The 288,358-nt window shown below is 41.4% G+C and overlaps 7 protein-coding genes and 1 pseudogene across 7 annotated transcripts; all 8 read right to left on the bottom strand.

Annotated features, from left to right (window-relative positions):
• Window positions 1–1,170: 1,170 nt before the first annotated feature.
• nxph1 (neurexophilin 1) lies at window positions 1,171–50,461 on the bottom strand. The gene is made up of 2 exons (XM_041955814.1): window positions 50,354–50,461; window positions 1,171–2,699 (listed from the first exon to the last, which is right to left on the bottom strand). The coding sequence occupies exons 1-2, from the start codon at window positions 50,405–50,407 to the stop codon at window positions 1,944–1,946; spliced, it is 810 nt and encodes a 269-aa protein (XP_041811748.1). The 5' UTR covers window positions 50,408–50,461; the 3' UTR covers window positions 1,171–1,943.
• A 13,234-nt stretch (window positions 50,462–63,695) lies between these two features.
• thsd7aa (thrombospondin, type I, domain containing 7Aa) lies at window positions 63,696–197,694 on the bottom strand. The gene is made up of 29 exons (XM_041954868.1): window positions 197,541–197,694; window positions 145,353–145,987; window positions 144,781–144,986; window positions 137,413–137,661; window positions 133,724–133,905; window positions 126,494–126,649; window positions 123,940–124,143; window positions 111,816–112,010; window positions 107,800–108,040; window positions 105,227–105,342; window positions 102,619–102,751; window positions 101,273–101,376; window positions 98,481–98,675; window positions 97,897–98,163; window positions 94,351–94,529; window positions 94,184–94,189; window positions 93,791–93,924; window positions 92,643–92,796; window positions 90,978–91,119; window positions 90,709–90,824; window positions 90,504–90,621; window positions 84,511–84,656; window positions 81,562–81,736; window positions 78,768–78,941; window positions 78,595–78,690; window positions 74,232–74,314; window positions 69,001–69,214; window positions 67,357–67,444; window positions 63,696–63,783 (listed from the first exon to the last, which is right to left on the bottom strand). The coding sequence occupies exons 1-29, from the start codon at window positions 197,692–197,694 to the stop codon at window positions 63,696–63,698; spliced, it is 4,950 nt and encodes a 1,649-aa protein (XP_041810802.1).
• A 41,508-nt stretch (window positions 197,695–239,202) lies between these two features.
• On the bottom strand, window positions 239,203–240,994 carry LOC121620069 (annotated as a pseudogene).
• Window positions 240,995–243,369: 2,375 nt separating this feature from the next.
• On the bottom strand, window positions 243,370–252,545 carry LOC121620070. Its single transcript, XM_041956007.1, has 8 exons — window positions 252,369–252,545; window positions 249,502–249,559; window positions 248,327–248,443; window positions 247,930–248,078; window positions 247,710–247,760; window positions 245,343–245,471; window positions 244,896–245,015; window positions 243,370–243,567 (listed from the first exon to the last, which is right to left on the bottom strand). Exons 1-8 carry the CDS (start codon window positions 252,543–252,545, stop codon window positions 243,370–243,372), a joined length of 999 nt encoding a protein of 332 aa, XP_041811941.1.
• Window positions 252,546–253,936: 1,391 nt separating this feature from the next.
• On the bottom strand, window positions 253,937–258,537 carry LOC121620072 (tumor necrosis factor receptor superfamily member 6B-like; the record flags this gene model as incomplete). Its single annotated transcript, XM_041956009.1, has 5 exons — window positions 253,937–254,004; window positions 256,665–256,740; window positions 256,910–257,058; window positions 257,307–257,423; window positions 258,480–258,537. Coding segments are annotated over 5 exons (468 nt in total), but the record flags the coding sequence as incomplete, so codon positions are not given.
• A 2,778-nt stretch (window positions 258,538–261,315) lies between these two features.
• On the bottom strand, window positions 261,316–267,344 carry LOC121620073 (the record flags this gene model as incomplete). Its single annotated transcript, XM_041956010.1, has 5 exons — window positions 261,316–261,533; window positions 265,468–265,543; window positions 265,719–265,867; window positions 266,116–266,232; window positions 267,287–267,344. Coding segments are annotated over 5 exons (618 nt in total), but the record flags the coding sequence as incomplete, so codon positions are not given.
• A 2,776-nt stretch (window positions 267,345–270,120) lies between these two features.
• Window positions 270,121–276,191, bottom strand: LOC121620074 (the record flags this gene model as incomplete). The annotated part of the gene is made up of 5 exons (XM_041956011.1): window positions 270,121–270,338; window positions 274,317–274,392; window positions 274,562–274,710; window positions 274,959–275,075; window positions 276,134–276,191. Coding segments are annotated over 5 exons (618 nt in total), but the record flags the coding sequence as incomplete, so codon positions are not given.
• Window positions 276,192–278,970: 2,779 nt separating this feature from the next.
• LOC121620075 lies at window positions 278,971–285,184 on the bottom strand (the record flags this gene model as incomplete). Its single annotated transcript, XM_041956012.1, has 5 exons — window positions 278,971–279,188; window positions 283,310–283,385; window positions 283,558–283,706; window positions 283,955–284,071; window positions 285,127–285,184. Coding segments are annotated over 5 exons (618 nt in total), but the record flags the coding sequence as incomplete, so codon positions are not given.
• Window positions 285,185–288,358: the final 3,174 nt, after the last annotated feature.

The following is a 288,358-nucleotide window of genomic DNA, read 5'->3' on the forward strand; positions in this document are numbered from 1 at the left end:
GGTCAGGTTTCAAGTCTTACGTGAATGTGTTAAGCCAGGTCAGGCCCTCGATTGATTCAGTTGTGTTGAACTCCATGACAAAATGTGAAAAATGTTTTCCCTTTTTAAAAAATGTGTTAATTTGTTGTTTTGAATAACACATCTTTTTTCCTGCTGCTTAGAGATGGCCCTGACCTGCTATATATCGAGGTTTCTGCCTGTTAAAAGGAGGTTTTTCCTCACCACTGTCGCCAAGTGCTTGCTCATGAGGGAATTGTTGGGTCTCTGTAGATCTTCTGTTGTGATTTGACACTAGAGGCATGCAGGATGATGAACTGTGTGTGATAAAGTGTGGATGATGTTGATTTATGTATTTATCTAGTTATTTAAATTACTGCCCACAGTATGGGACCCCCTGACTGTCATATGAGAGTCTTTTGCACACTGGGCAGTAGGGTTGTGAAATCAGTGCTTGGATTCCTGTGGTCAGACATTTCCAGCCAATCAGCAACTTTGCCAGTTTAGACTTAAGTGAGTTTTAGCTCTCCTGGGCCAAAAAGAAAACATAAAAACAAAGAGCAAAGCAAAAGAAAAAGCAATACTTTAAGACAGATTTCAACAAAGCATCACTTACTGATTATTACAGCAAGACTCTCAGAAAGAACTCACACATACCAACATTCAATTGATAAAATTTACTGTATTCTGTAATTCATATGTACATGTCCATCCCCCCACCCCACCCCACCCAATAAAGAAACTTTCAGTGAATACTTTTAATATATTTAGTCAGTTTTACAGCATCTGTACAGGATTGCTGTTTTCATGAAATTCACATCTAGGGCAGCAACATCATTTTCTTTGTTAGAAGAACCAAGAACAAGCATAAATGGAGTGAACAAGGGGCTTTTGCGGGGCCAGGGTAAACACACAGCTCATGGGGGGCATGTACAGAAGCAGCGCAATTGGAATAAACTATGTACAATACAAACCATTCATACAAATTAGGCTCTAAGTTATAGAATTCAATACATTACATTTGATATATTAAGTGACAAAGAGCAAGCCCCATCCCCCACGAATGACCCACTGATCAGTCAGCCAGGCAATCAGATGTTCAGTCAGCTGAGAATGAACCGATCACCCGACAAACTCAACATCGAGCTGCACTAGTAGGAACACACTGACGACAGCTGAAGATCGACAGCGTTACAGTATCTGAGCGCGTTAACACATTTTCTCTCCTGGCTGAGGGGGGAGGGAGAGGCCTGCTCAGCCCTACGATTGTAGGGACCACCTTACATTTCTAAAAGCATCACTCACGTTTGAATTTTCACTGTCCTCTTCAGCTGCCTTGTAGGTTTTGTAGAAACATCTGAGCATTTTTTTTTCATTATTATTCTTTTTCAATGAGGAGTTAATTTTGTTTTCCAGTTATGCAGGATAAACTGCAGAGCATAAATAGCACAGCAGGGGCAAACAGTCCATATGTTGTAGTCCAGAGAGTTACAGCATTGAAAATTAAATATGCTAAAAGAAGAAAACAAAGTTGTTAACATCTAGTTTGAAAAGAAGTGTGAACTAAACATGAAGCAAACAAGAAAGGGCAGAGTTTAAGAGTGATAACAATTCTAAAAGGACCAATAAGCCCTGCTATCTACATATTGTTCAACAGGGACAAAACAGAATTCAGGAAGGAAATTCTTTAACTGATAATAATCATAATAATCACATTTTTTCACATAACTTTAAAGCATTTTACAGTCAGATATACCAACAGTCAAAAATAACTGCTCTCTCTGCAAAATTCGGAACATTAAATTGGGAAATAAGTTGGGATGGCTGACAATCTGGTATGGACATGTTTAGGGACAGTACGGCTAACATACACATTTCTCTGGTATGGGTAGAAGCCCCAGTCTGTGCTCCACTCGGCCACTTTTCTGTATGTGTGTGTGGGAACGTCAGCCAGAGGGGAAGTAGGGAGTGTCACTGTGGTAGTTGTAGTCCGGGCACACTTTCTGCACCAGTTTGTAGTCGGTGCTATAGAAAGAAATGAAGATGCAGATGACTTTGAAAGGTTTGGAGCAGAGCCAGGAGACGTGGCTCTGGGTCTGCTCCTGGTAGCACGTCTTGGATGGGTCGAAGTTGCAGAGCGTGTTCTTGGCACCTTTCTCCACCTTCTCATACTCTATGCGGCAGTTGAAGGACTTTGAGTCCTTGGCGTCGATGACGGACTGCTGCGCCGCCACATCAAACTCCACTATCTTGGTCGGGGGCACCAAGCTGACGGACACGTTGCCCTGGCCTGTGGAGTTGTGGCGGAAGTAGACACTGAAGGTGCCGTTGCCGTGATCCACGATCTTACCGGTGATAAGCAGGTTGAGTTTGACCGTCTTGATGTTAGAGTGGAAGTCCCCCCAGCCAAACATCTTCTTGAACTTTCCCGTCTTGACCATTGGCCGTCGTTTAGCCCGTGGCCTGGAGTCCTGCAAGTCTGTGGAGTTCCTCAGCCAGTCCCACAGGTCCTGCTCAGAGTAGGGCTCTGGAGTGTCATAGCGAAGGTCCAAGGCTGTGCTGTTCTCTTTGCCGTGTAGAGTCTGTGACAGCAGCCTACTAATGGACATATCCTTACTGCTTTCTGTCCATATATGCTTTAGTGTGGATTTGGGGCTTCCCGACTTCACAATGTCTGACTTTGAGGTGTGGGCACTTGTTACCTGGGGAACAGAGAAAAAAACATCTGTCAGTTGGATTGAAATGTGTTTAATGAGATGGTGCCCTCGTTACATAATGTCATCACTGAAATATTTATATATTGCTCGCCTTATTAAACCTGTTTGGCTGCAGCAAGTTTAGTTTATGGACAGCTACTTTGTGGAGTTTTCTTGTGAACCCATCAAAGCTCATTGTGTGCATCCATGAGGCCTAACAGTGTTAGTGTTGAATCAGTTTCATTGTACATTTGCAAAACCTTCATTGCATACATCTGTTTGCTAGCTAGCAGTCTTCTTTGGTAACACTATGTTATGCAATTTATTTTTAATTTCAAAGACATTTTCTAAAAAAAAATGTAATTTGGTGCATATTTACTCTTACGAAAATGAAGATGTTCAGTTCCAGTTACATAATTCTGATAACTTACTAGTACAACCTCAAGTCTTTTAGTCAGTGCACATCAAGGCAGCAGAACATGTGAAAAATGTGAAATTTGTCAATAGACAACAATCCAATTCAACATGGACATATGGAAAATAAAGTTCTCCAAAATAAACAAATAATGAACAAACATTTTCATAGGCTTAAATATAGCAGTTCTATTTTACCTACAATTAGTACCAAATGACATAATTCTTTCAGGGAAACTCCTAAGTTTCAAATAATACTGTAATTGCATCCATATAAAATAAAAAAGATTACTGTAGTCTTCAGTCCATTTCATTGGCACTTCACTTTAATTCTTAGCAAGCTACTGTCACCAGCTGTGACCAGACCAACCACAGAAGTGTTCTAAGTCATGTGTGCTCATGTGCGTTTCTGGAGTTGAGTGTTAGTTGAGTGTAACATACAAACAAGGAGACCAGCCCATCAAAACATTTCTCCATAGTGCCACTGGTGGTCATTGGCTCTACAGAGTGCCTTTAATTCCGCTTTTAACTTTCCCAACACCTCAATGTTGATATCAACGAAGTCAACAGTGTTCATAGGTGAGGGTACTGCAGCAAAATATGTATCTTTAAAAGACTTACAGCACATGCTCGTTCCCTATGTTCTTATTCAGTGTATATAATATTAAAGAATCTTGTAGAATATGAAGAATGGGTGGGTGGGAGGCAGGTCTTGGTTTAAGGCCTTAGAAAGGCTTGAGCCAGCCTTGCCAATACAAGTGCATACTTCTGTATTGGGCGAAATGATGAGATATATCTTATCTATATCATTCAGGAAATATTGACTTTCACTATCAAGTGTACAGTTTTCCACAAAATTGACCAATCAAATGTATTCCATTGGGGTTAGAGATAATTAATCTTTGCTGCAAGCTTCAATTTCAAATCATGATAGTAGACAGCCCCAAATTGGGAATTATAGAGCATCAAGCTGAGCAAGAAAGAGAATAGAGAAACATATTGTTCCCATCTCCTCCCTCTGTCAAACAGAGTATCCACTGGCTCACACAGATAAATGCAGTTGCCTTTCAGTGTGTAAAGACCAGACTATTAACTAAAGAGTGCTCCTTGAATTGATGATTGATGAACCCAAGGGTTTTCACTATTTAGCGCAGATGAGTGGAATTAGGCTCATACAGGCCCCAGTGGAGGTATGTGACATTGATTGCCTGATTTCTACTGTAATACGTGACAGCAGATCCGTCTTGCTGAGCTTTTTGCATTTTGCGGGTTGCTCCTCGGATCGATACTTGGAAAATAAGGTTTCGCTACCAATCAGTTGGCCCTTTGAATGGAATTGCCTCACAGGACGTCTCTCAGTAACATAGGAGCATTCAGAAAGCTTTACACATACTGTTGCAAAGAGAAAATACCTGTAATGTAAAGTATGTCACAGACTGGACATGACACAAGGGGATTGAAGCTGAAAAACAAAAGAAGTGATAACAGTGATTGTATTGAGCTGCTTCTATTCTTGGCCAAAATCCTAATTGTAATCTACAGGACATAACAAAAGGATGAAGACTTTTTTTGAAGAAGAAGAAGAAGAATTGTGTATGTTTGTGTCTCTCCTCTCTTTTTTCAAGCCTTTCTTTCATTAAATGTATTGTAGCCTCAGAGTTTTCTGTCGTTTGCTGCTCTGATCACACTAACCACAACACTAAATAAATAACACTGGGAAATCCATCTGTCGGCCCTGTTAAAGCTGTCCTTCGAACATTTGATCTGCAGTAACCTGTTTGCCTCTCAGCCTCTCTCCCTGGCTGTATTCAGAAATGGCTACAACATACAACCCTTAAACGCAGCATGCAGTATGTACGACATACTGCATACTGTTTGTCATAGTGCTACGTAGTATGAAACTGTCAATTATCTTGTTTTTCAGTATGCTAGGCCGGGATTAGCCAGCTAATGGCAAACCACCACTACAGTGCAGCATCCCTTTATGCTCTACAAAGGGAAATTATAAATGCAGATTTTCACAATTTTCCAAGAGATGAACAACAAGAGATGGGTAATGACTATCTGATGATTGGAAGGAACCAGATTCACCAGCGTTTTGTCTCATTACTTCGATGCAAATGTAACGTTTTAATGTAAGTTGGAGCTTGTTCTTCTGGTATTTAGCTATTTAGCGTAACGTTTTCCTTGTTATCCTTGTTTCAATCAGACTGGGTGCCTTTTCATTGATGGTTTTTCGGTTTGTGTTAATGCCCCTGCTGGCCCCATAGTCCACCTGGCTGGTTGTTGTCGTGATCGCTGAAGTACTTTGCATTGTGGGACACAGTAGGCTAGGCTGATCAGATGCGTACTGGAGATTTTTGCAGAATCAGTATGACATCTGGGTATTTTTGGCATACTGCATTTTGCTTTTGTTTACATACTGCAGTACTTCATACTCCATGCTACATTTTGGCCTAATGAGTACATACTGCTAGTAGGCAGTTTCAAATACAGTGTGTGTGTCTGTGCTGTGTATGATTTCCTGAGTGCAAACAGCTGTGTCAGAGCCTGAGTTCAGCCTCTCCAGCTCTGCTTAAGACTATCCTGTAATCAAGACTCCTACAAAGACTCTGCCACATCCACCCTGCAAGATCATAGTACCTGCTCAGTCAGTCTGCGGTTCCAGCCTCTCTTGCACTTATTTGTCCGTTGCCAGTTTGACCCTGTCTAATCCCGTTCTCCTCTCCCTGCAGTAAGGTCTGCTCTGCTCCGGCCCTCGTCTCCAGCCTTTTGTCTCCTCAGCCCTGCTCCTCAGCCCTGCTCCCCTGTCTTGGACCTTCATTCTCTTCTCTAGATTTTCTCTGGTCTCTCTCAGCCCCACCTCAAATCCCATTCCTGTTTGCCCCTGCAATAAATTATTCTCTCTCTTCAAACTCCATTCTCCTCACCCGCCTATTTGATGACTTTTTTACTAGTGCCACTATGAGGTTGACATCTGTAGTTCAAAAATATCTCAACAACTAATACATGGATGCCTATGAAATTTGGTACAGACATTTATGTTCATTCATGTTCCTCTTTGAGCATTTAGCTCAAAGCATCATTGTGCTTTACACAGAGCCACTAGCATGGCTATAGAAGTCATACAATCTAAGTTTTATACTATTTGTCTTGTGTCTCAAGGAACCCTTATTCCATACACAAGTCTGTTAATGAACAATAACGTGACATCATAAGCAACAGTGGTTGCTTTGTCAATGACGACCGTATTTTCGTCAGCGAACAAATTACAAATGTAGACGTATAAAAACGTTTCTGTACTTGATTTAGTTAATAGCAGCACCTTGCCTTGCAGTCATGTCAGGCCTGTCATTTTAAACATAATCTCAGTAAACAGATATCAGCATACGAATGCAGAATCTGTGGTCAAGAGACAAGGTTTTGGTCTTCGCAAATGTTTGGCAAATGATGTAGTGAAGTTTTTTCAGAAGTACTGTTGAAAAATTGATGCAATGCAATGGTGCATCAGCATGACAAAAATCACAAGGCGCATGACTCTTCCCAATGTTTTATAGTACTCACTTTATAGTAAAAAGTGTCAGTATTTCAGTAGTAGATGCCCACATCTAGAGAGTGAAGCCGGCCTCTGAATGATCATGCTGCTCTGCAGTGGTGAGCACATGTTGCCGCTCTCCTCTGTCTAAATAGAGTTTGGGAACAACAACTGGATCTACAGAATGAGTCACTCTGTTGTCTTACAATCTGTTATGTACTGGTAAACAGTGCCTTTGCTGCTAACCTCTTGATGGACAAGAACAACACATATAACCATGGTAACTAGACACATGTGACCAAAACTAAGATTCATAATCAAGTGCCAGCACAAATCAATCAATCAATCAATCAATCAATCAATCAATAACATTTAAAGGACATGCATTACACTCAGACCTAATTGTACTTGGTTTACAGGCTGTTAAATAATAAAATCAGTGAATAAACAAGTTTTCCTCCAGAGAATGTGTTCTACAGTCACCACATAAAATCAAGAGGGAAGAAGCAAGCAGAAGCAGACTGAAGTTAACAGCTTTCACTCAGCGGAGCTGAAGAGGGTCTCAGGGGATCTATCTTTAGCCTGAAGGGTTAAACTCAGACAGCACTTGGCTGTGTGAGGCAGACACACTCAGCAATCATTTCCTATTCAAACAGGTGAGGTGGCCTTCTCATACTGAAGAATATCCCATGTTGGTGCAGGGTGAGGATTACATTGGAATGGATTTATGATAATGTGCCTGCTTATGAAAAGGATCTGGAAAAGTCCCTTTTCTCGCAGTGCATTCAATAGAATTTATTGAAAAATGAACTAAAAACAGAAGACAAAGCACTTCAGATACAGTTGCTTTGAGGGGAATCGTCTTTTTTTCTAATCCTCATAGAAATTCAGTCCTTGCTCATGTAGTCAGTTGTAGAAATGGAAACTATGATACAAGCCAGCAGCACAGCAGCATCAGACCTCATTTCATTTCATGGTAAGCAGCTGTAAAAGACAATTTCAGATCATTTACTTAAGTAAAAGTAGAAATACTACATTTTAAAAGTAAACCACTGCAACTAAATATCTTCAATCAGAATTTTACCAATGTGACATTATCACATTATATGATATTTTTGGGTGTTTATATAATTACTGATGCATTTTTGTTGTAGGTGGTGGAGATCAGGTTAATTTTAACTAGTTTGCACATTATGCATTTTCCCAATCTTAATCTGCAAAGTAACTAGTAAGTGTCATATAGTTGCAGTAATACAAATTTTACCTCTGAAATGAAGTGGAGTAAAAGTTTATCAGAAAATTAAACTACTCCTAAGTGTAAAACAAATGAACTCTGGGCTGCTATTGTGAATAAGAATACCACCCCAAGCGGGAACCACCCTTACCCTTTCAGTTTTTACTAGTGGATATTGCCAAACACATTTGCTATTTATCAGACTATCACAAAGTAATTGCCACACAGATGAGAGAGGGCCACAGGACACCCCAAGGGTCCTGGTTGCTTGCTTCCTCAAATAGCAGGACACTGTAGTTTTAGCAAATGTGAGGTGAGGTGCTGGCGAGGCTTTACAGTGGCAGGGCAGTATTCGTTAGCCTGATAATTAAACCGAAGCCCTTTTTTTCACTACATTTATTCAGCCTCACATTATGTTCACATGAACCCGTCCTCACCAGAAAAACGACCCTGTGGGTCGAATATGCAAACACGTTATTGCGACCCATATTTATGTTACTGTCAAGTGACAACCTCTATTGGCCATAGTAATCATGACACGAGCAAAGGAGAAAGTCAGGTGACGGAGTATAAAGAGCAAGAAAGTCCACAGATGTACATACTTAAGTTACTTAATGTATTTAACATTAACATACTGATTTTAACTCTTGATCTTCTCCTGAATCTAACCAAGTAGTTTTGGTGCCTAAACCAAAGCAAACTGTGAATGTTTCACAATGTTACAAAGTTATGACGAAGATTTGCCTGTGGCACTCTATGAATGAAGGAACATGTCACCCAGGGCAACCCTGTAGCTCCTTGATGTGGTTTTACTGTAAGCTCCATGCCACAGTGGAAGAAGTCATATCAGGCTTATATATACACAAAAAAAAATAGATATACACAAAATTGATTTCATTTAGTTTTTTCACAGTTTATTCAGGCTGAGGACACATTCTTTAAATTACTGTTTTTAGAGTATCTATTCTCATTTTGTGTCTCCTTGAATTGGGTCAGATATGTTCCCCTGAGAATTCCCACCACTCTGTCTCTGAGGATACTGATATTGATTTCATTATTATTATTATAACACTGAAGAACTAGACTGTCTTTTTGCTAAATAATTGCAGTAGTGCCATATGACTGCCACTGAGCACAAAGTGTGCGGTCTGTGGGTATTTATCTGTACTCTTTGTTTGTCTTGTTCAGTGGGTGGGCTTTATGCAGTGCATACAGACATGTTTATCTGTACAGTTCTCAGGTTCAGGCATCCTCCAGCATGTTTCAGGCGGAGGGCCTGTGGGTTTGCTGGATCCCGCTGCTGCCAGCTGTAGTTCGCTCACCTGAGGGAGTGGTGCATCTGGTAAACATGGCCAGCACCGCGGCCAGCACAGGCCTCGCAGATACCTGACTACTGGCCAGGCAGCCAGTTGGTTGCCCCCAGGAAAGGAAGACTGCTGGGCAATGCAAACAGCACAGTCTGTGTCTGTACTATTCAGTCCAAACATGAATTCTTTGCTAAAGTCTCTGAATATGCTGCGGCACACTTTGGAAGTCTACGTTTCTTGACTGCTCTCGAAAGTTTTAAATGTTGTTTTTGTAGTGGTTTGTGTCTCTCATGCAATCTTCATTTTTAAATTCCAGACTGAAGTCACAGAAATAAGTCAAAGTTATCATCAAAAGAAATTCTAAGTACATGACATGTCATTTAACAAACCTCATTCATACATTTGAAAGGAAGGAAACCGAAATAACTGATTACTGATCGGCTTCTGTATTTGGGTCAAGGAATGGAGACACACTTTGTGAAACACAGAAGAGAACCACTGTACGACTTTTACAGTTACTGTACTGCTCAGCTGCTGAATAGTGCTGTAATGTCTTCTGTGGCTCTAGAGGACCTTTGTCAAGTCTGAGGTAATAATCCTAAGACTACAATTTGTTAATGGAGGACCTGTGTTACAAAGAGGGTGTGAAGTCTCAAAGTCATAGCATTTAGCAGGCAGGAGGGTTTTTTAAGCTTGAACCATACTACAGACTAACAGTCACAAAAGTAAGATAATGTATTGTGGCAGGATACAGGACTCTTTAAGGGTTTAGAACATGTCTTCAAAAACCTGGTTTGTTAATTAGCTTCTTGCTGAAATGAGACCAGAGAGCAGGAGAGATGTGCTGTCTGGCAATACTGTGAGCACCAATACCAACACCAACACCAACAGTATGAACTGAAATGATGGGGGCCTTGACATGACACCCAGAATTTTGGAGCCTCTTCTCGTAGAGCGCAGCAAGTCAGGACAAAGAGACACAATTACAATGTAAGGAATTTAGTTACCTAAATTTCAATATCCATGACAGATGCATCACCTTATCTTGAGTCCATTTAAGAGGATGAAATGATATGGCTCCTCCTCTGATGAACTGAAAGGGGGCCCAAGGAAACACAATATACATTAAGCTAAAGTCAAAGGATAACATTAACATTAGCTGTAAATAGCTTCTCAGTTGAATCCACAATATACAATATACTTAGTTCTGTATTTTTTAAGAACAGAATTTCTTTCCTATAACACAGAAACGTATTACTTAAAGCTGCTGTTGGTAAAATCGGAGAAACCAGCGAGAGTAAACACAATTTTAAAAGCATGCAACTGAAAAATGCCTGCCTCCGAAGCCACACAAAAAAGGCTCACTGCCCGACTGCTGCTGGAGGACGAGTCCACAGCAGAGGTTTGGGAGGAGGAGGAGTTCTTTTAATGAACACAGAAACGTAACAACTCTGCCACAATCCTGTGAAACAGCCGTCACAAGTGTCACCTATCAGTCTGAATACCAGCCTGGCAGCTGCTGCTCACTGCTGTAGGTGTTCGCCTTGTGCTGCTGGGTTAGCAGCACTTTCTGTGTCATTCTTCTGAGACTAGCTTGCTATAGTTTCAGCAATATATGTGCCTCGCCTTGTGGAGACTCTGATCTGCACAGAGCACTGTCAGAGTACTCAGGTAGGTGGTTAGACGGGCCAACCTGTTCTCATTCCCAAAGCGTCTAATACCGATGCTTTGTGATGCCCCCAGAGCGTCTATAGACACACCAGATACCCGTTAGTGACTGTATGAGATTCACCAGGCTTTTGACTCCAATTTAAACTGATCTGTGGCAATATTAGACGGCCAGAGTGACCGCCCCACCTGCCAAGACATGTTCTCTTCCAGCAACGCTCAAACTCTTCCTGCCAGAAAGCCTTTCTAACATGTGGTTAGTGCTGGCAAACAGTTTGGTTAGGTTTAGGCAACAAATCTATTTAGTTAGGTTTAGGAAAAGATGATTAACTTTTCCTTTCACTTCCCATACATCTCACACAGACGCTTTAAGGGGGCTTGTGTGTCAGTAGGAGACATTGAGGGGCATCAATATTTTGGAATGAGACCGGGCTCGACAGGCAGGTAGTGTTTATTACAGGCCTGCAACAGCCACAGATAGTGGATTTTTTATCCTTTTTTGCAGACCATTTGATTTATTGATTGCTGCCCAGATGTAAAGACAATTTTACAAAAACTGGTTTTGATCAGTTACCACACGTGTGGTATATATCGCAGTGGTTTTCATACTTTTTGCCTCAGGGCACGCCAAACGGCAAGCCAAAATCTCACATCTGCAAAATAGCCTCTAACACATGTGTTATTACTCTTACTATCTTCAAAATTGTATTTTTATTTACAAATGCTTAATAAAATATGACAAACCATTGATTAATCATGAAATATTTATTAACCAAATAATTCAAAAATTCATCTGAAACCTTGAGAAATTACATCAAAGCCTCATTAAAACAGTGACATCAATATTTTTTAAGACTCACTGTTGATAAGGTTTGTCCACTAGAGCTCTAGTTCCAGACCAGAAAGCGGCGCAGCAGATTTATTCAGGTGGTCCTGAAATCCATGTGGGTGGTGCTGGACGACTGGGGACAAACTGACATGTGTGCTCAGTGGCAAACGGGACAGTTGCAGTTCCACAGTTATGATAGCTGCTATGACCAAGCTCTAAGGCTATGAACTGAACAAATCAGAAACATGTTTTTGTTTTCATTGTTTTATATACAATGTATAAAGAGATATTTGTGTAGACACGAGGGACTTTAAATCCTCAGCCTTAACCAGCCCATAAAAGCTGCATGCTGGGCAGCGGCTGGTTTATAGTGCCAACATCCAGCTCTGTGGCACTGAAATGTGTTTTACATTATCTTCATTTTATTTCTGAATGTGTTTTTGCTCTCAGGTTTGCTCTGCTTTTTTTCTATCTCAATAAAACTTAGTTTATATCCCTCTCAATGGCACTACTCTCTTTGTTCTCTGCTTTAGTTTGTTTTCTTTTTGAGTCGAACAACAGTTGTTTTTAATTTGCTCTCCATTGTACCTTCGCTCCACACTCCTCGTTCTCTCTGTCTCACCTGCTTCTCATATTACTTGCTCTTCGTGCTATGAAACACTTTCAGGTTGTCCTATAGATGTCTCAACTGTTTCCAGTCACAGGCCATTTGCCACAGTGTGTGTCACTGTGTGTGTGCATCAGTGTGTGATGAAAGGTGCGTGATGACTGTCTGGGATTTATACTGAGCGCACTGGTACAGTCAGACTGGATATTACCAGGTGAAACTCACTTGCATGCTTTGGCAGAGAGCAGGTAGGGCAGGATCTAGTCTGGGCCAACAGCAGCATTCCATAAGTCGTGAATTATGCAGCTTCTTCATATCATTCATTATGGTTTTACTGTCGTTAACGTCTATCAGTGCCCTTGCACTCACTGCAGCCCAGTGGCATCCCTCCTTTCTGCTCATTGTATTATTTTGTAGTAGTATATAAGAAATAAATATTTCCTGAATGAGAAATCAATCCCACATCACTTAAAATAATACTATTTAGCATTGCACTCCCATACCATTATCAGACTTACAACAGACTGTTATATCATTTGCTTTATTCCATGCTTTCTTCTGCCTCGTCAAAACCTGGTTCCCGTGCAATGCTTCTCCACAGCCAACAGCTTGGTTGGAGATTTGCATGTGTTCTGCTATTAGCAGCTGATGCAGCCTGGAGCCACTAGCCACAAGCAGAGCTGAGGAGCAGGCCACAGAGGTCAGGGAAGCTCACTTCTTTCTAACTCCACACCAACAGGTTTGCTTCATTTTCATATCTCTCAGATATCAGACAGCCCCCTCTGGAACCACAAAAGGCTTTATGCAACTTTTTGCCACATATGCACACCTGTAAGCACATCAGCCGAGTTCACCTTTAATTTGGCCAGACATAAAGATTTGAAATTTCATTGGTCAAACTGAATGGAATCAATTTGCAACCATGAGCAAATGTGTTAATACATTATTAAACTCAGGACAGAACTAAATGCCTCACAGTGCCTTACATTCACCTGTGCACGCACACACACACACACACACACACGCATACACACACACACACACACACACACTGCAGAGCTGCCATGTGCAGTGCTGGCCTGCTCATCTGGAGCAGTTTGGGGTTCAGCACCTTGAGCATTAAATTACTAGAAACTGCCAGTGGGGCAAAGTAAATAATTACACTTATTTTAGTACTGGACTTTACACAGTTCACAGTTCAAGGTAATAGTTCAGGTAATTATTCATAATTAAATAAATATTCATCAAGTAATAACAACAACAACAACAACAACAACAACAATAATAATAATAATAATAATAATAATTTCTGCCCCTTGAAAGGGGTTCTGGGTAATCATGCCTTACAGAGGTTCACAGAGGAACTAACATGCACACCTCTAAAATCTAATACAGGTTACATTTGTTTTGCCCTTTTACTTATCATAATTGGAAAATGTACAAAGTAAAAAAATAAATAGTTCTGTGAGGCGCATACAGAAGTCCTTAGAGTCATAAAGCATCACATGCCTATCACATACACAAGTCCTTTTTATATTTGAACAGGACTGACTGAATGATTGATGATGTAATTTTGCTTGAACGTGGGCAGGAGCTGGTGTAGAGAAGATAGCAGAACACAACAAAAAGACATGGATGTTAAACAGTAAAAGAAAAAGCAAACAAACAAACAAACAAACAAAAACCCTAAACCAATCACAGGCTGGAGTCACCCTACAGGCTTCAAGCTTGAGTTCCAGCAACAGAGCAGAAAACCCAAATACAGTGACACACTTCTTCTCAGTCTTGTTGCATTTTGCCCGAGTGGTCATCTGCGCTGCAAATACAAAAATCCCATGTGGAAATTTCCCTGTTGTCCACCCAGATAAACAACAAGAGCAGAAGCAGGAGGCTGCACAAAGCAAGGCACCCTCTCGCCTTCCCATCGGCCAAAATCAGGCTGTCAAGTAAAACACTGCTTCCCCTGATACTGCACCACATTGGAGCCAATGACAACTTCAACATGCTGTTAAATCCAGCTCAAGGCTCATCTTCAAGAACTTGTTACGCCTCATTTGGATGCAGGAAAGGCCTCGATAATAAAAAATCGTCTGCACACATTTACCCTGTGGTGCTCTGAACTGTGCTCCTTTTAGAAGAATTCCTGGAAATTCTTTCATTTGTTCTTGTAATTAACTTGTCGCTTTTTGCTGAACACACAGGTATTATTGATATGGTTGTGTTATTGCCAACAGCTGAAGAGTGGCACAATAAATCAAATCTCAACACTTGCATTGCAATCCATGCTGCACTGAGAGCTCTATGGTAATTTGCACGTCAGTGACAGGAGCAGCAAATGGCCTGAGAGGGCAGATTGTTTTAATTCACACTGTGCACATTTTAGTTGTTACCAACAATACAAACCCCAGGAACATACCATAAGTATGTTGTTACTTCTGGTTTTGTGACAAGCAGAAAACAGAGTGAAACAGAATCCGATCCCAGGCTTTGGTTTCTACAGATTTTGTGGGGCCGACACCATCCCATTTGATTTTTTTACTGTCAAATAAGGCAGAAGACAAAAGATCTGAGATGAGATGAGCTCCAGAGTCTCTGGCTCTTTTGAAAAATTCCAATCATCACACTCATGCAGGGGGAGCTGCAAAGCGGCCTGGAATAAAATGCCAGCTGAAGAATGAAGCCCTGAGCACAATGTGGTGAATGAAAGACGCCTTATGAAAGCTCCAGAGAATGAAAACAGAATGGGAGGAAGAAAAAGAGAGGAAAATTTGAGGGTGTTAACTTAACAATATAGGAAGAGGAGGACCGAGGAGGAGCGACCCTGAACATACGGACAATTAACCTTGAGTTCAGCACAGTGTAAGAGAAAACTGAACCTCGCAGGCTTTACTGATAAGTGAACATAATATGAAGGCCCATAAGGATGTTCATTTTACAGGGTGAGCTATACACATCTACTAACTAACTCCTGACATGTTTTCTAAGGTATTACAACATACTACATTCAGAGTTATATCAGAGTCTAGGAATACAAGGAATTTGACTTGAAGTGATGCTGACAGAGAAATGCCCCCAAAACGAAATAAATGGACAGTTTGATGCTGTTTTCCCACTTTCACAGTGTGGTGTGTTCCTTTGGGTCAGTTCAATTAGGCTTCTGTGAGAGATTTGAATCAGACTCTGTTGTGGATTTCAGGATTTCACAGCGATACATAACAAAGTGAAAAGGTATTTACTCTGTGCATACTAGTGGTTTCCTCAATAAAAAGTGAGTGAATAGTAGCGAGCCTGTTTCCCACTTTCATTTCCACTTACAGTTGCTATATACTGTATATACTGTATATGTGTCGCTGTTGGCCCGATATTGGCCCCGTTATGCTCCAGCAGTGAGCCTTTTTTGCATGTTGTTTAATGAGACACAGGACAATGGCTAATTTCAATGTAATTTTAGTGGAACCTTAGCTGCAGTTATTACAAGCACAGAGGAGACAGACCATAAATGTATATGAATATGAACAAATATCAAGAAAATCAACAGTGAATGACAATTTCCTCAGAGTAGTAAAGATTCCATATGTGTCTTAGAGAAACAGATGCTGGCTAGAAGGCTTCTCAAATCTCCTCCGCAGCTGTTTCGAGAAACCAGATTTTAGCCCATTTTCTGTCACTCTTGGATGCATTCAATGAGTCTTGGGTGCATTTTAACTTTTTTGCGGTCGGAGAGCTATCTGCTCCATCCAAGACGCGTGGAGAGACTGTGCAAATCCTTCAGAGAGGATTCAATACTGAGGGTATCTTGATAGATGATCCGTTACCTGTACAAAAAATCTAATGAAAACTGACTAACAATCATTCAATATGTCACTGAATTTGAATAAGGACTTAGTCCACTTATATTTTTGTATTTTCAACAACTTTATATTCGTGCATGTTCTTGTCTACACTGGCCACGTAACAGCTCACATTTCCCTCAAATAACCCGCCATCTTTTTTACCAGCTGACACTGACAGCAGTGACTGTAAACCCTGCCCGTAAGCTCAGCAAGACTTCTACAGATGCCAATAAAACAATGCCCTTTTAGACACAATGCAAAAACAGCACCACTGCACTCTGTAACCCATTATTTCGAGCGGCTGCACCACCTTATGATGGCTTTTCGCTGCGGCGAGCGCCAAACTTGTACAAACTTTGGGCGCAAGTTTGCCAAACAGTTGTGAGTACAGCTCAAAAGTACTTTTTGGGGTATTTTTTGTCTAAAGTGAAGCATTATAATCAAGTGGCTAGAGGAGTGTATTCTCTCAAAAACCTTACTCATTAATTTCTAGCAAGGCTTGTGGCGCCACCATCATTATATAATACTGTGGCATGTTTTGCTCACTGTAAATGCAATGTCAAGATTTCAGGCAACTTTTTGACACTTTTGTCTAGATGAAATTTTTTATAGTAGACTGTTTAAAGTACTATGTTTAGAGAACTTAGCTAGCAGGAGAGGGGTGACACAAACTGACACACACACACACACACACACACACAGATAGAGGCAATAGGCACAGGCACACAGCAAAAAAGGCAGAGTTACTTGGAATTTTTACAGTTGTACTGAGTGCCACTCTGCTTCCAGGTGTCCAGAGTGTGACTGTACAGTGCTGTGTGCCTGCAAAGAGCACTGCGAAATAGAACTAAAACAGCACAGAATACAAAAATATTTTGGGGCAGGCTGCCCAAATTAATTCTACATGCGTGAAAACCTTTTGTGCTTCACACAGATTACAAACTGATGCGTTTTGTCCTCTGCTACATTGAGCAGCACATTCAGACTAAAGCATTCAGAGGCTGCTCTCAGTCCCTGTGTCCACATCTCATAAAGTGTTCCTCAGAGGGAATCACCCATGAAACACAGCCACTAACAGCTATCAACACCCACACACAATGTGAGTTAAACTATTGGTGCTCGGCACCACATTGCAGCAAAGTGCTGCTGGAATATCACGCTTAGCCCATGTACTTCAGCTGCCTAATGGTCATGTAAGCAGACTGTTAGGCACATCATTAGAGCACACTTTCTGTGTGTGTGTGCAAATGTGCAGACTGTGCATACAGTGTGTATGTGTGTGTGTGTGTTATCGAGTATGCTCTTGGTCTTATTTTTCAACCTTCATCTATTCTAGCAATACATCCAAACACTGTCACAGATTTATGCAGGTGCAGTAATGCAACTCATACTAACACTGAAGTAGAAATCAAATCATGTCAGTGATTTGTACTAAAATGTGGTTGATATGTTTAGAACTGTATTAATGAGACCAGCAGCTCAAGATAAAAGTGCTGGACTGAATAAAAAAAAACATACCATTTACTGATTATTCCTAAAGCACTGCAAATAATGAGACTAAAAATGTAGTTTTGCCTTTGGGTGTAGCTACAGGAAAGACCATTGGGTCATTGAAATCAAAAGAAAGTCATCCTCTGGAGAGCATGAATGTGTTCGGATAATGTCACACTAATCTGCTCATATGATTATGAGATATGTTGTGACATGTAGGAAAAGACGAGTTAGAGAAAAAAAAAATCCTCTCAGTCTGTGAAATAGATTGAAATGCTTCATAATGATGTCAGAGAAAATGTCAGGAGGTCATCCAAATGGTTAGGACTCACCCTCAGAGGAAAAAACAACAAATCTCTTAGAAATTTAATTCAGACAAATACCCGTTCTCTGTCCATCAGTGATTGACTGATTAGCATCAGGTGTAGAGCACCAACTAACATACAGGTGACTGAATCTCACGGTACATACATGTTTACTGAGAGCAGGCCTGATGTGCTTGCACTGTAATTTGTATACTTTTGACTTTTTGTGCATGGTTCATGCATATATTGCAGATGTTTAACCAAATGAAACCTTTGGAGTCTATGTAGTAACTTGTAGTATATGGTTTTACAAGAACAATTGTGAAAAGTACACTGTACACCTTCTTTTTGTGTTCCACACCTAATCAAGCCATCGAATAGTCTAATGGCAGTTTGTGAAATAATCACAAAATGTAATCTACAGGATTTGTGTAATTGGACACAAATTATTATTTTTTTTGTGTGTGTGACCCTCAGCACCACTGTCAAACGTATGTATTTCAGTTTGTGCCTGCACCATGTCCACCGTTGTTCTCAGTCCGCGCTAAAGTTACCAATCATAAATATGTAGAGCCCAGCTGGACTTTAACGATGAAAGATTTCTGGTGACGGTCGCACATTGGTTAGGTTTAGACACCAAACCTCAACCAAGATTATGGCTTGGCTTAAAATAACTACTTCCTTAAAACAAACAAAGATGAATATTGGTTTCACACAGCAGTGAGAAAGTTGTCTGTTTGACCCAACAACCAACCCCAGCCACCTCACTTCATGGATTTTCTAAAAACCACTTAGGTACGTATAGGATATTTTTTGGTTTCACTTTCGGTTTCACACTAGACACAAACGTAGTTCTCATGGCTGAAAGTTGTGTGTTTGTTTGATCCATTCATTCACTTTCTTCCATTTGCAGACTTTCTTGCTCTTTATACTATGTCACCTTGCTCTAATGGTCTAACATTGCCATGGATGGGTTCACTTTAGTGGAGTGAGTTGAAAGCCTGGCACATCTCCTGCAGATGCAAAAGTGTGCTTTGTGCATCTGTAGGAGATGCTGAAGGGCACGACAAAGTGTCGATATCTGACACTCTGAGAACGAGACCGAGCTTCTTCCTGTGGATCGAAGTGTCGGAATGTCTGCTGTGAGACGACAGCTATCATGACAGTATCTGTTTGATTTTAATTTGATAATAAAACACATGCACAGACACAGAGAGAGAGAACCATGTGTAATGTGAATAATCTCCATTTATCAACCAAACACTGTTCTTCACTCTTGGTTCCCATCTGATCTATAAAGTCGGGTAAAACATAAGAATCATTCTCACTCTCATTATTTTTGAGTTTACACGTGGAGTTGAGATTCTTGCTCGTGAAATTCAGAAGCTAATGTGTCTCGAGGTACCATAAATCAAAGCCGGCTTTATTTTGTCAGCACGCAGATGGCCCAAATACACAACTCACCTCAATTAAGACCTGAGGAGAGGAGCTAAAAGGGAAAAGTGTTTGGAGAGGAAAAAGGGCACCTGTTCGCCTGTCATATCCGCAGCTCTTCTGATCAGCGGCTCGGAGCTTCCCCCTGAGCTGTTTCAATGCTGAATTAATGACGGCAAACAAAGCCAAAGCCTCCTCACAGCCCCTTTGTGAGTTCATTCTCTTTCCACTTTGGTCCCTCTCAACTAATCTTCAGTGTCACACTTAATGAGATTTTCAGTTTGTAAAGTAAGTGGAGCAATAACTCCCCCAGCACACGCCGCCATTGCCATTCCCACCATCACCTCAGCTGCTTTTAAGCAACCACTTGCACCCTCTGTCTATTCCTCCTCTCAGTAAAGGATGCATTATGAAGGATTATTACTTACACAAATCGCATTGAATTATTCACACTGCAAACACGCAGCTGAAAGTACAATGTGCGTTAAATGTGTGCTGTTACTTGCTTCATTATTCATAATGAGCAGCTTCTGCAGCTTCTCAAGGTCCTGGAGAATAATAAACATCATGGAAATAAGATAAATAACGTTATGCATATGAAGATTAGTTGAATTAAATAGAAAAAAAACTGCAAATTGTGTTGCCATCTGCAAAGGCTGCTTTATTTCATGTAATTACTGTTTTGATTCATGTGATGTTGAATGTAATCGCTTAGGTTACTGAGGGGATCTAATAGAGAGCAGCTGATTAACATTTTGACTTCTGTGAATAGAGATGTTAACTTTTACCAGATCCTGTTGTTCCCATCTTGCAGCCATGAAATTGTATTTTGCGTCTGATTGTTAACCTCAGACATGTGAGTGCAAGACTGTAGTACTCAGTCTCAGCTCACGTCTGGTCCCAAGATATTTTTTCCACTGTCTTGGAGATGAGTCTTGTAGAACTTTTGGCTTTTGACCTTTCTGACTTGATGTTTTACAGTTAGAGCTACCATCAGAAAGCAAGTCAGCCAAACAAAGATGATCACCAGAGAAGACACAAAACTTGCAAGTGCACATCACGTGCATCTTTCTGCCGTGAGTGTTTGCTAGGAAAACACATTATTTTCAAGAAACGATTTCTGTGGCATTCACCAGAGAAAAGCAGTGACAAAGACACTCCAACCTGACAATCACTGTAGATTTAACAGCAAACAAAGTGTCCTCCACACACACAAATCAAGCTACTTCACATTTATCTTGTAAATAATACTTAAATAATGTTAAATGATTGTTATTAAGAGACATAATTCAATGTGCATGCAGCTTTATGGAAACAGCTCATAACATCAGTGTTTTTGCTCGATTTGTGCTCACCTACAACTTTAATACCTCCCCCTTGTGAATATTTGTTGCCTGTGTTTGTATTTGTTGTGCGAGTCTCCTGAAACAACGCATGTGTTCCTGAATCAGAACAGTTTAAAAGTGTAATAACAGAACAGAACAAAGGACAGTTTGAACTTATATTTGTTCCTTCTTTACTTCTCAGTAAGCTGTTAACGTGTTTTTAGGGAACTCCCCGTAACGTCTGAACTTCAGAGTTTGTTCCTCTTCTCTCTGATGGCTGCTGTCCACACACACACACACACACACACACACACACACACACACACACACACACAAAAACAAAAAAACAAAGGCAGCGTGTTGTTCAAACACTTTGCTGTGGGATTAGGGTAATTATTTTGATTCCCAATTTAGCATTAGTCTAATTCACAAGTCGGTTCAGTACAGCAGGGATATTGTGTTTCTCTGCTCTATCAACACATGCTTTTCTCTAAGTAAGACGTTTGAGCGGTGACATTGTTTCGGTGACTGACAATAGTCGGTCACTCGCCTGCTTTTTAAGATTATTCAAATACAGATAAAAATCTCTGCACACCCCAACTGCACAGACACGTTCAACATTTAAAACATCTGTGACTCATAGGTTCATATGCTGAGGGGTTGTACAGATTCACAAAAATACATGTCATCACCCCATAGTATATATATACAGCCGTCTCTAACATTTAGATTTTCAGCTTTATATATGCATTGTGTATACGATTTGCCTGATGTATGGAGAGGGATTTGTAAAGCACAAAATCAGTAAGCTCAACTATGCAGCTTCCTGTCGTACGGGTGAGCAGTTCTGCAACACTGGCGCACTGAGGTGCTCGATCCGGTTTATTTTAGCCGATACCAATCCATTACAACATGCCCACATCCACCCTGATACCAGTCCTTAGGATCGGCTTGGGACCTCTTTATAGTGTACATTTCCACAGCCCTGGTTCTGTCAGTACAACAGGAAGATGATCTACTCATCACCACATTGCTCTGAAGTTTTACTTCTATCACAGAAGCTCCTTCTTCAATCAATAATTTCAATTTATATTTTTTGTTGCTGATAAGCGACCACCATTGACACGCAACACTTCCTGCACAGATCCTTCCCATTCTTTGTTTTAATGTGAAAGATCTGCAGGGAGGGTCCAGTTTTATTGATGATAGTACGATAGCAATAAAAAAAAAAGTACATTATTTGACTTGGCCTGTGCTGTACTTGAATACTGACCGTTTTGTACATTTAGCAATGATGATGATGAACCCATGAGAGCAGCACATTGTTCAGGAATGGGAAGTGAGTGGGAAGTACAGTGAATGACAAAACACACTGAGAACAGTGAGAAAAGAGCAGAAAAAGATGTGTACAAATGACTTCCTATTCTGCCATCTCTGATATTCACAAAGCCACACTGATGACTATTTACTCAAATGAAAACTGATGCTGCCCAACACTCTGACAGCACCTTGATTTACTGTAGCTGGTTTATATTATTCTTCTAAAAATAAATAGGACAAAGTTTTTAAATGATATCTGCAAGATATTTACAGGTGGGTGTTCGAGATGTCACAATATCTAATCATCATTATCAGAGTGTTTGTAGGGAAACATTAAGCCTGGCACTGAAGGGTTGATCATGTTAGTTTACTTGAAATGGCCCTTCTCCATATCCCCTGAGTCAACCCGCAGACTTCTCAGACCCCGGGGCACGCAAAATATATATATTCAGCAATATGATCGAGACCAGTCTGCTGCTTTATTTGATTTGCTCTTATACACATAATGAAGTTTGTTCTTCTTTCAAGAGTGGAGATGTTGAGAGCAGAATTGTGTGTGTGCTGGAGCTGACCTGGGGTCTGTGTAAGGATGGGAAGTAACAGCAGTCAGGTAAAGAAAGGGAGCCACAGGAGTGCAGCCACATCACATTACTATGCAGAGTTGCCTGAAATCAAATTAAACCCATAATCCAATGAGCCACCATCTTTGCTTCCACTGACACTGGAGGACCTTATCTCAAACCCGTGACAAGATGTAATCAATAGAAGAGCTGAAGGCATAAATAACTCAGTTGAGACAAAAAGATGTAGTTACAGGGTTGCTCCGGCTCGTTCTATTGGCTGCTTGTAATTGCATTTCAGAAATGCTTTTTAGGTTGCTGTTGTCTATCATTGATTTTCAGATGATGGGAGTGACAGTGGAAGGGGGGGGGGGGCGTCAGTGCCCATGCACGAATGCACATTCACTGAATCAGCAATTCTAAATGAAGGTCTATGTGAACGGTCAGTGAATGCAGCACTGCTCAGAAGATAAAAAACAGAAATGAGTAAACGACGACTATTGATCGTTTCTTTAATTATTCATATGATCACTATGATTACTTGAGCATGGATGGATTAACCAGGTTTTGCTCTGGGGAAAAAGAGATGTTGGCCCCCGAATGAGACGTATTGCAGACATATCAGTAAGCTATAATATTAAGATATCATATCACAGCTCTCGTCATCCTCTCCTCCAGCAGCAGCAGGCAGCTGTTGCCACTGAAAAAGCTCCAATAAACCCACAGTAGTGGGTGTAGGCTACAGTAGCTGATGAACATAAGCGGTGCTCCCGGCAAGCTAAGGAGCCAAATATTCTCTTTAAGAATAAAGAACAAAACAGACCTAAAAGGAGAGTGAATATTGGAATTTAATTCATCAGGTGGACACAAACATGACTGGAACTGAGTACTGGATGTGGAAATAGGCAACTGTTTGCTAACAGGTTTGAAACAGGAACTTCACGACGTGACAATATGTTTACAGCTTGTTCTGCTGCCCCCAAGTGGCCAAAAAATGAATGAATGCAGCTCAAACAACTCTTTGCTTTGCTCCATTTACATTTTTCTCAGTTGATGAAATGAAACATGCAGATAATAGGCAATATAGGCAGACTTGCTATCATTAATAATGGCTCTGTTTTATTTAGGGGTTCCAGTTCCAGGGCCCAATACTGTGTATGCCTGCTCAAAGGCATAGCTTAGTCCACTTCCAGGAAGTGGCACAGATCTACCATCAATGTTATCAGTTACGCCTGAGCTTTTTCCTGCTGAGAAGTCAAAACGTCTGATGTGAAAATACATATTTGAATCAAGGATTTTATTTCTAGGGTTATTTGAGTTCTTTTCAGTCCCTAAAGGACAGCTATAAAACAGAGCTGCAGTCAAGATCGCAGTCTAAGAACTAAAGCTAAATCCAAGGATGAATTCAGCTGTTTTTGATAAAAGACCAGATCCAAAGATGCTTCAGAAGTTCTGTAATTAGTCATTATCAAATGTGATGTCTTCCATAGAAAGGGACTCAAGCTACCACAAGTCATCATGCAAATTCTTTACCTCCTCCATGTGCTTCAGAATGACCCTCTGTTTACAGTGAACCTCTACACACATGAAAGATACATGGTGGTGGTAAAATGACTCTGCTGGAATTGGGATGTCACTGTTAAACTCATCAACAAAAGCCAGCAAAAGACACATAGCACTGGGACACCATTACATTTCACCTGAACATGCAAGCCAAAGGCAGAGAATCAAAGGTCTAGAATAGATGATGGATGAAGAGAACTTCAAAACAGAATACTGTAATAATTCAGATCTGATTCAGAGCATTTAAATTTGCCACCAAAAATCAAAATAAATGGCTTGAGTTGTAGTGCCGATATAGTTCATACTTGTCTCATGAATGATGTTATTTACAACCTTTATTGTCTCAAATATTCCAAAAAAGATGAAACACACAGTAGTGGGTGTAGGCTACAGTAGCTGATGAACATAAGCGGTGCTCCCGGCAAGCTAAGGAGCCAAATATTCTCTTTAAGAATAAAGAACAAAACAGACCTAAAAGGAGAGTGAATATTGGAATTTAATTCATCAGGTGGACACAAACATGACTGGAACTGAGTACTGGATGTGGAAATAGGCAACTGTTTGCTAACAGGTTTGAAACAGGAACTTCACGACGTGACAATATGTTTACAGCTTGTTCTGCTGCCCCCAAGTGGCCAAAAAATGAATGAATGCAGCTCAAACAACTCTTTGCTTTGCTCCATTTACATTTTTCTCAGTTGATGAAATGAAACATGCAGATAATAGGCAATATAGGCAGACTTGCTATCATTAATAATGGCTCTGTTTTATTTAGGGGTTCCAGTTCCAGGGCCCAATACTGTGTATGCCTGCTCAAAGGCATAGCTTAGTCCACTTCCAGGAAGTGGCACAGATCTACCATCAATGTTATCAGTTACGCCTGAGCTTTTTCCTGCTGAGAAGTCAAAACGTCTGATGTGAAAATACATATTTGAATCAAGGATTTTATTTCTAGGGTTATTTGAGTTCTTTTCAGTCCCTAAAGGACAGCTATAAAACAGAGCTGCAGTCAAGATCGCAGTCTAAGAACTAAAGCTAAATCCAAGGATGAATTCAGCTGTTTTTGATAAAAGACCAGATCCAAAGATGCTTCAGAAGTTCTGTAATTAGTCATTATCAAATGTGATGTCTTCCATAGAAAGGGACTCAAGCTACCACAAGTCATCATGCAAATTCTTTACCTCCTCCATGTGCTTCAGAATGACCCTCTGTTTACAGTGAACCTCTACACACATGAAAGATACATGGTGGTGGTAAAATGACTCTGCTGGAATTGGGATGTCACTGTTAAACTCATCAACAAAAGCCAGCAAAAGACACATAGCACTGGGACACCATTACATTTCACCTGAACATGCAAGCCAAAGGCAGAGAATCAAAGGTCTAGAATAGATGATGGATGAAGAGAACTTCAAAACAGAATACTGTAATAATTCAGATCTGATTCAGAGCATTTAAATTTGCCACCAAAAATCAAAATAAATGGCTTGAGTTGTAGTGCCGATATAGTTCATACTTGTCTCATGAATGATGTTATTTACAACCTTTATTGTCTCAAATATTCCAAAAAAGATGAAACAGCACCATGTTGTTCACTGCGGTTATCATGTGCAAAGTAGAGGTTATTACGAGATGCCTGCTATACATATAAGAAATGAAGTTTGAAGAATGATTTAATAATAATGAAATCATCTCTAGATAAATACTCTCAAATCACTTCTAAGAAGTCAGAAATTGAAAGTATTCCCACGGATTTTTTTTTTAATAGAATCAAAGTAACGGCCAATCAGTGGCTTTTAGGCAGCGTTATCATTCTATTCCAATTAAATTCACACCAGCTGCTTCCTATTCAAAGCATGTTGCCCAGCTGCACCTCTTAAACACACCACTGTGGAGGGAGTTCATTTTCATTCCAATGAAGCCAACCAAGTGCTCACCTGTATCTCAGTGCTGCAGCCTCCGAGAGGCCAGGATGAGTGGATATGAGGCCTGCCACACAACATTAATGTGGATTCTGGGTAAGCTCAGCTGTAAATGAACAGCAGCTAGCCTGAGATTAGCCCTTATCAGGCCGAGTGAAGCCCCTGTGTGAGGGGAGGGAAGGAGGGGCTCACGCTATCTACACTGCTCATTTTTGAACATCATAAGCCAGGTAGGTTTAGGCAGCGGTTCCTCAATACCGGCTGCTAATGGGAAAATCAAAGGCCTGTGTCGCGTCTGAAGCCAGAGGGTGGAGGCCGCTAACTGAACGCCACGCTCTGGATTTCATGCCATGTCTGTCATTCTCTCTGCGCCTCATCAAAGCAGAGCAGCAGAGGGAACGCGAGCTGTTATCCGTTACCTGAGGACTAATTGGCCCTTTAATTCCGTATCAGATCTATGCTCACTTCAGTGGCTCTGAACTGACTGAGTGGCCGAGCGACATCATTGTATCAAAGCACTCTGTCGAGGTATGCCATATTGTAGTCCTGTTAAAAAGTTACCCACCCCTCTGAGATGGGCTTAGGACACCCTTCAGGTATGTCTGGGGGCAGTGGGGTATGTACTGGTCACATCATTGTCTACAGGCTGTCACTGTGACAAGGCATTACAGAAAAATGGCAGAGGGAGGGAGGAGTGAAATTCATAACCAAACGCATGCTCAGCTGTCCAATGAGGTGTTAAAGGAATAAGAGGGCAAATGTCTTGTGATTATTGCTAGATTTCTAAGTCACCAATATAATCAAAGTAAAAATCATTATTTTTTTCTTTATTCCCTGTAAAAAATGTCACAATAGACTCATACTTCTTATATTCAAAACTTCTGATATGAATGTACATTACTGATACTAACTTGTCTTTCGCACCTCAGCATGCACATTTCAAGTGTTCAGATCATCCAATACAATCTCTAAGCCCCCACTGTGACCGTGAAATCCAAAGGGAGCTACATCCAACAATTTTTGTAACTCTCTGTAACATGCAATCCGTCAATCACGCCTACTTTATGCATGATTGGTAAGGTATGTATAGGTGTGACAGCAGGTAGCATCTGAACTTTTCTCTCGAGCTCACTACCAAGTGCAACACCTTACTTTTGAGGAGAATCTGAATGTGTAAAAAAGGGAGACAAAAACATGATTCTCGCAGAGAGACAATATGATGGAGGGATGACCCTGCATTCAACTGAGGCCACTTGGGGGCCGGTATAAACAAGTCCATCTACCCAAGATTTTGATATCTATTTTGTCCAGAGTAAGGCCAAAGAGTTCAACAAACCCAAACCTGGGATTCATCCTCCGTGGACCATGAATATTCATTCAAATTGCAACATAATGCATGGGTTGGTTTTTAGATACCTTGCCATGGACCAATGTGTGGGTTAAAGGGTAATTTTGACCTGCTATTGGTGCCAGCAAGTCAAAATTCCCAAAAACGAAATCCAAAAAATATCCATCCTCTGGGAACCATGAATATCCACGCTAAACAGACAATCTTGTCAGAAGTTTATTGAGACACTGTATCTTGTATCGAACCAAAGTTCAAACTCCGGGACTGACTTGTGTGCATTATACTTATGTAATCTTATAGTTCCAGCAGAGCAACAGAGTGAAGAAAGTAGACGGCTTTAATATATGCAACTGTACATTCCTGCTGCTATCTCTACATGATTGCAGGACTGTGTTACCACCTCATGTATTTGAAAATATACTAGAGGCCCCGTCACTCCGTTCAACCTCGCATACATAAGTATGATCAGAATAAAACCCCTTTGCAACATCATCTATGTCTCTGAACTCCCCACTTGTAGAGCCCTCACTCTAAAAACAAGCCCTGATATTTTAACAAAAGGCACACAGGTTGACTTTGACTGCGTGAAGACCTTGCCTATTGTCCAGCAGCATGATGGGGCTTTTGTATGAATAATGTCCATTTAAAATGCTGATTGTCCTCACAGTGCGCCTTTCAGCCTGATGCTGTGTACCATTAATCACAGAGGACAGCAGCGGCTGACATCCTGATGGGAAAGGCAGGGTCTAATTGTACAGACCAGAGAGGTAGAGGTTTGGACTGTGTTTGCATGGTGGTGTGTGTGTGAGAGGGCCGACAGGATGTCAGTCACTGAATCTTTATGTAACATTAAGGCCTGATATATCTCATTCTTTATGCCACAGAGCTCCATTGTTGTCCGGAAACTATTAAAAACACATCAGTGACATGTTCCTTCATTTCCATGAACACACACGCTGTAGTTTATTTTAACTCAAACAGAAAAGTCTTCTTTTAAATGTTTATACTTGAACAAAAAAGGAATCAGTAAACTTAATAGGCTGTCAAATATATTTTCTTCTGACGGCGGTTGGAATTTTTGTGACGCCACAGTGCATATTATACACAACATGATATAATATGTATTTTGTATCAAACTTTCCATTCCCTGTTTAAGGGAATCACCTTGATCCTGCAGCCACATATCATCCCAGACCATAATTTGGGTGTAAATAGCTGATTTACACAATGTAGCACATAAACAGTGGATCTCACTTTGCGCTCTGGCTCAGATGTTTAGAGCAGCTTACATTTACAGTGTCTGATACACAACTGGTGAGAGAGAGGGATGCAGATTAGCTGGAAATGACTCACACTCATGGCAGGGCAGGAAAAGTAGCAGGCTTACAAACGAAAGTGGATTTAAAATGCTAGATTTAACCTTAAATGGCATTCGCCACACTCTGTTATCACTTGACACAACTGCTCACTGGGTGGTCAGAGCTGAGATTTTCTGGTAAGAAAAGCATTTTTCTCTGCAAACATTTGATCTGAATTAACACTGGATGCTGCTGAGATTCTCTACAGTGGCGCCCGCTGCTGATTCGTTTACATGTCAGTGCTGTAAAGTCATGCTGCATTTCCACTGCCTCCTTTGTCCCTCTCCCAGCTACCTTTTGTGATCTCAATGGTCACTTTTCATCTCATCGTATCTGTTTTTAGACCATAAATGCTTGAAAACTGGCGTAGGTTCTGAGACAGCTTATGATGAAGTCAAGATGTGTCTATGAACCCTTGAACTGGATGACACAGTGTGACGGCTGCAAGCTTTTCTCTTTGGCCTAAAATACATGTCAGGTACAGGAGAATTATGCAAACATCATGTCAGTCTCTGCACTAGGCTTCGCTGTCAAACAGTTTGGTCCTACTCTCTATGAAAACAGTTGACAATGTGTACTGTGAGTCATCCAGAGTAACAAGGACAGGGATTCTGGAAATAAATATCACTGCTTAAATTTCTAAATGTAAATTGTACTGCTGTGGTTGTTGGTGCTTTGTTGTGCCATACACAACAGTGATGTCACACCCTGCAGTCAGACCTGCACTGGCCATCAGGAGCACCGTGAGAATTCCTGATGACCTGCCAACGTGATTGGCCTCCAGTGTCAGGCCAGTGTTAAAGATGCTAAATGAAATGGTTAAATCAAAGAGAAAACAACACCGGACAGCTACAGTCCCATCAGATCTGTAGACCGTCAGCCCCACCGCCTGCTTTTAACCTGACTGTATGATCTCCGTCCGTCAGCACATGAGATTTATCGCATGCACACATCTGCACGACGATCGGTCAGTGCATGGAGCGCACAGAGCCGGGCAGTGTGCTAAAAAATGGACATGAAAAGAGAAAAGGCAGAGCTGAGAGAGAGTGCATTAAAAGGGGAAAAGCCTGGGAGGAAAGAGCTGCTACATGCTGTAGAATCACACATCTTATCTTCATGAGGAAGGTATGTGGTTAGTGTTTAAAACAAGAAATAACATACTAGCGGCGCCGCCCTCAGCGCATCATATCAACTACATTTCCTGAGTTGGTCCTATATTTTAAAAAACTTCATCATGCTATGTGAAAGCAGGAGATGGGTATGCATAGAAATAATCTGAAAAATAAGTAACTGTATCTCTAGTAGAGTCCAGTCAGAGCTCTGAGGAAGTACCAGGTGCAAAACAAACACTCCAGTGGTACACAAAAATGATATATATTAATATTTATTTGTGTTGACTTAATTATGGCAGTGCAACTGGGTAACTCTTGAAACTGAAGACTTTGTGTTTAACTAGTTTGGATTTGGCATAAAGAGTAAACAAAAAAACATTCAACAAAACGCTCTCAGTATACTTGATCTGTTGAGTGGAGTGAATATGGAGATGATGTTAGATTCACAGCCTGAATTATTATCCCAGTCCACCCCTGCCTGCAGTACATCACTGCAGCAAGGTGAGGAATTCAGCCTCTGGATGGCTGCGAAAAACAGATTTTTAGTGCATGTTAAGTTACTCTACAAGCTCGACTATGAGCAGGAACCATTGCACAAGTCTTGCTTTTAAAAAGCCATCCAAAACATTGTTTCAGTTCATGAAATGTACTTGACGGCACAGCTAACACCAAGGCTGCTTGTCATAGGTAAAGGCAGGTTCTAGACCAGCGCTGCTCGGTGGCGCATGCATTTGTCTGGAATTATCCCTTATTTTCTCTGACCGAAGAAAAGGCATGTATACAATATATATTGTAGATTCCATATCTCTAATTCACTCTGTTTTCACACACAAAAAAGAACAACAATCCACTGGTTTCTACTTTGCTTCTTTTGACACTTTCACATTAACAGCTTTCTAGGAGGCGTTATATTTGCATTACCAGGAAACAGCATCAACAGCAAACAAACAGCAGGAGTAGATCAGTATGATAAGATGTCTAAAACTTTGCAAAATAATATAAGCCCAAATAAGTTCATGAAAATAAGGCCACAACCACTACTACTATTTAAGAATTTTTCACCTTGTGAGTTGCAGTGGTCGTGTTACTGTCTTGACAGTATTTCGGCTATGAAATGAATTACCTCTCCACTAGAAAGATAACCTCACATATTCCAAACATTACAGGCTTGTTTCTGCAATATAAAGCTGTACTATTGATGAATGTGACAGTGAGCTCAAGTGAGACACATCACTAGTCCATACAGAAACAGCTGTCTTTATTTGGCAACATCTGTGATTTCCCCGCGTTGAACTAAGCTGCGTCACATCACATCACCTGCTTGATCCACGACTCATCCTGCTCGAAGACACACACACACACACACACACACACACACACACACACACACAGCCTGCATACAGTCACAATGTCTCTCCTCTATTTGAATCTGTCTGATGTGATGCTGCAGAGTTAAACTGCTAGATTTTCCACAGTATTTCACAGTCATTTGAACAGCTGCAGTATTAGCTGTACGGGGTATTTCTCCTGGTGACTGAGAGCTGCTCATGGCCATTGAGGATTTAGTCCAACTTTTTAAAAAGGGGGGGATTAGAGAGCCAATTCCATCCTTGCATTCCATATGGGCCAGCATTGGAGCTCAGTGTGTGTGTGTGTGTGTGTGTGTGTGTGTGTGTGTGTGTGTGTGTGTTCAACCTGCTCACGGTTGGCCACGACAAGCTAAATAAACAGTGAGAGCGGGGATAACGTGCGTGTCTTACAGTGCAATAATGGAGCAGCGGCTGGATTTCAATGCATGATTTATTAGACACAATCCTCGGGCCAATGATTAAAATTATTTCTTTGTGTAACACATTCAGCCAAATACATAAATGCTCCTCCAGGGTGAGGAACACGTTAGTAAACGAACTCTTGCTAATATCCTCCTAATGATAGGACACCATTTATGATTGACAAGTGGTTTTCATGTGGGTGAGTAACAGCAGACAGGCGAGCACAAGGGGCTTGTAAGAAATGACGGTCAGGCAGCAAACACGGGGAAGATGATCCCGCTTCCCTCCAACATGCCAGCAAGTTGTTAAAGACGCTTTGGTGTGTCAATCATGGCGGGATGACACGGTGAGCTCGGTATCTGGGTTCTCAGGAGCAGACGCACACTATCAGCATGGTGTTTCCTGTCCCGTCCTCTCTTCCTGCTCTGCTGCAGCCTAAACTCTGCATTTATGCTGACTGTAAGAAATCTGCAAGAGCAAACACATTCAATTATCTCTCTTTTTTTTTTTTTTTTTGGAATGGTTTTACTGTCTGAGCCATTAACTTGAGACTTAGAGCCAAATAGTTTTAAAATTTTAGCTGAGTCGAAGATATAAACTGGGGTTTTATTGGGGAATGTGCAACTACAGGAGACATTCTGCAACAGCAATACTGCATCCAGCTCTGCTCAATGTTGGGCTCATTACTCAAAAAGTAATTTTACGACTTATTACCATTTAGGAACAGTAAGTCATGGCGTTTCATTGCACTCCTGCTCTACTGTTACACCTCTGAAAATGGGGAGTGTGTCTGTTCACATCATCAGAGATCAGGTTAAGTCGGTATCTTTTTTATGTGAAGAAGAATCTCACTCTCATTAACTCTTATTGACTCGGCCTCCACCTGGTTGCAGCTTCTCTATCTCTCATGTCTCAGTAATGTGGCAATTCATTTAGATATATAGGAGCAGTCTAACGTAGTGTCTGCCATTTATCAGCATACTGTATAACACTTGTTGGAACAGTGCTGACCATTGAATACATTTGTTTTGCGGCTGACAGAAAAGTTGTCCACCATCCTTTCTTTTCATTTTTTTTTTCTTTACAGCACTTCACCTGTATTCTTGAAAAACAACGTTAGTTAAAGAAGCGGCCTTTATTTACGTTTGTACACCTCCTGTGGTTGCAAAAAAAAAATCGTTTTATGGAGCATTAAATAATTCAAAATGCAAGCAGAGATGAGGAACTTTGAGGGAAAGAGGAAAAAGAAATAAAAGTAATAAAATTAGACAATGAATAATAATGACAGAAGCACTCAAGGCAAAATCTAAGTGCTATTTAAAATACAGTGTGTGACGTCTTTTCAGCTCCGCTCAGATCCTCTGGGAGGTGGTTCTAACAGCTGTGAGATTAGAAACTTAATGCAGTCTCGCCAAAAGTTTCTCTTCTGTGCATGAGGACGGCTAAAATGTCCAAAGGGGATGTGAGGGCCCCTCCTGTTTCATACATATTCTCACTGTCTCACATCTATTCGGAGAAACATCTGCTGCATGGGCTGATCTGAGTATTTCTATCTGCGACTGTCTACCCTCAAACACACGGCGGTCACACCGAAATCTCTAGTACGTCCTCACGGTAGTGCTGCTCTCTGCGTCCCCAGCAGCTAATGTTTTAAGTAATGGCTTGTGAGGCCTGACAGATCGGCCACGCTCTCCCCGAGCTGCAGGCCCGACGCTCGGAGAGCGAATCCATCAAAGCGACAGGATGAATTAGTGCCGAGACACCTCACTACCTGTTAGGAAGAACTCCCATCAGCAGTAATTGATTTGATAAATGCTCGAGCATTCACGGAATGAGAGGCGAAGGGAGAGACGGAGAGCCACACGGAGTGACAGAGACAAAGTTCCACACTCGGGAAGGTGTGATAAAACAGAGGCCTGTTTCCACTGGCTAACAGCTACTTTTGATTCACCTCTGTCAACTTCGCAACTCTGAACTCAAACTGAAATCAGACTTTGGAACATTCACCTATCAGAGTTTGCTGCCTCAAAACACATCCAGCACACAGCTCACCTCAGTCACTTTCCTGAGATTGTCATTATGCTGTGAAAAACTTACACTAGGTGGGTACATTTGAGAGCTGATTCCAACGTTTTTATCTAAATTTGCTATTTTGGGTTCAGTAACAAATTTATACCTTCATGTTGGGAAGTAAAACACGGATGTATTTTTTTTCTAGTGGGCTGTAATTTCCTCTTAATTTCCCAGGATGTCTCCTGTAAATAACTATTCAATCAAACAGAAAATACCTCTGAGAGAGTTATTTTAATTAGTTTAGTTAGTTCAAAAGCAAATGTTGATTTCCAGGAGAATTTCCTTGAAAGAACTGCTCAATTGAAATAAAACTTGAGGGAAATACAGTTAATGTGTTCACTCAAAGAATCCAAACCACAGTAAACAGGGTTTGCTGCTCCTGATTCGTCCTCCTTCTAAGCATTGACCACAACATTTCATACTGCAGGAGAGAACGTTTAGTTTTCACAGACCTGAGGAGCAGTTCATGTTTTGCAATTACACAAGAAGTGCATTTTATTATTAGGTAATATAGACTCAATACCTTTGAATCTGTGTTTTTTGGTGAGGTTGTAGAAATATGGACTCCTCTCTGTATTTCTAAAATCCTGAGAACAGCCCTGTTCCAACGCAATGTCAAACTATACACCAACACTATTCAGTACACGTGATCCACCAATTTCAGCAGTACACTATTTCGGCCACACAGATTATTATTTGTCCCAGTTTGCTGTAGGATTCATTGTAAGCTTCTTCTGAAGCATCGTAAAGCCTGCAACAGTCTTTGCTACGTGCTGTAGCATCTTACTCTAAAACAGGACCATTCAGGTCTGTCGACCAAATGCTGTCCAGAGCGCCACGGTCCAGACTCAAGACTGTGGCGCTACTTTCACTGTGTGAGCCCAAAACTGCGGAATAAACTCTTTATCTGGTCAGCTCAGCCAATGCCACACTTCACTGTACAAAGCTTATAAAAGCCCAACTGGCATTTTTCTTTTCCTTTTTCTTTTACTCCAACAGCTTTACATTTTTTGTATTCTTTTTGTGTCACTGTCATACCAGTCAGTGTAACTATGTGGTATTTTAAGAGCATTGCATTGCATGTGTTTTAAGTTTGCAAGTGGCTTCTGAATTGTGCTGTTCAGCTACCTACCTACTTATTGTCTGTATCCTGTTTAATTTAAAGCATACATTAATTTGTCATTGTTTCCCTGTGTTAATGTTCTACAGATGCAAACTAGAGTAAGAATTGGTAATGTATGCTCAGACACAGTGGCATGATGCAGCATACACACGCCTTGTACCTGAGTTTGTATTGGCCCCTGGTATGATGAGCTGGTAGAGTCAGATGTACCTGGTGTATTCGAGAGTGTCTGTTTTGTGCTGCATTTCTGCATGCAGCCTGGGTTAATTTCAGAGGAGAAATGTCTTGTGTGTGTTTTTAATTTAAAAAAGAGGAGCAACAGACACACTTAGAATGTTTGAATAACGTACTGTAACATCTTGCTCTCTGCTGTTGTCCTGTCAAAAATAACATTAAAAAAACACCTGTGTCTGCATTTCAGACTTTACCTCTTATACCAGTGGATCTGCTGTTGTTTTAATTAATGAATTAATTAATTAAATCTCTGGTGCTTGTGGATGACTCCTTTATAGAAATGGTGCTATCACAGAGTGCAAGTACAGATTTTTCTGGTAAATAATTCATTGGATATTACGATATATCTACACTGTAACATAAAATCACATTTGTGTGCTACTGGACAGTAGAGCCTGTTTTAATAGGTTTTCACATGTCTTTGATTCATGTCTTTGAAATAGTAGTTTCATCACATAATCTTGACTCAAGGTCCACTGACCATATTTTTGCAGGATTTTCAACCACATCGTATGGTCTTCATCAGCAGAGCTAGCTCAAGTTATTTTTCTCTCGATTCGTTTTAAGTGTTAAACTTTCTTGACTGTCCCTGAAAGCAGTTGAAAGCTCTGGAAAAGTAAGTAGGCCTTGAGTTAAGATTAGTTTGTTAACCATAAATATTCCAATTTTGTTAAAATTAGTCAGAGCTAACGAGCAAAATTCAGCCACTGTGAACGAAATTAATACAAAATGACTCTTCGACAATCCTTTGACTGTCTGTGATGGAGTTGTGATGCTCACACAAGCATCAGCAGACTTGATGGAATTTCACCTGCTCACGAGCTGCATTTCTGTCTTATATTGCAGCATAAGCTGCCACACTGACAAAACACTGATAAACACATCAAACAGGCTTTATTTTAGCAGGCAAACAGACACATGACAGCAGTGTGTGCTGCTTTAAAGGTGATGGTGACTGAACAGCAGCTGACTAAGGAAAAATAACATCTCCCTGTCTTCTGTGGGGGGCTCCATCACCTGCAATAATAATAATCCCACAGCAATAATCACTCCTCTATAGCACAGATCTGAATTCGGCTGACAGTGAACAGGGAAATGCATGTGAGCGTGTTTACTCTGTATATTTGAACAACATCCTGCATGAAATTCATTTTCCCTGACTGAAGTAGGAAAACATGAATTGATGGCGTCGGAATGATAAGAAGGAAATAAATCTAGAAATGGCAAACAAAAGGAGGAGGACATGTGATTCCCAGGAAGGAAGGGGGGAATTCGAAGTCAAGGGTTAGCTTGATAACAAGAGTCATTCACGTGAGTCTGAGGAGAGAGTGCGGAGAATAGAAAGTCACGGAGAGCGCGATAACCAGACAAGGAGACATAGAGGAGCAGTAAATGAGAAAGAGAGATAAGGGAGGAATGGAAGGCCTCCTCCTCCTTCTCTTCCTCCTTACCTTTGCCACTGCGACACCTCTCTAAAGGATGACTCTCATCCACTGACACGTGATTGACAGCTGTCAACCTCATACACACAATCCCCGTGGCGGTTTCCCCTGCCCTCCGCTGTGGCTGGAAACCATCCACGGGCAAAAAAATTGAATTGTATTTCTGAAAATCAATATGACCACAATCTCCAGGGCTGCTGTAAGTAATGAGGCCCTGTCATTTGCAGCATTGGGGAGCTGATAAGGACTGTGATTGGTCTATTCCATCATGGAGCGGACCTCGCTCCAGATAGAAAAAAAGGACACAAAGGTCTGTTCTTTAATGTATTGATTAGTGAACCAGGATGAGCGACATTTAAGTGTGTTTGCAATGAAATTAATTTTGTTATCATTAAAGTTACACGCCACAATTTTGTTATAGTGCCCAACAGTGCCCCCTGGAGCGTGTATGCAGAAAAAAATAAAGCCATAACAGCAATGTAAAACAGCTGCAGCCCATTTAACCCAGGGGGGTGAAGCTGATTGACACATGGCAACTTATATCTAATCAATGATAGCAATTATTCACTCACTTTCAGACCAGAATGTAATTTCATGAGAGGTGGGAAATGACTAGTTATGACAATCCAGCCGCTCTAGTCTCTGCAGTGCCTTTCTACTTAAAAAAAAGAAAGAAGAAGAACTATCATTTCAGCTCAGTCATTTTAAGCATGAACTCACCCATTAGGTCCAAACAAGAATAAAAATGATCGACTTGTACTGGATTACTTTGTTTTGATGATATTTGTGTTTGAATTTTTCATGTTTGAATTATTTCTTTTTAGATAGAGGATATTACAACAAAAGGCTGGGCTTGTTTCTTTAAAGGAAAATCTGACAAATTGAAAGTGATACCTGCACACATTAGACATTTAAAGGTACGGTGTGCAGGATTTAAGGTGATCTGGCTCTAGAGGGGGCCTTTCACATTTTTACCTTGACAGGAAGTCCACCTTAGGTTATCCTACACGTTAATAAAGGGAGGGGTGAGGGCACGATTGCAGACAATTGGTTTCAGTCTGCAATCGTCTACATCCTTTTGGGTAAATCACATTTAAAGCTGCATTAATCAATATTTTCACATTAACAATGGTTTAAATGACTCTGCATAATGTTTAAGATATTGCCCATAGTGATGAACCTAAACAGAAACGCAAATCTAAGATGCCTTCAGCTCTAAAGAGCTTTTCAGCCTGTCTTGGTTTTCTGTCACACAAACTCAGCTCTCTTCAACCTTCTGGGCAGCTGTTTTAGCAAACAGGCTCTGATAAAACATCCATACACTACCTGTCCAGCACCAAACATCAGACAGACAACATTAGAGAATAGCTGGTGAACATAGTAGAGCGTTAATTAGCTAGAAAACTACATATATGAGCCTTTTCTCATTCCCAGAGCATCAAATGCAACTGCTTTGTCATGCTGCTCGGTACCCGGTAGGTATTCTTGCACCGGGCTTTCAGGTAACTCCACTGTGAAGCCATCTGTGGCAATATTAGACACTCAGGTGATAGTAGTGTAAGTAGCAAGACAGTGTGCAAATGGAGGAAGGAGCACGGTGTCGCATGTCCCCACAACATTTCATGGCCTGAACAGCTGTGTGAGCGAATAGCAAAAATCTCACAAACTATTTAACTAACCTAGGAGGGACCAACCTGTGGGTGGGTCCGAAAGCAGAGTCTTTGATTGGGTCTGAGAGGCTACTTACAAATGAGCTGCCATCTGATGGGACTAAACCTCAGCAGGATAGTCTGACCAGTGCATGAAATGAAAGCAATACGACTGCTTTTTTGCAGGGTTAGCAGAAGTCTTTCCTTCCCTAAATACTTCAAACTCTGATTATTTAACATGGAAAAATATATGTCTGCTCTGGTAAAGTATTATTCTGTGAAACCCCTAGTATGTGTGTGTGTGTGTGTGTGTGTGTGTGCCTGTGTGTGTTTGTTTTAGGAAGCCTAATAAAATTTAAGGGGGTCTAAAATGTGTATAGAATGTGTATGAAACGTGTATAGAATTTGTATGAAACATGTATAGAACGTGTATAGAATGCATATAGAGCGTGTATAGAGCGTGTATAGAGCATGTACAGAGCATGTATAGAGCATGTATAGAACGTGTATAGAGCATGTACAGAGCATGTATAGAGCGTGTATAGAACGTGCATAGAGCGTGTGTAGAACGTGGCTAGAATGTGTATAGAGGGTGTGTAGACTGTGCATAGAGCGTGCATAGAACGTGTGTAGAATGTGTATAGAATGTGCATAGAACGTGTGTAGAATGTGTATAGCATGAATAAAACAAACCGTTCCGTGGTTTGTGTAGGCAGCAAATGAGAAGAACAACAGAAAAAGGACCACACCTACGAGGAGGGAGGGAGGAGTAACGCTGAGGCTGTCTGTTTGGTGTAAACCTAACTGACTTTATAATTTGTTCTTAAAAAAAAACACATGTGCGTTGACAACTTTCAGTCTGCTTCTCCTTGGCAACAGCACAAAGAACCCGGCCTGACAGACATGAGGAGTACTGTACTCGTAAAGCAGGCCCAGCATAAGTCACTCATGCTCAGCTCCTCCTCTTTCCTCTTCCCTGTTCTGTTCCACGGCTCACATTTCCCTCACTTCATCTGGCTTTGCACTACAAAGTGAGAACCTCACCTGTGAACCACAGGTGATGGCGAGAGTTGCTGCTTTGAAGATTTAACGCCAGGATTTTGCTGTCCTCTGATATGATAAGATCGGAGAAGGAGAGCAGAAATAGCACGTGGATAATTGCAGTATTTAGCAAGCAGTCCACTTTAGAGACAGACATCCAAAGTGACTGAATATCCACGACCTAAACTGAATCACTGTGATGAAATGTGTGACTTTTTGTGTGGTATGTTGCACGTTTTGGTTGGTTAGTGTGAGTGGCGGTTGGTGCTCCCAGCCGGTACTGCAGACGCTGCAGATATCCAGACAGAATGTTAAATGTTACAGGGCCTGTTGCAGTTACCTGTGGTCTCTCAGGTAGTGCGTTCTCCCGGTGCCAGGAACCAGGAACCCGTCACACAGATGGATAGTAAGAGTTGTTAAGGAAGATGACTTTTGAGGTCTCTATAGGACTAACTTCAATGCAAGAAAAGTGGTTTGCTGGAGATTTGTCACAACTAAACAAACACAGGATCAGTGATTTGAGTAATGTAGTGCCTGACCCCGACTAGAGCTTAACCACGGAAGTGGAAGCTCGGGGAATGGTCCAATTATATTTTTGTAAAGGTCATTTGTAACGACTGTAGAAGGCAAAGTATATCCTTATGGCCATCTTCATCAAAAAATAAGAGTGTCCTCTGAACAAGAATGACAGCATCAGCCGTTACATCAAATGACAGCGCCCCCTGGGGACCATAGTAATTATGACAGGAGCAAAGGAGGAGGTCAGGTCACACTGACAAACTCCACAAATGGAGAAGGTCAGGGTGGATGGGTGGATGGGTGGATGGGCAGACCTCAGACTTCACAAAGGAGACCACTGTTTGTTTCTTGTTTCAGACTGACAGTCTGTGTTTTTTTAAAGCATCACTGCAATCATTCCATAACCTTAGCCACATGTCTGCTATTGTAACCAAGGCAACAAAGCTCGTCTAACCTGAAGTAATCGTTTTCCCCACACCACGACGTCGTACTTATTTAAACCCAAACCGTGATCTTTCTTTAAACATGAGCAAGCTGTTTTTGTGCCTCAAGCCAACCGAACTGCATCCCTAACAGGGTCTCGTGATAAAACTGATTCATCTCCCAGCAGTGATTTGTAACAGTTTTAGAAGACGCAGACAAATCATGTCATCGTGATGAATGAAGCATCAGAAAACGCTTCTGTGGTAACAAACAGCATATTTTGTTGTCTAATTTGGACGACTGGTTGTAGTAAACACTCATGTGTCATTTGGAAAGCAATCAAGAGTTCATCTTGCCTTCGGAGGACTTGTTGTTTGTCGAGGCCAAAGTGAGATTTTATTTGATGGTGACTTACAAAGTGACCTGGTCAGGTTCCCTCTGAGTTACTGTATGAAGCTTCAGTGAAGCGAATCAGCAATCTTTAATTACTTGGAAAACATTTTCAGTGTATAGATATTATTCTTTTACAAAAACTGATCCTGACCCATCATCAGTGCAGAAAAGGACAATTTATTTGCACCATACTATATTAACATACTGTATACTGATACTGCACAGACTGAGTCTGTAAAAGCAGTTTGTATCAGTGAGGTTCCCCATGTTCTGCCTGTAACTGGATCTGTTATAAGGCATTACCTAGATCAAAAACACCACCGTTCTGGTTTGGTCTCCCGCTTAGTTACCATGGAAACAGAGCTCAGTTTCAACTCAGGATGTCCTCATGAGGCCAATGGAGGCCAAAGCTAGCTGGATAAAAGCCATATTCTGCTTTGTGCGACAGGCCACAGTTCCGCTCAGTTTGATGTATAAAGGGGTAATGATTGGCTACATTTGATAGATTTGACTATTTTCTGAAGACCTATTGGTGATATTGAATAAAATTGTAAGGTCTCACAAATACAGCAATGGTGGTGGAATTTGTACAAGAATCTTGTGATCACTGGAAAGCAAATTCAGGACAGACTGAGAAACAGTTTTTAGATAAATTCATTATTCAGTGGGTTGCTCAGGTATTCGATGAATTTTAGGGTGGAAAACTGCTGCAATTACAGCATTTGATATAAAACCCTCCTGTAAAAGCCAGACTAATAGAATTCCTGAACAGCTCTTAAGACAGGGCAAAGCTGGGTTTATTGCAGGTTTTACACAGCTGAGTAAAATCCTTCCACATTCCACTGCAACCATTTCCCTGCTGCAGTAACAGTCCAATATTGTCAACCAATATATGGGTCTAAACCTTGGTTTGAAGTCCTCACCTGAGTGTTCATCACTCATTGATTTTTTCACAAGTCGTCCATACATGTCTCTGGAGCAGGACAACAGCGCTTGCATGGCCAGTCACTGAAACCTAACAGGATGGAAAGATCTGGAGTAGAAGATAACGGACATGGCTGGTAATTCCCATCAGCGGCTGCTGCGACTGTCGGACTGTGCAGTCGACGTGAGCTTCGATGGCAAATCCATCACTGCCGGAGCAGAGGAGGGAGGCACCGCTGTGCCAGTCCCCCGCTCCCCCCCCATGCACCACACACACACACACACACACACACCTCCTCCTCCTCTACATTTCCACCATTTCCACCACCTCCATCCATGAGTAGCACAGCATCTCAGCCTGCTCTGTTTCACTGGTCAGTCAAGCCGATCATCAGGTTAGAAAGCGAGGCAATCCATCACTATACAGCCCCAAATTTACTGTATGCATTGCATCCAGTCAGCACAGAGCACAGGCACCATCTCTTTACACCATAATTTAGCCTGAGCAACTGGAACTGAAACATTCATTTCCTCAAACTACAGTCATTAGTCTCAATTTCAACCTTCAAGAAATATTTCTCTTAAAATAGTTCCAGAAAACAAGTTTCCCTAATTTTGTGTTTTTCAGTAGAATCACACAAAAAGATATTTTTCACTGTTTATAATGATAACCAAGGATTTCATTCAATTCAATAAATCCTTTCAATCGGTGTGTTAAAGGTTTCCGTGAAATATGTTGATGTTCAATGAGCGTCATTTATTATTTGAAAAGAAAAATGCTCACTGTGATTTTTAATGGTGATTTTCTCATATCCATCTTTTTATGGAGGGGGGGTGATTCAGACGAGTCTTGGATGAGTCTTGTTTGCTTGGAACGCTGCCACAGAGCGCTGTAGATAATGTCGGATATACAGCCACACTACATCTTCCTGCAATCATGAAAATAGTATATGTTGTAATATGTCTATTAGATCCTACTTTCTATCTACAGTATTTGTATTGAATGTGTACTCGCTGTATTTTCTATATAAAATGATGGTAATCATTAATCTGCAGAGCTAGAAAACAAACTGTGATTACGTTCAAATAAATTGATCAGTAATTAGCTGTATTAAAGCATCAGTTTGACTTGGGCATTTTAGAAAATGTTTACTTTTGGACTGCTTTTGATGAACTCTCTGTGTTGATAAAAAGGAAGGAAAGGCTCATTTCCCATTGTTTCTAGTTTAAGTGCTGTTGTTGTTTGTTTGTTTGACGTGGGGAGTTTTTCCTGGTCCAAATCTAGCTTCTGAACATAAAGTGTGTCATATTTTCTGTGAAATTATCTATTTTTGAATACAATTTTTATTGAGATTATCAAGTATTAGAATGGTGGCAGTATGAAAAAAATACAATTATACATGAGGGTTTTTTAATGTAGATTTTACTTATGTGAATCAAGGATCTAAAGATAGAGGATGTGGTACACTGAAAAGATTATAAAGCCCTCTGAGAAACAAAATGTGACTTGTGCTTATATAAATGACACTGACGTGACTTGAAAACTGGAGTTCAGCTCCAGGTAATGCTGCCTCAGGTTTGGTTGTGCTTTCCAAAATTTGTGGAGAGAAGCCAGTGAGGGATCACTGAAAATCTAAATTAACACAACAGTGAGAGTGTGACAAAGTTCAGAAATGATTTGATCTTATTTTAGAGGGTAGACGCCGAGTGTGATGAACAGATGAAGCAAAAGTGAAAAAAAAATGTAAAGAGAAGCTGCCAAAATGTCACAATTGGAAGAGTGTGAGAAAACCTGTGGAGCAGATTTTATGGAGCATCATTGGAGAGGAATCAGTGTCGGGAAGCCAGACTCTGATCATACCAAATGTGTCAAATGGACCCAGCCGCCAGTGAAGTCACTGCCATTACACACACCCATGTGCACATGTTGGCTGATAGCACTGATATCCTGGACAGTTCTGAAAATCCTAAAATAAGAAAGCTACTTTACACTATTTCTGCTTTTGCATTTGAAATTGTGTCGAATGTGACCTGTGTTTTTAATCCTAAAGGAATTTAACACAGTTCAAGTGTAAAACCACAGTAAGGAAAGGTTTGGGATCGGACAGCAGCAGTGGATTCTAGAATGAAAACGGTTTTGTTTGTTACTTACTCACTGACCTCATACATATGCAAATATGAAAAAGTCATTAAATCAGTACATTTTCTGACCAGGTCGTGGCAGCAGAACAAGAAAACACAACGCTAACGAATCACTGATTAAACCTTTTATGGCTAACATGTTGGCAATCAAATTTACACATCCAGCCCACAGCAACGTTAGGATACACCAGATTAATATAAATCCGGCAGTCACTGTCCTTTTTGCTCAGTTTGGTCACCACCAACTTCTGAGACAAATACCTGGCATTCCTGCTTTCCAGTAACTTTGGCGTGTTCACCAGCTGATTGCTAAATCGGTCATCTGTTTGGTGCGTGGCGGCAGTGTACACTGAGTTTATCAGAGCCTTTTTGCTGATGGTTTCCCCTGTTGTGTCTGCAAACGGGTTGGAGAAAGTGATGAGACTGAACAAAAATGGCTGTAAGACCAAAACTGAACTGAGCTGAACAATGCTTAACAGGGTGATGACCCCCTTCACATTACCTGTCATTAATTATCACTATAAAAACATTGATGAGAGCAGCTTTGAAAAGCCATGTGAAGACAGTGCAAACAGCCACATTTTTGGATATGTCTACTGTTTTTGTTGATTTTAAATGTTAAATGTTCATAAAACAGCGACAGCGACCTGAAAATCTGACTGAGTGGCATCAAAAAGAGAGTTGAATCATGTCGTGTGGATGCAGATGTCAGCGTTGGACAGCTCTGCTCTATCACTTCAGCCGCGTCGAGCCGAGCACACGGCAGACTCTGGAGTCCTGGAGTACCTGGAGATGTAAAGCAGGTTGGACGAGGTTATCTAATCGCTTCCTGCCTTCAGGGACACTTCTCTCCCCGGGCTGCTTCAAAGTGCTGCTATCAAGGTACCACACGCTTCGCCATAAACGGATTGCTCTATGCGGCGAGGGGAGCGAGGAGGGGGTGAAGCTTCCCTCAGGATCAAACCCGGGTCGGGGGCTGGGCTAGATTTTCTGAGAACAACGCCCTTCAACGATCGGCTCCAGCTTTGACCTCTGAACTGTGAATGCGATTGAAAATCTGGAGCAGCTCGTGGAGGAGAGTATAAAGGCTGTGGTCATTAATCACACCAGCCGCCTCAAACGCGCCATCCATACACACCTAAACATACACACACACACACACGCATGCACATGCACAGTGAGGACATTCAGGCCGAAAAGTCAGACTGGGTGATTGTTCTGGAAATATACGAGGGAGTTTCCTCCCCACTTTAACGCCATCAAACATCCAAGGCAGATTTCCCTCATTCACCCCCCTCTGGATCTGAATAGTCATCCCTGCAATGATGCATGCAGAGAAGAAAAATAACCAGAGCATCGATTCCAGACACCGCAGTAGGTGCTATTATCATTGACTTTATGTCCATACACCAAGGTCAAGTGTTGTTTTGGCTGTTTGTGGGAGCATGCGGCCGCCTGGGGAGGCTGAGCTCAGACCAGACAGCCCAGGACTCGCCGGCAGATCACAGAGGTTACAGTTCACACAATATAAAGCACTACAACAAGCACAAGTCACCTTGATGCGTCAACTCCAAAGCAGCGCACCATCAATCTTTCTGCCTAGATACACAGCAGCGCTCTGATTGAAGGTCAAAGGTCAGATCCAAGCATTAAATCTCAGTTTCAATTATACCTGATTCCATATTTTATCAAATGCTTATTTTTGGTGACTTTGTTGTATTAAATTCTAATTTCATTAATTCTCCGTCATGATTCAATATAAATTGAACCCAAAAATGCTTTTTCTCTTTTTGTCTGCTTTCTTGTGAAACACAACATTCCTGAAATACAACATTCCCAAACTGAGAGTAGATTACTAAGCAGTTAGTAGATTCATGACTTGGTCAAACAACAGAAAATGTTGATAACTGATTAATCTTTTCTGTTATTTGCTGCTTTTCATTTTGTCATATCAAACTGAGCAGACTTGAGGTTTGAAAAAAACATTTCATCACATTCAATTCTGAGTAATTGTGATGACTAATTTCATAATTTTCTGATTTAGAAACAAAATAATTTATCAGTTAATTAAAACTGTAATCAATGAAAAGGAAATTGTTATTGTAGCCCTAACAAAGACATTAACCCCGATTAATACTGGTTGTTTAAACCTGATCACAATATCAATATCTGATAATGGTATTCAGTCAATAGACTTCTTGTTCTTTAACAGAACACATGAAATATAGTTTATACGTGTGTGTGTGTGTGTGTGTGTGTGTGTGTAATGTGTAAAAATGTCAATTTTAATCTTAAATATATAGTTTCATCTTCAGTATGTAACTACAACACTGGATATAATTCTGCTATATGAATCAGAGTTTTAGACCAATTTAAGTCACTCATCATTTCACATCAAGCTCATAATTTAAAAACAAAACTCAGATCCCAGCACCAGCACCTCCGGCTTGATTGACAATATTCATGGGTGGGAAGCCAGTGAGGGACCGTGTCATTTTCACTGCACTGTAGTGACTTCATCTGGTCAGTGAAATTCCTCATGGTCACGTGTCAAACACTTTAAATTTATCTACGTTAGTCTGTGGGCCTTCAACGTGGCAAGAAAGGGCTTTTTTTTATCGATTCAATAATGAATTCAATATCTGCGTCATTGTAGATGTGAATTACTTTGTGTGAAAGTGAAAACTAGAATTAAACTAGTCATTCATACCTTCTCTAACAGGACTATTTGTTGAGAATGAAACTGATGGAGTCTTAATTTTCCCAGAGCTGGCCTGCGTCATCCTTCAGGACCAACAAGTAAAGACCCAGTGGAATACTCTCAAGGACTCCCTCGAGGACTTACACAACCACCTGCCTGACCCCTCACACACTCTCACTCTCATGCAACCTGCTAAAGACTTCTGGATCTTCCTTAATGACACCTGGAACCTCCTGAAGAACAAGACAAACCCCCTCGAGCACCACTGGAACCTCCTCATGGTTGTCTAAAACCCTGTTGTGCCCCCCTGAGGTCCCCCAAGAATTGCTGGATCTGCATCTTGAGAATCCCCAGCATATGCGAGAGCATTTGCCACAGCTGGCAGCCACTTGTCACTGAGCGAAAGCCGCTGAATGTAGCAGAGCTGGGTAACTGGGCTGAGTGGAGGCCACTGAGACAGCGGCGGCGGTGGCGGGGGAATTGCAGTGTTGTTCTCCGAGACTGAACTCCCAGCCCTTTTGTACTCGGCTCTCTCCAGCAGCCGGGCTTGAATAGCTCCAAAGTGACGCCTCCATGCTGCTTTAAAAGCTAAGTAGCACAAAGGTTGAACAAGGAACTGAGAGAAATGTTCACTTAGTCGACATCTGGGCTGCAAATACATAACACTCGACACTCTCCGCGGCTCTCACTTGACGGCCACACAATGCACTTGTCCGAGTGTGTGTAGCCTATATGCGCGTGTGTGTGTGCGTGTTCGGTCGCACAGCATGTGGGCATTTACGTGAATGCCTTTGCCATGTAATTGAATTAATTCTGGCTCGCTCTTGATTTCAACTTCAAACAGCTCGATGAAAACATATTGCTTTTTTATTATTATGAGCTAATTTAGAGGTCTGTGGACTGAAGAGGGGGTATTGTTAGACAGGGGTTGGGGGTCGGGGGTGGAGGTATGTGTGTGGGGGGGTTCACACTGTGTGAGCTGTGCTGTAGTGATCTCAGTGGGAGTTTCTTTCCTCCCCACCGTGCAGACTGCTTGACACTGTAGGCCCCATTTGCACTGTCTGATAATAACGGCTTAATGTGACTGCTATGACTGTTGCCAGTGGGACCTCTGCATCTGTTAATCCTGAGCGAGGGGGGGATGATGTGAGCCAGCAACCACAGAGACCTCACTGCCCGACTTCAAGTAACAATGCACCAAGACCCAGACGAGAGCCACATCTGCCTTTCTTTTTCTCTTTTTTTGATGCTGTCAGCAGTGTCAACGTGGCTCAAATCCTTCAATGTGTGGTCGCCGTTCATATCTGCCACAACAGGAAGACGCCGAACTGATGAGACATCTAATGATCCTGCTCCAGAAAAACACTCAATATACAGCAGCAAATGATAAGACAAATCTGAATCGCGTTAAATAAACGGCAGCAACACAATGAGCAAAAGTGGCAAATTCACAAATTGTGATGTTGTTTAGACGACAAGAGCATGTGTCAAAAATGAAAGAGACTGAGAGATTAAGAATATAAACAATGAATAAACATTGAAGTAACATCAGTATTTAAATGAACAAAAACAAGTGGATTTTCATCCAAAAAGGCCAAATCAAACAGCTGCCTGAAATCCAGGAACTGAAACCTTTATTTCAAAATCCAGTCCAACGTCTGCAAGTATGCAACCAATATCAGATACTATCTATCTATCTATCTATCTATCTATCTATCTATCTATCTGGCTATCTGTCTGTCTGTCTGTCTAGATATACATATAACAACTCGTTGAAAGAAGAATAATTATGAAAAATAACAACATGCTATGGTTTTAAAATGCTGTTGAATTTAAAACGCTCGTCTACAGTTTGATAATGAAACTCTGTAAAGTATAAAGCAGCCAGCCGCCACAACGCCTTTAACCTTTTATCCATGTAACGCTCGAAATGAAATATATAGACGTTTCATTAGAATGAGCAAAAATCCTGATAATCCCAGATGGGATCCCGCAGTTCAGGAATAACAGTGGGCGTGTTAATTAAATAGAGGACCCACAGGTGATGGTCCCGCTCTGCGCTCTGCATTGTACTGCTGCGGTCTACCTGGGCTGTGCTGTTATCGGGGTCAAGGCGCGGCTCTCAGACAAGAGGCTTAAGCAGAGACAAGAGCCTTTAACACGAAATAAAACCATCAAAGTTCAGCTCTAATCCCCGCCGCCGTGGATAAGGCTGACTGTTAACGGGCTGCACAATAAGAGCGGTTTACTCTAGGCGGGCTGGCTTTGTGTGCGCTTTTCTCCAGCTCCACAACTCACACAACACGGCGGACAGCTTTACTTGAGACGCGCGGAGGATTTTCATCAACCGCGCGCTCAGTTTAAAAATCACCACAAATGAATGCCTGCGCTCGATTCCCTCTGAATTTAACTGACAGAGAGCATCAGGAGAATTATTTAATGAGGAAGGACTGTGGCCAAAATTTCAGCTCTGTGGGCAAAAATGTAGCGAATGGTGTCAAAAAGAGGACAAACAATACAACGTGTCAAAGGTCCATTAAAACGCACAGCTGAGGTTAGGCCTGTTGTGTGCCTCGTGGCTCCATGCCGCGTGCTGCTTCTGTATATTTAACGGAGAAAACTGTGTGTGAATACCTTCAGCACCTTGGAGAGCTCCACGTCCACCAGCTGTGTGTTTTCCGCAGATAAATGAAGAAGTCACACACTTTCACACACACTGTGGATGCGAGCTGCAGAACTGCCACAGAAAGCTTTTCACACGGTTATGATGTGCGGGATTACAAGTTACTGAATTGTCAAAACGTGTAATAACTACATCTGATCCACTTCTCACCGGCATTCACATTATTTTTAAAACGGAAAATAATTCCGGTGTTTCAGGGCGTACACCTGTTGGCAGTGGGCTGAGAGCCATTAGCAGAGATCAATTAGATGAGTTATCAGTTAGAAATAGAATAGAATAATATGCAATCTATGTATATTTAAAATACATCAAATGAAGCACAGCACCTTTGAATCTTGAATAAGTGTTTCTAATTAGAGAAGATACAAATAGCGATCTAAAAAGTAGAATGTCAATTTGAAAGCTTGAAAAAAATCTGTTTCCTCTCATTTTTCCTTTCTTCCTCTTTGTGACGGAAAGAACGATCTTAAAGTAATATTGTCTTTTTGTTTGGTCAAAATCAAAGAACTGGTAGCAAAATAACAATAAAAATAATAAGTAAAGCGTCACTCTGTTGGTTTGCCACTTTAAAAACTAAAGTTATCCTCAACTACGTGAACTTGAGTGTGTGCAGGGATGTATTTTCCTATAAATAAGGACAGATGAAGTTCATTCTGGAATTAAAGTTGAATCTGCTCGCGGGGCGCTGCTGTTATTTTTCGGGTGACTCGTTTTAAAACTGAGGGGAGCAGAACAACACGAAAAAAAGTATATTTGTCAAAGGCTCTTTTTTATTTTACACTTGCTTGGTAAAATAACCAGTCGAACAAGGCTGGACAGGAGTCCCAGTCTACCCGGCTGGACACTGTGTACCCAGACTGTCAAGGAGTTTTCGTTTATTATGGCGCCCCCGTGAGACGATTCCACTGTCTGTGCCGGTTACTGAGCGTTGTTTCAAGCACCAGATTAAACAATTACACCATTAAAACTTCTTTTTCATCACATCAGGTATGTTTGACACGTTCCCCTGTGCCAAAAGTCTGATTTCCTAAAGTAGAAAGTAAGTGTATTTTACGCAAAGCGTAATTGTGTACAGGAAAGCCCCCCTTGGTTCAAGTTTCACTGTCAAACAATTATATAAAAGTGTGTTGATAAAGTTTGAATCAGTTTTTTACACACTTGACATTCTGCGGACTGTGGCACACACCGAAATAACCGAACAGGCGCGTCTCTCCAGCCGCGGTGGATACGCGTTTCGAAATGCGCACGGTTGAACCGAGTAAAGTCCTCTCATAATGAGGGAATAAAAACAGTCATGGGTTTTAGACTTTCTGTCAGAGCAGCGTGAAGTGGAGAAAGTTGAGCAGGAAGTACAGGCTGAGCAGTGTCGGACTCACCAGACAAAGTGCAGGCGTCAGGAGGAACACGGCGCACCAGCACGTCACCTGCATCCTCCCGGAGCTCAAAGTTCCACTAATTTCCCTCGGCTGGTAGTTGCGGCTTTGCGGACCATAAATCCACCTGGTATCCGCCTCACAGCACGGCCAAGCCCCTCAGCAGCCCAGGCAAAAAGGACACAGCGCACCCCATGACCGCAGAACAAAGCTGAGAGTTAGAGGCTGGGGCGCAAGACGGAGGAGCCGGTGAAAAGGCTGCTGCTGCGGGGGGTGGTGATCTTAGAGGGGGTGGGGGCGACAAACAGCGGTTACTTTAGAGTTAATCCAGGTAGAGAGAGCAGCAGGGTCATAGCGGTGAGCAGGCTCGGGTCCTGATTGTCTGATAGCCGGTGCGCGCAGCGGTCGGAGCGCTCCGATCTGAGGGGAACGGCGGTGCTTTCCGCTTTATAACACGCGCCTACAACACAACCGGGGAGGCTCTCGCTCTAGGGGGGAGGGACGAGCTGAGGGGGGAGAAAAAGGCAGGAAAAGACGAATAAAACGAGAGGAGATTGGTCCAAGACGCAGCGAGCAAGTTTTTTCTCTGTCTTTTTTTTTTTTTTTTTCTTAAACAGACGCTGGTGAGGAAAACGCGTTTCACCTTGGCTGCTGGTTTGTGCGCTTGATGGAGATGAATGAGCTGACATTCAGAACTCCGCTGCCAATAACTCCAGGCAGCCCCCTCCTCCACCCGGCCCCAAACAAGAGAGCCTCAAACCTGAACAAATACAGCACAGCAGCTGTTGTTCATGATGTAATTCCAGTATATTAATACTCATCACCACAGTCAGAACCTGCAGTATTATTGCTGATAACACTGCTATGCATACCGTTCCCAACATCTGCTCAACATCCAGAAATGTGCTCTGCATTTTCATACAAACACACATATGCAGAGGCATATATGTTTCACATGAAAAAGTCTCCATCTTATCAGGTCATTCCATATATTGTACCGCCAAAAACACATTTTCTTACAATATGTGGAAAAAAGAGAAAAATGCAGTAAGAATATTTTAAGATCTTTCCAAGAAACATCTGCTTGATTCACTGAGTTATCTACAAATAAGTGTCAGTATCTCAAAACAGTGAAGAATAAGGCTGCTGCACTAGAACATATAAAAAAAACAGGGGAAAGAACCTTAAAGCTGATTTGCACAGGAAACATTTCAAAAGTCTTAAAGCGACAATCTTGAAGATTTTCATCATAGCAGAATTTCATCATAGTCGTTCTGCTACAGCCACGTAGAGTATATACACTCATTAGTTTCTTTTCTATATAGTGCATTGCATTGTCAAAAGGTGAGCATTTGTACAGCTGACTTGCAAGAATACCAAGTACACTGCATTTTTATTTGTGCAAATGAGCATATGTCATGTAATGAGGTAATCTGGATGAGTGGAACAGCTGGTCCCCAGAATTTTGAAGAGGGTATCATGTTTTCAGTAGTACAAATTTAAGCACAGCAACAATAATTTAGAATGAAGCGTTTTCACGTTGCGATGGAAACAGATAGTTGAGTCGTCTCCTGTTGCATCACTGACGAATAAGATGCTCAAAGTTTCCTGGCCAGACGGTCTTTTTTGAACAGAAGTCTGGGGCTTCTTCCAGATGTTTTGAAGATGTTCTTAGCTTAACCACCAGTTACCACAGATCTCACCCGACCAACGTTGGAGTCATAAGGATTCTACATCAAAACCAGTAGATTTTAAAAAATTAAATAATAAATAAAAAAAATTGACTTTGTGGAAATTTATAGAGAAGAGACTCAATGAAACCAGGGCTGGGTTAACTTTCTAGGGGGGGAAAAAATAGGCCCTAATGAGACCTCCCCATACACACAGTCCCAGAAACCAGCCAGCATGTCTGCTCTGGATTACTGCCCTGCCTAAGGTTTGCTGTATGTGAATTACTTTGTTATATTCTAATTATATAAATGTTGGTTTAAGAATATATAAGCATAATGCTCAGAACATATTAGAGTAAAGGTATCGAAGATAGATTTCGACACAGGACCACTTCATGAGATACGGTCTCGTGATTGGCTCCTTGTGATCTTTATCATTTCAGTTTTTAATTGTGCTGCACACATTTACATTTCACCAACCAAATGCAGACAGCTGAGGGCTTTCAGGGCGGCTGAATTACATAATCCAGCCTTGGATGACATTTCTGCAGTTTAGGGCATATCATGTGTATTATGTGATGACACCTGAGTGTGGTGAGATGTTAGATGTTTGATGTGGTTGAATATCATGAAAATGCCACCGCGTGGACCTTTGAGTTGAGACGCTTTTGTCACTCATGTAAAGGAGCCGTAAGGTCTAAGAGTAATATTGGACGTCCAGATTTGCACAATAGATAAAGGCAAAAGAGGATTGTGTGTGTGTGTTTGTGCATTTATATATGTGAGTGGAAGCCAGTGTGTGGGTGCAGGCGGTTGTGTGTGTGTGTGTGTTTGTGTGTGTGTGCGCGCGCACACACTCTAGATGCCAGCAGAGGCAGGACAAGGTGACTGAATCCTGAATGTGTGTTTCTGTCTTGGAGATAGATAGATAGGATCCTTTTTGTCGAGGAACAGAAGGGGCGGGGAGGTGAGCAGAAAAGAAAAGACAGGAGGGGCTGTGCTTTAATAAATCCCCAGCAGTCTCATTGCTACAACATTGCAGTGGTCAAGCATTGTCGCCATAACTCAGCCAGCAGGGCTGATGGGATCCTGCTCTGAATGGCCCAGATAGCCTTCACAGGCCCAGCATGGCATGCAGTGGTATAGCAGGCGGAGATAAATAACCAGAGTCTGGCTGACTTCCATTGTGGCTGTAATGAAGCACAGTCTGGTCTCTGGTAAGATAAAGGGCCCATAATTCAGGATTAACTCAAAATTCAGTCCTCGTTGATCAAAGATGAATCTTGATTTTTTCTTTTTTCTTTTTCTTTTTCTTCTTCTACTTCTTTTTTTTTCTTTCTTTTTTTCTTTTTTTTTTTTTGAGATTCCAGTATGGCAGCTTGGAGAATCCTTAGTGCTTCCCTCAAATGCCAGAGTCAGCCAGACAGAGGCCAAGAGAGTCAGGATTTAGGACCAAGCCCAGTATTCCTAGGTGTTACGTTTATGCTGAACATTACTGAACCTCATGATTTATGTTCAGCGCTAATACAGGAGGAAGTGTGTCCTTTATTTAGAGGGGTGGAAATGACTTGGGCAGAGGTTTGGGTGGTGGATGAGCTTGTAGCACATTCAGCTTTCAGAGACCAGAGTTGGTGTTTTGTCACAGACCTGCAATCAACTGTCACTCTCTTTTTAACCTTAGCTACAATCGTCCCCTAAGATTAACCATACCACATCTGACATAGTATAGATATGGTAGAAAATAAGAATTTTTAAACAAGTATTGGATGTAAAAACACATTGTCACTAAACATAATTCAGGTTTTTGCAGGATTGTCCGCACTTAAATTCATGTCTGGTGACAGGGTTGCCATATGAGGCCTTTAACCATAGCTTAACCCTAAGTATGTAGCCTTAGCCATAGTCTATTTGCTGTAACAACAATATTCCCCTAGCCCTAACCATGCTATACCTGCTCTGAGCAGGTTCTGTTTGAAAGAATTAAAAAAACATTACCCTGAATGTAATCCAAGGGTTTAACTGAAACGTACAGTAATAATGTTCTTTCTGGTGATTGGATGAGGGACCGTACCATGGATTTTGTGTATTTTTTCCCATTTATTGTAAATCACACACTGCATCATTCACTCAGTGACTTCCATCCATTTTACTTTCACATGGAATATCAGTTTAAACACACTTGAGTCAGACAGCACATCATGTAAATATCATCTGGAAGATGCTTCAGTTCAAAGTTCAGTGCTACAGTGCAAGGCTTCTAGGTAATGAGACCTTAGTACATGCATGAACAGAATCCCAAGGGTACCTCTGTGTTTGCATTCATGCAGCACCCCTGAGGTTAACGGGAGGCCTGCAAGAAGTTAGCGAGATGGTGTAAAACTCAAATTCATAACAGACAATCTCTCAATGATTGCGAAAATATATAACAACACTGGCTTGTGCATTGAGACACCTCTCATCTGAGGGTGGTTTGGCCTTGCTAGTGTCAAAATGCATGAAATAAAAGCGTGAATAAAAATAGAGCAGCGATTTAGTGCTTTGACTAATGCTTTGGAATGTGCTCCCAGTCACTAACATCGACAGTTCTCGGGGAAGTATGAGTCTCATTGCGTTTCAAGGGCACTATAGAGTGTCAGTGAAGCACACAGCGTTAGAACTGAGCCGCTGAGTTGTGTCAGCGTCACAGAATGAGAACCATTCACAAGAGGGATGTGAACACAGCCGGAGCCTGCCGACCATTACCGAAAGGGGAGAAAGAGAGCGTTTCTTACTTCTCAATCAAACACCTGCTCTCCTTCCTCTTTTCAGCACAAGATCGTCTCTCATTGATAGAGTATAATCAAGAGGTCAAGTTGCTAATTTTCCAAACACACCTTTTGGTGCCCATTCAGTGCTGGGGGAGAAAATTACAGGGTAGCCTCTTCCTAATAGCTTACCATTGGACTGCAAAGAGGAGGGGTAAGAGATAAAAACAAGAGAGAGGAAGAGGATGATTGCCCAGCTGAGCGACGCTGGCGTCCGGTGGCATGAATATGTTCGGCTGGCTCGGCTCCATCGGCGATTGTGGGGGCAGATGTTGCTGCGGGCCCTCAGGCGTGGCCACGAGGCAGTGGCAGCAGGTTTGCCGTGGCTGCTGCCCAACCAGCTGCCATTTGAAGTGTCACTCCACATCCGCAGCGAGGGATAGGAGTCAAACTGGGCTTGACCAGAAGGGGCCAAGGGTGCGCTTCACGCCATGTGTGGCGACAAAAGGCCCGGCGGTCTGCAGTCATGGTCGACGATGCCAGTGCCTTTCAGGAGGATGTGGAGGGTGGGCGGGCTGAGGGGATCTGACAGAGACAAATGGCTGAGCAGAGTGTCGGTCACAGGATGCAGCTGCTGCACATCAATCGCTTCCTCATCACAATTAGAATGACTACCGGCATCAGCGTGGAGGAGCAGGGACGGAAACTCCATTTTCACTGAAAAGATTCCATTTGGCTTATTGAAGGGTGTGAATCCAAGTCTTCAAGTGAAAGACAGCGATTTGAGAGTTATTTTAAAAGAAAACTTTCAGAACTCGGGTAGAGTAGAAGGCCTTCTTTCCTTATGCTGCAAGAAAAAAATAAATAAGTCTTGATTAATAAGGTATAATAAGAAAAATTGGGTTTACATAATACATACTAATACATTGTTTCTATTGGTTATGATAACATTGTACTTAGCAAGTTATTTGCTAAGATTTGGGAATGCTGTGACATGTCTAGCATCCCATGGAATGAAATTCATTCATATTGGATGATTCTGTACCTTCATGTTCAATGCCAATGATCAGTAACAGAAGCACTTTATCTAGATGAACTAAACCACTTTATTTGGAGGTTAAATTGAATGTGTGCGCAGCCATAATGTTACTAATAAATGTGTGCGCACAACAAAAGTTCCAGCTGAACCAGGAAATGGGTCAGTAAACTGGGATGGCTGTTTGGAATAGACGGTTTGGGAAACGTTTTCACCGTTCACCTTTGTTTCCTCTTCCAGATAATTTGACAGATTGCGGGGTTTGTTTAAAGCCTGTCTGTTCTTCCGGCTGCTGCTGCTTCTCGCCCCCTCTGACTCATTTTCATGGACGTCACAGTGTCTGAAGATCTCAGCAATTTATTTCTTTTACTGCAATGACAAAACTACACAAGAAACAAACCAGAATGATGCTTTAAAGGTTATTGAACAAAGGTAAATCAAATTAAAGGTGTGCATGTAACTGTATTATTTGTGCATTGTTGAAAAGGCGGACAGTGCAGCAGTGACAGGGTATGCTGAGGTCCCCAGGTGTTGCGCTCACTGTATGTGGTTCACATCTTAACCGCTAGGCCAGCACGACGCCTCAGACAACAGGCATATTTGTAAAAATCTAATATCAAAACCCGTCTGATCAGGCGCAAACAAGATGCAAGAACAAAGGCCTTCCACCTGCTCTGACCCTGTATACTCACTCTCTACCCCACATGAAATTCTGCTTTCAGGGACGAATCATTTTCCAGCCACAGGAAGAAAGAATCTGGGAACATAGAAGAAAAATCTGGACTGAACAAGATCACATCTTTTACTTCTGTTGTTCCTTTGGTATATTCTGCTATAAATCATCAGCAGTGTGCAGTTTACTGATGTTAAATCACTGGAATTCTGATTTCTCACCACTATCTGCAGTGAAAAAGGCTATTTTTGTCATTGGTGATGATGTAAAGGCAGAAAACATGACTGATAGATATTTAATCAGCGATGAGGACATTTTCCCGCGGGTTTCCTCTCTCACACACGACCACACTGCAGCCTTTTCTGAAAGCCTTTTTAAAGACAGACCACCACTTCTGTTGATTGAGGGAGTGGTTATTTTATCAGGAGGAGATTATCAGTTAAGGGAGACATCTTTTATCTTTGGGCTTTTGGGAGCAGAATTTAGAAACAAAGAGTGCTGCGTAGATGATCTTTAGTGTTTGACCTAGTATCCTTAATCAAATTCTTTTGCCAGATCTTGATGTCTCTGAGGTCACAGCGAAGTCACCCGTTTGAAGTGGGTTTCGCAACATGGCGTAATTGATTAGGGCAGTCTGTAGGACTTCCTTTTCTAGGCAGAGGGAATTTAATTGGAAGACACAGACACGATTATGTGAAGTGCTGATTAAATGAGAGGACCAAAACCATGTAGCCTGTCTCTGTTTTACTTCCCAACATCCGATCATAATCAGGGGCTCTGATGATAAAGGCAATTATATTACTTCAACAAGCAGAGGACAACAATTTAACCAATGGAGAAATAGAATAATTAGACCTCATTGTCTATCAACATGACTGCATTAGGACAGAATCAGTGCCTTCAGGGTCCATAGCCAGAAACACAGTGCGGTAAAAATCTAAATATCAGTCTGAAACCTTCTGAGCCACCAAAGAATGTTTGAGCTCAGTCTTTTTTTTTTTTTTTTGAGTATTTTTTTAGCCAAATTTCTGTATTCATTCCTCATGACAGAGGTTAATTTGCAGTGACCCATTCCTGTTCAGCCAAGAATTCCTCTTTGTCTCTTAGAGAACTGGAAGTTCTTGCACAACATGAGCTCAGATCTTGAACAAAGCACAGTACTGAGAATCATTGAAAATAACATGAAATTACCTGAATGTTGTTTTACAATGTTGCACACGCTAAAGGCATCACAGCATCATCAAACTGCAGCCCTGCCCACCTCAAGCTGAGCAGTCTGCTCACCTTTAGCTGTCTTTTACTGACATCTGGTGGTGACTTTGTGCTACTGTTTACTGCTATAAGCAAACGTCATTAAGGATGTTATGGTCCTATTTCAGTATCAATATCAATATTATACTGACATTGTTCTATTGGTCATCACACCTTTTTTAGGATGCTATGTGGCAACAGAATAAAAATGACATGCTGGGCCCCCATTAACATTCTGTTCCTCCCCTTGCAATGCCTACACTTTTCCCTGCTGAAATTCTACCTGGTGCCAACCTTGCTGTGTGGTTATTTGATTGAACATTACATAGATTACATTAACCTTGAGGCCCTAATGCTGCCAGCCGATGGTGTGCGGTAGTCGTGCAAATTGCCAAATAAAATTAGCACAAACATGATAGTTGGTGAGAAGCTTGTGGATCCCTTGCTTTTGGGAATTGGCACAGGGCAATGACCTGGGGTGCCTGGTTGGCAATTCTGCTTTGAGTTCAGTTGAGCTGAATCCAGCAATCACCTGTCAGACTGACAGTCTGTCATAGCGTTTACTTTCTAGGATTACAAAGTTGGGAAGCTGTATAAAACATAAACAGAAAAAGACAGAATGCAATCATAGACAAACAAACTGTGTTTACCTACATCAGTTTTCCAAAGTGTTCCTGAGCCCATGTAGTAATATTCCTTCTAAATCATGTGTTCACAAAGTGTTGAACCTCCCTCCATCTTTGCTTGTGAATGTCTGAGCCTGTTGAGGATGCTCCTTTCATACCCAATCATGATATTATCGCCTGTTACCAATCAACCTGTTTACCTGTGGAATGCTCCAAACAGGTGTTTTTGGAGCGTTCCACAACTTTCCCAGTCTTTTGCTGCTCCTGTCCCAACTTGTTTGAAACGTGTTGCTGCATCAAAATAAGATATATATTGTCTTTGTACTGTTTTCAATTGAATACATGTCAAAAAGGATTAGCAGGTTATTGCATTAACTTGTTTATGTTTCACACAGCTTCCCGAATTTGCTAGGATGTGGGTTGTAGATCACACATGCAAGACTATCAAAGAGGCAAAGGCAACTCCCCCAGAGTCCTACACTCCTGGTGGCCCCAACAGACCCAAGATCACTGTGTGGTAGTTGGTTTGCGATAACTTTTTTCATTGTGTCTTTGTTTTGGAATATGCATTACTACAGCAAAATATCAACTGACAAAAGGACCATCATGCTGGCTTGATCACTTCATGACAATGCCCCACTTTGAAGGATGGTCTCACGTGAAATTGTGCTCACATGATGGATATTCCTAAATGAATTTATATCAAAGTGAAAGCACAGCAATGCTGTAGCTGCAGAGAGGGAGAGAAACAGGGGTTAACAGGGGCCCAAATGCATCTAAGCACATTTCTTGAGATGGCTAAGTCGTGGCTGTGGACTGGTTAAGTTCTCACCCAGACATCCATATGGTCGCATCAGGGGTTCAGGTTCCTCTCTGTCCTTCTGTGGTATGTGGTCTAAGTGTAGGGGGACATCTGGGCCCAGTCAGGTCAAAGTTGGCTATCCTTATAAAACCATGCTAATCTACTCAGTATGCCCTATTCCAATTGTTTTGTTATTATTATCTCCCATCATTCTGCAGTTTCATACTCTAAGATACTGTTCTTCATAGCTGTACATCAATCCAGACAGCTGGCGGACTCAAGCTCACAGCCTTCTTGGTGTGACGTGAAAGTGCTCATCACTGCATGCACACTTAGTTAGACAAGTGCCCCAACATATTCATTTGCTTGTTTATTGTATGGGCTTCATAATTTTAAATAAATACGTTGTAGTAATGAAATAAGGGTGACAACTTTAGTTTTTGATTGAAATACTGCAGTTTCCAGAAACAGTCTTTTCCCTCTTTATGTCTGTGTGATTGATAACAGGAAAATGTTTTTTTTTTGAATATTTGGCCCTTTGGCCTGCATAGCTGTAATTCATAATGTGCATAACAATACTGTGTGATGCTAAAGTGCTAGCATGAAGCACTGAGCCAAATACTAAATCTGTATTCCTGTAACTTCCTATCAACTTCCCAGATTTTAATCAGTTTGATATTTCACATCAGGCTGACGAAGCTTTCAAAAAGACAACAACACTTTGAAATATTTCCCTTGTTTATTATCAGCAATTAGTCAAATACATATAAACAAACAGTAGGAAAAGGACAGAATTCATCAGTGACTTTGTTTTTCACAAGGTTTTCAGTATCGCCTTTAGCTCACTCCATTCACGCCTCCACTTTTTTCTTTTTTTTTTTGTTTGTTTTCTTTTTGCGCAACATCTTGTGCAGTAAAAAAGGAAACACATTATGGTACATGAACAATAAATAAAAAAAGAAATATTTAGCACTTTATTTACAACTCATATTCCAAGAAATATAAAATAAACATTCCATTAACTTACTAGCAACAAACTCCACAGAATATTAAACTGCCACTCTCTGGCAATGATATCACACCTCATACTGATAAACAATAAACTGTTGGCTGTTGGGTGTGACCGGACTTTTCGCTTACATCAGGCAAAACTGTGTGGTCTCAAAATACTCCCATACAACGATTCCTCCTGAACTGATTTTGTATCGATAAAAAAGCTTCTGGAAAGGACTTTACAGCATCCTGGGACACTTAAAGTCACTTAGAGTTATACAGTTGTTTAAGGGCTGAAAGCCTTTTAAGACAGGGAGACTAACAATAGCAGCTCTTCACTGGTAAGGTCTCCCTGGGATACATGGCTGAAGAGTTCACTCAGATGAATGTCATTAAACACTTGAGTGGGTGAATAAAACCTCTATGACAGAATGTAATCCTTCAAGCTTTTCTGTGGCTGTGGACCGGGAGGAAACTCAATCCGGAACGTCTACAGAGAATGGTTTGTTCCCCCGGTCGACTGCAGCACACCACACTAGACTGGATCTGAGGTCAGGACGGGATCTCATGAAGACCAGTTGGGTGAATAATAGCAGGTTAATAACTTATATCTATAACTGAAGACTTGATGGATTGTAATAAATAAATAAATAAATAAATAAATAAAAGTATTGATGACTTACTGACATTTGTAACCAAAGACCTGATGGCTTATAAAGGAGCATTAGTAAAATACCAATATTAATTAGTTGTAATAACCCTTTATACAAGGTACCATGTAAGAAAGTGAAACGGAAATCAGAATTCTGATTTTAGCCCAGTTCTGGGGCCTAATCCTTTGAAGGCGGGAGAACACGAGGGCCAGGCTGAACCTCTTCAAATGAGATGGTCTAGTATTCCCCCATTGGGAGGGGGGAGGGTGGAGGGATGTCTCACAGACCAGAACTGATGGTTCATTGGTGCACTCCTTGTCAAAAATGTCTAAGTTAACCACCCTGAGGGTGCCTTCACAGAGTCAACACAGTATAAATAGCAGGATTACAGTCACGTGGGATCCATAACTGCCACTGATGTACAACTGTACATCAGTGGCATGAACCAAAAGACCAGTTCAAATTCATCAGATTTTTCCTCCAAGCGTTACATTTACTGCATCGACCAAATTCTCGTCCATCATGCTCACTAAACACCATGTACCAGGTTATACTAGACCATAAGACATGTGGCACCACGTCAGACATCAAGAGTGTGTAGAACTGTTCCGAAACGGCCACACGAGAGTGAAAACCTGACAGTCACACAGAGGAGAAAGATGGGAAATATGGGTATAAGGGCACACGTTGTCAGACAGTCTCTCTGGAGAACCACTGATAGTGTTGTACTCTTGTTCACATGAAAAGTGACTGAAGCAGTTGAGAGAGAGAAAAGAGAGAAAGTCAGAAGACAGAAGTACAAACTGTGGCTCTTTTCACCTCCACACAGCTGAACCATCACCACCTGAAGTGGGTGTTAGATTGTTGGTTTCAGAAAGTTACTAAAATGGTCAGACAACCCCTCCCATCTATGGTGGGAAATGTGTGTGTGTGTGTGTGTGTGTGTGTGCTGGGGGGGTACCATCCACCAAGCAGTTCTGATAGGCACGTTTAAGGCCTTAGTATGCTTCAAGCTTCGTGCTTGTCAGACTGTCTAAACACTTCTGAGACTCTTTCTTTCGATAGGGTGGCTGAGTCCCACCATTCCTGTCACTTTCCAAAACTTACAATCCATCGAGCACCCCCACTTTATGAGGACATTTTCTCTCTTTGCTCTCTGTCATTCTTCACACAACTACCTCTGTCATTTGTGGTCATGCCATTGTTCTGATATGTGTCTGTGCTCACATGCTGTGTGCTTTTTTTGTGTGCATGTTTTGTTTTATATGCCATCAACCTGCCAGGGAGTGCTGATGAACATTAGCCAGTACGGCTAAATCCAGCACACAGACCTGATGGACCCGTGTTCAACTTGCGTGCATTGTCCCTTCTTAAATAAAACTTCCCTGTCTACAACCAACTGCAACACCATAGCTAGCTGAAGATGTGTCCTGTCATCCCCATTCATCGTGTCTAGACTAGAGAGACATGCAAAAGAGTTCCATGAGTTCTTAAAGACAGGTCGAGGAGGCAGTGGGATGCAGCGTTTCACCCTCTCTTTAAGTGAGGTCCTTCAGAACATGCAGGTTGAAACACTTTTGCCTTTAGACGTGATCTAAGTAGTTCATCATATGAGCTAGTTAGACTGGAGCATACTGAGACCTTTATGAAATCAAGGAATGCAGAAGGCATTGACTAAGAATGAAACATATTGGAGATGTAAGTCAGATTCAAAGAAGTCTGAATTCTTTCTGGCTTGTGATGCTTTTCATAGTCTGATATATTTCTCAGACTTTGAACTCATTATTTTAACAGATTTCCAAGATTTCACAGGCGTTTATACATCTGAATACTTGAAGTCAATATTAAATTAGACTCCATCGTCTGGTCTTGTTTGCACTTTTCTTCTTCTCATATCACAGGGTCTAAAAGGGTTTCATAATGGGAGGGTTTCTATGGATCTCCTGCAGTCTGAGTCGACAACGTTAACGTGTGTCAATAATTTACAAAAGTAAGAGATCATGATCTCAAGCCACAGTCAAAAAAAATAGTAAAGGAACTCAGGCAGAGTTTGGGACGTTTAGCTGTACATACTAGAAAGGGTAAAGTCAAAAACACAGAAAAAAAATCCTATTTACATTGCGTCCCATCAAATCACAATTAAGAGGTAATAGAAGAAAAATATCAACAAACATTGGTGAGTTCTGTTTGCAAAAAAAGTCTACTTTTTTACATTTCTAGCACAAGACTGTACACCATCTTGTATTCAGAGAGGCAGTTTCCTATGGCATAAGCTAGACATACAGTAAGTACATATCATGCTGCACTAATATAGTGCAAAATTATGCCTGAAAAATCAAAGGGAGAGGCAGGCAGAAGTGATGGTGACTCTGGGAATTACATATTTGCTGTCTGGTTTTATCTTTGCTTGCGAGATGAACCTAGGCCACACAGAGGAAGTTGAATGTTCTTAATTTCCTAAAGAGATGATCCCAGTCAGCGGTGACAAAATTAGCAAAAAGGCCAATGAAGATTTGTGCTTTTATCTTATCTTTTATCTCAGTTTTGGGTGACCCTCTCCAAAGACTGTGGTCTGGATGTTACCGGCAGTACGAAATGGCAGAGAAGCAAAGGCAGACTTCCAGAGGAAGATAAAGAATTCATGAAGGCTCTCGTGAAACAAAGTATCAAAATCGACATTAAGAAAGACGATGGGAACATAAAGGCTGCTAATGACATGGATTCAGTGTCTTGATCTTTGAGGTTTCTCTTTCGGTCAGAATCATCTTCCCAGGGTGTCCACCTGTAGGTCGAACAATGCCCAGCGGCAGCCCTGACATCGAAGGTTTCCATAGAAACCCTGTGCGTCCCGCAGTAGGACAAATGTCTGTAGGTCAGCGTGTTCAGCAGGAAGACTTCTACATGTCGGCGTCTCCGTCATAGGCCAGAGTCAGCGGCTTCAGTCTGTTATTCATCTGCCGTCGTTGCGGCCTCTTTGGCTTTTTGCTACAGAACAAACAAACAGGTAAACAGTGTTTAGAGAATGTGGCCACAACTCTTCAACCACACTTAATATAGCTTGTTTAAGGCAAAACCAGGAAGCAATGATCTGTATATCACAGCCGAGCCGACGCTGGCGCTGTCACCAGTTCTACCAGCTGCTGATTCTATAACACTGAAACACAGCACACTCAGATCAGCTGGATGACTCTGTGAGTTCATTCTTTCAGGGACTGAACACCTCTATTACCAGCACACACTGGGCGAGTAGCCACTGGGCTAAAGCTGCACGTCTGTGGACTGTGGGGGAAGCCCACAGAAACTGGGAGAGCTTGGATTCAAACCAAGGAGTCTTTGCTGGGAGGAGCCAGTGCTAACCACTGCACCAGCGTGCAGATTCATTTTGTCTGCACCACCAGCAACATTAACGACAGCGGACATAAAGTTCACCCTAACTGATTAATTAACTTGAGTTGGCTTCAACTGTCGAAGTGTTCATTTTCATACTGGAGAAAAACAAATCCGAATTCAATCTAGATCAGTTTGGAAATGTCAGCGCTAACGTTTATGAGATTAAGCGTAAATGGCTTGAAATGTACAAATGCTGGGGTTTTGTTCTTTGGAAGCGCTACACAAGTTAACTCTCATCTATTGTTCTAATACACTGCAACATCTGAACTGTTTTTATATTGTACACAGCAGCTCGAGGAGATGAACATACACTGTACACATTTAAATGAAACATTTTTGGCATTATTTTGTACAATATGTTGGATAAATGGTTTTATCTACTTGAACCGATGAGCATAGCAATGGAAGAGAATGACATGAATTGTGTATGGATGACCACAAGATGGCAGCAGAGGAAACACATCACCATGATGCTGGCTGGCATTAAACTGACTCATTAGATTAGTTTTAGACTCAGTATTTTGAAATTTGACTACAATGAAACAAAGTACATAATAAAGACCCTTATTTTCCCACCACATTTATGTTCCTGGCAGTGCGTTAGAACAGACAGTGTCACTGCCATTTTCGCTGTCATGGAAACCCACCACTGAAGCTGTGTGGTGAGTCTGAGAGAAGCCGGACTGCTCACCTCCAGGAAGTCATCCACTGAAATGGGTGAACAGGCACTGGAGGTGTTAGGGCACAAATGAATGTCAGGCGCAGTGAGTAACAGGAGGGTGAGGTGAGGCCCTGACTAAGTGATGAGAGTTTCAAAGGGAGGTGGTGGGGGTGGCAGTGGCTGCTGCTGCTGCTGCTGCTGCTGTGGTTGTTGTTGGGATCCTGGAGGCTGTTGGAGCAGCGCCTCACATTGCTGCTGCTGCTGCTGCTGCTGTTCTGTGAGCTGGCTGTGCCGCTGCAACTCGTCTTGCTCTAGTTTCTGGCAGGCAGGGCAGGTGTATGGCACAGTGTAGCTGTTTGGGTCCATCCAGTAAACCCCATCTGAGGGGGACTTGGATCTCGACTTGCAGCAAAGGCAACAACCACAATAACTGAGTGGGGAGTATGAGGGTGTAGGTGGAGACAGAAAAACAAGAAATGAAGGTGACAAACAATGAGGGAACTCAAAGTGAAATAAAAAATGAAGAGAACTGAAAAGATAAATCAACATAGACAGTGATGTGATGGAGGTTATATCCAGGTGAAATTAGTGAGCCCACGTTGATGAGCGGGAACAGTTTGCTACATTTTCGGGCCAGAACAAAGTTTCATCTCAGTGCCTACATGATATCTAGATCACAGCATCAGATTGATGCTCTGCTCCAGACAGGGGTTTAGCCTGTAGGACTGAAGTCAGGTCTAATGTTTGTAACCATAAGAAAAGCTAGAACTCACAAATAATAAATGATCAAAGCAAAGCTGATGAAAGCAAAACTGAAAAGATTAATGTGGTGCTCTAAAATTCTTGAATGGATCAAATAAGCTTGCTTTTATTAATTTCTTCATTGTACAAGTTTACACTGGTGTGAACAGCTTGAGCACCGTGTTGATTGCAGGATACACCTCCAGTGATATGCTTCACTCTCCTCTAGCAGCAACACTTCATGTCAACATTTTGCCTCCTCTTCTTGACTCCTGAATGTTTTTGAACACTGTGAGCTTACCACAGTATTTTCCACGGATGCATGAAAACAGCCTGCGTGATAATGAAACTACACTTAGCTCAGTCTCTAAAGCACTGAACAAACTGAATACCAGCACATACGACAGGTATAACAAACTCACTGTAACCCTGGACTCTGAGGTCAAAAATCCAGAGATGGGAACCTCAAACATACATGTTGAGCTCCGATACTATGATTCACCATGGCGACGGGTCAATAAAGGGCAGAACTGCTATTTTATGCCAATGCAGACCATGAGATTGATCTTTAAAAGACACAGCAGCAGCAGAGACACAGCCTGAGCTGGAGTGGAGTGGAGTCATTCATCATTTTCATCATTTATCAGGCTTCAATTTCTTTAATGGAAGATAAAGTGCTGGAACCCAACTGTGTTATACTTGATTTAAATGTGTCTATTAAGCTGTAACCTGGCAGGGACAGATTGCAGGTCTGAGCCACTAATAATGACTCTGGTCAGAGCAGTTGAAAAGGTGTCTCGGTTCAAGCTGAATGTAGTTTTTAGATGTTTATTTTACATTTTAAAATCCTGCTCAACTGCATTTAATGACTATATTTTATATACTATATTTTTCTTTAGTTCAAATTTAAACATAGTCATTGAAATGCTGCTAAAACCTGTTCAGACTGCAGTGTATGCAGCCTACATTCAAAAACTCCAGATGTACAATCTTAAAATCCTTTCAGCTGCACTTCAATATCCTCACTCAGAACTATTCACATGATGTCCAACATGATATGGTAACTCTGACAGGAGCGTTCCATCAGCGCGATCAATCACATGTTCACTGATCAGTCTTATGTGTCTAAAGCTTCATACAGGTTTGTTTCATTTAAACAGTAACAACTACAGTAATGTGCTGTTCTGGGAACCTGACAGCTGCCCTACTGTCCACAGAGAGATGGGCTCTAAATAAGGACCATGGATAGACCTCATTCTGAGCTGAGGATGACCTCATGAAGTGCAGAGAAGGCTGTCTCTGTCCTGACACTGATCACAGACTGATCATTATAAAGACATTTCTGAGAATATTACAATGTTTCTAAAGACGTACACTTCTTTAAATGAACGCTTTGAACAAAATAATTAAACAGAATTAAAATCAAATCTGTTATTGCATTTTGTCAAAATTTTGATTAAAATCTTAACAAGTTCAGCAATTCAGTTATACTTCCATCAGCTGTGTTTTTGTCACTTTTTCGAGAGTTAATCAATATCTAGGAAATTAATGTGGAGATGTCCACTGAAAACCTGCTGAGACCATCAGAGAAACATAAACGACTGCTTTTGTTAACCCTCTGCCATCGTTCGTCTTTTCTTCAGTATGATCTCCATTACTTCACTGAATGTCGGTGAGTGACGGCGTGAATGCCAACTAATGTGATGACAGAGACAAAACACACGGTAGGGACACGCAGCGATAACATGGAAGTGCTGGTACGTTACCATGCTAAGTAAGTCATGGAGATTATGAAGACGAGCAGAACAAACGCTCCTGCTGCTACTCCGTACACCCAAGTCTTCAGCTTCCCATCTGTACAGAGGATCAAACACACACACACTGTCATTACACTGTCAAACCTGAAGGGGGCAGTAGAGTTACATATACATTATATATACACACAGGGAGGTCTTCAGCCACATCTTTCTGTCAGAGGTCAGTGTGGAAACAGTTACTGGTCAGTGAATCACCAGTGTAACACAGAGACACACACATCTATAATACAGAGCCTTTAACAGCACAGCACAGGACAAAATGGAAGCCGAGCTGTTTCTGTTAAATGTGTTATTGCACTGCAACACCTCCATCTGGAAATAAACTGTGATAAGTCGGTGTTAATGAGAACAGCTAAAAATACAAACATTCATTACACACCGTCACATGCAGGCTCTGTTATCTTCATCTTTCTCCTCATTTCATGTGTTCTTTACCTGTCTCTTTCTTTACTGCTTTCCAGGTCTCTTCCTCCTGCTATCTCTCTTCTGCTTTTCCAAAACTTTCTGCTGTTCGTTCTGTTCTCTCCTTCATTCCTTGTCGTTTTTTTCTTATTTTTTTCTATTCTTCTTCCTTTTCTCCCCTTAGTGATTTTTATTGCTTTATCCCTTTTCTGTTCTTCCTGTTTCTGCCTCCATCCCTTGCTCCTTCTTCTTTTTTTTCCTTCTTCCTTTGTTTTCTTCCCTTTCCCCTTTCAACCACTGTTTCCTCCTTTTTTCCTTTATTACTGTTCTTCTTCCTTTGCCCCCTTCAGTCCTTCTTTCTATATTTATTCTTCTCTTTTTCCTTTTCTTAATGTCACCCTTTTATTCACTATCCCTTATACCCTTTTCATGTTTTCCTCTTTCCCTCTTCATTTCTTCTTCCTACCTTCTTTCTTTCTGTTTGTATTTATTGCTGTTTAATTCATTCACAGTCTTTTGCTGATTTTTCATGTTTCTTGTTTTTCTTCATTGCTTCTCCATTCCCAGATTACTTTTTTCTTGTTTACTTAATTTCCCTGTTCATTCCCCCTTGTCCTTTCCATTCCTTTTTGCCTTTATCCAATTACATTACATGACATTACATCGACCGGACTAGCATCTGCAGTCAGTGCATTCAACCATGTGACCCAAAAATTGCAAGAATCATGCAAGCGCATCAACTTGTTCAAATCTGCAGAACAGTTTCAAATTCAACATTTATAAGAAGCACTGAAAATTAAAATCCCTCAGGCCTTCCATCGTTCATCCTTCTTCCTTCCCTCCTGTTCTGTCATAGGACATCCCTTTGTTTCTCCACCTGTTAATACCTCTCCCTCCACTCTTCCTGTTATAGCTTAGTAAGCAATAATTTTGTGCTCTCAGCAGTCACACACATTTTCTCCAAAAAGTTTAATTTGGTACAGATTTAAAAGGACTTTCTTCGACTCAGCACTGTTTCGCTTTTTAGATTCTGATGATGTGCAAAAGAAATTTCATTTACTCTTCGTCCTCATATTTTGCTTCACTGTATTATGCTATTTTTATCTTAAAATCCAGTCACCATGTCATTCAACATGTGAAAAACATGAGCTCCAGCAGCCAGATGTCACAGACTGCGTCAAGGTGTGTTACCTGGGCCGAAGGGCTGCAGGAACCAGGTGCGTCCCGCTCTGCCTGGTGTGCTGGCTTCAGGCTGGGTGGGGTTGAAGGCCCGAATGGTCTTGACATCGGCCTTGTTGTCACCTGCGGTGGGGATCTCCAACACAGGGATGACTGTACACTGGTCCAGCAGGCCATCAGACGTCATCACTTCGGTGTAGCCCTCCTCACAGCCACACACTCCCGCCTGACACGGAGGGGAGGGACACAAGAGTTTAACACAATGACACGGAGAAAGCTTGTGCTTCCTCCCTGTCACAGGCTGCACATGTCTGTGTTGTGAGCTCTCCAACCAAAGAGTGAAAATAGCCTTCTTGAATTTCATCTGATTTGTTTGTCGAGGCCTTAAGAGGTTGAACTACTTCATATTTCCCAATAAGTCTCACTGCAACAGCTACACCGAGGCTGCTTGGATACAAAGCTAAAAGCTAGCTGGTAACGCCAGCATGTTAATGTGTTCATAGTGACGATGCTAACATGGTGATGTTTAGCAGGTATAATGTTCTCTATCCTGCGTTATCATGTCAGCATGCTAACATATACGAACAGTAACGCTGAGGCAGTGGGAAGGTCACTGAGTTTGCTGGTATTTCATCATAAAGCAAAGTATCGGACACATTATTTGAGCTCCTGATACAGTATCTTCTTGAAGGAAATGTTAGAAGAGGCTGTTAAATCTGGTCTGTGGATTAGGCCTCCACCTTCAGCACCCTCTTTACTTTCTACCCCCTACCCGAACCAGGGTTTGTATTCCCACACCGCTTTTATTAGTGCAGTTGGTGAGAGGCAGGGGTAGATGATGGTAGTGTGGCAATCGGCAGTTACATGTGGCATCTAGGCCTGTGGTAGCATTGCAGCAGCTAACAATAGCTAAAGCGGTGATAGTATGATAGGATCTTAGCAGTTTGTATTGGCATCTAGCAGTTAACATTAACAGTATAGATGAATCTAGCTTTATTGTCTTCTTCTGTTCTTCTTAGCAGGTAGCGGTTAGCATTTAGCATTAGCATTAGCTAAATGGTAGCATCGGAACTGTATTGTCTTCTTCTGTTTTTCTTAGCGGTTAGCATTAGCATTAGCTAAATGGTAGCATCGGTACTGGCCACTACCTGGAGCATCTCTGGGTCAGTTGAACGTGGCGGTGCTTTTGGATTGTGTAGGAGCAGTGTGAACTGGCACTAGGGGGGGTGACTCTGGGACGCCGGAGTTCACTGCCTAACCTCCTGGAGGTGTAGTGGGACTAAGTAGGCGAAACACTGTTGAAGGGATGTTTCCACCTGATGACCCCCAGAGACGTGTTAGGAATCACTGCTCTTTGGCATGTATAGAGGCAGATTAGAGCTGGGTGACAAATAAAACATGCAAATAGTTCTGAAAAAAAATGACCATGACAAGTGCAGTTGCACAAAGGTTTTTTTTTTCTGTGTTTTCATATCTTGCTGATGGTTTGGATATTATCTCAGCTTGTAGGTCTTTTGTCATGACTACTAAACAATACAAAGAAAACATAAGTGGCAAAGAAACAAAGAGAATAGGCCTAAACAGGATGGATGAAGAGAAACCACAGGGGGCAAGAAAAGATTATGAAGAAAATCTCAAGCAACTTGTTGACACTCTGCCAAATCAGCTCTAGAGTCTCTAACCCTCAGCCGATTAACATCTGTCAGTCCATCTTCCTACTCCTTGAAAGCCATTCTCTTTGATTTTCACTGGTGTGTCTCATGTTAACAAGATGTGTTTCTGTGACCCTAATCTCAAGATTATCTCCTCTTATGTTTTTCTTAATTTTTCCACCAGTTCCCATAATTTTCCCTTCTTTGTTCTAGTGTGTAGATTCTTGATGGAGCTCATGGAGAGGTTCTTGACCGTCACTGCAGGTTTGAGACTGGCTGTTTATTTTGTGTCGTATGACAACAACTCAAGTCCTATTGATAAAAGCATCCTGAGATTAATTTGGAAACTGTATTCAACATACAACATTGCTTACAGACAGTTACATTTGCTATGTTGCTTTAAAATATGTTATTACCATGAACAACAGGGACACTGATTATAAGGTTAGTTGAGATCTGAAACTGTCTGCACTCACTGAATTAAAGGTTCAAGGTGTTCCAACTAAAACTACATCTTGTTTTTTGTGAACACAAACACCAAACTGAAACTGACATGGCATCGGGGGCAGCTCACACAAGAGACACGTCTCAGAACTAGACTGTAGGTCTTGATTGTTCTTCACGGGTTCTCTCCACACCAGTAATGGCCTGGGCAGTCCAAATCTGATCACATGCTACATCATCATTTCTGAGGCAGATGAAGAGGCAGATGAAGAGTGTAAACTGAGAAGTGCAGGAGAAATGACATAAGTTGTGACTTCTTTCAACTGTGGCCGTTTGTTAATGAGTGGAGCGCCATGCTGCTGTCAGTCTTCATCTTCTCTTTCTGTTTGGGTCTGATGTAGAGTTATGCAGAGAAAATGGCCCCTGATCTGCTGGTAAACAATGCACAAAGCAGCATAGAGGCTGTTTGTGTTAATAATCTATAAATACTGATTCTTTAACATAGCATAGAGCACCTTTGACAAAGCTGTGATTCAGCTGTCCCATCTCACCGTAAATTCAACTCAGTAACAGTACTGCAGTCTGATGCTGCTGTCTGCTTTGTCAGACAGGGTGTGTATTTGATTGTGTCGGGCAGTGTGTGTGTGTATGTGTGGGCAGGGAAGCCACCCCTCCTCCACATCGCTCTCTCTCTCTCTCATCCCTGACTTTATTCATCACCCTGCAGGGGTCCCCAGCTCGCCGACAATCTCTGGAGGATAATCGCCCTCTGAAATCCCTGCCATTCTAACAGCAGCTGCATATGTCCAACAGCAGCCAGAGCTGGAAATGAGGAAGTGATCATTCATGTCTCCTTAGTGACAAACAAAAGAAAAGAAGTGTGGTTCAGTACCGTGTTATCATTTTATATATATCTGGGTTCAGTCTCTTGAGGGTACTGCTGGAATGTGCCCACATACACAACATAAACTTACCCACACTCCACTCATCCTCCAGACATCTCAAGCTTCTGTCTAGCAACCACATCTCTGAATCATGCAAGTACAGCACATGCTAAAACAAACACAGCCTTGTGTCCTGTGGTACAATGTGCCGTGGGGCTTATATCTGCACTGTAAAAACATGTTTAAGATTTTACAGGATGTGCCACTACGAGACCTCAGACGTCAACCACAACAATCCTGTTTTTCAGTGCTTGAATTTTGAATCTTGACTTTTTGCTGGAAAGTCTGAGGCCATGGTCCTCTGCTGGAAACTGCCCCAAACAAAAGAGTCCAAGTATCTTGAGGCCTTGTTTTGCAAGTGAGGGTAAAATGGAGCGAGAGAAAGACAGCCAGATTTGTGCGGCATCAGCAGTGTGAAGGTGCTGTACCAGAACATCGTGGTGAAGAGAGAGCTGAGCCGGAGGGTTAAGATTTCAATTCACAGGATAGTGACCGAAAGAATGAGATCACGGATGCAAGATGCTTTTCTCCTCTGTAGGGTGGCTGGGTTTATCCTTGGAGATAGGGTGAGGACATCCGGAAGGAGTTGGGAGTAAAGCCACTACTTTTAGGAGCAAGTTGAGGTTGCTTGGGCATCTGAACAGGATGGGTGCCTTTCCTTGGAGGTTTTCTGGGTATGTCAAACTGGTAGAAGACCCCAGGAGAGGGGCTATATAGGGATTATACAGGATTATACAGGCTCAGGAATGCTATAAAATGAGTGGTATAAGTATAAACATTTTTCATGTGCCAAAATACAAACCAATAAATACTTTTCATTGTGTCAGTATTCTTTAATGTCAGCCGTATGGTGTTGTTCATGTCACTCAAATCAGCAGAATATTTAGCTAATGGATGGATTCTGCATTGCAGTTTATTCTGACCTTCCCTGTTTGCAAGCTTGAAAGCTGGTTTTCTTAGTTTCTCTGTTTTGCTGCTGTGCATTTCTGAGAAAAAAAAACAGCAGTTGTTCTTCATCCTGCAGTGCTTTAGTCCAGGTGTGTTAAGAGAGGATAATAAGAAATATCTTAACAACAGGTGGCAACACCAAGCGAGACAGATTATTTTGTTTTCTTTACCTTTTTTTTCTCTTTTCTACACCCTTTTTTTCCATTTCCTAAACTATCTAAATGCACTGCTTTCATCCCAACAGGCAGTCTGGGGCTCAATCTGGTCTTCAGCATACCTTCTCTCAGCCGTATTGGAGGTCTGCAGACACAGCTGCTGGCCTTTGAACTGCTGATTCATTTCAAACACGTTTGAAGGAAGTTGGAGAGACATATCTGTGTTGTGTTTTCACTGGAAAAATGAATCCTGCACTGTAGTAGCTGCAGTATTACATGGCTCTTGTGGCAGGTAGTTATGTGAAAATTAACACTGGTTGTTTTGTTAAATTCGCCTGCATGCCACTGACAAGCAACTAAAACCAAAACATTTTTGTTCAGATCATCTGAGTTGACTCTTGGGCCAAAGGTAAAACACCTTATGGAATCACAAAAGTTAATATTCAAAAAGAAATCTACTTGATCAAGATTATGATTTGCCATAAACTACCACAAGATGCCATAAGATGCCCAGAAGCACCACAAGCTGCTAAGAATCAAAGGTATGAAAAGATGTGAAGAGACATCAAAAGAGTCCAAAGGTGCCAAAAGACAACAAGAGACACCAAGACACAAGAGATGCTGAGAGTCACCAAGAGATGACTAGAGAATCCAAGAGACTGCAAGAGATCCCAAGGGTGCCAAAGGACACCAAAAGATATCAGAAGACACTAAAAGATGGCAAAAGACGTCAAGACAAAAAAGACACTGAACGAAACACAGAGATGCAAAAAGCCAGAAAGCCTTGCAGCTGGAAAGACCGCTATCATCATCTGTGAGTTTAAATGGTCCTGCTACTATGGGTGTGTCAAACCTGTTTCCCAACCCCAGGCTGGGCAACACATTCACAAGCACACATAAAGACATGATTACACCAAACTCTCTCCGTTCTAAGGCTGCTTATCTGCCAGGAGCGGTATACCAACCTGTATACCAGTGGTCCTGAATCTGGTGCTGATTGTTTAAAGTCTGGGATCTTCCACGCAGACCCCAACCAAACAGCTTCACTGAAAACACCATCCAGAACTGCAATATTTGTCATCCCTCCACCCAAAACTCACCTCTGTGCACAGGGAGCGTGGCTTGGTGCAGGGCGGGTCACAGGATCGGTCAGCCATCGGCTTGGCTGTCGCTGGGCATCCACCTGCGGAGCAAAGGCCAAAGTCAAGTGTCAGAGGTTGGCAGCTGATGTTTCTAACAGAGCAAGATGCAGGAAACACTGTCAAATCTTTGCATGTAGTTAGAGTCTAAAAAAAATAAATCAATTGAAAAAAATCCATGAACAGGAACAGTTGTGGCCCAGTTCCCTGACTTCCAGGAAGTCTGCTGAGCTGGAGGCGGAGTGTTACTAGCAGCTCTGTTTTTGTCTCTCTGAAAACAACACTCACTTCAACTCATTACAAAGATACTCACTATGGGCAGTGATGCTGGAGCAATTTGATAATTAGCACAGTTTGAAAAGCACAGAAAATTTCACTAATACCCCCAAACTCAGGCTACAGTTTGGGCTTGGCCTCCTCCTCACCGGAGCGCAGCTGCACTCAGTCATACAATCAAGACTCACCTACTGCCTCAATATATAAACACCGGCTCACCTCAGTATTCGTCAGAACACTTTTTTGATCTCTTTGTCCTTGCCTGCTGGCCTGCCTTCCTGACTCTTTTTTTGTGCTCAGGTGCCTGCCCTCACCTGTTTCCATCCATGCCCTGCCTGTCTGCGTCTTTGAAAACATCTACTCATCCCCAAGCTTCATCATAATTTTAGTAATCATTAAAGACTTTTGAACGTTTACCGTTCCGCCTGCCCTCTCTGCCTAAGTGTGGTATTTTGGGTCCAGTAATGCGCTAAATTTAACACATAGATATGCCAAACTGACTCCTCATCAACTGAAAACTCTTCTGATAAATGTTGACTTTGTTGAGTTCAAGGCGTGTTGGAATGAGGAGAAGAAAAAGGCACACTCAAAATCATACTTGGATGAGCAATGCAAAGGCAGAATGTGTGAGCTATTGATACTTTCAAACAGGACTTTTCAGCTTCACAAAATCAAGTAGAAGGATTAGGACTAACAAGTTAGCTTGGTAATGCATGTCTGCTTCACTCGCCCATCTCCCATGAAGAGCAGCAAACAGCCACTTCCCTGCACGTTTCAATGGGACACATCTTTAAATGGACTAGCCCCTTCATGCATCCCCATAGCTTTCAGCTAGCTGCTTATTTTTGATCATCTTGTTCCTGCTACTATAATATGTCCAGCAGGTCCGTCTCAGTCTCAATTAACCCATTAAATATAGTACTACTGTGCTTGTTGTGTCGATTAGAATTCTACATTTCCTGAAAACCACTGCATCTCTCCAGCCCTCTGTTTGCTTGTGTCCCACTCTTTGAATCTCTCTCTCTCTCTTCTCTGTCCCTGTTTTTTTACTTCCTCATCCCCTCTTTCCACTCAGGCTTCTCTGTGCTGGACCGTCGGCCATCCTGGAACCTCACTCGCTGGGCTGTGAGTGTCTCATTCCAGATGTTTTGGATCTGGATATTTGTTTTTCATGAGATTCAGCTTCTCCTCTCTCTCTCTTTCTCCCTCTCTCTGTCTGTTGTGTGCATTTTGCTTTTATCTCTGTCTATATTATATTTAAAGTTTTTAGTCCAGACTATTTTCCTTTGTTGGTCTATTCTGTACATAGAGTATCGATGGCATGTCTGCGTGAGCTGGTAGAAGGATCCCTTCTCTGTTGCTCTTCCTGAGGTTTCTTAAATTTTCAGGTTTTTTGTCCTTATTCCTTACAATTGAGGGTATAAGTACACAGTGTGTTGTACGCTGTACAGATCCCTTGAGGCAAATTTGTGATTTGTGAAATCGGGCTATATAAATAAAATTTGACTGAGTTGATCCTGGACCGTTTCATTGGGTGAGACAGTCTTAAAAGAGCCTAAATGTCTACCAAATCTCATGTTAATCAGCTTTCTTAAAGCCTAACATTTAAGAGTGCATTCTAATGCCAGAACAGAGCTTGTATCTCTTTTAAAAAGTGGAAAACCCTCCAACAATCTGCTATACTATCCACACTGGATTACGAAGGTGTCCTGTATGCTCATGCTGCTGCCACTACCATTATACCATAGCAAACTGTTACCACAGAGCCATTCATTTCAATACTCAAGACAGCTATTGCACTCACCACCGTGCGCTACATCAAAGCATTGAATGCTCATCACTGAGGCATGAGCATACTGTACCTGTGTTTCTTTGTTTGTCTCTTTTTGTTTTAAGTTGCTAAGATATTTCGCATCCTTGAGCTGAGTTCACACTGGTTCACCTGATCATGCGATCGTTCAGCTTTATAAGTCCATCATACCCACTTTGAACTGGGTAATACTGGTTTCCTTGTATGCAAATTACTTCTGGAACTTCAAGGCTTACATATATATTATATTGTGCAGGGAATAAAGTGCCCTGAGGCAAAGGCAAGAGCTTTCATTTCCACCACTCTGAAGTAAATCAATACATTGACAAATAGAGGCAAGATACTTTTTATGGTAAAGGAGGATCTGCATCTTTTTAATGTGATTCCACTCCTGTCTATGAAATCACTATTTTGTCTGTAACAGTAACTCAGTAATAAGGTTCATCTGGGGTTTTGCTGAGGTGTGGAGTACACGGGGTAAGGAGTATGTATTCCCACTGTGGTTACAATAAGCTGGATAACGTAGACAGAGAGTACAATTGACACTGATCCAACCAGCAGACATTTCAGTGAAAACACGTCTGCAAAAACATGGTAATATATCAGAGCTTCGTGAATATTTATTAGGTGGCGTGCTCGGGGAGCGAGCTATATGTATGAATATTCATGAGAGGAACGCCACTGCTTGCAAGGAAATGTTTACAAGAAGGGAAAAGATGCAGTGTACAAATCAGAGCAGCCACGCCGAGGCACACCATCTGGAGTAGCGGGTGCACTGACACTCCTCATTCACTTAAACTCAGAGCTGACTGCTGTAAGATCACCTAGCCCAGAAATATGAGACGGCTCCACGCCTGTAAGAAGCAGGAGCTGTAAATAAAAGCAGGTGCTGTGGCGAGAGGAAGTCATTCTCCAGCCTTTTTTCAAATGGTATACCAGAGGAGAAGCGATACTTTGAGGAACTGGGAAACAACGCTATCAGAGCTGAGTTTAACCCTGACATCTGATGGACAACGGGATTAAATTTTGACTGTGGCACAGCTACAGATTAAAGCCTCATCTTCTTACAGTTTCCTCGAACTCGCTCTCAAGAAATGCTTGGAAAGCTATGTGGGATTCTGACAGTCTGCAGGAGACAGATTTAAATGACCTTATCACCTCGCCACGCACAGGACAGGACCTCAAGTGTCAGAGCTGTGCAGTGGCAGCTTAACTCATTGAGGTCACAGCCATGATATTAGACTCAAGTCAAGACCACCAACTGGTCTACACAGGTTGTTTGAGTATTCACAATGCTGCACTGAAGACATCTCATTTCAGTGGTTGCAAAACCCGTCTAGTGCTTGATTCTTCAAAGACAACTGGATGAATTGAAAAGCTTTTAAAGAAAAATGAAATGACTGAAGAACATGACCAACATTTAAGATGGCACTTCATCTATAACACAATTTTGTTTAATTTAATTTAATTTTTTAATTTAAAATCATTAAAGCCAGCAGCAACTTCAGATCTGGTAGCCGTGTCCAGCTCATTCATGGTGTCAATATCAATCAATCAATCAATTCAATCAGTCAATATAGTCAATTAATTCTATCAATATATAAGTATAAAAATGTCATAAAAAATAAATGATTATTTAGTAGCTGAATAGAGTGGGCTGTTCAGTAAGGGTGATGCATTATTGTGTCATTATAATCTATTTGGTCAGTATGTAAAAATGTCCATTCCATTCACAGTTTTCTTTTAAAGGGAGAACAAATTATACCAGATATATATTGTAATGGGCGATATCTGGGGAAAGGATATTACAGTTTTTCTGTTAGTCAAGTCAAGGAGAGGGTGGGAGACTTTTGCTTTTTAAAAAAGGTGAAACAGAAGGCTCATCCCCTCACTGAACCCCAACAATTCTTATACTGCTCCTTATGAGTCTTGAAAAAGCAGAAAATTTCTGAACTTTGAACAGTAGGCAAAAAAATGACCACAGCAGGGCTGAAGATGTTTGAATAAGTATGATGAAAACAACATAAGCTTAAAGAAACCACATACAGTGAAGATATCCAGTTGTACACTGGAATTGTTCAAATAAAACACTGCTCTTAGTCCCGAGAACTAGTCAAAGTGCAAAACTAGGACCTGCTAGCAGTACAGGGCAGTCTATGCTTTGTATAACCAGGTCCAGGTCCTGAGTTCACACTCATTACCCATCAACAATTTCACCCAGAGACACATTATGCTCACCTGTGATATTGAGTCCATCTGAGCGCTGACACCAGACTTGGCGAGATGAACCCCTCCATGGTCCAGTCCTCCACTTGTATTCGAAACACTGGCCCTCTGTAGGAAGAGCAAAGCTTTAATAACTGTGTAGTTTGTACTCTATAATACAACAATTGTGAATCTGCCAGACTGACCTGTACAAGGCCGAGCCTCCAGCTCCTGTTCTGGACACTGCAACAGGTTTTCTGGATCCTGGGCCACCACGGCTCGAGATCGGACCTGGACTGAGCCAAAACCCAGATCATCTCCGCTCACGCAGCTTAGCTGGCACGGACTCCAAACAGTCCAGTCTGTCAGGTAGCATTCTCCTACAGAACGTACAGTGGTTCAGCAACCAAAGCCAAATATTTAAAGGACATTTAAAGGAAGTGGTCATCTTTTTGCTAAACCGAAAGCAAGTACATTTAATGGGGCCATGATTTATGTTGTTAAATACAAAACACCAGTTCCACCATTCTGACAATTTAGCCGACATATATCAAAAAACTCTCAACTCCAAAGAAGCATTCAAATGATGTTTGTTTTGTCCAGTATAAAGAGACAAACGCCAGCCTGTTCTCAGTCCATCTCATACACACACACATAAGGTACCCTTGAACATTAACATGTGGTTAACGCTGTTCACAGTTAGGTTAGGTTTAGGCGCCAAAGCAACTTAGTTAGGTTTAGGAAAAGATTGTTCACTTTTGGTTTCACTTTTGGTTTCTCATGGAACACCAACCTTGTTTTCCTGGGTCATGCATCTGTTTGAGCGATCTATCCCTTCCAGCGTCCTCTGTTTGCAGACGTTTTTGCTCTTTATACTGTATCACCTTGATCTGAGTGTCTAATATCGGGCATGGGTGAATTTACAGTGGAAGTGGTTGAAAACCTGGCCCGTCTCATGGAGACACTAAAGGATAATTGGTGCACCTGTACAAAGTGTCGGTATTTGACGCCCTGAGAATGAGACCGGGCTATCAATGCTGGTAGCTAACAAAGGCCAGGCAGGAAAAAAACATTGAAATGGGGTGGAATTAACTGTTCTCCACTCTCACAGATGTACTCAACTTGTTTCTACCTGGCTCGCTGTTAAGCTATCATCAATGAAACACTACACAGTAGATCGTAAACTTGAAACTATGTAAATAGTATTTTAATGAAAACGATCAACAAAATTTTTCTTTCAAATGCATCTCGCAGTCTTTGTCGGCATGATAACAGCTGAGCTATTTCCATGACAAATGACATGCATTTTGACCCTGAGGCATGGAATATTTGAAAACTAAGGCAAAACAGGAAAACTGCATAATATTAGATCTTTAAAACTTGTCTCATCTTTCTAAGCTGTTTAAGAAGAATATGAGATGTTGCATTCAGGTGCAGGTAGGTAAATCCACTCAAACTTCATACATGGACTGTGAGAGGCTGTGCTGGACATAAAGCAATAACACAAACGGAAATTAAATCAAAACACCTACTCTCAAATAATTTCCCACCAAAATCCTGATTTTATTTCAGTATGATCATCTGCCCTGAAGCATGATCTTCTCAGCAGAGAGAGGAATCTCTGCTAAATAGGTCACACTGCTCCTGCACATTTCAACCCATTCAATTAATCAACAAGCCACCCATCCCCCACTCAAAAAATAAATCAGGTAATTAAGAATAGAAGTGTATAATCACATTTTCTGTCTCACTATTAAAGTAGGTTATCCAAGTGAATACTTTAGTAGAAGTCGGAATGGACAGTCACATCCAACTGGTCAGAGACTGGTAGGTATGCACAAAACACACTGGAGGGATTATATATTTCAGGTGGCCTGGTAATACCTCGGGATCTCGGGAAAACTTTGAAAGGGAGAGCGACATCTCAACTACCCTGCTTACCCTGCTTAGCCTGCTGCCACTGCAACCCGGCCCACATAAGCGGAAGAAAATGACTGGATGAATGGAGAATGGACACGAGCAGGAACCAGATCTCCACTAAGCCATTTAGCTTGACTGTGGGCTAATCTGACCCACACAATCCAAACAGGAGTAGTCAGTGTAAGTATGTACAGGTACTCGTATGTGTCCCAGTCCCATGACAGTCTTGCCTCTAAAAAGCCCAGAGAAAGCCAGAAAAACTAGCCACAGCAGAGCAGAGACCAGCTTCAGACGAGCTTAGTTTTTTAGGGGCCAGGTTTACATGAAGATTTAAACTGTAGTTTAATTCCTCTCATCAGGGTAGTTCAGGTTGTCTGAAGGAATTCATAATAGACTTTAATGGACCTTTGGTAATCTGGAAGTGAAAGATAATTTCTTTACAACTCTTTTCTGATTTAATACAGGTTAGGTGTTGTTTTCGTAGTTTTCCCCATAATTCATATCTGTTAAGGTAACACTGCACTCACTTAACTAAGTTCTGAGAGTGAAGTGAACAAGAAACATGAGCGGTAAAAAAGCATCAGCTTGCCTGAGCTTATTTACTACTACTTCGAGAAACTGAAACTGAGATGACCCAAAATGTCAGTGATAATAACCTACTGCGAGGGAGAACTGTGCACATCAACAAGTACTGCAGGTCAGAGGCTGAATGAGGAAGTCATGTGATGAATGTTTACATTAGAAAGTTTAGGTGACTTTGCCATATGCCTTCATTTTCACTTCCTGGGGCTTTGTTTAGGATCTGTCTGATTGCCTGTCAGACTTTTTTTCAGTGATGTTGCAGCATTCCTGGATCTCTGTACTCGATGAGTAGAATTTTATTGTTACAGATAGGAATGATGGCCAAAACTACATTAAGACCGAATTTGTTTTAGTTTGAAATTATCATTCATTGTCCTTCATCGTGTCCAGGGCTGGTTTTGTTGTTCTGTTAAGGGACTGTTTCAGAGATCATACCAATAAACGTCCATTTCACAAGCAATTTCACTACTCACCCTCACTGTTGGGACACATTCTTACCTGGACAGGGTACAGTACAGGGCTCCTGCAGGATGATGTGTGTATCTCCATCCACTGAGGGCTCCAGATCTCCACACAGCTCATCATCCACCAGGCTGCTGTCCTTCTGACCCGAACCATCCGACACAAAGCACGACACGTTCCTGAAGCGCAGGCCTTCTCCACACCTCGCCCCCTGGTACAACCAAAAACAAATGCTCGTATGGGTCAAATATACTCAGGGAATATCTCACTCATGTAGCAAATGCTATTATGAAGAGCTCCTGGGCTGCATAAACAATCCTTCAAAGGATTTTAAGCTTTTTTTCTTAGCTCTTTGTAATTGATTTTTGGTCAGCAACAAAAAAGCAAAACAAAAACAAAGCAAACAAAAAATTATTTTCTCAGAAGTCCATCAGCATTTCAAAGTGCTAAGACGCTTCAGGCATGGAAACACGAGCAATGCTGAAGGTGGGGTGGGAAACAGGAAGAACAAGAGGAAAAACAAGTGAGAGAAAAGGGAAAAAGAACGTGAAAAGAAGAAAGTCAGAAAATATAATATGGTTGAGTGCATCATTTTGAAAGGATGAGACAAGAGAAAAAAGAAAAGGGATGGGGAATGCTGTCATCTTTTCTGCATTTATGACATATTTTTTACATTTTGGATTTTAACGATCCCATGACGTTCCCCTTACCATCTCCCTCAGGACAAACCTTTCATCCGTAAATTGGTGAGGCTCAAAGTGAGCGGTCACACCACAAAGAGAAACAGCAGATCTCATTTGCACCTCCACGTGCTGGTGCTTGGTGGTACAGTGACTACTTGTCTGTCATGTGAGACAGCAAACATTTTGGACAGTCTTTCTCTCCACCCCTTTGAATGTCAGCGCCGTCAAGATGGGTTTGCAATTGATCCACCACACAAAGAGTTAAAGCACCGTAGGAATATTCTTTTCCCGTGTGAGCTGGGTTTGTTATATGTGAGCTTATCAGACCTCTATAGACCACCTTATCTGTGCTTGAGGCTCCAGGCTACATTCGACACACAGTCGCTGAATAGCGTCAAGTTGCATTGTGGGTTATGTAGGCATTTAGCTGTGTCAAGGAAGGACAATGTGATGTTCTGCTGCTTCGATTGTGATCCTGTTTTTTTATGATCCATTGTGAGTCCGTCAATGCCAGATGTATACATTATTCATTGCTGCATAGTTCTATGGTATGGTATGGTGTGGTGTGGTGTGGTGTGGAATGGCTGCTTTGCCTGCCTGCCACACCTCCGATGGTGCCATTGTGCCAGCTGCAGGGTTGTGATCCAGGAGCCACCTTTCACTGATGTTTCCCTTCTTTAATCCCACATCTCAAGGTGGTGGAATAGTGGCAGGGACATCTCCCGGTCGCCCACTTCAGATGGCCCTAGGATCCTTGCTTTCCCTTCACCTTATCCTTTCTTTGGAGCCAGAGTCAGAAGCTCTCTTGCTCTGCCTCCACTGCCAGGTCTTTGAGAGCCTTCCTCAGTTTGGAGCTTGTGATCCCTAGAGACTATCCCCTGGATGGATGTTCCAGTGTGGTCTCTGCAGCCAATTTCCACAGGATAGGTGGATGCTTACCCCCTTGCCTGACAAACTGGATCAGCTACTGTGATGTTTCCAGGCTGTCCAAGCCTGCTTCCAGCTTCCTGCTTCCAGTCTGCCCCCAGCCTGCGTTCCTCAAGGATTTCGGCTATCTTACACAGGAGCTGGTCATGGCACCATCTGGCCCTGCCTCAGTGGTGCCTTGCAGCCATAGGGAATGTACTGCAAACTTGGATTTTGGGAGTTGTAGAGTTGGCATGTCTCCTCTGAGCTATATCAGGGGAGCAGGTTCTGGGGACTTGGAAGCATATCATACATGGCCCTGAACAGGATTCTAAGCTTTACTCCCAGGCTGTCAGTCTCCCTTTGTGCTGTTGGCTCTGATTTTATAGCACCCATCTTTACAACTTCCGAAATCATCAGTCCTTCCCCTACTTTGAGGCTTTGGACCACATCTCCTGGTCCTGTTCCAAATCCAAAACCAGCCTTCTGGCTGCAGTGATCCTGGTGTTTGATGTTTGATTGCGTGATCTACTGTCTTCACTATATTCCATTGCATGCTATACGAACTTGGGCCTTGGCTGTTTTGCAGAGATAGGTGAGGTGAATCTCTCAGCTCAAACACGAACACTAATTTTCTCACCATCGACTGAGAAGGAGATGTTGTTGTTGTTGACTCCTTTCGGACTGAGAGAATGAAGGACTTGACTGGTTACAAATTAATTAAATTAAATAACAAATTAATATATGCAGATATATTTATATATTTTGAACCTGTTGGTAATGTGTGAAGATTGTCAACCAACTTTCAATAGTTCTAATGTGTACAATTTGAACATTAGTCAAACAGCAACTCCACACGTAGTGGTTTTAAAGGATTTTTCCTAAACAACACATACAAAAGTAATCCCTCTCAGTCATCGATTATGACCCATTAGAAGTGCCTGGCAGGGTAGTTATTTGGCTCTGCCCATATTTTCTTGTCTTCTTATTTTGGGCAACGTTTGGGCAATGGGTGTGCAGCCACCAGGAAATAATAGCATGCAGGTGAGGTCAGGCTTTTATAAAAAGCTAGCAACCAGGTGCCAGGCCGTAAGCAGCACACATCCAAGAACAAACTCTGTAAATGGTTCTACAGTGGTGCCAAACGCTAAGAAGACAAAACTTGTTCCAAAATACAGTGAATATGGGGTTGGATTTTTTTCATTCGCAGCACTGAAGGAGAGGATGAAGAACAGGTAGGTTGGATAGGTAGGTGTCGGTGGTTGCCTTAGATATCTTGCTAAAGTATAGGCTTTTCCATTATAACAAATACAATGTTCCTTCAAAAGTAGCTTGCAGTGTACGGACAAGTGTACTGTCAGTCTTCTGACAGACAGTAGGATGAAGGCTGACTGACCTCAGATTTGCAATCAGACCAGGCACTGTATCTCCAGCTGTAGCAAGGCTTCACCAGGCAGGGCTTCCACTGCTCCATCTGGGACGGACATGGCCTCCCGTCACCCTGGGGAGCCTGGATCACTGTCCGCCTCCTCCACAGCTTGCCTACAGAAAATCAGACAACAAGAAGGAAAAAAATGATTTATTCATGAGGACGTTGACTGGAATGCTGAAATTTGACCTGTCCATAGTTCGATCCATGTTAAGATCAGGAGGACAGTCAGGCCAGAGCAGCTGGAAGAGTCTGGATGTGTAAAAGGATTTGAATATGATATTGTCTGTCAAGGTGACCTCTGGGCCTTTCACCACTGGAGCTACAGTGTATTCTCAAATGAACGCTGGAGTTCAAAGGACGACCAGCATGAATAAATGAAGACCACTCGCTAAAAGAGGCTAGGTACAAAAACACTGAGGAGAGTAAATCACTCTAGCTCATATGGTAAATTCAGCACAATGAAAACTTCCATTGCACTGACTTGATCTAACAACTGTCATGTCATACATAAAAATTAGAAAGTTGACAAAATTTAAAATTTAAAGGCACCAAATTTTGACAAACAAAGAAAAAATTTGAAATCAGTTTCATTCAAAGGGGATTTGCCATCAATTATAGGGCTGCTTTGACTGCACATTTGAAGTGTTTCTGAGGCTGCGGTTACAGACCAGGAGGAAGTCGACATCATTGTGACACTGCAAATGAACTTTTGTGAGGATGTGTGTGGCGACTAACACTTCTGTACACACATCAACAATAAACCCTGGTTTACAAAACTCAGGCAGCTTTGTCAGGTCAAGACTTTGATTTTGACCATTTTTTTTAAACGTGTCTTTTGTGAATCTACCAACACGGAAATATAATACTATTTCACCGAAGTAACTCTTTGTCCAGTTTGGATTTTTTTTTTTATCAACTTTCTCGATCACTTGTGTCGATTTACTCAAAGTTACATTAACTCATACCTAAAAACTGCAACCACTTTCAGTTTCAGGTCAGACTTGATTTTTCAGTTATTTACAGTATGTGGCTGCATTTAAAATTGTCATCAGCTCCCTCATCAGCTGCAGAATCTAATTGTTGCAGATTTTGCTGTATTGCTAGCAGACCAGGATCAGTGCTGATGGTCACAACACCTGTGGCCTAAGCAGCTTGTGTAAAAATAATCAATGAATTAAACCTGGATTTTACCAATATGCTAAACGTACTGTAGAACTGTTGAAACAAATGCCAACCTCTATCTCTCTGCACATCAGGTAAATAAAGCCCATGATTTCAAAACTCGACCAAGCTGCACAGCTGCCACCAGAGGAACACTGTGTTTGTCCTGGTCAACTGCATTAACTACCTGAGAGTGAGTCAGAATGCTGCTGGAAAAGTAAATTGTTCATAGCCAGGGTGCCTTGAATTGGGTAAAGATTTTCACAAATGCATCAAAGTTCAAAAGCACTCCACTACTTTGAAAGCCTTGTATTGATCCCTGGAATGAAAGCCTTCTGGTCTCTGTTAATCCAACAGTGTGCAAAGTTGTGCACACGCTGTTCAACACCTGCAAGTTCCTGCAAACATGCTAAATGTTGTGTACAGGTTATGCCCCATTAGACTGCGTCATGATATTGATTTCTACTGTAATGGCTCCTGATTTGGTACCTTTTGTACTGCACAGCTGGTTGAATTTCTCAACTCGATTAATTTTCCAAGGAATAATCTGAATTTCTGCATCCTTTTCTTCTGTCTCAGTTTCAGCTGACGTCATCTGTAGTTCAATTTTGGGCGTCATCATACTCCCTGTAGCCTTTTTGAATATTCATCTATCTTTGTTGTGTTAACGTTGAACAAGTGACTGTCTAGGTTGGAGGATATGGGGGAGGATAGGGGAGCCCATACCAAATTCACTCTGCATTTTAACAAAGAGCCCCAGGGGAGGGATGTGAGAAAACTCTCAATTATCTGCTGTCTCAAAGGAAATGCATGTGGTTTTAGCCCACCGTACCACCTACAACTTCACGTGACACAAAATAGAAAAGTAGGTCTCAAAAATCACAGAATTTTGTACATTTAAAAGTACATTTTGTGAAGCATACAATATCTTAGTGTGTGCTTTGGAATGGAGACAATAATTGTAAAATATTTGATGTACTTTAAAAAGGTCATTCACTGAGCCTCAAGCCTTTAGAGAGCTTAGTAACCCCTATTCTTCAAATGCACGTAGGCTGAATTGGTATAATCTCCAGTGTTGTTATTGCCAAGCTCTGTAAACTCCGCTTAATGTTGAGAAAAAGTCCCTCAGTGAGGGTTCCCCAGCAGCAGGTCTCATCAGCTGCCGGCAAAATAACTAATGTGCATGAACCACAGAGGGAGCTTCCATGTTGTCTGTGAATGGGCACCATGACAGAACCACTCAGAAGAACAGATTTGATCTGAAGCAGCACATATGAGTGAACTTCAACTTGTAGCACTCACTAATTTTATTCTATTCATAACAAGCAAAATTCAGTAGTGGCAAGGCCTGTTGAACTGCTCCTGCACAGTGTCTGCCTTTCTTCAATGTGGGAAAAAAAACATATAAAGGAACTAAACTATGTGGGGAGGCCTGACCAGAACAGCTAGGACAGTTATAGGAGGCAGACATGGAAACTATGTCCTGGTTTAACACAGGTGGTTTATCTATGAAGAAAAGTGGCACCATGGGACACGTGTAACTCAAAAAATGTACAAAACAAAAAGAAACAAATGAACAGTGAACTTGGCTTAACTGAACAAAACTCATCTCACAGTAACGCAACTTAACTTAACATCACATGCACCATGCTACTCTCTGGTGTCTAACCCCATAACAGCTTTACAGCAACTGATTAAATAGCCCCTTCCATCAGCTGGAGCCAGTCTAGTCTGTACCATACATGATGCACGTGACTACGTGCCGTTCAGGACAAGAGGGAAGCGATACAGTTTTTAATTTTCACCCAAGTAGAACCACTCCACATAGTTTACAATATATCATACAATTGCGATAACACATACAGAGATCACAATCAACATAAATAACACATTCTTAACCTAATTTACACCCCCCAAAACTTGGTCTATCCCACTGACATCACTGATGGTGTCACCCACTGTGTAAATGCAGGAAGTGTTCAGGCACCCAATCCTTTTGTCCCTGGAACACATGGTGAGTATGGAAAGTAGCAAAGAAAGCATACCATACCAAACACCATAAGTAAATTTAATAATACTTGTATGTAAGCAAACAAAATGCAAAACACAAACACAGCCGGGATAGTATTTGTCTGCAAATTACAGATCAATGGTGGAACTAAGGCTAAACAGACAATCAACTAGCATGGTTAAATTTGTAAGCAACAATGAAGCTGATAATGTGGACAAATACTGTGTTCTGACTCATTTTGTCACACACTAATTCACCGTCTTGCTGAAAGTTAGAAGAAAAAATTCATATCAACCTTTGAATTAAGTATGGAGCCAGAGCGAGGAGGCGTAGCTTAGCTTAGCATAAAGACTGGAAGCAGGGGGGCACAGTGAAACGAGGCTCGAGCGAACAGTGAGACTGACCCATACTAGAAATACGCTGTAAAGGTTAAACAATAAGCTAGAAGAGGCATTTATCAAGACAAACGACCCCTTTCACATTACACATTGCCATTTGATGCAGTGTTTACCTCAAAATATGTTTAAATGAAGCTTAAAATAAAAGAGCTCGGTGAAGTGAACACATTAATAACGGAGGGTCCAGAAAAGCGGGACTAAATGCCTCCACCCCTGATGAAAAACCTGTAAGGCCTGCACACACACTCCTGCACACACCATCTCTAAACAAAGTTCACCTTCCCCAGCTAATATCTGGGTGCAGTTTGGTTCTCTGGTTGTTTTGCTGGAGATAATAGTGTCTACCACCCACAAACCAGTCATCACCCTCCATTATGACTCTTATGCTTCAGTGGTCTCCCTGCAGGGGGCCATGGCAGTGTTTGGGGTTGGGCGGTGGGTGGCAGTGAGGGCTGCTGGGCAAAAGAAAGCCTGTGCCAGCTGTCATTACAGTGTTTGGCTACAGAACACACAAAGCCATGATTATCTATGCACACAGGTTGGACACATCCAGGAAAATTGCTGTTTTTTTACACCACCTGATTGATAACAGCACCTTGCTGCTTCCAGGTATGTTCATTTGCTTGAAATAACAAATCCAGCTCATTGCTATTCCTGGCTCAGGAACAGAAAGGAGCTCCTCCAGGGAAGTTTGTCCTCGCAGCCAGCCAGGAGATAAAAAGAAACACAGGAAGGAAAGCGAGGAGGCCCTCTCTTCGTGTGACCTACCTGCTGTTTCTCCACACAAGGAAAGAAATCCTTGTTGCCTGGGGACAGATTAAGGTTACCATAATGACTAAAGCTTGTATTAGTTTCATATCTACTGTTTGCTCTTGCTGCTTCTGCCTGCTGCTCTTCTCAAGGACTCGTAGAAAGGTGAGTGGTCCCTGAGCACCAGAGCACACGCTCCTAATGGACTGCCAATCAATGACCTGATCCTATGGAATTACATGCAAGAACATTACTTTCCTCTCTCAGTTGGATTACAGCTATAACACCATCATTTCTCACATCATGAAGCATTTCTGGTTACCATCGGAGAGGCTGACTTCCTTTAGGACACAATCTGGAGCTGAGCTTTGCAGACCTACAGCAGTGATGGATCACCACACAGCTATGATAGTGTTATGGTGTTAAAGTTGTGTGAAGAGGCTACATGGTGGAATTTCACTGAAGTGTAATCAAATATTATCAATGGCTATATGCTAAGCTATGTTAAAGAATAAGTCATGGCTGAATATTCTGAAGCCAAACTATTTCTGTTAGTGTATTATTTCCAGGGCAACCACTGACCTTTGAATCCCTGCTTTTGAGCAAACAGGACAAGAAGTCTTTGATGTACACAGAAAAAAATGCAATTTTGAACACCTATTCTACTGCAACTGGGCAAGCTCCATCTGCTGGTGGATGTCATGTGATAGGATTGAATGCACAAGAACAGTGTTGTTATTGATTTCTCAACTAAAGTATTTGATTTCTGAAGCTCAGACAGCAGCAGCAGCTTGGGCCTTCTCACGTCATGGTTACTGTTAAGGAGTTAGCGAGTATAGGAACATCTTAAAGGGAGACTCCACTGATTTGACATGTAGGTTGCTAATCATAAGGAATACTCCTCAGCCTGTGAAAACTGTGTGGTGTCCAGTGTGGTTCTGTCAAGTCTGAGAAAATGATCCCCAAGATGTCATCAGGGTTTGGAACTTTTTCTGGCAACAAGCACTGTGTATTGTTGCTATTGGGATGACAGTGTTAGAGATGAAGTACAAGGGTGCGATGGGGGCTATTCTGTCTTATTTTTAGGAGTTTCTAGTTGTGGTCACATCTATATTTTTGTTAGGTCGGTTTAGACCACACCAGATAATGATCAGTTGTTCCCCAGCTTATCTTATCTTATCTTATGTCCAACTGGCAAAGTCATTCATCCAGGAGTCTGCAGTCATGCATCCTACATCACGGACAGCTCCAGAGAAAACCAATTTAGTTTAGGCCAATGATTGACAGTTTACAGTAGCGCAGAGTACAGAGTACTTCCCAAGGCTGTCCTACAACTCCTACAAGACTGTGCTATACCAGAAGTTTATCTTTAATAAATAAGATGATGTGTTCTGTACTATAACATAATGGGAGAAATGACAGTTAAAGAGAATGAAACAGCTAACTTTGTCTACTGTCACACAGAATCATTTAACCCTGTGGTTGCTCATTTTCTGTTCTTGCCTACATGAGATCGCACCAGAGTTGGACACAAATTGAAAACCACATTTTCAGGGGACGCAGATGCCTCAACATGCCCAAGCACTAGGCTGCTTTGGCGTGGACACACTGCAATGAATAGAAGTACACACACATACCTGACAGCCCACAGGTGTGGGTGCACTCAGACCACGGTGACCAGTCAGATAGCTGGCAGTTGACAGGACATTCCACAACACAGGAAGCATTCATCTGCCACTTCCTCTCCAGGCCCAGCTGCAAGAGAAAATAGGCTTTCATTAACTCAGCCTTTCACAAGGACGAAACAACAGTGGCTTTAACAGGAAATGCTGCACAACCCACCTCTTTGCAGAACCTGAGGTCAACAGATTTGCTGTCGCTACGCACACAGTCCAGCATACGGGTCTTGATGCCATTTCCACACACTGCTCTGTCACTGAGCTGACAGGTACTCCAATCTGCAGGGACAGGTTTCATCAGCAAAAACAGCATACAGCTTCATGTACCAGCAGCGTTAATGGAATCCTGCTCAGGAGCAAGACTTCATGTTTAACTGTAAATTCTGCTCCGTCTGATAACTGCATGTAGTTGATGCTCTGTTTGAGCCTCACCAGTGATGTTGTAGGAGTAGTGGAAGCAGTTGCTGTTGAGTTTGCAGGGCTCGGTCTCTTTAGTCGGAGGACACCCCTTCTCCTCTCCAGGCTTGCGGAGCGGGTAAGCACTTCTCTCCCGGGTACTGTTGTCACTGCATGGCTTAGGAACAGAAGGAAGGATCCTGACTTATTCATGCATACTGTTAGAGCATGTGCACATATGACAAGTAAACAGCCTTTGTTATTGTCCGTATCTCCTGTGAAGTTAAACACTGTTCATGAAGTTTCTCTCACCACATTTAAACGTTATGTGCTTTCTGCAGCTGGCCTACATGCCACTGTGGACCTTTCAGCATTTCATGAAAGAGTAATGTCTGCACACGGACTACAAACAACAGAACAGGTCAAAACACATATGACGATCTGATTAAATCTGACTAAAACATACAGTGTCGCTGTGTGTCGAGATGACGCTGTGGGAGTTGACTGAAAAGTGAACAGACTTTATTTGGTTTGTCCCTGCTTGCTGCTGATATGAAGAGATTTTACCACAAACAGATTAATTGATAAGGTGACTTTATCCCTGCCTTCTTCTGCTCAAACAGATTATTAAAGTGAATGCACGATTCTTAGTTCAAATAAGTAAGTTGTTTCTTATACTCAAAAGAAAACGACAAAGACAACTTGTGGCAGCTTGGGGAGAGCAGAAGGAGGCTGCACATATGCCAAACTTTTTAGCAAAGAGTTGTTAATTTACAGAAGTGAGCTTGTTTAACTCTAATGCTCCACTATGTTCGTCATCTTGTCTCTGGCTGGGTTTGTCTTCTGTTAACTGCTGAGCAGTTCGTGTACGCTCTGTTTTTAGAGTTTTTTACAGCAACAGTAAAGTTGCAGCCAGACAATTAAACAATGAGCTCAAAGTCACCTGTAACCCCTGCTAATCACTGATGAGCTCTGTCTTCATCTACCACTCTCTGTCACTCTCTCTGAGCGGCGTCACCCAAATAAATGAGAGTCCCATAGTACTATCGGAACTGAGGAGAGCAGCACACGAGTGAGAATCTGCTTTGAAGCAGGGTCCCAAGGGAAAAGGGCTGATTTGTGTGTTTTGTTCCTTCAGTGCTTTTTCATTCAAAAACTCTGATGTTGGGAACCTTTTTAATGAAATGTTGCTATCCAGACCACAAAACTGGTACAATTTCCCAAAAATTCAATCTTTGCCTTTAGTGTAATGGATCTCACACTGTTTGATCATCAAACAAGCAACTGGAAGGGATTTACTTTGTCGTTAACAAAAGTCAGTGCTTCTCTACTGAACTGGTTTGTTAGGAGACAAAGAGAAGGAAATAAGCAAAATATGACGGATGCCTTGCAGCAGTTTGATAACATCAGAAATAAAAAGGTATAGAAATGTAATTAAGCTGACTCTATGATATAGACAAATGGCAGTGACAGAGGTGAAGTAGGGGTGAAGACGCTCTCCATAGACTGTGATCATATCTTCCCTGGTTGGATCCTGGATGGGTACTTTTACCTCTCACTCTCCCTCTTTCCTGTTCTTCAGCTGTCCACTAAATTGCCCCAAAAATGCAAAGAGTATGAAGGCTATCTTCCTCTTCTGTGAACATACAGCACTGTATACAAGAGTAGTACAGTGACAGAGAGGTAATGTGACGCTCTTACCAGTGGACATGGGCTCCAGGCTCCCCAGTCTGATAACACACAGTCCTCAGGGCAGGGCAGCCGGCTGTTGCGGGCCCCCAGAGGCATCTCCTCTGGGTCACACAGGTAGTCCTCCACCTGCTCAGAGGGCCCGTCTATAGTGTTCAGCATACATCTGGACACAAAGTGCTTCAAGTAAGTCAATAAGTCTATTTCCACAAACAAACCATACCAAGACTCTTGCTATATTTGTTAACATTAATGTCAACAGCGTGGATAAATAAAACCTAATATGGTAAAATGCTTTACATGCAGCAAGTGAGCAAGCAAGGATTAAGCAATCTTATAGTTTTATCACTGACTGCGTATATAATGTCTCATATTATAGGGAGCAGAATTCACTCTCTAATAAAGTTCAATGATGAAACTGATATTGACATGTCCTTTGCGTTCACAACGGCCATGATTTAAGGCTTCAATGGCAAAATACATCAGTGATGCGGCCTCAGAGAGGAAGGATAACACTCTTCTTTCTTGCAATGCAGACATTTTAGCCCAGCTCTCACTTTCTCTCACTCTGAATAAAAGCATAATTCGAACAGATAGATGAAGCCAACAGTGTTACGTATTCAATTTCATTTGCTTATTATACGTTAAAAATGCTGCTGAGGCACCAATAGGTAGATTTTCTTACAACCTTCAACCCCAATTTGGTAGTAGCAAAAATTAAGAGCAAAGGTTATCTTTCAAAAAGAATGATATCTCTCGGTTAAAATGCCATGGAGACATAAGAGACATGGGTAAAATAGCAAATCTCTGCTGAGATCATGCGGCTGGCCAGCTCCTGAGCTGAGATGACATGAGCAGCCAGTCTTGCCTCACCCTTCTCCCAAAACATTTGCAAGTAAGCACTATTTTGATAAATCCACCGCATAAAATGGATCATTTCTCACCTGAACAATCTCAAAACTAACTTTGGTGACACATGTGACAGTTGTAGGACATACACAAAAACAAAAAAAGTCTTTTTTTGCTGAATGATGCAGTGCATGCTGGGAAACGCTATCCAAAGTTCACACAAGCTACCTTATCCTCAATAAAACAGGTGAGCCAAGAACTCTTATAGGCATTTGGGGCTTTCTTGGCTAAAGGTGGATTTTGATTCTTACCTGACTTTCCTGGTCTGAACTCCTTCACCACAGTTGTCCTTCAGGTCCACGTTGCTGACCTTCCACACACTCCAGGGCTCTGCCACCCAGACGTACTGCCCACAGTCACTGAGGCACGGCACCACCTCATACACCTGACACACACAAAGACCACAGTCACCTGTCTAATCTTAAAATGAAACGCGAGAAAAAGTGTAAACTGGATTTTGTATGTGTCCTGAAACTGATCTGCAGTTATCAGTAAACCAATTAGACCATTATTAGACTATTTATTGGACTTTTCCTTTAACAATTTGACTAAAGCAAGACAACCAATATTTCAGAAAAAGTAAAGACCAACATCCACTATGGAAAGGCGTACAAAAATTAAATAATAATAAACAGTGTACTTACCTGAGCCTGTGGATGGAATCCATTCATCAAAGAAGAGAAGGGAGTAACAGAAAAAAGGGTCATTCAGATTATTGTGCTCAGGAATTAAACAGATATATACATTTAAAGTAAGAGCAAAAGTAACCTTTCTCTCAGCTTGCATTAGTTTAAAGTTAGACCTTGCTCACCTGGTTGACATGGTCCAGTTTAGGACATGGTCTCCCACCGTTGTAGGGCTTTTCTCTGAGCCACTTGGACCGAACTTTGACCCCACTGCCGCAGGACTTGCTGCAGCGTGACCAGTTGGACCACTCGCTCAGTTTGCAGTCAGACGGACAGGGAATTATGCAGGCCTCCTCGATGTACCCTGCAACCAATCACACAACAACAGACAAGCGGTGGTAAAGATCCATGATCCTCTGCAGACAAAAAGAGAACTGTCAATGACATGTTACTGGAGCAGTAAACGAAAATGCAGTTAGTATACGTTACAACTGCACATGGCCTCCATCTGGTTTCTTTACTCTGTGCAGAAATGGACTTATCAGTCATTTCACTTCAAGTTCAGCATTTTGGAAAAGACACTTTTCACTTGCAGTTCTATCCAATGACGCTGTCATCAAGACTAAATGACAGGGGACATAACACTGATCCCTGAGGTACAACTACTGTGCACTTCTGCTGTACAATGCGTCACTAACTTTAACACAAATATAATAATATCTAATACTCCTGATGAAAACTGTTGATTGAATTGAGATATCAAATTGCATTCTTGGGTAAAATTGCATAATGCAAATCAAGCCTAGACTGGAGCGGATCTCTGTTCAATGGGTCCGGTGGTCTGCTGGCATATTGTGGCCAGTCCATGGTACAATTGGAGGAATAGACTGCTTGATAGCCCAGGGGGTTGTGGTGGGAACTTTCAGCACGGACATTTTCCAGCTGACCCAGTCAGACTATGTGGTGATGTCGACACCACATATTTCCACGGCACAGCTGATCAGCTGATCGACCTGTGACCAACAAGGTCAACTTGTTGACAAATACAAAGATAGCTCTAAAACCCTGATTCCAAAAAAGTTAGGATGCTGTGTTTAACATCAATAACAGAATGTGAAAATGTGCTCTTATTTTGCAAATGATCGCATTCTGCTGATATTTATGTTTTACAAAGTGTCCCAGCTTTTTGGGAATCGGGGTTGTGTATGTGTTTCCATAAACACAGATTTGACTGAAAGCAAAAATGTACAGCAGTTCTCCGAAGGTCGTCAAAAGGAGATCAGGAAACGAATCACCCAAAAAGTAAACATACCAGAAAAGTGATTTAATGAGTTACTGCAGATCTAAAATAGCAATATAAGATTATCTGAGGAATGTTTTTTGACAATAACTTGACTACATGTTGATCTAACCTGTTGTGAGGGAGATAGGATCCTCAATCTGACGGTTGGACTTTCTAATCAAACACAGAACTCCGGCAGAAAACCACTAGCCTTGCTGCTAATCACAAACTTTCTTCAGGCATGAAAACAAGTTGCTCACTGGTGCTGACTCCAGATTCACCCATGCAGTCCTTTCCTGTCATAAACAAATCTACCATCATTGATATCCAGTGTTAGTCAGAGGGTAAATATCAACAGGAAGGAGTGAGCAATTACCGTCTTCCTCCCACAATACCCTCTGGTATAAGTGAGCCAATCAAGGACCCCTAAATCAGAAAGCAAGCAAGCAGCAGTACCGACTTTGAGTCCATTATCTTTTTTCAGTGCGAGCAAGTTACCATCAAGCAGCCCAATCTTAGGGGGAGAGCTTTGACTCACTTTCTCAATGTGCAAACACAGACATGCTCATTCCCCCGAGTGCTTTGATGTGCTCTGTATTTTCCCAGGGCTAAGATGCCGAATACGACAGCACTTTGATTCTTAATTCCCTTTTCTCCCTTTGCTGGAATATACTGTGGAATGTTAATACAGCTCATCGCAAAGTGGCCTGACAGATTTGGGCTGCTGGCAGCAAATATATGCCCAAGTTCCCCTGATTGATTGTGGAATTTACACTGGAGGTTTGGACAAAGGATGCACTGGTAACTGACCGTGAGCTGGGTCAAATGTGATCTGACAGGTTGACTGATCCCACATATTTGGGCAGGATTGCGAGCTGAAGAACAATTGTTGTCTACTTTACACATCTCAGTAAGATAACACATCAAAAGTCCTTCTCTTTTGCATGGAGCCTCCAGCATGACTAAAAATAAGATCACTGTGAAAAGAACCGGTAGATTCCAGCTGTGACCCATTTCAGAGTCTGTCTCATTTGAAGTCCATGTTATAAGATGGGTTACATCCAACAAATCTTCATCATCTTCTATACCAAAACAGGCTGTCTGTCAGTGCCATCCAAAACAAACCGCATGAGTCAGTACAGATACAAATCTGTGCTTAAGGTGGGCTAAGACTAACATGCTGTAACTATGTGGTCATGAGTAGGTCGAGATGGTAGCCATGGTTAAAGAAATCGCATTTGACTGTTGGAAGGAACCAATGTGTGTGAGTACACTGTGATATTACTGTTGTGATGTGGTTTCACTCCTAAGCACACCCTGTGACTGAGCCGCTACCGAGCCGAGTGACGGCCCATTACGCCTCTGTTCAGTCTCCTCCTGCTCTCTGTGGTCACCATCATTGTGTTCCAACACAAAGAAATTCACCATACAGTTGTTCTCATTACAGTTTTTCCTGTTTCAGTTGGATGAGCATGTGATAGTGATTTTATTGCAGCCCATAAACACTACATGTTAACCAGCAGTCATTCCCAAGCTGCTGCACTGTGGTCATACAAATCATTATTTTGTAATTGTCTGGCAAAATTAGCATCAATTCAGGTTGATGGCAACAGCTCTGCCTTGTATTCAGCTATACAGGCTTTTAAAATTAACGATCACAGGCAAATTTAGAGGTGAATGAGTGTCTTAACTTTACTACCGCATAGCCCCTGACCCTCAGTGGCAGAAGCTGCATTTACCCTGGAAACAATGAAGCACCCAATGTTCTAAGATGTACACACTCTGGAGATTAGTGTGGGGGGAGAACAATGCTGTTTTAGTCTGGATAAAGATGTGTTTAGCAATTTAACCAACTTAGCGAAGACGATGTGACTTTTGCTGAGCAGCAGCCACTGTGACCACGTTACTATTACAGGATAATGGTATATGCTCAATGATAGTGGAACAAAAGCATAGAAGAAGAATGTCTTAGTCAGCAAACTTTCCATTTCAAAAGAGAAAAACCTGTAGTTTCTTCTTCCAAAAGACACATAGTGTTTCTTGAACTGAGGAAAGTGGGTTAGACTAAGTCAAATTCATCAGATGTTGGCATTCAGTGGTAAGTGATCAGCTAAATACACTCGACAATAAACACAATAATGGATGTTAACCATTATTGTTACAAATCATAAATGACAGAGAAATAATATTGTAAGAAATAGGATTCCCTGTTTACCTGGTGCATCCTTTAACAGACGCATTTAATTTGTTTCAGTAAAATGCAATAATCTAGAAACTGGGCTTGGGTTTACTAGGGGGTGTTAATGATTTGTCAACAGTTTGAACTAAACTTCCCCATTTTTATTTTCATCTGTGTTTTTCAATTGAGTTGTGATTACTGCTGCTGTCTCTAAAAATCGAGAAAAGTCAGGGTTCGGGTTAGCGGGTTATTTGAACATGGAGAACTCACCGTGGCTGTTACAGCGAGAAGTTTCCACTATGCGGTTGTCCTGGTCATAGCACACCATGGCCTGGTAGCGGTATCCTTGGCCACACTCCTTGATGTCTCCTTGGACCTTCATGCCCAGCTGACCCTCCATGCGGCCGCCCTCAGGTAGGACACAGTCCGACCAGTTGCCCACCGGCTGGGCGTTGTATTTGTTACATGGACAGTACTGGGTCTCGCTCACAGGATACATCTGGTGGTTTTTACACTGGTCCCGCTTTTTGCTCTTCCCTGCAAAAAACATTAAAAAACAATAACTATAACTACTTAATAATTGCGTTAAAAATGAATTTGCCTCTTTTTGATTATTAATTCTTGAGCAAGGCACGGAGCCCCAGCTGTTACGCTGCTCCGGGGTCTCAGCCTGCTTGGACTGAGCCGTTTTCTGTGGAACTGTAGGAATTTAGTAATTTAAAACAACAGGGAGGTTTTGAGCCCTCTCAGTCAACTTTACACATCTAAAAAGTTAAAATTTAAAACAAGTTTTTCACATCCACTGATCTTACTTTAAAGGTTAATGCAATCTGGATGGAAAGTGTGTCACTCACCAACTAGCATCCTCTTGCGGGTCCTGACGCCCACGCAATCAGCTGTGCAGGGGGAGAACTTGGACCAGCTGCTGAGTTGACAGTCTTCCTGGCAGGGCAGCTGGCAGGGCTGTGTGAGAGGCGGCATGGAGCTGGCGAACTTAAGACAAGCTTCGAGGTCTGCCTGTCCACCATCCTGCTTCCGACATGAAACAGCTACAGGAGAAACGAGCAAATGGGGTTTTATTTGGAGGATGGAGACTTTTCATTTGGTGTTTTGTGGTCAACACGCTCCTCTTACACTCCACCGCATACCTTGAGACAATAAGCCCCTAGCACTATCCAAAAAGAGTTGTATGTGGTAAAAATGACCTTTAGATCCAGCAGTTTTTGAAAAAAAAAAACTGATGAACTGCTGAAAAAATGTTATTTTCTCACTTTTAAGGTGATGTTGTTTGCCTGCTATCACTCAACATAGTGTTGTCTAAGTCAATAAACAAGCGTTAGAATGGAGTGACGGCGCCAATCACCTGCTGGACACTGTTTTCATCTCTGAAAGAGTCACTACACACAGGTCAGTAGTCCTGCTTGTACTGCCATCTGGCAATCGCTGCATGCTCAGTTCACACCCTGTACAGCACTTCTCATTGCATTATAGCAGCGGTGGAAGAAGTTTCAGATCCTTTACCAAGAAAAAACAGATGAATATTCTTGATTGGTTGTAAAGGTCCTGCCTTTAAAAAGCTAATAAAAATACATAAATATTGCTAAGGGAATGCATTATGTATGCAAGTAAGAGCAATTATTATAATTGTTGTTATCATTATTATATTTAAAATATTGTATTTAACAATGTAGGGTTAAGTGTTTACATGATTATATTATATTAGCTCATCACTCAGTAGGCACATAAAATCTGAATCTTTATTAACTAAAGTCTTGAAACAACCCTAGTAGAGGGAAAAATATAGTTCCCTTATAAACCCCTTAAAAAGTCCCTTAAAAGTAGAAGCATAAAGTAGAACATCAGGGAAATACTCAAAGTCCAATCACCACAAATTCATAGTGAAGTATAGTACTTGAGTAAATGTACAGTAGTAACATCTGACCACAGCAGGTTAATTGTAGTCCACACACGCCACCAAATCCAGCTGCGAGTATGTGTGTGTGGTCAACCAACCCGACAGACTTTCAAACTATCAGCCCGCAGAGGTCAGCAGAGCAGAGGGAAGCTGCTAATGGTCTAAAGGCTGAGGGTGTTGTTCCGTGGCATCTGTCAGCCCACACTGGCTCGGCTTGAGTCTTATCAGGCCGAGCCAATGCTAAACACACCACTGGCTGGTTCGATGGCTAAAAGTTGGCCTTCGTTAAACTGCCCCATAGAAAACACAGGCAACCCCCCCCACCCCCCTCCACACACACACACACGCACACACACACACACATTCATGGGAAATACTAGAAAATGACTATGGCCTTCTGCAAGTTGTATTGAGTGCGCAAATGAATAGTGAGAGACTAGTATTGAACTGTGTCTCTCCAGCTCAGAGTATACTATTACAGGTAATGGTACATAATGACAAGAACCTCCCAAGATGGAGGAGCAGGATGCTCATCATTGGAGTCAGATAATGCCCCTGGTCTCTGAGACTTTAATAGGAGTCTGAGTGTGTGCACTGATAATGAGTCAACCATCTGCCTGAATCCTCTCTCAGGCCACAGGCATTAGCGTTACACTCAGCTGGTCTCTTAAAGGAATGGTGCATGGTTTGTTGGTTCTGAGATCTTCCTGCTGGTGTTCTGTAGACACTGAAATCATCATCATAGTAAATCATTGTTAGTGTGTTTGTATAACATAGCCTGTGCAAACATTTGGAAAATAAATAATTGAACACAGCTGATGTAGCCATGCGTCTTTATACTCTGACCACCCAGTTCGTTCAATGAAGTGATCCTTTGCAACGCTTTCTATGGCACCAGGCGACATGTTAGAAGAGGCACAAGCATCGTGTCGCGTCAATGGTGAACATATCGCAGGGCTCTCACACAGGACGGCTACGTCCACCACACAATGTGGTGCACTGAAGGAAGTTTGTGCATCCTGAGTCCACTCTCAACATATAGATCAGGCACCGCACAGGCTCTCACACAACAAAGCTATTAAAAGAACATCTCGGCGTGATTCAGTGGAAGTTTTGGTTAGGGAGCAAACACAGATGCAGCATTCATGTGCACTTACTTTGCAATATCAGAAAGTGCTTAGCACCATGACCTGGATAAATGAGAATCTTCACAGGCAGCAACATAAGAAAATAAAGCACACATGAGCGACTGACCCTCTCTCTCTCTCTCTGAAAAAGGAAGTGAATGAGCAGCCATTATTTTTGAAAAGCTTTACTATCTCTGAATTATCTCGAAGGCTGAAACTTGTGCTACCACCATTGCATGGTTTGCACTTTTTTTTTTTTCCAAGGAGTCACTTTCATTGATCAAATGTTCATATAAAAGAAGAATGAATGAATGAATGAAGACTACAGATACTATTTTGTTGCCAGCTCCACTGTTCCAGGCTCTTGTAAAGAGAGCATTTAGCTGGAAAGATCTGATCAATGGTCCCAGATCCCCACTAAAAACAGGTCTCAGCTCAGTTTAATGCATTTTCTTAATGACTGCTCGTGGCTACACTGTTCTTCCTGCTCCGTTTTACTAATGTGTTTATGTAGAGAAGAAAAGATGATGACAATGAAGTCTGTGTGTGTATGTGTGTGTGTGTGTGTGTGTGTGTGTGTGTGTGTGTGTGTGTGGTTGCTCACCCCGAACCTGCATGCCCGGCCCACAGGTCTCCTGAGCTCCAGGGCTGTCCTGACGGACAGACCATGGAACCAGTTGGCATCGCCGCCACTTGTGTGTTTTCCATCTGAAAAAGAAGTATAAAAATCAGAGGTGTCTTGAGCCTCGATGCAGGGGGGGAGTGAATGGGTGCTACTTCAAATCCCGGGACCAGATGGAAAGGAAGAAGAAAAGCTAGATGCCTTGATAGCAAACCCTAGAAAATGCACTGTTCAGTACACCTTTTAAAAAAGCGCCGGAGGGAGCCAACCACACACGGATAATTTAGCTATTCTTAGAGCATTGTTGCTACGACAACAACAATGTAAAGTTCAGTCAGCCAACTCCATGAAAATGGATTATAATGTGAAGGTAGAGTATGTACAGAGTTGATATGTGCAATCTAGGCTCTGATCTTGTCACTCCTTACTAGCAAACATCATGTTAAGCACTGCAGGAAGTGTGGAATGGTGATAAAGTCGCTCCTACAGGAACAAAGAGTCAATGCCTACAGGTGAGGGCTGGGGTGGCAGTGAGGCTTATAAATGCTTTTTGGAAATAACAGCATAGTTTAAATAAATGAAAATAATAATTATTCTGGTGGTTCATCTGAAGTTCATTTCTCATTAATGAAAATCTGCCAGAATTAGCCAAGAGGCTAGTTTTCATCTGTAGTCCCTGACCAGGTGTGAAGGAAGCAACTGCACAACAGCAGTAATAATGAGGGTGTAAGAATATGCCATGTGGGTGTAGTGATGGGCTGGAGCTGACTGTCGGAATCATGAAATTTATCAGTAACTGAAGGAACATGAATTTACTTTAAAAAAGAAAAGCCAGAAGACAAAAATCAAGGGTCCATCCTCCAGAGACCATGTTATGTAAAAATGGGAAAATAGCCTATTGTTATAACGTCATATGTTCCAAATCACGATGTGCCTTCCCTATAGAAAAGTGGGGGCATCGTCTTTTTAGGCCATCAGCTTCGCTCAGAATTTTCATGGCAGAACACCAATTAAAAATTTGCGGGAAAAGAAGCTCTACTGCAAACAAAGAGATAATATATGCACATGAAATATTTTACAGCTCAACACAGTTTTTAGTGTATTTGAACCACTCACCTAATTACTGCTGGAATACATCCTTTATTTTTCATATGTTATGAATTATTCTAGAATGGCTTTGTAAAAATGTTCAGGCTCATGTTGGGTTCAGGTGTACTTATTTTTAAATGCCATTTATGAAAAATGGTAAGTAATGAAGTAAAGCAAAAATATCGAGATGATGAACTTGTACTTGCTGGTGAACAGTGTGTACGGATGTTACCAGTTACCTGAATCCTTGACAGACAGACTGAGCCTCACAGTCTCTCTCTTGGTTCAGCACTTCAGGACAGTCTTGTCCGCCATTAGCTGGCGACTGGATGACAATACGTTTCCTGTACTGCTTCTTCTTGGTGCTACCACCTGAGTGGAGACACAAAAAGTGTACCTAACATAGTGGCAACTGAGTGTAAATGTAAAATACCAAATGCAGCAGAGCAAATTGCTGTAGTTTCAGCATGACCCACATTTGAAAAGGTACTTGAAAAACAGATGTCTTTTGTGTGATCTTGGACATATTTCATTAAATCTGTCGGTGTAGACTGAATATAATGAAGCCCATTGGTTTGTAATGCATCTATTTCCTCACCCCCTGCTGACCTACAGGGGAGGCTAATACGATTAAGTGGAATATTGAATACCATCTCCATCATCTGCTCTCTGGTATCCAATAGAGCTCCAAGGGTGGGAGAGGTTATTGACTTTACAGGAAGTCCACATCTATATCAGGACTATCATATCAGATTGCAGTTCTCACAATGCCAAAGTGCTGGTGATTCCTGTTGGAGGATAATTTATAACAGAATGTAATGCAGCTTCATCACGTCATACGGAGATAAAGAGCTTTCAGATAGCAAAGGGCTAGAAATGCAGATGGCCGTGCTACATGCCAACAGAAAATTGCTCATCCCGTTCAAGGTCAACACGTTCTCACTCTCAACTCGTCACATATGCAGCTTGGTCAGTGGTCCTACATTTGAAACTGCGATGCTCTGCGTACCTATCTAACGTCAGTTTTGAACATGCAGGGCTCAGTCGTCAAGTTAGAAATCAGAAATGTGCAATGTCTGGCTAGACCTCCAAAACAAAGCTTGCTGGTTAGGTGTAGGCACCAAAACTACCTCGACATGTTGAGGAAAACATCACGGTTTGGGTTAATAATAGATTGTTAGTTACATTGCTTCAGTTAAATATGTTACATTAGTTTACTTTACAGCACGTACACAAGTAAAAAGGAGTCAAAGTTCACTTTTGGTTTCACACAGGACACAGGCCCCAGTTACCTGGGTGAAGGCCCTGTGCCCATCCAGCCACCCCAACCCTCCTCTTGCTCTTTATACTCAGTCATTTGACATGTTGGGAGTGAGAATGGGCTGTCTATAGAAATCTATTGTTCTACCCTGCAGGTTGAAAAATTATGTTAAAGGGTTACCCAGGGCCTTAAAAAGGGACACCAAGGGGTCCTTACCAAGTGTGCATTGGTTGTCAAGGTCATCGGGGCCTGCCACCTATCCCAGCATGCACTGGGCAAGGTGCATCGTACGCCTTGGACAATCTTTCACAGTAGTCCAAGTCATCTGATATAGTTGCTTTTAACAACACATTTGAGTGTGCATTGCATGCACCACAGTCATGCCTTAGACAGTCATGTCTTAGACATGATTAAATTACATAGATATAACACTATACTTATGCAATATACAATGAAACACAAAAGGTGGGGCAGTGTGTCAGGGGGAGAAGTATGGTTTCTTTGGAAAAGAAGCTAATAGAGGGTAACTGTTGCTTCTTCTTTTTCTGCTATAATCTTAGCATCAACAGCTGATGATCTGCTGTGATCTTTGAGCTCTTGACTGTTTGCCATGGTCTTCACTTCCTTAATGCACTTGGCAGAGTTAATACATGTCATAGCGATGTATGCCATTATTTTCAGATTAAGTCCATTGGCATACTGAGGTAAGACATGCAGTGACTAAGGAAGTGAAAATCAAGGCAACACAACTAAACACGATGATGCTTCGGTAGGTTTTTTTATTGTTTGGCAATTTGGCAGTTGGCATAGGGGTTTGTAAAGAAAAAAAAATGATATCATTTTTACCGCTATGCCCATGTTTTGAAAACATAGTGCACAACTTTATATGAATGGGCAAAGAAGAGTGTCAAGGTCCCATGGACATAATAACCATGTTGATGGAACTTTCTGAGCCTCAGTACTGACAGTAAGCACAGTTAGTTTAGCCCCATTTTAAGCAGCAGATGCCTCTGAGGAGTAACTATGCCAATACAGAAAGCCGAACTCAAGGGAGAGACAGCAACACACATGTTTAACACTGAGGCTGACGCTTGTTTGGAGCTCCATATGCCTTATTTGCTTGGCAAATGGGCTCCAGATTAGGCAGCACCATCAGGATTTCCAGCAGCTGCTTTTTGTGGAGGCGGCCTGACCCCACTGAATTGACAAAGGCCTCTCTTATCATCAGAAGAGTCTATTTACCCCTCTATAAAATAATACCTTAGAGGTCTTTAGTAAGAATATAAGACTTATCATCTCCACTCACCAATATCCCACAGGAAACCCTGATATTTCCCTTTCATTAACATTTATTAAACATGTAACAACCCAAATAGAATTGGAATTTTTGGTATTCTGTTTTAGTGTGCATGATGATTTTATGGTCTGCTCGTGCTGAAATAGTGATGAACACATTTGGTATGCTTCATTAGGCCTGACTGAGAAACACAGTCGTACAAAAGCTTTTATGAATTCTCTCTATTAACACTGCATTTGGCCTGTGTGACAGATTACTGTGTGAACTGGAGCCAAAGAGCCGGAGCTACCTGCTTGACATGTTGATGGGCAGGGGCTCCACTCGCTGTACGGGGTGACGATACAGTCTCTCTTGCATGGCAGTAAGCAGGGCCTGACGGTGTCTGGGCGTAGACTCTCTGGACACCTGCAAGTACATCATTGACAGGCTCAGACACGCACACAGAGTACACAGAGCTCATTAGATCTGAAATGAAGCATAGACTATGAGGTCAAAGTCGAGACTGTCCTCCCAAAAATACCGACAGTATGAGTCATTGGTTATAACAACACCTAATACCTAAATACAACATCCAATATATTTCAGTTAAACTGACAGAAACAGTGGAGCAGAATATACCAACAGACTATAATTTAAAGAGAGATTTGACAAATGATTCATCAATTTAAGTGGTCCTGGCTTTCTGGAGAACCAGTGTAATCACCTCCACATACACCTACCTAGCAGGCAACCTTAGGACAAGGGAAATGAATAAAAATCTTCACCATCCTCTTTATGTAACATACCATACCATCTGAGAGTAAACCTTCTCCTTGAATATTTCTCTGCTGATTCATCAAATTTGGATGAACCTTCAAACTAAAGCTGACCCGCCCCACTTTAACCTCGCAGTTTCAATTAAGATCCAACGTGCTCGACTACAGATCCAAAAAGAATTTGGTCCGACTGTGTCTTTTTGGCATCAATATCAGCTTAATTTTGAGGTATACATGTCAGTATAGGTGCCGTTTGATTTCACATTGCATCATGGAAGACGGCGCAGCTGTTCCAGTGCAAGTGTAGCTGTCAAAATTCTGCAATGGCAGAAGGGAGAGAAAAGGAAAGCACTGTGAAAAGGAGAATATAATTTCTTCATGGTAATTATCCCTCACATCAACCTTACAGTCACCACGATAAAATGATGTTGAAAATGCTTTTACTGCACATTATAGATCAAAATCTCTTTTATTCTTGTCATGTACAGGTCCTGTTGAAAAGTCATATTCCACTGGTCCTTGTGAATTTGGATGTTTACCATTTCAGACGCAGTATATTGAGAAAATGAAAAGATAGATACATTGGTAATGTACATTTTGCCACCTAAACTGTCTTGTTTTAGAATTGTTCTGGATGGGTTGCACTTCGAAGTCCTGAAAACATCAAATTATTACATTCTGAAAACCATTTCCTTAATAGGCCAAAGTCTGCATTTCCTTTCATCTACACTCAAACTTAACCCTCTTCCAGATCACGATGTGCCTTCCCTATAGAAAAGTGGGGGCATCGTCTTTTTAGGCCATTAGCTCAGAATTTTCATGGCAGAACACCAATTAAAAATTTGCAAGAAAAGAAGCTCTACTGCAAACAAAGAGATAATATATGCACATGTGTTTTTCAACGAGAAATATTTTACAGCTTTTTACTGTATTTGAACCACACACCTAATTACTGCTGGAATACATCTTTCATTCTTGCCGTCATGCTAATGCATTAGAATGTTCTAATGCCACTCTGGGTTTACTAGTGGCAGTCCTCACATCCTGGCCACAGCTGTTGCTGCTGGTGAGCGGGTGCCCCCCTCTCCATTGATGTGAAAGTGTGTCCCAAGGCTGCAGGCTCACTGCTCAGCATGTAACAGTAGGTTTAGGAGTAAGCGCAGGAATAAAAAGCGATATTAATTTCCATACACAGCATGGGGGCTGGAAGGGTTTGCCTGCATAGGGCTGCTGTGCTGCCAGAATAATGCTCCCGTTCTATTGAATAAATAAATAGATAATTCATGTTCCCAGCAGATGCCTTCAGGGGGGAAACAGACCCTGATGGTTAAAACAGTTGGCCAGGAGCTCATCAGCTCATCAGCTAACACCTCTGCCAGACACCAGCAACAACAGACTAAACAGGAGACTAAATGGCACAACACGCCATGTGCAAACAGCGTGTGCAACAAAAAGCAAAGGCTGCCTTTCACTTTTCACGCACGAATGAAAGCATTAGGAGTGAAGCACTGCTGGTTATGTCACTACCTGAGAGTTATCAGTACAGGTGTAGAAAAACTATGCAGTCATGCTGTGTGGATTTTATGGTTTGCAAGGACTATATTTACATCTGTGTAGCGGTTAAACTTTCAGGATTGTTGATTTTTTTAATGTCCAAACTGGTATTTCTAACTGAAACCACTATTAGCCTAACCTGATGACCAGAATAAATGCTTAAACCAAGTTAGAGGGTTATGTTTTGTCTTGACAACATGCCTTTGTGTCAACACAGAAGCGGTGGTAGCAGTTGTAAGGAGTATGGAACTGTTAAACTAATGATTCTTTTTTTTTTTCAACACAATGGAAGTAATATGTAGAAACTCTGTCAAGCCATCAGTGGGCACAACACCAGACATATTTGAATCTGAAAACTGAAGAAATGTGAGATTTGGGACGTGATTGAGACTCTGGAACCAACATACATATTCTGGTAGTCTGTGGGATAGAATCTGAGCCACAAGCCAGCCTACATCAAGGCCAAATCACTAAAAACATGTTAATCATTTGACACCAGAGAGCCTTCAGTCATACCTGAAATCCATGCATAAGGATTTATTCTGAGTCTTACTTTTTTGGAGGAACCTGGCCCACATTGACCCGGACACAGATGACCTTTCGTGTTTGCATCCCCACTGAGCAGGAGACGTCGTCACCACGTGTACGGCCCACAGATGTGTTGGTGGTAGGGATGGAGGAGTCCTCTATGCACTGCCCCCACGAGCCAGTCTGCCAGTGGTATACAGTGCAGGGGTGGTCATTGCAGTTCCTCACCTCCTGCAGGGCACTGATGTTGGGACACTGGATTCCACCTGAGAAGTGATTTAACATAAACCAGCGTCAATGTCTTAGCTGTACCACAGACAAAAACAAAAACCACATCACCTCTGATACAGGAAGCTTTCGGGTATAAGTGGGTAGTCCAGACTCATATCGGCCCAAGGGACCCAGAAAGTGTGTTTGAAGTCTGCAGCACTCAAGTCTCTTCTCTGTAAACTATTAAGCTGTGTTAATATGGTAATGTGCACTACTCTACCCTAGCTACACAAAGTTTCAATTTTTTATGTTCCCAACATTGCATGTAAGGACTGTTGTGTTAATTTGTGCAAGGTTAATGAAAGGTATATTGACAAAAACGAACACACACTGGTAGTGGAAAAAAAAAATCTCATGCTGCAGGGTGAGTTCACCAAGAAATGCGATGATACACTAGTACATGCCAACACAGCAGCTGGAATGAGAGTTCCAGCCCAGATGCAAAGTGCCTTTTCAATTCATTTTAAAGTTTGGCTACTATGTATAAAGACCATCACAGACTCTGAGTTTGTCCTGTGCCAATATTCTAGTTTTATCAAGCCCATCACAGGAACATTTAGAAAGCAGTGTTTGTATGCCACCAAACACTGGTGCGCCCTACTTAGACACACACTCCGCTGCCTGTTTCAAACAACTATAAAAGACATATTTGTTTAACCTTGGACTCGCTGGATTGATCCTGCTTTTACATTTTAGATTCTCATTAGACTTAATTTTTTTTATCCATATCAATTGTTCTCTTATCCTTAAGAATTGTCTTTTTATTCTTCATGTTGTATTTACTCATTTATTTCCTTTTCATCAGTATTTTTAAATCTTTCCTGTGTGAAGTATCTTGAGCTGCATTCAATGCATGAATTGCACTATATAAATAATGTGCTTTTTTTGTAAATGTATGTAGGCATTGTGGCACAGCAATGTATATTTCAATACAAAAGGCACTAAAGTGGTTACAGTCTTTACTGAGCAAAAAGACAAAGAGCACAATTTGGATGTCCACTTTCTAAACAGCAAATTGAGCAGTGGCACATGCATAAACTGTTAATATAAAACACCTGCTGTTGGGTGGGACTGCTGGAGAGAAAAATAACAGCGCAGTGTGTGAGAGAAATAGCTAGCCTGGCTTGGCAAACAAAAGAGAACCACCTTCAGACAATCACTCTTCATTAACATAAGATCCAAGAAACAATAATACCAAGGACTGAGTCTGATGCCCAGCATAGAAGTGATGCTTGGATTGTAGTCGACCAAGGATGAAACAATAAATAAATAAATAAATAGGAATTTGTACATAACTACTTTGAAAAGCACCACTGCATTTAGAAGAGATATTGTTTGTTCCCTTTGAAAACTTTGCACAGCTATCAGGTGTTATTTGTCTCTTTGTGTGGGAGAGCAAGTGGATAAACCCAACACTGCATCAAAGTACGCTGTGCTTCGGCAAACAGGACGACTTTTCTCTGTCAAAACCCCAAAATAATGAGGTTGGCTTGCAGTGAGCCACTGGCTGTAAGAGTCTTTGTGCAGTGCTATATATTAGCTATTAGCTTTGATTTTCCCATGACTTGCTGGGAAACAAACAAGGCTGAAGCGGATTGAGAGATAAAACAGAGGGTCTCTGGGGGACGACCGGCCGCGAGGATCGACAGAGATGTGATGACCCCGGGGGCAGAGTGTCTGTACAGAGCCAGAAGCCTGGATATGGATCCCAGGTGGGGTGTGCCCACCGTGTGACCCTCTTCACTACAAAACCTTGTCATTAGCAGCTGTCATCACCTTGGGAAAGGGGAACCTTCGAGGAGAAGGTCAGCCATCAGCGCCCCAGAAGAATGAATGACATCTTTCAGTCAGAGCCGGAGCGTCTGAACTGGACATGAGAAAGAGCCTCAGGCAGAAGCTATGGCTGACCTTTGTGTAACAGCACAGGGGTAATGTCCTTCACAGGATCATTGATAAGAGATATTATTGGATTTCATCAGGGCAGTCATTTATCAGCCCTGAAGCTCATTAGCACATAGAAGGACACACCATTATTGCTGCACTGGCTAATTAAATAGTTGATTGACAAATATTTAAGTGCGACCAATTAAACTCATGTCTTTGGAGAAATGCACAGCTCAAAAGGCTGCTGATCATCAGCAAACACTTCTTCTACTCTGTCTACTCTGTATTATCATTGTCTCCACATATTATTTACTGTGTGGAAAATCAAGTTATTTACTCAACACTACCTTGTTAGGCGATAATCCCTCCTGTAATTCCCAATGTTTGTCTTGATCTGTATAATTAGCTCATACCAATAGACAGATTTAAATCTATGTGGGGGGGGGGCTTGCACTTAAATCCACCTTACTCTGCCACTCTCTACTCTATCTTGTGAATCATGCTGGATACTGTCCAGCCTGCTTCATTTTGCTATAGCTGATGGCCAGGAGACGTCTATGTGACTTGACGCTTCGTTCGGCACGCACCACATCAACCAGTCTGGCTCCACGTTCTGTCGACTGTCATACATCTAATACTGCAGCAGTGTTTTGCCTCCTAAATGCTGGAGAAGCTAATAAACAAGTCACAGCCTGCAGCCTGCATTGTGTTCTGGCATGGACATCCTCCTCAAGCCCAGCACGCATGATGGAGCGGGGGTATCCATTCACATGGAAATCCATTATGTATGAGGCGTCTCCTTACTCCAGCGTGGATGCTGCGTTGTGAATAAGCCAGAGACAGCACGTCACACGCAATGTGGTCCAGAAGTCAGACGGCAAGAGCTGTTAAATGATAGCAGGGACGTAAAAGATAAAATTCTGATCTGCTGCCAAGCCAGACGCTAACCATCTGTGCAGCCTCACGATTTTTCTCATAACGAGGTTTGGTGAGAATGGCTCAGTTCTCACAGCGTGATTGGCAGCTTGGAGGGTTGGGCTTTAACCCAGAGGCACTCACTTCAGTATCATTCCAGCACCATTTAGATTCCCACTACTCACCTAGGGGTTTGAAACACTTAATGTTTAGGAATACTCAATGCTACTACAAGTGTGTAAGAGCTTTTTCTCTACTCTAAAAGCACAGGGATTTTGCTGGGCCAGCAGATCGGCAGGAAGAGGCTACATCAAGGTAGCCACATTTCTATCTCCTTCTAGTTAAACATATGGAGACTACAGACTACATCAGCAAAAATCACTTGCTCGCATCTAAGAACATCAAATGTGCATGTACCAAAGATTGGATGGACCGATGACAGCAGGGAGGGACCTTGAACAGAAGTAAAGGCAAAATCCTTGTGAATTTTTAAAAGGCACAAACATGTTGTACAATAAGTGAGTTTAAACACCATGTTACAGTCTTGCAACAATTCTGGGGGCTCGTTATCCCTCTAGTCTCTTCTTACCCTGCATCACAGTAACCCATGCCACTACCTTCGCAGTCGCTGTAGAGGAACACAGAATAAATCATTTTACTTTGACATTTCACTTGTACTATATAGAAGAAGAGGCAAATGAGATGCATGAAAAACAGGTTTTTAAGATGTGCATTAGTAGCTTGGCTGTGATACTGAACTAATACATGTTTGTGACGGCAGAAACTAATCTTTGTGGATAGCTGGGTCAAGGTTAGGGGTATGGTTAGGCTTACCTGGTCTGTATTCATATCAGATGGTACTGACTGACTGATTCCTAATTGACTGAAAGGTCCATATGAGTTCCATATGCTGGAAAATGTCACATCTGTCTGAGTCTGTATTCTCCTAGTGCAGGACTTCGGAGTTCTTACCTTCTCCTGCATTATAAGCGAGGATGGAGCGAGCTCTGGTCTGCCTGCCTTCCGTGTTTTTTCCTGAGCAGGTGTGCGAGCACAGAGACCAGGGCGTCCAGGGGCTCAGGGCACAGTCCTTTGGGCAAGGCACCTCACAGATGGCCGGCATAGGCAGGATGGCATCACGGCAGAGCTGCCTCTCCACATATTCACCTGGATGGACAAAAGCAGATTTGTGACGTTAAAAAGTTGTCAGTAGACAGAAGAAGTAAATAATACACAAAGATGCTGAAGCACCTTACCAAGAGAGAAGGATTAAGAACAGCAACCATTTTATATAGGATGTTAATTTTTTGGAAAATAAAGCTGGATGCATCCCAAATGTAGTATTTTCCAAAAGGACTACAACCAATCAATTTGCATTGGTGTCTTCTATAGGTGGACAGCCAAAATAGGCCACTTGGAGTGCCCTAAAGGACTTGGGACCAGGGTTTATCACAGCTGTAACATACTATATATTTTGGTAAACGTTTTTTAGTAAAGCAATTGTAATTTCCTCAATATAAATCTGTGATATATTGTTGAGCTCATTATGTTATTGGTTAATCTGCCGGCCATCTCTACCGAAAACTGTGACTGGTGGGCGATGCACAGGCCTGTTGCTCTTCATATCGAGTTGTTGCTCATACTGGAGGAATTGCTTAACTTTACTGACTGGTCAACAGTGGATTGTTGCAGTGGATTGGTTTTGGAAAGCTTACTGAATACAAGAAGGGTCATTGTTACCATGAAAACAATACCTATACCAACACCTAACCTCTGCAAGCATACTAAATTAAGTTGCACATATTCCAGGGGGAAATGTAGCTGGCTAACTAGCACTGTGGAGGTCCCACTGCCCAGCGCAGTCTCCAGACTCTCTTGTTTGGAGACTGAGAGACTATACTGGTCCTTGGGTCAGGCCGACACAAAGACCGTTCCTACATCTGCCGACATCTCTTTAGCCCCTGGGCTGGCCAGCACGACATCGTTTCATCTTCTTGACCAACACATACTCCTGGTTATCCAGCAGCAGCACAGCCTGCACCTGCTCCTGGCCACCACTCGACCGTCCACACCAACCCACATCCAGCCCTCCAGTCAGCAGCCCCCGCCGACCCACAGGCAGATTTCCCAGATCATCAGTCATCTGTCGTTGGCGAGGTTCAACCAGACCTCCACTCAACCTCCGTCTGCTCTGCACTATAGCAGCTTTCTGTTCCTGGGCTGCAGCAGACACCAGTTTCTGTTCTGCATCAGCCTCCAGTTCCTGAGCTGCAGTAATCACTGCTTCTTACTCTGCAGCAGTCGTCAGTTCCTGTGCAGAAACGGTCTCCTGTGGCTGTGTCGCCCAGTCACTGGAATCCAGTCCTGTAGCCCTGTTGCCAGCCTACAGCCTCCAGTCCTGCCATCCTCTTACTGTCCTCCAGCTCAGATCCCAAGCTGCTGGTCTCCAGGACTGTGGTCCTGAGCTCCAGCGTTGTTACCAGCATCCAGAGCAGTCCCACCTAAACCACCAGCAGTCCTAAATGACTTAAGGGTAACAGATGTCTGAGAATGCTTATTGGTTTATTTATGAGGTATTTTCAAGGACTTGTTTTTGGATTGGTGGAGGTGTTGAGATGCTGGCACAATCAATATTGGTGTAGATCTGCAGGCTGTCCTCACTCTCCTAACTCCCCTCATCCCGTTCCATCCCAGCCCATGTAGTCACTGAAGGACCATATCTGTGAAAATCTCATTATGAAGGGCTGGAAGAATGGCAACCATTCAGTTGAGTGATACGTCTGGGACCCCGGGGAAGAAGACCGATCCATTTTCATCAGAGGGAGACAAGAGATCAATAAGAGGCCAGTCAAGAAAAACTCTGAGGGGTGCCACATGGCTGTGGGGGTGGGATTGGGGTGGTGATGGGGGATCTATGGAGCCTTGACAGAGGTAATTGAAGACTTCCTTGTGATAGATGCGGTAGGGAATCATTAAAGGGCCTGTATGACACTGATGGCTTTCATGATGTCTTTTGTTATTGGATCACTGCACAGTTGGTTTTAGTTTTGAGAATTAAACATACCCTACAGTGACTAACACAAACCAACAGTCAGGACAGTTAGACATCCAGCTAGAAAACCATTAACAATACATGCTGTAGATGTTGTGCACGGTCATTTGAGACAATTAGAAATCCATTCAGTTTGGTCCAGAGTATATCTTACCCTGAACAGCCTGAAATGTGGTGGATAGTCGTGGTTCTCCAGTGGTGATTCCTAGTGTTACTAGAGACCCACTGGCCTCTCGTCAAACATCACCATCAGGCAAAATGTTCCAGCTGTACATAAGATACACCAGGATTGAATGGGCAAAGTGCTGTGATATTTGCTGAGTACATTCAAGCTTCTAAGAGCATGAACCCATTCCACTTTGGATTTTTTTTGGTCAAATTAAACTATTTTTATTTGAAACAGCTCTGGCTAAAAGGAGTTACATCTGCACACTGACACAAAACCACAAATTTATAAAGATGAAAATATCTTAATCCTGGTCCACTCCTTGTTAGGTCAAAAAAGGTCATTTTTGGTGAATTCTGACCTGAAAAAAATGTATTGGGATTAAAATGTTGTCTAGACAACAGACTGCTGTCAGTTCAACAAGGACAATTTCTGAGCAAAATATCAAAATACATTTAAGTAGATTTACTTCAGAGCTTTTGACCTGACGGATCTACGTCTCTAACCTGGAGGACGATGATCCTTAGCGATTGCAGTTGTGCTTACCATAAATCAAACATTAAAAACAGTGTTGGCAGCTCAAAAAACCCTCATATGAATGATTTTTGTAAGGGTTATATGCTTTGTTTTGGAAAGCATTTACAAAAGCTGCTTCTCTGATTGTGGGGCTGCCAGATCAGAAAAAGTTCGTATTGTTTTTTTTCCATTGAGCTACCACGTCAGCAGCTACAGTATGACCATAAGCAGGTAAGATACATCCCAGGAGCGAGATGAATCACTGCCACAGACAGAGCAACATAAAGTGTCACTTTTCGGGAAATGAATTATTTTCAGTGTAAATCAAAGTCATATCAAAAGAGACCTTGTAGCGTAGCAGGGTGGGAGAGTTTCAGAGAAAGCACTGTCCTTCTCTTCTGTCCTGCATGGTGTTCAAAATCTTTCTGCTAAACTCACAGATCTGAGAAGCTGAAGTGATATCAGTTCGCCCTGAGCTCAGCAAGCAATTGAAACGATCAAAGGCAAATTTTTCATTTGCAGCATTACACACATCAAACAAGTGAAACTGCTGTCTGAACCTCTGTTGATGGAAATGTACCGGACGGAGGCTGACATCTCCTCCATTCAGTCCTGCCACATCTGGGGGAGATTGCCTCTCACGCAGTCAGAGGTAATGGGGAAGAAAGGCAGAGTAAATCCAAGCTGACTGTGTGGAGCAGGCTGTGTTAATCTAATTTACCAATAAGTCTGATTCAACAGGGTGCCATAAAAGGAAGTCCACTCCTCTTTAGCTGAGTGCCTTTCAGAGGATGGAAGGAGAGGGAGAAAGAACGAAAGAACGATGATGAGGTCACCTTGAGGAGGTTGGTTAAAGGATAAGTGATACTGTGGGATAATTCCTCTTGATCTAATAATATGTTCACCCCACAGTCTACTGATACTAACTGAAAGAGTCATGTTAGCTTTTGATGGGTTTTTTGTTCTCTCCTTCTTACTCTTTTTTTCTCAAATACGAAAGCTGCCCGTTCGTAGCTTCATTCTTATTACTGCCAGACATGCTACGACTCGGCAGCTTTCATCAAAGTAGAAGTGTATAACAACTAAGCCAAATATTTCATACACTGCCACCTTTTTGAAACCTATGTAGGCTGAAAGATTAGAGTCGGACTCTTATCTCAGCTGCTTTTACATTCATTTACATAATGTTTAGCATTCCCTCAGTCCTTTTACTCTATTTCTGGAGGAACCCCAAGCTACAAGAGAAGCTAAGATGATTTGCTGTGACCACATGCTGTGACTTTTAATGTAAAGGTAACTTTACATTAATATAGCCACAAGTCTGTGTCTGTGCAGCAGATCTTCTGTTGTGTAAAGTACTGTTCATTATATTTCAACTGGCTTCTGCCATGGATGTTGAGTTGGCATGGCAACGAGGGCATGGCTATAGCTTTGGCATTGCTTTAATTATGATTATGGTCATAGCCACAGCTGGGGCTGCGTTTGTGGTTGTTGTGATCACCAGTGCTTCAATGAATGTATCTACATTTATATTCACTGACATGCAAAGGTTGTGCATGTGCAGTGACTTGACATGGGTGTGTTGACTGAATACTGTACCAGTGTCACTGTCTGATTTCCAACCCTTTCTTGCCTAATGCTACAACTAGATTCTGTAAATGATATTTGGACACAGTTGCCATGGCTGCAGCTACAGCTGCAGTTATATAACCAAACCTATAGTCCTAGAAAGAGATATAGCCAAAGAAGCGAGTACAACAGCTGCTGTCATAGCATAATCACAGCTCCAGCCATACCTTCAATCATAGCTGTAGCCGTAGCCACAAAGGGTGTTTCATTCCCCAACCAACAACAAGGCAGCCAGCTACAGCTGTGCTCACAGCCAGCGGCAGTCCAGCCACTGTCAGAGGTTTGCCTTTGTCCGATCAGAGGAAATGCAAAACGTATTGTTAAGAAGCACAAAAACATCACATCACAACCTCTGCAGAACGCAAAGTTATAAAATAAAACAGCAAAAACTATAAAACTTTCAAATTTACATTCAAATTTATGAAAACACTTACAGCATTTTCTTTTTTCTCTATTCTTTCTTTCTTTTTTGACTTCTCATGAATAGGAAGGGCAGCAAACTTTCCATTATACTAAATTTGACACAATGATGATTTGTAAAAAACCACGAATGAAGCATTTGGCTTTGCTGGGGTAAGCCCCAAAACATGGTAAAACTACAGTATCTGCAAAACATTAAAAACGGACCAAGTAAATGTGTCGTGAACATTTCACTTTAATCTCGTGAAATACGAGGTTCCAGCAAACAGCACGTTCAACATGTCTGCCATGCTTCGCTCATTGGAAATCTAACCATTAAAACTCTCTCTCTCTCTCTCTCTCTCTCTTGTTCTCCCCAGAGCCCTCATTAGCAGCTACCGTGTTATGGTTTAGCTATCTACCCATAACTGCCATATTCACACACACACACACACACACACACGAAAACTAAAAAGATTGGATCAAATTATAATATTCAGGTCATAATTGTTCATTAATAAATAGTGAGTTCTTACATATTTCAGCTCTCTGACTTATGCAATGGTATGAAAACAAAGCTGCACACACCACTCACAGCTGCTGTTTATTGTACCAGCTGATACAATCTTTACTTTCTTGACCATTTTCCTGCCATTCTGTACTTTTTTTTTCTTTCTTTGTCCGTCCCTTCACTGCCTGTCAGTGGACATTTCCCCTGCAGGCTACATCATCCACATCTCACATCATATCCCTGAAAACAATCAAATTAAAAATGTATCACAACAATTCTCTCATGGTGTTCTTGCTCATGTAGTTTACCATAACAAATGTCTGCTTTGTCTCAGCCTGCCTCAGAGAATATGTGATGGAAGCTGTCGTGTAGTGTGTCTTTGATTTATAACTGCAGGCATATTTGATTCTGATTTTTTAAAAAATAAACAGAAATCGAGTACAGAAAATATTTTGCGCTATCCCAGTTGTTTCCTGTCCCCACCTTCCCCTGTGTTTTAATAACATGTTGTTCCTTTCCCTGCTGTAAGCCTAACCCCTGTAAGTTCGAGCTCCATTCATGCTAGAAGTCCAGTATTTTTAACTTTTAATTGGACCCAGTGGCATTTGACGTATAATGCAGTGTAAAGGCTGCTCTCTACACTTGCTTTTTGTGAAGCAACTGTCTCAAACTTGCATAAGATTTATTATCATAATTTATCATTCACTGACATGCATGATCATTATGAACATTTTTCGGTAACTGTAACGCTACCTTTTAATGATGCCATGAAGTTTTTAAAAGTTTTTAAACCACTGTTTATATGATTCAGAGCATTGGCATCTTTAAAAGTATTTAAAGTATTAAATTAGCTGTTAGCAGTGTCTGTCTGAAGTGTATCCATGGATTTATAGACAACTGTCACTGGATACTGAAGACTGAAGTTCTTGAGTTATAGGAGAGTCTTTTTATTATAATTCTCAATTAATTTAAAGATGTTTATTCAATATCATGATATCAAATCATCATGTCAGCGCCTGATCAAACCAAGCTGGTCACTGGGTGAGGATGACTGATGTTGAGAGACCTGAAACACTGAGGACCCCAGGTCACACCACTGATGATGTGTTCCAGCACATACACTTCAGGTACAGACCCACATATAGACTGAACCCATCCAGCTACATTTAGTCTCAGACTGAGTGAAACTCTGGATGTGACATCCCACAGAAACTTTAAAATAAAGAAATAAAGTTACTCAGCAGCGGTAGATGTGTGGTCTTTAGAAACACAGTCAGTAATCCTTGCAATTTCTATCTAATGTCAGACATTTTTTGCTAACATGTCTAAAGTCAGATGTAGTTTCTTGAACTACTTTTTCTCAGTAACTTTAGTTTAAACAAACTCTGCATTTCTCTTGAGGGAAGCATTGCTGCTGTTTAACTTCTTCCCATGTCAAGAAACTGGAAGCTTTTGAGACTTTCAAAGTAGCTTCACAAACACTGTGAGTAGATGTGCATGGTTTGGAAAGACAATGAAGGAATCTGCTTTTTGTGCCACAGATACAAAGAGCAACATGTGCAAAGAACGGCGCTCTTTAAAATGCCAGGTGCTATTGCCTGAAAAGGAAATGATGTATTGGTATGCCTGCTGTTTCTCTGGTATGGTGAGGTATGAACAAGCAAACAGGTGCTTAGTCCTTCGGTCAGAGGGTGTGTGAGTGTGTGTGAGTGTGTTTGAGCGAAAGCTCCCTCAGGCAGTGCCAAGCACTGTTCTCCTGGTGCCTCACATTCTCTTCCAGCCCAGTTTTGGCCGGTCGCCTGTGCTGGAAAGCAGCTGTACACACACACACACACACACACACACACACACACACACACACAGGAGCACAATGAAATTGCTTAGAATAGCAGGAACAATAGAGGAATAGCTCCCTACAACAAATACAGCAATTACAATGTTGGGCTGTGAGCCAAGGCCATAGGGCTCATGGTGTGGTGTGTTAGCCTTTTTGTGCTCAGCTTCCAGACCCTAATCTATTAGCAGGAAGCATAGCGGAGACATTTATTTTCCTCCTGGGCCGAAGTTGATTCTTGCTTCAGGGATAACCCCTTCACTTTTCCAGCATATGGGACACAACACACAGTCTTAAGAAGTAGCAGCATTTATTCATTGACACACCTTAACCTATACTACATGTATGGCTTAACTGGCGGCTTACTGCTCCCATTCACTCCCACCTGACCGCTCACTCGACACGCATTCACTAATCAACATGCATATACACACAGATACCCAGTCCTCATTTATGTTGCGCCCATTTGAAAGGAATCAGTACAACCAGCAGATTGGTCCGTTGAAGTCTGGAAACTGTTCGTGAACTCGTGCACTCATTGAGCCACCCACTCACTACACTTGGCTAGTGGTCTTCGCTGGTGGTTCAGCCTTTGTAAACGATGGCTCTGATGACACCACACCACAACCAAGTCCCCAGGAGCAGACGAGTCTAGCTACGGAAAGGTGGGAAGTGGCAGCCACAGGAATGTACACTGCTGAGGTGAAGCTGGAGGCTTCTTCAGCTTCAGTGTTGGAGAACAGCTGGGACATGGTCTGCAGGGTCCGTGTCCAAGGATGGGGATGACACCTCCATAGGCGTCCAGCTCTAAGCCTGCTCCATGTGTTGTCCCGTGGATCGAGACAGAGCTTCAGCTGGTCATGGTGAATCACTTTCACTTTGGTCTTTGGGCCTTTCTGGACACGAAACACAAGACCTTGTTCCTGACTTGTATCTTGATGAGGTTTCACGCAGCATCCCCAATCTGATATTGTGCAGCACTTCTTGTCATATTATCTCACATTTGACAGACTCACCAAAAGCATCTCTGGTGATTTGGTGCACTGGCTCCAGTCACTCTGGAAGGTGCTGGACATACTCAGAAGCTGAAGGGGTTGTGTCAGGGTTGGGTGCATGGGCTCACTCATTTCCCAGCTGAACATCAAGACGTTGAGAGTGAAACCAGCTGTACTGTGCTTTGTGGCTCTGTATGCCTTGGCAGCATCAAGTATGGCTTTTCAAGTGCAGACCTTGGTCCGCATACGGGCCGACCGGCAAGCCAATCCACCCAGGCCATAACTCCAAGTTTGTTAACTAATCAGATTATTCTCAAAACTGCATCCTCTGTGGGTCCATCATCAAACTGCTCAGCTTTCAGGTCATTCCCTGGCAGCGACACCTGTCGCTTGAACAGGGTTGTTGTTGGAGAACAACTGAAGTTAAAGTTTTCATGTTTTTTAGGAGTCTGTGTACATGTGATATAGGCTTATTAAAACAACATTAATTTTGTAAGAAAGTGAAAATACTGGAGCTGTCTGAATAGAAACTGGAGCCTCCGTTATGAACTGTAAGCAAACAAACCACATGAAATCAAACTCAATTGGTCCTGCCACCACAATGACCTCTCTGCCTTCCTCAACGATTTCAAAGCTCTTTCACTGTGCAATCACAAATTAAAGCATTCATCTCTGTTGCCTGCCAAATTTCTGAAGGAGGTTCTTAGCATTGTTAATGCCACCCTTTTATCTATTGTTAAAAGCTTTCTGTCCACTGGCTGTGCTCCCTTCTGTCTAGTGCACCGTTTTCTTAAAAAACCCAGCGTAGACTGTCTGAATAAAAAACACACATTTCTAAATTACCGTTATTATGAAAATATTTAGAGAAGGTTGTTTACTGTGGGTGACAGACTCTCCTCAGATTTCTGTGCATGTCATAGCAGTGAAACAGCCCTCATCAGCAGCTGATTGAGGAGAGTGTTTGATCAATTCTTATCGATGTCAGCTCAGCACTGGATAACGCTGATCATCTAATTCTATTGAATCACACTGAGAAGTGGGTATGAGGGATACTGCCCTGGACTTGTTCAGATCTTACTGAACAAACTGAACTTTTCAGTAGCAGTCGGTGATGCCTTGTCCTCGGTGGCCCCTCTGATCTGTGGTGTTGCCCAAGGCTCCATCCTTGGCTCTGTCTTATTCTATGGACTCAATCAGTCTCAATATTAGTGAATGCACATAGAAGGATTCCAAAATGTAGTTTGGGATTTTTTATAGGAAAGACTCTCTTTGCATAAATACTTCACAAATGTATTTCTGATGCACACACAAATATTTCTTGTTTAAAATCAATGTCGCAATATTGGGTGTTGTTACATTTATATACATGTAAGCTGTGGAACTTTCATTTATGTGTGAATTTCACTGCATTTGTTTGTTTGTTTGTTTGCTTTCAGACTGCCTTGACTAAAAAATGCAAAATGCAAAAAAGTCAAAAATGCATTTTTTCAAAAGGATATTGTTTGTAGCCAATCAGATTTCTTCCATTTCAGCAAGCAAGAGTAGATTTTGAGGGAATCATTTCATGTGACCGTTTAGCATTGCCAGCAGTACATCTACCCGCAGGCCAACTTCAGCAAGAAGGCTGATAACTGAGCTCCACAAGTAAGTGATAAGTATCCTGGTTTCCATGGTTAAATAATGGATGATCCTAAGCTGTGTATCAGCATTATTAAACTTAGCTAACTTGTTAGCTAACCGTAGTTTTAAATGGCACATCAGTAATTTAGCAAGCTTTCACAACTCAAACATATTTAATCATGCACAACAAGATACTTATCACTTATTTGTGGATAGCAGATGACATGCTGAAGTTCGGGCAGCTGTTTGACATTTGCTGTTTTGTTCTAATTTAGAATTGCAGACTGCACAGATTTAATGCAACGTGATCAAATTAAATGCAACTCTTGAATCTAGGCTTATGTGAAATGGAGGGAGCCTTTGTGAATCCCTCTGTGTATATTCATTAATACTGAGACTGATCAGACTCTGTGTTATTCTGTCTATTTATTCAGTCATTTATATACACAGTTTGCATTCATTAATTTTGAGAGTGATCTGACTCCAGAGGTAGTTGGCCAGTATTGTTGAATAGACCAAGAAAATAGAGAAAGGCAGAGAAACTAAGGCTTCATCAACAGTAAAGTAAAACAGTCAATCACAGCTCTGCCCACACTGTTAGGGGCGAAACACAACAGCAATGTATGAAGTGCATCACACACCCACACCCATTGTTTTTATGTGAGTCTGCACGGCAGCTTTGACTCTATGTGTCTCATCACGAATTGATGCGTGAGGCTGTCCAATTTCCCAGCATCAAAATGTGTCAGCTCTTCAGAAACTTAGCAATTCTTAGCAATTTTATCACTTTCACTCAGCACATCTCACCTGCTTTAGCCTGACCGTGTGTCTGTGTGACGTGCCCAGTGTGTGATACAGACCTCAAGTGATGCATGTGAAATGACGCAGCACTGTGGCCAGTAGGTGATTTTAGGGGGAATGATGGCATGTACCCCTTGTTAACCTGCCATCCCCCCTCTTCATCATCTAGTAGCACAGAGAGTGCAGAGGCAGACGGGTTGTTTAGTTGAATATGTCTAGTCTGTCTGACTCATTGATCTGACTGAGGTTTGTGCAAAATTGAGTCCATGTCGCCGACCATGGCTCTGACATATCAGTAGACTAACTGTGCTGTGTATTGATAAATCCATGGCGCTGTCTGTGGTGCTGAAGTAGCAGACAGATTTGTAGTTGTGCCGTTTCCTCTCAGTCCTTCCCCTCAGTCAGTTTAATCTTGGATAATATTGCCAAAACCATATATCATAGATACTCAATTCTACACTATATTGTAGCCTGTATAGTCTATAGAATGGTGTCACCTTCACGATCAAAGTGACACGTGTAGTCATGGAACAGCGAGAGTATCATAGACGCACATTGCTGCCAGTAGTATTCCTGTAATATTTCTGTGATCGTTCAGTAGCTTCTGGGTTGCTGAAAATACAACCCCAGACCAAGCCACCTCTGTAGAAACATATTGTAGGGGAGACATGAATACAGACAGATGTGGGGCTATGGGGTTGGTATGAAGTTGGGTCACGGTTTGCGACTATGGACCAGATTTAGTAAGTAAATGGCATTTTGCAAATGTGCAGTGCAGTTTCATCGAGTTTGCAGCCAGATTCTGTGTATATTCAGCACCTAATTAGATGAGACAGCAGGTCATTGCAGAGTCAGCTCCTGGACTGCGCTTGGTATTGAGCCTGCAGATGCACTCGCGAGTGACGGAGAGCTCATAAGTGCAGTTCAGAGGTGGGATTTCTACCAGATCGCTTAGCTGATTACAAAATACCTAGTTTGACTCAACCTCAGAAAAACCTCAGAAAAACCTCAACCTCACTATTACTAAACCAAAAATGATTTTATAATCATAAGCACATCTCTAATTATTTATATATTAAGGAGCAATAAAAATGTTCAAGTTAAACAAAAAGTAGCTGAAGTATAAGACTCAAAGATGCACAAAGTATACACAAGCACCCAGCACTGAATCTGGTGGAGGGAGACAGAGTGAGACAGAGACACAGAGAGAGAGAGAGAGATGAAGCAGGTGGAGGTGGTTGATGATATGGATGTAATGCTGAATTGAACTGAGCCAAATGCACAATTTAGTCTCTGAACAAAATAAAGAAAAGTTTAGTTCCAGCCTGTAGTGATGTGATGGTTCATTGATGGTCACAGTTGTGTAGATTTTGTCAGAGAGGAGCCTTTGGTGCCACCCCTGAATAAGACTGACAGGTGATCTCTGCGACGTGGAGTGCCAAAACACCACAGCGATGACTGCCTCTAACCAAAGGTGGTGGTCAGTTGGTCAGCCAAGTGCTTTAGGTACCAGTTACCCCCATGCAGACCTGAAGAGCTGCTTTATGGTAAACTGTTTTATGTGTCCACTCACCATCACTGTTGACACACTGCACTTGTGGGATCTGAGTTCCTGGACCACAGTCCTTCTCGTTATCAGGGATGCACTCCTCCAGTTTAAGCACCAGCCAGTCGTAGCAGCTGGGGTCTTCACATGGTATTGCCTCCACCAGGTGGGGGCAGTTACCCGTCCCGCCTGTTGGCTCATTGACGATCTTCCTCTTCCTCAGTTTGAAGCCTGTCGGGGAACAACAGGAATCTAATGAAGTAAATGAACACAGAACAGCTCCACGCTAATCAACCACAGTCCCTCCCTCTGTGATCCGCTCAGCAAAAACTTGCTGCAATTTGACAAAATCTAATGTGCAAACTGTAAGCACATTACCATCACTCCGCGGTCACAGTGTGACTTTGATGATAACCGTCATATTGCATTTAATGTGACAGTCCATTAAGCCTGAAGTTGACAGGAATTTTAAAAGGAACTTCACATAATGACTGTTTTTATACTCCTCTTATTACAGTGGCTTTTATCCAAAGTGACTAATGCATGCAGGAATCCATTAATTCAACTGGGGTTTGTTCGTTTCCTCTGCTCAAGGGTACGGGATTCCTTGACCCAGGTCCTGGGAAGGGGGGATGTTAACTCCTGCCCAGCCAAGGTCACACACCCACTAATCCACACTCCTGCTCCAGCCCGATAAGGCAGCAGAGCCCTGGAGTGCCTGCAGGACTCAGGTGGAGACGGCAGAATCTCCCCTTTTCTATTTCATTTTTGTCTCTCTTTTTCCCTCAAAACCTTCATTTAATCAGGCACATCAGCAGAACATGTAGCGCCATGTGTCTGGTCCCATTGATGGAGGTTTTATCGTGCGGGGGTGAGGGGGTTGGGAATTCAATTCTATCAGGCATTACTCACTTGCTATCTGCAGGGTGTATTATGAATGGCATGGCTGCAAGATAGCAGTGCTGCAAGATAGCAGTGCTGCACAGGCAGCGAGTGTCAGAGCAAGAGGCTTCATTTTGACTTGACACATGAACTCAGATGTGTTTTTAAATCAAAAGGACTGTTAACTGTTGTTAAAGCTAAAATCTGAATTGAAAGAGAATCACAGTTTTTATGTTGCATCATTGAGAATTAAACCTCCTTTTTGACAAGTGGCCAACAGTTAAAGTTTCTAAGAAATTAATGTAAATCTCAGTATTGCGCAGAAAAAATGGAATTTGAAATTTTGTTCAGCCCGGACTTTTGTTCAAATACTAGAACGGTGTGTGTTCCTCTACAGACAGTAGATCATAAAGTACAAACCAACATTCAACAAACTGATGTGTATTGAAATCATGCCAAATGATTCCCATGATCCATATCAGGAGGATAAAAAGATTTGAAGCTGGGAGGACACATTTTCAGTCCATGGACATCTGAATAATGAGAGCCAGGTTACACACACTTGAGAATGTGTGTGTGTGTGTTCATGTTCACTTTCCATTATGTACAGTAGACGACAGCAAGACCAGAAGCAGCGTAGTGAGCAAATGAGCGTGTGAGAGCGGATCCATCATTAAGATGCACGGAGGAGAATTTCCAACTGTCCTTTTCATTTGAGGTGCTTCATTAAGGCAGAGTCAACAGGCATTACTCATGGCAGACGCCGCTGTTCCAGGGATAATTAAGGGCTGAGGCAGCGACCGCTGAGGCAACCCCGATGATGGACTAGCGCAACCTGCCACAACAGCCAACAAATCGGCAGAGGAGATGGTGACTCCCATTCAAAACTTAGGTCTTGTGCTGTCACAAAGCCAGAATATTGACTTTGACACCAATTGTAAATTTCATACCTAATTTATTAATTAATACTAATATGATGAAGAATCCAGAAGACACATGCTGCGATATCCCAGAATAACAGTGTGAGACATTTTGATCAGTTGCTTGTACACATGTGAGCGATATGTAGGCCTGGGCAATATACAGTGTATACAGTCCCATACAGTGTGTTCACCATCTGATAGCCCACTCCCTTAAAATGTCAGAAGGGTTGGTTGCATTGCATTTTGGTACCAAAAGTCAGATAGACAGGACGTAATAAGGCAAAATAATAAGACACTGGTGAGGATGTAGGTCAGCCAGTTAGACACTTAGTCTTTCCGGTAAGCCGTTTGCTGTAGCAGTCTCTGTTCTAAGCGAGGCAAAACATGCCCTTGACCTAAGCAGAGATGAAATTGATCAAATTTAACATAGGAAGAGCCTCCAGTAACACAGATGGCATTTCCATGTCGACACAAACCCAGTGGTAGAGCGGTCACAATGCTGTGGCTGCTGCTATTGTGTGGGCAACAGTCCATTTGTTTTTTATTTGTTATTTTCTGGATCCAACTGAACCTGACTGCACCAAAGGTGAAATGGTGACGCAGGGGTTGTGTTTATGCAATAGGAAATTTTAGTTGTCATTTTGTATGAAGCCTCTCTTCTATTTGTGCTTGTGCCCAGTTTCAGGAAAGCAATGCCTGAACACTGATATGCCTGCATAACTCTGTTAACTCCTTTATGACACAGTGACATTATAATCCTGACTGTGAGGTCTTACCTTTTTTGGCTGCCTGGTCCTGGCAGTTTTCATAGGTGCAGGGTCCCCAGGCGCTCCATGAAGACACCTCGCACTCAACAGGACAGCTGATGTGGCACAGCTGGGTGGTGATCGGGGGGATACCCAGACACAGATCACTATCCATCGGTCGCAATGCTGAGGAGACACAGAAAAGATCAATAATCAAACAAACAACAAAAATCAGAACAGCAAAATGTAACAGGATACAGTGAAATGAAAGAGAACAGAAAAACCAGGCAAACGCTGTTCAACAGAAGAATCATACTTGAATGGAATGAACTCAGGGTGCTAAGATGGTGAAAGTGTTTCCTGCTTCACCGCCGGCTGCAAAATATGACTTTCTTCCTTATATATGAGAACCTTCCATTCATTTCCAAAGCTGTACAAAAGACCAAGCATATATGCTGTGCCGAGACTGCACTATTTCAACTGCAGACTTCAAAGATATGTGAAATCTGTACAGTTAAACAAAACAAACCACACAGACATGAAAACATTCAAAAAAGTAAAAAGCAGAAGTTGGTCTTTTAGATCTCCAATATCCCTGCCTTCAGAATCCCATATCCCCCCAGACAAAAAAAAAAAAAATCCTTTCAGCTGAAAATCAAAGCCAAAAAATGCAAACACTCTGCTCTTTCATTCACAGCACCCCAGACCCCCAAAATATTCCAAAACCAGAGAACTTTGAAAAAAAACAAAGTTTGTTTTGTTCTCCCAGCACAGCAGGCCAGTCCTCCATTTGGCCTGATTCTCAGTGGACCCCGGCTCCAAACAGCTGTAGGTGACTCTCTGCAAGGTCGTCAGGCTGATGAATCATTCTCACTGTGCAACAACAGGGCCTCATTCACATGCAAATTGCCTCCGCTTGGCCAAACGTGCGTCCTTTAATAGTGTTGCTCGAGTGTGCATGCATGTGGCATGCCCTTGAGTGCCTACAGTATGGAACACACATGAACAGGTGATATGTCAAATAGTGCGACGTCACTAGGTGCTATACTATCTGCATCAACATCAAATCATTTTCTGATTCTTTTCCATACTTTGATGTGTATTCTTCTTCACAGCAGCTAAACAGATGTTTTTGTGCAGAGAACAATGACAACCAGAATTGACTGATATGGGACTTCATTGTGTCAGACCATGGGGTCGGGCCCTCCAATAAGGCTGTTTATTGTATTGGGTCATCCAATGGCATCTGGGGGCCTGTATAATTCCTGTGGAACATTGCAGCAGGGGAATGAATTACATTAAATGTCATCATTACATTACTCTGTCTATCTAATAGTCATTTTACAGGTAAGACTGTTGTTAAACCCAATTCCTGATGGTTATTAAGTCTCTCAAACCAGAGCCATCAGCATATTAAAGTCTACTGCAGGTTATGGAGATCCATTTAGAGGCATCAACTTTACTAGCATTAAAAAGAATTGCCTCTTGTATTTGGAACTTTTGGTATTTTTCATGGAAGCTAAATGCTTGGCGTTGAACTGAGGTTGGGAGTAAAACCGAAGAGATTGTGGTGAAAAGGTGTTTTTTTTTTAAGTCACAAGTCTGCAAAATCAAACTGTGCAAAATTCAATTTTAAAGGCGTCCACCTCTGGCTGCAGATCTGTGGTGTCACATGTTCTCATATTGCCATTCTGAACCTTCAGAACAACATCATTATTTTTCTACTTTCTGCACCCTGGTCTTCATTTCATGAATCATTTCTGTCATGCCCCCGTGTGAGTGGCACAGCTGTGTAGAAGGTATAAGGACTGTAATGTAACTGGCCTAGAAGACAGTGATTAATTACTTCACTCCTCTGAATACTCCACTATACCCGCCTGTGCATTTTGCACTGCTCCGACATGGAATGTGTTTTTGAGATCAGCAGTCATTGATGTAGATTTAATACGCTGGGAACCACAAACTGCTATACAATTCCGAATTTTGGCTGATGAGAAATACTGATCATATTGACAGAGAATATGAAATAGCACATTATCACGACTGGCTGTGAAATTCAACATCACTGCAGCAAGCTATAACTTATAACTGTGGCAAATATGGGTGGTGCTGAAGTAGATCATCTACACTAAATGACCTGTTGATGATTTAATTCCAGTATGTCCATGTGTTGTCATGCTAACAGTACAGTCAGACATCCCATTCTTAATAAAAGGCTTTCACCCACATGGCTCATTAAGAACTTTTGGAGGACAATAGCCTCTTTGTTCTCCTCCCTCCTTGTCCAGTCTGAGCTGCTCTCCACAACCATAACAAAGGCTGATTAATGGAAATCTCCACATAGACTGACCTTGCTCAGGTATGTCTGTGCCAGATGGTCTAGTCTTCCCTGTGCTGCGCTTCCAGCCACCAAATTAGGAGTCTCGGAGGCCGCCACCCTGCGCGGCTACGTGCCAGCTGCCATCAATAACCTGACTGCCAGTTCCTTTCCAGCTGAGGATTCATGGCATCACAGTGGCACAGCTGTTGTACAGCATGTCACAGTTTGCTCCCTGATAGGGTTTCATATTCACTGGAAGTAGTACAGGAAAAACAGCTGATACAACTTATAGTAACAGCATATTCAAATATCTTGTTATCTTTATAAGAACATGAGAAACTGGCTATGAAATATGTATGCGCCACCAGGAAGAATACAAAGCTGCTTATAATAAACCAAAAGCACGAGACTGTACATCACAGTCTCGTGCTGACGTTGTCAGCAGTAATCTTTGCATGAGTGTGACACAATTTCCGGACTGAGTAAATCCTTCACTTCCCAACTGTGAGCCTATCAAATCCAGAATGAGCAGTGATCTGGAATGGCTGCAGCTCCCAGTAATCGGACTGGGAATGATGTGTGTTCACAGATATTACTGACTATTCTATCTCAGGCGCTCAGGGATTTGCCGATCATCCTTGAAAGCGAATGATAAGATTACATCAGCTTAATTGGGCTATGGATTCCCTCCACACAGCTGCTTGGCTCATCACAATGAAATCGTCCACTGCTGTGACGCAAGAGCTAGGAAATGAGTCACTTACTGTGGGCTTGATAAGAACAGTCACATATGGAGAAGGCATTCAGAAGCTGAGTGTCTAGGTCAATGCTGAAGGTGGCTTAAGACAGTTCCTCTACATGTGATGACTGCAATGACAGTCTTTTTTGACTGAAAATCACTCAATAAAGCCAGTGTTTTTTTAGATAGGGGGTTAATAATTTCCACTTAAGCAAATCTCTCAAAAAACTGTGGCAGACTCCTGGTTTGGATTATTTTTGTCATGGCTTGCTTCCCATCAATAAACCCAGCCGGTTAGATTCCTAGGAGCACCTTGTTTGAGATAACTGATGTCAGGGAGGTCAAGGTAATCAGCTTCAACATCTTGGTTTATTTCATTTGAGAGGTAAACAAGCTTTACTGGAAGAGCAAATAGATTTTTTGGTGATATCCATACTGGAAAGTTAAACACATCATTACTGAGTGTCACAGCAGCAGCCCCTTAAAGATCTTATAAGTGTGGCAAATAGTCACAGAATAAATGTGTTTATTTGCCATAACTACAAGCTATTCCTAACTTCAATGTTGTGGCAGTGAGTGACGTTTACCTTTAATGATATTTAAAAAAAAACAAAACAATATTTCCTCCTTTCATAAATATTCTCACTAAAGTGGCTGACCAATGTCATCATGGCTAAGCAATAATCCAAAGAGAGAATATCATAAACACAGACTTGTGTAAAAATATGGAGGATATTTATGTAGATTTCCCATTTCAGCCCTCTTTTGGCAAAACTAAAACTGAACATTTTCCCGTTTCTTGACCATCATTGGCTGATATTCTTGTGTGAAAGGGCCTTACAAGATAGCAAACTGACCAGATCCTTCATTTCCTCTTGCCAATCAGTTGACATTACAGCTGAAAGAAGGTGGTGAGAAAGTGTGCTAATGAATACAGGTGGTGGATAAAGGCTCTCATTTGTTAGGGGGTGGCTAAAATTATACATGACAGCACAAAACCTGTGAGAGTGAGGACAGGTGCCGGGGGGAAGAAAAGGAGGAGGATGTGGCACTGCAACTGAGCTGGCAGAGCCTCTCCTCATTTCTCACATATCACAATCCTCTCTTCTTTATTCTCACTTTTCTCCTTCTGCCGCCAGCCTTGTTCGTCACACCTTGATGCCAAATCTAGTCACTTTTCACGTGTCATAATACCCCCATTAATGTCTCCCTGCTTCCACCTGAACACTTCGCATAACAATTGTTGTGTTAACATGCCGGCAGGGTGGCTTGGCTGGAGGTGCAGCCGCTTCCTAGCTCGTCCTGACGATGTGCGTAAAGGGGAAGGGTGGAAAGCCTCACTGCTGTTAGCAAAAATGTGGAATCTTGACACTGAAGGATGAAAGTGTGGCTGCTCGTGAGCATCTGATGTGAATAATTTCTAGCAGCAGACGCCAGTTCAGCCTCCCCGGCCAGATGGACTGGGACTTATTGTGTCAGTGCTGGATAAGCAAGGGCGCGCTACCAGGCCACTTCCAGCCTCCGTGTGCTCGGTAATGCCACCAATTTACGTGAAAGCTCATATTTCATCTGCTATCCTCTCTGTGTGGCGTTTGCACATGCATTAGCATATTCATATAGCTCAGTCCCAGATTTGATATGAGGGGAAAACCACTTTAATTCTCTTCTCTGGTTCGCACATGGTTGGTAAAGCAGGGGGAGGATATCATTGACTCTGCGCAGAGCTGGAACAGATGACATGACTTTAGTGTGTGTGTGAAACGCAGCCCTAAGCAGATGATTTGAAAGCTCATAAACAACTTTTTTGTCTGCCGCTCGGCTCTAGCAGATGTGTTTTGAAGCTGTTTATAACCAGCCGGCGTCAAAACATGAGCTATTAAAAATCCTGTAATTTACTCCACAAACCCTCTTTGCTTTCTGTTGCTAAGGTATTGATTCTTGCTCCCCACTCTTAACTGATGTTGTTTGTTTGCTGTTTGAGCTAATAACAGCACTTGATAGGTGAAATGAATTCTGTCTAATGTAGTGATTGCTATGCAGTTAGAATAATGGAGCTACTTGCAATGGGTCCCAACTCCAGTATTTTACTATAAAGCAACATTCGGGATTGAAAGCAGATAATTCCCTGTCAAATCCAACCTGATGAAATTATAAACAATGCTCTTCTCTGTTCTTTGTCTTGGTCTTTGTTTACAGAATAATACAATACATGCCCATAAAATTCATATGCTAAATGGTTTTCCAACTTCTGTTTACTAGCATCAATTTTTTCCCTTCCAGGAAGACTTACAGATGTCGTAGAGAGGTGGTCTGAGTCGATGAAAAGTGGACAGCATGCATGTAGGCTGTTACTACTACTGAGGTTAAGGTTTGGGAAAAAGTCAACCCCTGTCTTTTGCTTAAAGTCAACAGTTTTTCCAATTATAACCAAGGCCTCCATCTTTCCCTGATCTTAACTGAGTGCTTTCAGTTGTCCAAACAGAACCAGAGAAGTAATAATCAAGCCTCAGCTGTCAAAAGCAGATATCGCAGGAAAGGGGTTAAATATAGAACCAGTGAACATTTTGCAGATATGTTCAGTATGTTGTGACTTAGCTGACAAGTTGAATAAAAATGTTTTGTCAGTACACCAATAGAAAACAAATTAGTTGGAGACAGGGTTGCAATAATAATAATGCATCAGAAGTAATCTGGTTCTTGATGTTAAAAATCTACATGTGGTGCCACATTTCAAGCTGCGTAGTCCTTCACAAAGCTGAAATGATGATTATCCTGTGATCTCAACATGACAAACTTGGTTTTCTCATGGCCACATGACCATTATTCAGATCGTTTGATGTTAGCATTACCTATATCACCCATTTCTTGAACATTAGACATATATGTGCTTAATAAGGCAGCGTTTAAAAGCTGTCACTGATTGCTCCTTAATGGTTAATGGATGATTCACATGGAAGTTTTTATAAATGTGTTATAAACCATTGATGATAAGAACGTTTAGGCTGCTAGGTTGTAAAAACTCTCTTATGTATTATATTCAGTCATTAGGATTCTACACAGGATAATACAATTAATAAGAACAATGTAAATGTTAGAGGGCCAGTGTGTAGGATTTAGTGACATCTAGCCGCGATGTTACAGATTGCAACCAAATGAATACCCCTTGCGTCACCCTCCCGCATGGTGGCTTCTGAAAACATGAAAAACGTGAAAGGCCCTCTGTACAGCCAGAGTTTGGTTTGTCTCTTCCGGGCTACAGTAAAATCATGGTGGTGCAACATGACGGCCTCCACCGAAGAGGACCAGCTCTCTCTGTCGATACAAATAAGCATTACTAAACAATTTATTGACATTTATGAAGACACTTATTTCCAATTATAATCCTTTATAAAGGCTACCTTATTAGAAAGTGGTACCCAAGAGTCTAATGTAGCAATCATCTGTAATTATCTCTAATCTCTGCCACAGTTTCCTTTATGATGCCACTCACATTCAGATCAGCAACCCCGTTAATAACCACAGCTGATACCTGCAACCAATCAAGCAGCTGTGTAATGTTCTTACAATATTCCCATGAAAACCTACAGTGTGCCTGTGTTTGTTAACGGTTAATGTGCAGTATATTGACCAAATTACATGGGCACTATAATATATGTACAACATTTTTTTAAAGGAAAGATACAGTAGTGTGTCTGTGATAGTCAATCATAGTGACCTAACAAGGAAAAAACACCCAGATGGCGTCTGTTCAGAGCCAAAGCCTCACCATTTGGGGAATATTTTCTCTGGCAAAGTGCAGTCAGCACAGAAGTACCATAGTGTCACAGTTACTGAGGTATGTAGGCGCCTCAGCCTGAAGGCTGAACAGGTTTCAATCATGATAAATGCATTAAAATCACTATATTTATTAGCACTATATTCTATTAGTGTTTTGGAAAAGCAGAGACACAATCACAAGGTCATCAAACTAGATGCTCTCCACCCTTTGACTGTGCATGAAAATCACAAATAGATCAATAACAAGGGATGAACTTGGACGACTCCAGCACCCACTGAGTTTTCAGTCCGGGTCTGTGAAATCTTTGCCCGCCCTAAACTGTTTTTATGTGTATAACACTTAATAAATGGTGAATAATTCAGTAAAAAAAAATAGCAATACAAGAGAAGAGACGCTAGAAGAAAAGCATGTTGGGAAAGTCACCTTCTCTGCTCCTGAGCGATCCCAGGTTAGGCGGAGTTTCAGCGCTGGTCTGGACACAGTAGACCTCCCGGGTCTGAATCCCACCTCCACATAACCCCGTCTGGTTTCCACGCCGACGGTCCTGTTGGCTCAGCAGCACATCCACCCTGCACTCTGTCCACTCTGTAGTCTTCCAGCTGTAACTAAGGACAGAGGTGGACACAAGAGGAGTTAGTCTGATACAGGACATCAGTCCCATATGGTCTTCTCTTAAAATAAAAAGTGTAATTATAGAATACAAATAATCAGTACATCAAATGTTCTTTCAAATGTTGTGGATCAGAGCTTTCAAGAAAAAGATGCATGGGAAAGGAGATCTTTTTCTTAGATTACTTCGAGGGACATTATGCCTCCCATCATCATTGTTTCCTGACACCTGCGTCTGGACCCTAAAATCAAGAGTTTTGTGAAGATTTGTTTGCCTTGTCAAATCAATCAACACATTTTTATATACAAACTGTTCATTTCCTTGTATGTCCAGCTTCTGTTCCAGAACCTGTCCTGTGTCATTCTGCTTCTTGTCATTTGACCAGTCCATCATCTAGATCCTGGTAGATAATGAATCTGTTTCTTCCTTTTATTTATGTTCTTCTCTATGTACAGCTGTACTTTGAAGTCTGAAACTAGTCTTGAGCAACATTGTTTCTCCTTCGAAAGTGTGTATTTGCTCTGTTTCAGTGTGCATTATTCGATTTAGATTGTATTATCAGATTGAATGGTATTTAATATAATTAGCTGATATACTGATGAACGCTTGATGTGATTTTTTTTTCTTTGCAATTTGGCACATCCTACCTGTTTCCTTTTTTGACCAATTATAGTCAAGATTACTTGTATAAAAGACTATAACTTCATTTTGTGCTGCAATTATGATTAAATTAATTCTTATTTAATTAAAAAAACTCCCAAAAGAGACTGACTCATGGAAAAGCCAATGACAACATATTGTTATCAACGTTTCTGTCATGCATGGCTTTTGCAGGCACTGAACAGCATCATTTGTGCCTGAGGGGTGGCGGGCATCTCTTCACATTGTAAGAAACACTTTTTATGTTACTGACCTTAGATCTCTGTTTACAATGCACTGCAGGATTTGCAATTTAACCAGAGTGTCCACCGAGAGCTCTCTAAGACTCTGGCTTTTGAGCTGAAAGGAGGTTGTTAATTGCAGCAGCTATTCATTGATGGGTTTGCGTCTGCTTAGTGAATTGGCAGCAGTCTGCTGCAGCAAAAACTCATTGTGGTTTCCACCCTGAGGTCAGAAAATGTAAACCCTGCCTCCATCTCTGCTGATAATGGAATTCATTTGAGGTCACCAATGAAAGGCTCCATATTCATGAGCAAGGTCTCTCTGTCTCTCTCTCTCAGTTGCCTCTGCACTGTGGGACAATGAGCCCCCTGGGAAAGCATTGCATCTTGGGGCTTTAAGTTGCCCAGATGGGGACGCTCAAACAGAGCAGCTCTTCAGTACCTTGGACAGAGCTGCTGCCCTGTTCCCTGCTATCTGTCACACTGATTTACTGATGCTACTCTGCCCATAAAACAGTCCAATAAAATGAGCATTATTTACTAAAAATTCAGTTTTTGCACATATTCTTACTTAATAGTATGTCACACAGTTCACTCCATTTGACAGGGATGGCACATGTTTATTTTAGCTATTGTTGGTTTTATTTATATTTTTATTAGCCTTTAATAAACCTCAATTCCCACAAGATGGACAGACTGAAGGGCAACACTCACTGCCGACATATGACAGCCGTCAAAATACCCACACTTATTGTTTTCTGCAGAAGCCAACAGACCAGCAGCATGCTGTCATGTCAGTCCCAGCACTGATGAACATGAGCGCTTCAGATCAGCGACCATTTTATTGCATATTCCAAGCATGTCCGATGTGTACGATGATTTAGGGTCATGCATTAAATGACCCAATGCCAAGCAAAGCAGACAGTGTGTCTGATACTTGAAGCGCCACTGGATGGAGGATATGAGAATTAACTTGTCAATCTCCCCACAGTTTGGACTATAGAAGATGGGGAAAATGAGCTGTTCAAACTCAAATGTCACAGTATGTGCTATGTAACCCTCAGCCACCTTTCAGCGAACTGAAACGCAAAATCGAGAACTTGTAGAATGAATAATCATGACACCAAACAACTGAGAAGTAATGGGAGCATTCTGGATTTGATGCCATTGATGTAAAAATCATGGCTAAACTTTAGGCTGTTTACTGATTTTCTAAAATACCACTACTTTGTAGAAATAGTAACTCCCCTGCTTAGCAATGAATGGAACGGATACAAAGAGGTGAAGATAAGGAAAAGTAAGGATGAGGGAGAAACATAATATGCCCACTGTGGCACTATAAAAACTATAGTATTTTCAGTGCTCACAAGCTAATCATTGCTTAAATGTATTGAAATACTGAAAGCTAGCAGATATTAAGAGATATACTTAATTATTTTAGTATTTTCATTTATTCAGAAGAAAGCATTGACAGAAACCCTTAATGAGAAACCACACTGAATCACAGAGGTTAGCAGAACAGCAACCAGCCCAGTGTTACGGCTTTGTTTCTCTTTATAACCCATCAATATTGTATTATACAGAAATCTAGCAGTTTGCCAACTTTACCACTAGGTATGATCACCTAATTTCAGCGGCTAATGAACTTGATTTAGGGAGAATATAAAAGGTCCCTGGCATTCCCTCCCAGGGATGGGGGCTGTGGGATGGGGTGTCAGGGTGGAAGAGCAGGGTGAAAAGAAACCAGAGGGCGTAGCAGCTTCCTTTCAGACACTCTATTTATGTATTCTTGCTGGCACTGAGCCAGACACAAGCCATTTCCCCTCTATCTCCCCACACGCACATACCCCAACAAGACCCTTCCACTGACCCCACCCACGTCATCCAACCAGCCTCACTCTGTCTGGGATTGTTAAAACCTGCAGACCTTAGCAGTAATGAGCTTGCCTTTTTCTCACCCTGCACTGTGAACATAATTCAGGGATGCATTTGTTTTAAAAAAGCTTTGTGCTGTTCAGGTTGCTTGCTAATGTAACTGCCAGTGAGCAATGCAAGCTGGCTAACATAAGATCCTGATGTTTAGTAGGTATCTGAATTTATCTTAATTAAGTGTGTTAGCATGCTAACAACATAACAGACACATAGTAAAGCAGAAGCTAATGGGTATGTCATTAGCTTTGCAGGTATTTGGTCATAAACCAAAGCACTGGAAAAATTAAAACTGACTTGATGATGAAGTGGGGGTCGTAGTGACTACAATTTATTACAATTTATCCTGACTTACCATGAAATGGTTTCTAAAAAGAAATGCTGCTGTTCAATTCAAACCATTTTGGCTGTAGAATCAACCAATGTGGCCAAGAATGGTTGTCCCAAATTTTATAATGAATAGTAAAATTCATGCAGGCCTGAAGGAGATTATAATGTGTGTGTGCCACACTGGGGCCAACAGGGACACCCTTGATTACTTTAATGTCAATATTTCCTTCAGTTTTGGAACGTTGATCTTTGGGTCAACCTCTCTGTAGCCTACTGGCTTTCCAGCAGCAAAAAAGTCTTGTTAGTTTAATTTTCCCGTTTGAACTAGCAGAAAACTTTTTATATCTTTGTCTAATACTTACACAATACAGGGTGGCACTCCGTCTCCCTGGGGGCTGCAAGGCTCCTTCTCCTCCACCTCTGGACAATCTGCTCCTCCACCAACTGGGAACTGGCTAACTTTTCTGGTTCGAGTCCGCTGCCCCTTGGGACCGTTGGGGTCATAGCAGTCCTTGGAGCACGCTGACCATTCAGACCATTCATTCACATCGCAGTCTTTGGTCATGACGCAGGCCTGGAAGGTCACTGGCAATGTCTCCTGAGAGCACAGGCTGGAGATGAGAAAGCAAAGGACCATAGGTCAAGATGAAGCTTTAATATTCTTTTAAAAATGTAGCAAAAATTCTAAACAAAAACTTTTCTTATTTCACTGATTATAAGATAAGATAGCTATAACTTGATTTATTCTGAGGGAAACTGTTGTGCAGCAGTGGCAGAACAAAGTAGGTAGAGTGAAAATATATAGAGATATAAATGTTTCCCTAAAACATTTTCAATGTATGTGTTTTATGAAATCAAAAAGTCTCATGCCCTTTTAATCACTGAGAGTGTGCAAACCTGCAAGAGTACCCTAATATCTTTGCTACCTAATATAAAGTAGCAATTACAAATAAGAATCAGACAACAAACAGCAAAATATATTTTAAATACAAACTTCTTAGTAGTTTATTTTTATTCTCGGCCATCGACACAAATGCTACATTCACATTTATACTCATATTATACACCTTTAGAAAGCTTAGATTCTCATGCATCGATTGATGCAAACCATGTCAAGATACGATCACAACAGGAGGTACAATAAACACCAATAGCAGACAAAGAACAGTGTTCAAAATTAACGCAAACATGGTGAATGGACTGTATTTATATAACGCTTTTCTAGTCTGCTGACCACTCAAAGTGCTTTACAACACAAGCCTGCATTTACCCATTAACACATGGTAGCATGCTCGTTGGGAGCATTAACACAATCTGACACCGATGCACCACCGATGCACAGCAACTTGGCGTTCAGTATCTTACCCAATGATACTTTGACATGTAGGCTGCGAAGGCCAGGAATCGAACAACCAACCGTCTAATAAGTGGATGACAGCTCTACCTCCTGAGCCACAGTCGCCAAAGATGACATGATTCATGTCTCTCAGTGATCAACAGATCAATAAAGCTCTGACAAAAATGGTCTGGAAACACAAGTCCACACATATACTGCAGTAATGATATTTGGCCCATAACAAGATAGTAATCCACACAAAGCTGTTTTCTCCTTTCAAAATTAGCAGCCTATGTGCTGGTCTTTTGCTTGTCTTCTGTGTTTTCCCAGTTAAAACTTCCCTAAACATATGCAGAAGGGGACTATCTTGCCTCCATTTACTATTTGGACTCTCAAGTTTCAAATTACACTTCACATCTGTCACATGGAGCCCAGTAAGGCTCCATGTGACAGATGTAGTAAATGGCCTCAATATAAAAATATACAGCCAACATATATGTATAAGCACCTTAAATATACATAAAAATGGTGAAACTATAGATTATATATATATATATATATATATATATATATATATATATATATATATATAATATTTAGTTTGTATTGTAAGTCTCTCCTGACTGTGAGGGATTACACAGAGGTATAACACTGTCGAAACACCGCTGCACACCCTACAGCTTTCCTTTGTCTGAGTCAGCCAATGAGATAAATGGGCTTTGAAAGTTGTTCATTACAAAAACCCAAACATTTTGTTATCCGCATTTTCAGCGGCCGCTTCACAGCACCAGGGCTTTGTTTGATGATGGGATTGCTGTGGAGCTGAAAGACACTGTGTTTTCTCACTGTGTTTAGTAGGGGCTGATAGGCCATTCGGGATAATGACACACTGCTTCTCTTTTCTGCTTCTCTTCCTTTTTAGTCTCAACACTTCCATTTTTCGTCAACTCCCCTAAACTTCTGGAGGTCGTCTGAAGCTTTGTGCACAAACTCTGGTCTAGTTGTTGTTTTCTCTTTTTTTCATGTTTTTATCACAATTCTCCTGCAGGCATTGGGGTTCTTTCTTTAAACCCTTCTATAGTAAAGCCAGAGCAGCTGAGTCTACACACAGATATGATCACGGCACTGTGAACCTTAACATAAACAGTTTGTTTGTTGACTTTGATGCAGTTTTGACTACATTTTGCACCCAAATATTCACAACTGCTGTTGCTGTCAGCATGTCATTTCCATTATTTTCACTAGTAAGGCTAAAACAAAACAAATGGATAGCTGCTCTAAAACTGACTGTTAAAGAAGACCTTAAATCTACAGCCTGCCAGAGTTGCAACTGTCATTGCGCTCCATTAGTATCATACTGACTTCATTCCTGGAGCCTTAATTGGTAGTTGGTAGTGAAAAAGAGGCTGTCTTCATCAGTACAATGACAGCAAAACCCACACTTTTACACGTCTGGATGCCTGACCAATCACTGCATAAGGCTACAAAACAGATGACAACAACTTCAGAGGAACTCAGAATGACCAACATTGATGTTTTCCTCACAACTGCTGCTCGTGGTTGTGTGACGACTGTGTGTTCATTAGTGTTTACAAGCATTAGCGTTGGGGGCAGTCAGGGTGGGTACTGTAGTTTTTTGGCCAATGCATCCTCTCTCACAGCAACAATCAAACGTTATTTCTTTTAAATGTGACAACCATCATTCCCTAACTTGGATCATAGTTTTTTAGTATTTTGGTTGCCTAGACTTGACCAAACCTGAATCACTGAGATGACAACACAGACAATTCTCACATGAATCGTTTTTGTTGCACTCACTTGAGTCGTTTTAGAAGCCACTAGCTGCGTTTCCATTACAGTTGTTCGCTAAATAAAAGCGATATTTCTGAAATGTCGGCAAAGTTCGAATGCGACTTGCAGGTGTTTCCATTGAACAGTGTTTTGCGAACCAGCCGAAATTCTCGTAAGTTCTCGGACGTCCCGCGAGATGTGTGTGTGTGCTGTGCGTCGGTAAAACTTAACACAAAGCCCTATAATTAAAAAGCACATGCTGAAGGTGAAATAAAGAAATTATCTGTTGACTTAGAGATCGCTGATTTTAATGGCCTATTATTGATCACTTTGTTATAACGCGAGGCTCGCCCTGACAGCGTCAGCTCGCTCTGACAGCGTCAGCTCGCGCCGGCGGAGCAGCAGCAGAATACAGGACTGTGAATTACTGAAGTGTCCTTTGAACATATTTTCTATCAGCAATTATGTGTAAATATTAAAGTTAATGGTGTGCACGCGTGTCTCCCACATAGCTGAGGTACACACTTATCACAAGTTCATCTCACGATTAATGAAAACGGAATGATTAGATTTTGCAAAGTGCGCACAGGACGAGATCAGAATGACAGCTGGAACAGCTGGAGTGTTTTTGTCTGCTACTTATTGAGATCCAGAAGACATACAAACACTACAAAAAAGTGTTTCCATTACACTTTTGCGATACACCTAAATATCGACACGTCTGAAAAACCACCTCATGAGAGCGTAAAAATGTTTTTGCGATATTTGAGAGGATTTTCGAAATTTAGGTGTTTCCATTGCCGTTTTTTATTGCGATATTTAGGATTTGCGCATTTCTAGGGGCAATGGAAACGCAGCTACTGACAAACAACCTGTTTTGTCATTGAGGTATGAGAGAACGTGTCATTTAAAATAATTCATTAAAAAAAGGATTAGTTATTGCACAAAGATGGCCTGATGGTTTAGGAATCAGCCTCTGTGGACCATAAACATCTATACCAGATTTTGTCATTACATTCCAAGACAACCAATCAAAGCGTTTTCTTGATTAAGGTTAAGGAAAGATTACAGATGTGGTTAAAAGAACCAATGTTGAGTGTTGCAAGAAGACAAGTGAACAGCAAAGTCACATGACTTTTATACCTGAGACCATGTGCTACTTTAGCTGATGAAGATGTTGTACTCATTGGTCAAAGAGTGGCAGGAATGGGAGGTTAATTGGGGCCAGCAAATCACATTTGTTCTGGGCCCTGTAGCAGACCAATCTGGCCACAGTTTATGTAATGCTATAACATTCTCATGCTACCTTTGCCTCTGATAGAAAGGAGTCAGAATTCACTTGGTCACAATGGTGGTTGTCAGCTATAGGTTAGCAAAGGCCACATTAAGCATCGATCCAGTTTAATCAATGAATGCTGCTTTGACAGGATATTTTTGTTTTCCATCAGTGTTGAACAGATGCTGTTAGTGGAACAAAATCTATGCTTTCAAAATCTATTCTCTCTTCCAATACGAAACAGTTATTAAACTTTTAAAGTGAAGTATAATGTCTAATAGTCTGAATAACTTCTGGCTGTCTTCACTTGACAGCTTATTGAACTTCCTGTTTTTTTGAGTCACCATAATTTGGCATTCAGATATTCAGTTTGGAACTCTTAATAATAGACTCAAAACTATAAAACCTTGTAACCTTTATTTAAAATTAATGAAAAATCTTTCCAACAATTACAACATATGTTTCTTTTAAAAGCCTTGATAAAGGCACAGTGCAGTTTGCATCATCATTTTAAAGCCTGGACTCCTGGGGATAATTAGCAGTTTTAGCCATCAGATAAAATAAAATAAATTCCCATAGTGATGGCACCAACTGTAAATAAACTTGATCCTGAGCTCTGGCCAACATTAATACAGTTATCACTATCAATTAAGCCTCTTTGAAGCTTTCAGCCATCTGCACTAAATTGTTTGTATGGATATGTGGTTCTCGTTTGGATAAATATTCCAAAGTAGATATCAATCCTCGTGTGTAAGCCTATCATGCATATATAATATTCTACTTGAGTGCTGGATTATGACGAGTGGCCTTTGCATGAAGTTTAAATGATTTATGAATTCTGACCTTCTCCCAGGCATTAAAAGCAAATGTGTCACAAGAGCCTTGATTTTCTCAGGATGTAGCGGAAGCTGCTCTGTGGCCTCTATTAGAGCCAAGCAAGCACAGTGAGACAGAATGAGGCCATTCATCTCCTTACAAAGACCACAGCTCTCAAACGCAACGTGGACATTGACCTCGCTGGAGAAAAACATGTAGAAAGACTATGCATCTGAGGATGGACTTCCCAGTGCAGCTTTGACAAGTGTGTACAATGTTATTGAGCTGGGGGAAGCTGCACGTTCACTGGGGAAGTGGAAAAGACAAAATGATGTCGACTAACTGAAACTGACATTTTTTGGCACAACCTTTGTCATTATTATTGAGGCCCTGCATTGTGCCATTATAAATTGTAAATTAGTATATAACATGTTATGACAAAAAAAGAAACCTCAGGCACAGTCATTTAACTCCAGCCTTCATGTAGTATTTTGAATAATATCAATTAGCTCTGACTAAATATTAAATTCAAGACAGAAAACAGATATAAAAGTGGAGGCTTGCAGCGTTTCACACACATACAGCATGACTCAGTGTTATGAGCCCTGACACTTGAAGCTACTGAGTGCCACAGCCACTGCATTAAGTTGGAACATGCAGCACTCTGACAGTGCACAACAAACAAGCCACATCCCTCCCTGAGAAAATATGTCAACAAGCTGAACAACACAGCCCTTCAACAGGCAATAAAATGCACCCAAAAGGAACCTTCTCATAACGCTGGCTACATGCATATAAAAAAGCTAACAATAATGCTGTACAGATAAAAATAAAACCTTTTTAAAAAGACACTGAAGTAATGTTACATATTTATTCGTGTCAGTTTTGCTACATAGTCGTCTAATTACAATGTTTTTAATATTATGCCAACATTTCTAAAATTCTTTCGTTCTAAGACATCTGTGCATTGCAAATATGGTAAGCTTTTGTTTGGGGTTACGCTTTAGAAACAAAGAAGGAAAAAAATATTTACTAGACAGGATATTAATTCTAGTATTCTGCATGTAAGTTGGAGGAGCTAGGTCCATCCACCACATCTTTTGACTTAATACAACCAAAGACACGACTTCCTTCAATGGTACTGGGTGTTAGTACTAGAGGTAAATCTTGAGGTGTGGAATCGTTCAAAAAGAACACAATTTTTGTGGATCTGGGCTTTTATTCTGGTTGAAATCTTAAAGGCCTGAGTATGCTTCACACAATATAGGTCACACGGTGTGTTTTCTGCCCACAAGTGAAGGTGGTTTTCTGATCTTTTGATTAAGATCAATGAACTATCATGCTGTTCATCCTTAGATTTTTCATTAATTCTGCTTCTTTTGATCATAGCAGTTGTTCACTTTTGGGCTAACACTGTTTGTTTTGTTGGTTTCATAAAGCCACACATAGAGTAAAGATACTGTCCCCTGACGACATTTTATGTATCACTGTGTAAGTAACAAAAATATATATATACAGTATATATAAATCCAGGTAGCGATAATGCTTGTCAGCACATCATAATTATGAATGCAAATTAACATAATTTCTAGGAGACAGTGCTCTTTATGTAAATTGTACATTGTCAGCCTTTGTATTTTCATGAGATTAGTAATGAAAACAACATATTTGACAATTCCCAAAACAATCTGACCATTTGAGGGTGATAGGCACACCAGACCAACAGACAGAGAATTCTGACCAGAGATTAGCTTCCCCAATTTTAAAGACGCAGTTATTTTAACCAAACCAACCGTTTTATGAAAGGACACATTTTTGCATACTTTGCACAGCACATTAAAGACACAGAGAGGGTGATTACTTCACCATCCGAGTACCAGTGCCAGAAAGGGGCATTAGGGAATTTTTTAAGTGCTGGATTTCAGACGATGCCATATGGTTCTACGTTGTGGGATTCTGGAATATCACTTTAAGCAGACAAACCAGTCTACTTCCACCAATAGGGTCCAATCCAATCTATCCTCTGCCAGTTTCTCTAACCCTAACCCTCTGCAATTGAATAAAAGAGCCTAACCCTAGCACTGTGCATCCTTGTCCCTAAAGAGGAAGAAGTCTGTGTCTTGTGACTTTTCCAGTAATAACTTCGATGTAAGGTCGATGCAAGCAGAATTTTAAAATCATTCCAAACCCTAACCCTGACGTGGGCAGCTAACCCCAACACTTTGAAATCACAGACCATCCACTAGCTACATTCAATCCAGCAACTGTAACTTTAAAATGTACATTTACTTTACCTTTACCCAGGGCTAATCCAAATTCTAAAATGAACCTGAAATGCCCAAATACGTTAACCTTAATAAATATGCATAACCATTATTCTAGTGTTAATGCTGCCACCAAAGTATTATCCAGACAAGCCCTATGCAATCACACAAAGGTGATCAATAGAAACACATCATTGTATATGAAACCATAGACAAATAAAGGTTGAAAGGTTGTAAGGTTTCTTACCTGAGAGCCTCAACATTCCCACTCTTATGCACACAGGTCACTTCTCTGGTCTGGTAGCCGACCTGCAGATCCCAGAACTTTCCTCCCGGGCGGTTCTGACGGTTCCTGTTCCTTTTCTTCTTGATGAGTTCTCTGGTCTCAGGATCCTTCACCTTACCCCTCTCCCGTAATCGCTCTCGAACTTTCTCTCTCATTTTCTCCCTTTTCTCTTTGTTCTTAGCCTTTTTCTGTCGTTTGGGCCTGTCTGCCTGTCGGGATGGCCTGTCTGGCTTCCTGTGTGCCCTGCCCAATTTTGTGTTGGGTCTGGATGGTTTGTCACTATCTTTGGACAGTTTATCACCCTCTTTAGACCTCTTGTCTCCTTCTTTGTGCTGTTTGTCACCCTCTCTGGTCTTTTTGTCCCCTCCTTTTGACTGTTTGTCCCCCTCACTTGGCTGTTTGAGACCCTCTGTGGTTTGTTTGTCACCCACTTTAGGCATTTTTTCTACCTCTCTGGACTGTTTGTCACCCTCTTTGGAAGGTTTATCACTTTCCTTGGATGATTTGTCACTCTCTCTGGGTGGTTTGTCCGCTTGTCTGGCTTGCCTTGGCATTGGGACAGAGCAGGGCCCCCAGGGTCCCACCCTGAGGCTGTAGAGGCTCTCCTCTCCCTCACAGGGACCTGGCTGGCATGTCTGAAACTCAGTCAGGTTTGGGCAGGCTGCGCCGCCAAACAGTGGAGGAGCAAGAACGAAGCGGATGCGGTTCTGTAAACCCATCCCACATGTTTTAGAACAGGCAGTCCACAGGCTGAACTCAGACACCACACAGTCCCGTGGACATGGAATAAGACAGGCCTGCTCAAGACGTGGTTTCGGCTCAAAATATTCGCAGATAGCGTCATCTGCAGGCTCGCCATCTGCTTTCTGGACGCAGCCCACCTCGCGGGTCTGGATGCCCTCCTCTCCCCGGGTACACACAGCAGGGCGCTGCACGCCAGCGCTGCGCATCGACACCGGGACGCACTGGTTCCAAGCGCCCAGCTGCCAGTCATACAGATCTTTGTGCCAATCACACACTCTGAAGCAGCTCTGCTGGTTGTCCGGCCGTTCGGTCTGGTCGCAGTTGGTGTGCAGGGTGGTCCAGCCTTCAGAGTGGGCACACCATACTGCCCTGCTCTGGCTGCCACCAGGTCCACACTCACTGCCCATACAACGACCCCACGGACCTGCAAGAGTAAGACAACAGAGGGGTCAGGGAAAGGTCAAAGTGATACTGAAGCAGAATTCTGGTTTCTGTTTAGGGAAGTAATTGACTAATGCTCATCCACTTTTCTTGAAGGATTTAACACCAGTGTATTCCAACCATCTAATCTCCAAATGAATAACTCTGATCAGAACATCGCTAAAAAGAAGTTTAAATCATAACAAACAAAAATTAGCAAACAATGAGACTACAAACAGCTGAACTTATTCAGAGGAAACGTGAAGGTGAACAGTAAATTCAGTTCCAGTCAGTACCAAGTGATGACAAAAAGCCCATCAAAAAAAGATTTTCACAGAGAATGCTGAATATTGTTTATGCTTCTGAAGTGCTTCTAAAGACAGCACGGCTGCCTTTCCACTCTGTGTATGTGAAACTGAAGTGCTTCCGCCTGCAATAATAATCTCCTGACAAAGACACACTTACTCTTAAATCACTCTCTTTCAATTGTGTGGCTACACTTCCACTAGATTTATGAGAATGCAATTATACTGCAGTTCTGAGTAAACATTGACTTTTAGCATAAAACCGCTTTTAGGGGCGCAGTAGATGCAGCTGAAGTAGCTGAAGACTCAATCAATACAGCAGCAACATAAAAATTAGCTGTTGTGACGAATGGCACTGCCTTGAATGTCATTAGCCTTGTCTGTGGCTACAATGCTGGGTACCTTTACAGGCCTTAACTTGGCAATGCATCACTCACACACTAATGTGGTGTCTGGAAGCTAGATCACAGATTATTGGAAAAGTTAATATACAGCGTGACTTTAAGTTAGGTAAAGGATGATGATTCAAATTCTAACCCTAAAAGATCTAAATGTGAATTGTATTATAATTGATATTTCCACTAAAAGTAAACAAAAAATTATGTTTTATTTTATTATTTTCTATACTTTGTATCCTTATGATAGCAAACCTAATATGCTATGAGGTTTCTATACTAAGACCAAAAAGTAATTAAAACAAAAATATTCTGTGATTGAGAAAACAAAGCTGTTGTATCAAGATCAATCTATAATTATTCTGCACTCAGAAAAACAAACAAAAAAAACATAATAAATATTTTGCCATCATTCACTTTGCATAGAATAAATCAGTTGCTGAAAATAAAGGAAACGTCCAGGAAACTTGGCGTCATATCGTTTCCACACTGTTATTTTGACATGAGAGCTCTGGGAAATGTTGCAGAAACCTGCTCGCTGACGTCTTGGTACAAACACAGAGAAAGTTGCTGCACTGGTTTAGTTAGACTGAGTCTCTGCATGATGATGTTGTATGGAGGTAAACCCTGGCTGATCAAAGGCTTTCTAATCACAGAGCAGAAGTGGGTCATTTGTTTCCCTTAAGCAACCAAGCCCTGCATTGAAAACACCAGGTTCAATCGGTGCTCCCGATTCAACATACAAAATACTATCATGATACTTGTTTGTAATGCCATTCTTAAGTACTACGATTCCACACGTATTCCAATTTGCTATTACGATTTATTGACAATAAATCCTAAGTGTCTGAAAATGTCAATTTTGTGACACTTAGCAAGCGCCTAATTAAATATAGTGTTGCAATTTACCATGTTCCCAAAATTGATGCCTGTACCAATTTTCATGATAATTTATAACAATACTAGTCAAGACATTCCACTCTGAACCAAAAATGTCAACATGCTGTGGGCACTAGAGAAGAAGTCACAGGATCACTAAAGTCAGAAAGATGCATCCTGAGGGAAGAAGATTGTCTGTACAAACTTTTGTGGCAATGCTTTAAAACACTTTTGTGGAAGCAGATGTTGAGCTATTTCACACACAAGTGGAAACTTTGATGTAGTGGTGGTGGCGCTGACACAAATGTCAACATCATAGTGGGACTAGAGCAAAAGTTAGAGGATCATCAAATTTGGTAGGATTCAACCTCTCATGATCGTCAGTGAAACAAAAGGTAGATCAAACTGACAGACTGCTGCTAGAGTCACTTAAATGTAGAATTTCATCAAAACCACAATTGTAATGCAAATTTGTATCAAAAGAAATGATTTGTCAGAGTGTCTGCATAAAACTCCAAGTGAGAGTAGTCATGGAAAAAAATCTGAGCTGGATATGTCTATAACTAGACAATACAGTAATTTATTGTGCCCAGAGTCAGAGGCTGTATTAAACAGTGCTTTATGGCTTCACTCAATAAGGCTGAGATACTGCAATGACAATGTCAACAGAAGAACCAGCAGGCTGAATTAGCTAACAGCTGCAGGGAGAGGGTCTGAATCAATACAGATCAATAGAGGTAGCAAGAAACTGCTCGAGACACAAGAGACAGCTGCAGTCACAGATCTCACCGACCGCCATTATCCTCTTTGGCTGAATATGAGAAAATACACCACAGGAAGGCACGCCGCTCATTTAGTGTAACGTTTAATGTAGCTTATACTGTCTCAGTGACAAGACGGAGAGGTCAGTAATGAAAAACAGCCATAAATTGATTTTGTAATTAAGAATATAGACAAAAGGCTGCATGCTGCAAGGCTATGTAGCCATCTGGGCTGGGATTTTCATCCATATCCAGTTTCCTAAAGAGGCCAGCATGTTTATAGCCATAAAATATTAGCTCCCTGGCAGGCAGGATTGTCTCAGCTCCACGCAGGTGTTCACCATAATTTATGAACATGCCACTGAATGACACGGTTATAACCAGGCCGATGGTGAGCTTAGAAGCTTAGAAGGGTAGTTGTACTCACGCTGGCCTACATTGCCAATCACCCACTGAGAAGAGCCAGGAGGCATGGAGGGCACTGTGCCAACAAGGCTGAAGCTCCAGGAGGGGTGTCACACATCTAACCGTGCCCCACCTCCATTTTTATATTACAAACAGCCATCAGCAATGCCACTATTATACTGACAAGGCACAAAGAAATTATGAGTTTCTATTCACTGTAAATAAAGTGTTTGGTTGACTTTTTGTTTAACAGAAGGTTTCATTTACTATAATTGGACATTGTTCTGACTGCAATTACATGTTTAAAAAAAACACTGACATCAGTCTTCTACTTCCATCAGAGATTTCCTGATAGCTACAATATTTTCCATTTGGCAAAACAGATTATAGAAGATGCAATAACCCAGTGAAAAAATGGCAGCAAAGCCACCATTTCTGGTAGTTACACTGAAGTAAAATGTAATGTAATGTAACTATAAGGAGCTGTACACCACATGTATCTGGTTTCACCTGTGAACTAACCACCACAAACACACTACACATGAAATACCTAGCTCATTGAGGCTACTTACACGATGATGTAACTACAGGGTCGGCAGTGGAATAAAGCATTACGCTCCCAGGTTTTCCACTTCTGCACCAAAAACGGATTTGTTTTGCAAAATTATCATTATAGCCATGGGGAGAGAGGAATTTTAATTGAAACTAATGCATATGGTGACTAGGCTATGACCTTTATTAAAATAAAATAATAAATACAAATCTGTGAAGACCGGCTAAATCACTGCAAAATTGCCAAACAAAGGGTAACATCATCAACAGTTTCTCCAGTAGTATTTATGTCATATAAGTGCCATATGAGGGGTGAACATGACTTCAAAAAACAAGCAGTGTTTTTAGGGGAGATGATGATGTGAACTAAAACGTGAACTAAAGGGAAATTCTTACACATTAACATCATCAGCGAGGGAGCCCTGCTTCTGCTTGGCCCATATTTGGCCTTATACCCACAGTCCCATGACCGTCAGTCTGAGGCTGGACTGTAAGCATCAATCAGTGGACTTGTTCCCCCCCATTGACACCATTAAAGTACTAGTGGGCTCTGCTGAGATCACTGCTACAGTAAAGTACACACTGGCCTCGTTCACATTCCCAGAAGCCCACTTTTTCAGTTCCTGGTTCCCAGATTAAACAGCTGATCCTTCACTAAGCCCCATCACTTTTCGTTACTGTTGCTACACCTGTCAAGATTTCCATTCGGGTATGTGTGCAGTTTATAATGATACCAATGGCCCGTTTAGCAAGCAAGACTTTCACTCGATCGTTGAACTAATGGGTCCTCGATTTAAGACGGGGGAAGAAAAAAGCAGCCTCTCATTTCTAGCCGCCAATCATTGTGTGCTGGATGAAACGACAGACGTCACTAGCACATTTTAGCGACTGTTGTTAGCTAATAAATGTTATGCAAGTGAACATGATAATGTGCTCTGCTTGGCCCTGGGGTCAACAGGTTCTGTTCCAGGTTCTTTCCAGGAAGGCTTAAAAACAGACACAACCCTCCAACCCTTCTGACTGACTCTCTTGCTAAACCCCCACCATGCAACTGCATGCATAGCCAACCCAATGCATGAGTTAAATTACTCTGTACTTGGACCTCAGAAAGGCTTCGGCTTGCCCTGTACAGTTTAGCGTCATAAAATTCAAAAACTGACCCCCTGACCTTCAAACAAAAATTCAATTTTCTTCTTTCTAGGTTTATATTTTACTTGAGTTACTTGTTCAGCAGATGGATACAAATTAACAGAGTGAAAAAGGTTTTCTATGAAGGAAGCAAGTGATGTCTTTCGAGCTGCAACACACTTCTTTAATATCCACCATTCAGAGATAAGTCTACTTAATAGCTGTCAGGCCACAGGGAGGGACAAAAAAGCTTTTTTCTTGTTGTTTCTCAACAGGCTTATCTCCTCTGTAGCTATTCAGCGCAAGAAAATTGCGATCTGTGTGAAATTACTTCACCCCCCAAACCCATAATAGGATGGTTCTTTTTGGACGCACCCTACCCTGCAACCCCCAGACCTCCCACCTGATCTCCCTGCTACTTTTCCCAAGGTGCCAAACAGAAGATTGGCATTGGCATTTACAGGGATAATGGAAACCAGTGTGAGGCGAGCATCCCACCAGTGGCTTTTGGATAGAAAGGAGAGAGAAGAGAGAGCAGCAGCAGGCAGTCAATCTGTATTCATATGCTGAACACATGTCTACGATAAAAGACTGTGAAAAGGTCAGAGATTTACCATTAACTACGGGATGCCCTCATACAGAGCCAATATTTCCATAACACAGTGAAATTAAGAATTCTTCTTCCGTCTGTAAATCCAATAACAGGCCTCACACAAAGAGCCAAGACATGATTGAATCATTATTTTTTATACTTTACAGACACTGTCTTACTGTTTCATTTCCATACAGTGCTCCTAAAATAGAGTCCTTGACCCACTGACTTGAATCACGCACGTTAACAGCATCGTAGAGTCCCTGTCAAACAAACTGCCTTTTCCAGATGTAAGAACTTTAACATCTTGCTGTCTTTACTTTTGATTTGAGAAAAAAAATAACATAAAAAAGTTCATTCTTGACCTTGAAAATACTGCTTTGACAAAACAATCCCAACTCAAAGTGTACACCCCAGAGTCATGGAAATGTCATTAGAGGTGCATTTTGCATCAATTTTTTTTATGAAACCAAATCAGTGACTGAGCTAGCATGTCGACAAATCCATTTTCTTAACAAGTGAGCAAACTCCACTTGCTGATGAAGTAAAACCTAGTGTAAAAGTGTAAAATTAAGCTGAAATCAAAGTTTTTTTCCACATGTGTATGAAGTTCTCCTGTTCTCCACCTATGATACAAATAAAGTCTGTGTGCTTCCTGACTTTAATTTACACAATCAGCACTTTTTGAACAATCCCCATCCTCACTTGTGCCACATCCTTTAAAGTTAAGTCAAAACAAAGTAATGCTTAACAGAAGGCCAGGCTGATTTATCCCTGGTTTGCATGACAAAAAGCTTTGATGAGAACTTATTTTAGATCAAACACACCACCATCAATTTGGTTTGGTGCAACTATCTCACACATAGTTTCGTTCATAGCTCAGTGTGCAAATGCCCTTGGGCCTACCTGCATCACTGTATTCACATTCTAACTCTATTATTGCACTTTTTGGATCAAAGCACAGATTCTGAAGGGGCCCTGCACTACTGCGGTGCTATGCTACCATACTGAACAAGAGCAATAAACCATCTCAAGGCCCCGTATTCTCAGCTGATTCCCAAAACAGACTTCACCAGCCTAATGGCCCTAAATGGTGGTGCTTCTGGTGGTGCATTACAGAGTTCTTCCTGGCAGCTTTCACAACATTAGGACTGTCAAGCCCTACAGGCTCAAGGGAAAGCAATCCGTTACTGATATCACTGCAGACTTACAAGCTAACTCACTTATCATCTGTCTCTGTGTTGTTCTTCACCGCTCTTCCTGCCACTCTCATGCATGCAGTGTGGCTTTGTTTGCGCAGCTGTACCTTTCTTGCACCCCCATTTTGTTGATTTCATCATCAGTTTTTATTTTTGCTATTTATGTCTTAGATACTGCTTGATGATCAGATTTTGAATGAACAAGGAGAGATGAGGCATCTCAGTGTTGGTCAGGGTTGGACTAGCCGTAGCAGGTGCTAAATTATTTAGCTGTTTATTGATTGATCACCACGAATTTGCACAAAACCTGGATGAATGATGGATTTCACCAGCTTTCTCTTGTCTCAGGCTCTGTGCACTTGTACATTATACAAGTACTTTAGATAGTATAGTAATGTAAAAGCTTGCTGATCGTCAACCTGGAGAAACTGTGGCAGAAGAATAGGAAAGGAGGATAAGATATTTAACTCTCTACTGTTTCAGTGTGTCACTGTGGCTAACAAACTTTACTAAAATCCAAAAGCACAAACAAAAGCAGAGCCCTGCTTGTACTTTATCTATATTATCCTTCACCAGCATCCCTGTTTGTTTCATAGCAAACTGCTTCCAGGTTAGCTGTATTTCGACTCTGGCTGAGTGCCTCTGGTGCTTGATCTGCAAACAGCATGATCAAAGGAAGAGCTGGTGTGGCGGCGGTCTGTGTTCGTCCCAGGGTCACCAAAGACCCCCTACTGGTCTGATGGAAGGCATGGCGTGAAAACAGATCTGTCCCTACGTGATTGCACAGTGTCAGCCTTCCAAACACAGCTGCACAATATGACTGGATTTGGTCGATTTGTATGACCCAGACCTCACATGGCGAGGGCTTTATGAAGCATTACAGTATATCTACAAAAGCAGTGAACACTAATCCAAAGACAATACTTGGCGTTGAAACAATATTTAGTTTGTAACCTAAGAGCATGGCGAGAATAATAACACGGCTAAAATTTGCCTGGTTTATTAGATAAAGGTATGTAGAATCACCAGAGGCTCAAACAAACCCGTCTTCATGCATCTTTCATAAGGCTTGTCGGAACAGTGAAGCCATCCCTTTCAGGAAAGGACATTACACGGCTCATTTGGGGTGTCGTGCTGCTACAAGGAAAACAGCTTCACCACAGCAGCACGGAGCCGAGCGTGCCGCTTGTTAAACGCAGCATTTGGCTCTGGATATTCTGACAAAGACCTGAAGCAAAACACGAGCAGATGGGACTGACTTGTGTGCTGTTTTTGTTTCATTGCTTGTCTGGTTGTTTGTTTTTGCTTTGCCTGGGTCCTAATTTCAAGAGGGACAATTTTATGACCGTCAGCTGCTGATAACGGTATATTCATACAAAAAACAAACAAACAAAAACCCTCTGGTATTATATTATCATATTTTCAGTAAGTTACATTTACCTAAGATCATAACACATAAATATGTTTGTATGGCCAAAAAACAACAGTCTATCTTTAAAGATACTCTTACAAAATCACAGCTGTTGTATATGGATTGCCATTGACATTCATGGCCCCAAAATAATTAATCCTGCTTACTGCGGTGATCCCTGACTTTTCAATTAGCACCACTTTATTTATTTAGGTTGTTATCCAGCACCATCATCAAGCCAAATTAATTAATCTAGTACTTTGGTTAGTTATTGAATACCTGGAAAACTAATGATATTTCCATTAGTTTTGTTTATTGTTTTTAATTTATTTATTTGGTCTAATTATTAGTCCTTTTTAGTTTTATTCAGTCAACTTATCCTGTTATTCATTTTTTAAAATCAAGTTTTACTTGATGTCGAAAACTTGACATTTTAGTCTCCCTGAGTCGTCAGATTATGTTGAACATTTCAGTTCAGAATTGAATGATTAAGAATGCAGCTTTGCAGAAAGTGTCTGGTCTCATGGTCTGATGCTTTCGATATTAGGAAAACATCCAGATTCATTTTGTTGCCAGCGTATAGCCGCCACCTGTGTTTGCACGCACAGACTCTCTCTCTCTCTCTCTCTCTCTCTGTGTGTGTGTGTGTGTGTGTGTGTGTGTGTGTGTGTCAAATCATCATGCATAACTCTGAAGGGAAGGCAGACGAAGGAATACACACTCCTCTGACATTCCTTTGACCAAACTTGTGTTGAATTTTAATTTTCTGTCTCATTTTTGCATGTGCATCTACAGTACACATAGGCATGTATATACAGTATATGCATACACATGGATATATGTGTACATGGTTGCCATTTGCCATTTAAACCTGGGTTAATGCCGTTTATCAGTCACTTATAAGTAGGTATGACATCCTGCTAATTCATATGAGATGTGTTTGGTATCATTCAGCAATAGAAAGTGCTGTGCTTTTAACCATGGAAGCATTTGACATCTAACAACCTTTCAAGCCTTCAGAGAGAAATTATAGAAGGAGGAAAAGTTTAGGACAAAGTACAGGTTACTGTAAGAAATCATGGTACTCTACCCACCGGGGTCAAAGGTGGGTTTCTCAGCTGTCACTCACACGATTTTAGGCATTGTGAGGAACTCTGTATGCTAACATCAGCACAAAGACTTGTTCAAGTCACTTTTATACTTACAGACTGACAGATTTGGACAAACTCACAACCATTAAATCCTTCCTCTGAAAATGTTACAGCTCTTCCAGTCTCCTTGACTATAGAAGTCATTGGAGCTCTTAGAAGTAATCCTACCCTTGCTACTATGTTCATTTCCTGCCAAGATTATAATATTTCTTTGGCTTGCTCTGACCTTTAAAATGTCATTGGCAAGAAAGAGTAATAAAGAAGAAAGAAGGAAAGAATGAAGTTCAACTGTGGGAGTATTTAAATTTCCAAGTACTTCAAAGTAGAAAGCAGGTCTACAAAAGCTTGGATAGGAGTGATACATACATTTCACATGTACTGAGAATTAACTATACACTATATACAACTATACAACACAAACAAGACATTCCCTATTGAAACCACAAGAAAGCACCCACATAAAGATGATTTCAAGCTGTGTAAACATCTAACATTGATGTAATCAAGAAAGGAAGAAAAGTGGTCTTGGCACAGGCCCTGAGGTAATTAGCTGAATCTCCTGCTGCTACAGTGTTCCAGAGGATTGGAACAATAGTCAATAATTGGGTGATGTATCTTAGCTCCCACCACTAATAACAAAAGATTTCTAGAAGCATTGTGTAAATGTGAGTAAAGGACAAATCATTCCACTGCTAACAAACAGCAACAAACAGCTAAAGAAACGGGGCTGTAGTGTCACCACCGATGTGTTTATTTTCCTGGCCAATGCAGTCATTTTTAGTTAATTAATTAAAAAAATTATAGTGTCTATTTAATGAAATACAAGTGTATTTAAGCGTATCTGTTTCTTAAAGATGGCTGATTTTCAAATGTCTTTCAAGCTTAAGAAACACTGGCAGTATGGCTGACTGTTTCCTACTGGTAAGGATCTAAGCATAGCTACATTGTCTGTATGTTGATTGTTCCTTTCAACAGTTTTTCACTATGAAGTAATGTATGTCTTTTCCACTTCCTATTGTGTGATCTGTAGTTGTTATTTGGATGATGACAACTGGGGCTTTTGATTTACATCTAGTGTTAAGGGCCCTTTCATCCACACAGGTGTTTTCTGTTGTTCCATCTGACTACACCTCGGCTCAGGTTGATGCTGGGCAGAGGAATTACATGAGCTCTCCGAACTCCATTAACCAATAATCATCATAAAGGTGTAACTTCTCTGCAGCAGGTTAATAGAAGGGTCAGGGAAATGTCAGTACAGTCAGTACACATCCTTGCAGTCCTCAATAGCATCTGAATTGTAATAAGTGAAAACACATACGTAGCAAGGGAGTCTAGGGCCTTTAAAAGTGTTCTAATTAGCTGGACTCTGCTCTTTGTGAATGGACCTCAATATCACACAAGTTAACAAAACTCAAATGATTTTGGTGGAGTTTACTGAGTTGACACCAACCATGGTCTCAAGTTAAGAGAAGTAATCCATATTATTCAGGAGGGGTCACTATAATGTGCAAGGAGAGGCTCATGTGACAGACAGAGACAGAGAGCCGAAAGCATCAGCAGGATAATTTTTGTTAGTCTTGATAACTAGGCTATTGTTTCTTATTCTGTAAGAAGGTAATCCAAGCCTGTGGAGAAGTTTACTAATTTCATCCATTCATGCTTTACAGCCCAACAATGCTGCAATGTTGTGTAAAACATAAATAAAACAGAATCTGAGAACTTGCTAATGACAATATATATTTAATGTTTGACCTCATCAACTTCATTGTTTTCTCTAAATATGTGCTTATTCTGAATTTGAGCTTTCAAACAAGTTGGTTCATTGACAACAGGTGATAGTGTCATGATTTGGTATGAGAGGGGCATCCTGGGGCTCCTTCATCAGCAGCTTGGCTACCAGCTGACTAGAAGTACATCATGGCCATTATAACTGACACTTTTCACTGGTACTCTGCTGATGCCACGCCAACACTGTCAGCTGCAACAGCTCCCTCCACCACCTCAGTCATCTCGTTATTTGTCGTGCTTTTGGCATTGGTGCATTAACAAAGATTTGAAGTTCATGTAAGTTTTAATTACAGAGCGATTAATTCTGACACCATAATCATTGCTCATTGCTGCTAAACTCTATAACCATTTGCTATAAATGGTCAATCCCTTGGTTACAGGCTACAGGGGGTTGGTACAGTCACATGCTGCCAGTCATACCTGGTTCAAGTTAGATCAAGCCATACAGCTGCAAACACAGCTATACAGTGATAAGTACATAATAACATCCCATTTCAGGCTCCAGCTATCACCCGCCTGCTTGCCATTAACACACTGACCATGCCTGCTGTGACAGTTTGAGCTGCACTGACAACAATCACTCCCTGTTTGTTTTCCCTCATGATAGCAACTGCCAGGCCACCTCCCATCCAACCCACCCTAAAAAAAACCCACCAGCCCCCAGTTGTTCCGAGTTTCTTCTTTGTTCTTCGCTTTAGCAAGCATCAATTGTGCAACTGAGGCAGGCAGGGACTGTTTGTCCTCATCACAGTGTTACAAGAAAAAACAGGCACTGAGATGCGCTGTGGATTTAAAATGTATCAGAGTGTTCCTCCTCTGAAATGAAATTACCCTACATTTTCCATCTGTCATTTTAACTAGCAGTCGCAGAGATAACTGATGAGAAGCTACTAAAGAACGGTGAAATATTAATTAGTCTGCCTGCTACAGAAATCTAAAAAGTAATAAAAGCTGCCTCAAGGTGAATGCAGGCTGATCTCCCCTCCCCAACATGAAGTGGGGAAAAAGGTGTTGCAGTGCTGATGGATGGTCCCCAAGCAGCGAGGAGATATGAAGAACCATCGTGCTTTGAGTGGCCACCGACCTTATCAAGACACCTGAGGGCCTGGCTGTGCTGAGGTTGATCTGAAAAGAAATAGCTGCCCTGAGGGGAGAGGAGGAGACGCACAGTGAGTGGGTGGAGAGGGAGAGGACAAATGGCACAAGAGAGGAGATAGCAGGGTGACTCTTTCGCGAAATCTGCCCTTTAGATGAAAAGGCATTAGTCAGCCAGGACCAGGGAGTGGAGAGGCTAACATGATTGGATTTGGCTGGGAAACATGGAGAAGCACACTCCCTGAGGATGAGGGCGAAAGGATGGGGTGTGGCAAAAGAGAAACGACCGACAGAAGAAGAGAGTTTGAGCCGGGGGGGGTGGTTTGTGGGAGAAGCTTGTTGGCTGAGGCTGTTGTCACCAGCTTTGCAGTCAGAACTGGCACTAATCCACTTGTCCTGATCTGATTATGAGACTGCTTGGCAACACGGGAAATGCCAACAGTGGCTTCTCTACCTGCTCTTTCCCACCTGTCAATCAAACATGATCAATCAAATAAATAAAAAAAATCCTTCCCACAATTCAGCGCCACAGTGCAGCTCAAATATGATGTCATCAAAGCCCCAGTAAGGGTCTTGGAGGCAATTTCAGCATGTAGTATACAATATATAACATATAAAGTATCTGTGCATGACAACTACAGATCATGCTAAGACAATAAATACATAAATAAGACAATTGAGCACCTTTTATTGGGTTGAATGGGATGTTACCTTGAAAGACTGTACCCATTTATAGTATGTAAATACATCCACTGACTTAATGAAGAGAAAGATTCAGCAAAAGACTGGTGACCACTGGAATTTCTTCCCTGGTGTGACTTTAAAAGTAAAAAGAGTACTCACCTAATTCTGGTGAGACCTGGAAACAGAGTGACACCACTACAACAAAGTCTAACGGAGGAAGAAACATGATGATGTAATGTTTGTCCAATTCACTGAAACCACTCTATTTGGAGGCACAACGGCAATTTACCACTAATATTATGTGCACACAGTTTCAGTTCAAGCACAGCTGGTCAAAGTTGACGCAGGAATTAGATCTTCGCCTTTGTTTTTTCAAATAAGTTTGATTAACTGGGGGGCTCTGATTGGCTGATTGCTCATGTTTCTGGCACTGTCAGACTTTTAAGTGATGTAGCTATTTTTCCAGACCTCAAAAATATTTTAATGTGCATAAACTATTAATGAATTCAAGAAATATGAGTCACTGGAAGCCAACAACCAATTTCTTTAAAGTTGCAAATTTACACACCATCAAACTGCAAGAGCATATCATACTGAACATCTCTTTTCATGCACCTTTAGGTTCACATGGCATATAGCTGCCAGATGAATAGAAAAGGCTGCATAGCCATTTTTAATCACCATGTACCTGTTATGTATGCAATCAGCATGGCTAGCTAATTGGCTTAGCTGAGCCTCCTGTTGAGAGCAATAAAAAAAAAAAAAAATCCAAGACAACAGCGTGTAGTGGGGAAGGACTAAATCAATGACGTGTGTATGAATGTGGGAGGATTTTCTCCATAATCTTTTTCCCCTTTTTTAGCCGTCCTCATTTGATGATCACCATAAGTCAGTAGTGGGGGCCAGGTTATTAAAATATAAATATCAAGGTTCACCGAATGGAGGAAGACACCACTCTCTTTTGAACTTACAGTAATAATAGCTTATTGCTCATATTGATTGATTGAGATTGCCGTATTATGAATCAGTAGATTATTAAATCTGGTTTTTAATGTTCAAGCAGATGAAATGATGGAAAGGGAATTTAAATCTGTATGGGAGAGGGTGTGGGGTAGAGACAGACATATGCAATGTAAAAAGACACCTTCTGCAGACTGGTGGGGAACAAAGGGTGGCAGGCAAGATGGCGGTGGGGAGGGGTGGGAGGGGTGGAAGGGGTGGGTAGGTTGCTTAAATGTCACTGGGAGTGAGGTGAGATGAGACAAAGGATAGAAGGAGGGTGGATTTGGCGGCTGGATGGGGGTGTCTGCTCGCTGAGAGACACATAATGTAAGATATCACAGGAAAAAAGGAATTTTGTTTTATCCAGTCTGAATATCAATATTCATTTTATAAAAATGCACATGTTTGGTACTTCATGGGCCATTCTGATGTATCTTGCAAAAAAGCAGAAAGGTGAATAATAATTGATTTTCTAATTTAACGGAAATTACAATACACGATACAGAGGCGTTATATTTGGTGGCTCAGCCAATCAAAGTTTGCATTTTTAAATTTAGAATTCAAAGACTCAATTTAAAGGAAATTTTTTGGAAATGTGCCTTTTTACATTCTTGAGATTCAATGATTCCATGTCTCACAATATTCAGGTATGTGTATATTAGCACAGAGCTGGCATCAGGACATGGTTAGCCTAGCTTAGCATAAAGGCTGGAATCACAGGGAAACAGCTAGCCTAGCCAGTTTTTAGTTTTAGCAACAGTTCGATGCTGGAGCCAGCTCTTGATGAACGACAGTCAGTTACAGATTTCTGAAGTCTAGTCGTCACGGTGTGGTTGACCAGAACCAAATGCTTTAGTGCAAAGATGCTGCACAGAGCAGCAGCCAGCAGCAGAAATGAAACAGTTGACTCTAGGGATAGCACAAAGCACAAACAGATGTGATGAAATCTAGGAAAATCTGTTTGGATACAGAAGCCAGGGATGATGCAGGTCCACAAAGACATTTTGGTACATCAGTCTAAGTCAGAACTTTGTTGACTAATCTGTTGTTGACATTTAGCTGACCTTATTCTTGTTATTTTAAAGTGGGATGCAATTGGCTCTTTTAATCTTGTTTTTAACCCAAGAACAAGTTGATACAGAAGAGATTTAAACAAAAATGCAGATTTAGCAATGTCAAGACTGGTGTTTGGACAGTAGGATCAGCAACAGCAGATTAAGAATAAGCGTCTCTACATCGGATGTGAATGAGGATTAAACTTTAAGATGGAGATTAAGTGAACAAGATGAAGCGTCATGTCAAGAGGGCATATGGTGCCTTTTTGGCCAAAAGAATTATAGTATAGTGGCTTGGGTGAAATGTTTTCCAGTATAGCTGAAACCCTGAACCTGTCAACGCTGTGCAAAGGAGATGGGGTGTGGTGTGGGATTAGGCCAAACAGAGGGGACATTCATTGAACAGAAGTCGTTTGTCCTTTATGTAGTAAGGTGGATAGCAAAGATGCAGTGGTGGAGTTTTGGATGGGTGTGTAGTGCATCTGAGGCCACAGATTGTGTTCTGTGTTCTTTTTAACTGTAACAGGAATATATTCCTAACCTTAACCAAGTGTTTTGTTTCCTCACCTGTTACGTATCTTAAGAGTGCTCCAATAACACTGTTGGATTCTCAATGGACAGTTTTTTGGGTTTTTTTTAAAAAGGATCAAATTGATGCAGCAGAACCAGGGAGATTTTTTTTTTAATGCTTTTTGTTTTCTTGTCAAAGAAGGCACAAACATCACCCACAATGCAACTGAACTGCTGAGAGTTTGTCTGGGGTTTGGTTGTGTTATGTTAGTGACTCAGTTCTTTCTAACTCCACACCTCCAAAAGATCTACACATATGCTACTGTACCTTCTCATAGACCCAAACCCAAATCAGTCCACATCTTGACCGTTGTCCCATTCAGAGCCATGCTCCAGCTCTGCTTATGAATTATCTGATCCATAATTGGCATCATCATTCATCATCAACTCTAGCCTGAGGTACATCTTCATTTCCAAACTTATAAGAGAAAAAAATGCAAACAAGGCAAGTTTGACATTTTGTTACACAGGGCGTAATGGGTGAAAGCCCTGTGGTATGCATTCACAGGTTAGCAGCTAAACATGGATGAAGAATTAATGGGTAAGGGTTAAATGCTAATTACAGAGAACAGAGAAGGGAACAGATAAGATCCTAGATCAAATATAATTTAACAAAAGAACATACTTATGAAACTGGAAAAAATAGAATAAGGGCCTGTCTCTAACATAAGCCTATTGCTTATACTATATACTACTCTGCCAAAGTTTGTAAAGTTACTGTAAAATCAGATTTTTGGCTAAAACTGAAGATAGACCTTCAAAAACTGTGTCTAGTTCATTCCAGCACTATCTCCATTTCACTAATTTGTAGTCATTAATTTGATGCATAACACTATGACTATGACTTGATGAGTATAAGAACTTTGATTATAAATAGAGGCAAAGTCATCTTTGTCCAGAGGCAAATCATTTTCACTTGATTAATAATAAATAGGAGACAAAGTCACATATATGTGGGGCTGAGTTATTCCCACTACATCATGAGCAAGGTTAAAAGAATCAACTCTCTTTTGGATTGGCGGTTTGGCTTTTCTGATAATTTGCAGTTATTCTGATGTTAGACAAGAGATGAAATTTGAGGAGTTTATTTGCTGTTTCCAAAGACTAAAAGGAAAAGTAATAATATTTATTTTGAATTAAGAAAGGAGTCATCAGTAAGATATTCCAGGTTCATTTAACCATGGTTTATGATTACTGACAACAATGAGGCTGATAGGAGTGACCATCCACTGTGCTTTGAATACTAATGATCGGAGCTGAACGACAAGGTCACAAAAATGAGCATGCTGTGCCTTAGCTGCTCTGAATCAACATTAAACCCCTCCAAAAAAAAAAGTTCTGCATATTCATTAGAGCAGCCGTGTCTGCCTGTGAGGTGAAGGTAAGCTCAGTGAGCACATCAGGGTGGAGACATTGATACAAGGGGGTTCCCTGCATAGGTGGAGACACCAGCAGCACCCACACAGCACCAGGGGCTCTGATATGACACAAAGAACAGCAGCGTCTTCAGTGTGGAGTGTCTCTGATGGGAAATCTGCTTTGACATGATGTAAAATTCAGTGACTCTCCAGGCCTCAAGACTTCTTCAATAAGTACAAAATGAAACATGATTTGTAAAGCTCTCTCGGTCTTCTGATGGAGCCTTTAACTTCCTTTGAACTGCAGTGATTAGTGAAAGTGTGAAAAGGTGAATACTGAGGGGGCCTGGAGGATGAATATTTCATTGTTTATGTTTGACAACCGCGCAGCTATTGCCAAACAAGAGCGGAGGGAAATCATTTTTTGTTTCCACTCTGTTTAAGTGGAGTGTTCCCTTGGGCTGTTTCTGCTCTCTGTGTGAATAATTTGATTACAAAAATGATTCTTTCTTCCTGGGAATTTCAGCGACTGAATTACTCCATGAGCCAGAATTTCTCCTGGTCACAGGCTATTCAAGTACGTTTAGATGGTGTCTTCTGTGTGTGTTCCCCTCAACACAAGTCTTATACGTGGTGTATTACCGTACTGCCGTTATCTATTTTTAGATCAATTTTTAACTTCCACACTATATTCAATTGAAAACAGTAAATACTGTAAATATCTGCTTAATCTGAATTTGATGCATCAACACGTTTTAAACCAGTTGGGACAGGAGCAACAAAAGACTGGGAAAGTTGTGGAACGCTCCAAAAACACCTATTCGGATCATTCTGCTGATAGTAAAACTCAGTTCATTTGCAAATGATTGCATTCTGTTTTTATTTGTGTATTTTTAACAGCCACACAAATAAAGCTCAGTGACTTCCATTGTCAAATAAGCTGACAATCTTTGAGACTCTTTAAGGCATCGTTGAAAGAATCCTTTTTTGCTATTGCATTATCAAATCAGGATAACATATCTTTGACAGAAACCAGTGCTAAGTTTCAAGACTGCACTTCTGCACTTTCAGCGCTGAGTGTAATGGAACCAATGAACCAATGGCTGCTTAACTCACATACTGTGATATGCTTTGTAAGCTGGTTTATATTGCACCTTTAACTAACTTCAGTCTTCTCTGATGTTTTGACCAGGTGAATGAATATGTAGCTGTTGCCGCAGTAGCAGCAATAATGTAGCATTGGTATTATAAGCACTATCATTGTCCAGGGTTTAAGTGGAGATTTACAGTGTCATTTGGGTCAAATTCCGTTTCAAAGGCTTTTCCACTCTGACAGGAATAAAATTAGCACAGTGCCACACACACACACACAGCATTGCCTCATAGCATTAGCTCTGAGGGTCAGGGCTACTGTGTCAGTGAGCACACACAAATGCACTGGCCATGTAAATCAGTCAGTCTACCAGCAGCAATCACAGTATCATGCATGCAGTTGTCAAATCGCCAACACAGATTATACAAAGATATCACTGCTTTCTTTTTTTTTTAATCATTCACTATAACTTTTACTGAACAAGTTTAATTTAACACCTGCAAAATTAGCCTGGTTCTTATCAGCTACCTTGATAGGACTGAATAGCAGTGATTTAACAGTTTCTGTTGGAATTCAAAGCCACTGATGATATCGCTTCTATGTTACTGTAGTAGGACAGAGTAGCTACCTTGAAAGCCCCTTGAAGTATAATGTGACAGAAGTGAAACCTCACTGGCAGTTCTAGCCAGCCGCTGCCAGCACAGTCCTCCAGCCCTAAAACTGTCTCCTGTTCCAGTCAATGTCTGGCAGCATACTGTAACTGATGAATTATTCAAAGCAGGGATCAGGCTGTGTTGTTCCTGGATGGTGGCAAACACAAACGAAATGCAATATGACACTCGTTGTTTAACTTATCAGTTGCATGAGTCTGGGAATCATTTAACTGCAGCTTCTACTGTGTGGAAATGGAAGTGGGATTATGTGTGCCGTGTTTAAAGCATCCAGCATGCATATGCATATGCCTGGTAAGAAATGCATGCAAAAAAATTCAAGCTTAGGCTACATTGGCATGGCTTAGTGATGACACCCTCCCCCCGGTACATGGCATTGTTTGGCCCTGGGGAGAGGAGTTCCATCAATAAATACATTAAAGATTTTACAGAGATGCAGAAGCTGCATTTAATTCATCACGATGCAGCATCTTCATCTGTCTCTGTGCATGAATATGAAACTCAAAAATATATTTAATGCAGTCTAACACAACAGCCCTGCAATAAATCCTACGTTCATCAATATTAAGTTTTTGTTGAAACTGTTTTTAAAAAGTATTGATTCAATTTGCTCATTTTTGCTGTTGAATTATATTGTGTTTTATCAGAGATAAATATTTGCCTCTTTGTTATAATGGGGTGGAAAAAATATAACGCAACAATACCCGCATTGAAACAAAAATTGTTGTTGCAATGCTGAGATGGTGGTCTCTTGTGTCAGTTTAATTGAGTGGTATGTCCCTGTTTTAGTATGCAGCTGCCATTTTAGCAGCTTGTGGCAGAAAAAAGGTCTTTCACATACAGTACCCCCTTTCCATCTGCATACAAATGCCACTGCGTGTTATGATAAACCACCGTCCACTGGCATTGGTGGACAGCGGTACATCAACAGTGGTCTTTCGCTCATGTTTTAGCGTCATATGTTGATTGTTAGTGGTATGCCTCTTTCACTTGGAATTTGTTGCAGCTAATTGATCAGCTGTCACTGTTGTGAGCCCAGCTCTGCTGAGTATCCTGTGTCTCCATAAAAAACAGTTGAGAGGCAATGCTGGTAGTAGGTTTCTCCTTTCATAAGACTACAACTGTAGTCAATTAATGTTAAATCTCTGAGTAAGCCAAACTGCTGGCTGCTAAAAACATGCATCGCGAGTTAACACACACGCACGCACACACACACAAACACGCAATACAGTATATTACCAAAGAGCAAAACAAAAATTATTGGTCACCATGTGTCACCATCTTTGGGAAGAGCTGTCATCGCCTGTCTGTCTGCCAGCCAGCCTGTGGGGCATGTTCTTCAAAAGCAGCTATACACTGACATGTGGGGGATGGGCACCCACACACCAGCTCAGTATGAATACATGCAGCACAATTCAACAGAGCATAAAATGCCTTTTATAAACTTTAAACAACAGCAGACTATGAAAGCCACTTGAGAAACCAGGGCTGGCCATTTGCAGAATTACACTGACTTTTGATGAGTTTAAAACCATTTTTATATAAACATGATATAAACATTAAATCAAGTCACAAATGTGAAGTGAAAAAAAAAGCCATTTATTACTGCAGGTGGTAGCATGCCATCATTTAGAGAAACTGAATACATTTAGGAAACAATAAGCAGTATGAGTAAAAGCTAAAAAGCTCCATAACGACAGAGAGAACAGCTTTTATCTCCACACACGGACTCTTCCCACAGATATAATCCCCCTGGTACAAACGCACATCCATGTGCTGGCCAGCACCTCAGAAGAATCTGATCTGAATACAGTTGAGAAATTAATAACCATACCAAAAGAGATTTATCCTCTGCAATGGTTAAGCCTCAGCATGTGTGCTTTTGTGTGATATCGCCTAAGAATTATTTAGTATGTTTTATACCTTTATTATTCTTTTTGGTTCATTTTCAGTCAATAACAAGGTGAATGGAATAGCAGGAAATTGAAGATGGTCACACTGCGAGAGACGCTAATTCCATCAGTCATGTTATACTCAGTGCTGCAGCTCTCTCTCACTGAAATACTGTTTTCATGTGCTACTTGGTGAAGAAATACTTCCAGTTGCCTTTACTTTGTCGGGGGGTCACTGTCACTAAAACTAATTACAAAACATTTCCTTATTGATGGAATGTTTGAAATTAAAAGTCGTCAGACCTGCTGAAAGGACACAATCCCTCCCACTCTTGCTGGGCTTTTAATGTGAACACTTTGAGTATATTATCATGTTCAGAAAGAGTATGTCGGTAGGTAAGTGAGTACGACATGACTCTGTTGTTGTACTGACTTACTGCTGTTAAAATGTACATTATGCTGAATTTACAATGTGAACCATTAGACCTTAAGGAAAAAATCGTTCATCTGGCCCCCAGTATTGACTAATCTTTATTTGTTTATTGAGATTTGGCCATTATCTTAGCGATTTTAATGACCAGTTAAGACACCATATTGATACATGGTATCTTAAGAGGTGGACTTTAATGGATTTGGAGTAGTATAGGAAATGAATGGATGAACCACAGCACATCTTTCCACGTATTTTTCCCACAATAAGGAAAAGAGGTTGTCTGTCAAAGGCAGGCTGTGAACTACTCAATATATACACGCACACTTAGAATTCATGTCCATGCATAGATTCATGTTGGTGACGTATACAAAAGAGAATATAAAAGACAATATGAAAGAGGATGAGAAAGGCACTCTGGGAAAATGGGCGAGCGACCCCCTGCTTCTGCACCATCTCCTCCTGCTCAGGCTAATTGCAGTAAACAGAGCAGATGGGGTACAGTGGCACCAAAGGGAGGGCTTTATGGAGGTGAGGTTGGGGGGATGGAGAGGTGGAGGGGTGGGGGGGTGCTGGATGGATGGATGGATGGATGGAAGAGGTGTTGATTAGCCCACCATGGACTCACTGAGATCTCGGCTGCGACATGTTGCCAGTGATATATTTAGCTTCATCACTCCCAGTCAGGAGCATTTCTCACATATAGAACAGGGTGGGGTATGTGTGGTGGGGGTTGTGGATAATGATTTCTAGCCCAGGTGGATTTAATACATTCACTTGGCATAAACCTGCTTCCACGCTCTTTGGCTTGATTCTTAATCCATTTTCTCCCTTTTCAAGAAATGTATTAATACACAGAATGCAATCCTTTTTCCTGTGTTCTTCACACAGCCAGTTACCGTGCACAGAGCCTCTGAGAAGATCCCATCTTCACTGCTGTCACTGAGAGCAGGGATTTCAATTAAATCTAACAGTCCTGAACTCGTGTATTATTAGATGAAAGCATCATTGTGAATTTGTTTGAATGGGATCTGCAGATGAGATAATGTTCTTCAAACCGCAGAGATATAAGATATGTTTCTCCATAAGTGGGGGGGTGTAGCTGTACAAATGAGTTCTACGCAGTGCAATCAAACACATTCCCTCATTGATTTTATTCTCTAATATCCACTCCCCCAGCTCCTGCACGGCTTGTGAATGTCTTCAAATGAGCCATGCTGACCATTGTATATTAATATATTCAAATTAGCATATGGCTTCATTGAAATATTAATGTGCACAGTTGTGCATAGCCTAATGAATGTGGAAAATTAGTAGGGATGTGCTGCTCAGGGATGCTAACAGACACAGCAGCAAGGCCCCCATCACCCGATGGTAATCACATGAACTGCCTCCATAGTCAAGAACCCTGCAGCAATCTGTACTACAGTTTATATACAGTGTGTCTTAAGGAGCTAAACAAATATTAATACATGTCTTCTAGTCTTTTAATAATGAGCAACTATGAACCACTTTCCCCCCAGACGTTTAACAGCTACAGGGCTTTTATTCATGCTCACTTTAGACTTGTTAATTTGTTGAAGATAGGGTACAACTATTTCATTAATTCCAGATCTATCAATAACACTATTTCTGAAAACTGTTCAGTATAAGTCAGAAGCAATACTGTAGTGTAAACCCTTGACATTAAAACTAGCAGAGATTATATAAATTATTATTGACCTAGTTTTAATAAAAATACATTCTTATTCAGACAAGTAGAAGCTATGTCCTCCAGTGGACTGACCGTCTGTCCCGTCTACCTTCACATTTCCACATCTGCCATCTGGAAGCTCTCACAGAGGTGTGCTTCACTGTAACCCCTCAGCTCGTGTCCCTTTAAAGCTCTGCAAACACACTGTGATATTTCACAGAGTCAGTCTGACAGTTGTTTACCATGAAGCTTCCTCGTGGACAGCACTGAACACGAGGATGAACCACTGACTGAACCTGCTACAGTTTGCCTTCAGGCAGTTTGGATGATGAACACTGCTCTCCAGAGCCACATTCAAAGATATTATACCCCTTCCCCTAAAGACAAAAACAAAACATCACCTCACACTTGGATGACTTTTTTAGACAAATAAATGTTTTAATGAACAAAACACAGTTAAATAAGACCTGATGTCTGGTAGCTGTTCCCTGTGAAAAATCATCTGGTGTGCAGTTACTCATGTTTACAAGACTTTCACACCAGTGCTCAAATACTGCATTGCAAAGAGTAAACATGGGTTTCAGCACAGTATCCTGAGGAATTACGTCCAAATTGCATCCAAATTGGATGTTTCCACATCTTGGGATCTACTTGCAGTGCCAGCATTCAGTGCCAATGTGATAAGTAGTGTGCCCTTTATGTAGCATAGCTGAAAGTAATGGGTGGGGGTAGGGGTGGTGGTTTGGGCACAAGGCATGTCTGACGTTCTTGAGGAGGAACATTCTTATCCTGTTTGTTAAACTGTTTCCCTTTCCGTGCTGTAGTTTTCATAGTGTACAGATACTGTATGGTAGAAAGACAGCATTTTAAAAGCAAGGGCTTTGAGTATTACAAGGGGGTTAATAGGCCTGCACTCATCCTGGGTGGTCTGAATAAAGGAAAAGAAACATCTCCACAGGTTCAAAATGTTCTAACTTGACTGTGTATGTTGCCAGGTAGTTATAACTAATATCCGAACAGGTAGCGCATTGTAGTGACTGAATGCAGACTGTACAAACAGTCACATATGCACAAATAACATGAAGCAAAAAGCTGCTTTGTGTTGAGTATGAGCACATCGTAAGAGCCTGCAAATCCTGAACTAAACCTGGCCCTTCACCAAATGATTTGACCAGCAATTAAATCCGTATTCCACTGTATATATACTACCATATATGTATAAGGCAAATATGTATTCTACTGATCATGGCTTTAAATTACTCTCAAATAATCAATAGCTTCCAGGAGGAGAGAAGAAATTGCAAACTGATGGGCCTCTCTGCTCCAGACTGTAGACAGCTCCTGCTGAAATCAAGTCTCACAAACCAGATAACTGTCCAAAGAATACTAAAACATCTCTATCTGTAATTATTTATGCTATTTCGTGGAGCCTGATGTGACATCTTCATATGTTTTTGTCCATATTAAATTAAAATGGCATAAAAGAGGAAGGAAGCAGCAAATCTTACACAGTTGAAATAAGAGAATGTTTGGTATATTTACTTGATAAATGACTCGTCAAAATTAAATTGATTTCTGTTGTTTGACCAATTGATTAATGGACTATTTGTTTCAGCACTAATTGAAAGGAGTCAGATTATTTGTACTACACATTCAGCTGTATACAGCAACAGAGGAGAGGATTATTTAGAGCATGCTGAAGCCCCCGGAGGATATCGAGATGTCTGTGATTCCAAATGAAACAAAAAACAAACATATGGAAAAGAAACGTCATCTCTAAATACACAGACGAACATCACTTCATAAGAACAGAATACGTGAAAAATGAGAAAACACAAAAACAATGAACAGATATTTCCTGTAGCATTTAAAGAAAGAGCACATCAGATCACAACAATGGGCACACAGCACCAAAGATGAAGAGAAAGTTGTACAAATCAACAAGGTTTTATACTGTTACAGGTCTTCAACTCTACAGTACCATGTTGAAAATAATTGGGAACTTCAGTGGTTGGTTCTGCCCTGAACACTTTGTGTTGACACTCTGCTGACACCCACAATGTGACACCCAGGATGGAAAATGACAAATCTGGGCTCTGTGAGTACATCAGTCTTATGGAGGGCACCACTGTCAGACAATAACTGGCATTAATATTTAATGTTAAAGTATCATTTTGTGCGCAGGCTGTGGAATGATTGCCTTGCCCTGCGGTGATATTCACCTGGCTGGGCATAATGGAAAGCTGAAGTCTCCCACAGGACCTGTGTAAAAAGCTAAGAATGAAAGAGTCCATGTCTTACTCTATACTGAACCTGCTACTCTGAGGCTACATACACACAACATACTAATGAGTGCTTAACACAAAGACAATGCACAAGAAAACACTTGTGCAGGATTACATGTAAATCTATGGTATTGTTCAGTAACTCAGTGAGCCACAGCCACACTGATGCCCCACTAAGCCAATCACTTTTCACAGCAAGAGACTGTCACTCTCTGTTTTGCTGCCCTTTATTTTTTGTGAGATCTATAACACCATTACAACCGTTTGCCTTCAGCAGAAAGCAAAACATCTGATTCAAATGGTACATTATTGTATCACTTGCTATAGCTGTATGACTGATTTGTTTCATCTGCACAGCGTGAGAGCAGCCAGTTAAAACATTCACATTATTATCTGCAGACGTAAAAATCTACAGCACACGATGTTGTGAGAAGTGTAGAACACGCATACAAAGACTTAATCACTGGATTCATCCTTTTTGAAGTCAAAATTCACGCAAAAACCATTTTCAGATGTATATTTAGTATTTGTTACTGAAAGGAAGAAAATGTTTTTTAAAGGCACATCACAGATGTCAGTCTTTCAGATTCAGTCCTCAAGCCTGTGAGTGGGCAGGACCGAGGCAGGGGCAGCGAGACACAATGGAAACTAGAAGAGTGCACTCAACACGGTAAAGCTCTTCACCAGGTGTGAACGTTGTCCCCAGAGCAGGGGTATTCAATTAAAATTCAAAAAGGTCCACTTATAGAAAATGTCCTCATGCTAGCTTGTGTTATGATTCAGTGACATATTGCAGCAGCCTGCAGCTGTCAACAGAGGTCTTCATTTAAGAATATATATATTTTTTTAAACTCCATCTTCACATCCTCAACCAATGAAACAATCTCAAGACATCATCACATTACTGAACAGCTTGAACTCTCTCTTTCTTTCCCTCGTATATTCCTCCGACAGTGCATGTCTCATCGTGGTGCATCACATTGCTGCTTTTAATAATCACCTCGGGTTCAGAATATGTGAGACACATTGGTTTTGAATCGCTCGTGGAAGAATGAACATGTAAGAGTCTGGCCACTCTTTTTCGAGCGCACCATGTGAAATGACTTTTCTCCGGCTCATTTATTTCTCCCGCTGTTGTCTCGTGTCATCTCTCTTGTGAGTGTATCTCGCTCACTGACTTGCTTATCAGAATGCATAGATTTGATTAGCTGAGCAGCATCACGTGTGATGATTGACAACGCATGCATTTGGTCCGTGGGCTTCCTGGGCCGCTGAACCACTGCTGTAAAGGCGAGACAAGCTGCACCAGACCAGTTAAAACAGAAATGCTCATTTAAGATGTAATAATTCTCTGTGCTTTTAAAAATTGTGAATACACGGTTTTGAAAAGAAATTATTCTCATGGGTATACGACACCAAAAACAACAACAGCCTTCTGACTGTTTCTTGCACAGATACTTAGGTGACGCCATCGTGAAACCAAAAAATATGTAGAATACTTGTCCAAACTATTCCATAAAGGGCCTGGGGCTGCAGGTTTTTGTTGTAACCGGTCAAGGGGTCACCTAATTATCAGCTGAAGACTGAAATCAGCCTGGTGTGCTCCTCCCTGGTTGGAATGAAAACCTGCAGCCACACGGCCCATTGTGGGAAAGTTTGGACATGCCTGCTGTAGCAGAAAATAAAAAGTGAAAATTAAGCAAAGTTTAAGCAACATTTTATAAATGTCTCAAAAAAAAGGAAGCGAGTAGAAGAAGAATAATGTTAAAATGAGAAGGTTTTTTCGAACATTGCCGGTTAAGTTTTCAAATGCGATATTTCGACATGCACATAAAAACACAGATTATATCTCTTTAAACCTGGAGGATTTTCACTGAATGCAGTAACTGATGTCCTAACACTGTACCATTTTAATTGTCAATTCAATTAAAGAACAACATGCTGCTGTTTGATAACCCATGGACTCATAGAAGTCCTCCGTTTTGGAAACAGCAATAAGGAACAATGGTTGATTGGCTAATAATGGTGGTCATGCCTGAGTGGTTGAGATATTAACATGACTGGAGGAAAACCTCCATTTAGCTGCTGTAGTCACCCAGGCTCTTCCCTTGGTTAGTATTCAGAAGGACTGCACATTTATTTCACAACCACAACCAGCTCTCCACTTTCAGCACTGAATTTAATTATGTTGGTGGCATGAAATTACCCACAAGCCCATAAGTGCTCCTGGGAGAGCTGCACGGTGGAGTTTGGGGTGGGAGCGTAGAGAGCGAGATGGAGGCTGACAGCATCCAACTGAACAGGAGAGGAGAGAATCTACATCCAGGAAACAAAAGCCTCTGGTGTTTACACTCTTCCTGTGGCAAAATAAGCTCAGTGTACAGAAATGCTGCTCACATCAGTGTTTGCAGTACTGATTTAGTCGTTTCCTTCTTTTCCACCCACCAATTCATCATGTCACACACTGTGTGTGTGTGTGTGTGTTTATTACCTGACAAATTAACATTTTTGAATTCAATCAATTTTCACTGCTTCAGTTGGAAACCTGGCAGAGTGTGATGCAGATCTCACAGAGATCACTTCCTCTTTCGCTGTGAGAGAGCAGAGCCAGTGATACAGCTGCAGTGCTTGTGGTGTAAAAATGGCATGAGAGGAAAAATCAGTCTGAACTGGATACAATAGCAGATGCCAAGAATCTGCGCAGCAGCATGTCTCTAAGAGCTGTTTTTCATCAATTTCTGGGAACATGGATATGTGACTTCAAGTGAGGCAAACCTGCAGGAGAGTAGACAGCAGGAGATTCAGCCTGTAGCCAGTGCAAAAAACAACAACTGGCCCAAGTGGAAGAATATCAGTTAGTTTTGTGATGATGATTTTTCCCTTTCAAAGTAAAAGTGACACGCAGCAAAGTATGGCATTTTGCTGCCGTTCAACTGAAAGCAAACATACTTAAATACATGTGTTTATCTGTGTGTAGTTTGTGTAACTTTGTGTTTGTGTGGGACATTTAGTGAGACTGGAAAATAATATTTTCAAGTGAAATGATAAAAATGATGAGGTGAGAAAGACAATGGGCAACCCCTCTCTAATGCAGAGTGGTTCTTCAGGTAATATCATTATTATCATATGGCCATCGTCCAGTAATGAATGCAACCTTGTATTATCTGTGCACATCAGCAGTTTTATTCTCTCTCGCCTGTGTAGTTTAAACACGCTATGTTCACTATGCTGTAATTACGAATAAAACAAGCTATCACACTGTAAGTGGCTTGTAAGGAAACAGCACTGTGGTGCCGCTGCTGCTGTTTGTGAATTGACTCTCTGATGGGATATTCATTGAACCCCTGGGCAAAACACAGTCTACCTGGAAAAGAACTGATTAAAGCTGCCCATACAAGTTATTTACACAAGCTCCCCTTTACAATACAATGGTACAGTATAACAATATATTATGTAAGGTACAATAACACTGGTCAATGTGTTTTTTAGTTTTAATATATACTAGGAATTGGTAAAATTGCAATGGGAAACAGTGTTTAATGCAATAGATTGGGTTCAATAGTGTGACCCAGAGGAAACAATGAAGCCACCCTTTTGATCAGATTTACTGAGGCTTCCTCCTGAAAACTGCTGGACATAAGGTTGATGAAACCCGTGGGAATCAACCAAAACAGTAAATTTGTAGGTCAGGAGACCAAAACAACATCCTGAGAGAGGCTAAAATGCTCTGTGTAGCTGAGTTACCTGAGTTAATGATAACTCTCTTTGGATTCATCACTATGAACGACACCTTTCACAATACACGTGGTCATGTGATCCATTCTTTGTCTAAAGATATTGATTAGTGCAGCTTTAACCATGTTGTATTTGCCATAACCATATTTCCTTAACCTCAACAATACCTTTACCACACCATAGTTGCCGTGCAGATATTGCAGAAATAAATTGTTTTTCAAATAAAATTAAAAAAGAAAATGTTAAACAGAATATTATTGAACATAATCCAGGGCTTTACTCCAATATCAATATTCTGTCCTATATTGGGGTTGCCGGCTGTTAACCATGGCTAAATATGCAAAATCAGAACCTTTTTGGCTTTGATAGCAAGCCAACTAGACCAAAAGACAGTTTTAAAAAGTACCTAATGGTGATGTTAATACTTTCTGACACTTGAAAGCCCATAATTGATGTCAAAATTTGACAATATTGCCAGTAATGGAAATGCTAAACTTAATAAACTGGTAATGTGGAATTACTGTGACCTTGCCAACAGGTATTTGTTTTCCAGCACTGTCCCAAGATATAAAATAAAAAGAAGAAAATACAACACGTACAGTGTGACTCATCCTTAGGGGCAAGTCTCCAATGGATGCTTATTGCATAAAAGAACAATGTCCTTGCTGGAGGTGATGAGGGGCAGGTCAGCCTGACAGAACACAGCAGCGAATGGAAACAGAACAAGTTCCCAAAGACTTCATCTGGACTGGAGCAGAATCTGTGTTAGCTGCACAGTTGTTAGACAGAGGAAATGGTTTTCAACGGAGTGTTTATCCCAGTTTCACATCATCAGTACAAGCATTACTTGGCTCATGTACAAAGTAGCTGCAGTCAGAGGGAAATTTGAACCTAATGTAACCTTTCTCTGTGCTGCTAGTTTCAGGCCTGTGTCTCCTCAGTGCCCTCCCTGACTCCATGCAGCCCTGCAGCTACTGGCCTTTACAGCTCATCTCGAAAACAACAAAAACTCTGCGAGTAATCTCCTAAAACCATATGTCGGGTTGAGTCCACAGAGATGAGAGTCAAAAGGTGTGGTCTTGGTGGTGGGTGGCTCCTTCACACCCACAGGGAGACTATATCAAAATGGCAAATGAAATCTCTGTGTGGACTGAGCTGTGTAGAGCAGATCTGTGCCAAAGCAGCCAGCGTGGTCAAAACAGCCTGGGGCCAGGCAGCTGCAGAGAGCAATGAAAGGAAACTGGGGTTAAGATGTCACCCCTTGCCCATGTGAGCCAATACTCCGTAACACTGGCTGTATGGGAGTGAGACGCCAACATTAGAGCTTGTTTGGTTTGCTCCCTGTGGGTGATAGCTTGATAATCGGTCTGAATGTTCTTATCACCTCATTATTTGCTCTCATTCCATGTTCATTGTTTGCTTCTTTTGGGAGTGGCTGATGTATATTTTTGTACATTTCAGCCACACTTTATTGTTTGTCGTCGCCTTCCATAGCTGTTACAAAAGATTCACATTAGTGTTTTCTGATCTACCACTGCTACAGTTAAGGTTTGTGCAGGTTTAGGCATAAAAATGACTTGGTTGGATTTATGGAAAAATTATAGTTAAATTAAGTAAAATTCTTTCCGAGTGCTGTCTTATGATCAAGATACACAAGAGCCCGACCGATACGTCAGTCAGTCATCGCAGATACCTATATTGATATCAGTGTGGCAGATATGTTATAATAAATTGCAGCAAAATGAAGTAATAACAGCTTTATTGGTGGTATGCATGTGTATTTCACCATATTTTTGAAGTCGAGTTTAATATAGTTTTGTTTTATGTGATGTAGCATTATGCTACATTCATTCATACATTAATGTTATCAGCTTTTTATTATTCTCAAGTATCAGCCTTAGAATTAGCCTCCCAAACATAAATCACCAACATCATATCAAAATGTGCATTGATACTGATCTTCACATCCGACCAAATATAATAGTATATAAATATATGTATGTATTCGGCAAGGAAACATATATTTCCCCCAATTTCTGACTCTTTCTTTGATCATCTTGATTTACATTTTTTAAGTTGTGTGAGCTGGCATTTCCGTAAGAGTCCAGCTCTTGAGATACACTGATGTGTGAGTGTTAGTGGAATAGCAAAAAGGGTACCTCTGGCAGTGAGCTCCCCCCTCTGTGAAACTGAGCACTCCCTGCCAGCTCTGCTTTAACTGCCAGTCAGTCACCAGGATTCTGCATTTAAAGCCTGGTCTTTATCAGTGGGGGAAAGATCAAAAGTAGCCACTGACCCACCCAAGCTCCCCCCTTCTCCCCTTTATCTCCCTCTCTCTGCAGTCACTGGGGATTAAGCACAAATGCTGCAGCACCTCTCCCTCCACCCTGTTGGAAACACAACAGAATATTCAGGGATGCGAGTGTCCCGGGGAGGCTGGCCCCGACTGCTCCCCACCACCGGCTTTCTGCTGACGCTCAGACTTTTTCTTAATGAGAGCGAGCCGAGCGGCACAGTGGGAGGAGCCAGAGGCAGAAATGAAGAGACCTTGTCGAAGCTAATGGCACACTGCAGCAAGCTAATTACAATGAGGCCATTTGCTCATCATTTTCTGCAATCACGATGTGCCGTGATGTCGCTTCCAGTGTACATCCAGACTCAGACAGCTGAGAGCAGTCAAACTGTCATCACATTTCCATGTATGTGAGTTTTTAAGGGGCTAATATGGATAGTTGACAGTTAAGGCTTCAATCAAATTCAGGTTGCATTATCTTCCTGACAACTTTGAACTAAAATGTGTTTTCAAAGACATTATCCACAGAATACCTATCATTTTAAAGGAAATATGCTTATTTTCTGCCATGAGAGTGAAATGAGAAGATGGATATTAACACATATCTGTGTGTTACAAAAAAATCCTATAGGCCTAAATTCCTATTCCTATATAGTTGTGTAGATGAAGATCCCTATTCAGTTATCTACCGTGTTACAGCCAAATGATTTATGTCAAATTTATTTTGTTTATTTTGATATCTTTATTTCCAGAATTTGTTTTCCAGTTTCCAGTTTCTTCTTCAGTGCAAGCGCCCTTTGTGTAGAATTGCACAAGCACCACCCGAGAGTGGAAGGACGCCCATGATTCCCCAACACCAAGAGGCTCTCATTGCAGTACTGTAGTTTTTATGCATGTGCTGAATACTGCACATATGCAATTACTTGCAGTACAATATGTTCACTGTACTAAGTTGCAAATTACAAAATGCATTTATTATACATAACAAATCTTGTTTTTCTGTAGCTACATGCCTGGAACATGGTGTTTTTTGATGTAGTGTGTAATGAATTTGGAGAAATGTTTATATATTGACTGGCTGTGTGTATGATCTCAAAGCACTGTTTGATTCTGAGCACAGACAAGAGAGTTTTGAGGCGATTGTTTCACTTTGCCAGAAGAGTCAGAGGTTTTCTGGATGTAGTTTGAGGATTTGGTTGTATGATTACAGTTTTGAGAAAAGGGTGGAAGGTTTCAAGACATGTGTCTTACAAATTGTGACAACAGTAATAGTTATCATTTTAACCCCCACTTGACATCATTAATTGAAAATATTTCAGACCTGAAGAAAAGGTTGGTGCACCTTTTCGCTGTTGTGTTCTCACCTGTCACTGCTGTTGTGACTGTGTGTGCTGTGTGACAAAAGCAGCATTTTTCAGAAGTGGAGCGGAAAGGTGGAGAGGAGAGAGGAGGAGATGTAATTGTGTCTCACTGCAATAAGACATTCTGACGTCTCATCACTCAATTTCTTGACTGACAGCCTAACACACATCTCTCTCTCTCTCACACACACACACACACGCACACACACACACACACACCATAACCCTGATGTGAGATAATATTGCACCTCCTCATAAATCTATCCTGCGTCTGTCCTTATCTGATTTCTCAGTTCTCTTTCACTGCCTTGTCCTAACTCTAACCTTTGCATTTGCCTCACTGTCCAACATATACATTCAAATACAGCTGATTCGACTTCTAATTTTCCTCCCAGTGTTGATTTCACAGTTAAAAAGCGTCTGAAGTAACATCCTGCTGCACCTTTTTAATGGTGTTAAGACTTTATATACTGTAGGTTTAAATGAAGAATTCATTTGCAATAAAAAAATAAAAAAATAAATTGGGAAAATAATGAAATACATACAATAAAAATAAGGAACATTTCATTGTTTTAGTGGGAATAAAACATGAATATGCAGGTACTCAGCAAACTCCATGTCAGTCTTTACTTCATTGTATGTCATTTGTCCAAAGTTGATCCCAAGGGGATCCAAAACAATGTCTAAGCAGTGGGGAAAGGGGTCATCCTCTTGGGAGTGTGAAGTGATGAGTGCAGTTCATGTCATTTCTTTCTACAGTATGTGTTAAAAGTTAGTATTAGTTGTTAGGTTTAGCCTGTTTTTGTCGTGGCAAACAAGTGATACATCCTCCAATTAACCACAGCAATCACTGAATGACATCAGCTCTTTGGAAACTGTGCATACAAAGAAGGAAACTCTCACATTTACTGCAGTGTTTTTGTAGCTGAAGACAGTTTGGATGCACCATATTACTATATCAGAGTCGCCTGACACTGACCAAAAGAAATACTGATATAGTGATATTTAATAAAGTTGATGTTCAGTATGGGTCCATGTGGGTGTTAGGAAAAGGAAAAGGTGGAGGGCTATATGGCAGGGCCTGTTGCTGACCTCTCTCTCACACACTTGTCCTACAGAGCAGGTATGTGTGTGGAGATAAACACAGCAGTGTTCGGACAGCTGCTCTGACATGCAGGATACACTCCAGCAAACTGCCCAGTGACCCAGCAGTGACAAAACCTGAAGGTTAATGTCCAGCTGCCCTGTGCCATGACACTGTAAGCTGCTTTACTGCCTCGACTTGGCTATTTTGCTTTCCGCTCTCAATAGTCAGTAACCAGTGGCCACCGGACACATCACACAGACATGAATCTCTGGAGCTAATTGCTGTTTTTCTGAAGAGCTAACAAATGCTGACGCCCAACATAACCCTGTCTACTAGAAATTACTTTCTGTCCACTTGTGTTCAGATCACTGAAGCCAGCATTTTAAAACCAAGTGTAAAGAGCTTCTGAGAGCGTTTTAGTGTCACAATGAACACACTGTTTCACAGGCTTCTGCACAGTGAGGAGAAGAATTGTGTTGCTTTTGGCCCGTCAGTCCAGTCACTGCTAGGCTTATCGATTACATTTACCTGTACTGTTTTATAGTGCAGGAAGACGGCTATCATGGCAGACTTCCTGCAGGGTCAAAAGAAAGCAAGAGAATGTTATGGAAATATCAAATTTGGTTTGGACTATTTATTATTATTATTCATTCTATTTATTTCCACTTCTGGCAGTGCCGCATTGTGTGTATCCACGGTGTGCACCATGGTTTTACAGCAGTCATCTCAAGCTGCAAATACCAACAGAAAGACAATTAACACTTATGCAGCGTAACAGAAACACTGCACTGTGCCTTCTTCTCGTGTTCCTGCCGGAGCATTAACTGATTACTACACGGTCAGACCAAAACACTTTGGCCTGGCCTGTTGCCCTATTGTTTAGTGCAAGCCAGACACCAACACTTACCAATTCCAACTGTCATGTTTGCTTGCCATTAGCCCCTCAAGCGGCAAGCAAATTACAGCTATTGAGGAGGTGCGGCACACACTCGGTCTGTGACATTTTGTTTGATGCGCTGGCAGTAAATGATGAAGTGGAAAGAATAATTTTCTGTAGCGGAGAGGTTATGAAGGGCCAGGCTGAATCAAGCGGTCCACAGACGCAGAGCCTTAATGATGCGAGTGTGTGTGCGCGCTTGTGTGTGTTTTACAGAGAGAGGAGAGACACAGTCAGAGTTTGGTGATTTGTGTGTAGGGGGTGATATATTTGTACTTCTGTGAGTGTGTGTGTCAATGTGTCAGCACAGCATGCAGACCATTTTATTTTGCTGGCCAGTGGTGTGAAACAGACACACCAGGGACTGTCGCTCCAGACACACAAACACGCACACACATACATACACCTCAGAGATCCAACGCAGTGTGGTGAAGTCAAATAGGCAGGAAGGCTTGGCACAGTGTGCAGACACAATATTGGCTCTCTGACATGAGCAGACTGAGCAATGCACGAAAGCAGCAATGTGGCCACATGAGGACCATGAAGCTGGAATGAAAGCTGGCTGAAGTGTAAAAAGAGGAGCGATGACATGGGGAGTTTTGTGGCTAATGGTATTACAGTAAACACAACTTCTGAGGAGCAAGTTTCACCTCAAGCTGATATTTAGACTTTCATTATGAATAACACTGAATACAATATAATACAACACAAAATAAAAACTTCTGTCATGTTGTGTTAATAATAGCATCACAGCCACTATTTATGCAGCCATAGCCAATCACCGCACCTCCATAAAGGTATTGTGACAGGACAGCCAACCGCAGCCGGCACAAGCTCCACACATACCAGTAGGCTGGAGAAAATGGCTTAAACAAGATAAAATAAGAGCCATCCCAAAAACATCTTCTGACAAGGGTTGCAGACTATTTGTAATAGGCTGTCAGTTTATGAGTAATTCAAATGACTGTACACCTTTCTTCAGAGCTCTAAAGCAGACCAGAAAAGCTTGTAAATAAGGAGCATGGTGCATGTTAGATAGTTTTCAAATCCTCTTAAAGCATTATAAGCAAGTTTTTGTAAGGAACATTTAATAGTCTGTAATCCATCCATGCATATTTCTATCACCAGTGTCTAGGAATAAGTGTAAGCATTAGATTAATAAACAGTCTTTAACTGTCACTCAAGCTTCTTCATTTCCCTGTTTTCCAAAATATGAAGATATGATGTGACAACAACAAATGGCAAAAGTATAAAAAGTCTGTGTCTCAGTGTTTCAGCCATTACAACAAAAATGTTGAATCAGAGAAGGCTCCAGGTTGAGTTGAGCTATGATTGAAAAACAGGAGAAGATCATCAGGACTAATACAACCCTACAAGAGACGAGGAATATTCGCCAAACTGTCCAGCATGTCCAGTTGCTCATTTGTTTAAAAGATTATAGACTTTCAATAGGTCTGTGTTGAACTAGCTGAAATGAAAGGTTGTGACCTTTATGGATCAGCTGCTGAAGCTGCTGTTCACTGTAGTTCCACTGCACATCTTAAACATTTTACTATAATTTATATACAAATGGCTATCGTAAAAGGTTCATTTCAGCTTTCCGGATAAAGTAGGCTGTTTATCCAGAGTACTTTGAGGACCGACAGTGACCCAGGCCATCCCTGATATCCAAGTCTGATCTCACTAGTGTTTTTGCAGCTGAATGGGAACAGGTTCCAAACAGTTTAGCTTAATACGCCTAGTAGCATAGCATTGTAGCAGTAGCCTTGTATAGTATTAGTGGTGAGCGAGCAAATGGTAAATGGACTGTATTTATATAGTGCTCTTCTTGTCTGATGACAAGTTGCCTGCATTCGCCCATTCACTCACACATTCGTACGATGGTGGCTATGCCACCTGCTCATTATGAGCATTAACCATTCACACACACTTGCACAATGATGGCACAGCATTGGGTATAATTGGGGTTCAGTATCTTGCCCAAGGATACTTCAACTTGTAGAATGCCGAGGCCAGGGATCGAAGCACCAACCATTTCTCTAGCCTGACATGAATTTTGTAGGGCAGATTGATTCTCCTGGAAGGATTAAGACATTCTTCTGATATATTGTATACTGAAATCCTCCCCAGTGCCTATGACTTAAGAGGAAAGTCCTGGATAAAGAATGGCTAGACACATGACTGGAAAACAATCTCAAGTCATTGAACTCCATTTAACTCACTGATGAAGACTTTGAGATGCAGTTGAAAGTTCTTTAAAAAGCTAGTCAGTGGGCCTTGAACCGAGATTTTTTGTCAAGGTTGGCAATAGCGTTTTGTCCCCTTCTTTCCTCCTGTTTACTTGATATTTCATGCAATTATGAAGCCAGCAGAGAAACAAAGACAATCCAGCAAATGCAAACACCATTGTTTTGTATCTGCTGTCTACACAGTGTTGAGGCCAACAGGTCAACACAGAGCCATCAACCGATGACCCCAATACTGCATGGACCTGATGAGCCAGAAGTGGCAGAGGGCAGCAGGTAGGTTGTGGGTAATGGTGCATTGTGGGGGAGAAAGGAGAGAATGATTTGAAGGAGCATTCCTTTGGGGAACTCAATGACTGCCATAAGTATGATGAATCGTCCGGTGCCTGTAACTCACTAAACGCCATACCCTGTAGACACCCGCAGCTGAAAAACAACATGAATGAAACCAACCTCTTTATCCACAAAGTTTGTCTTGTTTTGCCTTACACTTCTTTCCATGTGCTCTGAAGGAGCCTGTTCAGTCTCAGCCGATGTCAAAAACTGTAGTGGCACAGTCGATGAAGAACACCACAGAAGAAGTAGTACATTATTACCCTAGCACCTGATTGGGTCAGTTATCTCCTCCACTATTTAATGAACACAGTGTCGTTCTCAGCAGGGAACCAGAGAGCTATTTGTAGGTCATGAACTAATTTGGGTCATAGAGGAAGAGCCTACAAAGACATGAAGACCAACAACTTCAACTAAAAAACTCTGCAGAGATTCTTTAGCCACATATTAGACAGTGCTCTCCACCTCTGTCATTAAAGTAGCAAATGAGGGAGTATCTTTTGGAAGAATACCATTCATCCCTTCCATAGAATAGAGTTTAACAGACTTGGATAATCTATGAATTTATGTGTGGTCTTTGTAAGTTTCAGTAATCATATCATATCTATTTGTGATGTGAAAGAGGCCACATGGAGAGACAAATCCACCCAGACTTTCCAGTTTCCCTCAGCTCTTCTTTTAGTTCATTGTTTTGTTTTATGGCCCACACCTTTTACTGTTTTTTGGTTAATTCTCACCACTTTCATCAACCCTGCTTCCAGTACAAACCAGCAGGCAGAAGTGACAAGCTGGTGAATGTGGGGGAGCATTTAACAGCTGACAAACAAGACATTTTTCTCGAAGTTGGTGGAGACCAAAATGGAGCTAAAGAAAAAGTTAATATTGGACATACATTCACCAAGTGGACACAAACATGACTCCAAATGAATGCCAATGCTGCTTTGTGTCAGCTGGATGTGTAAATAGGAAACTAGCATGTTTCCCATATGAACATTATGATGTGATACACTGTGTTTGTTCAACAGCCTTCAAGTTGCCAAAAAAACAAATCATTTAATGCAGCTTCATAGTCTGTCCCACTTAAGACACTCGCTGGCTCTTCCTGCAATTTGAGGCCATCTGTATCCTCATTATAGACTGAATTTTGTATTCAGGTGATAAAAGTAAATGAGCATTTGTGCCTCAGGACGACACATGCTGCCTGAAAGTTGCTTTAATCTCACTTCTAACATGAGACTGAGAAATAAAGAAAAAAGCTCATCTTCCTCGCAGCTTTGTTCCCACTGTTGTCAACACTTTACTCACTTTTTCATTCAGCACATATTGTTCCTGTTAATTATCCTTTAAAGAATACATTATAATATCTTAATTTTTTCACTCTGCACACATTAACATATCCGTCATGCATTCTGTTCAATTTAAGCAAGAATGTTTATTATTAGACAGGAACTTGCTTGTCCTTGCTTGTTTCTTACTGGTGTAGCTGTAGGGTGATGACCAGACTGATCTCTCAGTAATCAAATCACCATCATCAGGAAACGGCTCCGTCCATAAATCAAGGTCAGAGGCACAGTTTGCCAAATCTGAGCCACAGTGCACTGGAGCTCCCTGCAGAGCTCTCTGACCACTCCTGATCCACTGCTGTGTTTATTTCATGTCAGATTATGTGATGTAACCCAGTTATCAGAGAATACTTAACAAGCCTGATCACACTCAGTTCTATTATTAAATATATTTCTTAGAAGAGAAATTAAACACAAAAATATTTTTTTAAATAATTAGCAAATTCACATATGGATATTGCTCACAATAGTGAAATGCTTTAAAACTCTCGGAGGTAAAACTTCAGTTACGCTTTCTTGTAAGGAAAATCAATTGTACCATATTTAAGAATACTACTAATAAGCAGGGTTTCAGGCAGTTGTGTCGCTTTTTGGATGAGACAGCAAACCTTAATCTAAAATTGAAAGTTTTTATTAACCTAACCATTAACCTCTTTGCCTTCACCCCCAAGATAAAACCTACAGGAGTCCTCAGGCCTAACTGTGCCTTCTAATCCATTCCTGACAGGTTCATTAAAACCTCTGAGACAAACCATCTGATGCAGACAAGGATCCACCATGCTTTGGTCATACATGTTGAGATCTTTTATTTCTGGTAGAGGCACAGGGCACAAAGTGAAGGGATATTTAATCTGCCTCCACCCTGCAACACTCCAAAGGCCAGAACTGCAGATTGTTCACAGACAAATAATCTTCCCACCATTTATCTGAAATACAGTGAAAACAGAACTAAAGATAGACCAAAAAGGAGGCCAGGGGCCTTTCTCACACTCACTCTCAGACTCATATGGGACTTGCCAAATTATAGTGTAGCAGACACAGAACTATTAAATAAGCTGTGTCGCCATGAGTGCCATCATCTTCTTTTTTTACAGAGCTAAGCCATTTAGTTAAACTCGAAAGGGCAACATTTTCTGAGGAGATTCTACCTGTGCTCACCGCTTTTAGTTTTAATAGCAGTTTCAGTGTCTTAACACGGTGAATATCTTTATGATTTTGAAATGTCTTCCTATGTGGGTAAAAACAGGATATGGAGGAAAGATGAAGGGAATTATGGTGTATCTGAAGTTGAAATACTAAAAGAGGTTGAACCAGCATTTACAACACAATTAATGAAAAAAGTCAGAACTGACTAAAATGTCAGATAAAAAGCGACTAGGGACTGGTGTTTTGGTTGAAGTGTAGGGGCTGAATGAAGTTGAATGTCAGTTCATATATAAGTGTTAAGTGAAGTTCATGTAAAAATACTGAGGCACTGAATATTGAGTTGAAGGTCAAGCACTGAAAGGAGCTGAGGTGAGAGTAAGAAATAGAGCTAGAAGTGTCAGTTGAACAGGATGATTGGAATTAGCATCAGCTCAAGCGTAAAACTAAACAAAGATTTAACCAAGATCATAAAGAACTCAAACTAGTTTTTTACATTTTACAGTGTTTAGACAATCTGAGAAGGACAATAGGAGTTCTTGTCCAGTCCATCTTAATCAAAGAAAGGTGCTTACATTTGTTTTTTTTACTCGAAATAAAGCAGATGTGCTATGACTGACTAAGTGAAAGGCTTTTCCATAAATTCTACATTTTAAAATCATTCATTTAAACAACCCAGACACAGTTAAATGTGACCCTGGCTAAACTAAGATTATCATTAACCTCACCTTCTTGTAATCCATCAAGCTATCTACTGCCCTTTTTCAGGAAATGACATCCTCTCATCTCAGCTATCTGATCTGATGCTATCAGTGAATTGTAAAATTAAGCAAGAAAGAAAGTGACACGGCTTTGACACGGAGCGGGCAAGTATTTTATACATTGACTCTGGACCTGAATTTAACCTCATATTCAAAAGAGAGTATGTGTCTCTTCCTTTTAGTTTTACTCCTGGAGAATCATTTATTAAAGGGTTAGTATGACTCTTTCGACCGTGAGATAGAGAGCTCACTTGCTGGGCTCTGGTTGTGTTTTGACTTCAGTGGCCTCCTCAGGGCCTCATTAGGCCGAAGATGACTGGTGTAACTGTGTTTGTGGCTTCTAGGGAGACGCTGCCTCCAAGACCTGATGAATAATACAGTGATGACTCTAGTTAAAGTGCTGCTGTTTAAGGGAGTTTCTACAGAGTTTGCTGGTTGAAAGAAGAACTATTTCACATCTAATATCTCTCCATCTGTCTCTGTGTCCACTAAATTCAGTTTAATTCAGTTCAATTCAAAGCAATACTACAAGTTTAAATGCTGCTAAATGCTACAACACAGTGTACATGGCACACCACTTACGGAAGTGTTGGATAGTCTGACTAACATACTGTACTGAAGATGTCGTCCTGATGGTGCAGATGGACCATGAATATTCACAGAAAAAAATAAATAGAATGAAGTGAAGGTAAGGTGGTCAGATGGTGGACACAACACATTTCACAGAAATCTAGTCATATGGTTTGAGACTGAACTTTGCTGCTGATGGTGCTATATGCTCAAGGACAGGCTTTCAGGACAAACATTAGGAAAAATCTTCTTACAACCAGTCCATTCCAAATTTAATGACAATTCAGACCATGGCAGGGTTTTTTAGACCAAAGTATTTGTCAAGATGAAATGCCCATCTAAAGTTAGTGCTAAAGGTCAGGGGTTCTGCAAAAATCATTAGGAATCACCCTCTATGCTGCATTAATGAGCTCAATAAATGTCATGGGGACCATGTGTGTCCACAACAAGATGGCTTGGTCTGGAGTGTTGGACTGACTGACAAATGAAAACTAGCATGGCCACCACTCAGCCCTGCTTCAAACCAGGCGAAGTCTTTGTTGGCATTGTAAGATGCAGTACATATTTCATGCAAAGTCATAGAAATTAACAAAATCCTAGAAACACATTTCCTCCCGCTGTGTCTCAGGTGTTGGCAGGATGAAACGTATTTTTCTACTATTTGAATGCATTTCACACTTCCTCCCCATGAAATGTGGTCTGTTATTCATTACTGTGTGCTTCAATCATGATGTTTGTTTTATTTCTTTCTCATTTCTCATTATCTCTCTGTGTGTGTGTGTGTGTGTGTGTGTGTGTGTGTGTGTGTGCACTGCATTTTATTTGTCTAGCTGCACAGTTTTGACTGCCAGAGGTGAATTTCTGCTTGTGTCAGCGGCTTGACTATTTATACACATCACACAGAACTAAAATAGTACCATCCACCATATCAGTATTTGTGTGTGTCACTGAGGTTCTGCCAGCACAGCCTCATCGTGTAGAGATACTACTCAGAGTAACACTAACCTGTCTAAGTCTGATGGGCTGCTACTGCATGACTACATCATTAAAGCCATTATATCATGTGGCTGAGCACCATTACCACTGATACACTGTGGATTTCTCCTATTAACACAAATGAAGTTGTGGTGATTGACACTTCTCTGCACAAGCCACCAGCAGCACTCAACATCAGTTTCTTTTAACCATGTAAAATCACTGTGTTTTAATTTTATATACATGCAATTAAGATGACAAACATTATTATAACCATAACATAAATGTTGTAAATGACGAAGCTAAGACCTAAGTTGTAAAAAGCTCAGTATTCCTAGAACGTTGAGTTTGGTTTTGCCTTCAGGTGTCTTCTGAATGTGTCTTTATTGGGGAAATTTAAGCACTGACTGTTTTTACAGGCTGCATTGCAAACCTTCAGTGTACCAACTGTACAGACGGCTGTAGCTCTGCCTAGCAACACATGTACTGGTCATCCATCACTGATCTCTTAACATGACTTAGAAGGCTCCAGTCAGCTCACCTTTAAGTTTTGCATTCAGTCTGAACCATAACCATAACCAGGATTTTAGAAATACTGAGGTCAGGAGCCCCTTTAATATAACCCAACTACCCCCTCTATTTTTTTTTATTTTCTGGATTTTTCATGTTTTATTTATTTATTTTTATACACTGGACCCATCTTAGGGGCTAAGATTTCAGTTAAAAAACTACAGAATTGTGTCAGTTCCTGTTAACGCGCTTGTAGATGCCTATGTCAGTCTGATTACTATCTGTAGAACTGAAGATACCAAACAGAAAGCGAAGTGGCTGGGCTTTAGATCATATGCAAGGTGAGGGTTAGTTGGAGGTGAGCACTAATAGAAGATGGCATGGAGAGGAATAAGCAGGTTGATGAAAAGCTCTTTATGCTGCTTAGGCCAATCCTGCGGCACGTTTCCCAGGGCTAATCAAGCCGCACGGTGAGCATGAGTTAGCCAGAGGAAAACAAGGGTTTATCTAGAGCAGGAAGACATCACTAATCACTGTAATGTAGTTAGTTGGACTGGTATTGTTCTGGACCACTGGCAGCACTCACATACAAACAGTTGATTGGCATTCAACAGCTTTTCCTCCTGGCCATCACCGCTTGCTCCACATGCCTCCATTCTTATCTCTTTGCCTTTCTATAATTAGAGCTGTTTGTTGTCAGCCATTTATGGTGAAGACACCATTTTTGATTAGTGATACATGATAGATTTGGATAGGTTTGAAGATGCAGTGATTATAAGTCCAGACTGGACCTAGAAATGACAGTACTTGCAGGGGAAAAAAATGACTGTTAGTTTCCTCTGTCACTCCTGGATATGTAAATAAGCAACTTCTTTGCAGAAAGTTCACTATATTAATTTAAATGTTGATGATTTGCCATTGTTGTGTTCACAGCTTGTTCCTGCTGCCAAAATGATAAAAAATCTGTTTGTTGTAGGTTTAAGTAAAAATTACAATTTTCTCAAATATTTTCTTTACCAAATACTGACGAGATTCCCATTAGTCTGCTGTACTTTGTGCTTCTCAAGGAGAATACATGTGGTTTGCAAGTCAGTCCCTAATTGCATTTCTCAAGAAAATCTTTGTTGCTAAGGGTGATGAAGTTGCTCCATCTGTCAATCCAATACTTTGGTTCAAAGCAAGATATCGTAGGCTCAATGAAAACAGCTAGGCTTCAAATTTTTACACTTCAAGAATTCATTGTTTTTTTGTCAAAATATAATGAACAAAAATGAATTTTATAATTATTTTGTATCTAACAGATCTTCTGCTGGACGGCATCCATCTGCAGCTGACGGAGGCTACCCTCATATTTGGGCAACACTCCTCCTTGTTTGTTCTTGACCAAGTGATCAGCCTTTTTCACGTCTTCCGGCAGGAGATCTGACTCTGTACATACAGTCACTTGCCTGTGGCATCTGCTGATGTGTTTGCATGAGTTTGTTGAAATGATGAGCTCTTGTTGGTGCTCTGCCTCCCTCCCTCTCTCTCTCAGAGGACCTCTTCAATATGACTGTGTGTGTGTGTGTGCGTGTGTGTGTGTGTGACACCAAAACATAGCAGCATGGTTTTTCTGTGTTTTTTCGATCGTCTCTCCACTCACTTCACTGCATTGTAGAAATCACAGGGCCTTAATATTGACACACCTTCTGGTCAGATCACGATGAAATTTGCTGTGTGTATTCGTGGTCCCCAGAGGATGACCCCTAAAGATTTTGATGATTCCCTTGACATCTGCTCTAATGCCACAATCAGGATAAAATTTTCCTATGACCAATGCAGTCCATGACAACATACTCCCTCTCCCGCTTCCCTCACATGACCACCTTTACAACCCCACAACTGTAAATTTCGCTTCCTGTTGGTCCTGCCTGACATTGGTATATTGTGGAATTAATGAACACGCTCTTTAGACGTGCACTCTTGTTAATGATGGGCATGTATCAGACCCATACATCTGCAAACCCATTCATCAGTCAAACCTGAGTGTGTATTTTGTCTGCGCTGACCTCTTGTCAGTTAACAGACAAGGCGGCGGACTTGCAGTGGAGTCGCACCCGGATCGAACAAATCCCACTCCCATGTAATTACTCAGCCTCCTCATGTCCACTGCCTGTAGGTGGGATACTGACAGTAACACTCCTCCCCCCACTGTCAGCCCTCTCACTGGGAGTAATGAGGCACACCACATACACATGCGTACGCATTCGGCACAAAGCCCATCTGTGTGTGTGTGTGTGTGTGTGTGTGTGTAGATGGGTGTTGCAGGAGCTGCTTGTGTGAGAGAGAAATAAAAGAAATAGCATAAAATAGCAAGGAGGTGGGCAAGGAGGACAAATTGTCACTCAGCTTTTGTGAGGGTGTTGAGATTCTAAACTATCTGATTATGAATTCTTTTGTACTTGTCAAGTGAGAAAGGAGGGATAACAGTGTGTTAGCGCTAATGGGGATTACAGGGACAATTAGAGACAGCATACGGCTGAGAGAGAGACAAAGCACTGAATTCTGCACTGAGCACTGCCTGGTGCTGTCTACAGACACCTGTGTGTGTGTGAAAGAGAGAGAGAGTGTGTTTATACACAGACACACATCCCTCGTCCACCTGGGGCGGCCCGTCAGGCAGAATTGAACAGCTGGATGCAGCTTCTTCAAACCCACACAGAATAATGGCAGCAATTTGGCACTTGATGAATCCCAGGGAAAACAGAAATAATTTCACCCGCCTCCATTATGCCTTGATAGCACTCCTCCAGCTCCGTCTGCACAGGCCAATCTGACGCTCAAGTGTCTGTTCGAAACAACAACTGCCTTTTAATCACTTGTGGAAATCCATATGTTTTCACTGAAAAGGGTCCTCGACATCAGCAGCGCTCAAAAAAAGTGGAAAACAGGTTTTAATCCACAGAAGCTGCACACGCATGAGTTCCATCAATACAGTCAGACATTTCAGAAAATAGGCTGACACAGTAAAATGATCCATAGATTAGTTTTATGATTATGAGTCATGCAAAGAGATAAGACCAGGTAGGTTTAGGGTACCTTTTTAGATATTGTACTATTGTACAAAACATCTTCTCATACCTAAACAACTGAATAGGTCGATTATCAGTGACTTCCAAAACAACTTATATCTCTGCTGAAGAGTACAAGGCAGACCTCCTCATGCAGTTAACATTGTAAAATACTCACACTTTGCTTTGGTATAGGCACAAAAAACACTTTGGTAAGTTTAGGCAACAAAACTCTCAGCTGAATCTGTTAACTGCAGGTCTCCTGGGTGAACATCCTGACCCATCCAACCTCCCCACCTTCCTCCAAACTTTCTTGCTCTTTATACTACATCGCCCGACTTCCTCCTTTATTCCGGGCATAGTTACTCTGGCCACTGGAGGTCTTCACCTAACAAAGAATTTAAAAATGGGTCGTAATAACCTACTTGCAGTCGACCTATCCGTTCGATTTTCTGGTGAGGATGGGGCTTTTACTAGTTGTACAACATTATCGAAAGAAAAAATACAACCTCACTACAAAGACAACTATTTTGAGATGCTGCTTCATGCTGCACTGAAATATCAGAAGTGGAAAAAAAAGAACCGACTGTGAACTGTTGACAGGAGATGGGATGTGAGCAGTGGTCAGCCATCTAACTCAGCCTGCTCCATTTGAGGTTTTGTGGCGCTATAACAGCAGCGCACTACTTCATCCTTTTCTTCTGAGAGACAAGTCATCATTTGCACAACACAAAGAGGTGCTTGTATTGCTATAAAACTGCCCCTTTGAAGATTTTGTAAAAAATCAACCAGCCTGGTGACGACAGTCTCCCCTGAAAAATTGATATATAAGATAGTCACCCAAGAACAGCGACAGTATATTAACATCAGGTTTACAACTGTAAATGCAGCAAGGTAAAAAGTACAGTAGTTTCTTTAAAAATATAGTGGAGGAAAACTAAAAAGTCTTCCAAAATGTCAGAACCTCAAAACCATACTGTACACACCTTGAGAAAATGTACTTAAATAGTTTATAATAAGGAATACATTGAACACTGGCTGTTTTTTCCTCTTTTAATGTAGCAAGCAGCTTCCTTTGTTCTCAGTCTGGATGCTTAGCTACACTCTACACATCCTGGATGTAGCATCTGTGGCAATTTCACATTACACACAGTCAGTATTGACCAGTACAGCTTTAAATATGCACATTGTTGGCATTTTTAATGAAAAGATATCAGTAATGGTTTCATTGTATCATCTTTAAAAACCTAAATCAGTCGACCTACACTTCTCCCAGAGCTTATTAAATTTACTGGTGTAAATGGCTGAATTAAGCACTTGACACGAGATCTGGAGAAGCTGCTGTATTTCACCCTTTACCCCCACCTTCTTTTCACTGTTGATACCCTCACGAGACCCCTCTCAGCTCTGAGGTTAAAGGTCACCTTGAGAGAGGAAGAGGGTGGTGGTGGTGGTGGTGGTACTGGCAGTGTGTGTGTGTATTGAGGGGGTTATTCTATGGGGACACTGGAGGAAGAACAAAGGGCGGGCCATGTGACTTGAGGTGAAGCCTCTTCTTTCTTTTGTGCGCCACATGGTCACAAGCATCTGCGGCACAGGGTCTGAACAGAGCTGCACACTGCATGAGGACAATACAGAGACATTGTGTTGTTTTCTGTCTGTGTGGTTTATACTGGCCTAAATAGCCTCCATTCATTGGGTCTTTCTGAAGCTGACTGGGTCTGGACAGGCGAGCTTCCCCGCTAATTACCATCAGTCATTACACGGGTTTTCTCGGGTCTGCAGAGACCTTTGTTGCCTTCCATTGTACCAGGAAATGTCCTGCCCCATGGTGCTAAATGGTTCGCTGCATTGAAAAGACCATCAGTGCACCCTGGAAGCACAGCACCAAAAACTGTTTCTCAGGACTGCTGGACGCCTGAACAGTAATTCGCTAGATTTTGGTTGTGGATATAGTGCCAGCCATCAAAAAGCTCAGAAACCTTGACTATATACAATGCAGCAAGAGAGGATTGGTTCATCATGGCGAATATAAAAAGTAATATATGGTAATATATTATAGTAATATAATAATATGACACCTACATGTGTCGATTTTTACAACACAGCATCATGAAAAGCAAGAGAATTTGGATTTTGTGGTTGAAATCAGCTTTGAATATCTTGTCCAAATCTACAAGTCTAGCCAAACTCTGTTCTCTCACAATTGTTTTTCACTTATTTTAAAGGGCCAGTGTGCAGGATTTAGTGGTGAGGTTGTAGATTGGAACTAGCTGAATATTCCTCCCTTTTCAAGAGTGTAGGAGGACCTATATTGACTGCAAAACTTACAGAAAATGTGAAAGGAACTTATAGAGCCAGTGTTTGATTTGTTCATTCTGGGCTACTCTAGAAACATGGTGGTACAACATGAAAGAGGACCTGTTCCCTCTGATATAACTTCATTTACTTCCATATGATATCTAAATAAATCTGAGTTTTGGTTACTTCTCTCTTTCTGTCTATACATGGATGCCCCCCTCTCTCTCTCTCACTCACACACTCTCTCTGTCTTTCCTCACGACGCTGTAAGTGGTTCTGACACTTTCATCAGGACAGCTGTAACACTGTGAAAACACTGAGTCAACAGAGGAATCACCACACTTTTGAAGCAGATTTAAATGAATGAACCTCTTTTTAATTTATTTTATCCATCCATTTTTTATTTTGACAACTTATCCTAGACATAATTTATTTTGTGATATTTGAACTTGTGCAGAACACTGTGCAGATGCATGTATGTGCAGAGGTTGTGTCACAATTATCTGCTGGACATAAAGGCTTCTCTGTACTCACCTTAAATCTCTGCAATTTACACTAGTGTGATATGGACACTTGAAGCTGTCAGTGCAGGTACACACAGAATGGACTTTCAGTGAAGCAAGAGATTTCTTGTGACCATAGACTCTTAAATAAGGGAGAATAATGTGGAAAACCCACATGAGACTGGAATTACTTAAAACATGCCTGACGATCTTTTCATGCACACTCCAAAAAACCCAAGAGAACAGCATGCAAACTCCACCCAATGAGAAACAGGAATCTAATCCTCAACCTTCTGTCTGTGGCTTCTGTGCTCCAAACACTGAAACAACACAAGCAAGTCATCTGCCAAAAGACATGACACGCAGTGCCAGACTACACACTGAGACAAAATTCCCTACATATGCAGGTAGTGAAGGGGAGTGATGTGACACACAACTCATCTGTTTCATTTAGCATTTTTGGCCTGGTTACACATCCGCCTTGGTAGTAGTCCGCAGGGGATGATTAATGGATTAAATACTAATATTTCCGCAGTGAATTTAGCAAATCATACTCTTGGATTTCTACACATATTGCTGGGAACAGCAGTCTCATGAGAACCCACCCCCAACACATCACTCCTGGGGCTAATGTTAGCCGCCCATCTGCACCAGAGGTGCAGATATATATTACATTCCCCTAACAAACCTCCTTTTCCAAGATGTCAACAGACAACCTATTTTCTCCTCCCCCTCCGTCTCAGACAAGAGCTGTTGAGGTGTAAAACAAGCTTCCTGCATTGTTGTGTTGAGCTTATGGGAAAGGACTGGACTTCAGAGAAGAAGGTAGGCCCTCACCAAAATTGTTGCATCAAAGATAAGAACACACCAAAATGCAAAAATGGTTAATTGGCAGTCATGTCAGCATCGGTGCCGCAGCTCTGTCAGCAAGCCAAACTAACACCAGGGAGCCAAGTGCTGACGCACTTAAGCCAAGAGGAGACACACACATAAACATGTCTATACCGTATCTAGGTTAACTTTGTACGGCCAATCTGCTCTGGTTTCTCTACCCTTAATCTCCTCCCTGCTTTAACACGGTGGGAGGTACAGCACATAATACCATAGGATTCCCATTCCTTTGCACAGGGTGTGAACAATGAAGATGGAAAACAATAATACATATGAGGAGAAGAAAACAAAAATCCTTATTTAATAACAGAGAACAAAAAGAGATTTTGACCTATTTAAAAAAAATATATATTTTTGGGATTGAGGTGCCTTGCATTCTGCAACCAAATTTTACGTTAGCTAGAAATTTTGGTTCTGGCACTGAATACCTACACAGCCAACAAGCTCTCGGTTTCACAGGTCTGCCAAATTTTTGTCGCACAGGACTGAAGAAAGAGAAACAGTTACTGAATTGCTTTTAAATTTTGCCATTTTCTGCACAAAGAGTATATGCATATTGCTAAATAATCGACTTAACCATTGCTGGACAATTAGACAGAAACACAAAATGTGTAAAGAAAATATAATGGAATACCAGACTGCAGAGACTAATTTTATCAGATGCACTCAGGGTGGAACCTCCTCATCCTGAAGTGGCTGATATATGATATTTGATAAAAGTCCATTAGGAAACTGATAGCAGCCTACAGTGTAGTTCGACACTTCTGTGGTGCCCTGTTAAAAGCCATTATGGCCAAAAGTTGATACAAGTCTACATGGTTTGGCTTTAGCCAAATTTTTTTCAGGTTTGTATCACAATTACAAAGTGGAAGCTAGTAGACCTTCTTTCCTAACAATAGCACTGACGTACAAGAAGCGGCTCTGAACTAGCGTTATGTGACTGTCTTTCATGATGATGTAGTGATGGCAAATGACCAGACTGTCAAAAACTGACAGCAACAATGACACAGATGGAGCTAGGCAACAAATGTCATCTTAGAAATTAGACTGAGCAGACTAAACTCAAAGCTGCCCACCAACACAGATATCAAAATTTAAGCCTCCTGGACAACAATACTGTAGGGGATGCTATCAATGCAGAAAAATAAACATAAAATTTATTAGATAACATATATATTTTAATATATCTTTTTTAAATTTCTGATGTAAGTTATCTGAACTTATTGTCAGAAAAGTCACTTAACTTTATGCGATCTTACAATAAGGATAACTAATTGAACAGGAAATAAATGGAAAATACTGAGTGGATATATCTCGCTCTCTTGCTGGTGCAGGGAGGCTCCAGAAAGGATTTGAGGAGCTGACCGTTGGATAATGAATCCTTTTATTAAGTGCTATCTCCTCATTGAGTCTATTTGTGGCCAGTGGCTATAATCTGCTGAATTTTGTTGAAGAACAAAGAAATCTTTTGGATTCTAGTGTTTAGTTGATTCACCACTCCTCATGTTTGTTTGTGTAAATCACTAATAAGACAACAACAGAAAAAGTAACCATATTAACATAAGTGGTAGTATATGTAAAATGATATAAACCTACTTGATTTTGAGACTTGTACTGCTCATTTGAAGTGCAACATATGAATGCCTTGTACAGCATGAGGTGCATGTACCTTCCGTTACAGGAAAATAAAGAAAATGTTTGTCTGAAAACATTTCTTGTTAAGGTTTGGATGGTGCCCTGTATGCAGGGAGATTTAAATAAAGAGATAAAGAGATTTTATACTTGTCCTATGTTTTTGTGGCCTGTGCTACCAAACTTTCAGCCTCTGTAGCGCCAATGTTATATGCAAAAAAGTTGATGTATAGCCCTGATTAAGGTATTGTCATCCTGCACACAAACACAGATTATTAACAAATATAAATTACATTTTAGACTCCACCCAAAGCCAGCATTGATCCCACACCAACTGAGCTGCAGTTCCAGGACGATACTGATTGATCAGCTGCTACTGGTGAGGGGGTTGCAGAATCCCAGTCAAACCAGCACATTGATCCGGCGAAACAGAGAGAGATTAGACAGTAGTGAAAGAGAACATTGATCTCCAGCTGCACCCAAAGGGCACTCCTGTCCCGATGGGTCGGGGGGGGATACATCCCCCTACTCCTGCTCTCATCACTCCTCCTCCCCCCTCCTCCTGTCCTTCTTCCCTCCTTCACTCTGCTCACTGGACCATGTATCAGTATTGTGTCCTTCTGACCATGTGCTGCTCTCTCACGGAGAATGAACCTCGACCAGTGAGAGGCACCACCCAAAACAGCAGCAGCGGGGAGCCTTGTATTGTAGTTTACTGCACTGCTGCCTACACTGCAAAGCTACTATACTCACAACACACTGGTTTAAGTAATCAGCATCCACTGCTGGGTTACTTTTTTCACAAATCAAACACCTGCATCAGCACTAAAATACCATAGAGTGATTTTTATTATCTCCTTTGGCGCGTGCTCGTATTTCCCCGACTCAGAAAGGAGCCACATGCAGCTACAGTGCACACACCATTTCATCAATTGCACACATGTCAAACTGTGATAAATGAGTCCAATAGCAGTGTGGGGCAGCCAAGGAGTCCCAGCTGCCTCAGCCCAGAACAGAGGAAGCGCAGCCAAAAGACAGCCAGCACAGCCTGCTCCTCTAACCCCCAGTCTGGGGCCAAAGAGACATTCACCTCAGGGACTGCAGTAAATATGTTACCACACTATACAGTAGCAAGATGGCCCCAATGCATCAACCTCTGCCACATGCATGTCTGCAAGAATAGAAGCTCAGGGAAGAAACTTTTACTTCATATGAAGGTTCTGATCAATGCAGTAAGATTTGATGAAATCATGAAAAGTGAATAATACAATAGATGCAAATAAATCCAAAACAATAAAGACAAACACTTAGAGCAAGTTCACTAGCTTTCCTGAATCCTGCTGTGTAGCCTACACAAACATTTAGCAATTAATATTTCATGAAGACTGCAGGAATAGTAGTGGATGGGACAGTCCCTCAGCATCTCAAGGACCCCCTGCCCCCAGAAACCCCAGAGGGGAGATGGTGAAAGTGTAGAGAGGGTGGACCATACCTGTTTGCCAGATGTACTGGGGTTTCGTTTCCACTGCAGTTTGTGCATCTAGCTCCCAGATGGAGAGAAACAGCAGCGTTATCCTCCAGAGAGAGAGGAGCGGTGCCCCTCTCAAGACCAACAGCGTCCCCATCGCTCTGCTGGCCAGCCCCATGGCCACCGCACGGCAAGTAGTGTAGTTCCCAATGCAGTGAAGAGGGAAAAAGCAAGCCTGGCCACGAGGTAGGGAGCAGCACCGAAGTGTGTGTGTTTTCTGCTTCTGCTTTGTCCACACCAGTGCGTCCAAAAAGAAGTAATCCTGGGCAAACGGGCTGAGGTCTCCTCTTGCTCTCCTCGTCCTCTCTGTTTCTCTTTCTCTTTTGGATCCTCAATGAGCGAGAACAAGGTCCAGCAGCAATAAAACAGGGAACAATAGATCCCCAAGCCCAGCCTGCTGCTGCTGCTGTATGCCGGGTTGATGCAGCGCCTCTCTCTGTGTCTCCGTCTCGCTGTTTCTCTCTCCCCTCTCTCTCTCTCTCTCTCTCTCTCTCTCTCTCTCTCTCTCTCTCACACACACACAGACACATGCACACACGCCCACCCTCTCTGTCCCTTCCTCCCTCTCATTCGTCTCTCATCCCCTTTTCAAAGGGCTCAGTGAAGCTGTTGTGGACTTCGATCGAAGTAGGCAGCTGGATTGGGAAGGTGGAGATGTGTTTGCTGGTAAAATGAACAATAGCTATGAGTGGCTTAAAAGACACAAAAACTGCTTACAAAAACTTGCATCCTAAATAATGAAGACAATGTTGAGGAGGCAGTTTTGCTACATCTTTAAAAGGTGTTTTAAATGCTGGACCAAATTCAAGTTAAACTTCTTTGACAAAACTCTACATTGGTTGGTACAGATCATGGGTTTGTAACTGTATAAAGTGTTCTAATTATCACTAGGAAATAATTGTAAAGCTTTAGATTACAGCCGCAAAGCACAACATAATTACTTTGGAGTTGTGGTATAATCTTTTGAACTAATAATGGTGTGCCAGTGTAGTTATTTTTAACCTCTCTCTATTTATTCCATTATTACAGGGTATGTGTGACCTACTGAACAATAGTCTGGATATTTGGGAGGAATTTGTTACCAACAAAAAGGCAAAACACATTGCTTCTTCATAATTATGGGGAAATTAATACTCCAATTGTGTTTGAAAAGGGTCTACACCCTCAGTGTTTGAGGGTCAAATTTGACCCGTGTTTGAATGCAATAACAAGTACTGAAAGAAAACGAATTATCATCAAGTAAAATGTTGATCTGCAAATTAACTTATTCATCCATAACTATAATATATATACTTTTATGTACATTAGACTACATTTAACTTAACAAATCACTTTTTAATATTAAAACAGGAACAATTTATCTTCCATTTCATTGCTTATGATAAACAGAACAAATAAATGTATTTTAAGACCTTAAGAGGCTGATGAGAAACAACAATTCCCAAAATATCTAAAATGAGCAATTACTGTTACATTTGCTGTTGCCAGTCAAATTGACTGCATTTACTTTCATATGAAAGAGGAGAAAGCTCAATTTAGTTTCCACAAACAAAGCTTTATTTTGGTCAACTACACAACAAGACAAATTAAGAAGAGTCATCTCTAGTAAGGTGTGTGTGTGTGTGTATGTATACGAAACACAGTGTGAAGTGATGGAATAAGGAGATAACCAGAGTTATTGTTAGCTTTTTTTTTTTAACTAAAAATACCCTGTAGTCACCCTGTAATTAAATGCACCATGGTGAGAGCTAACAGTGCTTGAGATTATAGCCTGCATACCCTGTAGTTACCCTGAAAGTAACTGTAACAAGGTGAGAACTAACAGTGATTTACACTGCAGACCGCATATCCTGTAGCTACAATGTAAGTAAATGTAGCAAGGTGTGAACTAACAGTCACCCAGTTTAGACTGCAGACTACATATTATATTGTTACAATGCAAGTAAATGTAACAAGATGAGAAATGATAGTGCTTTAGACTGCAGACCGCATATCCTGTAGTTACCCTGTGACTAAATGTAACAAGTGTAGAACTACCAGTGCTTTAGATTGCAGACCACATATCCCGAAGTTACCCTGTAACTAAATGTAACAAGGTAAGAACTAACAGTGCTTTAGACTTCAGATCTCATATCCTGTAGCTACAATCTAAGTAAATGTAACAAGGGGAGTACTATCAGTGTTCTAGATTACAGCCTGCATACCTTGTAGTTATCCTGCAAACTAAATGTAACAAGGGGAGAACTAACAGTGCTTTAGATTTCAGACCCCATACCCTGTAGCTACCCTGTAACTCAATGTAACAAGGAGAGAACTATTATGAACTACAGAGAACAATATGAGATAGTTTGTTTGCAATCAGAAAAGTATATTAGTCACATACAGCTCTGGAAAAGATTAGGAGGCCACAATTTATTTATTTTTTATTTCAATCAACATCTCTACATGTATGACAGTCATTTCATTCTAGTCTCTATTGAATTCCAACACAAGCACGCCTCATTCTACTTAATGAAGTACTGATTAGGTCATCACCTGAACCAAATCTTATTTGATAAGTAAACAAATATATATATATATATATATATATATATATATATATATATATATATATATATATATATATATATATATATATATATATATATAAGAAGTCTGAAAAAATTAGAAATTAATTCTTCATACGCAAATGAATGATAGAGACAATATAGGGATGATCACAGATGCCTGTCGCTACGCTATAAAGCTGAGGATGAAGGCAAGCCACTCTCCTGAACTGACTACTGTGTATGTGTCTACTAGAAGTTCTTGCAATGACAGAACAAGAGAAACATAATCACCATGGTCGCCACAAAGTGTTTCATTTAGGGCCCTTACATACCATCCACCTTACATACCGCTGCTGTTGCTTCATATGCCATGATCACAGAATTAACAAAATAGCAATCTCCTTGAGTGTCAGCATTCTTATTGTTTACATCATGCAAATCTGTAAGTGTGAACAATTACATTCACCACGCAGCTGGTCGTAAAAAAATTGTGTGTATATATGTGTGTGTATATATATATATATATGTGTATGTGTGTGTGTGTGTGTATCATTGCAAACCAGCTAGTCGATGAATTGCTGAACTACATTAAAAGGAATTATATTCTTTGAAATGCTTAGGTGTAAATGCAAAACAAATTGAACGCTGGTTAAGTAACAAATCTCTCTTGTGTAAGAGAAAATAAATTTAAACAAAATATAACTTTTTTCAAATAATTGCTTTAATGCTATATCAGTCCACTTACAAGATAAACATGTAATGTATTAACTTGCTCAGTGATTCCCGTTGCCTTTAGGTTATTATGTTCGCCCTGGTAACTAGCTTGCCAACATGAAATTCTTAAAATGTTAGCAATTTATCGACTCAAATTGCAATATCTATGAGCTTCGCTAGCTAACAGTTAGCTAATCTCATCAAAATGACAATTCTACTTCTTTTTCTTGCTAGCTAGAAAAATACAGCTACCCAGCAGAAATCAGGCCATGCCCTATCCACGTTTAGGGGAGGTTGTATGATGTATCAGTCTTACTTCTAGGGGTATCTTTCCAGTCAGATCATTTGGATTTGTCCAAGTGTCCAAGTTTTGAGATATCCATCTCTGTCTGCCACAAGCATAATACAATGGAGGTGATTAGACTTCACAAAGAATATTTGGATTACACAGAGCAAGCAGCATTTTAATGTTATCTGCATTCTATCTGCAAGGCAACACTGTGAGAAAGAGGAATGTTTTTTTTTTCCTTTTCTAATTTTGACATGTCAACCTCATTGAACGGTTCCATTTAGGCTATTTAGGTAACTGGATAAATATATAGTATGTAATAGTTGTTGTTGTCACAGACTCAGTAAGGTGTTTTAGGTGTTTCAAACTAGCTTAGGTTATTATAAAGCTGTGGTATGTGGCACTGGTCCAGGCTATGCATTTGTTTCTAGAAAAGACATTAAATCAAAAAACAAAGGCTGCATAACCATCTGTAATTTTGTAAGTGTTGGCATCCTTGATTGTGTGTCACAACTTTCCTGTCTGTCCTTCCCTTCAGCCTCATTTCCACTTCTTTAAACACATTCATTGCTATTCTTTTCCTGTTCACCAAATGTCCTCTGGTTTTGTCTCCTGCCCCAGCCATCTCACTCCCACATCCAGCCACTCCCCCCTAACCTACAATAACCCCTTTCCCCCCAGTCCAGTCCAGGTAGAGGTCGAATAGTCTTTTTGCTAAGGAAAGCTTCCAACCGAGTGTAATAATCCTGGCAGCCATGATAAGAGTTGTGAAAAGGTGCTTCAGCGCTTCCTTTTTCCATCTCCTACAATTCCTTGCATTGACATCATTTTAAGTGATGCACCATTCAGCCATTCACAAAAACAAACATGTCACATTGCACATCCACGGCCTGTATCAGCCATAATATCAAAGCACATTTCAAGATATTTACTGAGTTGTGTGGTGTTTCTGTATTATATTCTTTGTCTTATAATGTGATCATAATTTGCATATTAACCATAACACAGAAGTCTGTCTTTCAAGAAAAAGCAAAATGAGGGGTTTGTGGTATAATGTTTTTAAATTCAACATGGTGACCTTCTTCCTGATTATTTGGACGTTGGATCCCTGCTCCTGTATTTGTAGGATTTAATTAAATGTTTTGCACTGCCTCTCTGGTTTGAACCTTTGCCTACCTTATGGTCATTTAAGCCTTATATGCTATTGTTGCAAACAAATCTCAGCTCTACACCACTGTTATCTGCATTTCAGTTAAACTGGTCGCTTCCCTCATACCAGCTGGGTACTTGTTTTCGTAGATAAGGAAATTAAAAACAAACAGAAAAATTATTGATCAGTGACCTTGATTAAGTTCATCTACTTCTGTGAGAAATAACTGTTAAAAAGAATATCAGTACGAGAAAGGGGCAAATTATCGGTGTGGCTCAGTTTGACCTTGAATGATATTTAAGCCTGAGATTCGCCGTTCTGTTAGAAGAGGTACTTACTATTCATGAGAGCCGACCACTGCACTCAATGAAAGCAGATCATAAATTTGATCAGTGGCAGGTGGGTCAGTAAATTGAATGGACATTGACAATCATCATGCTCCTTAAACCAGCCATTGGAATGGTATGGGTTTTATTTGATTTACTTTACAGTATCTATACACCTTTGGGGCTAATACTCCATTGCTGTTCTCTTACTCGACACCTTTCCTTGGTTTTTTTTTTGTTTTGTTTTTTTGTTTTTTTTCACACTTCATAGTGTGACTTCAAGTTGGTGGCACCCTTTGTATTTTTACCAATAGTCATTATTTATACACAAACTAATTGCCCAATTGCTTGTTTCAACCTGCATATTAGACTAATAATTGTGTCCATTCTGACAACGGGTCGTTCTGTACTCTCCACCTCTAATGTAGAGATTCAGGAAGTACATTGGGGCAAGCAATCAAAAGCCTTGTTTGATTCTGAAACAGAGTCATGCTGTATATGAAATAAAAATCAACCCTTTTGATTTTGACAAATAAACAGCCAACAAGCTTGGTTAGCCAGCAAGTTGCACTGAAAGTAGATCCCTATTGCCAGTACTCCATAATAGTCTGTCCATTTAGCTTCCATCAACCCGTGAGTGCACTGATCTCCTGGTGCTCCATGTTTTCTGCATTCATGACCTCCTAATAGACATTGTCAAAGTCCTAAATTCATATCCCAAGTCTGGAAAGCCTTTTGTCAAGTCCTGGGTGCCACTGTCAGCCTCTCCTCCAGATTCTACCCTTGGGCCAGTGGTCAAACTGGTCAGGCCAACCAGGATTTGTAAGCAGCACTTTCCTGCATCACAGACAACAAACCATCCTCCTGGAGCACATAACTGTCTTTCCCTCTGCTACTGGCATGTCTCCATTTGAAAGCTCTTTAGGCTAAAAGAACAGATTCAAAGAAAATCCCTCCTAGTTTCATTGGAGCATTTGTGATTGAATTGACCATTAATCCTGTTACAGTCAGACTTAGCGCTCCTTCACAAATTCTTCTCCTGAATGAGCTTTCAGCTTCTTATCTATTACCTCACTCACCACAAAACTTCCCTACCTTACACTGTCTCTGTCAGAATGTGGTCTTGTGAAAGCTGCTTGTTTGGCAACCAAACTCCAACAAAGAGTGTTGATTTTTTTCCAATTGCATTTGCCCTTGCTTTGGCTTTTACTTCAACTAAAAAATAATTGTTTCTCCATTTCTCTTTGAAAGTGAGACAGTCTGCATCTACTTTTCATTTCTTGACAGTTGCCATGATGCATATCATCGATGACATGTAATCGCTATGTGTTGTAGTGGTCACTTTGACCGTGACCTGGATGCATATAGCCATAATGGATTAGCTGGAAAGGACTACGGATGAGTTAGTATACTATTTTATTTTCCTAACCTTAACCAACTGCATAAACTTAACTATTAAAATATGGATTATGTTTTAGACATGACACATACATACATACAATACTCGTGACACACCAGTATTGTATGTAAATACAAATACAGATTCGGTGAACCTTTTTCAGATAGTTTTAGTATCACAAAACATTTTTAGATTTCTCAGATACATTCTTTAAAATATTTTCTCATTATGTTGATAAGAATTTAATCAAACAACAACTGACAAGCAATATGTTTCTTTAAAATGTATTTTTAGCTGCAAATGAGGTACTGACTGTCATTGTTTTGAGTTTTAGTCTAGTTATTTCTGGTTTATGTTGAAAGAGTTGCTTCTCCATGTAAATGTAGATTAGTTTCACAGGTCTCTCGTTAGTCTTGCCTCTCATGTATTGAATCAATGTGTTTTTCCTCTTTCAGTTGTCAGGTCATCTGCATCTGTTCCCTTGTCCTGCATTTGTTTCCTGCCTGTGCCATACTGGTTTGTCTGTAGTTCACTAATTTGTATTTATTTATTTATTTTGCCTCTGTCTGCTTCTGCAGTTTTTGCCAGTTTGTCAGTTTGGTTTGTTTGGATTCAGCCTGATTGTCCTGCATTTGGGTGCCTCTAGAATTATTTTCAAGCACAGTAATGCACAAGCAACTGTAATGTGATGGCACAAATTACTCTACACTGTACATTCCAATCATCACATGACAATAAGCTGTGTACCCATCAAAATTATCCATTCCACATTTTACTGTCATCTTTATATGACAACTAAATTTTAAGGTAAACGATTAAAGGATTTTCTTCAGAAGGGACAGCTGTATAAGATGGCTATATATTAAACCATTGGCTGAAGTAGCATTATATCACTCCCATAAGGACTGTCAAACAAGTATATAATATAAACACATATGAAAATACAGTATGTTTCAGTTCTATCCCTCATGTAAGCAGGCATTTAGTGGCTCCACAGAGATCTCCTACAGAGGGGGGCACAGCATATGTACACTCCTCCTGTTGCAAACCCTGATCACAACTCCCCAGATCCTCCCTGCACTCTGCACAGCCTCCCCTGTCCCCCAGGCCCCTTCAGTCATTTCACAGCCATTAGCGTAATAAAAGCACATTTCACCCACTTATTGAAGTGGACCCCGCGACAAATTAACCCAACACGGGCCATGCTGTGCCCCCTCTGTCCAAAACTACCCAGCTGGCATGATGCATTGGTTAAGACATCAATGCTAGCCAGAATTACGAACTCACACACACTAACATGATGCATAAATGGTCTAAAATCCAAGATAACATAATACCTACAAAACTGAAGACATAATTTAAATAGATTTATTTTCAGTTGAAAAATGTATAATGAATCGCTTCTCTGATGAGTAGCATCTTGACATGACTTGTACTTTGTTGGAACCCAGATTATGAATCTCATGCTCATTTTTAAATAATGAGACAACCAAACTGAGATTCTCATTGAGGTTTAATGATCCTGCGTGAGTCTGTGTGGGACCTCTTCTAACAGCCGGCCACTTCCCACAATCCCCTCTGCCATTCAGGACCAGGTGCACATTTGGAGGACAGTGAAGATGGAGCAGGGACAAAGCGAGTTGGAGGAGAGCAAGGCTGAAGGAGGACTTATCAGGACTCTAAGGGGCTTGAATCTGACCCTGATTAGTGGGAATCTGCTGGTTGGGATTACAGTCTCTGCTGCATTTAAGACAACAAACAGATACTAATGGTATGGAGGAGTGAGAGAGCAGATGCCTGTGGATATGCTGCACAGCAGGAAGTCAAGGACAGTGCATACTGTAAAACCATTTAATCTTTGATTATAATGTATAATAATAAATACAATGAGATGCAAATGAGACATGAGAGGAGGTAGAGTTTGATGTAGTATTATGTGCTGAATGAAGTAGTATAGTGTAGTATAGTGTACTACAACATAGTATGGTTTAGTATAGTACAAGGGTGTAATACAAACCTAGTGTCTGTACAGAGATTCATACTGAAAGTGGGTGGGTTTTAAAACAGTATTTGTTAGAAATCTTTTGTACTGCTTGCTTTTCTTTCCTCAATTTATGCTACATGATATGAAGTTAGCCACCTACAAAATATATTTATATACAGCATGTTTGCATTTTAACCCCACCTGAAATAGGGCAAAGGAAAGCTGGGCAATTGTTAATGTTGCAGATGGAAATGTATAGTGGAAACAGAAAAGAGGTTTTAACAGTACTAGTCAGAATAGTATTTGGTCATTTATACCAGGAAGTTGCTCATCAACACCCAAATGAACATGCAAAAATTCAAATGTTTGTATCTGATCAGGTCCCATTATTTGTTCATATCCAAATAATAAATTCATATTGGTCAATTTTCATGGTTTCAGGAGCAGGAACTGGCTTCAGGTTAGCAGGCCTGTAGCAAGCCGGCACTCAGACATTGGAGCTGACCGGGTTGCCGGCTGGACAGAGTCTGACTGGCAGTTAACAGTCCGGAAGGCTGGCTCAAGACAAGAAGGCTGCAGACTCACAAACCCAAACCTGGAAGCTAACTTGCTGGTAAAGAAGATTCTCCAGCATGCTGTTAGCTGGCTGGAAAGCAGTGGTGTTCAGAAAATCTGTGACCAACATAGGTATGGAGGTCCTCAGCCAAGGCTTTGAGGACACTTGCCCAGACAGAAATGTCTTTCTGTGGTCCTCGCAAGAAACCATCCTCCAGAAATCTTTTATGCACAGGCGGTCATATAACAAATCATAGATTTCATCATACAATGCTGGGTCCATGATTAGCTTATTTGGACTGTAACACTTGTGCATGCACGGTACAGGAAAAAAAGGAGCAGGACTCAAATGCAGAACACAGAGGCAGAGGTGGTGCAGTTTAGTAATTTTAATGCAAAAAGCACAATACAAAATGCTTACTGGAATGGTGAGGCTGGCAAAGGTCAAGTCCAGAGGGGGTCCTAAAAGGCAAACAAATATAGACTCAAAAGTCCAGCAAAACCAGGCAAGATCCGGGGAAACTAAACAAAGATTCAAAGATCACCAGGACTAAACGCTAGAGAAGGCTGGAACGCTAGTCACACAAGGTACAAAGACAAACTGACAACGAGTGAGGGAAAGACACAAACTTAAATACACAAGGGAGGGAGGGCTAATGAGGGACAGCTAAAACTAAACAACAATCATAAAGATGGGAAAAACGCAAAGACAGGAAATTAAACCAAACATGACACATGAGAAGAGTAACTGCAAGATAAAACAGGAAACTCAGAGGCCATGAGTACATCATTCCATTGTAGAGCATTGGCAGGGGTATGTACAAGCGTGTTTAAGAAAGATATCACAGGTCTCCATAGAGATACAGTATACCAGGTGAGATGATGATGATGATGAGAGCGAGAGCATCCAGTGCAGAGTTATATTGTGTAGGAAAGTCAGGAGGGGGAGTTGTGTATTTGAATAATAAGGCTGCATAAGTAGAACAGATCCAAGCAGAGGCAGAATAATAAGATGCTAGTACATGCTCAGACACAGCAACAGCCTCCTCTCTGACGGCTTCCAATCAACAGGCACGGGAATGCATATCACATCGAATGCAAATCTACCACAATTATTTCCATTGTTCCAAACAGTCCAGCAACCAGCTGTGTGCATTGTGCTAGTAACTGAACATATCACAGTGATTCATGTAATAAAACCCTCCAGGCACTCAGAGGCTGACAGTAGCACATAAAAGAGTTATTACTGTCTCCGTTAGTGGCATTGTCATAACTCAGAGCTGCAGCCTTAACATAAGGCTATGCATGAGAGGAAGGTTTCCACTTATGTTACCATCTAATTCTCTCTCTCTCTTCAGTTAGATAGTTCAGATTAAGGAGAATCTCACATGGATTGAACAGGCCACAAGCAAAACATTTGTTATTGGTAAGGCACTCTGGCTTGGGAGACAGTCAGACCTGATCCAAGTAGACCTGTTGATAATGAGACCTGAACAGATACAAATATGTGCACAATAGAATGAAGACTATGAACCATGAAGACCTCTACTCCATAGGATCAATTCTTTATTGTCTTGTTGAATACCTACCCGTAAGCAGCGCTGAGCCAAGCACAACCAGTGCAACCAGCAAGTGTTTTGACAAGGAGCAGGATGGAAAACAAGATGTCAACAAGGGAGAACAAAGAACAAAACAAGTTGTAATGGATTGAAATGTTTACTATTGTTGGGCTGCACAGTTGAGAAATAAATTGTTGCATTTAGAAGTTGTGAAAAACAACAACTCTATGAAGTCGCCAGGGAGAAATGGAGATCAAGTCTACAGTAAAATGTGAATTGACATGTGTGCGATGAAATGGTTAGTTTGTTCATCTCTAATAAAAAACAAGCAGTCTTCCACTTTATTGATCCACTAACAAGCAAACAAGCTTCATGTAAACCAGATCATTTCATTCCACTGCTGAGGAGAAATGTGCATTCACCACAGGAATCTTCCTGTTTGAGTTAAAGGAAGCAGCTCTACCCCTGCTCCTCCTCTGAGGTCGAGCAGATCCATCAAATAGTGTGAAGATCAACAGTGCTGGTATTAAAATCTAAATCCATCAGAGACCACGTTAGGTGGAAGTGCTAAGCTCTCAGGAGGTTGTTGTGACCACTTCCCCAGTCAGGAACAAAGAGACTCAACAGTAATCCAGGCAGCTCATATCAGTCAAAGCAAATCATCCCTGAAATGAGTTCATCCAGGCGGAGACCGCAACGGCAACCTGGCTTCATCCCTAGCTCTCCATTGTCTTCCGCTTCATTGGTTCAGAGCCGGTGACCAGATTGGGAGAAAAAGCAGGGGGGACCCTGCTTTTAGCCCCCAAAAAAGTCCCACTTCAGGCTGTCTGCCGGTACACCCCCAAAAGAGGATTTAAATACTATCAACAACATAAGAGCAACCTCTGGGGAATCACGCAAACAAACACAAAGCTATTGTGTAATAGCTTGGCCTAACTATCTGTCATTACTCACCCAGCCCCCACTGACTGCGGCTTCAGGATTCCCCCTGGACCCACTGATGTGGATTTTGAAGGGAGTGATTCAGTTGATGCATTACTATTCACATGTCAAAAACTCAAAGTTTCCCACAGAAATCTGTCTTGTTATTGGTGACAAACATCAGGTGGTAATAAAAGTCTCAGCTGACACTCGGGACACGTATTGAATAAACAGATAAACAGGGCCGTAAGCAGGAAATAGAAATAGAGGACACAAGTTGTCCATGTGTACCCCCTCTACACTCACAACTTTTTTATTTTCCATTTTTATTTATTCACTCAACCATTCAGTTGAACTTACTGCTCCAATATTTGTATTTTGTTCAAAAAATGTATTTTTCAGTAAGAATGTTTACAGTATACCTCGACAGCTCCTGGATTATTGACGCAGATACAGATATCAATATTTGAGAGTTTAAAATGTGAAATATAGTTATAATGTAGAAATAAATCACATATACAGTAATAGGATTTATCAGTCTGAGAAATTCTGAAGCCGGTATACATTATTTTCTTTGCCTTAAAGTAGCAAAATTGAAACATTTATATCTACAAATTCATCCCCACACCAAAATAAATAATTAAATAAATAACATCTAGAAAAAGAAGTAAATATTCTCAGTCCTAGAAACTCCCATTTTGTTGCCATTTGGTTTTGTATGGCTGGAAGACTTTTAATGTGAAAAACACGCCATGAAAAAAGGGAATAGGACACAGTGATTGATTTGCAGCCTTTTATCGTGCAAACAGACTAACGTTTCAACTCCACTGTGTCTGCATCAGAATCAGATGATGTCTGTGAATCAGTTGGTGTGCTCCAGTGCCTTTTCCCATTGGAAATTTGCTGTCCTCGAACTGAGAAGTGTAATGTAGCTGCACACTGTTAGCTGAACACTAAGTTGAAAAACAAAAAATGAGCTTTAATTACCAAAGATGAATCCAGACAAACAATACAGGCCAGCGGAATCCAGAAAACACAGAAGAAATGCAAATGACCAAACTAATAACAAACTGGTATTGCACAGACAGGAAACAAATCCAGGACAAGGGAACAAATGCAGACAACTTGATAATTAAGAGAGGGGAAACACTGTGGCTGTATTTGAAACCATCTACTATACTAGCAGTACATCCTGAGGTACATAAAGTTTGAGAATTTCCAGTGTTTGTTCTTGCTAAGTAGACTCTCATATGTGCATTAGGATGTCATGTGATTGCAAAGCCAGCATGTAATATTGATTTGGGTTAAGATTTGCCCATTGTCTATATTTTACCCATATTTCAATAAGATCAACCGTATATGAAAATACCTCAAATTCATGACTCCTGAAAACATACAGGTCAGTGTCTTTGTGTCAGAAAAAATGAAAAGAAATAGCCGTTCTTGTTTTTACAATTTTGACCAAATCACTGCAAAAGTGTTTTTTTTAATTTGGTTGGATAATTGAATAGGGGAAGGTTTTCTGACAGGGTCTTACTTTAATGTGAACTCCTCCCTGTTTTGCATCCACACAGTGTGCAAAAAGATGACACTGATATATAAATAACCAGACTCAACAGATATTTAGCCTACTTCAAAGTGTCTGATTCATACAACCGGAGTAAGACGGACCAGCTCGATCAATAGTTATTCAGACCTTACCATGGAGATTCTTGACTTGTCTTTCTAACGTAGTTATCTTCTATGTGCCAGATGCCGCCAAATTCAATTTTCAGCTGGAATGACATTAATATGCAAATAAGAGAGCAGCTGAGGCAATTCACTGACCATGTGAGATGTGAGGTACCTTTAACTTTGTGGTGGTGAAACCAATGTCTAACTATTTGAAAAGACTTCAACAAAACTACAGTGACTACATTTACTCACACAAAAAAATATTACGTATTTTGCCCTCATTCTGAAAAAGCTGTTCACATGGCCAAAAAAATGAATATTCCACTAATATTCCCATTAATGAACACAGCCTCCCTCTTTCTTTCGTTCAACCTCCTCCTGTAATTTGCACATATCCAAAAACCTGCTGATATCAAAGTCTTTTGCAATGTTTGAAAGTAGGCGTGTTTCTTCCTCTGACCAGAAATGTGGGCTTTTGTTTTCTGCATGCACACTCCAGCCTTGCAAACTGTGGGCTAGGCAATGCACAGAGCTGACTGTAAACAGGCAAACTACAGTAAAATCCCCAGTTGAGGTGCATATTCCAAATACACTGTATACATGCCCAAAGAAAGCTCCTGAAAGCTGAATAATATCAGCATATCCCACATGTCGTAATCGGAAAATGCTTCACTTGGAATAAGGTCTAATTCTGAAAATCCATCTGGAATATGCTGTTTACGTAACCAGTATAAAATCTTGAATATTATTATGTTCAGAATAATGTTGGAATATTAGTGTGCATGTAAACGTTGTCAGTGAGGTTAGCTGAAAACCTTGTAGCCTAATCCTATTTTCAGAAGTTAGTTATTGTTTTTCCAGAAGTAGTTACGATCATCTGAGCTGTTTTACTGACAATTATGAGACTTGTTGGCTTAAAGAAAGCTATGATTTGAATGTGTTTGTTTAGTTGACAGTGTTGTGTTGGTCACACAATCCCATATAAAATTATTTTCCTCAGGATAAATAATGCTGTGTCTTATCTTTAAATCTCCACTGAATTAGCTTTCCTGGCTTTAGATGTTTTGATAATTATTATACTGTGAATGTTCAATTACGTGTGAGACCGTGTGCCTGTGTGTGTGTGTGTGTGTGTGTGTGTGCAAGCGCGCATGCGTGTGTGTGTGTGTGTGTGTGTGTGTGTGTGTGTGTGTGTGTGTGGTTAAGCTCCAGCTGTGCTGTCAGGGTCTTCTCTGCTGTGACTGGACCTCAGCATCTGCTCAGCCTATCCAACAAAGCTCCCACTGTGCACGTTTCCTTCATCTGCTGTGATTTCCACCGTTTCTGCCACACGTCTGTCGAGGCAAGACTAAATTCACAGAGGAGTTTTTTGCTGTTCACAAATCCTCTGGGCGCTGAAATTATTTGGTGAAGGAGCTGACTTTGCCCTGTAGACAAGGTGAAATGCTCAGGTAAGCCTTGTCCCTGTCATCTTCTGGCAGATGCGTCATGGCTAGCTGTAGGAACCTGCTGTCGTCCACAGCACATGGGGCCCGGTGACGCAGACAATGATGTCCTTTGGCAGACTGAGGAAGGTCCAGCAGCACCTTGAGCACAAGGAGAAGGTGTCCTTCATCTGCAAAGAACTGCCGGTGAGGGAAACTGTTGTCAGCTCTCATTCATATTAAGAGCGATCACTCACTTGATGTCATGGTCCTTGACTTTGTGTCAAAAGGCTCACAGAAACCATGAATTCATGCTTGGCCCATGTAAATAATCCCTGGCCCCAGGAAGGAGCACCTGTCAACAAGCACCACCCTGATGTGGAATGGGGGCCACCCTTTCAAAAAAGCTTGGGTCTCTTCGTGCCAAAAATTGGTCTCTATTTACTTTATTGATAGGATAGAGGGTTGCAGTGACGTTTCCCCTTCATCAGGACAGGACAGAGTGATTCTGTCTTGTTCTGTAAGACCCTTTTACAACCTCATTTAGATTAGCGCTAGGTTTATAGGGTTAGGGGGTTCGTTGTCAGAAATTACAGCTATTCTTCTATGTGTAATTTCTAAATGTTCATGCTATATTCTGCATGATGACATTTAATTCGCTGAAAATCACAAAAACACGTTTTTTCACCAAAATAACCTCTAATAATGAAGGACCCCACTGTCAATGTTCATTACAGTGTCACTGAAAACACACAAGGCAGTGAACACTAACTCTCTTTTCCTTATCTCATCTTCCACATGCTGGGGTTGATTGATTGATTTGTAATTGCACAAACAGCACAGCAGCAGGGTGAAGAGGCCTTTCATCACGGCCTGCTGCATGTCGCCCCCACTGCAGCCTCTGCTGGGACACTAATTCAATTCTTTTCAAGCAAATTAATACCATTAGCAGGACGGTTTGCAACTTAACACATCATGCCGGCGTCTGGTCTCGGATCACCAGTGGGATGTGGAGAGATGCTGATGTTGTAAAGCCAAAGCTGGGCGTGTCGTGACTTACCAGCTGTCAGTTACCTGGGACCCAGAGGACAGGATCTGAATGTGTTTTTATCTGATACATCACTCCGAGTCGGAAAGTGTAAAATAATTTAACAACAAAACAATAATGTTTTGCTTTACTGATATTTGAAAGGCCACATCTGATCAGCAATCACTGGGAAAGTCTTTAGTAAATTTGATTACTTGTTTGAGGATCTGATGACAATGTGTTATGATGTGTTCAGATACCAAGGCGCCCTTCAGCAGGGCCATTGCCTTGTTGCCTGCCGTGTCCAAGTGTGTGATGGTGAAAGACATTTCTCTTGCTGCACTGTGGTCTTCCACCGTCACCATAGCACAGTCACATGCTGTAGGTACCTCTAACTGCATTCCCAGCTTTAGAAGTTATGATCCAAAAGGTTCATCTCCTCAGAGACCATTCCAAGTAGGACTATCTCTAGCTTATGTTCCAACAAGTATAATACCTATGATCATAGGTTAGAAGCTGCCAAGGGTCCTCATACTTGTTTCTGCATTAGCAACTCTTACTGGTCAGTAAGGGCGCCTGCAAAATAGAGGTGAATCTAAGAGGGATAGCATGAAACTCCCTTGTGCTGCACCCTTCAGGATGCAACACAGTCTGCGCGTCAGTGCTCCATCTCACATGCATCTCAGAGAACATGTATACTTACATTCTAATTGATGCAGCTTTCCTCACAGCTGCACAGCAGATAGTGCAACAGTCAAGCTTAGCACACATTTTTGTAAAGCTCCCAGTCTATTATCTTTAGTTTTACATCAGTAACTACGCTGGTTGTGTATTGGACTCAGACGGAGGGCTGAAGTTGCTGCTGCTTCTCTGCTAACAAGCTGCTTTTAATACACAGTTTGGGTAAGAGTTCACGACCGTCCTCATGGAGCATGTGTCACTCCTGCACTGTGCAGCCCAGCAGCCCCACCACTGGATACAGCCATTCACTATCAACCTAACTCAAACAGTCTCGTGTTTTTATCCGATTGGTTTGCTACTCTAAGTTTGATGGAGGATTTTAGCTGTGATTTTAGGATTAGCTGACTAGCTATTCTGCATGGTGAGCCATGTTTCCTTTTTAAGGGCCATCGTTTTCATATTCAAGCTTATAGTATTTAATATTCCCACAGGAACAAAATAATGGCTTCAGTCTTTTTTTGAGCTGATGGACGACATGGAGATATTTTGTTAACGGTTGGTTTTCAGTTTCAGTTTTACATATAACATATAAAAAATGACATACATGTGCATTATTCAGTTATTTAAAGTGAGTTTTTTAAGATTATTGAAATATTTTTCAAGGGCTTTTCCACATGACAAGTGTACAGTTCTGTGAAAACACTAACACACAAAAAAACACATTTTGTGTTTTAAACATGCAAAGTTTCAAATGCAATAACATTGGATATTTGTAAAGAATATCCGCAATTCTCCAAAAACCTCACCCTTTACAGTTTCAGACGGCGGGTATACGTTAACAGTGTCAACAGTGAAAGGGAAAAAAAATGAAGCTGTATTCATGAATATTCTCCTGGCTGTGGGAATATTTATAAAAACTGAGACTGGGATGTAGCATACTTTGCAGCGGTGTAGTAATGAGACTGGGTCTGTGGAGACCGCAGTGACAGAACTTTAAAGAAATGCTACAAAGTGGCAGCGTTAATTACAGTTGACGGGATATTAGCTGTAACGAGGTTGGAGGAACCACGCAGGGTTGTTTTTCATCTTTCCCCCATGCTTTCCCTACGCCCCCTTTCCCCATCCCCCAACACCCGAACCCCCCGCTGCACTCCCCCCGACCCCCCAGGATCTTCAGGGCTCTGCCAATGAGAGCTCTACAGCAGCATTCCTTCCCAGAGACAAGAACCTCCAGGTCTGGTGTAGTCCTTCCCTCTGCCTGTCATGCTGCTTAACACCAATCACATGCTCAGCGCCGAATGATTCCACATCACAGAGTTACCGAATTGGCAAAATGCACAATATGTGGGTTTTTATGGTTACTACCCCTGGGCATAACAACTGCCTGCCTGGCAAAGCCATGTGCACACGCACAAAAAACACATTTACCATGTTTATTTCTCATTCTACAGAGCTAAAACAGAAATCATGCCTCTTCAGGAATTTGATTCCAATGCAAAGTCAAAGCAAGGACGAATGTGGTCAACACTGACTTGTCTCACATTTCCAGCCCTCACTGTTGGGAGCAGAATGAGGCTGGGCTGGATGTGCAGAGCTACTCGCTTTAGATGAAATGAAATCAGCTCAGCATAATGTCAATATCCAATATCAGTGTCACAATGTGTCGGCTTGGGGATCTGAGATTACATTATATTTATAGTCTCATTCAATCCAATGTTGTCCAATGTGCAAACCCAGAGCAAATCTGCTGATGAAAAAAAAATCCAGGGCCTTTATGCTATAAACTAATTTTCATGTCCTTGTTCCAAAACATAATAGTGACATGGATATCCATGTAGAAAATATAGCTGTTCTTTTATGATCTATTACAACCTGAACAATAATGCAAGGACTTGTCTATGAATAAATGGGTCAACAGATTCTGTGGAGTTTTATATGGGCTACTAATACCCATTGGACTTTACAATAAGATGAAAAATCCAGGTCAGGAAATAGAAGAAGTGGCCCAAGTTGTTCATTTCTGGAATTATACCACACCAGAGACTGGGGATGTGTGTGAAAGAAGGCCAACTCCAAAATCGGGGCAACCAAACCATCTTCTTCACATGACATGAGGGATAAAAGGATTCAATTACATGCACTGAAATGTGTGCTGTAGTTTATTTTTGAAAAATTACAGACATGGCAGATTCATAGAGAATCAAAGTGATCAACACTCTTCCCAGAGTGCAACTGAAACCAAACAAAAGTCACTCCTTTGAATTGAAATCCTTGTCAATGTGATTTTCAAGTTTATCGTTAATATTTTTGTAACTGCAAAGAGACAAAAAGACTTGATAGATAATGCTACTTACCTCAGTGTCAGAATCATCTGGCCATTGTACGTATTTGATTGACAACTGAGACCATGATAACCACAGGAACTTGATGTCCTGTAACCTGGAGCCTCAGCTGTTCATTTCTGAACCTTTCATCAGAAAATTAAAAAAAAAAAAAAAAAAAAAAAAAAAGCAGCATTTGGTCACAGCATGCTACAACAAAGTGGAAAAATATTTTTTGTAAGAAATGTTGTCTGTCTTTTTCAGGGACATCAATGTGGGTGCCAGCATGGCTTATTTGTAAAAATAAAATAAAATAATAATAGTAACAATAAGTTTTAGTTTTTTATTTGTATAGCAACTTCCACACAAGAAATGCAGCTAAAGGTGCCACAACAGAGAAATGACCTGCACCAAGTGCTTCACATAACAAAGACATAGACATTTAATGTAAAATTAGATGAAAGATAAAACTCACTTGATAAGAATCATAAAATAAGATATAAGAAAGAAATAAGAACATGTAAAACCTAAGATGGAAGATAAAACCACTGAATAGTGTTAATAAAATAAAGTTAAAAACGATTATAGAATGCATAAAAGTAAGTGCTGCAGAGGATAAGGTGTAAGGCAAAGCTTTAAAGTGTCATGGTTTTGAGTGTTAGTTTTTTTATTTCCTGTTTTATGTTGAAAGTTTACTTCCTGTGTTTTCCTGCCCTTGTGATGGTTTGATTTGTGTCATCTGTCCCTCAATTGTTTTCACCTGTGCCTCATTAGTTGTCTCTTCCAATGCATTTAAGTGTCTCCCCTCTGTCTTTTTTAGATTGTGGCCTCTTGTGTGTGTATTCCAGTCTGTCCTGAGTGTTCCTGTGCGGACATTTGCCTTGTTTTTCACTGTACTTTCCTTGTTTTTTATTAAATTTCTTTGTTGGATTAATTTGCCTGTTTGGACTTTCTACTTGGTCTGTACTCTGACATACCTCACCTCCTCATAAGTCTGGATTTTGTTTGACACATAATTTAAATAAATTCATCACCCCGCACCAGCTCTGCTTTTGTTTGGGCTCAGTACGATGTTTCCTCTGTGGCATTTTATGACAAAAGTTTTGAGGCCTGTGTCGGGAGGCCATAGCTAGTTAAGGGCTAATTTGAAAAGATGAAGCAGCAGATGATCACAGTGTTCTTGCAGGCAACTCGAGAACAAGAGAAGCAACGTAGCTCGGTCCTGGACCAAAATCAATTCTGAACGTTACAGGAAGCCAGCGCAAAATATCAAGTGTGATCAGCTCTGTGAATTCTTGCATAGACAGATGAATTTCTGATAATTCTACGTTGAGCTCAAGAGCAAGATAATCAAATTATGTGCGTTCACCCAGTCAATGTCATTACAAACTGGGTAGACATAATGGCTCCAGCCCGCCCTCTTTCCTGTTTCATCTGACTGATAAAAATCAGAATTTGGAAGACAGGTCTCTCGGTGTTGCTACACTAGTAGTCCTGTTTAACCAGGTCCCGAATAAAGACTACTAGTCGGGCCTGCCTGCAGTCCAGACCAGTCTCCAATTGAAAGTGTGTGGAGCATCACGAAGTGCTGTCTGAGTTATGATACACTCTAAATCCTGACTGAAAAGCTTTTAACTACTGTAGAAAGCCACACAACTGATTGGTGACCACTCTCTCAAGGAGATTGGCAAGAAAGAGTTGGCTAAAACCCCTGGATCAAGGGTAGGCATTTTAACAAGAGGTTTGATTGCAGCAACTTTCCAGGACTGTTAATACATGCAGATGTCTAGTATATAAATGCTAACCATGGAAAAACGTCTTTAAGCAGCCTAACAAATGAAGAAATCTAAGTTGGTGAAGATGGACGGGAGAATAGCAGTCTATGTGACAGGTTTATGGCTGTTTCTCAGGTTTCTGTGTTTGAAGATAATTAGGTAGGGGGCAGGAGGTGATGAATTTTGTTTCTAATATTCAGACGTTTATGATTGAAGAAGCTCATGAAGTCGTTATTGCTGAAAGCTATAGGAATACTGGACATGGCTTAATAGAGCTGTGACTCTGTCATAGTAATAGGCTGTTCTGGAATTCCATGGGGCCTTTAAGTTTAAAGTCTATGGCTCTGTGTCTGTGGTCATTCTCTCAAATCAAACCAAAATATAAATTTCCCATTTTAATAAATACTGTTTTCTTAAAGAGAGGACAGTTGGAGATAGAGGTATGTTGCTAACACTTTACAAAGCGCTGCACAGAAATGTGAGCAGTCACTAAGAAGCGAGTAAGCAACAATCTAACAATGAATCGTTCCTGAACACAGTAGATAGTGGCGAATTGCTAGAGGACAGACTTCCCCTTTATGATTATTAAATTAATGTTGAGGTAATCATGAGGTAACGAGGGCCCACTTAGTAAAAATTCAGTGTGATGAATCACTTTACTTGAGGGGGCACAAAAAGAGAAACTACTGATTAAGTAATTAGTAGTGAGTAAGTCGTTACTAGTTCACACAGCTGGCTGATTCATCTGCTTAACTCAGCTTAAGAAAGAGGTTGTTTCGATTCACAGATACCTATGAACTAACTCATCATTATTTACTTTATAGTCCTCAAATCAGAGTAACACATTAACGATGAATTCATTCTTAGACTGTTCCTCACTCAGTCTTTGGTGACTACTCACATTTTTGTGTACTGTATTGTAAAGAGTCACTGTTATGTCAATAACTGATGAAGAGAAAGATATCCCACTTCTCCAGTCATAACATCAGGGATCATATTCACCATTTATTTTCAATATAATAAATCTATTTTCACAATCTCCTTAGCACAGTTACGTACTTTTAACACATACTGAGTGCATCCTGTTTAATCGCTCTCATTTAACAGCTACAAATTGCTACACTGTTGAATAGTAGTGTGATGGACTGAGTGACTCTTAGAATGTTTGACAGCGTCATTAATTAATTGTAATTAATTGTGTGATTGCTGCCGGTCAGATTAGTGACTCACAGTATGAATGAGCTGGCATTTTTGCTTGCAGCAACAAGCTTGCATCTTTTTTACGGAGTGACATTCGCCCTTCATGCCGCAGTTTGTCTTTTGTTTGTCTTTTGTAAGATGTCCAGAGGCCTATAATATATGTAGACACCCTGATAATACAACAAATAAAGGACAATGCACTCATACGTGGTTACTTATGTTGATGCTGTATTGTTGATTTTTTTAGAGTATGTTTTTATCCCTGTTTGGAGCAATGCTATCCTGACAGCTGAGTCTATAACAAGGGTACCACACATTTGCATAAAACGTTTTTCTGATAATTGTATGGAGATTTTCATGGTCATTTTGTTAATGGTCAGTTTCATAATGGTTCACTTAAACAGATTTCACAGAAGCTGTCTGGAAGTGTCTTAACATTTTAATTTTCATAATATGAAACTAAAATCGTGACTTTGAATTTTAAAGTGAATTATTTCATCACTTGCAGACATATATCCACCCATATTTCTCTGCGAATGTCTGCAGTTACATTTTGGAAAGCATCAGTCAGAACAGGCTTGTTCTCTTTTCTGTATTTCAGCAAATGCATGAACGTGTGTTTTTCCCACCATCCAACCAGACAGGTCTGCGGCTGACCTAAATCTTATGGAGATAAGAGAATGTGCCAGCTTACAAGAGCTGATGAGAGTTTCCTCCGGCATCTTAGAGTTAGAAAATATTTCAGCGTTCACCCTTGACTATCTTGAACAGTATGTGCAACAAACCAAGCATCCACTGGGAAGGGGTCAAAAGTCATTGAAGAGGAGTCAGTGGACAGCCAGAGAAAAAACAGAGACATTCACATCTGATATCAGAAACCATCTTTGGACAGAGACAGATGTTCCCATTCACTGGATGAAGATTGTGAGGTAAGACTAAAAGATCCGAAAAGCTGAGCTTGGATCGTTTTGTCACACAGAGGACACAAAATTGGTTCAGGATTGAGTCTCTCCTCTTAGAAAGAATAAAAATGAACCCTGGTCTCAGCAGAGAAACCAGTCTCTGTGTCTTCGCAACTGGACTTCAAGCCTCTGCTCTTCGCCTTGGATAGCCTGACACCGAAACTGTAGCTGAGCTGGACTTTTGGCAAGTTACGCACACATACACCCACGGATAAATATTCTAGAAATCAGCGCTGAAAGCGAGAAACATTTCTGAGCCTGAAATGTGTTCAGGTCATGTCTGCAGGCACCACGGACAATCTGCAGATCAGCAGCTGTGTCATGAAAATTAGCATTCTGATTATTTAGCGAATGCGTGGTGGGTGGGTGAAATAATACATCATTAATAAGGAAAACATCAGTTACATCACCTGCAGTGATGCTGTGCTTTACACACAAGGACACAAGGCACAGCAGTGTAACTTCACACATTATTATTTAAATCTCCTCACCCTGCCTCCAGTGGTTTGTGCCAGCGATTGTATCAGGGTGGTCCCCCCGATTGCAGCCACCCCCAACAACACGATACACAGTTTAATACAATTAAGTTTCAGCACATTTCCTGCTTCTTGGTGATACAGGACAGACGATGAGGTCAAATCAATATGGTGTTGTGCTGGAAGACAAAAGCAATCAGCTATCTCCTGAATGTGTGACTCCTGTCAGCCGCAGCTTTAGCGAGGAATTACCTCAATCTCAGGGAGGATGCTGGGAAACCAGAACGCTTTGAGAACACAGTGGGGTTACTAGGAGCCACATGTTTCTCTGTGCTGTGAGCACAGGTAATTGATGTCCCCAGCTCGCCTGGCTGTTGGAAATGTCACATTAACTCATGCTCAGTCCGCCGTGACACCTTGTATGGTCTGTTGACGCAGAAGGGCAGGATCCAGAGACCTCATGCAGGACGGGTGGGAGCACAGGCGTTAAGAGACAGGGAAGAAGGTGTTAAAGAGGCAATACAAGATAAAGAGCTGCTATGAATTTCATTTTCATCTTTGATCTGCCGCAGTAGCCATGAAAAGCAATTCTTTTCTATAGGTGTAGACTTGTGATCTAGCTCAGCATGGGACGCATGCAGCATCTTATGTTTTTGAGAAGAAGTATCTATTATTCAGGTTATGTACTGAAGGGTGATATTCCTAGAATGTGGGTCAGCCATGTTTTTCTTCTGCAACTGAGGCAGTGGAGCTGCAGACCACTCCCATTTCTACAGACCTTACAGAGGCTGAGTGAAGATGTCCAGGCAGCAACCACTCAGCAACACATGCAATCAGAAGACTACAGACACACTGGACCTGTTGACAGATCCTGTTCACCCTTTATGAAGAGCAGGAGATCTGGCCACAGGGTGCGTGATGGGTAGGTCACACAAAGCTGATGGACCACTCATCCTGTACTTCAGTTTGCATAATCTCGACTCATCCTCAACTCTATGCAAAAGAGTGCATCCAGCGCAACACGCCAAGTTAGCAGAAATCAGATCAAACTGTCAAACTAGGCCGTGCTGATACAACATTAGTCAAGATTCTGTTGCTACATTGCTTATTTCTTGCCTAAAATGTTCTCAGAAACATATTATAATGCACATTTTAGCAGTAATATGAGAATGTTTGTGACCCGCCATACTGGAAAGCGAAGGAGACAAACCCAAGCACTGCCCAACTCCCACTGTGTCACCCCCAAACTGTCTTTTCAACAGTGGGAGTTGGACAAACTTCATGAGAAAATTGCTATTATTTTTTAAGATACTCTAATGGACCACAGTGTTTGCCACAGGAAAATTTCATAATGCATTTGGAGAAGCAAGTGTGTTTTTATAGGGGATGAAACAGCCTGGGTTATGTTTTTTATCAACACAACAAGGACAGTTTCTATTGAACATATCTGCAAAATGTTCACTGTCAACATGTTTAATTTGTTTTCTTCTGGTATCTGCTCAAAACTAAAGCACGACAAATGTTTTTTATGGCTCTTTTTAGGCAGCTCAGAGAAGGTTTGTGAAAGCTTGTTGTGTAGGTAAATGACTTTTCTAAAGTTTAAACAAACCAACAATAACCTGGCATTCATTTAATGAACTCTATTCTGGTGTCTTGAGAAGATGCAAAAAGGCTTCACTGCTGTACCATTATTTTGTCCCTCTGTCACCCTGAAAGCTGTTCTTGGCAGGATTTATGCTATTAAAAGGAAGTGAATATGTTCAAATATTCAGTCTTCTTGTGACCTTCTCTTAGACCGCAGGAAGTGAAATAACATGTTTACCAAAGACCTTTGCAAAAACTGGGGTCAAAGAAGGCAGCTGAAACATTTTAAGCATAACAATGAATCATATTTATTGACAGAAAAATGATTGGTGCAGATAAATCAACTAAACATGGAGAAAAAGGAAGCAAATAAGGCATCAGGGTCTCAAAGGCCAAAATTACAAAATCCCCACGCCACCTAGAAAATAAAAACTCAGAGACAGATTCTAAGCTCCCCTACCAACCACAAGACAGGAGAAAAATGGCTCCACTCATGACCGAATGTAGTTCAAATGTGGGTGTTGTAGGCACTCAGAGGGGAGCGACCTGAAACAGGTACTCTGAACCACCACCTGCATACTGCCAACAAACGATGAACAGTATGCAGGTATGTACAGCATACTGCATACTGTTTGTCATTGTAGTGCGCAGTGTTAAACTGTGAAATGAATCTATTTTGCAGTATGCTAGGCCAGGCCTTAACCGGTTTCCAGTTTTGGAAAGCAGATGTAAAAAATAAGACAGTTAATGGCAAACCACTGCACTGTATCATCCCCTTATGCTTTAAAAAAAGAGAAATTACAAATGAAAGATGAACGTTTTCCTGAGAGATGGGTAACACCTATCTGACAATTTGAAGGAACCAAATTCAACAGCTTTATGTCTTTGGTGGCTGCAGAATTTCAACAAAATCCACCAAAATTTTCACAACAGAAAAACAGCAACAGGAAAACTAAAGCTATTTTTGAGTTGTGGGCCTGGCTTTCCATAAAAACCATAAAAACTTCCGGTAGTTGGCCTGGCTGGTTGGTGTGACCGCTCCAGGCGAGGTGGACTGTGATTGACTGAGATTTTTTCCAAATCACTACAACATCAGTGTATTTTTGGCATACTCCAGTCTTTGCTTTGTTAGCATACTGCATATTACATGGTACATTTTGGTCAAATCAGTACGTACTGCTGGTATAGTAAGCAGCTTCAGATACAGCCACGGTGAGAGAGACAGCTCTCTTCCAAAAGAAGACAAAGTCAGTGGATGAAACAAGTCTTGAGATGGACCATATGCCAACTGAAACATGAGCATGGGACAAATGAATTTTCTTATTTAAGCATGCTGCATGTAAGACTGGGTGCTGTGCTGTATATTGATTTTAAAACACAGCTCCTCATCTAAAAATCTCTTAAGACAGTACAGCCTCATTCCTCTGAGCACGTCTGGAAATCATCATTACTTTTAAATTTATGTGTTTTTATCTGTGTTTCCACTTTTTTCTAACTTCACCATTTTATGTATTTTCTCTTTTTTATCATCTGCAATTTTAATGGTCTGTGCCTTTGAACACTTTGAAATGCCTCTAGATGTACTGCATATTACAGTAACTCACGTTGCCTGATGGAAATCTGTAATGTGCTCTGCACTTAACACACTGACACACATTGATATCCATCTGAACATTTCACTTCCACTCAGTACCAGGCTCAGACCAGAACAAATGGCTGATATATTTCTATGAAAAATGTATCGTATGTTAATTGTTTTGTCGAGTATAAACGTTTCCTGGCAGGAGATCATATAGAGTTCACCAGTTTTTGGCAGGCAGGACAAAAACTTCATTCCGGATGCAGGATCCAGACCTGCAGGATAGTTGTTTATTTGACATTTATTCAGGGCAGACAGATTTAGGCTGACCACGCAGCACTGATACGGTCTACATTTGACTTCTGTTAATCACATTATACTTTGCCGCCAGCGCATGCACATCAATGATTTGCCCATCGAACTAGATCCTGTTTTTTTATGCAGAATTTAGTTTTTTTCATCACTGAAGCTTGAGAGGTAAATAATATATAAACTTTGCTGTATTATGTCTCAGCTAATAGTTTTCTACTCTTCCTACATATCCCATCTTCAGTGTGTGACATGTAGGAGACATTAAAGTGCCCTAGGAAGTACCACAGACACTGTCTAAAACTGGAAGTTTAGTCCTGAGTAGAAGCAGTGTTTAACATTGCATTACGTGTTTGCCAAGCAGTAATTACATCTTTACCTCATCTAATAGGTGGTAATTATATACAGCTCTGCTGAGGTGACACTAACAGTAGTAAAGCATGTGAGGAAATGTTCTTTAACTGTGATTAATGATAAAATAATGGTTAAAAAGGCTTTCAAAGTGGATATGGGCTAACCTTTTACAGGATGGTTAAATATACTCATATAAGCATTACGTGTAGATCATAATGTCAGCAATATAAATGAAGGGATAACCATAACTGGCTATTCACTACAATCTACACTATCCTAAGCAATAGGATTGCATTAGAGATGGAAATGAATGACCAGCAAAGGACCATGGGAATCAAAGGGCATGAATAATTGAGGCTGCAGTGTCTCTTCTTCCAGTGCTGCGGGTCCACCGGGAGGCACACCGCTTCCCACAAATCCCATGTGGAATGATGTCAGAGCAGCGGAGAAGCATTAGTGTCTGCTGGTGTGTGAGTAATTCCGCTCCGGCTAATGCAGCTGTTAATGTGACCGATCAAAAGGCACTCTGGCTCTTCAAACATTGTGTAAATCAAATTAACATGAAATGATGGAACTGCATCATTTAAATTCCCTCTGATGTGGAACTGTTTGAACACAAAATGAATTGCAGGATTTGTTTTGTTTATACTTTGTGTAACATGAGACTGGATGTAATCAGTTTTCATGGTGAGGACATCCTTCAGTGCTTCTATCTCCTGACCTGTCTCCTTTAGCATCACTGGGTGGCTTTTGAATCAGCAAGACTTGATTTTCCAACAGAAATCTCATTTATCAGAAAATTCCCTCCATTTAAAGGTCCTGTGGAGTTTTCCTGGAAACAAACAAAAGTTAGATTTCCTCTCAGTGTTACTCATCAAATCACATCATGCGTTGTTGCGTGATGAATAAACGTGTATTTCCCTCCTCCTAAAACATTTGCAAAGCTGATGTTTTTAAATATTTCCATGTTTCCTAGCTTGCAGTCTCTTGCAGACAGATCTTCCATCCCTTTGTTCGATTCATGTACCCGCTCATTTTGACTCAAGCACAACACTTATATAATATAATAATTATATGAATAAATACAGTTATTTTTCAATGACAGTAATAACAACATTTTTCCAACAAGCTGGGTTAGCATACTCGGGCTGCTCAAAGTGCTTTACAACAGAAGAAATCACATGCACCAAGTGCTTCACATAAAAATGTTATGCTGAACATAAAAACATAAAATATAATGTGAAATAAGATGGAGGATAAAACCCAGTTGATAACAGTAATAGAAATAAGATAGGATGATATAGAAATCGAATAAAGAGAACACATAGGATGGAAAATGAAACCCACTGAATAGTCAAATACAGTTAAAAATAGAGTACATAGAATGCATGAACTCATGTCAAATATATTTATACTCACAGATTTGGTTTTCTAAATGACTTATAGGTACAAAGAGTTTTGAAATTGGTCCAGTATTTCACTTCACCTGACAGCCATGCAATGTGATGCTTGGGGGTAACACCAAAGTACATCCATGCCCACGTTTGTTTTCCTGGGATGCAGATGGACAGTCACATTCATCCAATCATAGTAAACAAATGATGATGTCAAGCCCAAAGAGGTTAGGGTTAGGGTTTAGTCTGGGCGATAAAAGGTTCACTAGGATTGGATGATTCCGTCACCTTATGGCAAATATGGCGAATGGGAGAGTTACCCGACACATCTGCCAGAGCAAATAAAACATGAGCTTATGGATTCTCTGGTTCCCAGGCTAGGATGAGATAACCTACTGCCACCAATATTTTTATGTTTCTCAATATCTGACCCCATATTTTACTATACTGCAGTTTAGATGCCCAGTGCAAGTCATTGAGTGAATTTCACTGTTATTCCTGGTCTGGATCAGTAGCATCTGGGTCCTCCTATCACCTGAATCACAACATTTCCCCACTGAAGACGCTGAGAACACACATCACTCTCTGGCACCATAGTGACTATATGTGTACACTGACAGGGTATGACCTTTGCCATTTGCCATACATAGATTGAGACAAAAGGACAAGGCTGGGGGGAAATAAACAGCTAGCATTTCCTTATCTACCCAAATGAGAAACCAGGGATGGCACTCACCATGACTTGGCTGTATGACATCACAAAGACATGATGGAGAATCAGACATGTGCAGAAAACCAGGCAAGGAACCAAAATACCTGATGAAGATGGTTGTTGATGCAGTAGCTTTCTGTGTGATTTACCTATGTTTCCAAGTTTAGAATACTGGATTTGATGATTTGAACAGAGTTGAGAGGTAGCTACCGAACCATTTAATACCATAATACAACTAGTATCTCCTCTAGTGCAGGAGGCAGAGGCAGCTCTTAGGCATGCAGAAATAGTAGGAAATGTTCAATTTGGCCGGGGAGGCTTGGGGCTTGGCCCAGGCAAACCATGCATGCCTAACCCGGCGGGAGAAGAGGTTAAAGTCTGAACAAGACACCTCTCCTCTGCTCTGCTTTCCCCGCCCCATCTTCTCGCTCTGCCAATAGGAAGAGAACCAGGAAGAGGAAGTTTAGATAAGGTGGGGGTGTGGCCAGCTAGAGTCTCTCTTTGGGACCATGCGGCCTGTTCAGGTGAGTTTGCGTTGTAAGATACAGAGTTGGCTTGTTTTTTGATCTTTTTGGCTGTTTTGCTGTTTTGTTTGCTTCTTGGAGGAAATGTTAGGGTTTGTTTTCCTGCTTTGTTTGCTTTATGAAGGAAATGGTAGGGTTTGTTGCTTCTTGAAGGAAATGTTAGAAGAGGCTGTTAAATCTAGTCTGGGGTTTAGGCCTCCACCTTCAGCACCCTCTAAATTTTCCACCCCCTACCCAAACAAGGGTCTGTATCCAATCCCTACTTCATCGGTACTGGCCACTACCTGGAGCATCTCTGGGTCAGTTGAACGTGGCGGTGCTGTTTGGATTGTGTAGGAGCAGTGTGAACTTGCACTAGGGGGGGTGACTCTGGGACGCCGGAGTTCACTGCCTAACCTCCTGGAGGTGTAGTGGGACTAAGTAGGCGAAACACTGTTGAAGGGAGGTTTCCACCTGATGACCCCCAGAGACGTGTTAGGAATCACTGCTCTTTGGCATGTATAGAGGCAGATTAGAGCTCCAAGGTTCTTCACTGAGAATGAATCCTCTTTTTGAGCACAAGTATCTTGTGTTTAAATTAACTCTAGTTTTATTAGGCAGTAGCAGACAATGTTGTATATCACTAAGAAAAAGTGTAAAGAAAATGTCGGTCCTGCTCGCTTGTGCTACAGAATTGTGGCATCAGTTTCATGAAGTAGTTTATCAGGTTAAATCAGTGGATGAGCCAAAAGCAGACATTCCCATCTCTCTTCTTTTTTCAATAGTTTTTAGCAGTAAAGTAGCAGCAGTTTTGTATCTTTACCATCCATATACCAGAGACTACTACAGTGTTAACTGCTCCTTGTGGGCTTTATAAAGTGCCAGATGTGCCTACATCTTTACCTATGTCCAGTAAAAGTCTTTCGAATGGTACTGAATTTTAACCTCTTTAACCTTAAACTTCAGAATTTGCTCTTCAACGTTTTCCACACTGTGTGACTTACTATGTTCTGTATCTGCATGTTACAGCATGTCATTGAAGCTCAACAATGCTTGCACTGAATTGAATATTCAAGTTCAAGAAACCTCTGATTTATAGATGCATCATTAGATCAGATTGAGTTATCAGACATGTTGATGTTGGCTGTCATCTCTCGTAGATACATTTTCCCAAAATTCAACTTGATCTGGTCTTGTAGTAAGGTTGGCAAGCAGGGCAAAGCAGCCAACTGTCTCCAGTCCTGAAGGTGTCATATTTAACTTGTTGGTGGTCATTTCATGAATAGCATTTGTTTTATAATATGTCTGCGCTCAATGAAACCCAATACAAACTGGACCCAGCTGACACCTGTGACACGTACTGTACATTATAGCAAATTCCTATGGAGTGCTCTTTAAAAAATATTTGCAAGGATGCATGATGCATATATCTCAATAAATATATGCTTGATTAATTTACAAAGAAAATCACAGAAATATATATAAATGACATATATGGTGGGAGAAATGGGGGTGTCAGTAGGGGCCCATGGCTCCTTTTGTCTCAGGGGCCTCAAGAAGGCCCTGAATCTTTGGGAGAATGGCTTTTTTAAAACAAAGCTCTAGATGTTCGAAAGATTGTGAGTAGCTGGGTCTGCCAGAGTTTGAGAGGTAACTGACAAAGATACATTTGAAAAAGCAGCCACTGTGGTCCAGGAACTGTTAACCTCTAATTCAGTCATGCTTTAAGAACATTTTCAACAAGTCCAAGAGGACAGCAGCACAGTTCCTCATTGCTTGGTTGTATCCTGTTAGACTTTCCATGCTGCCATCCTCTTCTTATGTTTGTGTGGATTTCCTTCGAATGTTCTGGTTTACTCACACAGTCCAAAGACATACAGCTCAGGTGAGGTGCAAGCTGTACACTTCACATATACCGTAGATGTGTGTTCGGACTTTTAAGTTCTTAGCCCTCCAAAAAGGCTTGACAGAAGGCACACAGTGGGTACAACTTGTGTTATCCTTTGTCTTCTTTTATTTTATAACAAAGGGACCTCAGGTGACACAGTTGTCACAGGCAACACAGGTCATAAACCTAGAATGGTTAATCAAAATAACATGTTACATATAGTAACTTTTTTAACTTAAACATAGACTTTTTAATATTTATCAATCAAATATAGTCCTATGAATTAAAGCCATGAACTGAAATACACACAGCAGACCCAAATGATTAATCACAATATAACCATTAGCAACTAACATTTAAGCCAAATGCTAACAACAGCCAGCTAAACACTAGTTTAAAAGGCTAACGACGTTAGCTTAACATGCTAACCGGCGATGCTAACCGCGAGCTAGCGGCGCTAACCGGGGGCAGTCAACAACTTTATCTCACACTCAACAGTCTCATATCACTCTTCTAAGACTGCCTAGCCATGAAACGAATACCAAAACAATATATTTTATGTTACACATTGTTAGCAGTCTGTTTCTTTAGCTGCAGCTTACCAATGGGCCGTGTGCTTCTGCCAAAATACCCGACACAACTGCCGTAAACGATAACACCGGAAATCATGCGGACCCTTTCAAAATAACAGCGGGAGTGCAAACTCTTAAAATAAATTAGCTAGATTCACAAATAAAGTTAAAATAACTAAAGTCTTGACAATGTGTGAGCAGATAAACTAATGGGGTGCCTTTCACCCAGTGCACACTGGGAGCTGGTGCCTCTGATTACTTGCAGGTTTACGTCGTACAGAAGACAAAGTCAGCAATAAATTTGCTGGCACTTGGCTGATGGTTGGTAATAATTCCCCCCAATTGCATAATCAATGAAAATACATGGATAAAATCCTTCATACATGCATTCTGAACTCATGAGCACACACACATCTGCACACAGTCTTATTATCTGAGCCGTGGCAGGGGAGGGCATCATGTCCCTGCTCACACTAAAGGTCACACAGTTTGTCCCACAGTGTGCGGACTCTTAGACAACACTTAGAGAACTGCTGATTTACTCAGACACCCCCTCTCACACAATCACTGCCTACTTGTGTGGTCAATGGAATTAAGAAGGACTACAATTTTAGGATTTGGACCAATCAGTGGCTAATTACAGCGGCTGATTTGAACTGCAGACCGGAGCTCATCAGAGACATTCAGAAAAAACAGCCACTCAATCAGCTGTGAGGAGGTCAAACAGAACATGTAGTTCTGTGGATACATGTTCTGTATGTACTTTCAAATATCACGGTCTCCGTCAGCACTGATAATGATTGTACTTCTATATGTTTTGTCATTTTTCAAGTGGAAATGATGACCATTTTCTGGTTCCAGCTTCTCTAATGTGAGGATTTCCTGCTTCTCTTTTTTGATATTATTGTTAACTGAATATTTTTGAGTGTTTGTCAGACAAAAAAATGAAAAGAGATACAATAAAAAGAAATCTCTGTAAATTTGTGATGGTCATCTTCACTGACTAAACAATGGATTAACTAGTTAAAAGTAAAGATAATGATTATGGTATTGCCTATATAATATGTCCTATTATGTGAGGGGGATACCACACTTTAGAAGGGACCAGAGAAGGTTTTAGATTTTAAGCTGCATTTAGTCTTCGTGTGTATAGGTGGCACCAGTGACTTCTTCTTGTTGGGGCTTAACTTTTTATTGGTGAGGCAATAGAATTTGTCATAGATACATTAATGAGCCATAACACTTGTGTTTTAAAAACATCACATACTTACTACAAACACTTTCATCTTCTCAACTGACAGAATATTCCACCAGAGTCCTGCTCCTCCTCAAATGAGGCTCCTTTGTTGGTTGGAGTTTTTGCGGGAGGTGCTTTTTCAAAGCTGGGCACCTGGTCCTTCCTCTGCCTCCCAGGCGGCAAAGATCATTAACAGCACTGCCAATGGGTAACAGCACCTGAGGAGCTACTGTTGCCTCTCACAGGTGGTCTCCCCTCGGTTGTTCAATGTATCTCTCTCTCTCTCTGTGTCTCTGCTACGAAGTTTCTGGTTCCATGAGGTTGCTTGATGATGACTTGATGCATTTTTACCACACTGCTAGCATTTATTAAAGCAAGAGTTCATTGAAGTAAATATATCTTGCATCATATGAGCAACGGGGCAATTGAGGGTGCTATTGGTTGGGATCAACAAGAGAATGGAAGGTACAGCAGATCAATGAAGAAAAGCATTACGCCAATGATCCAATCCAGTAAGTTAGACCTCAACCCCCCCCACCCCCCACCCCCCCACTCATTCAGTCAAGTAGAGCTTTGATTTTCTTTGCAATAAATTGTTACCTCTACAGATATTGAGAATAAATTATATTAGAAACAGCCTCCTCCTCCTGGATGATACAGTAGAAGATTAATGTAGCCCTCCAGACAGTAGAGAAAGTGACCCAGAAGAAAACCCAGGCAATCGTTGTAAAATAATATCAACAAGCCGAACATGTCTCAACCCAGCATATCATTTACTTTATCCTACAGTTTGTGCCACAAGTCACAGCAAGATTAGAAGAATTACAAAAAAATAAGAACAAAATTAAGCTCCCTGCCTTCCTCCCAGTGCATGCTGGGATAGGCTTCAGAATGACTGAATAACTGTGTGTCACGTAAGTCACATATTGCCACAAAATGATCGTGTCCAGTAAGGGATGCAGCATTAGTAGTGAACCAGAACCACAGGCCTCTGGTGAACTGAGGCGCAATACAGCAGCGCAGCAATTAATCTCCGTCACACAGAACATAGCTGTGGAGTGGTGAAGTGGCTGCATGCGCTGTGAATGAAAAGCTGAGCCTCAACAAAAACAGGGCAGCTGGATTGACTGCTGGATCGCGACGCCGACTCTCACGGGCGACAGCTGCTCTTCAGCTGCTGACAAGTGCGTGCATGACAGGTTGCCACCTCTGGCTTGATTTGATAAGGGGTGAGTGTCCTGTCGCAGACACCAGGATGAAATATGACAGGTTTCCACTGCCGAGAATAAAAACCATAATACTTCAGCATGGGCACTGACTAGACAGACACTGGAAACCAGTAAGCACAGAAAACAAGGATTTTGTTCTGGCCCAAGCTGAGACAAAACAACAGCAACAACACATATTCTGTAACATTTTAGAAGTCATTGCTATCTTGCCGTTAGCCGGCTTTTGTCAGTTTACTTCAAATGTACATTTTGACATTACAGACATTCAGTTATTTCATGCTTGTTCATGTCTTTTTTTCTACTAACTAGACTGCAGTAAAGCTGCCATTACTGTGTTCACAGTAGTATTAGGGCTGGGCGATATGGTGGTATGTACCATGCAATGGTGGAAATGTATCCACCAGGAGAGATTTGACAATACCATTCCACTGTGGGAGCTCTCCCTGAAGTTGTATTTACACGCTGTCATTCGCAGTGTCTGCACTGATACGCTGCCATACAGTGAGCGAGAGGGCTTGTTGGTGACGCTGCACAGCGTAGCTGCTTTGTGCTCTTTTCTGCTTGGATGTATATTGCTTTCCACTGTTTTGTTGATATAGCAGATATGTCCAAATACATGTCGTATCATCATAGACACAGTGTTTTTGACACTGTTTAAAGCTGTAAGGCACCAATTTCTATTAGTTTGGTCATTAGCAGTGCTTGGCTTTCGTACAGAGCACGACACCACTTATCCCCCATCTGCAGTTCTGTCCTTCCATCCTTTCCCAGCAGATGTATGAACTTCTCACAGTTGGCCTTATGTGACAACCTTAACAACTGTAATTCACACATCCAGCCACGCGCAAGTGGTTTCAACAACCGCAATGAGGACCCTACAGAAGTTGAATACCCGGGACTCCCCATCAGTCAGTTAGAACTGAAGAAGCCCCTTGGATGAGAGGTGCTACGTTTTCAGGTTGCCTTTGATTAAACCATCCTTGGATAACCATGACTTGGATGACTGAAAATCTGCACAGACAACATTTCAATATCTTAAACAATAACTACAACCTGCTGTGAAAAATGAAAAAGTAAGCATGATAATAAAACATACTGATATTACTTTAAGTTAACTGGACTGGACTTGTTGCCCATCTACAAAACATGAATCTATTTCATTTCCTTCCTGCAACACAATCAGGGTTTATTGTCTCATGTGTGCAAACAATAAGTTCCAACAGATTTACTCCATATGTCTGTCCATTCCCCATGAAAACTTCTTCAGCGTGTGGGAAAGACACTGTTTATTTTGTTGTTTTAGTTTGTTTTGTGTCCTGGGCACACTTCTGGACCTTGTGTTGTGTCACATTCAGTTACATGTGGTCTTGAATTTGACTACAGCCATGCATTATACACGTCTATGAAATAAAATATAACTTACTTTACTTCTTCTCACATTCATGGACAGTGAAGCAAACACCACTCATTAGTGTTCACCGTTTTAGAAAAATAAAGGCTATCACTCTTTTTTACTCAGTGAACTGGCTGGTTTCTAAATCAATGTAAATCTTTTACTGCATTGTAGTAATTAAATATTTCTGTTGTGTTAGATAATCAAACCCAAAGGATAAAGCAATTAAAATTGTGTTTTGACGTGCTTAGAAATGTAAATGTAGTTGCACCAAATACTAAGGCAGATGAAAGTATTGCAGTAAATTGCAGAGACTAGCAAAACTACTGAAGTACTGCAGTGAATACTTAATGAAAACTTCACCAAAGATATGGTGGAATGTTTGCATATGGCAAAAATCCAGTCCTCATTCAAGTGAATTGTTTGAAATCTTTCATTTTGTATCTTGTATTTTGCATCATTTGTCCATTAAATGTGTTGATAATTCTGAACCAAATAAATTGATTAGCCGTAGTATTCATGCTCCTAAAGGGCGGTCTAAAAGAGTAGTAGTGTAGTGTAGAGTAGTGGTATTTTTACTCATTTTCCCTATTTGTTCTCCCCCTTAAATAGCTTTAAAGCTGCTCCATTCCACATTCATAATTTATTTTAATGATGGATTGTATATCTATGTGTAATGTGAAGATCTCACTCATCATAACAAACATACAGGGAATCATCTCCAACTCTCCAGCTCTAAGGAGCTTTTTAGTATCTTTGAGCTCACAGTTTTGGTTTTTCAGACCGCAGCGGTCCTGTTCCAATCTCATCGCTGTCATCAACCTCATTTCTGGCAAAAAAAAGCTCTGATAAACCCACTGCACACTACCTGCTGAGCACCAAACTGCAGACAAACACAGTTAGCAACAAGCTGGTGAACATAGTTGAGTGTTTAGCAGTGTAAGAGTTAGATGTTTTTCTTAAGAGTTGTTGGAGACCAAACCAGAGCTAAAAGTGACTGAATATTGGACTGGGGGGTTAGGGTTAGGGTTCATGTTACTCCGTGTCTGCTGGATGTGTGTTATATGGTGTTTGTTCTGTTGCCCCAAAGTGACCAAAAAAACATCTGATGCAACTTCAAAGGAAACCTAATCCTCTGTTTCCACAAATGGTTTTTTATTCTATTTTAGTATTATATTATCATAACAGTTGTAGTCATTGATTCTATTGGTCAAAATAAAATCATAGACTGTAGATCAGATCAGTTAGACAAGTGGATAAATAGATCAGATGTGGCAAGAAACAGTGACAGCCTGTAACCGTCACATGACGAGACAAAACCCAGGTGAGTCAAACCTACTGCATGTGGAAGAGAACATCAATCACAACTTTGACCTCCTGCACTTACTGGAGTTGAAACAGTGTTCCTGAGCGATTTTTAACTTGACTTGTCAGATACCCTCACTTTTCTTTGTTTCCAACCACCAGTTTCTAACCTCTCGTATTTGTTGCTCCATTTAACCTATTTTCAGTGATGGTGCAACGCTCCGAAATCTCAACATTATTTTGCTGAGCCCAGTGTTTTCATACCAGACAGAACCGATGGCTCCAAAAATAAAACCCCAAAATCTGGCAAGCTGAAGTCTTACTTTAACTGAAGTCTTTCCTTTTTGCCCTCCTTTATTTAACTATTTGTCGCACTTTTCATGTGAACAACTGAAAGCAACACCGGAAATGTCCTCTGAAAGTCTGCAAAATATTGCGTCTCCATCCTCTCTGTGAGAGCTAGTGTTTCACTCTGCCTTCGATTGTGGCTGTTCGGAGCAGCTATAAATATTTAAGTCCCCCGACCAGGCCGGACGACATGTCCTACGAAGGTCCTCTCTAGCATAACATGTCCATTAGTGAGATTTAATTAAGATTTAACAACTAATTAACAACAAAAACTAAACTGCTACTGAACTGTGTTGATGTGACACTGTGAGAATAGTGAAAATATTCCTTTCTGTTTGTGGTAAAGAATGACTTTCTGCTGGTGGAGTGTATAGAACCGAAATCTTTGAGACCAGTAAAAATAATTCAGCGCTGTGTTTGTGTGCGTGTGTGTGTGTGTCACTTGCTTGTATATCAGTGTGTCATTGTGGATCCCTTAGCTGAGAAGTCAAACAATTTGTGATGATGCTGTAGACAGTGATGAACTAACCCACACTGTTTTCCTGTGCGCTGCCTGTTTATTGACACACATGAAGAACTTCAACAACTGTGAAAACCTTAAGTAAACATAAACCATCCGTCAGTATGTTGGCTGTGAGTAAATGTATCATGATGTTGTAATACAAAATGGAAATGAACTGAATAAACTTTATTGTACAAAAAATAATCAAATTGTCATTCCATTGGAAATAACCAACTAAAGAACAGCTAACTATAGTTTGGTTTTACAGTTTTTTATGTATACTGAATTTTGGATTTGGATTTTTTCCACAAAGAGACGCAGACACTGAGAGCTGAAGATCAAGAGTGCGTGGGTTCAGTTACAAGTTAAGAGATGCATGGAAATCAACATAATATCCCATCTCATACAAAGCAGTAGTGTCAAATCTAACCTCTGATCAAAATGGCAACAACCACCTTTGAAAGTAATATAATTGAGATTATATTCCCTTCCCTCGGAGCTGCTGGGAGGCAAATGTGGGACACCAGTAATTGCAAAAAAGTAGCAGAAGAACAGATGAAAAATGAAAGGGAAACCTTTAGGCAGCTTAAAGAAAAACATGTATGATGATGTTGTATGATGGACCTGATGGATTAAATTAAAGAACTCATTTAGGTTACAAAAGGTGCTCACATATCAACCAACAATACATTGCTTTTCTACAGACAGCACTTTTCAGCCTGTGAATACAGTTACAAATAAAAAAACCACCTTCCTCGGTGAGCCTCACTAGAATTAACCAGAAAAGAGGATGAAACTCAGACAGTTTAAGAAAAATGGCCAACAATAAATGAGCTATGGACCCCACAGAGGATGCAACAAGCGTTAATAAGCAACACAAATTAAATAACCTGCCACTTCTTATATAATTAACAGCAGAGTAAAACATCACCAAAGCAGACAACACCGAGATACATAAACAATGTAAACTACAGTGCAGCGGCATCCACGAACACACAAAACGATTACTAAACTCAGAGATTTAGAACCATAACATGGGTGTGCTGTCTGAAAGACATTCTGTGAGCCTTGAGTACTGCAGAGTCCTACATAATCTGCTCTAGGGTCAGCTTCTCTGCTCATTCATTCTCAAAGTATCATATAATCAGTCCACTCAGCCTCTCTGTCCCACTGCACTCCACCATGTTTGAGCTGAGAGAGGCTCTGCAGTCACAACTGTGACAAAGATTAATGGCAGATGGGTTTCACACTCCTCACTGAAGGTGAAAGTTCCTAAATGAGCGCAGAAGTCACCACCAGTATTTTAGCATTTAGCATGTTAGCCAGACATTCAGCTGTTGATCACAACATCGTGGGTGTGTTAGATTTGGGCCACTTGTCGGGTGGTGTGTTAAACCAGTACTGAACTGACGTACTGTGGATGCAACCTTTTTTTTAACCTGCACTGAGGTGCAGTACTGCCAATCTTGACCCATTCTGAAGTCATTTTTAATTATATTGCATTGTTGCCCTGCTCACAGACTGCTAGGCGCTAGGCCCTCCTGACACCTGGCCAGTGAACATTTAGATTGAGAGCATGTATCTTTTCCATAGTGTCAGCTGTGTACAGAGTGTCTCCTGTCACTGTAACTGAAGTGACTTTACGTGTGGCAAAATAATTGTAAGAAAAAGTACTTAGCAGTCAAAATACGGAGAAAAAAAAGAACAGCTTTGTTAGCGTAACAATACTAATGTAAATCGTTAATTCCAGCCCTGGACATGAGGCCACATTTTCCTTAAAATGATAATTCCCAATGAGGTGCTCTGGTGTAGGTGTCTCCTATTGAGCTGACAGCATGTTGACAGAACTGACACCACATTCTATGTTTCAGAGCATTTCATCACTATTTTTAGAGATGGTGTGTACTTTGCTGACATATCATCTTTATCTCAGTTACTAATTAGGAAATCTGGCTGTGTAAAAGACAAAAAGCATTTCACAGTTGATCACAAAAACAATCTGCCAATTGGTTGACGCAATACAATGTGTTTCTACTTCAGTTTCTTCTAAAAGTTTATAAAAAACAAAAGTGTCAATATCTTGAAACATGATGGCATACGGCTTATAATTATTAGTATTTTTGCAGCACATTCTGTAGGTTTGTTTGCTTTATTTTAGTTTGTTTTATATGAATGTTGAGGTAAACCACTGAATCAGGGGCCAGGTATAAAATGACCTGACTTATACTGTACGTTTAGCACTAACAAGGTGAATACTGCCAGAGCTGTAAATGGATCAGCATTGGGATCTTGGATAAACACTGCCACCAAGTGGAGCTTCTTAAAAGTGCAATTTTCGAGGTAAATTACGACTTGGTAATAAATTAGAGAAGCAGGTAGGGTGACTAGATCCCAATTTACCACATGTGGGACAGGGACTACATCTGAGTGGGACAATGTGGGACACCAAGATGTTGTGGTTGTCTTCAATAATTAATTTTTAAAAATCTACCTGTATTCTGCTCAAGTATATGATATTTTATTTAAACTTTCCCAGGTTCATGTAAGATAACAACAAAACCTTAGCTCAACTCCAAACACCACAACATTAAAGTGTTTGTTCCAAATAATAATGAACCACATATTCAAGTACAAGATGTAGGCTACTGAAGAAGGCTCCATTTGCCTATAGGCTCAACAAATCACATCCAACAATCTGAAAAAAAAAAAATGCTGTAAGGAGCTCACCTAACTCATGCAGTTCAGAATAACAGACTAATTAGACCTACACCAAATGCATTTTAAAATATGTATTAACCTGTTATTTATTGTGCAATGCCACATTGTGGTACTAAAGGCACAAAAAGATATAAAAGATAAACACCACACTATTAAAGTGTTTGTTCTAATAGAACAATACTGAAGCACATATTCAAGTAAGATGTACTGTATGCTACCGAAGTAGGCTCCATTCACCAATAGCCTCTACAAATCAAATCAAACAATCTGAACAAAAACAATGGTGCAGAAGGAGCTCACCTCACGCATTCAGTTCACAAACAGTAATAGACTAATTAGGCCAACACCAAAAATGCATTTTAAATGATCTGTATTAAACTGTTATTAACTGAACAATGCCACCTTGTGGTGATAAAGGTGCCACAAGGCAAAAGATTTGGCCCTACATAAAACAATACATAAATAAATAAAATCTGATATACATATATAGACGCTCGTTAGTTCAGCAGCTGTCACCTTATCTGTGTTGAAGTCTTGTTTGGGCTTCAGCAAGAACGTATTCATGGAGTGTGAAATGTTCTTTTGAGCCACACGTTTTTTGTGAGTCTCGGACTGTTGGTGTCGTCTCACATCATATTCACCTCCATGTGAAACGGAAAACTTGCTCTTTGGTGCAGTCACCCTGCACTGGTCTTACCCAGGAGGAGTAAATGGTTTCCCACTCTTTGTTGTAGCTGCATTTCTTTTTTTTTACGAGTCGTGGCTTCATCTTTTTCCTCTATGTCTTCTGCTACATGCCGAAGCGATGTTGTTGCATCGGGCGCGCGCACCTGCGACTAGCTTGATTGACAGATCATCCCAGAGCCCACCCCGCCCCCTGATGACAGCTCTCCCGTCTCCCGACCACATACAAACAGATTATGGCCTACGGTGAGACTGCATTTCAAAAAATCACGTGCCACTGTCAATAAATGCGGGACATTATCTCCATTTGCGGGACGTGTCAAAAGTATTTAAAATGCGGGACTGTCCCGCGCAAAGCGGGACATCTGGTCACCCTCATTTACGCACGAATCCACCGCGTAAGATGAGTTAGAGAAGAAGCCCTCGGCACATTCTTCACAAACAGTGTTGCTTTGTGATGTACCTAAAGAAAACAACAGCGCAGTTGGGATCATTACAATGCTTTAAAAATGCCGTTGTGGCTGCGGAGGGCGCAGGTGATGGAGCGTGTTTCCATGCGCTTCGTGGATTTCCACTTTAACTTTAAATACGATTTTTTCGGGGCTGCTACTCTTGTAAAACATGAAGCTACCGACACTTTGATTATTACGTTTGTTTGTTTCTAAAGATGAAATGTGAAGAAACGATCTTTTCACTGATAAATACCTTTCGTTTGACCTCCTTGTCCGGGGCGCACTCCGTGTGTCTGATACAGAAGTTATCGGCGCAGCAGAAGCCCTCTTTGCAGCGGCAGACCCTGTTGCAGACCGCCGAGCACTCCTTCTCCACCTCCTGCTTCTCAGAGCAGAAGTTGTTGCAGTACAGACACCTGGGCAGGTAGTTCCACGGCTCGGTGTAGAGTTCGCCTTTGCACGGCGCGCACCCGGTGGCCGTGGTGGCTGTGCAATGCGCGGCCACGTGCCGGCCGGGTAGACATTTGGCACAGATGAGGGTCTCCCCGGTGTGCGGCGAATCCTGGCACTCATAGGTGGGAACGGATTCCTCCACCGAAGCATCGCAGAGGACACCGGAGAGGAGGAGCGGCACCGCTAAGAGGAGTTGAAGAGAGGACCGCCATTACTGCTCTCTGTATTTAATACAACTATTACTGCTGTTGGCTTCACTGCAGCTGACTGGATTGGCTAGTAGTTCGGACAGCCCACAATACTGCTCTGACTTGTACAAATACTAATGTGGTTCATAGAAGAACGCTAATATCACAGCAAGACGATCAAAAGCGACAATATCACTGTGTGACACTGGAGCCAAAAGATGATCACTGATATAACCTCAGTATGAGCTCTTCCAACACGTGTGCTTGTTTCTTTCTAAGACAAACTGCAACAATTCAAGATTCAAGATTCTTTATTGTCATTGAGCATGACATGTCGATGAAATTTTCATTGCAACCCCCATGTAAGATAATAAGAAAGATTAGAAAGAATAAAATTAAGATAACTACAATAAAATAAACCAACGTGCAATAAAAATGTTCGTAAATGCAATTAAAAATATACCAGAATGAAAATATACTAAGGCAATAAAAAAAAATGTGCCAACAGAATAGATATATGACAATGACTGTCCAGCATCCACTAGAGACTCAGATATTCACATTAAGGTCTTAGTATTAATTTGTGGACAAAGGTGAGCCTAAATTAGAGCTGTTCCACTGAAGATGTGATTATTATTATTAATATTTTTTTTTTTTTTTTTTGAGTGTCTCCATGTGTTAAAACCAAACAGACAGTACTGGCACCAGCTGTAAGACAATGATAAAGTTCATGAGTTATAAAGTTTTACTCAGTTTTCCAGTATGAACTATAAACCAAAAAGCAACAAACATTTTCCCTTCACTCATATAGATTCTGTTTCTTTGTTTGTGTAATGTTGTCTTATCAAAAAATACTGTTCAAAATCTTGACTGATTCATCTGTTGATAATTTGAAGAATTATTATTGTTGTTATTTTTATCAAACATCATTAAAGAGCACATATCATCACCTCTGTCTCTGGCTTTGGCATCTTCAACATATACAGAACACTGTTACCCAGAATACTCACCATGCTGATGATGTGCATGTTGTCACTTCTGTTGAAGAGGGCTGGACAGCTTCCATTTTTAAAGCGTAAGCGAGTCTTTTATGTGTGGGCATCTGTGTGGTTTGCGGATACTGAGTTGTAAAACCCTCTCTCTAAAAGGTCAAAAAAACTTCCACGAGCAGAGTTAAGCATTAGATGTAGAGCCTGCTCATCCCCTTCTTGTACACAGTGTCTGTGTTGGATTTCCAGTCCAGTCTGTTGTCAATCACCACTCCGAGGCATTTGCAGTCCTCCACCTCCTCCAGCACCTCCCCTCTGATCCGTAGTGGCTGTGAAGGCATCTTCTTCCTCCTGAAGTCGATCACCATCTCTCTGGTCTTGCTGATGTTCAGCCTCAGGTGGTTCTGTTCGGACCACTCAACAAAGTTGTCTATCGGTGTCCCGTACTCCCCCTCCTCTCCCTCTCTTATACACCCGACAACAGCTGAGTCATCAGAGAACTTCTGCAGGCGACATGACTCAGAGTTGTACTTAAAGTCAGTGGTGCATAAGGTGAAGAGGAAAGGAGAAAGCACAGTCCCCTGTGGAGCTCCTGTATCACTGACCGCCACATCAGACGGCCCGCTGCCCAGACGGACAAACTGTAGCCGGCCTGTCAATAGTCAGCAATCCAGGAGATCAGTGAGTCGTTAACGCCCAACACCCTGCAGCTTCTCCCCCAATAGCAGAGGTTGAATGGTGTTGAAAGCACTGGAGAAATCAAAGAATGTGATCCTTACAGTGCCTCCTCCACCATCGAGATGCATATGGGCTCATTGCGGCAGGTAAATGACAGCGTCTTCCACTCCTAAATGGGGCTGATAGGCAAACTGCAGGGGGTCCAGGAATGTCTTCCCCTGTGGACTCAGCTAGGCTAGGACCAATCTCTCCAGGACTTTCCTCACATGGCATGTGAGGGCGACTGGGTCAGATGGCCTCGGCTTCTTGGGGACTGGAACCAGGCAGGACGCCTTCCACAGCTTCGGGACTTTCTCCTGACTCAGGCTCAGGTTGAACAGATGTTCCAGTACAGGAGACAGCTGGCGAGCACAGGTCTTCAGTGATGCCATGACTGCAACACATGTCTCCCTCTCTAGGTCTCTCCAGATATTTGTGTCTCTCTGTACTAAGCGCAGTCAAGTAAAACGAGGAAAATGCCCCCACAAAAGATAAATGTGTATGAAACCAAAATCATCATTAGTATCCGGCCTGTGACAATTCTGTTTTCACTTCACTTTGTGTGTTTTCGTTTGGTCGGACTAATCATGGAAACTCTGATCATTTAAAAGAAGTGCTTCAAATTTAGTAAAATGAACGCAAAACCCACGAATATTGTGTCATAATCTTTGAATTATGTGAGGTAAAGTAAATGTGCATTGCTCTGTAATGCCACTAAATCCATATTCTATTCTCATCCCCCCATGCTCACATTAAGTTTGTATGAATGAAAAGCCTGATCAACTTAAAAACTGAATTGTTTAATTGAGTAGTAATTTAGCTAAATTAGAATTTATCTGGAGAAATCAACAATGCTACCAAGATATATTAAAGCTCGTGACTCAGAGGTTTAGAAACTGTAAAATGTATTAAATGACGTTTTTGGGAAATAACTTGAAAAATGAATCATTCTAAACTTTCCAGGTCCTGTCCTTGCATGAGCAGGCAGGCCATCATGACCGATCCCATGCTCGTATTGAAGCACAAGAGGGGGCTGTACCATAAAATAGGAGATAGGAGATTAATACAGGCCAGACTCTAGCTATCCTACAACGACTTCTCAATGCCTGTGGGAACATTATGGGGATGATGCAGACAGAGGTGATGTCATCTCCTCTGCAGAGAGGCCTATTCTTGTTAAACTAAGATAAGAATAATAAATACTTGAAAATACTGGAGGCTGTCCAGCTGAACCTGTAGAAATAATGGGAATGCATAAACATGCTAACAATGGGAAATTAGAAACACTCTCTGACAAACGCACTGAATGTCCCAAGATTAATTCTTGGAAGGAATATTACGAGACTGCTTTTTGTTCATGTAGTTTTGTCGTTTTAATGGTTATGGAAATATATGGATATATGAATGAATGAGAAACAATATGTCAGTAACTCACGTCACTGTCTCTGATATGGTTTGTGAACATGTTAGTGTACTGTATGTGCTGAACCGTTTTATCCTTCAAGGAGTAGTTACGAAGGATAGATGGCGACACCTTGTGGCGACTTGGTTAAAGTACAGCCTGCAGGCAGCCACAGCGTTCTTGATAGAGGCGGTTACAGGCAGTTTAGATTACAACAAGTACTGTATTTAGCTGCCGCACGTGACAAACAGTTTTCACTTAGATACCACAACATTTTACAGAACATCATACATTTCTATCTCTGAGACAGGCCCACAAATAGAGCAGGGCAGGTAGTTCCACGGCTCGGTGTACAGTTCGCCTTTGCACGGCGCGCACCTGGTGACCGTGGCAGCTGTGCAGTGCGCGGCCATGTGCGTGCCGGTGGACATTTGGCACAGATGAGGGTCTCCCCGGTGGACGGGTCCTGGCGCTGGTGGTTCATAGAAGAATGCTAATATCACAGCAAGATGATCAAAAGCAGCAATCTCACTGTGTGACACTGGAGCCAACAGATGATCACTGATATAACCTCAGTATGAGCTTTTCCAACACGTGTGCTTGTGTCTTTCTAAGACAAACTGCAACAATGACTCTCCAGCATCCACTAGAGACTCAGATGTTCACGTTAAGGCCTTAGTATTAATTTGGGGACAGAGGTGAGCCTAAATTAGAGTTGTTCCACTGAAAATGTGATTATTTTTTTTTTTATGTCTCTGTGGCACAAATAAGCCTTGCTTTAATTTTGAAAACAGTTATTCCTGAGGGTTAACATTAGTTGAGATGGTTCTTTATTGTTCTACTATATGTTTATATGTGTTCATTGAGAAGAATGTTTCGAATTTATTGAGAAATGAGGGTTATCCTGCGCGTTTCTTCTTCTTATTACGCACACACAAACAGGGCTAACCAACAGCTAAAAAGGGATTAAAAACAAGCACGTCAAAACTGAACAGGAACAGGTAAAAAGTGGGAGAGGTAGCGAGGTAATTATCAGCAGGTGGGGCAGAAGTTACACACGCACACACACATTCAGACACACATATACCAGACACATCTCCATGTAGGAGATGGTTGAGGTGCTTGTGTAGTTCAAGCAGACACACACACACAGACGAAGACACACACATACGCAGTCACACACAACGACAGAGACATAAACACACACACACACACACACACAGACAGACAAATGCATAATGAAAACCCCTTCCCCCGCCCCCTTGTTAACGCCATTAGCTCTATTAGCTTTGTCAGCACCGTTAGCTCTGTTAACACAGTTAGCTCTGTTAGCGTTAGCGCCGTTAGCTGTTAGCTCCGGTAGTGTTAGCTCTGTTAGCTCCGTTAGCATTAGCTCCATTCATGTTTATTGATTCAGTTCATTAATTCATGTTAACAGACACATGAAGCAGAGGAGAGAAGCAGACACAGACAGCTGTGGTTGACAGCACACACACACATGCAAGCACATACAGGTAACTTGATTACAGACATACACACACAGAAGACTTAATGTGATTACAGCTCTTCAATCATTGCTCGGTGAAAGATGATCATGTCTATGTTACAATGCTTTTAAAATGCCGTTGTGGCTGCGGAGGGCGCAGGCGATGGAGCGTGTTTCCATGCGCTTCGTGGATTTCCACTTTAACTTTAAATACGATTTTTTCGGGGCTGCTACTCTAGTAAAACATTAAGCTACCGAGACTTTGATTATTACGGTTTTTTATTATTGTTTCTCAAGATGAAATGTGAAGAAACGATCTTTTCACTGATAAATACCTTTCGTTTGAACTCCGTGTCCGGGCCGCACTCCGTGTGTCTGATACAGAAGTTATCGGCGCAGCAGAAGTCCTCTTTGCAGCGGCAGACCCTGTTGCTTCGCGTCCAGCTGCAATCTGCCTTGACATTCATGCAAGCAATATTAAAAAGACGCATGACGCATTACGTAGTAGAAGCCAAAATTACAGTTCACAGTAAAAGTTTCCTTTTAAATTAACTAAGTTATGTATTCCTATGAAATGTAATACACATCATGAATTTCTTAAAATTCAATTAAGCATATTTATACATTTTTTAACTAAATTATTATACTGTATAAATTCCCATTAATTGGCTCTTACAATTATTATTATTATTATTATTATTATTATTATTATTATTATTACTATTATTCCTCGCCCACAAGGTCCTCGCAGGTGAAGAAACGATCTTTTCACTGATAAATACCTTTCGTTTGAACTCTTTGTCCGGGCCGCACTCCGTGTGTCTGATACAGAAGTTATCGGCGCAGCAGAAGCCCTCTTTGCAGCGGCAGACCCTGTTGCTGAGCGCCGTACACTCCTTCTCCACCTCCTGCTTCTCATAGCAGAAGTTGTTGCAGTACAGACACCTGGGCAGGTAAATTAGAGCTGTTCCACTGAAGATGTCATTTTTTACATTTTTTTTTTTTTTTTAATGTCTCCATGTGTTAAAACCAAACAGACAGTACTGGCACCAGCTGTAAGACAATAATAAAGTTCATGAGTTATAAAGTTTTACTCAGTTTTCCAGAATAAACTATAAACTAAAAAGCCACAGACATTTTCTTTGTTTCTGTAATGTTTTCTTATCATAAAATGTGAAAAAAAATACCGTTCATTAACCGCAATGGCAAGAAGACAAGAGAAATTATTGCTTTATTAAAGCTGAGGGGCTCACACTTGCTACAATAGAACCAACACTACAGTACTTTCTCATCCATTAATGATCAGTTTAACACCCCTCACTGTCACTGCCAACAGTAAATTTTATTGTTTATCTTGTTTATTGCCTCACCATTCTTTTTTATATGTTCTTCATTTTTATGTTTTTGCACTATTTAACTTATTGTTCAGCCTTTTATTTTTTTTCAAAAGTGCATTTTTATTTTTATTTTTAAGACGGAGTCAACTTCCGTATATGCGCAATTGGGTATGTGACAGTGACGTCACTTGACATAGTGACGTCACCATCACTGTCTATACTTAAGCACCCCAGAGCCAAGAAGCCAGTCCCTCACTTTTGGTATATTGACTAGTTGTATTAAGAGACAGTTTAGCTTTTTTTTTGAGAACATCAGATCATCAGTGCAGAACAACATTAACCGCAATGGCAAGAAGACAGGACAGTGGCAGATGGGTAAACACCTCGAACCAGAGACAGCGGCATCCTTTTGCTCATTCGGCTCAGGAGTCGCCTCTGGAAGACAGAAGGACCTTGCGGGAGAAACTCTCCAGCGCAGAGGAGGAGAACAAAAAGTTAAAGGCCGATCTCCGGAATGCCATCAAGGGGATCGGCGAGAGGGACGAATGGATCGGCTATTTGCAAAAACGTGTCGCCGATCTGAAGCGCACACATGAGGAAGCCATCGAAAGCTGGAACCACGAGCGCAGGGCGCTACAGGAGGACCTGAAAAAGAGAGCTGAGGAGTTGGTCTCTCTTAATCAGAGCCTCCTCAAAGACGAACCCGAGAGGATGAGAGCCTCTGTAGAAGAGCTCGAAGCCTCCAGTGGAGCGACAGCCCTGAATGACAAGTGGCAGGCAGAAGTGAGCCAGCTGAAAGAGGTCCTCGTGCAGAAAGACAAACAGATCAGCAGGGCCACCAAGAAAAGACGAGCTCGAACCAATGCTTACATCGTCACCTTGGCCCAGCTGACTGACGCAGAGTCGGCGCTGAATCAGAGCAAAGCGACCTGCGAAGAACTACGAGAGCGGCTGGCAGCAGAAGACCGAAGCCACCAAAAGGAGCTCTCTGAGAGAGAGGAGAGCTTTAGAAAGGAGCTCTCAGACGACAGAAACAAGTGCAAAGAGGAGCTGTCCACACTGTCAGAGAGTTGGGCCAGAAGAGCAGAGCAGTGGGAAAAAGAAAAGACAGAGCTGGAACGGATGCTGCTGGTCAAAGACAAAATATGGGCCCACGAAGAGGCAGCAAGGAACGAAGACATCCAACAACCGACGCAAGAAAACATCCAACTCACGACGAAGAAGAAGACAAAGAAGAAGAGCTGCAGGAGGCTATTTTTTGAAATATGATGATGTTTTTTTTTTTTCCAAAAACAAAATGAAATGTAACTCCAAAGAACGAATCATTTCGATAAAATAAACAAATTTAAAATAAACCCAATACAAATTGTATTTGACTTGATGGAATTAGGTGGTGGCAAAAGTGTCTTGTTTGTGTAGATAGGATTGTTAACAGCCTGAAATAAAGCTATTGGACTTGTAGCAGAAAAAAACAAAGTGTGTCTTATAATTATAAAGGGGAAGAAAAAGGTCACAGATGTGACTACATTATATTCCAGTGGTTGTTTTGGTGTGTTGAGAACAGCGGTGATTGACAGCCCGGCTGACCAAATCAGCACGAGTGCAGGTTAATGACAGCATCTGCGTGACTGGCTGTATGCACATTTTAGAGCAGAGATCACAGTCTTTCAGCTGAAACACATGCACACTGCTTAGGTCGCAACCAAATCGACATGAATGAGTTACTCTCACTGCAACTGGATGGAGGTCAGCATTCAAAATGAATGAAAGTTTTAAGGTATTCTGACCCAAGTTAATGATGCACATTTTTGCCACGCGCATCCTGTGCATACTGAAGAATCCCGAGAGGAAAGCTCTGGACATCTCAACCGAGACAGGAATTGTACCGCGTGAGATTGAAGTCCAAACTGTGGTGTAACTTGTCGTCAGTTGTGATAATCGAGTGTTATTATGATATGATGATGATGGTGGTGGTGGTGGTGATTATTATTATTATTATTATTACAGTTATAACCAACTGCACAAAGCACACACCTCCATTTCCAAGATCCTCGCAGGTGCCACACATCGTATCGTGGTAGATGGAGCCGGGCAGGAGCACTATCTGTCCGCTTGCGCAAGATGAGTTAGAGACGAAGCCCTCGGCACATTCTTCACAAACAGTGTTGCTTTGTGATGTACCTAAAGAAAACAACAGCGCAGTTGGGATCATTACAATGCTTTTAAAATGCCGTTGTGGCTGCGGAGGGCGCAGGTGATGGAGCGTGTTTCCATGCGCTTCGTGGATTTCCACTTGAACTTTAAATACGATTTTTTCGGGGCTGCTACTCTAGTAAAACATTAAGCTACCGAGACTTTGATTATTACGGTTTTTTATTATTGTTTCTCAAGATGAAATGTGAAGAAACGATCTTTTCACTGATAAATACCTTTCGTTTGAACTCCGTGTCCGGGGCCGCACTCCGTGTGTCTGATACAGAAGTTATCGGCGCAGCAGAAGTCCTCTTTGCAGCGGCAGACCCTGTTGCTTCGCGTCCAGCTGCAATCTGCCTTGACATTCATGCAAGCAATATTAAAAAGACGCATGACGCATTACGTAGTAGAAGCCAAAATAACAGTTCACAGTAAAAGTTTCCTTTTAAATTAACTAAGTTATGTATTCCTATGAAATATAATACACATCATGAATTTCTTAAAATTCAATTAAGCATATTTATACATTTTTAACTAAATTATTATACTGTATAAATTCCCATTAATTGGCTCTTACAATTATTATTATTATTATTGTTATTATTATTATTATTATTATTATTATTATGTCCGGGTGGACATTTGGCACAGATGAGGGTCTCCCCGGTGGACGGGTCCTGGCGCTCGGATTCCTCCACCGAAGCATCGCAGAGGACACCGGAGAGGAGGAGCGGCACCGCTAAGAGGAGTTGAAGAGAGGACCGCCATTACTGCTCTCTGTATTTAATACAACTATTACTGCTGTTGGCTTCACTGCAGCTGACTGGATTGGCTAGTAGTTCGGACAGCCCACAATACTACTCTGACTTGTACAAATACTAATGTGGTTCATAGAAGAACGCTAATATCACAGCAAGACGATCAAAAGCGGCAATATCACTGTGTGACACTGGAGCCAAAAGATGATCACTGATATAACCTCAGTATGAGCTCTTCCAACACGTGTGCTTGTTTCTTTCTAAGACAAACTGCAACAATTCAAGATTCAAGATTCTTTATTGTCATTGAGCATGACATGTCGATGAAATTTTCATTGCAACCCCCATGTAAGATAATAAGAAAGATTAGAAAGATTAGAAAGAATAAATTAAGATAACTACAATAAAATAAACCAACGTGCAACAAAAATGTTCGTAAATGCAATTAAAAATATACCAGAATGAAAATATACTAAGGCAATAAAAAAAAAATGTGCCAACAGAATAGATATATGACAATGACTGTCCAGCATCCACTAGAGACTCAGATATTCACATTAAGGTCTTAGTATTAATTTGTGGACAAAGGTGAGCCTAAATTAGAGCTGTTCCACTGAAGATGTGATTATTATTATTATTTATTATTATAGTACACTCCTTCTCCACCTCCTGCTTCTCATAGCAGAAGTTGTTGCAGTACAGACACCTGGGCAGGTAAATTAGAGCTGTTCCACTGAAGATGTCATTTTTTACATTTTTTTTTTTTTTAATGTCTCCATGTGTTAAAACCAAACAGACAGTACTGGCACCAGCTGTAAGACAATGATAAAGTTCATGAGTTATAAAGTTTTACTCAGTTTTCCAGTATGAACTATAAACCAAAAAGCAACAAACATTTTCCCTTCACTCATATAGATTCTGTTTCTTTGTTTGTGTAATGTTGTCTTATCAAAAAATACTGTTCAAAATCTTGACTGATTCATCTGTTGATAATTTGAAGAATTATTATTGTTGTTATTTTTATCAAACATCATTAAAGAGCACATATCATCACCTCTGTCTCTGGCTTTGGCATCTTCAACATATACAGAACACTGTTACCCAGAATACTCACCATGCTGATGATGTGCATGTTGTCACTTCTGTTGAAGAGGGCTGGACAGCTTCCATTTTTAAAGCGTAAGCGAGTCTTTTATGCGTGGGCATCTGTGTGGTTTGCGGATACTGAGTTGTAAAACCCTCTCTCTAAAAGGTCAAAAAAACTTCCACGAGCAGAGTTAAGCATTAGATGTAGAGCCTGCTCATCCCCTTCTTGTACACAGTGTCTGTGTTGGATTTCCAGTCCAGTCTGTTGTCAATCACCACTCCGAGGCATTTGCAGTCCTCCACCTCCTCCAGCACCTCCCCTCTGATCCGTAGTGGCTGTGAAGGCATCTTCTTCCTCCTGAAGTCGATCACCATCTCTCTGGTCTTGCTGATGTTCAGCCTCAGGTGGTTCTGTTCGGACCACTCAACAAAGTTGTCTATCGGTGTCCCGTACTCCCCCTCCTCTCCCTCTCTTATACACCCGACAACAGCTGAGTCATCAGAGAACTTCTGCAGGCGACATGACTCAGAGTTGTACTTAAAGTCAGTGGTGCATAAGGTGAAGAGGAAAGGAGAAAGCACAGTCCCCTGTGGAGCTCCTGTATCACTGACCACCACATCAGACAGCCCGCTGCCCAGACGGACAAACTGTAGCCGGCCTGTCAATAGTCAGCAATCCAGGAGATCAGTGAGTCGTTAACGCCCAACACCCTGCAGCTTCTCCCCCAATAGCAGAGGTTGAATGGTGTTGAAAGCACTGGAGAAATCAAAGAATGTGATCCTTACAGTGCCTCCTCCACCATCGAGATGCATATGGGCTCATTGCGGCAGGTAAATGACAGCGTCTTCCACTCCTAAATGGGGCTGATAGGCAAACTGCAGGGGGTCCAGGAATGTCTTCCCCTGTGGACTCAGCTAGGCTAGGACCAATCTCTCCAGGACTTTCCTCACATGGCATGTGAGGGCGACTGGGTCAGATGGCCTCGGCTTCTTGGGGACTGGAACCAGGCAGGACGCCTTCCACAGCTTCGGGACTTTCTCCTGACTCAGGCTCAGGTTGAACAGATGTTCCAGTACAGGAGACAGCTGGCGAGCACAGGTCCTCAGTGATGCCATGACTGCAACACATGTCTCCCTCTCTAGGTCTCTCCAGATATTTTTGTCTCTCTGTACTAAGCGCAGTCAAGTAAAACGAGGAAAATGCCCCCACAAAAGATAAATGTGTATGAAACCAAAATCATCATTAGTATCCGGCCTGTGACAATTCTGTTTTCACTTCACTTTGTGTGTTTTCGTTTGGTCGGACTAATCATGGAAACTCTGATCATTTAAAAGAAGTGCTTCAAATTTAGTAAAATGAACGCAAAACCCACGAATATTGTGTCATAATCTTTGAATTATGTGAGGTAAAGTAAATGTGCATTGCTCTGTAATGCCACTAAATCCATATTCTATTCTCATCCCCCCATGCTCACATTAAGTTTGTATGAATGAAAAGCCTGATCAACTTAAAAACTGAATTGTTTAATTGAGTAGTAATTTAGCTAAATTAGAATTTATCTGGAGAAATCAACAATGCTACCAAGATATATTAAAGCTCGTGACTCAGAGGTTTAGAAACTGTAAAATGTATTAAATGACGTTTTTGGGAAATAACTTGAAAAATGAATCATTCTAAACTTTCCAGGTCCTGTCCTTGCATGAGCAGGCAGGCCATCATGACCGATCCCATGCTCGTATTGAAGCACAGGAGGGGGCTGTACCATAAAATAGGAGATAGGAGATTAATACAGGCCAGACTCTAACTATCCTACAACGACTTCTCAATGCCTGTGGGAACATTATGGGGATGATGCAGACAGAGGTGATGTCATCTCCTCTGCAGAGAGGCCTGTTCTTGCTAAACTAAAATAAGAATAATAAATACTTGAAAATACTGGAGGCTGTCCAGCTGAACCTGTAGAAATAATGGGAATGCATAAACATGCTAACAATGGGAAATTAGAAACACTCTCTGACAAACGCACTGAATGTCCCAAGATTAATTCTTGGAAGGAATATTACGAGACTGCTTTTTGTTCATGTAGTTTTGTCGTTTTAATGGTTATGGAAATATATGGATATATGAATGAATGAGAAACAATGTGTCAGTAACTCACGTCACTGTCTCTGATATGGTTTGTGAACATGTCAGTGTACTGTATGTGCTGAACCGTTTTATCCTTCAAGGAGTAGTTACGAAGGATAGATGGCGACACCTTGTGGCGACTTGGTTAAAGTACAGCCTGCAGGCAGCCACAGCGTTCTTGATAGAGGCGGTTACAGGCAGTTTAGATTACAACAAGTACTGTATTTAGCTGCCGCACGTGACAAACAGTTTTCACTTGGATACCACAACATTTTACAGAACATCATACATTTCTATCTCTGAGACAGGCCCACAAATAGAGCAGGGCAGGTAGTTCCACGGCTCGGTGTACAGTTCGCCTTTGCACGGCGCGCACCTGGTGACCGTGGCAGCTGTGCAGTGCGCGGCCATGTGCGTGCCGGGTGGACATTTGGCACAGATGAGGGTCTCCCCGGTGGACGGGTCCTGGCGCTGGTGGTTCATAGAAGAATGCTAATATCACAGCAAGATGATCAAAAGCAGCAATCTCACTGTGTGACACTGGAGCCAACAGATGATCACTGATATAACCTCAGTATGAGCTTTTCCAACACGTGTGCTTGTGTCTTTCTAAGACAAACTGCAACAATGACTCTCCAGCATCCACTAGAGACTCAGATGTTCACGTTAAGGCCTTAGTATTAATTTGGGGACAGAGGTGAGCCTAAATTAGAGTTGTTCCACTGAAAATGTGATTATTATTTTTTTTTATGTCTCTGTGGCACAAATAAGCCTTGCTTTAATTTTGAAAACAGTTATTCCTGAGGGTTAACATTAGTTGAGATGGTTCTTTATTGTTCTACTATATGTTTATATGTGTTCATTGAGAAGAATGTTTCGAATTTATTGAGAAATGAGGGTTATCCTGCGCGTTTCTTCTTCTTATTACGCACACACAAACAGGGCTAACCAACAGCTAAAAAGGGATTAAAAACAAGCACGTCAAAACTGAACAGGAACAGGTAAAAAGTGGGAGAGGTAGCGAGGTAATTATCAGCAGGTGGGGCAGAAGTTACACACGCACACACACATTCAGACACACATATACCAGACACATCTCCATGTAGGAGATGGTTGAGGTGCTTGTGTAGTTCAAGCAGACACACACACACAGACGAAGACACACACATACGCAGTCACACACAACGACAGAGACATAAACACACACACACACACACACACAGACAGACAAATGCATAATGAAAACCCCTTCCCCCCGCCCCCTTGTTAACGCCATTAGCTCTATTAGCTTTGTCAGCACCGTTAGCTCTGTTAACACAGTTAGCTCTGTTAGCGTTAGCGCCGTTAGCTGTTAGCTCCGGTAGTGTTAGCTCTGTTAGCTCCGTTAGCATTAGCTCCATTCATGTTTATTGATTCAGTTCATTAATTCATGTTAACAGACACATGAAGCAGAGGAGAGAAGCAGACACAGACAGCTGTGGTTGACAGCACACACACACATGCAAGCACATACAGGTAACTTGATTACAGACATACACACACAGAAGACTTAATGTGATTACAGCTCTTCAATCATTGCTCGGTGAAAGATGATCATGTCTATGTTACAATGCTTTTAAAATGCCGTTGTGGCTGCGGAGGACGCAGGCGATGGAGCGTGTTTCCATGCGCTTCGTGGATTTCCACTTTAACTTTAAATACGATTTTTTCGGGGCTGCTACTCTAGTAAAACATTAAGATACCGAGACTTTGATTATTACGGTTTTTTATTATTGTTTCTCAAGATGAAATGTGAAGAAACGATCTTTTCACTGATAAATACCTTTCGTTTGAACTCCGTGTCCGGGCCGCACTCCGTGTGTCTGATACAGAAGTTATCGGCGCAGCAGAAGTCCTCTTTGCAGCGGCAGACCCTGTTGCTTCGCGTCCAGCTGCAATCTGCCTTGACATTCATGCAAGCAATATTAAAAAGACGCATGACGCATTACGTAGTAGAAGCCAAAATTACAGTTCACAGTAAAAGTTTCCTTTTAAATTAACTAAGTTATGTATTCCTATGAAATGTAATACACATCATGAATTTCTTAAAATTCAATTAAGCATATTTATACATTTTTTAACTAAATTATTATACTGTATAAATTCCCATTAATTGGCTCTTACAATTATTATTATTATTATTATTATTATTATTATTATTATTATTATTATTATTATTATTATTCCTCGCCCACAAGGTCCTCGCAGGTGAAGAAACGATCTTTTCACTGATAAATACCTTTCGTTTGAACTCTTTGTCCGGGGCCGCACTCCGTGTGTCTGATACAGAAGTTATCGGCGCAGCAGAAGCCCTCTTTGCAGCGGCAGACCCTGTTGCTGAGCGCCGTACACTCCTTCTCCACCTCCTGCTTCTCATAGCAGAAGTTGTTGCAGTACAGACACCTGGGCAGGTAAATTAGAGCTGTTCCACTGAAGATGTCATTTTTTACATTTTTTTTTTTTTTAATGTCTCCATGTGTTAAAACCAAACAGACAGTACTGGCACCAGCTGTAAGACAATAATAAAGTTCATGAGTTATAAAGTTTTACTCAGTTTTCCAGAATAAACTATAAACTAAAAAGCCACAGACATTTTCTTTGTTTCTGTAATGTTTTCTTATCATAAAATGTGAAAAAAAATACCGTTCATTAACCGCAATGGCAAGAAGACAAGAGAAATTATTGCTTTATTAAAGCTGAGGGGCTCACACTTGCTACAATAGAACCAACACTACAGTACTTTCTCATCCATTAATGAGCAGTTTAACACCCCTCACTGTCACTGCCAACAGTAAATTTTATTGTTTATCTTGTTTATTGCCTCACCATTCTTTTTTATATGTTCTTCATTTTTATGTTTTTGCACTATTTCACTTATTGTTCAGCCTTTTATTTTTTTTCAAAAGTGCATTTTTTTTTTTTTTTAAGACGGAGTCAACTTCCGTATATGCGCAATTGGGTATGTGACAGTGACGTCACTTGACATAGTGACGTCACCATCACTGTCTATACTTAAGCACCCCAGAGCCAAGAAGCCAGTCCCTCACTTTTGGTATATTGACTAGTTGTATTAAGAGACAGTTTAGCTTTGTTTTTGAGAACATCAGATCATCAGTGCAGAACAACATTAACCGCAATGGCAAGAAGACAGGACAGTGGCAGATGGGTAAACACCTCGAACCAGAGACAGCGGCATCCTTTTGCTCATTCGGCTCAGGAGTCGCCTCTGGAAGACAGAAGGACCTTGCGGGAGAAACTCTCCAGCGCAGAGGAGGAGAACAAAAAGTTAAAGGCCGATCTCCGGAATGCCATCAAGGGGATCGGCGAGAGGGACGAATGGATCGGCTATTTGCAAAAACGTGTCGCCGATCTGAAGCGCACACATGAGGAAGCCATCGAAAGCTGGAACCACGAGCGCAGGGCGCTACAGGAGGACCTGAAAAAGAGAGCTGAGGAGTTGGTCTCTCTTAATCAGAGCCTCCTCAAAGACGAACCCGAGAGGATGAGAGCCTCTGTAGAAGAGCTCGAAGCCTCCAGTGGAGCAACAGCCCTGAATGACAAGTGGCAGGCAGAAGTGAGCCAGCTGAAAGAGGTCCTCGTGCAGAAAGACAAACAGATCAGCAGGGCCACCAAGAAAAGACGAGCTCGAACCAATGCTTACATCGTCACCTTGGCCCAGCTGACTGACGCAGAGTCGGCGCTGAATCAGAGCAAAGCGACCTGCGAAGAACTACGAGAGCGGCTGGCAGCAGAAGACCGAAGCCACCAAAAGGAGCTCTCTGAGAGAGAGGAGAGCTTTAGAAAGGAGCTCTCAGACGACAGAAACAAGTGCAAAGAGGAGCTGTCCACACTGTCAGAGAGTTGGGCCAGAAGAGCAGAGCAGTGGGAAAAAGAAAAGACAGAGCTGGAACGGATGCTGCTGGTCAAAGACAAAATATGGGCCCACGAAGAGGCAGCAAGGAACGAAGACATCCAACAACCGACACACGAAAACATCCAACTCACGACGAAGAAGAAGACAAAGAAGAAGAGCTGCAGGAGGCTATTTTTTGAAATATGATGATGTTTTTTTTTTTTCCAAAAACAAAATGAAATGTAACTCCAAAGAACGAATCATTTCGATAAAATAAACCCAATACAAATTGTATTTGACTTGATGGAATTAGGTGGTGGCAGAAGTGTCTTGTTTGTGTAGATAGGATTGTTAACAGCCTGAAATAAAGCTATTGGACTTGTAGCAGAAAAAAACAAAGTGTGTCTTATAATTATAAAGGGGAAGAAAAAGGTCACAGATGTGACTACATTATATTCCAGTGGTTGTTTTGGTGTGTTGAGAACAGCGGTGATTGACAGCCCGGCTGACCAAATCAGCACGAGTGCAGGTTAATGACAGCATCTGCGTGACTGGCTGTATGCACATTTTAGAGCAGAGATCACAGTCTTTCAGCTGAAACACATGCACACTGCTTAGGTCGCAACCAAATCGACATGAATGAGTTACTCTCACTGCAACTGGATGGAGGTCAGCATTCAAAATGAATGAAAGTTTTAAGGTATTCTGACCCAAGTTAATGATGCACATTTTTGCCACGCGCATCCTGTGCATACTGAAGAATCCCGAGAGGAAAGCTCTGGACATCTCAACCGAGACAGGAATTGTACCGCGTGAGATTGAAGTCCAAACTGTGGTGTAACTTGTCGTCAGTTGTGATAATCGAGTGTTATTATGATATGATGATGATGGTGGTGGTGGTGGTGATTATTATTATTATTATTATTACAGTTATAACCAACTGCACAAAGCACACACCTCCATTTCCAAGATCCTCGCAGGTGCCACACATCGTATCGTGGTAGATGGAGCCGGGCAGGAGCACTATCTGTCCGCTTGCGCAAGATGAGTTAGAGACGAAGCCCTCGGCACATTCTTCACAAACAGTGTTGCTTTGTGATGTACCTAAAGAAAACAACAGCGCAGTTGGGATCATTACAATGCTTTTAAAATGCCGTTGTGGCTGCGGAGGGCGCAGGTGATGGAGCGTGTTTCCATGCGCTTCGTGGATTTCCACTTGAACTTTAAATACGATTTTTTCGGGGCTGCTACTCTAGTAAAACATTAAGCTACCGAGACTTTGATTATTACGGTTTTTTATTATTCTTTCTCAAGATGAAATGTGAAGAAACGATCTTTTCACTGATAAATACCTTTCGTTTGAACTCCGTGTCCGGGGCCGCACTCCGTGTGTCTGATACAGAAGTTATCGGCGCAGCAGAAGTCCTCTTTGCAGCGGCAGACCCTGTTGCTTCGCGTCCAGCTGCAATCTGCCTTGACATTCATGCAAGCAATATTAAAAAGACGCATGACGCATTACGTAGTAGAAGCCAAAATAACAGTTCACAGTAAAAGTTTCCTTTTAAATTAACAAAGTTATGTATTCCTATGAAATATAATACACATCATGAATTTCTTAAAATTCAATTAAGCATATTTATACATTTTTAACTAAATTATTATACTGTATAAATTCCCATTAATTGGCTCTTACAATTATTATTATTATTATTGTTATTATTATTATTATTATTATTTTGTCCGGGTGGACATTTGGCACAGATGAGGGTCTCCCCGGTGGACGGGTCCTGGCGCTCGGATTCCTCCACCGAAGCATCGCAGAGGACACCGGAGAGGAGGAGCGGCACCGCTAAGAGGAGTTGAAGAGAGGACCGCCATTACTGCTCTCTGTATTTAATACAACTATTACTGCTGTTGGCTTCACTGCAGCTGACTGGATTGGCTAGTAGTTCGGACAGCCCACAATACTACTCTGACTTGTACAAATACTAATGTGGTTCATAGAAGAACGCTAATATCACAGCAAGACGATCAAAAGCGGCAATATCACTGTGTGACACTGGAGCCAAAAGATGATCACTGATATAACCTCAGTATGAGCTCTTCCAACACGTGTGCTTGTTTCTTTCTAAGACAAACTGCAACAATTCAAGATTCAAGATTCTTTATTGTCATTGAGCATGACATGTCGATGAAATTTTCATTGCAACCCCCATGTAAGATAATAAGAAAGATTAGAAAGATTAGAAAGAATATAATTAAGATAACTACAATAAAATAAACCAACGTGCAACAAAAATGTTCGTAAATGCAATTAAAAATATACCAGAATGAAAATATACTAAGGCAATAAAAAAAAAAAAATGTGCCAACAGAATAGATATATGACAATGACTGTCCAGCATCCACTAGAGACTCAGATATTCACATTAAGGTCTTAGTATTAATTTGTGGACAAAGGTGAGCCTAAATTAGAGCTGTTCCACTGAAGATGTGATTATTATTATTATTTATTATTATAGTACACTCCTTCTCCACCTCCTGCTTCTCATAGCAGAAGTTGTTGCAGTACAGACACCTGGGCAGGTAAATTAGAGCTGTTCCACTGAAGATGTCATTTTTTACATTTTTTTTTTTTTTAATGTCTCCATGTGTTAAAACCAAACAGACAGTACTGGCACCAGCTGTAAGACAATGATAAAGTCCATGAGTTATAAAGTTTTACTCAGTTTTCCAGTATGAACTATAAACCAAAAAGCAACAAACATTTTCCCTTCACTCATATAGATTCTGTTTCTTTGTTTGTGTAATGTTGTCTTATCAAAAAATACTGTTCAAAATCTTGACTGATTCATCTGTTGATAATTTGAAGAATTATTGTTGTTGTTATTTTTATCAAACATCATTAAAGAGCACATATCATCACCTCTGTCTCTGGCTTTGGCATCTTCAACATATACAGAACACTGTTACACAGAATACTCACCATGCTGATGATGTGCATGTTGTCACTTCTGTTGAAGAGGGCTGGACAGCTTCCATTTTTAAAGCGTAAGCGAGTCTTTTATGCGTGGGCATCTGTGTGGTTTGCGGATACTGAGTTGTAAAACCCTCTCTCTAAAAGGTCAAAAAAACTTCCACGAGCAGAGTTGAGCATTAGATGTAGAGCCTGCTCATCCCCTTCTTGTACACAGTGTCTGTGTTGGATTTCCAGTCCAGTCTGTTGTCAATCACCACTCCGAGGCATTTGCAGTCCTCCACCTCCTCCAGCACCTTCCCTCTGATCCGCAGTGGCTGTGAAGGCATCTTCTTCCTCCTGAAGTCGATCACCATCTCTCTGGTCTTGCTGATGTTCAGCCTCAGGTGGTTCTGTTCGGACCACTCAACAAAGTTGTCTATCGGTGTCCCGTACTCCCCCTCCTCTCCCTCTCTTATACACCCGACAACAGCTGAGTCATCAGAGAACTTCTGCAGGCGACATGACTCAGAGTTGTACTTAAAGTCAGTGGTGCATAAGGTGAAGAGGAAAGGAGAAAGCACAGTCCCCTGTGGAGCTCCTGTATCACTGACCACCACATCAGACAGCCCGCTGCCCAGACGGACAAACTGTAGCCGGCCTGTCAATAGTCAGCAATCCAAGAGATCAGTGAGTCGTTAACGCCCAACACCCTGCAGCTTCTCCCCCAATAGCAGAGGTTGAATGGTGTTGAAAGCACTGGAGAAATCAAAGAATGTGATCCTTACAGTGCCTCCTCCACCATCGAGATGCATATGGGCTCATTGCGGCAGGTAAATGACAGCGTCTTCGACTCCTAAATGGGGCTGATAGGCAAACTGCAGGGGGTCCAGGAATGTCTTCCCCTGTGGACTCAGCTATAGGCTAGGACCAATCTCTCCAGGACTTTCCTCACATGGCATGTGAGGGCGACTGGGTCAGATGGCCTCGGCTTCTTGGGGACTGGAACCAGGCAGGACGCCTTCCACAGCTTCGGGACTTTCTCCTGACTCAGGCTCAGGTTGAACAGATGTTCCAGTACAGGAGACAGCTGGCGAGCACAGGTCCTCAGTGATGCCATGACTGCAACACATGTCTCCCTCTCTAGGTCTCTCCAGATATTTTTGTCTCTCTGTACTAAGCGCAGTCAAGTAAAACGAGGAAAATGCCCCCACAAAAGATAAATGTGTATGAAACCAAAATCATCATTAGTATCCGGCCTGTGACAATTCTGTTTTCAGTTCACTTTGTGTGTTTTCGTTTGGTCGGACTAATCATGGAAACTCTGATCATTTAAAAGAAGTGCTTCAAATTTAGTAAAATGAACGCAAAACCCACGAATATTGTGTCATAATCTTTGAATTATGTGAGGTAAAGTAAATGTGCATTGCTCTGTAATGCCACTAAATCCATATTCTATTCTCATCCCCCCATGCTCACATTAAGTTTGTATGAATGAAAAGCCTGATCAACTTAAAAACTGAATTGTTTAATTGAGTAGTAATTTAGCTAAATTAGAATTTATCTGGAGAAATCAACAATGCTACCAAGATATATTAAAGCTCGTGACTCAGAGGTTTAGAAACTGTAAAATGTATTAAATGACGTTTTTGGGAAATAACTTGAAAAATGAATCATTCTAAACTTTCCAGGTCCTGTCCTTGCATGAGCAGGCAGGCCATCATGACCGATCCCATGCTCGTATTGAAGCACAGGAGGGGGCTGTACTATAAAATAGGAGATAGGAGATTAATACAGGCCAGACTCTAACTATCCTACAACGACTTCTCAATGCCTGTGGGAACATTATGGGGATGATGCAGACAGAGGTGATGTCATCTCCTCTGCAGAGAGGCCTATTCTTGTTAAACTAAAATAAGAATAATAAATACTTGAAAATACTGGAGGCTGTCCAGCTGAACCTGTAGAAATAATGGGAATGCATAAACATGCTAACAATGGGAAATTAGAAACACTCTCTGACAAACGCACTGAATGTCCCAAGATTAATTCTTGGAAGGAATATTACGAGACTGCTTTTTGTTCATGTAGTTTTGTCGTTTTAATGGTTATGGAAATATATGGATATATGAATGAATGAGAAACAATATGTCAGTAACTCACGTCACTGTCTCTGATATGGTTTGTGAACATGTTAGTGTACTGTATGTGCTGAACCGTTTTATCCTTCAAGGAGCAGTTACGAAGGATAGATGGCGACACCTTGTGGCGACTTGGTTAAAGTACAGCCTGCAGGCAGCCACAGCGTTCTTGATAGAGGCGGTTACAGGCAGTTTAGATTACAACAAGTACTGTATTTAGCTGCCGCACGTGACAAACAGTTTTCACTTGGATACCACCACATTTTACAGAACATCATACATTTCTATCTCTGAGACAGGCCCACAAATAGAGCAGGGCAGGTAGTTCCACGGCTCGGTGTACAGTTCGCCTTTGCACGGCGCGCACCTGGTGACCGTGGCAGCTGTGCAGTGCGCGGCCATGTGCGTGCCGGTGGACATTTGGCACAGATGAGGGTCTCCCCGGTGGACGGGTCCTGGCGCTGGTGGTTCATAGAAGAATGCTAATATCACAGCAAGATGATCAAAAGCAGCAATCTCACTGTGTGACACTGGAGCCAACAGATGATCACTGATATAACCTCAGTATGAGCTTTTCCAACACGTGTGCTTGTGTCTTTCTAAGACAAACTGCAACAATGACTCTCCAGCATCCACTAGAGACTCAGATGTTCACGTTAAGGCCTTAGTATTAATTTTGGGGACAGAGGTGAGCCTAAATTAGAGTTGTTCCACTGAAAATGTGATTATTATTTTTTTTTATGTCTCTGTGGCACAAATAAGCCTTGCTTTAATTTTGAAAACAGTTATTCCTGAGGGTTAACATTAGTTGAGATGGTTCTTTATTGTTCTACTATATGTTTATATGTGTTCATTGAGAAGAATGTTTCGAATTTATTGAGAAATGAGGGTTATCCTGCGCGTTTCTTCTTCTTATTACGCACACACAAACAGGGCTAACCAACAGCTAAAAAGGGATTAAAAACAAGCACGTCAAAACTGAACAGGAACAGGTAAAAAGTGGGAGAGGTAGCGAGGTAATTATCAGCAGGTGGGGCAGAAGTTACACACGCACACACACATTCAGACACACATATACCAGACACATCTCCATGTAGGAGATGGTTGAGGTGCTTGTGTAGTTCAAGCAGACACACACACACAGACGAAGACACACACATACGCAGTCACACACAACGACAGAGACATAAACACACACACACACACACACAGACAAATGCATAATGAAAACCCCTTCCCCCCGCCCCCTTGTTAACGCCATTAGCTCTATTAGCTTTGTCAGCACCGTTAGCTCTGTTAACACAGTTAGCTCTGTTAGCGTTAGCGCCGTTAGCTGTTAGCTCCGGTAGTGTTAGCTCTGTTAGCTCCGTTAGCATTAGCTCCATTCATGTTTATTGATTCAGTTCATTAATTCATGTTAACAGACACATGAAGCAGAGGAGAGAAGCAGACACAGACAGCTGTGGTTGACAGCACACACACACATGCAAGCACATACAGGTAACTTGATTACAGACATACACACACAGAAGACTTAATGTGATTACAGCTCTTCAATCATTGCTCGGTGAAAGATGATCATGTCTATGTTACAATGCTTTTAAAATGCCGTTGTGGCTGCGGAGGGCGCAGGCGATGGAGCGTGTTTCCATGCGCTTCGTGGATTTCCACTTGAACTTTAAATACGATTTTTTCGGGGCTGCTACTCTAGTAAAACATTAAGCTACCGAGACTTTGATTATTACGGTTTTTTATTATTGTTTCTCAAGATGAAATGTGAAGAAACGATCTTTTCACTGATAAATACCTTTCGTTTGAACTCCGTGTCCGGGCCGCACTCCGTGTGTCTGATACAGAAGTTATCGGCGCAGCAGAAGTCCTCTTTGCAGCGGCAGACCCTGTTGCTTCGCGTCCAGCTGCAATCTGCCTTGACATTCATGCAAGCAATATTAAAAAGACGCATGACGCATTACGTAGTAGAAGCCAAAATTACAGTTCACAGTAAAAGTTTCCTTTTAAATTAACTAAGTTATGTATTCCTATGAAATGTAATACACATCATGAATTTCTTAAAATTCAATTAAGCATATTTATACATTTTTTAGCTAAATTATTATACTGTATAAATTCCCATTAATTGGCTCTTACAATTATTATTATTATTATTATTATTATTATTATTATTATTATTATTATTACTATTATTCCTCGCCCACAAGGTCCTCGCAGGTGAAGAAACGATCTTTTCACTGATAAATACCTTTCGTTTGAACTCTTTGTCCGGGGCCGCACTCCGTGTGTCTGATACAGAAGTTATCGGCGCAGCAGAAGCCCTCTTTGCAGCGGCAGACCCTGTTGCTGAGCGCCGTACACTCCTTCTCCACCTCCTGCTTCTCATAGCAGAAGTTGTTGCAGTACAGACACCTGGGCAGGTAAATTAGAGCTGTTCCACTGAAGATGTCATTTTTTACATTTTTTTTTTTTTTAATGTCTCCATGTGTTAAAACCAAACAGACAGTACTGGCACCAGCTGTAAGACAATAATAAAGTTCATGAGTTATAAAGTTTTACTCAGTTTTCCAGAATAAACTATAAACTAAAAAGCCACAGACATTTTCTTTGTTTCTGTAAGGTTTTCTTATCATAAAATGTGAAAAAAAATACCGTTCATTAACCGCAATGGCAAGAAGACAAGAGAAATTATTGCTTTATTAAAGCTGAGGGGCTCACACTTGCTACAATAGAACCAACACTACAGTACTTTCTCATCCATTAATGATCAGTTTAACACCCCTCACTGTCACTGCCAACAGTAAATTTTATTGTTTATCTTGTTTATTGCCTCACCATTCTTTTTTATATGTTCTTCATTTTTATGTTTTTGCACTATTTAACTTATTGTTCAGCCTTTTATTTTTTTTCAAAAGTGCATTTTTATTTTTATTTTTAAGACGGAGTCAACTTCCGTATATGCGCAATTGGGTATGTGACAGTGACGTCACTTGACATAGTGACGTCACCATCACTGTCTATACTTAAGCACCCCAGAGCCAAGAAGCCAGTCCCTCACTTTTGGTATATTGACTAGTTGTATTAAGAGACAGTTTAGCTTTGTTTTTGAGAACATCAGATCATCAGTGCAGAACAACATTAACCGCAATGGCAAGAAGACAGGACAGTGGCAGATGGGTAAACACCTCGAACCAGAGACAGCGGCATCCTTTTGCTCATTCGGCTCAGGAGTCGCCTCTGGAAGACAGAAGGACCTTGCGGGAGAAACTCTCCAGCGCAGAGGAGGAGAACAAAAAGTTAAAGGCCGATCTCCGGAATGCCATCAAGGGGATCGGCGAGAGGGACGAATGGATCGGCTATTTGCAAAAACGTGTCGCCGATCTGAAGCGCACACATGAGGAAGCCATCGAAAGCTGGAACCACGAGCGCAGGGCGCTACAGGAGGACCTGAAAAAGAGAGCTGAGGAGTTGGTCTCTCTTAATCAGAGCCTCCTCAAAGACGAACCCGAGAGGATGAGAGCCTCTGTAGAAGAGCTCGAAGCCTCCAGTGGAGCAACAGCCCTGAATGACAAGTGGCAGGCAGAAGTGAGCCAGCTGAAAGAGGTCCTCGTGCAGAAAGACAAACAGATCAGCAGGGCCACCAAGAAAAGACGAGCTCGAACCAATGCTTACATCGTCACCTTGGCCCAGCTGACTGACGCAGAGTCGGCGCTGAATCAGAGCAAAGCGACCTGCGAAGAACTACGAGAGCGGCTGGCAGCAGAAGACCGAAGCCACCAAAAGGAGCTCTCTGAGAGAGAGGAGAGCTTTAGAAAGGAGCTCTCAGACGACAGAAACAAGTGCAAAGAGGAGCTGTCCACACTGTCAGAGAGTTGGGCCAGAAGAGCAGAGCAGTGGGAAAAAGAAAAGACAGAGCTGGAACGGATGCTGCTGGTCAAAGACAAAATATGGGCCCACGAAGAGGCAGCAAGGAACGAAGACATCCAACAACCGACGCAAGAAAACATCCAACTCACGACGAAGAAGAAGACAAAGAAGAAGAGCTGCAGGAGGCTATTTTTTGAAATATGATGATGTTTTTTTTTTCCAAAAACAAAATGAAATGTAACTCCAAAGAACGAATCATTTCGATAAAATAAACAAATTTAAAATAAACCCAATACAAATTGTATTTGACTTGATGGAATTAGGTGGTGGCAAAAGTGTCTTGTTTGTGTAGATAGGATTGTTAACAGCCTGAAATAAAGCTATTGGACTTGTAGCAGAAAAAAAACAAAGTGTGTCTTATAATTATAAAGGGGAAGAAAAAGGTCACAGATGTGACTACATTATACTACATTACTCTCACTGCAACTGGATGGAGGTCAGCATTCAAAATGAATGAAAGTTTTAAGGTATTCTGACCCAAGTTAATGATGCACATTTTTGCCACGCGCATCCTGTGCATACTGAAGAATCCCGAGAGGAAAGCTCTGGACATCTCAACCGAGACAGGAATTGTACCGCGTGAGTTTGAAGTCCAAACTGTGGTGTAACTTGTCGTCAGTTGTGATAATCGAGTGTTATTATGATATGATGATGATGGTGGTGGTGGTGGTGATTATTATTATTATTATTATTATTATTACAGTTATAACCAACTGCACAAAGCACACACCTCCATTTCCAAGATCCTCGCAGGTGCCACACATCGTATCGTGGTAGATGGAGCCGGGCAGGAGCACTATCTGTCCGCTTGCGCAAGATGAGTTAGAGACGAAGCCCTCGGCACATTCTTCACAAACAGTGTTGCTTTGTGATGTACCTAAAGAAAACAACAGCGCAGTTGGGATCATTACAATGCTTTTAAAATGCCGTTGTGGCTGCGGAGGGCGCAGGTGATGGAGCGTGTTTCCATGCGCTTCGTGGATTTCCACTTGAACTTTAAATACGATTTTTTCGGGGCTGCTACTCTAGTAAAACATCAAGATACCGAGACTTTGATTATTACGGTTTTTTATTATTGTTTCTCAAGATGAAATGTGAAGAAACGATCTTTTCACTGATAAATACCTTTCGTTTGAACTCCGTGTCCGGGGCCGCACTCCGTGTGTCTGATACAGAAGTTATCGGCGCAGCAGAAGTCCTCTTTGCAGCGGCAGACCCTGTTGCTTCGCGTCCAGCTGCAATCTGCCTTGACATTCATGCAAGCAATATTAAAAAGACGCATGACGCATTACGTAGTAGAAGCCAAAATAACAGTTCACAGTAAAAGTTTCCTTTTAAATTAACTAAGTTATGTATTCCTATGAAATATAATACACATCATGAATTTCTTAAAATTCAATTAAGCATATTTATACATTTTTAACTAAATTATTATACTGTATAAATTCCCATTAATTGGCTCTTACAATTATTATTATTATTATTATTGTTATTATTATTATTATTATTTTGTCCGGGTGGACATTTGGCACAGATGAGGGTCTCCCCGGTGGACGGGTCCTGGCGCTCGGATTCCTCCACCGAAGCATCGCAGAGGACACCGGAGAGGAGGAGCGGCACCGCTAAGAGGAGTTGAAGAGAGGACCGCCATTACTGCTCTCTGTATTTAATACAACTATTACTGCTGTTGGCTTCACTGCAGCTGACTGGATTGGCTAGTAGTTCGGACAGCCCACAATACTACTCTGACTTGTACAAATACTAATGTGGTTCATAGAAGAACGCTAATATCACAGCAAGACGATCAAAAGCGGCAATATCACTGTGTGACACTGGAGCCAAAAGATGATCACTGATATAACCTCAGTATGAGCTCTTCCAACACGTGTGCTTGTTTCTTTCTAAGACAAACTGCAACAATTCAAGATTCAAGATTCTTTATTGTCATTGAGCATGACATGTCGATGAAATTTTCATTGCAACCCCCATGTAAGATAATAAGAAAGATTAGAAAGAATAGAAAGAATAAAATTAAGATAACTACAATAAAATAAACCAACGTGCAACAAAAATGTTCGTAAATGCAATTAAAAATATACCAGAATGAAAATATACTATGGCAATAAAAAAAAAAATGTGCCAACAGAATAGATATATGACAATGACTGTCCAGCATCCACTAGAGACTCAGATATTCACATTAAGGTCTTAGTATTAATTTGTGGACAAAGGTGAGCCTAAATTAGAGCTGTTCCACTGAAGATGTGATTATTATTATTATTTATTATTATAGTACACTCCTTCTCCACCTCCTGCTTCTCATAGCAGAAGTTGTTGCAGTACAGACACCTGGGCAGGTAAATTAGAGCTGTTCCACTGAAGATGTCATTTTTTACATTTTTTTTTTTTTTAATGTCTCCATGTGTTAAAACCAAACAGACAGTACTGGCACCAGCTGTAAGACAATGATAAAGTCCATGAGTTATAAAGTTTTACTCAGTTTTCCAGTATGAACTATAAACCAAAAAGCAACAAACATTTTCCCTTCACTCATATAGATTCTGTTTCTTTGTTTGTGTAATGTTGTCTTATCAAAAAATACTGTTCAAAATCTTGACTGATTCATCTGTTGATAATTTGAAGAATTATTATTGTTGTTATTTTTATCAAACATCATTAAAGAGCACATATCATCACCTCTGTCTCTGGCTTTGGCATCTTCAACATATACAGAACACTGTTACACAGAATACTCACCATGCTGATGATGTGCATGTTGTCACTTCTGTTGAAGAGGGCTGGACAGCTTCCATTTTTTAAGCGTAAGCGAGTCTTTTATGCGTGGGCATCTGTGTGGTTTGCGGATACTGAGTTGTAAAACCCTCTCTCTAAAAGGTCAAAAAAACTTCCACGAGCAGAGTTGAGCATTAGATGTAGAGCCTGCTCATCCCCTTCTTGTACACAGTGTCTGTGTTGGATTTCCAGTCCAGTCTGTTGTCAATCACCACTCCGAGGCATTTGCAGTCCTCCACCTCCTCCAGCACCTTCCCTCTGATCCGCAGTGGCTGTGAAGGCATCTTCTTCCTCCTGAAGTCGATCACCATCTCTCTGGTCTTGCTGATGTTCAGCCTCAGGTGGTTCTGTTCGGACCACTCAACAAAGTTGTCTATCGGTGTCCCGTACTCCCCCTCCTCTCCCTCTCTTATACACCCGACAACAGCTGAGTCATCAGAGAACTTCTGCAGGCGACATGACTCAGAGTTGTACTTAAAGTCAGTGGTGCATAAGGTGAAGAGGAAAGGAGAAAGCACAGTCCCCTGTGGAGCTCCTGTATCACTGACCACCACATCAGACAGCCCGCTGCCCAGACGGACAAACTGTAGCCGGCCTGTCAATAGTCAGCAATCCAAGAGATCAGTGAGTCGTTAACGCCCAACACCCTGCAGCTTCTCCCCCAATAGCAGAGGTTGAATGGTGTTGAAAGCACTGGAGAAATCAAAGAATGTGATCCTTACAGTGCCTCCTCCACCATCGAGATGCATATGGGCTCATTGCGGCAGGTAAATGACAGCGTCTTCGACTCCTAAATGGGGCTGATAGGCAAACTGCAGGGGGTCCAGGAATGTCTTCCCCTGTGGACTCAGCTAGGCTAGGACCAATCTCTCCAGGACTTTCCTCACATGGCATGTGAGGGCGACTGGGTCAGATGGCCTCGGCTTCTTGGGGACTGGAACCAGGCAGGACGCCTTCCACAGCTTCGGGACTTTCTCCTGACTCAGGCTCAGGTTGAACAGATGTTCCAGTACAGGAGACAGCTGGCGAGCACAGGTCCTCAGTGATGCCATGACTGCAACACATGTCTCCCTCTCTAGGTCTCTCCAGATATTTTTGTCTCTCTGTACTAAGCGCAGTCAAGTAAAACGAGGAAAATGCCCCCACAAAAGATAAATGTGTATGAAACCAAAATCATCATTAGTATCCGGCCTGTGACAATTCTGTTTTCAGTTCACTTTGTGTGTTTTCGTTTGGTCGGACTAATCATGGAAACTCTGATCATTTAAAAGAAGTGCTTCAAATTTAGTAAAATGAACGCAAAACCCACGAATATTGTGTCATAATCTTTGAATCATGTGAGGTAAAGTAAATGTGCATTGCTCTGTAATGCCACTAAATCCATATTCTATTCTCATCCCCCCATGCTCACATTAAGTTTGTATGAATGAAAAGCTTGATCAACTTAAAAACTGAATTGTTTAATTGAGTAGTAATTTAGCTAAATTAGAATTTATCTGGAGAAATCAACAATGCTACCAAGATATATTAAAGCTCGTGACTCAGAGGTTTAGAAACTGTAAAATGTATTAAATGACGTTTTTGGGAAATAACTTGAAAAATGAATCATTCGAAACTTTCCAGGTCCTGTCCTTGCATGAGCAGGCAGGCCATCATGACCGATCCCATGCTCGTATTGAAGCACAGGAGGGGGCTGTACCATAAAATAGGAGATAGGAGATTAATACAGGCCAGACTCTAACTATCCTACAACGACTTCTCAATGCCTGTGGGAACATTATGGGGATGATGCAGACAGAGGTGATGTCATCTCCTCTGCAGAGAGGCCTATTCTTGTTAAACTAAAATAAGAATAATAAATACTTGAAAATACTGGAGGCTGTCCAGCTGAACCTGTAGAAATAATGGGAATGCATAAACATGCTAACAATGGGAAATTAGAAACACTCTCTGACAAACGCACTGAATGTCCCAAGATTAATTCTTGGAAGGAATATTACGAGACTGCTTTTTGTTCATGTAGTTTTGTCGTTTTAATGGTTATGGAAATATATGGATATATGAATGAATGAGAAACAATATGTCAGTAACTCACGTCACTGTCTCTGATATGGTTTGTGAACATGTTAGTGTACTGTATGTGCTGAACCGTTTTATCCTTCAAGGAGTAGTTACGAAGGATAGATGGCGACACCTTGTGGCGACTTGGTTAAAGTACAGCCTGCAGGCAGCCACAGCGTTCTTGATAGAGGCGGTTACAGGCAGTTTAGATTACAACAAGTACTGTATTTAGCTGCCGCACGTGACAAACAGTTTTCACTTGGATACCACAACATTTTACAGAACATCATACATTTCTATCTCTGAGACAGGCCCACAAATAGAGCAGGGCAGGTAGTTCCACGGCTCGGTGTACAGTTCGCCTTTGCACGGCGCGCACCTGGTGACCGTGGCAGCTGTGCAGTGCGCGGCCATGTGCGTGCCGGTGGACATTTGGCACAGATGAGGGTCTCCCCGGTGGACGGGTCCTGGCGCTGGTGGTTCATAGAAGAATGCTAATATCACAGCAAGATGATCAAAAGCAGCAATCTCACTGTGTGACACTGGAGCCAACAGATGATCACTGATATAACCTCAGTATGAGCTTTTCCAACACGTGTGCTTGTGTCTTTCTAAGACAAACTGCAACAATGACTCTCCAGCATCCACTAGAGACTCAGATGTTCACGTTAAGGCCTTAGTATTAATTTTGGGGACAGAGGTGAGCCTAAATTAGAGTTGTTCCACTGAAAATGTGATTATTATTTTTTTTTATGTCTCTGTGGCACAAATAAGCCTTGCTTTAATTTTGAAAACAGTTATTCCTGAGGGTTAACATTAGTTGAGATGGTTCTTTATTGTTCTACTATATGTTTATATGTGTTCATTGAGAAGAATGTTTCGAATTTATTGAGAAATGAGGGTTATCCTGCGCGTTTCTTCTTCTTATTACGCACACACAAACAGGGCTAACCAACAGCTAAAAAGGGATTAAAAACAAGCACGTCAAAACTGAACAGGAACAGGTAAAAAGTGGGAGAGGTAGCGAGGTAATTATCAGCAGGTGGGGCAGAAGTTACACACGCACACACACATTCAGACACACATATACCAGACACATCTCCATGTAGGAGATGGTTGAGGTGCTTGTGTAGTTCAAGCAGACACACACACACAGACGAAGACACACACATACGCAGTCACACACAACGACAGAGACATAAACACACACACACACACACACACACACAGACAAATGCATAATGAAAACCCCTTCCCCCCGCCCCCTTGTTAACGCCATTAGCTCTATTAGCTTTGTCAGCACCGTTAGCTCTGTTAACACAGTTAGCTCTGTTAGCGTTAGCGCCGTTAGCTGTTAGCTCCGGTAGTGTTAGCTCTGTTAGCTCCGTTAGCATTAGCTCCATTCATGTTTATTGATTCAGTTCATTAATTCATGTTAACAGACACATGAAGCAGAGGAGAGAAGCAGACACAGACAGCTGTGGTTGACAGCACACACACACATGCAAGCACATACAGGTAACTTGATTACAGACATACACACACAGAAGACTTAATGTGATTACAGCTCTTCAATCATTGCTCGGTGAAAGATGATCATGTCTATGTTACAATGCTTTTAAAATGCCGTTGTGGCTGCGGAGGGCGCAGGCGATGGAGCGTGTTTCCATGCGCTTCGTGGATTTCCACTTTAACTTTAAATACGATTTTTTCGGGGCTGCTACTCTAGTAAAACATTAAGCTACCGAGACTTTGATTATTACGGTTTTTTATTATTGTTTCTCAAGATGAAATGTGAAGAAACGATCTTTTCACTGATAAATACCTTTCGTTTGAACTCCGTGTCCGGGCCGCACTCCGTGTGTCTGATACAGAAGTTATCGGCGCAGCAGAAGTCCTCTTTGCAGCGGCAGACCCTGTTGCTTCGCGTCCAGCTGCAATCTGCCTTGACATTCATGCAAGCAATATTAAAAAGACGCATGACGCATTACGTAGTAGAAGCCAAAATTACAGTTCACAGTAAAAGTATTATTATTATTATTATTCATTATTATTATTATTATTATTATTACTATTATTCCTCGCCCACAAGGTCCTCGCAGGTGAAGAAACGATCTTTTCACTGATAAATACCTTTCGTTTGAACTCTTTGTCCGGGGCCGCACTCCGTGTGTCTGATACAGAAGTTATCGGCGCAGCAGAAGCCCTCTTTGCAGCGGCAGACCCTGTTGCTGAGCGCCGTACACTCCTTCTCCACCTCCTGCTTCTCATAGCAGAAGTTGTTGCAGTACAGACACCTGGGCAGGTAAATTAGAGCTGTTCCACTGAAGATGTCATTTTTTACATTTTTTTTTTTTTTTAATGTCTCCATGTGTTAAAACCAAACAGACAGTACTGGCACCAGCTGTAAGACAATAATAAAGTTCATGAGTTATAAAGTTTTACTCAGTTTTCCAGAATAAACTATAAACTAAAAAGCCACAGACATTTTCTTTGTTTCTGTAATGTTTTCTTATCATAAAATGTGAAAAAAAATACCGTTCATTAACCGCAATGGCAAGAAGACAAGAGAAATTATTGCTTTATTAAAGCTGAGGGGCTCACACTTGCTACAATAGAACCAACACTACAGTACTTTCTCATCCATTAATGATCAGTTTAACACCCCTCACTGTCACTGCCAACAGTAAATTTTATTGTTTATCTTGTTTATTGCCTCACCATTCTTTTTTATATGTTCTTCATTTTTATGTTTTTGCACTATTTAACTTATTGTTCAGCCTTTTATTTTTTTTCAAAAGTGCATTTTTTTTTTTTTTAAGACGGAGTCAACTTCCGTATATGCGCAATTGGGTATGTGACAGTGACGTCACTTGACATAGTGACGTCACCATCACTGTCTATACTTAAGCACCCCAGAGCCAAGAAGCCAGTCCCTCACTTTTGGTATATTGACTAGTTGTATTAAGAGACAGTTTAGCTTTGTTTTTGAGAACATCAGATCATCAGTGCAGAACAACATTAACCGCAATGGCAAGAAGACAGGACAGTGGCAGATGGGTAAACACCTCGAACCAGAGACAGCGGCATCCTTTTGCTCATTCGGCTCAGGAGTCGCCTCTGGAAGACAGAAGGACCTTGCGGGAGAAACTCTCCAGCGCAGAGGAGGAGAACAAAAAGTTAAAGGCCGATCTCCGGAATGCCATCAAGGGGATCGGCGAGAGGGACGAATGGATCGGCTATTTGCAAAAACGTGTCGCCGATCTGAAGCGCACACATGAGGAAGCCATCGAAAGCTGGAACCACGAGCGCAGGGCGCTACAGGAGGACCTGAAAAAGAGAGCTGAGGAGTTGGTCTCTCTTAATCAGAGCCTCCTCAAAGACGAACCCGAGAGGATGAGAGCCTCTGTAGAAGAGCTCGAAGCCTCCAGTGGAGCGACAGCCCTGAATGACAAGTGGCAGGCAGAAGTGAGCCAGCTGAAAGAGGTCCTCGTGCAGAAAGACAAACAGATCAGCAGGGCCACCAAGAAAAGACGAGCTCGAACCAATGCTTACATCGTCACCTTGGCCCAGCTGACTGACGCAGAGTCGGCGCTGAATCAGAGCAAAGCGACCTGCGAAGAACTACGAGAGCGGCTGGCAGCAGAAGACCGAAGCCACCAAAAGGAGCTCTCTGAGAGAGAGGAGAGCTTTAGAAAGGAGCTCTCAGACGACAGAAACAAGTGCAAAGAGGAGCTGTCCACACTGTCAGAGAGTTGGGCCAGAAGAGCAGAGCAGTGGGAAAAAGAAAAGACAGAGCTGGAACGGATGCTGCTGGTCAAAGACAAAATATGGGCCCACGAAGAGGCAGCAAGGAACGAAGACATCCAACAACCGACGCAAGAAAACATCCAACTCACGACGAAGAAGAAGACAAAGAAGAAGAGCTGCAGGAGGCTATTTTTTGAAATATGATGATGTTTTTTTTTTTTCCAAAAACAAAATGAAATGTAACTCCAAAGAACGAATCATTTCGATAAAATAAACAAATTTAAAATAAACCCAATACAAATTGTATTTGACTTGATGGAATTAGGTGGTGGCAAAAGTGTCTTGTTTGTGTAGATAGGATTGTTAACAGCCTGAAATAAAGCTATTGGACTTGTAGCAGAAAAAAACAAAGTGTGTCTTATAATTATAAAGGGGAAGAAAAAGGTCACAGATGTGACTACATTATATTCCAGTGGTTGTTTTGGTGTGTTGAGAACAGCGGTGATTGACAGCCCGGCTGACCAAATCAGCACGAGTGCAGGTTAATGACAGCATCTGCGTGACTGGCTGTATGCACATTTTAGAGCAGAGATCACAGTCTTTCAGCTGAAACACATGCACACTGCTTAGGTCGCAACCAAATCGACATGAATGAGTTACTCTCACTGCAACTGGATGGAGGTCAGCATTCAAAATGAATGAAAGTTTTAAGGTATTCTGACCCAAGTTAATGATGCACATTTTTGCCACGCGCATCCTGTGCATACTGAAGAATCCCGAGAGGAAAGCTCTGGACATCTCAACCGAGACAGGAATTGTACCGCGTGAGATTGAAGTCCAAACTGTGGTGTAACTTGTCGTCAGTTGTGATAATCGAGTGTTATTATGATATGATGATGATGGTGGTGGTGGTGGTGATTATTATTATTATTATTATTACAGTTATAACCAACTGCACAAAGCACACACCTCCATTTCCAAGATCCTCGCAGGTGCCACACATCGTATCGTGGTAGATGGAGCCGGGCAGGAGCACTATCTGTCCGCTTGCGCAAGATGAGTTAGAGACGAAGCCCTCGGCACATTCTTCACAAACAGTGTTGCTTTGTGATGTACCTAAAGAAAACAACAGCGCAGTTGGGATCATTACAATGCTTTTAAAATGCCGTTGTGGCTGCGGAGGGCGCAGGTGATGGAGCGTGTTTCCATGCGCTTCGTGGATTTCCACTTGAACTTTAAATACGATTTTTTCGGGGCTGCTACTCTAGTAAAACATTAAGCTACCGAGACTTTGATTATTACGGTTTTTTATTATTGTTTCTCAAGATGAAATGTGAAGAAACGATCTTTTCACTGATAAATACCTTTCGTTTGAACTCCGTGTCCGGGGCCGAACTCCGTGTGTCTGATACAGAAGTTATCGGCGCAGCAGAAGTCCTCTTTGCAGCGGCAGACCCTGTTGCTTCGCGTCCAGCTGCAATCTGCCTTGACATTCATGCAAGCAATATTAAAAAGACGCATGACGCATTACGTAGTAGAAGCCAAAATAACAGTTCACAGTAAAAGTTTCCTTTTAAATTAACAAAGTTATGTATTCCTATGAAATATAATACACATCATGAATTTCTTAAAATTCAATTAAGCATATTTATACATTTTTAACTAAATTATTATACTGTATAAATTCCCATTAATTGGCTCTTACAATTATTATTATTATTATTGTTATTATTATTATTATTATTATTATTATGTCCGGGTGGACATTTGGCACAGATGAGGGTCTCCCCGGTGGACGGGTCCTGGCGCTCGGATTCCTCCACCGAAGCATCGCAGAGGACACCGGAGAGGAGGAGCGGCACCGCTAAGAGGAGTTGAAGAGAGGACCGCCATTACTGCTCTCTGTATTTAATACAACTATTACTGCTGTTGGCTTCACTGCAGCTGACTGGATTGGCTAGTAGTTCGGACAGCCCACAATACTACTCTGACTTGTACAAATACTAATGTGGTTCATAGAAGAACGCTAATATCACAGCAAGACGATCAAAAGCGGCAATATCACTGTGTGACACTGGAGCCAAAAGATGATCACTGATATAACCTCAGTATGAGCTCTTCCAACACGTGTGCTTGTTTCTTTCTAAGACAAACTGCAACAATTCAAGATTCAAGATTCTTTATTGTCATTGAGCATGACATGTCGATGAAATTTTCATTGCAACCCCCATGTAAGATAATAAGAAAGATTAGAAAGATTAGAAAGAATAAAATTAAGATAACTACAATAAAATAAACCAACGTGCAACAAAAATGTTCGTAAATGCAATTAAAAATATACCAGAATGAAAATATACTAAGGCAATAAAAAAAAAAAATGTGCCAACAGAATAGATATATGACAATGACTGTCCAGCATCCACTAGAGACTCAGATATTCACATTAAGGTCTTAGTATTAATTTGTGGACAAAGGTGAGCCTAAATTAGAGCTGTTCCACTGAAGATGTGATTATTATTATTATTTATTATTATAGTACACTCCTTCTCCACCTCCTGCTTCTCATAGCAGAAGTTGTTGCAGTACAGACACCTGGGCAGGTAAATTAGAGCTGTTCCACTGAAGATGTCATTTTTTACATTTTTTTTTTTTTTTAATGTCTCCATGTGTTAAAACCAAACAGACAGTACTGGCACCAGCTGTAAGACAATGATAAAGTCCATGAGTTATAAAGTTTTACTCAGTTTTCCAGTATGAACTATAAACCAAAAAGCAACAAACATTTTCCCTTCACTCATATAGATTCTGTTTCTTTGTTTGTGTAATGTTGTCTTATCAAAAAATACTGTTCAAAATCTTGACTGATTCATCTGTTGATAATTTGAAGAATTATTGTTGTTGTTATTTTTATCAAACATCATTAAAGAGCACATATCATCACCTCTGTCTCTGGCTTTGGCATCTTCAACATATACAGAACACTGTTACCCAGAATACTCACCATGCTGATGATGTGCATGTTGTCACTTCTGTTGAAGAGGGCTGGACAGCTTCCATTTTTAAAGCGTAAGCGAGTCTTTTATGCGTGGGCATCTGTGTGGTTTGCGGATACTGAGTTGTAAAACCCTCTCTCTAAAAGGTCAAAAAAACTTCCACGAGCAGAGTTAAGCATTAGATGTAGAGCCTGCTCATCCCCTTCTTGTACACAGTGTCTGTGTTGGATTTCCAGTCCAGTCTGTTGTCAATCACCACTCCGAGGCATTTGCAGTCCTCCACCTCCTCCAGCACCTCCCCTCTGATCCGTAGTGGCTGTGAAGGCATCTTCTTCCTCCTGAAGTCGATCACCATCTCTCTGGTCTTGCTGATGTTCAGCCTCAGGTGGTTCTGTTCGGACCACTCAACAAAGTTGTCTATCGGTGTCCCGTACTCCCCCTCCTCTCCCTCTCTTATACACCCGACAACAGCCGAGTCATCAGAGAACTTCTGCAGGCGACATGACTCAGAGTTGTACTTAAAGTCAGTGGTGCATAAGGTGAAGAGGAAAGGAGAAAGCACAGTCCCCTGTGGAGCTCCTGTATCACTGACCACCACATCAGACGGCCCGCTGCCCAGACGGACAAACTGTAGCCGGCCTGTCAATAGTCAGCAATCCAGGAGATCAGTGAGTCGTTAACGCCCAACACCCTGCAGCTTCTCCCCCAATAGCAGAGGTTGAATGGTGTTGAAAGCACTGGAGAAATCAAAGAATGTGATCCTTACAGTGCCTCCTCCACCATCGAGATGCATATGGGCTCATTGCGGCAGGTAAATGACAGCGTCTTCGACTCCTAAATGGGGCTGATAGGCAAACAGCAGGGGGTCCAGGAATGTCTTCCCCTGTGGACTCAGCTATAGGCTAGGACCAATCTCTCCAGGACTTTCCTCACATGGCATGTGAGGGCGACTGGGTCAGATGGCCTCGGCTTCTTGGGGACTGGAACCAGGCAGGACGCCTTCCACAGCTTCGGGACTTTCTCCTGACTCAGGCTCAGGTTGAACAGATGTTCCAGTACAGGAGACAGCTGGCGAGCACAGGTCCTCAGTGATGCCATGACTGCAACACATGTCTCCCTCTCTAGGTCTCTCCAGATATTTGTGTCTCTCTGTACTAAGCGCAGTCAAGTAAAACGAGGAAAATGCCCCCACAAAAGATAAATGTGTATGAAACCAAAATCATCATTAGTATCCGGCCTGTGACAATTCTGTTTTCAGTTCACTTTGTGTGTTTTCGTTTGGTCGGACTAATCATGGAAACTCTGATCATTTAAAAGAAGTGCTTCAAATTTAGTAAAATGAACGCAAAACCCACGAATATTGTGTCATAATCTTTGAATCATGTGAGGTAAAGTAAATGTGCATTGCTCTGTAATGCCACTAAATCCATATTCTATTCTCATCCCCCCATGCTCACATTAAGTTTGTATGAATGAAAAGCCTGATCAACTTAAAAACTGAATTGTTTAATTGAGTAGTAATTTAGCTAAATTAGAATTTATCTGGAGAAATCAACAATGCTACCAAGATATATTAAAGCTCGTGACTCAGAGGTTTAGAAACTGTAAAATGTATTAAATGACGTTTTTGGGAAATAACTTGAAAAATGAATCATTCTAAACTTTCCAGGTCCTGTCCTTGCATGAGCAGGCAGGCCATCATGACCGATCCCATGCTCGTATTGAAGCACAGGAGGGGGCTGTACCATAAAATAGGAGATAGGAGATTAATACAGGCCAGACTCTAGCTATCCTACAACGACTTCTCAATGCCTGTGGGAACATTATGGGGATGATGCAGACAGAGGTGATGTCATCTCCTCTGCAGAGAGGCCTATTCTTGTTAAACTAAAATAAGAATAATAAATACTTGAAAATACTGGAGGCTGTCCAGCTGAACCTGTAGAAATAATGGGAATGCATAAACATGCTAACAATGGGAAATTAGAAACACTCTCTGACAAACGCACTGAATGTCCCAAGATTAATTCTTGGAAGGAATATTACGAGACTGCTTTTTGTTCATGTAGTTTTGTCGTTTTAATGGTTATGGAAATATATGGATATATGAATGAATGAGAAACAATATGTCAGTAACTCACGTCACTGTCTCTGATATGGTTTGTGAACATGTTAGTGTACTGTATGTGCTGAACCGTTTTATCCTTCAAGGAGCAGTTACGAAGGATAGATGGCGACACCTTGTGGCGACTTGGTTAAAGTACAGCCTGCAGGCAGCCACAGCGTTCTTGATAGAGGCGGTTACAGGCAGTTTAGATTACAACAAGTACTGTATTTAGCTGCCGCACGTGACAAACAGTTTTCACTTAGATACCACAACATTTTACAGAACATCATACATTTCTATCTCTGAGACAGGCCCACAAATAGAGCAGGGCAGGTAGTTCCACGGCTCGGTGTACAGTTCGCCTTTGCACGGCGCGCACCTGGTGACCGTGGCAGCTGTGCAGTGCGCGGCCATGTGCGTGCCGGTGGACATTTGGCACAGATGAGGGTCTCCCCGGTGGACGGGTCCTGGCGCTGGTGGTTCATAGAAGAATGCTAATATCACAGCAAGATGATCAAAAGCAGCAATCTCACTGTGTGACACTGGAGCCAACAGATGATCACTGATATAACCTCAGTATGAGCTTTTCCAACACGTGTGCTTGTGTCTTTCTAAGACAAACTGCAACAATGACTCTCCAGCATCCACTAGAGACTCAGATGTTCACGTTAAGGCCTTAGTATTAATTTGGGGACAGAGGTGAGCCTAAATTAGAGTTGTTCCACTGAAAATGTGATTATTTTTTTTTTTTATGTCTCTGTGGCACAAATAAGCCTTGCTTTAATTTTGAAAACAGTTATTCCTGAGGGTTAACATTAGTTGAGATGGTTCTTTATTGTTCTACTATATGTTTATATGTGTTCATTGAGAAGAATGTTTCGAATTTATTGAGAAATGAGGGTTATCCTGCGCGTTTCTTCTTCTTATTACGCACACACAAACAGGGCTAACCAACAGCTAAAAAGGGATTAAAAACAAGCACGTCAAAACTGAACAGGAACAGGTAAAAAGTGGGAGAGGTAGCGAGGTAATTATCAGCAGGTGGGGCAGAAGTTACACACGCACACACACATTCAGACACACATATACCAGACACATCTCCATGTAGGAGATGGTTGAGGTGCTTGTGTAGTTCAAGCAGACACACACACACAGACGAAGACACACACATACGCAGTCACACACAACGACAGAGACATAAACACACACACACACACACACAGACAGACAAATGCATAATGAAAACCCCTTCCCCCCGCCCCCTTGTTAACGCCATTAGCTCTATTAGCTTTGTCAGCACCGTTAGCTCTGTTAACACAGTTAGCTCTGTTAGCGTTAGCGCCGTTAGCTGTTAGCTCCGGTAGTGTTAGCTCTGTTAGCTCCGTTAGCATTAGCTCCATTCATGTTTATTGATTCAGTTCATTAATTCATGTTAACAGACACATGAAGCAGAGGAGAGAAGCAGACACAGACAGCTGTGGTTGACAGCACACACACACATGCAAGCACATACAGGTAACTTGATTACAGACATACACACACAGAAGACTTAATGTGATTACAGCTCTTCAATCATTGCTCGGTGAAAGATGATCATGTCTATGTTACAATGCTTTTAAAATGCCGTTGTGGCTGCGGAGGGCGCAGGCGATGGAGCGTGTTTCCATGCGCTTCGTGGATTTCCACTTGAACTTTAAATACGATTTTTTCGGGGCTGCTACTCTAGTAAAACATTAAGCTACCGAGACTTTGATTATTACGGTTTTTTATTATTGTTTCTCAAGATGAAATGTGAAGAAACGATCTTTTCACTGATAAATACCTTTCGTTTGAACTCCGTGTCCGGGCCGCACTCCGTGTGTCTGATACAGAAGTTATCGGCGCAGCAGAAGTCCTCTTTGCAGCGGCAGACCCTGTTGCTTCGCGTCCAGCTGCAATCTGCCTTGACATTCATGCAAGCAATATTAAAAAGACGCATGACGCATTACGTAGTAGAAGCCAAAATTACAGTTCACAGTAAAAGTTTCCTTTTAAATTAACTAAGTTATGTATTCCTATGAAATGTAATACACATCATGAATTTCTTAAAATTCAATTAAGCATATTTATACATTTTTAACTAAATTATTATACTGTATAAATTCCCATTAATTGGCTCTTACAATTATTATTATTATTATTATTATTATTATTATTATTATTATTATTATTATTATTATTCCTCGCCCACAAGGTCCTCGCAGGTGAAGAAACGATCTTTTCACTGATAAATACCTTTCGTTTGAACTCTTTGTCCGGGGCCGCACTCCGTGTGTCTGATACAGAAGTTATCGGCGCAGCAGAAGCCCTCTTTGCAGCGGCAGACCCTGTTGCTGAGCGCCGTACACTCCTTCTCCACCTCCTGCTTCTCATAGCAGAAGTTGTTGCAGTACAGACACCTGGGCAGGTAAATTAGAGCTGTTCCACTGAAGATGTCATTTTTTACATTTTTTTTTTTTTTAATGTCTCCATGTGTTAAAACCAAACAGACAGTACTGGCACCAGCTGTAAGACAATAATAAAGTTCATGAGTTATAAAGTTTTACTCAGTTTTCCAGAATAAACTATAAACTAAAAAGCCACAGACATTTTCTTTGTTTCTGTAATGTTTTCTTATCATAAAATGTGAAAAAAAATACCGTTCATTAACCGCAATGGCAAGAAGACAAGAGAAATTATTGCTTTATTAAAGCTGAGGGGCTCACACTTGCTACAATAGAACCAACACTACAGTACTTTCTCATCCATTAATGATCAGTTTAACACCCCTCACTGTCACTGCCAACAGTAAATTTTATTGTTTATCTTGTTTATTGCCTCACCATTCTTTTTTATATGTTCTTCATTTTTATGTTTTTGCACTATTTAACTTATTGTTCAGCCTTTTATTTTTTTTCAAAAGTGCATTTTTATTTTTATTTTTAAGACGGAGTCAACTTCCGTATATGCGCAATTGGGTATGTGACAGTGACGTCACTTGACATAGTGACGTCACCATCACTGTCTATACTTAAGCACCCCAGAGCCAAGAAGCCAGTCCCTCACTTTTGGTATATTGACTAGTTGTATTAAGAGACAGTTTAGCTTTTTTTTTGAGAACATCAGATCATCAGTGCAGAACAACATTAACCGCAATGGCAAGAAGACAGGACAGTGGCAGATGGGTAAACACCTCGAACCAGAGACAGCGGCATCCTTTTGCTCATTCGGCTCAGGAGTCGCCTCTGGAAGACAGAAGGACCTTGCGGGAGAAACTCTCCAGCGCAGAGGAGGAGAACAAAAAGTTAAAGGCCGATCTCCGGAATGCCATCAAGGGGATCGGCGAGAGGGACGAATGGATCGGCTATTTGCAAAAACGTGTCGCCGATCTGAAGCGCACACATGAGGAAGCCATCGAAAGCTGGAACCACGAGCGCAGGGCGCTACAGGAGGACCTGAAAAAGAGAGCTGAGGAGTTGGTCTCTCTTAATCAGAGCCTCCTCAAAGACGAACCCGAGAGGATGAGAGCCTCTGTAGAAGAGCTCGAAGCCTCCAGTGGAGCGACAGCCCTGAATGACAAGTGGCAGGCAGAAGTGAGCCAGCTGAAAGAGGTCCTCGTGCAGAAAGACAAACAGATCAGCAGGGCCACCAAGAAAAGACGAGCTCGAACCAATGCTTACATCGTCACCTTGGCCCAGCTGACTGACGCAGAGTCGGCGCTGAATCAGAGCAAAGCGACCTGCGAAGAACTACGAGAGCGGCTGGCAGCAGAAGACCGAAGCCACCAAAAGGAGCTCTCTGAGAGAGAGGAGAGCTTTAGAAAGGAGCTCTCAGACGACAGAAACAAGTGCAAAGAGGAGCTGTCCACACTGTCAGAGAGTTGGGCCAGAAGAGCAGAGCAGTGGGAAAAAGAAAAGACAGAGCTGGAACGGATGCTGCTGGTCAAAGACAAAATATGGGCCCACGAAGAGGCAGCAAGGAACGAAGACATCCAACAACCGACACACGAAAACATCCAACTCACGACGAAGAAGAAGACAAAGAAGAAGAGCTGCAGGAGGCTATTTTTTGAAATATGATGATGTTTTTTTTTTTTCCAAAAACAAAATGAAATGTAACTCCAAAGAACGAATCATTTCGATAAAATAAACAAATTTAAAATAAACCCAATACAAATTGTATTTGACTTGATGGAATTAGGTGGTGGCAGAAGTGTCTTGTTTGTGTAGATAGGATTGTTAACAGCCTGAAATAAAGCTATTGGACTTGTAGCAGAAAAAAACAAAGTGTGTCTTATAATTATAAAGGGGAAGAAAAAGGTCACAGATGTGACTACATTATATTCCAGTGGTTGTTTTGGTGTGTTGAGAACAGCGGTGATTGACAGCCCGGCTGACCAAATCAGCACGAGTGCAGGTTAATGACAGCATCTGCGTGACTGGCTGTATGCACATTTTAGAGCAGAGATCACAGTCTTTCAGCTGAAACACATGCACACTGCTTAGGTCGCAACCAAATCGACATGAATGAGTTACTCTCACTGCAACTGGATGGAGGTCAGCATTCAAAATGAATGAAAGTTTTAAGGTATTCTGACCCAAGTTAATGATGCACATTTTTGCCACGCGCATCCTGTGCATACTGAAGAATCCCGAGAGGAAAGCTCTGGACATCTCAACCGAGACAGGAATTGTACCGCGTGAGATTGAAGTCCAAACTGTGGTGTAACTTGTCGTCAGTTGTGATAATCGAGTGTTATTATGATATGATGATGATGGTGGTGGTGGTGGTGATTATTATTATTATTATTATTATTACAGTTATAACCAACTGCACAAAGCACACACCTCCATTTCCAAGATCCTCGCAGGTGCCACACATCGTATCGTGGTAGATGGAGCCGGGCAGGAGCACTATCTGTCCGCTTGCGCAAGATGAGTTAGAGACGAAGCCCTCGGCACATTCTTCACAAACAGTGTTGCTTTGTGATGTACCTAAAGAAAACAACAGCGCAGTTGGGATCATTACAATGCTTTTAAAATGCCGTTGTGGCTGCGGAGGGCGCAGGTGATGGAGCGTGTTTCCATGCGCTTCGTGGATTTCCACTTGAACTTTAAATACGATTTTTTCGGGGCTGCTACTCTAGTAAAACATTAAGCTACCGAGACTTTGATTATTACGGTTTTTTATTATTCTTTCTCAAGATGAAATGTGAAGAAACGATCTTTTCACTGATAAATACCTTTCGTTTGAACTCCGTGTCCGGGGCCGCACTCCGTGTGTCTGATACAGAAGTTATCGGCGCAGCAGAAGTCCTCTTTGCAGCGGCAGACCCTGTTGCTTCGCGTCCAGCTGCAATCTGCCTTGACATTCATGCAAGCAATATTAAAAAGACGCATGACGCATTACGTAGTAGAAGCCAAAATAACAGTTCACAGTAAAAGTTTCCTTTTAAATTAACTAAGTTATGTATTCCTATGAAATATAATACACATCATGAATTTCTTAAAATTCAATTAAGCATATTTATACATTTTTAACTAAATTATTATACTGTATAAATTCCCATTAATTGGCTCTTACAATTATTATTATTATTATTGTTATTATTATTATTATTATTATTTTGTCCGGGTGGACATTTGGCACAGATGAGGGTCTCCCCGGTGGACGGGTCCTGGCGCTCGGATTCCTCCACCGAAGCATCGCAGAGGACACCGGAGAGGAGGAGCGGCACCGCTAAGAGGAGTTGAAGAGAGGACCGCCATTACTGCTCTCTGTATTTAATACAACTATTACTGCTGTTGGCTTCACTGCAGCTGACTGGATTGGCTAGTAGTTCGGACAGCCCACAATACTACTCTGACTTGTACAAATACTAATGTGGTTCATAGAAGAACGCTAATATCACAGCAAGACGATCAAAAGCGGCAATATCACTGTGTGACACTGGAGCCAAAAGATGATCACTGATATAACCTCAGTATGAGCTCTTCCAACACGTGTGCTTGTTTCTTTCTAAGACAAACTGCAACAATTCAAGATTCAAGATTCTTTATTGTCATTGAGCATGACATGTCGATGAAATTTTCATTGCAACCCCCATGTAAGATAATAAGAAAGATTAGAAAGATTAGACAGAATATAATTAAGATAACTACAATAAAATAAACCAACGTGCAACAAAAATGTTCGTAAATGCAATTAAAAATATACCAGAATGAAAATATACTAAGGCAATAAAAAAAAAAAATGTGCCAACAGAATAGATATATGACAATGACTGTCCAGCATCCACTAGAGACTCAGATATTCACATTAAGGTCTTAGTATTAATTTGTGGACAAAGGTGAGCCTAAATTAGAGCTGTTCCACTGAAGATGTGATTATTATTATTATTTATTATTATAGTACACTCCTTCTCCACCTCCTGCTTCTCATAGCAGAAGTTGTTGCAGTACAGACACCTGGGCAGGTAAATTAGAGCTGTTCCACTGAAGATGTCATTTTTTACATTTTTTTTTTTTTTAATGTCTCCATGTGTTAAAACCAAACAGACAGTACTGGCACCAGCTGTAAGACAATGATAAAGTTCATGAGTTATAAAGTTTTACTCAGTTTTCCAGTATGAACTATAAACCAAAAAGCAACAAACATTTTCCCTTCACTCATATAGATTCTGTTTCTTTGTTTGTGTAATGTTGTCTTATCAAAAAATACTGTTCAAAATCTTGACTGATTCATCTGTTGATAATTTGAAGAATTATTGTTGTTGTTATTTTTATCAAACATCATTAAAGAGCACATATCATCACCTCTGTCTCTGGCTTTGGCATCTTCAACATATACAGAACACTGTTACCCAGAATACTCACCATGCTGATGATGTGCATGTTGTCACTTCTGTTGAAGAGGGCTGGACAGCTTCCATTTTTAAAGCGTAAGCGAGTCTTTTATGCGTGGGCATCTGTGTGGTTTGCGGATACTGAGTTGTAAAACCCTCTCTCTAAAAGGTCAAAAAAACTTCCACGAGCAGAGTTAAGCATTAGATGTAGAGCCTGCTCATCCCCTTCTTGTACACAGTGTCTGTGTTGGATTTCCAGTCCAGTCTGTTGTCAATCACCACTCCGAGGCATTTGCAGTCCTCCACCTCCTCCAGCACCTTCCCTCTGATCCGTAGTGGCTGTGAAGGCATCTTCTTCCTCCTGAAGTCGATCACCATCTCTCTGGTCTTGCTGATGTTCAGCCTCAGGTGGTTCTGTTCGGACCACTCAACAAAGTTGTCTACCGGTGTCCTGTACTCCCCCTCCTCTCCCTCTCTTATACACCCGACAACAGCTGAGTCATCAGAGAACTTCTGCAGGCGACATGACTCAGAGTTGTACTTAAAGTCAGTGGTGCATAAGGTGAAGAGGAAAGGAGAAAGCACAGTCCCCTGTGGAGCTCCTGTATCACTGACCACCACATCAGACGGCCCGCTGCCCAGACGGACAAACTGTAGCCGGCCTGTCAATAGTCAGCAATCCAGGAGATCAGTGAGTCGTTAACGCCCAACACCCTGCAGCTTCTCCCCCAATAGCAGAGGTTGAATGGTGTTGAAAGCACTGGAGAAATCAAAGAATGTGATCCTTACAGTGCCTCCTCCACCATCGAGATGCATATGGGCTCATTGCGGCAGGTAAATGACAGCGTCTTCCACTCCTAAATGGGGCTGATAGGCAAACTGCAGGGGGTCCAGGAATGTCTTCCCCTGTGGACTCAGCTAGGCTAGGACCAATCTCTCCAGGACTTTCCTCACATGGCATGTGAGGGCGACTGGGTCAGATGGCCTCGGCTTCTTGGGGACTGGAACCAGGCAGGACGCCTTCCACAGCTTCGGGACTTTCTCCTGACTCAGGCTCAGGTTGAACAGATGTTCCAGTACAGGAGACAGCTGGCGAGCACAGGTCTTCAGTGATGCCATGACTGCAACACATGTCTCCCTCTCTAGGTCTCTCCAGATATTTGTGTCTCTCTGTACTAAGCGCAGTCAAGTAAAACGAGGAAAATGCCCCCACAAAAGATAAATGTGTATGAAACCAAAATCATCATTAGTATCCGGCCTGTGACAATTCTGTTTTCAGTTCACTTTGTGTGTTTTCGTTTGGTCGGACTAATCATGGAAACTCTGATCATTTAAAAGAAGTGCTTCAAATTTAGTAAAATGAACGCAAAACCCACGAATATTGTGTCATAATCTTTGAATTATGTGAGGTAAAGTAAATGTGCATTGCTCTGTAATGCCACTAAATCCATATTCTATTCTCATCCCCCCATGCTCACATTAAGTTTGTATGAATGAAAAGCCTGATCAACTTAAAAACTGAATTGTTTAATTGAGTAGTAATTTAGCTAAATTAGAATTTATCTGGAGAAATCAACAATGCTACCAAGATATATTAAAGCTCGTGACTCAGAGGTTTAGAAACTGTAAAATGTATTAAATGACGTTTTTGGGAAACAACTTGAAAAATGAATCATTCTAAACTTTCCAGGTCCTGTCCTTGCATGAGCAGGCAGGCCATCATGACCGATCCCATGCTCGTATTGAAGCACAGGAGGGGGCTGTACCATAAAATAGGAGATAGGAGATTAATACAGGCCAGACTCTAGCTATCCTACAACGACTTCTCAATGCCTGTGGGAACATTATGGGGATGATGCAGACAGAGGTGATGTCATCTCCTCTGCAGAGAGGCCTATTCTTGTTAAACTAAGATAAGAATAATAAATACTTGAAAATACTGGAGGCTGTCCAGCTGAACCTGTAGAAATAATGGGAATGCATAAACATGCTAACAATGGGAAATTAGAAACACTCTCTGACAAACGCACTGAATGTCCCAAGATTAATTCTTGGAAGGAATATTACGAGACTGCTTTTTGTTCATGTAGTTTTGTCGTTTTAATGGTTATGGAAATATATGGATATATGAATGAATGAGAAACAATATGTCAGTAACTCACGTCACTGTCTCCGATATGGTTTGTGAACATGTTAGTGTACTGTATGTGCTGAACCGTTTTATCCTTCAAGGAGTAGTTACGAAGGATAGATGGCGACACCTTGTGGCGACTTGGTTAAAGTACAGCCTGCAGGCAGCCACAGCGTTCTTGATAGAGGCGGTTACAGGCAGTTTAGATTACAACAAGTACTGTATTTAGCTGCCGCACGTGACAAACAGTTTTCACTTAGATACCACAACATTTTACAGAACATCATACATTTCTATCTCTGAGACAGGCCCACAAATAGAGCAGGGCAGGTAGTTCCACGGCTCGGTGTACAGTTCGCCTTTGCACGGCGCGCACCTGGTGACCGTGGCAGCTGTGCAGTGCGCGGCCATGTGCGTGCCGGTGGACATTTGGCACAGATGAGGGTCTCCCCGGTGGACGGGTCCTGGCGCTGGTGGTTCATAGAAGAATGCTAATATCACAGCAAGATGATCAAAAGCAGCAATCTCACTGTGTGACACTGGAGCCAACAGATGATCACTGATATAACCTCAGTATGAGCTTTTCCAACACGTGTGCTTGTGTCTTTCTAAGACAAACTGCAACAATGACTCTCCAGCATCCACTAGAGACTCAGATGTTCACGTTAAGG

This window comes from Chelmon rostratus, chromosome 16, assembly GCF_017976325.1.
Source record: "Chelmon rostratus isolate fCheRos1 chromosome 16, fCheRos1.pri, whole genome shotgun sequence".
Lineage (NCBI taxonomy): Eukaryota > Metazoa > Chordata > Actinopteri > Chaetodontiformes > Chaetodontidae > Chelmon > Chelmon rostratus.

Excerpts from the sequence above, each read along its gene's own strand:
- thsd7aa (XM_041954868.1), bottom strand. The coding sequence starts at position 197,694 with ATGGGGCTGGCCAGCAGAGCGATGGGGACGCTGTTGGTCTTGAGAGGG. Across the intron at positions 145,988-197,540 it reads CCAGTACATCTGGCAAACAG|GTCCGTGGGGTCGTTGTATG; the intron begins GTATGGTCCACC and ends TTACTCTTGCAG. Across the intron at positions 63,784-67,356 it reads TCCATGACTTACTTAGCATG|CAAAAAGCCAAAGAGGCCGC; the intron begins GTAACGTACCAG and ends TTTGTTCTGTAG.
- nxph1 (XM_041955814.1), bottom strand. The coding sequence starts at position 50,407 with ATGCAGGTGACGTGCTGGTGCGCCGTGTTCCTCCTGACGCCTGCACTT. Across the intron at positions 2,700-50,353 it reads TGACGCCTGCACTTTGTCTG|GTAACAAGTGCCCACACCTC; the intron begins GTGAGTCCGACA and ends TCTGTTCCCCAG.
- LOC121620070 (XM_041956007.1), bottom strand. The coding sequence starts at position 252,545 with ATGAACCACCAGCGCCAGGACCCGTCCACCGGGGAGACCCTCATCTGT. Across the intron at positions 245,016-245,342 it reads ACAAAGAGTTCAAACGAAAG|GCAGATTGCAGCTGGACGCG; the intron begins GTATTTATCAGT and ends ATGAATGTCAAG. Across the intron at positions 243,568-244,895 it reads ACACGGAGTTCAAACGAAAG|CATTCTTCTATGAACCACCA; the intron begins GTATTTATCAGT and ends CTGTGATATTAG.